Source organism: Schistocerca americana, chromosome X (genome assembly GCF_021461395.2).
Source record: "Schistocerca americana isolate TAMUIC-IGC-003095 chromosome X, iqSchAmer2.1, whole genome shotgun sequence".
Lineage (NCBI taxonomy): Eukaryota > Metazoa > Arthropoda > Insecta > Orthoptera > Acrididae > Schistocerca > Schistocerca americana.
In genome coordinates, this window is record NC_060130.1 from 723,571,547 (window position 1) to 723,859,904 (window position 288,358).

The following is a 288,358-nucleotide window of genomic DNA, read 5'->3' on the forward strand; positions in this document are numbered from 1 at the left end:
CAATAGCCGAGTTCAAATATGGCCAGAACATTGTTCTCCATGGTGAACTTGTGAGCCCTTCCGCTTCTCTCCCTCAGTCTGACTTACCTTCCTTTGTGGACCACGTCAGACGCCACTTCACCAACCTCCATATCCCTCTGCTGGCCAGCCACTCCTGCCCTAAGGTTCACGTCCCGAAATCTCTGGACAATTGCGAATACGTCATACTCCGAGATGACACTGGCCGTGCTCCCCTCCAACCTCCATATACCGGCCTGTACCGAGTTCTCCAGCACTCAGCCAACACCTATAACATCCAGATAAAAGATTCAGCTGTTACAGTCTCTCTCAACAGACTTAAGCCTGCTCATGTCAAGCCCACTTCCATCCCCCCTTCAGGCCACGACCACGCCACTCACTGTCGTGGCTCATGATCCTCCGACCATTCCCTCCACTTGGTCGAGTGACTTCCAGCTCCAATCATCGAGCTCTTCTCCAACCTCACCCTCTACTCCGGTCTCATGCACTCCGTCGAGTGATCACATGCTCCCCATGTCGAGCTTACCTACAATCACACCCTCGCCGCCGAGCCCTTCGCCAGTCCCTTTGACCTCTCCCTCGTCGCCTGCCTCGCCCTGTCGAGGTTTCTCATGCCCCCCCATCTTGAATGTGCCCTTGCTCGAGGTGTTTGTGCCTGTCCCCCCGGACATAATCCACAACATCTCTATAATACTATGCAATGACACACTGTTCATCGTGTGTTTCCCTTCATCAGGTGCTCATGACACAACCTCCACCATTCCCTGCCACCTGGTGAAATGTGTTCCCCTCTTGGCCGACGTCGACCTGGACATGCTTCGTGTGTGCGCCACACCCACCGGAGACATCATCGTCATTGCTCCGTGCCACCCGCAAACCACCGGCCTCCCTGTCGCCGCACAACCAGCATGCCCAGTACGACGCCTGGTGTGCTTCAATGACTTCCATGTTCGATGGCCGAACCTTCCTTCACGACATCTACCGACACAACTCCCCGACAACGCTGTCGAGCTGACCGTGGTCCGGCTCCCGCGGACCACCCCAGCCGATGCCATAGTCACCCCCTCCCCCCCCCCCCCCCGCGGCCTCTCAAGAGTACTCCGTACTGGGGGGGGGGGGGGGGGAGGGGTTATGTGGCGCCTATGAGGTCGACACAAGCATCGATCTGAGTATTGTCTTTGAACTAAACTAAGATTATCTTTGGGTGAAACCACCATGTTAGTTCTTTGTAAGCCTTTGATGTGTTTAGGTGAATAAACGAACTACTGCAACATGGGAGTGTTGTTTGGTGTAACCGACCCGAACTTCCTCCTCAGATCCATAGGTTCTAGGGGACAACAGCACACTTCACACAGCCATTTGATCTTCTTAATTTGCTAAGTAGTAGATATAAAATTGATCATTGGAACTCAACACCTTGTTTATGTATAAAACAATGTAAAGGGTAATACCTTTCAACTTGGAAGAAGTTGAGGCTTATAGCAACTGAGTGAGGATTTCACTCAGGTACACAGTAGGTTACATCATTATGCTGGCTGCAGGTACACATTAGGTTACATCTTTATGCTGGCTGAGCATGGTACTAAGCCATGTGTACATGAATGGAGAACATGGCTGATACAGCAGCAGGAAATTTCTGGTACAGGTAAGTTAAGTGGAGCTGGAGGTATCAGAGCATGAAAATACTGAAAGTGCCTGCAGTATGGTAACACCTATAACATTCAGATAGTGTGTAGCTACACAAAATATATAAATAATTATGCAACTCATACAAAATAGTAACATAATAAATTTCAAACATATGCTATAATAATCTTCACACTTAACCAAGCTACTTCCAACATCACGTATGCATTGGAGGAAATTCAAATAGAGGCTCCTTTCAACACTAATGGTTAGTTGAATGATTCCAACACATCTTAAAAAGAAATCCAACCAAGTTAATGAAGTTCAGTGATTACAGGTGACCTGTATCTTAATCAGTAAGAAAGACAGAAATAGCTCAATGGTAAGCAGTCTGTATTACAATTAATCATTCTTGCTGAAGTTGTAGGTGGCAGTTCATGCCAAAGAATGCTAATGGTAGTGAAGTTTAACTAGATCAAATATGAAGCCTGGCAACTTAAATATGGTGGGATTAAAACAGCAACTGTTTATGGTAGATAATTTTACCCACAGTTGTTTCCCATCTCATCTTTTTTGGAAAAACATAGTGACACTATGAACACATTTTTGCAAAGTGTTTGTGACGTAAGTCACCACCACATAAAGACAGAATAATAAGTGTGCTGTACAATATGAATCTGTCCTATCATGACTGCAAATGCAAAAAGTCTACAGGGCAAAGTGTAGTAATTTTCTAAAGCTAAATCCATAGAGTGGTGGCAATGGTGTAGTGGATAAGAAACAGCATGTACAGCTGAGTGGGGCTCAGCAACTCATGTTGTGGATTCCAAACCTTGGCAGAGGTCAGACTTACTTGGTCATCCTGGGCACAAGCTAGCACACAGTGCCTAAGTTCTCAACAGCAACTCATCACTGGGTAAAGAGGAAGAAATAAATGGAAAGGAAAGTGTATTATCGTGGTGTCTTAGTATCATGCATTCAAGGGTGTTTGATTTCATTCTAGTGAAAATATAGAACAATTACATGACCACAGCCAAAATTCATCTAAAAAAAGGGGACCTGGAATGTGGCATTACATGTAAATTGTACAACTGGAGCAGCACTCCATGGTTAGCACGCTGGAGGCCAAATAAATCAAAATATTTTCCTGTACTTATTCCTTCCAGTATATAACTTGTACTTAGTGTTACTGTCTATCACAGATGTATTCTTGGTGTAATGGTGGAAATAAAATCGGTTTGCTTTCAAGTATTCATGATTCGAGGTTGTGCTCCCTTGAATGCCACATTATGGTACTCACATTAGGTGTATGTTCTAAGGCCATACTAGTCTTGCCCAGTGACCTTGAGAGCTCTTGAAAGTCCTGTCCATGAATAGCCAATAGAGTAGAGAATGTGTTGCTAGAGTAATCAACAATATCTTATTGATCATGAGAAGGTGGCCATATAGTCTCCTTTAGAGTATTCCAAGAGTAAGTACAAAAACTATTAACTGGAAACTCAAAGTTAGAAGAACCATCGCATCAGCTGATAGCTCAGGGTCTTAAAATTATATGGAAAAATTGGTCAGCTACGAATAGGGGTGACAATGCTAAGAACATTTCCTGATTTTCTAGTTCCTCTCAACAATTCTGAGGGCATCAAATTTATCATAGAGAGAGACACAGCTGATCAGCTTTGAATGGTAAGGACAAGACAGGATATTTGATGAGTAAAACATGACAGGGCCAAGGACTAATAAGAATCAGCTTCTGTTCTTGCTATAAAGCATGGCTGTTAATTCATGCAGTAGTGTATATGTGTCTTCAGAACAGGGTTACTTAAAGCATAACAATATGCTATCTGGAATTACAAGTCCAACAAGGGCAGTGTATGCCAATACTATCCATGAATAATACATCTCATTGATTTCACCACAGTGTATATTGTGATGGAGGAGAGAGTTGACAGGTGCTACTCACATGGCATGCAGATGCAAATGGCTGTGATTGGGTCGGAGGGGGTGAGGAGGGGGGGGGGGGGGGGGGGGGTAGACTCGACACAGTAACTATGTGTGACAGGCCATGTGGTAAAGAGAGGTAGGCCCCACCTCTTTCCGAATGGCTTCTCTAGTTGTGGCATAGGCACACAACACATACAGGCCTTTAAATGGCAATAAACAACATTAACATGGTCTAGTTCTGACAGTTGGTCTGCAGATGACAAATGGTGAGTAGCATGCCATGCAGCTATTACCTTTGCTCTCTAAAGTCCCTTTCATTTGCATTATTTACCACAAAGAATGATGCAACTAACAATGTTGGAATTTATGAGAACCAAATAACCTACTAGCCTACTTGACACTACTTCAGTGAGGGGACTAACCAAGCAGGCAGTGGTGTGTACCAACCACGCAGCCTATTAACTAGTGATGTTGCTAGAGGAATCACAAACACAGGAGAAATGTAGAAGAAAACATATTCGACATGGTATATGTGCACTGAGGGGAAGCTTGGGAAGAACAAGAATGTGAACTTGTGACTAAGAACCTAGAGTTAGAGGAACAAGTAAGAGCCATAGAGGCCCAATTTGTGTGAGAGACAGACACAAATATTCAACTAACCCTAGAGGGAACTAAAGAGTTTGAAGTTCATGCTAGTTGGGAACTGAGTAGGGTAGAATCTTTATCATCACATGACGTGGGATATATACAATCGTTTGATTTAAACACTGGTGACTCATTAATGAATAGTTTTACCCCTACATAGGTATACATAAAAAAAAATACATTGAAAGAAAGCATATGCATGCACCCAGAAGCATGTTACAACACAAAAAGATAAATACATGTTACAGTTCTTCCTGTTTCTTAAAATTTTCCATGATGGTTTAAATTTTTTATTTTTAAGTATTTTTTGTGTTTGTTTCTGTTGTTTGTAAATATAGACACAAATGAGAAGAACATATACCTCCATAGAAAGGTAAAATGTCTATACACCTTGACATTTAGATACATAGTTTAAGTATATATATATATTATAAGTATGGGCACATATAAAAAAGAGAACATATGCATACACATTGAACGTAATGTAGAAAAAACATGAAAACAAATCAAATTTAATATCTCCTTCTTGTCTTCCTTGTTTGGTTGTTGTTGTTGATTTGGGGTGAGGAGAACAAACAGAGATGTCGTTGGTCCCATCATGTTAGGGTAGAATGGAAAAGAAAGTTGACCATGCCCTTTCAAAGGAGCCATTCCGGCACTTAATCATCCATACTGTAGTAACAATTGCTTTTTAAATACAGTGGAACCTTGCGTAGTGAAAATAATTTGTTCCATAATCTTACTCACAGTGCAAAACACTCGTTAAGCAAAACTATTTATCCCATATAAATTAATGTAAAATACAATAATGTGTTCCATGCAGAAAAAGTACTAAAAGTTTTATCTTATTCATGCCATTTATTCAAAGAAAATTATACATACAGTATAATGTACTTTATTATTCATGATACATAACTAATTCTTTTTTACTAGGAAGCTATCTATAGTCATTTGTTTCTGCTAACACTTCAACACTTGACAAAAATGTGTCACAGCATTATCGTCAAATAAATTTTTATCATGCATAGCCACTGTTTTATTAGTGTGATGGTTTCCAATGTATGATGCAACCAATTCCCATGCTTTCAGCATTTCTTGTACTGTGCCAGAAGATGACAGTTTTGCTGTTACTGCCTCCTCCTCCTCTTCTGAAGAACTCCTCTCCACAGTTTCCTGCTATGAAACACAGTGCAACTACATAAGCTCTTCATTGCTCATTTCTTGGCTGTAATCTTCCACAAGCTCATCGATATCACTGTTATCCACTTTTAGTCCCATGCTCTTGGTCAAAGACACACTCTCATTGACTACAGGCTCCACAGGTACTGACTCAAATGCCTCAGAGTCACATTCAGAAACACACTCTGGCCAAAGATTCTCCCAAGCAGAAGTGAGAGTTTTCTTAGTAACCCCTTCTCATGTCTTTTTGGTCATCTCAATGCAAGCAGCGATGTCGAAGTGATATTTCCAAAACCATCTGGAAGTGAGACTGGAAGCTTCAGTCAACTCAAGCAATGCTTGAATGCTTGAAGAGTGCTTCAGTGTAGAGCTTCTTAAAGTTAGAAATAGTCTGCTGGTCCATAGGCTGGAGTATGGAGTGGTGTTGGGAGGCAGAAATTGGATCGTGATGATATGAAATTTTTCAAGGAGGTGGTCCCGTAGACCTAGAGAATATGCAGGAGTGCTAACGATTACAAGCAAGACATGGGTGGTAGGTTCATCACAAGCAAATATTTTTTCACCAAAGGACTAAACACTTCATTGATCCAATCACAATAAAGATCACCTGTCACCCAAGCCTTGTTGTTGGACCTCCACATCACATTTAACTTGCTCATCTGGACTTCACACTTCTTGAAGACTTGTGGAGTTTCTGAATGGTAAACAAACAGCAGTTTAATTTTCAAATCACTGCTCACATTGGCACAGAATAGCAGTGTAAGATGGTCTTTCATTGGCTTGTGACTGGGCAATGTATTCTCCTCTGCTGTTATAAAGGTATGCTTTGGCATGTTCTTTTTCCAAAGAGACCCATCTCATCACAATTAAAATCCTGTTGCAGAAGACAATTCTCAGAAGGTATGAGCATCTTCAAGTTGGAGATGGCTGCATTGCTGTGCCTCACAGTGCTGTAGATGCTGGTTCTTCTCTTAAACTTGTTTAACCACCCACAGCTTCCCTTAAACACTTCTTCAGCCACTGATGATCCTAGCGTCTTTTTAATGAGGTCAACAAAAATCATTCTCGCCTTCTCACAAATGATGTTCTTGTTAATAGTATCACCTTGCAATTGCTTTACATTTACGCATATAAGGAGCAACCTTTTGACATTGTCCAGAATACGGAGCCATTCCTTAGATACTCTTGTCACTCCCTTTGAAGCCTCCATCTTCTTAATCTTGTCCATGTTCTTGAGGATAGTGCAAACAGTTGATGTAGACTGATTGTACGTGCATGCTAAATCAGCAAAACTCACACCACGTTCTCATTTTTCAATGATTTTATATTTCATTTCTCATGTCATTTTCTTTCTCTTATGGTTGTTTTCTTGTGGCTTTATCTTCAAGGAAATTTCTATGAAGCCTGTTAAAATATGTACACATGAAAAACACCATGTGAACACAAGTTTAGAAAAATGTGTGACCACAAGCTGCACTAAGATGGTGGCAGAAACAGCGCTAAACGCAGACTGCAGAACATACTTAAGATATTGGTCATATGCCACTGCTGACTGTGACAGGTGTTCATATTGTTGAATGTTTCCCCCACCATGCCCGAATGGCTGGTGACATCACACTAAATTGTCATCGCTATGCAAAACATTGCTCATTAGCTGAGTCATTTTTTTACAATCTGTTTTGCTTGTTATGTGAAAAGCATGTTATGGGAGGTGCTCATTAAGTGAGGTTCCATTATATTTTTCAATGTTTGCACTTTTGGGTTCTTGCTAGCTGTCCTTAAGATTTGACCAAATTTTATTGCTAAGCTCAAAGTCATGTATTTCGAATAATGTCAGTCTGTGCCAAGGTAACATGTAATGTTGTTTATACCTTGTTTCATAAGCATGTTAAAATGAATTTCCTGCAAAAAGATGTGGGCTTTTTTGCTCAAAGAGAAGTGTTTCATATATAAACATAGAAGGAATTGACAGTGTGTCAAGGCTTGCAAATGAAGATTTGCATGATTATCTGTTGTTTGTTCCAGTCATAGCTCCAATAATTTATTTCTGCAGCTTGAACACTCTGAAGAGTTTTCCTTTTTTCAACACCCCAAAAAATTATGCATTGTACAAAATTTTCTTAACAACTAAGTCAACTACTTTAATTTGAACCCGCATTGCATATACAAAACTATTTAACCACTTCAGTAAGCGATCCACATGGTCAGTCCATGACAAGTTATTATTTAGAGTTATTCCAAGAAATTTAACATGTTCTACAGTGATCAGTTCTCTGCCTTCATAACTTAACTGTGTTATATATTCAACAATTTGTTTGGTCTGGGAGTGTACGATTTGTGTTTTTGTTACATTTAATTTCATAGCATTGTTATTTATCCAATTTTCTAATTCTTGAAGAGTTTGTTTCATTTTCTGTGCTAATTCTTTAGTTTTTTTTTAAAGAAGACTACTGCTGTCAAGTCATGAGCATACAGAATTGTATCTGAAGTTGCGTTGCCTGAGATGTCATGCATATAACAAAGAAAGAGTAAGAGGCCTAGTGTGGACCTCTGGAGTAGGCTTCTTGTATTTCCTCCCTACTAAGGCAGGCTTTCTCACCCTTATGTTGCATAACTATCATGTGTTTTCTGTTTTTAAGATAGGATGAGAACCAGCTTAAAGATTTTTCATGGAAGCCATAAGAAGCTAATTTGTGGAGCAGCTGTTTATGGTTTACCATATCAAATACTTTACTGATGTCACAGAAGATATGGGATATGCACTCCTTGTTATAGAGGCATTTGCTTACTTTAGTGATCAGTTCATTAACAGTGTGCACACTGCTTTGGCCCTTCCTAAATCCATATTGATTATTAAGAAAAATATCTTTCTTTGACACAAGTATCAATAATAGTAGTGATGAAAAGAGTGAATATTGAAATAGTTCCAGCCTGCTGCCCTGATAGAAGCCACATGCAGTTAGAATGGTACCAAATAAGAATAAGATGCCATCTGCCTCATCATGAGATAGGTATGCTCTACATTATAGGCAGCCTTATGCACTCCGATCATGAGATTAAATGTTGTGCTGCCTGGGTCTTGGCTTACTGGACCAGCCTCTGTCTCTGGGTCAGTTTGATGCCATTAAATGTCTTGTATTGGTATGCTGTGCTACCATTGCCTCCTAATTCTTGGCTGATCAACTTTCACTGGATATCTCTCTAGTTGTGAACACTTGGTGCATTATGGGCAGGGCCCTCCAACCAACTCAGGATTTTGAAGATCTAACACACCAATTACGTGGAATCTGGTAGACATCCAACGACTCTACCAATTAGTGCCAAGCCAAATATCTGTTTGCATAAGGCCATAAGTGGACCAAGGCTTTACTGACTTGTTGATTTTCTAAAGCTGAGTCTCTTGAATAAATCATCCAGTTTTTCTCAAATTGTAGTAAAGTGTATGTCTGCACATGTACATCACATCTACTGATTTCTGTCCCATTCAGATATTTCCTTAGTGATGTGTTGTCATTTTTTATTTATTTTTTCCCTTTGGGTGCAAATTACATAAAATAATGCTACCTAAATGCAAAGATAATTCTGTATATCGATGATACATGTATTGTGTACAAGCATAAAGATTATAGCCAGTTAGAAATATTGTACCACTGTATTATAAATGAAATAATTTAGTGGTTGAATGGCAGTGGATGTCACCTCACTGTCAGGACCAAGAAAACAGTAGTAACAGATTTTATCTCCATATGACAGACAGATTTTTAAATACAGTTATGCACTGGAGCTGATATTGCAATTAAAGAGGACTGTGTAAAATTTCTAGGAATAACAACACAAGATACACTTCAGTGAGATATGCATGTTCACTCTCTGGCAGGAAAACTGGCTACAATATATTTGCAATGATATGCTTAACAAATACTGCAGAGATACACATGTACTAATGACCTTTTATCATGCGTTAGTCTCATTCAGGTTCTACGTAACAGAAGTATGGGGTGTCATAACACAAGGAAATTGTTACAGATGTATGTTGCAAAACTAAGAGACTTATATGCCCATTTATTCCCTAAATCTGAGATATTCACCACTATAAATATTTATATCTTTAAATCAGTCATGCTGGTGGAAACACTTAAAAAAGCTTTGAACTCTGAACTGCGCAAGTATGATACTAGAAACAAAGATCAGTTTCATCTCATAAACCATGGAACTGCACTGTATCAGAGAAACACACTATACACAAGACTGATGCTTGTCAACATGTTTCTGAGTGCAGACACATCTCTTCTCACTGCAAAATTTAAAGCCAATCTAAAAAGAATTTAGATTTCCAACCAACACAACTCACTAGATGAGTATCTCACCCTTGCACAAAACAAAAAAGGAAGTACACAGCTTCATAAATGTATATTAGTATTATTTAATGTAATCACTTAATATTCAGTTTTGTTTCCAGGCACTTTTTAAATAAGTAATTTGCAATAAATCTTAATTGCAAAGCTGAGATATTTTCTACTTGCGTATGTTTTGCAGTAGGTAAGATGTTACACATTTGATCGAAACATCTAATACAGGAAGTTATGCTTAATAATCCAATCAATTTAAGCAGGGGACATTTTTCTGATGGGAGAAATCACTTATGTGGTTCCACAAGGTTCATTCATAGGTCCACTGTTATTTCTCATATATGTAAATGACCTTCTCTCTAATATACATCGAGCAAAATTAGTTTTTATGTGGATGACACTAGTAATGTAATCATAAAGAGAATGGCGTATCAAACATCATTTACGTGCCTAAACTGTTATTTTATTGGGCTACCAGTTTTGGTGATATATTATCCCATCTTCAGACCCCCTGACTGGCGAGTAGTTGGATTCTCACTTGTGTTTCAGTCAGAATAGGAACCAGGATTCAATACTGGTATATGTAGATTTTTGAGACAGTGATCACTTCAAAAATCACCTGTAGATGGGTGAAATTATTGTATTAACTATAGGACCATTTTCATTGTCCATCTTCAGAAATCCATGAAGCCTGGGAGGTCTGCTGGCATTAATTTCTTTGCCACTACCAAAATTGGCAGACATCATGGTGCTAGAGAAATATGAAGGCCTTTACTCAATGCTGCAAGGGAGCCATCATCCAGTTCCTGCTTGGAAGGATTAACAACAGTTCTGTGTGTCTTATTGGGTTACAGATCTACACCTCTGCAAGTTTAGCAGTCATACTTGGAACAATGCTTGGATGTCATCTTGCAGAAATTTGTACGCTGTTGCACTGCAATGGCTACGTCTACCCACTCCCAATCAAATGGCGACAAGCTTGATGCCGCAAGTCAATGATATTCAAGTAGGTTTCTGGCATTAATGTCACATTCACACCTTGTCTGTCATACTCATTATCTCACCACGGCATGACTAATCTTCAAAATTTTGTCCACTGCTAGAGTTCAAATGTGGTACTTGATTGCAACAAACCAAGGACGTAGCCCCTTGTCCTAGTAGTGTTGTAAAAATGCTAAAGAACTCAGCAGATGTGATTTATTCTTCTGCAGTTTTTCTAACAGTCATACATTGCGCGTTATGTCTTCACCATAGCATGACTTACATATTTTTAATGAAAAATAGTTGTTATCCAGAACTTTTGCCATATAGCACTTTGCTCATTAATAAAATTAATAATTGAGGTATGGCACCATATTCTGGGGAAATGTCCACCACACCAAACCACTTTTCAGGAAACAAAAAGCAGTTATAAGAATAACGATGATAATAACAAAGTGCGCAAACAAGAGGAAACCATTTTTAAAGAACTAAAAAACTTAAACCTTCCCTGAATTTATATATTGGGTGCAGCTATGCATATCCAAAAAGAAAGCATACTAAGGAAAGTTAGTTAGTCAGTTAGATTTCTGTTCCATGGATCATTTGCACAATTAATTTTAATGAAGTGGAATGAGTAATTTTACATTCAAATTGCCAATTAATTTGTAAGTATGGCTACATGTTGAACATTTATAAGTTCTTTGTATTAGATCCACAGAAGTGAGTTATTAATCCCTATCCACTATCTTTTACACATTACAATAGAGGAAATTCTTCTATGGAACAGGAGTTGTCAAGGAGAGACTTTTTCAGAGTGTTTTCAAATTTTACTTTGCTGTCTGTCAGACATTTCATACCACTGAGTAAGGTATAAAAAATTTGAGTTGCAGCATTGTGCACTGCTCTCTGTGCTAATTACAACCTTAAGGGGAGATTCTGGTTGAGACCAATGAAAAATTCAATTTTTGTATGTAATTTGTGTCTGCGAAGTATATATATTATGCCCACAAAAGGAGTTTTTGCTTGTGAAAGTATTTGAGAAGTGACGGCATGTACTATGCACCATCTGAAAAATAGGCAGCTGTAGGTGCTCAATGAATTAGTAGGGTTATTACGCCAATGATATGTGTGACTCAAGACAAGGAAATAATAAATAGGGTGGACACTTCAAACTTATTAAGTGTCCATAATGACGAGAATTTAAATTGGGAAAAACACATTGTGGAAATCATAAAGCAACTTAGTTCAGCCACTTTTGGACTTAAAATCATTGCAGATCTTGGGGAGAGACAAATCAATAAGTTCACACATTTTGAATATTTTCATTCAATAATGTCATATTGCATAATGTTCTAGGGCAACTTATTTTTACAGAAAAGGGTATAATGAATAATGCTTCACTGTATATTTATTCATTCATGAAGTTTGTTGTAACTTATCCACTGCAGTTCAAATGGAACAATGATGCAGATTATTACAATACCACTAGGAAAAATGACATTCATTACTCCTCATTAAGGTTGTCTTTAGCACAAAAAGGGGAGCACAATTGTGCAACAAAAGTTCTTGATCACTTACCCAGTGATATAAAATGTCTGACAGACAGCAAAGAAAAATTTTCAAACAGACAGAAAAAGTTTATCCATGACAGCTCCCTCCATTCTGTTAAAGAATTTCTGTTACTGTAATGTGTAAAAGGTGGTGGGTAGGAGTTACAAACTCAAATATGTACATTTTTTTTCTTTTTGTAATACATTAATGTTCAGAATGTAACCACATGTACAAATTACTTTTCAGTGTGAATATAAAATGACGTGTTCCATGTCATTACTATCTATTTTTCAAATACTATCTATTTTTCAAAATGATCCAACTAATTAACTAACTAACTTAAACAGATGTCTACAAGATGATCATGGGTGAGCATTGCATACTACTCTTATAGCATGTTTTTGAGCAATGAAGATTTTCTTTCTTAAAGATGAGTTACCCCAGAACATTATCCCATATAAAATTATTGAATAAAAATATGCAAAATGTGTCAACTCACTGTTCGCCTCTGCCCAAGATTTACAATGATTCTAAGTGTAAATGTGGCTGACCTAATTTGTCTTTTCCAGTTTACATTCTTATCAGTATGAACACCTAAGAAGCTTGAAGTTTCCACCCTATTTATTATTTCCTGCCTTGTGTTACCTTACCATTGCCATAGTACCTGTAGATGTGCAGAACTGAATATGTTGCATCTTTTTAAAATTGAGGGTGAGACCATTCACAGAAAACCATTCACTGACACTTTTAAGAACACTGTTTATCATTTCTTCTGTTGCTGTATGTAACCTTGGATTATGACAATATTAGTGTCATCCAAAAAAAGAACTGATTCTGCTTGTATGTTAGATGGAAAATTTACATACATAATGAACAATAGCAGACTTAAGGTTGAGCCTTAGGGATTCCATATGAGATTTCTCCCCAATCTGAATAAAGTCCCCAAACTACATTGGTTGCAATCTGAATAAAGTCCCCAAACTACATTGGTTGAATTACTTAGTACAACTTTCTGCATTCTTTTGGTCAGCTATGACATTATCCACTGGTTGGCTATTGTATCAGTCACATCAGTTTATCTATGAGAATATCCTCATTTACACAATTAAATGCTTTATAGAGGTCACAGAAAATATCAACCAGTGTTATTTTGTTATTTAATGCCTGGTGAGTGAACATGTAAATGGCACTCTCAGTAGAGTAACTCTTCTGAAATCCAAACTGTGATTTGTTGAGGATATTACTTTTACTCAGGAGAAATACTATTCTAGAGTACATCACCTTCTCAAAAATTTTGGAAAATGATTACCTTATTGCACACCAAGCAGATTGTAGCCCCTTCACATCTGCACTAATATAATAATAATAATAATAATAATAAAGATTTTATTGTCTTTAGGCCATTACAGCAATTGACAATGTCAAATGAAGATACAATTTATAATAGAGTGTGATAAGGTATTGACTACTGAAATATTTTAGCTTATATTACAATAAATGTACAGTGGGTCATCTGTTGGATTACTGCATTTTACAGTTGAAGAATTCATTGATATCATAGGATGGGTGGGCAATAAACCATTCATGCAATCTTTCTTTGAATGTACCTTCAGGAAGATCCTGTATAGCATGTGGCAGCTTATTAAATAGTTTGTGCCCTGTGACTCCATAGCTATTTATTGATTTTGATAATCTGTGGTAAAGCATGTATATGTGTTTGATGCTTCTTGTGTTGTAACAATGTACATTATCTCTACGTTTAACATCTTGTAGGTTCTTCTTCATAAAGATTAAGACATTGTATATATAGAGGTTTATTACTGTCATAATTTGTTGTTTAGTAAATAAGGGTTTGCAGTGAGCCGTATGTGAAGAATTTGTAATTATCCTAATGGGTTTCTTCTGCAGTAATAGGATGTCATGTATATGACTACAGTTACCCCACAAGATAATGCCATAGGATAATATACTTTGTAAAAATGCAAAATAAGATGATCTGATGTATGTTTCAGGTACACAATTTCTGAGTTATCTTAATAAATAAATTACTCTAGATAGCTTACTACTAATATAGTTTACATGTTGACCCCAGGATAACTTTTCGTCTAAATAAACTCCCACGAATTTAACAGAACTAGGGTCATCAGATAGTGGCTTGTCTCTTAGAATGAAGATTATCTGCTGTGTTTTATTTTCATTTAGCAGGAAACCATTTGCTCTGAACCAATATGCTGCGCGAGTGAGTGTATTTTCAGCACAGGTTTTAAGATCATTAAGATTGTTACTGCTATGAAGAAAAGTTGTATCATTTGCATACAATACAGTGGTGGATCTAATAAACGAGGGGAGGTAATTGATCATTATCAGCAACAGGAAGGGGCCCAGTACAGATCCCTGAGGCACACCTACTTTAACATTTTCTGTGTTCGACATTTCCTTACCAACACAAACTACCTGTTTACGGTTGTTGCGATAAGCTTTTAATAGTCCTGTGGTCAACAAGATCGCCATTTCTGTTTCCGATAGAATATATATGGGAACAGGCTGGACATCAAGTCCATCCCAGTTCTGGCGTACATGTTATTGAGGGCCACTTACAACAGTTGCAGGCCAGCAAGTCACAGGAGACAGTGAAATGGCTATATGACACAAATCAGTGGATTGGTACATGCATCCAAGTCAGAGGTGGTGCAACATTGCAATGATAAGTCAGCTCATTTTGCCAAGTTATTTTTAAATTTGATTTGTCTTTTTTATCACTTAAATAATGTCAAATACCCTCTCAGCCTGTCAAATTTATTTTCATTTCCTCCTTCCATTCCGGGTACTTCACTTTCTTTGCCAGGCAATTTATTTTCACATTTACCTGTTTTCACACTGCCACTGGCTGTGATTGTAGATGTCACCACAACAGATGGGTCTCTCTCTCATCCTTGTGTCTGAGTAGCCATGCTCCTACTAATCTATATCTCTTTATTTTTTGAGTGAGAAATTAACAGTCCCAAAAACAAAACAAAAAAGCAAAAATTATTCTAAGAATTTAGTTTCTAAGTTACTTTTTCACTATTCAATCATTAACTGATACTGCAGGCTTTTGAGTGAGCTCTTGGTTGTCAACTTAGTAAAAACAAACAGTAGGCCTATACACATTATGATGCAAATTTTACACATTATGTTACAGTAAATTTCTGTTGCAGTATGTTTTTATAGTCATAAGCTGCCTTCTGTAAGTGAAGGATGTAACAGTACACATGAACAGCATGTCACAAGTCATATGATTCTGCATTGGTAATGGAGCTGTCATGTAGATTGACAGTGTATCACTCAAAAATGCACAAGTTTGTGTACATTGACAACAGTATTTTAATGTCGTCTGGGATATACAAATAAAGAACAGTCTGCATTCCCCTGTTCTGCACAAGAAAGAAAAGGAATCTCTGCTATACACTGTGTGTGCAGAAGTTCTCATAAACGCCAATGGTTGAATCTGAATGCAGCAATTAAAGAAGCCAGGCACCAAATGAATGAAAATGAATGGGACTTACTGGATTGAAGAACCACTGCATGAATTACTAAATACCTTTTACCTTTGTGTCTAGTAACATGCTCCTACTAGCATTACCAGTGTTCAGTCCTTACTCTAAGCACTACATGTCTGTGACTAATCCTTAGGATTTCAGTCCTAGTTATATTTCCTGTCACAGCAGCTTATTTGGCTATGTGGTCAATAACTTAATTATCTTCATCCCACTTCAGCACTTCACACAAGCAAAATTAACAGATTTGCCTTCTTCTCCCACAGACACCAGCACTTCAAAAATTTTGTGTGTAATAAGGTTTTCTATCTCAAGGCACTAAAGTTTTCCAGAATTTTTAGAGCAGAAAGAGAATCACTCAGTACAATGAATGGAGCTTTCTCACTTGCAAACGCAAATGATGCAATTTTAGTGTGTCCTAATTCTGCAGTCAAGGTATTTAACTCTGTTGGTGATGTGAATAAATTATACATCAGCAAACTTGGAATCTAGAACATGCTTTCAACAGATCCATTGTGTCTGGAGCCACCAGCATAGAAATACTACTAGATGATATTTTAAAACTGCACCAAAATTCTAGTTTTAAGTGAACATAGTGTTAAGAATTAATGCCAGTTATTACCATTACCTGGATTAATTTTAGTGGATACAATATATTAAAATTGCTTAATTGAGACAACATTATAACATTCCTGAAAATCTCTTGAATTTTGTTAATACAGGAAGAGTCATCTTAATTTAGAAAGGTTCAGTTAAGCATATTATGATCAAATGCAAAGTAACTGTTACTGCATTTAGACTGAAATATTTTCAAAGGTAAATAGCCACAGCAGTACTGCCAGCATATGTAAATTCAGACTCATATACTTCAACCAACAGTGCTTTGTTATGAGTGGGGCACATTGTTCCCACTCAGACTCCAGCACTTTGTAGTAACAGTTGTTAATTTTGTGAAACCAGCTGTCTGTGGCCGATCTGTAACAAAAGACAAGGCATATCATTGCTGAATAAAGCATTAGAGCTGTGCAGATATTCATTTGAGAACAAAAGCATGTTGCAGCTATGATTACATTGATAACCATCTCAAGTTTCTGAGTAACATTTTTAGGTGATGAAAAGTCCTAGACATTTGACAACGGTCTTTACAGAGAAGTGATATGAGTTGAGCACAATGATCTCAAGCACACCCGTTCTTTGCTAGAAGATATTCTTAGGTAATTCTCAGATGATGCTGTAATTTACCGTCTAGTAAGGTCATCCGAAGACCAGTATCAGTTGCAAAGCGATTTAGAAAAGATTGCTGTATGGTGTGGCAGGTGGCAGTTGATGCTAAATAATGAAAAGTGTGAGGTGATCCACATGAGTTCCAAAAGAAATCTGTTGGAATTTGATTACCCGATAAATAGTACAATTATCAAGGCTGTCAATTCAACTAAGTACCTGGGTGTTAAAATTACGAACAACTTCAGTTGGAAAGACCACTTAGATAATATTGTGGGTAAGGCAAGCCAAGGGCTGTGTTTCATTGGAAGGACACTTAGAAGATGCAACAAGTCTACTAAAGAGACAGCTTACACTACATTCGTTCGTCCTCTGTTAGAATATTGCTGTGCGGTGTGGGATCCTTACCAGGTGGGATTGACGGAGGACATCGAAAGGGTGCAAAAAAGGGCAGCTCGTTTTGTATTATCACGTAATATGGGAGAGAGTGTGGCAGATATGATACGCGAGTTGGGATGGAAGTCATTAAAGCAAAGACGTTTTTCGTCGCGGCAAGATCTATTTACGAAATTTCAGTCACCAACTTTCTCTTCTGAACACGAAAATATTTTGTTGAGCCCAACCTACATAGGTAGGAATGATCATCAAAATAAAAAAAGAGAAATCAGTGCTCGAACAGGAAGGTTTAGGTGTTCGTTTTTCCCGCGCGCTATTCGGGAGTGGAATGGTAGAGAGATAGTATGATTGTAGTTCGATGAACCCTCTGCCAAGCACTTAAATGTGAATTGCAGAGTAATCATGTAGATGTGGATGGAGATGGTTTAGCTGTGGATATCTCCAATAAATCTCTTATAAGCCGTTGCTTGAGTATGAATATAACAACAGTTATTTTCGCCCCACAGTCTTGTAGTGAATTACTCCCCATGGTTGTGTGAATTCAATAATTTCCTGTAGAGGTCTACTGCTTCCAAATATATTTATTGTTTAATGAAATTTGTTTTTGGAGCATCACCTGTGACCAGCTTTGTGAAAGAAGTGGTGACACTTTCTATGCAACCCACCCATCATTTTGCACGACAATGCGCGGGCGCATACTGCGCAAGCTGTAGCTGCTCTGTTCGGTCGATGGTGTGGTGTCACCGCCATACACCACACTTGCTAGGTGGTAGTTTTAAATCGGCCGCGGTCCATTAGTACATGACGGACCCGCGTGTCACCACTGTGTGATCGCAGACCGAGCGCCGCCACAAGGCAGGTCTCGAGATTCGGACTAGCACTCGCCCCAGGTGTACGGACGACGTAGCTAGCGACTACACTGACGAAGCCTCGCTCCTTTGCCGAGCAGATAGTTGGAATAGCCTTCAGCTGAGTCAATGGCTACGACCTAGCAAGGCGCCATTGGTAACATTGCATGTATCTAAAGAGTCTCACTTGTATCGCCATAATCTCCAGATGTACCAAAAGGATGGATTAAAGTTAAGTATTCCAGAAGCTACGTACTTTTCTTTATAGCATTCATTACGTATCCTGTTTCAGACCTCACGCCATCCTGCTTTAACTTAACGCGTGCCTTTCGGCTTCCTCTCATTGTGTCTAGGCTGTCTTGTCTAGACACAACATTTTTGGCGACGAGTCAACGGAAAGGGTCTTGTTCTTTCTAATTGCTTACATTTACTTGTGTCATGGCTTCGCCAGATGTACTGTCCAAATTTTATCGCTTGCAGAATCAGCAGACGCAGGCGTTATTGGATGCCCTTGGACAGCTCGTCCAGTGTCAACGTGCACTGCAAAATGATGCGGCAGCCGCCGCTTCACTGCTACCGCAGCCACAACATGCAGTTGCACCACCATTCCGTAATTTTCAAGCAGACGTGGAAACATGGACGGAGTGGTCACGCCAGTTTGGATTTCATCTCGCCGCCTACAGAATTCAAGGTAACGAGCGGCAGCCTCATTTATTGTCGTGTGTAGGGGTGCAAACGTATCGTGTGTAGTGCAATTGTTTCCCCGACATGACGTAGCAACTCTGTCCTACGAAGAAATTTTGTCTGCTTTAGATGCCTATTTCAAGGAAACAGTTAATGTCGTTGCAAAAAGGTATACGTTCTTTCGTACAAAACGTGCGGCCGGTCAAACTAATAGGGAGTGGGTTGCAACATTGCAAGGCCTTACAAGGGATTGTGCTTTTGAGTGTGAATGTGGACTCCCTTATTCAGATACAATGGTACGTGATGCAATAGCACAGAACGTTTCTGATGTTCGTATACGGGAACAGATTTTGAAACTAGTAAATCCCTCCCTTCAACAAGTGATAGACATATTAGATAGGCAGGTCACACTTGACTTTGCACAGGAATCATTTGAACCTTCGCCAGAAATGCAGTGAAATCATGCCCGCGGTGTGCTACTAGACATTCGCGTGAAAATTGCCCGTCACGCCAAGCTATTTGCTTTTTCTGTAATAAGAAAGGACATGTTCAAAGTGTTTGCCAGAAAAAGCTCAGATCAGACAATCACAACCATTCCAGGCCCTTTGCTTCGCGCCGGAATCGAACCAAGAATACTCAGGCTCGTGAACCTTCGCCCATGGACATTCATGTAGTTAATTCCACTCCGCCCAGTGCCACTCTTTCTAACAGTGACTGTGTTCGTCCCACAAAAAGTGTGCGTCGACGTCGCCGGAAATCACGTCGATTAGCAAGTGATGCTGTACCTGTATCAGTTCAAATTGCACGAGACAGTCGCTCTTGTCGTCAGCAGGACAATAAACTTTTTGTAGATTTGAACTTTAATGGCAAGGTCATACCATTCCAGCTCGATACCGGAGCTGTAGTTTCATTGATCAATCACGACACATACAAACAACTGGGCAAACCTCCGTTGCGTGCCGCAAATGTTCAGCTCAATAGTTATTCAGGACAGCATATCCCTGTGTTAGGACAGTGCACTCTTCTTGCAACATACAAGGGACAAACAAAACTTGTGTCATTTTACGTTCTTCGTTCTTCTGCTGCAGTGAACTTGTTTGGTTTAGATTTATTTCAGTTGTTTAACTTGTCAATAGTCAATCAGGTCCTCTCAGTGAACCAGACTGTGCCTTCCGCCAGTGTTTCTCGTCTATGTGAAGAATTTGCAGACATTTTTGCACCGGGCTTAGGTTGCGCTAAAAACTATCAAGCACATTTGGAATTGAAAGTAAACGCGCAACCAAAATTTTTCAGAGCGCGCAATGTTCCTCACGCATTGCGTGATGAGGTCGCAAGAACATTACACGATTTAGAATCACAAGGTGTAATTGAACGTGTGCAGGCTTCTCTCTGGGCCTCACCCTTAGTAATTTTGCCAAAACCTTCCGGAAAATTGAGACTTTGTGTGGACTTCAAGGCCACTGTGAATCCACAACTAGTGACTGCAACTTTTCCTTTACCCCGCCCGGAAGATCTTTTTGATAAACTGTGCCCGGGTAAATACTTTTCGAAGTTGGACCTCGCAGATGCGTACTTCCAAATACCGGTGGACGAAGACTCCCAGCGCGTCTTGGTGGTTAACACGCATCTTGGTTTGTACCCATTCAAAAGACTGCCATTCGGGTGTGCATCCGCCCCTGCATTGTTTCAGCAATATTTACAACCTGTTTGTGCGTCGGTCCCTACTGCTGCGAACTATCTGGACGATATTGTGATCTCCGGAAAGACAGCAGATGAACATTTAGCGAATCTACGAACATTATTTCGGGTTTTGCAACAAAATGGTCTTTGCTTTCGGAAGGACAAATATGTGTTTTTTGCTCGTGACTTGCCATATCTGGGACATGTAATCAATGCCCAAGGCATACATCCCAGTCCAGAGCACCTCCGTGCCATACAAGACTTGCCTTCGCCGCAGAATTTGAAGCATCTACAGAGTGTGTTGGGTAAAATTAACTATTATCATCGCTTTCTGCGCAATGCCTCTTCCATTTCAGTTCCGCTTCATCGCTTACGCCGTACAGGTGTTCCGTTCGTCTGGACGACGGAATGCGAACGCGCCTTTCGCCAGTTGAAATTGGCGTTGCTTTCTAATACTTGCCTTACGCCATTCGATCCCCAGAAACCCCTTTTGTTGATGGCAGATGCATCGTATTTCGGGATCGGTGCTGTGCTTGCGCACAAAGATGGATCGCATGATCGCCCTCTTGCCTTTGCGTCCAAATTGCTCTCGTCTGCGCAGAGAAATTACTTGCAGATAGAGAAAGAAGCTTTGGCTATCGTCTTTGGTGTTACAAAGTTCCCTGATTTCTTGTATGGTCGTCACTTTACCATCATCACAGACCACAAACCTATGACGTCACTTTTTCATCCGAACAAGCCTGTACCTCCACTTACAGCGCAGAAATTCATTCGCTGGTCTATTTTCCTCTCGCAGTACCGCTACGATATCTTGTATCGGTCCACTGCTAAGCACGGAAACGCCGATGCGTTGTCCCGTTTGCCTGTTGCTGAGGATAGAGCATTCGATTCTTCCGAACTTGCTTGCATGTTCATTGATTCGGAAACCGATGAAGTGGTCGACTCGTTTCCGATTGATTTTCGTCGTGTAGCTACAGCCACAGCTGCTGACCCGGTCCTTGCTACCGTTTTGCGTTTTGTTGCTACGCAATGGCCTTTGTCAAAGTCTTGGATCGAGAATCCGTTGGTTTGCCGATTTTTTGCTCACAAGGAGAGACTTTTTGTTCGACGTGGTGTTTTGTTGTTGCGTTCTGATAATGATCAGTCCTGAGTCGTGGTCCCACGTTCGTTACAGTCCTCTGTTTTACGGCTTCTTCACCAAGGACATTGGGGTGTAGTGCGAACGAAACAACTTGCTCGTCAGCACTGTACTTGGTTCGGAATCGATGCTGCGATAACGAATATGTGTTCTTCTTGCATGGCGTGTGCCGAACAACAATCCGCACCACCGTGGAAAGTCTTTGCATGGCCACAAGCCACTTCCCCTTGGCAACGCTTGCACATCGATTTTGCTGGTCCATTCTGGAATGCTCGATGGTTGGTTCTGGTAGATGCCTTCAGTAATTTTCCTTTTGTTGTCCGGATGTCTTCCACGACGTCATCTGCCACCATCCAAGCGTTGTCTGCTATCTTTTGCATTGAAGGTCTTCCACAGACTATTGTTTCCGACAATGGCCCACAATTCATGTCCGCAGAATTTCAGTCATTCTGCCAGGCCAATGGTATTCAACATCTGACATCCGCGCCGTTTTCGCCTCAGTCAAACGGTGCCGCTGAACGATTGATCCGGACGTTCAAGTCACAGATGTTGAAGTTGAAAGAGTCGCATTCTCGGGAGGACGCGTTGTTGCTCTTTTTGTCATTGTATCGCTCTCAGCCCCGAGATGGTCGCTCGCCGGCTGAGTTGCTCCACGGTCATCCTCATCGAACCTTGATGTCTTTGCTGCATCCGCCGCATCAGGTTCCTGTGCAGCGGCAGACTCCTGCTTTTGCTCCAGGCGTCATTGTACTCTATCGCAACTATCGAGGATCACGGCGTTGGCTCGCAGGGCGCATTCTTCGCTGCCTCGGCCGAGCGATGTATTTGGTTTTGGGGGCCTCTGGTGAGGTGCGTCGGCATCTCAATCAGCTGCGCCTCTGTCGTCGCCTGGGTTCTGCCGCTCCCCGTCTGCTTTCAGCGACGGTGCCGTCCGGTCAGCGCCCTGGGGACCCATCTACTGGCTCGCCTCATCCCCAGGTGTTACCGACGATGCCTTCCATTTTGCCCCATGGCGACGCGCCGCCGCCGCCTCCGCCGCCGCCGCCTGTCCTCCAGCCGGCGCCGCCCGCAGTGGACGCCTCGCTGCAGCCGCCAAGCGCCTCCCTGGGTCACGCGCCGCCGATCGCTTCCCGTGACCAGTTGTCCTTCGCCATGGAACTCTTGCCCACTCCGGACCACATGACGTCATCGCGTGTCGGATACCCCGACGCAATGGAGGTCGACCCTTCGGCCCCTCCTGTCTCTTTACGGGCGCATACACCGCATGTTGACGTGCACCCTGGACTAGGTTTTCAGGCGTTTCCTAGATCCCCTCGGACCGAATGGCCGGGTGTGGGTGGCACAGCCTCGCCTGTTGTTAGGCTCCCCACCTCATCGCATACGTCAACAATGGGTCCTCCCCACGGCGGGCGAAAGCCTTATAACACGACCGTTCGCCGATTTGCGGGGGAGGAATGTGGTGTCACCGCCAGACACCACACTTGCTAGGTGGTAGTTTTAAATCGGCCGCGGTCCATTAGTACATGATGGACCCGCGTGTCGCCACTGTGTGATCGTAGACCGAGCGCCACCACAAGGCAGGTCTCGAGATTCGGACTAGCACTCGCCCCAGTTGTACGGACGACATAGCTAGCGACTACACTGACGAAGCCTCGCTCCTTTGCCGAGCAGATAGTTGGAATAGCCTTCAGCTGAGTCAATGGCTACGACCTAGCAAGGCGCCATTGGTAACATTGCATGTATCTAAAGAGTCTCACTTGTATCGCCACAATCTCCAGATGTACCAAAAGGATGGATTAAAGTTAAGTATTCCAGAAGCTACGTACTTTTCTTTATAGCATTCATTACGTATCCTGTTTCAGACCTCACGCCATCCTGCTTTAACTTAACGTGTGCCTTTCGGCTTCCTCTCATTGTGTCTAGGCTGTCTTGTCTAGACACAACAGATGGGACTGGGAAGTACTGTACCATCCACCATACTCCCCGGACTTCAGTCCTCGTGACTTTGAGTTGATTTCAAAGATGAAGAAACCACTTCGTGGCATTCGCTTCAGAACTGTTCCAGAGATTCGACAGGCAGTAGACTGCTCCAATCACCCCATCAACAAAAGGGGCTCTGCTAACGGTATACTATGCCTTCCACATTGCTGCCAAAGGGTTCTACACAACGTTGGTTACTACTCTGAAGGACAGTAACAGGTGCAAACATATAACTCTCTTGTATCGGTTGTGAATAAATAGTTGCCACTATTTAAGTTCCAACCCTCATATTTTTATATTTAGCTTTGGTGTGCAACATTAGTGTATGCACTTCTTATGTCATGAACCACTATTCGAATGTAGGCATTTCTGTTGAAGCAAATTTATATGTTGCTAGGAGGATGGGTGATAACAGATCCAGAACCCTAACTTATATATGTTTATCTACTCTCTCACCTCGTCAGGGCAGTGATCAGTATGATGCCACCAAATCAGGTTTTACCCCAGTTTGAGCACAGGTATTATTTTGCCTGTTTCATAAGTTCTACTGTAGTATGTAACACTGCATTACATCTGGCTCAAGTGAAAGCATGTTGTCTGGACCATGATAAAAAAATTTAGCGAAGTTGAGAGCTCTCTGCAGCATGACCATCAACAATGGCTGTATTATTTGGTATTTTTGCTGGATGCCACATTTACTAAATTTCCTTCTGCTTGCCTTCAAGGCACTGTAGCATTTACTATCCCACCACACAGAAATATCTTTACTTCTAATGTACAATGAGTTCTGTAGGGTAATTGTGTCTATGGAAACTTTAGTAACACCCTTGGTTGGTTTGGAATAATTGGAGACTAGATCATTATATTTCTCTAATACAGGGAGACATGCTTTTAACCTGTTAACATACTTGTTATAGACAATTTCCTTCATCTTCAATAAGTAATATTGTGGCTTAGGTCCATTGATGATATTCTTTTTGGAGAGCCATGATTCAGCAGTACCAGATTATCATCTTAAAATATTACTATTGTGATCATCATCAAAGCTACTATTACATCATTGACATATTGATTGTTGAAATTATCCAAGACTGCAGAGGTTTTCCTTGAAGGTTCTTGCAGTAATTTCTGACACAAACACTCATAAATAGCCAGCTACTCATACAACTTTGGAGATGAAGCTCTGAGATGCTTCTTAACAGCAGTGATTTGATCTTACGCTAAAATATACGAGGGTGAGTCAAATGAAACCTTAAGTGTTTTTTAAAATATTATTTATTGTGCAAATGGTTCAAATGGCTCTGAGCATTATGGGACTTAACATCTTAGGTCATCAGTCCCCTAGAACTTAGAACTACTTAAACCTAACTAACCTAAGGACATCACACACCCATGCCCGAGGCAGGATTCGAACCTGCGACCGTAGCAGTCCCGCGGTTCCGAACTGCAGCGCCTAGAACCACATGGCTATTTATTGTGCAGCATTGGTACAAAGCTGTATCACTTTTCAACATAATCTCCACCACACTCGATGCAAGTCCTCGAGCGCTTACAAAGTGCATAAATTCCTTTAGAAAAAATTCTTTTAGTAGTTGGCACCACCACTCCTGCACCGCGTGACATACCTCTTCATCAGAATGGAACTTCTTTCCTCCCATTATGTCTTTGAGTGGTCCAAACATATGGAAATCACTTGCGGCAAGGTCTGGTGAGTAAGGTGGATGAGGAAGAGACCCAAAGTGCTGGTCTATGATTGTTGCAAATGTTGTACGGGCAGTGTGGGGCCTTGAATTGTCATGTTGCTGGACACCTGCTGACAACAATCCATGTCACTTTGATTTGATTGCAGGCCATAAATGATTTTTTAGGAGATCTGTGTATGATGCACTAGTGACAGTGGTCCCTCTAGGCATGTAATGCTCCAAAATGGCGCCTTTTTTGTCCCAAAAGTGTGTCAGCATAACCTTCCCTGCTGATGGTTGTGTTCGAAACTTCCTGGGTTTTGGTGATGAGGAATGGCGCCATTCCTTGCTCACTCTCTTCATTTCCAGTTGGTGAAAGTGAACCCAGGTTTCATCCCCAGTAATGATTCTTGCAAGGAAGACATCACCTTCTCATTCAAAGCACCGAAGAAGTTCTTCACAAGCATCAACATGTTGTTCTCTCATTTCAGGAGCCAGCTGCTGTGGCACCCATTTTGCAGACACTTTGTGAAACTGGAGCACATCATGCACAGTGTGGTGTGTTCACCCATGACTAATCTGTAAACATGCTGCAATGTCATTCAGTGTCACTCGGCAATTTTCCTTCACTATGGCTTCAACTGCTGCAATGTTCTGTGGAGTCAAAACTCATTGTGCCTGACCTCGACGAGGAGCATCTTCCACTGGTCACACCATTTGCGAACTTCCTACTCCATTCGTAGACTTGCTGCTGTGACAAACATGCATCACCATACTGAACCTTCATTCATCAAAGAATTTCAATAGGTTTCACACCTTCACTACACAAAAACTGAATAACAGAACACTGTTCTTCCCTGCTTTAAGTCACAAGTGGGGCAGTCATCTTTATACTGATACTGTGACAGTATGTGTGTATCTGCACTATGCTGCCACCTACAGGCCATTCTGCACACAGTTCGTAGCACGCTTACCAACTTACAGGATAACAGTGCGAAATTTTGATTTGTTATTACAAATTTAAGGTTTTCATTTGACCCACCCTTGACTTCTTGCCAATTCGGTGTTATTTCTAAATATTTTCACTAAATTGTACCATCTCATCAAAAGAATGAACAAATTGCAAATTAGCTCCAAGAAATTGTCTGATATGGAAGAACAATATCTCACCTCCCCTATTCATCAGACTTTTCAAAAGGCTAGGAAACACATTCAGATGACCACAGGAGTTGCCAGAGTCTATCAAGAAGTAACAAAGATAAGTGTTCAATGGACCAATGGAAATGATGCCGTTAGGGACAGAACACAATCTCAAACTGAAGAAGGAAATCGCCTATGCCCTTTCAAAGTAACCGTGCTAGCATTTACTTAAATGGATTTTGGGAAATCAGTGAAAATACAAATGTGAATGGCCATATGTGGATTTAAACTGCTGACCTCTCAAATACAATTCCACTCTTAATCGCTGCATCAGTGCACCCTGTGTGACATCAAGGACAACCTTCAGTTGACAGTGGTCCCAGCTGCAAGGGGCATATTATCCCCAAAGAGAGGCTAAACTAACCTGGCTCTGCAATTGTGTTTTGTAATTGCAAAAAACTTCTTTATAGCCTCACATAAATAAACGTTTAACAGATCTACACCATTTGCCTTCTGTGCTCCCACTGCAGTTGTCATGGGTTTATGAGAGCCATGGTGAAAAACTCTCAGTCAGCACAGAGATGGTCCTGATCTCAATAAATTTTACTTTAATATGATGGTACATACTGCACAACAACATAAGTCAAATGGTTGGTTGGTTGGTTGGTTGTTTGGGCAAGGAGACCAGACTGCGTGGTCATCGGTCTCATCGGTTTAGGGAAGGATGTGGAAGGAAGTCGGCCGTGCCCTTTCAGAGGAACCATCCCGGCATTTGCCTGGAGTGATTTAGGGAAATCACAGAAAACCTAAATCAGGATGGCCGGACGCGGGATTGAACCGTCGTCCTCCCGAAAGCGAGTCCAGTGTCTAACCACTGCGCCACCTCGCTCGGTTAAGTCAAATGGTAGCTTGATCAGCAGAATAGTTTTATTTACATGTGGATCTTGCGTAGTTGATATTCTGTGTACTTTGTTTAAATGGATAAACTAATATACCATGTCACCATAATATTATTTGTTTTAGCAGGTTTTTCACCAACAGAAATTCATCTTAAGTTGAATAAGATTCAGAAGTTATACTTCTTATTATAGACAGTTAAGAAATGGGCAAAAATTAGCCATGAATATGATTTTGTCAGTATTCTTGCCATGTAATATTGAAATAAAAACCATGGTTGAACTTCTTTTGAAGATGATGCGTGTAAAGACATTGCAAATCTGTTACCACAAATGAAAATATTGGGAAAGTGTACAACTTGGTACTGGACAATCAATGACACAGTGAATGAAATACCTGATTCCACAAACATATCAAAAGGGAGGGATCAGTATATTTTATATGAAGAAAACAAATACAAGGCAGTATTTTAGGATATGGGTGCCAAATTTGTACAACAGTGGCAAAAAGCAAGACTAAAAGTAACTTTCACAGCAATCATTGATGGTTACAATGTCTGCATTTATACTGTGGGTTTATCTTCACAGTACAGATTCAAGTCCTGGTCTGGCACAAATTTTCATATGCCACCAACAGATGACATCAATGCATAGTCACAGAATGCAATTCTATTTTGTAATATTTCACAATAATGTCTGAGGGAAAAATCTCAGATGTTTCTGTACACTAGTTTGTTACTGGGGTGGTACAGAAATCCATCACTTGATACCAGAAATGAAACAGTAGTCAAAGCAGTCAGCTAAGCTGGGTATCCTCCCACAAAAAAGATGAAGTATATTTTTAATGAAAACATTCACTTTCCATATCAAATGCTTTTTACCTTGCCCCCATATGCTACTGTAGGAGGAGGCAAACAATCGTCAACTACTTGCATGAAAGCAAATTTTATAAAATTCATAGCTGCAACTGGCAACCTTCTCTCTTATTTTTCACAAATAGCTATTAGTATGCAGTGACACATGGTGTAGCTACTTTAAGGTATTAACAATTATGTTGTCATGTATTTTTGTGTGTGCAGATTTTTGCAAGGTGCAGTTGTTCTGTATTAGTTAAAGGACACACATTTTTAATACATTTTCCATTGGAAATGCTCATTCCTTCAGTCCCTTTTAATCACACTGTTCGACATGGGTTCTATTTCTGATATTAAAGTATGTGCTTCTAGACCATTTTACCGTGGGAAATTCAAATATGTAAACAAAATATCATTGTCAAGGATACTTTTTATGTAATATGCATATATATGTATATTCTCAATTCATGGCAAACACAGAGATGTTATAGAGAAATACGGGTATGGTGCCGCATCCAATAGTGATAGAACGTGATAATTTCTTGTGCAACAGCAGGTGGGAAGAATCAGACATAATTAGGTTATCCCCCGCCACACCTATGTCATTAAGACCACCTGAAACATCTCATTAACTCGAACGGCGACAGCCGGTCGCTGCCTCGGCAGTAAAGCTTCACGCCTCCTAGGGGCAGGTGCAGCGAGTTTACAACAGTGGTGTTAGCCGCAATTTGTGTCAGTCTTAACGAGTGGGTGTTTTGGCTGACAAGTAACTGTCTGTCATATTTCCGAGCACGGTTGAATTTTTTAGTTCCTGTGTGTAAACTGATTAAGCCTGGTGCTGAAGGTAAAATGACTGCTTGTTTTTACACATGAGCGTTCCTCTAGTTCCCTTCTATTTATTTAATACAGGTGTATTACCAAAGTGGTATTTTTAAATTTGCAGAAATGCCATGTCGTCATGGAGGTCGATATAAGCCAGCCAACTTATGCTACATCTGTGGGAAGTTCATTTTTGCCAGAAATAGGAAGAGCATTTCTTCAGTCATAAAGAAAGCATACAAACATTACTTTGGAGTAGAGGTAGGAGACCAAGATAAAGAATGGGCACCACATTTCTGTTGTGCTACATGTTACTGCTAACTAATTCAGTGATGGAAAGGTAAAGAGAATGTGGCGTTGTTTGCTGTTCCCATGGTGTGGAGGGAGCCTAAGGACCATGTTACTGATTGTTATTTCTGTCTAACAAAAATTCAGGGTTTTACAAACAAAAAGTCAAAGAGGCACATTGTTTACCCAGATCTGCCTTCAGTGAGAATGCCAGTGCAGCATTCCGACAACCTTCCAGTACCTTCAAGAGCTCGAGGTCAAATTCCAAGTGACAGTGAAATAAGTAGTACTGAAGAAATCACAGATGATGATTCTTTATATTACTGCACAAGTGAGTCATCACCACATTTGTTAACACAGGCAGATTTAAATGATTTAGTACGTGATCTAGGACTAAGTAAACAAAAGGTGCAGCTGCTTGGTTCAAGATTACAAGAGTGTAATCTGCTGCACCAACGTACTAAAATCAGTGTGTTCAGGCACAGAGAACATGCCTTTATTTCTTATTTTTCAACTGACAAAGCACTGACATTTTGCAATGACGTTTCTGGCCTGATTAAAATGCTGAACTTCACTTATATTTCACAGGAGTGGAGACTTTTCATAGATGCATCGAAAACAAGTCTGAAGGGTGTTTCGCTCCATAACGGAAATAAAATACCCTCTGTTCCAGTAGCTTTAATTACGAATTCGTACAAAGGATGCTAAATTCATTAAAAGACAATGAACACAAATGGAAAATATGTGCAGATTTCAAGGTAATTGCTATGGTACTGGGAACTCAACAAGGCTACACAAAGTATGCCTGTTTTCTTTGCGAGTGGGATAGTTGAGACCAAAATTCTCACTACGTGAAAAAGCAATGGCCTAGGTGAAGATGGAAAGTTGGCGAAAAGAATGTACAATGTGAAAGTCTGGTAGCTCCTGAATATATACTACTTCCACCGCTTCACATCAAACTTGGCCTGATGAAACAATTCATGAAGGGCATGGATCCAACAGGCTGTGGGTTTGCATATCTAGCTACCAAATTCCCCCGTCTTTGAGCTGCAAAAATAAAGGAAGGTGTATTTGTGGGCCCACAAATCAGGGAGCTGCAGAAAGGTACAAATTTTGAAGCATGTTTAACTGATAAAGAAAAAACTGCATGGGACTGTTTCAAGATGGTGTCAGAAAACTTCCTTGGAAGAAGAAGAGCTACTAACTAGAAAGCAATGGTGAAGGATATGATCAAAGCATATCAGGATTTGGGGTGCAATATATCTTTGAAGGTGCATATGATGGACTCTCATCTGGACTACTTCACAGAGAGTTGTAGTGACGTATCGGATGAACATGGGGAAAGATTCCATAAAGACATTTCTACCATAGAAAGGCGCTATGAAGGGAAGTGGGTACCTTCTATGTTAGCAGATTATTGCTGGAATATCATTCGAGAGAAGAAAGATTCACAATACAAGAGAAAAAAGTGATGTGCATTACAAGGCAGTGGCTCATTGTTTGTCAATTTTCTGTAATTTCTCATGTCAAATAAATGCTTCAAAGTGTATACACAAAGATTACTGTGTTATATGTTGGATCCCACCCTCCATTAATGTGATGAACTTATAACATCATAAAGATGTGCATTTGTTTGTTGAATTTCACCTCACGTTTGCTGCACTATATCAGAAACTGAAAAGAGAAATAAAATTGCGATTACTCATAAACTATCCCTGACAGAAAAAAACCAAAAACAGTTTTCAATTCAGCACTTAAAATACAACTAGGATCACAATATTTTTTATCAGAAATAGAAAAAAGTTTTTTTTGTAGAACAGTGTCATGAAATAATCCTTGTTGCTTTAATAATATACCTAAGAGAGTAAGTTAGTTATTATCCGCAATTTAGTTATATTTTTGTTTATTTTGGTAGTACTGTCATTTTACATTGATGACACATGCTTTGTTTATTTGTTGTTATATCTTTGCAATTTTCAAGCTGCTAGGTTAGTTTCGTTATCACTGCCATGTTGTTAATCATGGCTGCTCTGCTGTCTATTTGCACCAAAGAAGAACAATGTTCAGTGATCCATTTTTTGTTGTCGGAAGGTGTATCAGGGGCTGAAATTCATCAAAGAATTTCGGTAAAGTGCAGGAACAGTGTTCTGCTACAACGGAGTGTCTATGAATGGATTGAAAAACTCTGAAATGGTCACACAAGTGTTACGCATGATGAAGGAGCCGGACGACTGTTTACTGCCACAAATGAAGAAACCATTGAGCGTTCACGTGAAATGATTCTCTTAGACAGATGTTTAGCTACTGACAAAGTGGCACATTATATGCAAATTAGTCATGGTTCTGCCTACAAAATCATCCACAACAGACTTGGGTTTCGTAAAGTTTGTGCAAGATGGGTCCCAAAACAACTCGCACAGTTGCATAAATATTTGGATCACTATGGTAATGAATGGGACAACTTCTTAGACAGGATCATTACTAGTGACGAAACATAGATCCATTATTATGAGCCAGAGTGTAAATGGCAGAGTATGGAATGGAAACATCCTAACTCGCCGTGTAAGAAAAAGTTCAAGACCCAACCATCCGCAGGAAAACCAAAGCTTATGGTTTTTTGGGACACACAAGGTCCAGTACTAGAACATTATGGGGAAACGGGCACAACAACAAACCATGTATGCTACAGTGAGAAGCTTACTGCCAGGCTGCATACTGCTGCCCACACTGCTGAAACACTCCAAAAATTCAAATTTGTAGAACTGTATCATCCTTCATATAGTCCCAATCTTGCCCCTTCTGACTATCACTTGTTTGGTCGACTCAAACAGGCATTAAGGCACCGTTGATTTGCCTCAGATGAAGCAGTGAAAGAAGCGGTGCATTCTGGGCCCGCAGCTCAACCGGGAACCTCCTGTTACGAGGGCATCAGGAATCTTGCACAATGATGGATCAAGTGCATTGAAATGCAAGGAGATCATGTTGAAAAATGATGTTCTTGTAAGTTTCCTATTTGATTACAATAAAATTTTATAACTACTTTGTGGATAATAATTGACTTACCCTTGTAAATAGTGCTTTCCCTTTTAATTTGCTTATTTTCATCAGATTTGCACTCAGTATATTTCTTAAAAATTTCACGAGTAGGCCTTTCTACTTTTATTTTTTTGCTGAGGTTAAAGACCCTAATTGAGTACCATAAATGTGAAGGAACAAAACATATGAACCATGGCCTTGTTGAAGGAATAATTCCTTTGGTGTAGATGTTTCTAAAAGCAATACAAACATTAATTCTAAATACCTATGGCTGTGTTCAAAGGCAGCTGCAGGTGGTTTATCTCAGGAGACAAGCTGCTCCACATTGAATTGGTTGTTGTAGACAATCTTCATCCACAGGGTAACCCTGTGCCATATCATCCTCTAGATGAAAAAAAAAAAAGTATTATACTATTTCAGAAGTAATGCATGCACACATACATACGTATGTACCTGTGAAGTATGTGAGGTCCATGTTGAAAGATGTAGAGCTCTGTGTATCAACCTGAAAATCTACTGCCCCATAAGACAAACACTGCATTTGCTGAAGGTGACTCTTTCATAGATATTTGACTGAAGATGACAGGTATGACTTACCAGGAACTCAAAACATGTATTTTCACTTTGGAAGTTAAACTGGGACTCACACTTAAGTAAAAATAAATACATGAATATTTAATGGTATTATTATTCTGGAGGCAGCAGTGAGGATACAGTGTAGCTGGAATGACATTGTCAATGACGGCAACCATCAATCAGTGCAAATGGCATAAAAATTGGCCAGACTTACAGCACAAAATAGTTTCCACTGAGTGTGATCAACTGATATACTCCATCTCCTTAGAAGCTCTGCCTTGTTTCCTATCTACCAATGGCCCTCCATTGTAAATCATCTAGTAAGTGCATTATCATAATTTTATTAAGTTGGTTATCCAAACTGTTCCCTATCTCTCACAGCATCAACACCCATCCTGCTGCCAAATTTATGGTTGATTTTTCATAATATTCTTGCCATAATCCTGAGGTTGATTCCTTAGATCACAGAAGTTTAATGACATGTGAGAAATCTGACACTCCCTTCATAAGATGAACCACAGTATACCCAGATGCATTAAATTTCAGCTATTGGATATACTATTAACTTTGACACAGTATGTGACATTTTACTTTTTATTTTACTTATTTTTGTCTGGCAAATATCTGTATCAACATTTAATTACTCATTAAGTACAGTGTAGTGGATTGGATAGCAAAAAAGGGAAAGAAAATGCATTACACACAAATTTAATGATGAAATAGTCATTTAATATTTTGTTCTTTTGAGAATTACATGATTTTTACAGAGAGGAATATTTTAAAAGAAGCACTGGTTAATCCAGAAAATACTATCAGCACATCCATATTGTGAACTATGTAAATTTAAGCATATCTTTGGATCTTTAAACAAATAATTATGGAACAGCAATATACAACTGAGAAGTGGAAAAATGACATGAGATCATTAGCTTAATGACACTGAGGACACACATATTTAAAATGCTATTACAAGAGAATATGTGTAAATAACATTGGTAGTTAAATGTTTCTCATTAAACATACATATAACAGTCTTTTAATCATCTGTAAAAACAGAAGACAATAGAAAATTGCAAGTTCGGTAAGTATTCTACAGATTACTTATTCATTGTAACACAATAATTTGGGAAAAGATTACTTTTCCATATGGCACATGGATAATGAACTTTAAAATGGAGCCATGCATTTATAAACATGCATACCCCCCCCCCAAATATCTCTCTCTCTCTCTCTCTCTCTCTCTCTCTCTCTCTCTCTCTCTCTCTCTCTCCCCCCCCCCCCTCCTCACCCTCACCCCCCCCCCCCACACACACACAGACAGACAGACAGAGAGAGAGAGAGAGAGAGAGAGAGAGAGAGAGAGAGAGAGAGAGAGAGAGAGAGAGAGAATTTAAAAAAATCAAAGTTGACATGTGTGCAATACAGACATATGTGATCTTTACTCAACTTTAAAATAACCCAGCAGCTCTATATGAACAACATTAATAATAATTTTAGGGCAAAAGGCTTGAAGCATGAACACTCACAATATACAATGTAATATTTATTTAATTTTTTATATCCTGACTTCTACCAACAACATTAATTTAATGACCAGGTACTGCATAAAGTCACAGTTCACTATAATGGAACTTCTTACACACCTGTCAATTATCTCTGGCATCACACAATGTGTCCAAAATTGTTATTATACATTAGAAATTTGTTATGGAAGCTATTTTAAATATCTACATATAAACTTTAAACACATCAGCTAACTAAGTTTCTGCGAGCATGCCTGCATGCACGCAAACAAAAAACGAACACACACACACACACACACACACACACACACACACACACACACACACACACACACACACTCTTTTCCCCTCCCTTCCCACACAGTATTTCATCTAGAACAATGTATAGAATGATTTGTGATAAGTATCACAATACTTTCAATGTAATCCCATTTATACACATGAGGAAAAAGCACTATACTCAGCCAAACTTTTCATAGAAGAAAACATAATTTTTCTGACTACTAGTTTCAGGCCTCGACTCACCTTCGATAAGGACTATGTACTTATTTGCTCTTTTTTTTCTTGGGAAAAAGTGGTCTTTAAATAAACTAGCAAAAAGAATGAATTTCTTGCTGTGTGCCACATTTGGCTGAAAGGAAGTTTTATATTCCATATAAAGACCACAAGCCTTAACAGCAAAGTTTATAATTTCCTCAAAAAACATGCTGTCATTTGGAGTTGAGAGAAAAATAAATTGTTAATTGAATGAAAAGTGTGGATGGTTGCAGTGTTTTTCCTTATTGGTATACTCATAAACAGTTATGGAGTTTTCAAGCCATCATGGACAAAATAATAATTCAAGTTGCAGAAAATTAGCTTCATTCCCAACTGTAAATGTCAACTACTGATGACACATTCTACCTTGGTCTTTTATTTGCCTGCATATTGTTGCAGATGCACATAAAGCAGTTCAACGGATTGATTAATTTCCACTTTGCAGTGAGTCTTTCTAGTTGGGTTACCAACAGTAGCACAAATATATCTATGGATGAATATAACAAATGATAGACAAACTATCATTAAAGTTATGATCTGCCTTATGCTTCTCTACAAATGATACGCATAACTGCCTATTATCAAACCATAGGAAATACCACATGCAGAGTTCAACAGTTAAATACTCCATTTCATTTTGCTATCTTAAGTATGTGGGAAACATATCAGTGTTTTATTTATTTACTTATTTATTTTGGTTTGCTTGATATAAATAGCCATCTGTCATGAGATTTTTTACAGAAATGTCTGCTTCATTCTGTTACAATAGTTTCCCATGTACCATCCAGTTTTTACAATGAGAGTATCATTATTACGCCAACTGAATCAAGTCTTTAGTAAATTTAGTTTAATTCCAAATAAATATTCATCATTCTGAAAATACATTGAAATGAAAAAAAAAAAGTCAATGTTATATGGGAAACACTGCAGATGAATAAGACAAATGACTGACAGCAGAAAAGGTAACTTTTGTGACATACACAAGTGTTTCACATTTGTTAGCAGACATTAATGAAGAACAGGAGTAAACAGTTTACTATTACTATCATAGAAAAAAATGGTGCCACATTACTTGGTAACATCAGTGAAGTTACAAGGAAGAATTGCAGTACAGTGAATAAACAGGTTTGTCTACCATATTCTCAAAAATGATACTAACTTCATTTACAGAAATGGCATGTAAAACATAACATTTCACTAATGGCACAAGACTAGTAGTTTGTGACTGCCATGGAAAGAACTATATAACTGTTCTCAATAGTTGCACCTTAGGTATAAAAGAAAATTATCTGCTTTGAAGATAGCATGTATGCAGCTTAATTATGTAAACTCCAGATTTTTAATCAACACATAAAATGCTTCCTTAATAACTGTCATTTGGTTAATATAATTAACAACATTTTAATAACTTTATATAATGAAACAGCACATGACTCGTTACTGGTGAGAAATAAAGTAACATTGTTGGGAGCATTAACATGAGAAATACGTTATTTATAACAATACTATAAAAATAACATGAATACTGACAGAACTTTATACAGCATACAATCACAGTACCTGTTTAGGTTAAAACCTACATGCAAAAAACAGAAATATATAGACAAAAAAATCTGCTTAGTTAAAGCAACAACATACACACATTGTGCAACATTAAAACAATTACTGTTTATAAATCTTTCAAATTTGCTTCAATTTATCTATGCAAATAATACAAAATAATGAAGATTCCTTCCTTCTTGTTCCATATTTCAAAGCCATGCAGAGTAGGCAAAGGAAAAACATTTTACATACAATATCTGAATAAATTTCCTAACAAACAATTCATGCATATTTTACATTAGTGGTATGGAAAAACTACATAATGTCAGTCTAAAGTTACCAGTTACTGGAATTTAAAATAAACATTTTTCCACATGAACTGAGAGAAAAGGAGAAACAAAGAATCAATGTATTGACTTTCACAAAACTTAACATAGTACTAATACAAATAAACAGCAATTTTACTACAAATTATGATACCACCTGTGTAGCTCTGAGCACAATGCAAGCTGGTAATTGGAGGCCATGCAAGCATTTTCACATTTTAGGACAACCTACAATTGATATCTTTCTGCACCCACAGAAAATTTTGAGCTTGAAATTCCTCAGACATTAGCAATTTATTTTGCCATACAGAACACATGCAGTAAACAAGCATTTTGAAGTAAAATAATGCAACCTTTAACTTACGAAATCTGGTGATACACCTCAATGTCATAAAATCAAAAAGTGCTACATCTTTACTGAAAAGTGAGTAAATTCTTATCTACACAGACAAATGGTGGAAGTTAGGAGAAAATCGTCTACTTATGGCTCATATGCATGCTGAAATCATATATGAAGCAGAAAAAGGGCAAAATAATATGGAGAAAATTATCACAGCAGTAACTAAAGTTGAAGTTCTATGCATGAAATTCTCTCATCACTTATTGAATCACGGATGATTTGAACTATACATCCAAACAAAAGAAGTTTTATAAATGCACACAACAGGAGTTTCTATTTTTTAAAAACTTAATTCCAAGCCTGACATAACATTTGGGAGCATTTAAAAGTATACATAATAGTGACAGTCAAGTACAAAGACTCTGAAGCCAAAGTTGAAGCAGTAACAAACGTAAATGTAAATTTCTAAATTAATTTTCTCCACCTGTCTCTATTCTGAGCTGCACCTCCAACACAAATTTCTGTAATAGCAAACTTGATGTCCCTGAACTTTTAAGATACATTTACATATTACATGTGTTTCCTGGAGATTGCTGGGTATTAGAGTGTGATTAGGGGATGGTAGTATGTGAATACTGCCATGCAGTGGGGAAAATGAAGCTATTCCCTTCAGCAAGTGTATCTAACCATCTCAAAGGTGGAACAACCTGCGAAAGAAATCTTGTCATACACCACTCCACTACAAATAATGCAGAACATTTTGTGTGTGCAACATCAACCAGCTGACTACCCAGATGATTAGTTACTACTAAACTCTGATCATTAACTGATGGGAGATGATAATGAGCACACAATGTGTAATTTCAATGGCTGATATACAACCCATGCATGTGGATCTAACCGCCATCATATCCCCTGCCATCAAGAACACCAGCTTCTGTCAGTCTTGACAACCCCCCCTCCCCCCCCCCCTTCCCCGCACACACACGTAAATTAACATCATTTCTTCAGTTCATCCCCATTGCTTATGGTGAATTCAAAGTTCTACCAACGTATGTCTTGTCATCTACACATTTCTCCCTCTCCCTCATATACAGGTAAACCCATTATTTCACCATGATCTCCTCTTACGTGGGGTAAGGGGTAAGAGGTACTGCTACCCAAATTTTGTGTGTGTGTGTGTGTGTGTGTGTGTGTGTGTGTGTGTGTGGAGAGAGGAAGAGAATAAACTGGAAATGGCAATGCAGCATCAGGAGTATGGTTGGGGAGTATAGATCAATTTTTAACTGAATAACCATTTAACATAATGCTATACATGATTATGTTGGGATAAAGTTAGTAATATACATGGTGGATACAATGAAGACAAGTTTACCTTTAAAATACTGGTTTACAAATATTGTTGTTATGTTGCCAGCAAGGTGTCAGTGGACTTTGTGAAGTAAGTGTAAACCCTTATATTTTTTTTAAAAACTGTCATGTAATGGTACACACATTTAATAAAAATGATTTTCCATCTGTGTGTGTTACGACCCAAATTATATGAATTAGAAACATATGTCTCACCTACAATACCATGTTTTCCAATTTTTCTCTGATTGCTAAAATCACTATCAAATGTTCTGTAAACAATACATAATGATACATTGTGTACAAACTGAAGATATGACTGAAGATCAGTAGAAATCAAAACAATCAGCATTTCTACTGTAGGTAAAATGCACATGTGTGTATACAAAGTAATATGTCCAATATTTTGTTTTTGCTCCCTTTCTTCCCAAGTCATATGCCACACATTTTCAAACAGAAACTAGCTTGTAATAACACTGACAGCTGCACAGATTCTTTGTACTAATGATAGCTATTCCAGATAACAATAAAGTACATGATTTTACACAAATAATATTTATTTTCGGTGCTATGTCACCCTCAAAGGAAATTTCAGTCTCCCCCCCCCCCTCCCCCAGCACAGCAATATTTTCAACTTGTTAATGAATGTGGATGTTTATGATTTTTATTTCTAACATAGTAATAAATGGTTGAGCTTCTGCCTGGAAATATGAATCCCAAATTGGTAGAGGACACCGATTTACCTGCACATATGAAGGATAGTGCTAAAAATGAAAATTATTCTGTATGGCATGATCATTTCAACATGTTTACCACTATGCATGCCCATAGCAATGGCCAATTCTGCACTAACATAATGCTAGCACTTGGCCCACTACTTAAATGTACAAACATGACAATAATGTGCAGATAGGATAATTTAATTTTATCAGCTGTATTTGGGCATGTGTGGCTGATGGTCATACATTACAGCTGCTGTCAAGTATGGGGCACCTTCAAAAGACAAATACCATAGGAAATAATTGTGCTAAATGAGTTACATTGTGCATATAACAACACATATGTTAAAGAACCAATCTCATGATAGGAAATACTTGTATTATGCACTATAATGATGACCGAAAGCTCAAAGTTTTGACTTTTTGCATAAAAAGGAACAAAAAGAGCAGCTAAGAACTTAACTACAAGGATTAAAAAATTAAAAGGTTAATAATACTCAAGGATTCAGAAACTCTACAAATAATTAAACAAAACAAATAAGACATACACAATTACTATATAAACAAACTGATGAACAGTTTTCCTGCACTGTACTCTGACAAATGATGAATGAGATACATATCAAAGCTGCAGCTCATAGCTAGGGAATTTGGAAGTAGCACGATCTATGTACTGCAACAGAGAAACATCTGAATATAGTAGTGCAATGGTGTCTTTATAATTACCATGTGACGAAGATGCAGCTCACCATATTTCTGTCAGAAGCAAATATCAATTGATGGAGCTAAAATCCCAGGAATGTTGTGAGAATGGTATTATCCTGATCATTCATTTCTTTGAAATGAAGCTAGTTGTGCAGAATAAATCAACTCTGACATTTATCATATGTGCCAAGGGATTCAATTTATCAGAAAACACAGCAAACAGTTCATGCTGTACATTACAGAGGTTTGATATTTGCTGATTTGCATGGTTGATATAGCTTATCTCTCAACACACAAGGAATACATTTAGCTAACAAGTATTGTAGATCCTGAAAGAAGTTATTGTACTGAACATCAAATAATCAATGCACAAATACTTTTAGGATGTAACAACGGCATTCTCAATCTCCTAAGCACAAGAGTTAACAGAAAAAAATTTCTTTTGAGTTAACATTATTGTATGAAAAAAATGCAAACTGAACTTTTCATTATAAACAACTGTTATTAACTTTCAAATATTGCACACCAGAGATAATGATTAGCCCACAAACCAAAGGTAAATATATGGTGTAATATATGCTGTTTCCACTTCATATGGCTCATTTTCTGTTTTAACACACAATGTTCACATTTTTTTGGTAACATTCGTAATACAATGTGATTAATTTGACTTTTAATTTTATGCCAGAACAAATCCAACATTCTGCATCTGCCTCATTATGCATGAACTACTTATACACCATCTCAAAAATCATTTTTTGTCAGATATAAATTGTTCTATGTTTCTGTAACAACAATTAAGCCTGCATTCAAAGCAGTCAGCAGAAACAATGCAGTGATTAATAACATCAAAAAGTTATCATATGATGTAGCACATTAAAAATGAGAGGTACTTTAAAATTCTGTGTTATATGTGTGCGTGTAAACTGTACACAGTGCATGGTGTGTGATCTTTACAATTTATGTAGTCCATACTATTCAAGAAAATTTTAACATTGTAAGTCTATAGTACTGTGCATTGAGCAGTCTGCCACCAACAACTACATGAAAATTTGAAAGCTTCAATTTGTTTGAAAAACTTTCCTTTGTGCAGTTTGTAAGCTGGCTGAGCATACATTTAATACACTATGAAAGTTGCTACACATGTATGTGAGATTTGCGACCACATCATTTATATTCCTGACGACATAGGGACTGGACAAAAAAAGTTCACAATTCACTGTTTTAGAAATACGCATCAGTGTTTTTCAGGAAATGGAACTGATTCTAACAACTGTTGAAGTCTTCGACCAAATTTGTGCAAAATGTGTGTAGACGGTAATAATATATGGTTCACAATTGTCTCTCATATGAGTTCTTATTTGGCTTTACTTGGACAGCTTATCCGTGATTCTTGTTTCCAGTTACTTGCCAAACAAAAGTAGCACAATAACCACAATGTCCACAAATTGCTCAAAACTAAATTTCACTGCACTTACTCTCCAGATACCTCAAAGTTTTAGTAAAAGAATCTTTTACAATACTGTATGCAGTGGAATTTTTGTATATCAATAAAACTACTAAATTTCATGTGATCCAGCACACAAAATACACTACCTCTACGTTCACCGATGCCAGCTGTAAAAGCAGGCAGTGGTAGAATCATGCATATACATTTCCCTTTATGATCAGACCATACATAAAACAATTATAGTTATGGAAGACAATTTTCAGCTTTTCAAGGAAGATTATACTTCAAAGTTCTGTTGATTTTGAAATCATCAGAGACCGAGCACACACTTTGATAAAACAAGGTGACGATGGATGGATTTGAACAGCAATCCTCCTGAGTGCAAGTCCAATGCCTTAAATGCTGCACCACCTCATTTGGTTTCTCCTTTGTAGCTCCCACATCACTAGTAATTATCACCTCATTTTGATGTAGCATGTATTTTGCTTTTTCAACAAAAACAAACATGGCAGCAGCACCCATACATTTATAAACAACAGTTTTGATACTTTGTGCTTTTATTTCTACCTGTTGTCCTCCAATGACGGTTGATATAGAAAATGTTCTCTGATGGTTGTTGAAATACAAAATGTGTCCTGATGATGGTTGAAATATGAACTTGTTGATTGTGTCATTAGATTGTTGTTTGTGTTTTACAAGACATCATGGCTGCATCATGTTGTTGAATGATGGTTTAATAAGGTGCATGAATGTGTTAGCAGGAGGAAGCTGTGAACCAGAGATCATCGAGTTTGTGTTGAACCAGGGGGAATGCCAGAAGAGATGGCTGGCTTCAGAAGACAAATGTAAATGGCTTCGCTTAGAGGTGGAAAAGTTGAATGCAATGAAGGAGAGCTTGGAGATGCATTTGATCATGACATGTCTAATTGTTGACATGGAAAAGAAAAAGCAATGCCAACTAGAAGAGCAGGACTCTTTGGAGAAGCAAGTTCTTTTGTGTGTCAACAATTCAGAATGTTATGACTAAATTCATCTCCCAACTCCCTTTCACTGCATGCAGCTGGGACAAATGGTTGGGGCATAGTAACTCATGTGGAAGGAATGTACTCCTTGCCATTGGCATCTTTTAAGAAGACTACTATACTAAAGGGTTGCCAGCACCCAATACATGTGGTGAAGGGACATTCCTCCCCAGGTGTTACCATAGCCCCATCATCCATCCTAGGTGCACCATTTGTGCCACAACCAACTCCACCAGCACAACAACCTCACTGACAGAGAAAACTCACAAAAAAATAAAATAAAATAAAATTATATATATATATATATCTCTGGCTTTCACTTGACACAAACTGTTGAAATGATGACCTCTTGGAATAATTAAATAAAGAATAATGATATCTTGTATTCCTATTAAATTAATTTTCTCTATCTGAAATCTCTGCATCACAATCATTTTATGTGCAATTACATCTATACAGTTAACTAATTTCAAACCATTCAAAAAATCTGAGATTAAGTAATACCTCAACAACTGTCTTCTGGAACGTGGATGAAAATTTTCAACTATCTTAAATGCTCTGCGTTTTAACTTGCTCCTGGTTATGCTATGTGAGGGAATATGTTTTTGACCATTTTGCTCTTCACTCTTGGGCCAAGAAGATTTTTACAGTATTACTGAAGTCTATTATATTGTTCCTTTGGCAGTAGCAATGACAGCAACATAACCACGAACAGTCTTCTCACATTCTAGGGAAGACGGTGCCAAAAACAAGTTGTCTCATGAAAATTTAATAATGAAAATCTTTTCTTATTCACAAACACTGAAGTGAGTGGATTACAACAACTACAAGTGGGGAAGCAATTAACTTTTGCAGTGGAACCAGTGGCATTTCGTACATGCTTTGTCATGGAGTCAAGTAAATGAAATTGAAAAGGAATCACCTGCTACAAGCAGTATGCCACTATGAAGGTATGACCTAACATCAGAATGTGCCTGGCGAAATTTCAGATTACAAACCCAAATTTTTGTAATCTGTGGCTTTCATTATTGCAGACACATTTATTAACAAATATCATGAGAAATGTCTGTCCTGTATGCCATCATGTCCAAACAGTCATTGCTATCTTTAACGTATGTACATATTTTCTTCTCATGTAATGTTAAATGTGTTTGCCTTACCACCAGGATTTGAAGAGATGGTTTTAGATAGCAAAATACTAACAAACATGTGATTGAAACTGAATCAATTACCCCTGGTAATTAGAACTGTCACTAATCCCAGGACACACTTCGTTCAAATAAGAATAAATTCTTTTATCAATATCTTTGAAATTGTGAAGATGGGATATTATCAAAAAAGCTGCCAGGAAGTCACAGTGCCTAGGAAGCATGAAAGGACAATAGTATCCTTTCTTGGGGGGGAAAAATATAAGTTGATCAATATAACAACAGCTATCATATACATTACCACAATAAAGTGAATAATAGTTATATGACACTTGTACTGTAGATCATTTCTTATAAAAATTAAAAACATGGTTATTACCGCTACTGTAATGGATAATACACGTCAAGTTTCTTTGATTATGAAATAGTTAAAATTAAATTTGCTACACAAACTCAGTAAGATAAACTTAAATGTAAACTGTACATATTTCTGCCTTTCTCAATAGATGCAAAGGCAGTCAAACAATACCTACAATAAATGAAGTAATGCACCAATATTTACTTTTCCTTCACACATAAATCTGCTTTGAGGTGCATCTGACAAATATCTTACTTTGATGAAAATATATCATAAGACATTTATATTCCAACTACTAGAATTTTAACAGTTAATTGATTTTAGTTATACGTGTAACTATCAGTGCTATAAATAAAAAAAGTGGTGTCACATACTTAAACAATAACAAGTGAAGGAAACTGTTGAGAATGGTTATCGTGAAAACACTGTTCTCTGTGAAAACAAGATTTTTGAAATAAGAATTTTACAAAAGCAGTGTTTCAACAATTTAGAATTATGAAATGCGAATGAATTTCTGATAATGTGCTCTTATAATTTTCCTTTAACATTGAATTCAACACTAAGAACATTTACAATTAAATGCTGAAAATTTTAACAATTGAAAGGTGTAACATTTCAAGGGGAGGACACATGACTGAACAGATTTTACTGCATTTAGAACTGCCATTGTGTCTTCCCCGGCCGGTCTCACTCACTGGGTGCAGACGTCCAACGATCAAACTCAATTCCAGAATCAGGACTTGTTCCAACATTGACAGGGCTCAGAAAGTGAGAGCCACCACCACATTTACATTGAACTCCTCCACAACTGTGACATCCAGACTGCCCTGTCTCTGTACTGGTAGAAGCAGCAGCTTGGGTCGGTTCTTCCACACAGACGGCTGGCCGAGAAAGTTCTTGTTCATAGTTGTGAAGCTGCTCCATAAAATGAAAGTTTGGTGCAATGTTTGACTTACGGCTCCGTACAAGGTTGAATGCATCATTCAGAGAAAGTGATAATTTGTTCATGAGGTAGGCAACTGTAATCGTGACAGAGCGAGAAACTCCTGCAACACAGTGTACTAAGACACCCTTCCCATTGTTCCTGGCTTCATCTGAAATTTAAAAAAACCAACAAGTTTAAATCAATAATAAATTGCACCACAAATAAGGTAAAAAAATAATTAACACAATTGTTAGGCATAACAGCTGTCACAACAGCATTATTCACTTTTACGGAATAATAAACTAAATATTTTTTGAAAGACTGTAAATTTGTTAAAAATACACTATTTCAGTTTCAACCTTTTTGTGATTTTCCAGTGGGTTGCAGGTGCTGCAAGCACAATGGTAGTCATCAGTAAAAGGAATAAAAATGAAATTAGCCTCTAGAGCCTGTGTCAGCCTTAGTCACTCACGGAGCATGCTGTTCATTACTGACATGTGCAATAAGCACGAGTTTTATTTCATGTGTTTTTATTTTTATCCTCTCCCTCACATAACATAACATGTGACTAAGGCTGTCACGAGCACTACAGGCTCATATTTTTATTTGTTTTATTGGTGACTACGGCAGTGGGAAAAAAATATTTCCTCATTTTCTAAATCTCTCTGATATGATCAAACACTGCCAAATACTGAAACTAAAATTCCAAGTCTAGTCAGAAAAAGATTGAGAATGTATTGTGTCATCTATGATGCACTGCACATCCAATGATGTCAAGTTTCAAACGTGAGTGCATGTGTGTTTCTTAGTGTTCAAGCATGCACTTTACTGCTAGACCACAAAGCTCAACATGTATGCAGATAGTTCATCTACAGGTTTTGATGAGTGAGGTAGAATATCATAGTATGTGACATACACACATCAAAAACAGTTTTGCATCACCTTGGTTCCAAGAGTTCTGGAACCTGTACAGAAAATTGGAACAGGGATCAACATAAACATCATTTCCGCCCTTTTTATTGCTCATGAAAACCACACATTGCATGTTGTACCACAATACAGCGAGACCTTCAGAGGTGGTTATTCACATTGCTGTACACACTGGTACCTCTAATACCCAGTAGCATGTCCTCTTGCACTGATGCATGCATGTATTCGTTGTGGCATACTATCCACAAGTTCGTCAAGGTAATGTTAGTCCGGATTGTCCCTATCCTCAACTGCAATTTGGCATACATCCATCAGAGTGATTGGTGGGTCATATCATCTATAAACAGCCCTTTTCAATCTATCCCAGGCATATTCGGTAGTGTTCAAGTCCGGAGAACATGCTGCCCACTCTAATTGAGAGATGTCGGTGTCTCTGAAGGAAGTCATTCACAAGATGTGCATGATGCGGGCACAAATTGTCATCCGTGAAGATAAATGCCTCACCAATATGCTGCCAATATGGTTGCACTATCGGTCAAAGGATGGCATTCATGTATCGTACAGCCATTACGGCGCCTTCCATGACCACCAGCAGCGTATGTCGGCCTCACATAATGCCACCCCAAAACAGCAGGGAACCTCCACCTTGCTGCACTCACTGGACAGTGTGTCTAAGGTGTTCAGCCTGACCAGGTTGCCTCTGAACACGTCTCCGAGGAGTGTCTGGTTGAAGGCGTATGTGACACTCATCAGTGAGGAGAACATGATGTCAATCCTGAGTGGTCCATTCAGCATATTGTTGGGCCCATCTGTACCATGCTGCATGGTGTCGTAGCTGCAAAAATGGACTTCGCCATGGAAGTTGGGAGTGAAGCTGTGTGATTCCTTTCTCTCTGTATCTCCTCCATGTCCCAACAACTTCGCTTTCGTTCACTCTGAGACACCTGGACACTTCCACTGTTGAGAGCCCTTCCTGGCACAAAGTAACAATGTGGACACGATTGAACTGCAGCATTCACTGTCTAGGCATGGTTGAACTAGAGACAACACAAGCCGTGCACCTCCTTCGTGGTGGGATGACTGGAACTGCTTGGCTGTCGAACCCCCTCTGTCTAATAGGCGCTGCTCATGTATGGTTGTTAACATCTTTAGGCGGGTTTAGTGACATCTCTGGACAGTCAAAAGGACTGTGTCTGTGATACAATATCCACATTCAACATCTATCTTCAGGAGTTCTAGGAACCGGGGTGATGCAAACCTTTTTTTGATGTGTGTATATGGCCATATCTTTTGATTACACTGACTTAAAAGTTTATATTATTTACACCACCAAAGGACCACAGACCTTAGTATTAGACATAAATTTCACAACTTGATGCCTCTACCTGTTCCTGTGAAAAAGTGTGGAGGGGGGTCTTAACTATGAGACAGACAGACAGACGGACAACAAAGTGATCCTATAAGGGTTCAGTTATTACCAACTGAGGTATGGAACACTAATACAACATTTTGCAGAAATACTTTAAAATCAACATCACTTCATTAAAATAAGAATGAAGTAGGGCTGGAGATGAGAGAATAAAATCCCTGAAATGTGCTATGGGACAAATAAATAATATGGTAGCTGTGTGTAGTGGATTTTACTTCTTGGGTCCCTTGTAAGACAGATGACCTACAATCCAATATTGATGTTAACAAATTGTCAGCTAGAAGCAGCTTCAATGCTATTTTATTAAAGTATGAAAATACTAAAATTTAAAATCAATTGGAACTTGATTGATGTTAACCAAGTTTCGCACAGAATCACGAGTTATTCAAATTTAGTAACTTGTGTCACTATTTAATGTGAAATGCATCACTACCACAGAAACTTCTTCCAAGAAGATTTAACCACACCACTGTTGAACCTCTCTATTAGAATCATGATAGACGGATTTCATTAGGATGTGTTTCAAGTTCATTAACCTGCAATGGTGCCATTAGATGCCAATGATCAGTTCCCACATGCCAACCTGATTCACTAGTATAACTTTATCTATCCCTGTGCAGTGCGCAAAGGATTACCATATTGTGTCAATGTCATGGAATTCCCTTCCTCTACAAGAAAAATGTCATGGTCACAAATAGGCTGCTGCTGTTGAGGCATGGCTCACGAAGAAAGTGGCTAGACTCAACATCAGGTGGTTCAGATATCTAACCTTAACACTTATACTGTCATTGGCTGTTCTAGTACGAATGGTATGATGATAGTCTTAACTCGTCACTCTAGACTATCGATCGATGTAGCAGCATACTGCCACCACATGCAAAGAGAACATCTACAGTGAGAAATTACTCCAGAATGATATCCCATTCGAGTAAAGTGATGCTACACGAACGTTAAGTAGTTTAATCTGTCTACATTTGTCTATATAGGATTCAGGTCACTAGGCCTTAGTTTTTTGAAAAATTGAGGTCAACAGTCATCACATTTGACTGCTTAACTATTTTCAACTGGAGAGTGGGCACAACCATTAGAGCAGTTACTTAACCAGAATGCCATGGGTTCAAATACTTGTTTTGTTCTTTTATTTATTAAGTGGATAATTACAAAAATATATACTGAAATTTAACTTTACTTTGTGTATTAATTGCATGATAATATAGGCAAGAGTAACAATTGGGAAGTACAGATTTTCTTAACATACATCGTTTCAGAATGTCACTCAGGCAATCTCTTATCATTAACTAATTACACACAAATTCATACTCATGAATATAATCCACATTTCCTTTCCAACAACTATCAGGCAACAGAAATGTGCATGTGGTAAATAGTCTTTTATTGAATATGTAGTACATTTGTTTCATCTGAATGTTTTCCCGACTTCTCACAATGCACAGTTAACACGAAATTCAGGAAGAGACTGCCTGAATCATAATATGACATGAAATTCATTACAGCATTTTTATTTATTTATTTATTTAACTAAGACCTAGAGACCAGAAACCTTTTACTGGAGTTACTTGTGAGTGATTCCCAACTAGCATGTTAAAGCACATTAAAATCAATGGGATGTTGAGTGCAGCCTCTCCTTGCCTAAATTTAATAAGAATCATCATCACAAGAAATCTATGGTGCTGTCTTCTGATCTTCTGACCAGTCTTCTGACATTTTCACCCTTATGATAGTGAGTTCTTATTTTTTAAGTTGTGCTATCCCATATGTGCCACCAGGTTTATCATACTTGCCACTACTTTGATTTATAGCCTAAAAACTGTCACTCGTGAGTTATTTTGATATATCCAATTCTGAGACACCACAAGGCAATACCTTCCGACCTTGAGCTTTATATGGAAGTCTGCCATGCCTTAGTGGTGTGTTTGGTGGCCCACGGTTTATTGGACTGTGTACTATAGTACTTTGCCACTTGTCTTCTCACTTCTCCAGGATGTGGCCTCTAATGTATGTCCTTAAGGCAGCATTTAGAATATCCAGTTTGAGTGTTTCCATTCCCATAGCTTCACTGGCTAGTTTGTCAGCCAACTCATTACCTGGAATGCCAATGTGACTCAGCGTCCGAAACAAAAAACAGTGGATATCCCCCTACTGCAGAGGGCATTCAGTTTGTCATGGACGGCAGAGACCAGAGGATATATTCTGTAACTATGTTCAAACAGGCCTAAAGGCCCAATGTTACCAACTGACCACCTTGTCATCCTCAGCCTATAGGCATCACTGGGTGTGGACAAGGAGGGGCACGAGGTCAGTACACCACTCTCCCAGTCGTCATTAGTTTTTGTGACCACAGCCACTACTTCTCAGTCAAGTAGCTCCTCAGTTGGTCTCACAAGGGCTGAGTGCAGCCTGCTTGCTAACGGCACTAGGCAGACACAGACAGTTACCGATCCAAGTGTTAGCCAAGCCCAACTGCACTTAACTTAGGTGATCTGTTGGCTGACGGAAACTGGAGTTACCATTGTAGCAAGGCTGTTTGCACATTTTGGATAACTCTTGCCTATTATCTGAGAAACACACAAGCACTCATTAAATGAACTGAAATTATGTTGAGGGAAAGTCGTTATGTTCTGTAGTGCTCTATGTATCCTATTAACTCTCCAACATGAATATCAGATTCTTTTGGTAGAGAACATTGTTCTCAATTATGATTGTGTAAGCATGCATAACTGGCTCATTCATTACCTTTGGAGACATCTGTGTAAAGGAGATTAATATGAGCATACTCTTGGATGAATAAAACACACAGCAATGAAAATTGGGAGTGTACTGCCTTTGATTTCACACCTTAGATCCATTCTTACTATAGATTGGGGAATATACCATGGAGGTGTTCATGATTGAGAGTATTGCATACAGGTAACTGGAGGAAGTTGAAGTTCACACTGAAGGTCTTCCAGTTGTACTGCTGCTGGTCCTCCTGTTGAAAGGCAATTCGTGAGTAACCCATCATTGGATTGTGAAATAAAATGGGATGACATGGGTGGTTTGACATTTTGTTAACCATGATTGTGTAGTTAAATAAATTTTGTTAGACTCATATGTTCGGCTGTGGTATTCCAGCTCCTTCAAGAAGGCTATTGACTTGGCTCATTTGGAAAGCTCCAAATGTCAAATGGACTCCACTATAGTGAACAGGGTCTAATATTTCTAGGATGGATGGTGCTGCTGACACGTACACAATGTCTCCATCATCCAGATAGGATGAAATGGGCACTTTATAAAATGTTAATAGTTCATTTCACAATCCAGTATCTGTTAGTGAGGAAATAGAAAACTAATTTTCTTCATGCAGTAAGTCTTGAGTTGTTGTATATGTGATAACCATGTAAGTTTATTATCAAAATGACGTCCTAGGAAATGGTACTAGTCCACTACTTCCAGTAACTGGGTTTCAAGGTATATTTCTGGAGGAGAATGGGCAGACCATATTCTACAAAAGTGCACAATGTGTGATTTAGTTGGTGAGAAAGAAATACATAGTTGGATTTTCTGTGCTCTTAATGGTTGCCTGTAGTTGGCTTTCTGCTATACAAAACAATACACAACCATAATATAAACAAAGATCCTAGATATATAATGCTGATGTGACTATGTCCCACTGCACCTACTGTGCCAGTTATTGCCACTGCAGTGTGTGTGGCACTTAAAAACTGATCCTTTAAAAAGAATATGAGATAAAAAAAACTGTATGAATGGTAGATTTCCTCAAAAACCCAGCTTGTGCAGAGTTGATAAAATGTGATGTCAACCTGTTACTTTAGCTTACAGATCCTCGTCTTGGGTGTAAGGTAAGTCCCTTTACCATATTCAAAGTTTTATGTGGAGTAATAAGCACTGGTATGTCACTCACTGCTTGAGATTCTGCAGCAGAGGGGAATTTGATCAATAGTGACCTATTTTGCATTCTTTCCAGAGCATCTACTAATTTTCCAAACTTTTGTATCATGAAAATTAATGGCTTCATCATTGGAGATGTATCTCTATTATAATATACACACACCAGGTATTGAATGAATTGTTTTGTTCCCAGTCTTCTGACTTATCCCCTTTCCCAAGGGGTAGCCAGGGTAGGAAAAGCAGTTGGATTACAATGGCCCACACTGAAATATTGACTCTTATCAGTTGAGACAGCCTGATGAGTATGACCATTATGCCGACTGAGTTTAATATGTTTCACTTGTAAAATGTCCGCCATGATGCCACTGACTCTTTTCAAGAGCTCCCTCCATGGGTGCCACCCAGCTGCAGTGAAAGTCACGTGGCACAATGCTCATTGCTGGGAGTCCTGATGCCCATGTTTTCACAAAGTTTTACAAAAATGGCACACAATGACCTCACCATGTCGGATTGGCTATGGCATTGGCTTTCAAGTGCATAAGTGGGTCCACATAGTTATTGCATGTGGGGATCTTTAATGCAATAAGCAGTTGGCAGTATTTATGGTATTCTTCCCCAGTCTGTCCAAACAACAGAAAAAAAATTTTGAAAATATAGGTCAAACCCATAAGAGGATGAAAAACTGCTTCAGCTAAAAAACTGATTTAAAGTAAATGGATAAATTTGTTAAATAGCAGAACCCACAGTTGTAGCTGAGCCAACATCAGAGACTGTCACCATGGGAAGGAAAGTAAGAGAATGGTGGATAGTCAGGGACAGGGGATTGCAGCACAAGAAGGGAAATTTATGTAGGGCATCTATAGCTAATAACAGATTATTTTATGTGCAGGAAAGCTTTTGGGTGTTCTTGGAATAGGTCTAGAATGCTGACTTATTCTTGTAATTTGCGCAATATTTCAAATAATAATTCCTGTTCTGTATATTCTCATTACATCTCCCATAAATTGTATGTCATATGTAACGTCACACACTTCTGTTCCCATCTGTGGCTGTGATTTGCTGCCACCAAATTCTGCACTGTCAAGGGCACGTAAGTCTCAGCAAATTGTTCTGTTAGTAAATATTTAGTGTGGACAGCACATCTCATAGTATGAATACATCTTCCCCATAAGTCTGTTTACTACTTTCATACTATTTCACATTTTGATTGCTTCAACCTGTCGTGCTCTTGTATCTGAACTCCATAGCTTACGTTCATAACTCAAGTCTCTGACCTCCAACACCAAAGTAACAATTGAAAAATAGGGTTAAATGTAATGCTCATCACTTCTGACAAATGTTTCATGGTGTCTTCTCAAATCAAATATTTGCATTTTCATTAGAATCTATAAGCATTTCAAGAGTAATTTTATTCCAACATCGTGTCTAGAGCACTGTCTTATAAAATTATGTAGGAAATTTAAGATGCTTTCTTTTCAGTTGAAAAAGCAAATGAGAAGGTTTTTGTAACATTTCTGTGAAAGTTTAATATTGAAAGTAATTTCAAGTAAGTGAGTAAGTAGGTAGGTAGACCATAGGTGCAAAGACAAGGGTTCAATCCTCAGTTGGTCCTATGATTTTTTCTTTCACTTATTGCTTCAGTCTGGGAATGATTTGTGTATAACAAATCTGAAATATTTCATTACAAAAATTTAATTGATTAATGCTGTATTTCAATACAACAATGTTAAGTTCTGAGTGGAATACAAACAACAGAAGGAGTCTAATTTACATGCTCAGAAGCTGACTAGCACATAACAAGATGGATGCTGACCTTACGGACCAAGTCCTCCATCAGAGTTATCAAAACAAATCTAGCAAATCAAGGGGGCTGGTGGGGGGGGGGGGGGGGGGGGAGAGAGAGAGAGAGAGAGAGAGAGAGAGAGAGAGAGAGAGAGAGAGAGAGAGAGAGAGAGAGAGACAGACACTCACTGAAAACTTGAAGAGGATTCTGTCCATAAGCTCTGTATCAATTTCAAATTCCTATGTGACTGTTGAGTCCTCAATGCTTTAATGATAATGGTGACTCATTACTTTTACTGCTTCCATTAGCAGGACATACTTCATATATACTTGAATGCTAAATTAATTATTTACTGTGAGGAAACCAGTCTCCTAATACTTACCAATGAATTCTATTGCTTTTGGGAAAAAGCTAGCTAAGTTCTGGCTCCAGTGATCTGCTATTGGAATCTGCATATACTTAATTGATCCTGAGTCCTCAAATACATTTGGTAAATCAGGCGTTACATTCAAAATGTACTGAAACAAAAACATAATTCAGTCAATCAAATGAAACTACTTTTTACATAAAAAATCATTGAGTAATAACTAGATGTAGAGCTATTCCCAGAAAGAACTCCTGTTATTTCATCAATTACCTTTCATGTGTAGTCAAGTACCCTCACACAGTTATGCTACTATACTCATAACTGTTGGTATCACTAACACGACATGATAGTGCAGGACAGCAAATGGTGCATGGACAAATGTTTTACCCTACTACATCTGTTTATGACAAATTCTTCTCCCATTTATACTGAAAAATACATTGTACAATGTGCTCACCCAATGTAGGTCAATTCCAAGCAATACTACCATGGAAAGCAAGCTAGTCTGTTGAAGTTGAGCTGACAAATCATGAGGGAACTATACTGAATTCTACAATTTGTGACAATTTGACATTATGATGAAGGTTATTACCAAGCACTGGGAATACCAGATCGAAACCATGGATGATAATGGGCACCATAACTGTTTCCATGAGCCACAAAAATGTAACACTGGACTTACAAGTTACAAGAAAGAGTCACTGAGGTTCAAAATTCTGGCATATCTCTCAATTAAAATGTAACCAAAAAAGAAAAGAAAGAGTGAAATGGAAGAAAATTTTAAGGTTTTATTTCCCGTATACACTAAAACAAGAATAACTACGGAGGCTGGATACAATATTATGAGCATGCCCATACTATGGCATACAACTACCTGTGCTACCCAATGAAACCTCTGAATTCTCTTTAGGATAAATTTGTATAAACATTCAGCGATGATCAATGGAGTTTTGTACAACTGACCACCTTGAGACATGAAGGAGGGTTAATTAACTCAATGATTTTTCCAATTAAGACCCAAACAACTATATTCATCATCATCATCATCATCATCATCATCATCATCAAAGTTACAGTACCCTGAAACTTCCTGGCAGATTAAAACTGTGTGCCCGACCGAGACTCGAACTCGGGACCTTTGCCTTTCGCGGGCAAGTGCTCTACCCTCTGAGCTACCGAAGCACGATTCACACCCAACGAGATACTGGCAGGAGTAAAGCTGTGAGTACCAGGCGTGAGTCGTGCTTCGGTAGCTCAGATGGTAGAGCACTTGCCCGTGAAAGGCAAAGGTCCTGAGTTCGAGTCTTGGTCAGGTACACAGTTTTAATCTGCCAGGAAGTTTCATATCAGTGCACACTCCGCTGCAGAGTGAAAATCTCATTCTGGTTAAAATACCCTGTTGAAAAAAATGTCTGCACACTGAATGAATATAGTAACTTAACATGGTTTTGTAGATGCTACCAGATAACTTTCCTTTCAGTGTGACATGACAGACCAAAAAGTAATTATATGTGTGTCCACAGTCTTCATAATTCTTCACAATTAGATGTAAACTGTCTGGACTATGTGCTTTGCCTAATGTTGTCCACACATACATCTTGAACAAGAGGGAATAACATTTAGACAGAATCATCAGGTGAAAATGTGTGTTTATTTCAAATGGTTGGCAGACTAGATCATGGGCTCTGTAGACTGATAAACTCTCTTCTTGGCATTGATCTGATTCACAATGTGCTTGACAATAGCTGTTCTACAATGAAGGTTTTGTTCCTGCAGCTGTCGTCACACTGTTCTTGTTAATGCTGTGTTCTCTAGATGCTTGTCAAGTTCACCGATCTATTTTGTGGCAGTGGTAAGCTTATTAAAGTTATCTTCTTTAATGCATTCCAATTTACATCAATAAGTTACATATTCGTTGTGACAATGGAAGTACTGTAACTGAAGGTTGGCACTATGCTGTTAGCGTAAAGTTTTTGCCTAATATGTGTGTGGACAGATGATTATGATGATGATGATGATGACGATGATGGTAATATTTGGTTGTGGGGAGCTCAACTGCATGGTTATCAGTGCCCATAAAAACTCCGAATCTTTACAGAGTCCAGTCTCATGATTTTCCGGAATAATGATGAAAAATGAGGGCAACATAAACATCCAGTCCCCCGATGGAGAAAATCTCTGATCTGGCTAGGAATCAAACACGAGACCCCATAATCCAGAGGCAGCAATGCTAGCCACTAGACCATGAGCTGCAGATGAGTGTGGATAGTGTGTGTGCTCTCTCTTCCAGATGGTGTGTATGTTCAGCGGACAAGGTAGTGGCTTCTGGACAATCAAGCGGGGCAGGCACCAGCTGATGATGATTGTGAACTGGAAAATGGTATCTGTAACACGGCCAGTAAAGCGAAGATCTGAATGCACACTCCATATAATGTCTGTTTACAGCTTGTGAAGGTTGCTGCAAGTGGCACCTAAGTCTGTGTTGTTCTGTATGGAATCCAGGGTGGTTGTTACCACAGCTCACTTCCATGAAACACAAGAACAGTCCACGATCCTGTTTGAATGTATGGACCAGGAAGGTGAACTACCAGACTTTGCAACAGAGAAGGAAAGTTGCAGATGTCAGATTAAGTTGACTAGGTTGTTTAAACAACTGATCTAAGTTAGTGTTGCCTGTGCTATTTTAATGAATTAATCAGTCTGTCAAAATGGAGTTTGTATTTGTTGTTCTGTCTTATCTGAGCCTGGAATCTGTTAACTGACAGAAAATGAACAGGTTAAAAAAAAAAAAACTTGTTTTTTTTTTTATTGTTAAGAACTTTTTCAGTTTAAAACCAAGGATTTTAAGGTTATTGGTTTTCGTGAGTCAGCTAGTTGCAGATGCTGGATAACGAATAATTGTAAAATTTATTCATAGGTTCAGCAGTGCCACACATTTTCAGTACAGTGTTTAGCTGATGAATCTCTCCCACAAACTCCATATGCAGTCCACAAGGGTACAGTACTGATGAGTTATGCTTCATAATGATGTTGCTATGGTTTACGCAATACTTACATGGATAACTCCCCATCACACGCCCCTCAGATTTAGTGGTAAGATGGCCCAGTGGATAGCTCATCAAAAACTGAACACAGATCAAGCATGGACGTGCACCGTTTACAGCATGCACTGATAGCCTTTACCACTCAGCTACCATTCTACGTGCACTGAATTGCGAGGAGGGGGGGGGGGGGTGGGGGGGAGGAGTTGTGGGTAAGTGGTTGTGGTGTTGGACTGCCAAGTGGCCGAGCTGTGTTCAAAACTCCTTCATGCGATTAATTTTTCACATCATCATGAGCTGTCTGTCTGGTAACTGAAATTTCTGTTCTCTTTCTGTAGTCTTGGCAGTTGTCTTACTATACATTGGTTATAGAATATGAGTCATATGGTAAGGATACATTACTGTTGCAAGGAAATGTGATAAATAGTAAGAGCAGATGAGGTACCACACAAACGTCTCACAGAAATGAAACAACAAATAAATGGGTGTGTTCAAAAACATTAAAAACATATGTTTTAACAATGCACAGAAAAACTGTTATAATGAAACTATTGCATTCATTTGTTGCAGCTTAAGTGATGAACTATTATGTTTTCATCATTTCCTTGGGAGTGATCACATTCATATTCACACAAACACCTACATCAGGCCATCAGTCAAGGATGCGTATCTCACTCACTTACCAGTCGTACAAGTTAGATGGGTTGATAAGAGATCCCTATCACATGACTCACATACTGTCACAATGCCATGTATGACACCCCAGATGTGTTTTCCAGTGGAGGATTCGGTTCACTTGTTGTGTTGTTATCAAACGTTTGTGGTTCACATTCGAAAGCCACTTCTTTTCGGCTGCTAACTGAGAAGTTGTGCAGAATCAGCTGTCTTTATAGGCCCCTATCTTACATCTCGCTATTGCAAACAGATGTTACACCATGACACAGACAGAAAATTGAATAAAGCGAACAATGGGGGGGGGGGGGGGGGGGGAGGGGGCGGGGGGGCGCGAAAGAAATTGCACAGAGGTTCGAAAATGGTACACCCGCTTGGCCATCCCGTCCAACACCACGAACACTTACCCATGATGCCATTTTTCTTTCCAGCTGCCCAATATTGCACTTCTCATTCTAGGGCTGTTCAGTGTTTTTATTTTGCCTTTTTTCATAACCCAGCACACCTTCTTCCTATTTTCCTGCTTGATCTGTGTTCAGTTGTTGATGGGCTGTCCTCTGGGCCCTCTTATCACTAAATCTGAGGGGGTGCAATGGGGAGTTTCCCTTGTTAGTTACCAACTATAGTGTAGTGAACATGGCACGAAGATGGTTGCTAGTCAACCATAACTGATGTTATCTATAGTTTAGTGCCATCAACAAAGACCAAAAAAGGTCGACTGGGAAAAAAAGTGTAGTCTCAAATTTTTACACAGTGTAGGAGTGTCATGGGTAACATAATAAAAATACTGACCAAAGGGTGTGAGCATTTGGGTAGGGGCTGGTTTAAAGATAAGATATTCATACCCATCTTGTAAGATGTACTGTGGATGTTAGTAAGTGTCTGCATTCAGTGCAGCCCCCTCTAGAAGTGCCATAAATTCCTGAATGGAGAAGATTTATGCAGTCTATCAGTAACACAATTAATGGTGAGAGAAGTGCAGTAACTTTCTGGTCATTCATTAATTCACCACCAAGTGACAACAATATAGTTCCATAGCTTTACAATATGCTGTCAATGATAGCTGCAAGGTTGCTCATTTACCAATAAAACTGTTTTCCCACCAATACTACATAGGTCACTTACAACATCACACTTAAAAATTGAACTCTTCTCAACCATTGTTTATAGAACCATGTTTTACACAAAAACTCACTTAACTGGAATAAGCAGCCATTTAATAAACGGAAAATAACACATACTCAGGGAAATTATTTGATCTGTTCATTCATGATAACCTGACAGGAAATGCTGGGGAGGTATAGTCAGTCTGCAAACTGAAAATCTAGCAGCACTTGATGTGAAGGAAGTCATCTTTCCTGGAAGACACTACAGCTGCCATACAAAATGACTAAGAATTAATTCCCCTGTGGTAGTCTAAAACAGTGTGCACTGATTTACATAAATTCTGTCCAAAAGTGCTTCTTGCATTAATATAATATAATATATGAATTTGCTGTAGTGTTTATGCACTTTACTTTTCACAACCACCACACCCTCTGGGCATGTCTGTGGACAATATCAACAGTGTTTCATAAGGTGTGCTGCAGACTGCATTTACTACATGTGATGTAGTGGGTAGATAGAGTGGGATATCACTTGCTCAATCTTCAGCCTGCAGACCTATGAAGGAACGAAGGGCATGAATATAATCCATCGCACTTCTATCCCACATATCGCCCCCTCACCGTGTGCACAATGCTACACCTCTAGGGCACAATGTCTCCCGTAATACAACTGTAACACACTTAGATGTGATCTAGACATTTAATGTTTGTTTTTAACCCACTTCATTTAAAGATTAACAATATTTTTAATAATCTGTGGTTTTTCCATCCCTTGCAACATAGAAACTATTAGTCCTACAGAAAAAATGTACTAGGAAATATTTTTTGCTAGAAGCTGTGGTTTTTGAGTTATTCCAGAAAAACAGAAGAGAGACCTTTCAACCAGCCCCTCCCAGTGTTAACAACCCACCTGTCATGATTCTTAGTTTATTGTTTCTGGCACTCTCCCCTACCACTGAGCAAAAATTTGTGGCTGCATGAAGTTTTTCTCCTAATTTTCCTTCATTGACTTGATTAGCTGTAGTTACATTATATTGCGATCAAGACAATTAAAATTATAGTGCTCCACACATCTTAGACTGGTGATTGTTGAGTTACATGCCTGAGCTGTCCAATATGAGCATGCCACCACAAAAATAACAGAACAGTTCAGAAATATTTTGTTAAAGGGAAACACAAAAAGTAAAATCTATGTATTATAGGTAAGCCAAACTAAATGTTTAGAAATGAAGTGTCGATCCATATTATTTTGTCCAGGTCTTGTTTGTGTACTATCTACATTTCTAAACATACGCCTAAAACCCCTATAAAGACTGTGGCAGAGGGTATTTAATACCCTACATGCCCAGTCCATTCACAGGTGGAGCATGGGAAGCATGAATACTTCAATGCCTGTGTACAAGGTTATTTGCTCAATTTTATCTGCCAAATAACTATGGAATCAACACACAAATGGGCTGAAGAATATTTATACTTTGTGCCCTACAAGTTAGTTCTTAAAACTTTTTAAGTAGGTTCTCATGAGTTGTACACTATCTTTCTTTTGAGTATCTACCAACCTCTGTGCAATAGCAATGAAGATACTATTGAAGATAGTGTTGCCAAAGCAGAGTTACAAAACACAGCCTTCCGAAATGCCTTCACCAAAGAAGACAAAGTAAATATACCAGAATTCGAATAAAGAACAGCTGCCAATGTGAGTAACATAGAAGCAGGTAATCTCGGAGTAGTGAAGCAACTTAAATCAAACTTCCTGGCAGATTAAAACTGTGTGCCCGACCGAGACTCGAACTCGGGACCTTTGCCTTTCGCGGGCAAGTGCTCTACCATCTGAGCTACCTAAGCACGACTCACGCCCGGTCCTCACAGCTTTACTTCTGCCAGTATCTCGTCTCCTACCTTCCAAACTTTACAGAAGCTCTCCTGCGAACCTTGCAGAACTATAACGCCTGAAAGAAAGGATACTGTGGAGACATGGCTTAGCCACAGCCTGGGGGATGTTTCCAGAATGAGATTTTCACTCTGCAGCGGAGTGTGCGCTGATATGAAACAGATTAAATTGGAAAGAACACACAGGAAATGTTGTGGGGAAGGCTAACCAAAGACTGCATTTTATTGGCAGAACACTTAGAAAATGTAACAGATCTATTAAGGAGACTGACTACACTACGCTTGTCCGTCCTCTTTTAGAATACTGCTGTGTGGTGTGGGATCCTTACCAGATAGGACTGACAGAGTACATCGAAAAAGTTCAAAGAAGGGCAGCATGTTATGTATTATCGCAAAATATGGGAGACAGTGTTACTGAAATGATACACAATTTGGGCTGGACATCATTAAGAGAAAAACTTTTTCATGGCAATGGACTCTCTTCTCACGAAATTCCAATCACCAACAATCTCCTCTGAATGCAAAAAGATTTTGTTGACACAGACCTACATAGGGAGAAACAATCACCACGATAACATAAGGGAAATCAGAGCTCATACGGAAAGAGACAGGTGTTTGTTCCTTCCGCGCACTATACGAGATTGGAATAATAGATATTTGTGAAGGTAGTTCGATGAACCCTCTGCCAGGCACTTAAATGTGATTTTCAGAGTATTGATGTAGATGGTATTATGAGAAAGATTTGACAAAGAACTGAAAGACAAAAGTGGAAAAAAGGCCACTGGAATAGAAGAGATTCTCTGAGAATTAATGAAATCATGGGGAAAGCCAGCCATGACAAAATTATTCCATCCGGTATGCACGGCATATGGGACAGGTGAGATACCCCTCAGACTTGATCAGACCAAAACTCTTAATCTAATGAGCACCAAGTCCAAAGAAGGCTGCTGCTGACAGGAGTGAATACTACTGAACCATCAGTTTAAGAAGTCATGGTTGCAAAATATTGGCATAAATTATTTAGAACAGAATGGAAAAAGTTGCTGAAGCTGGCTTCAGGGAAGATCAATTGAATTTTGGAGAAATACAGTAACACACAATGCTGTACGGATCTTAGGACTTCACTTAGAACACAGGCTCAAGAAAGGCAAAACCCACAAGTACACCATTTTTAGAATCAGACAAAGCTTTTGATATTGTTGACTGGACTACAATTTTATAAATCTTGAAGGCACCAGGGATAAAATAAATACAGTGAACAAAAGGTTATTTACAGTTTTCACAGGAACCAGATGGCAGTTATAAGAGTCTACGGATGCAAAATGGTGGTAGTAGCTGTGAAGAGAGGAAGATAGGATAGTAGCCTATGTCCGGTGTTATTCAATCTGCACACTGGGCACACAGTAAATGAAAACAAAGAGAAAATTGGAAAGGGAATTTAAGTACATGGAGAAAAAATAAAAACTTTAAAGTTTCCCAGTGACATTGTCATTCTGCCACAAAGGATTCTGATGACCATTCGGATGGAATGGATACACCTTGAAAAAGATATTATAGCATGAACATCAATGAAAATAATTATGGGTAATGGAGTGTCATCCAATTAAACCAGGTGATGGAATTAGGAAATGAGAAACTAAAAGTACCTGAAAACGAGGAATTTGTTAGCATCTGTAAGTGTTAGGAAGCCTTTTATGACAGTATTTGTTTGAAGTATAGACAAGTATGGAAGTGAAACGTGGACAATGAGCAGTTTAGATAAGAAGGTACTAGAGATTCTGGAATACAGGGCTGCAGAAGAATGCTGAAGGTTAAATAGGTAGAGCGAATAAAAAATGAAGTACTGAATATAATGGGGGTCGGGGGAGGGGAAGAAAATTTATGGCATGACTTGACTGAAAGAAGGGATTTTTTTTGATAGGACACATCCTGATGGGTCAAGGAATTTTCAGTTTGCTAATGCAGGTAATGTGGGGATTAAAAATTATATAGGGGGACTAAAGTTTGAATATAGTAAGCAGGTTCAAGTGAATGGAGGTACAGTAGTTTGACAGAGATGAAGATGCTTGCACAGGATGGAGTAACATGGAAAACTGCATCAAACCAGTCTTTGGGTTGAAAAATAACAACAATTAAAATCTTTGCAAATATTATCATTCAACCTAAATCCCTTGTTAGGTGTTCCACCCCCTTGAGGTCTATGGAGCTAAGCACACATGCAGCACAGCGTATAGTTGTGTCAGAGAGACCTTTGATGTAATCTTGATAGGCACTAATAGTTACTGACAGTAACAAAAACCATACTGAAGCAATGCCAACAATGAATGGAAAAAGACTCTTGGCAGCAGTTGTAAAATGTGGTGGTAGTCTATGATATTACTCTGTAAAATAAAAGATGTAAAAATAAACAATACGACTACAAACCCATTAGCCTCAATACTAGGTTGCTATTGCAATATATTTGTCACTGGAATCCATCCCTCACCAATTTGTATTTTTAATAGCTTAAGTTTATTCTTCAAAAGTTTTTGTATAATCATGCTGCAATTACCATTTACATAGAAGTAAGTAAAAAGCAATACATCAATTTAAAATTCCTTATAAAATCAAATAATCTCCCTGAAAGTGCTTTAAACTATTAACAGATGTGTTTCATGATAACACAGTATCAGGAGTATCACCAATTGTCTTCTGGAGTTTGGTGAATGTGACTCCGATCCACAACTGCACTGCTGGCCATTAAAATTTCAGCACCATCAAGGTGGCACGCAACAAAGTGCTACATGTTCAGACATGCAAATTATCAGAATTTCAGTACAACCACACAAATTACATGGGGGTAACTCCATGTACATTCTGTACATAACAAAGGATTACACTGAAGTTTTTACTCAGAAACTGCAGTTGAATGTTGGCTGATTGTGGAAAGATCACGTTATGCCTCATTTCAGAAGGAGATTTATTTACCCGCATACGTACAAATTTGACAGCAGAAGTATTGTAGCTCCTGAGACAGTGGTTTACATTCCAGTGCTGTCATTGCTGACATTGGTTGGGATTCCATGACTGTTATGCAAATATGAAATTGATGGATTCAGGAGGGTCATACTCAGTGCCGCAAGTTATTTGCTATCCTTGCTGTTGTTGCAGTTTTAGCGGGCAGCAATGTTCTTTCGTATTATGAACAGCACTGTAACATATGAGGATCATTTGCAGAACAGTCACGAGTACATACACAATATAAATTGACAGCTAAAACTATAAATTAAAATCAGTATGGAATATTGTTCAAAGTGAGACAGGGGCAGTAGCCATAGCCAATGACAATTTCTATTAAAGGGAATGGGAACACTGACAAAGTTGTTATAAACATACCTGATAAATATGAACTGTTTTCCATACAGTAGGTGAGAAAACTGATGTAACTAGTTACGAAGAGAAAGTAAACCAGTGGACAAAAGAAGTGACAATGGGGAAAGTGAAATAGAAAACTCTCTTTCATCACTTGTGAAGCACAGAAAACTATTAACTTCAAACAAAAAAATTAATATGGAGTTGTTAGTAACTCAAATAAGACACTAAAAAGTGATTCTGTAATAAGTAATGTTCTTAGCCACATGTGTCATATATATTTAATGCAAGGGATTTTCTCACACAGATTAAAATATGCCACTATAAGACTTCTGTATAAGATGATGTCAATTACTTTTCACCAGTCTTACTTCTCATACGATTTAAAAAATGAAAAGGTTTTTTAAAGATAATGTACTCTACAATTCTCACTGACATGCACACAGGCTGAGTGGCCCTTTTGAGATCCAATCGAAAATTCACTGACCATATAAAATTTTTAGATGATAATGAGCAACCAGTTGGGGAATATTGAGAGTTGGCAAGGCACTGGGTCAACCACAGTATTTTATTACTACAGGGATGTAAATGTAATTTAAGACAAGGCACCATATTCAGAACCAATATATCAGAGATATCAATCCCATGCTGGTGATCAAAGTATTATTTATTAAAATGATGACTACCTCCAAATGGCAATCCACCTACAGAATATAGTGTGAAAGAAATATATCAAAATTTCAAAACAAAAACTGGAAGTAATAAGTTGCAAGGCAGTGCATAAAATGTGAACAAAGATTTGCAATGATGGTTGATCAATACCATAGATGTCACCCTCACCTAGTATGTGACAAGCTACAAAAACAAAATAAAGATTTCACAAATAAGATCAGATAAAACATACTGCTGAATTCCACATGGCAAGAGGTAGTGCCCACAGTATTGTATGGATAGGAAGCCTGGATCTTTTTTTAAAGGAACTATCAAATATACAGGTAGCGCAAATGAAATTCCTACCAAAATTTAAGGGTTGTGAAGCAATGAAGACAAAGACAAGAATGTAAATAATTTGGGAGTAAGGAAGGCCACTCGCCAAATAGCAGAAGTGTTGAGTTATTGACAGGAACACACAAAAGACAAAGAAAACTTGCTAGTTTTCAGAATAGATCTTTTGTCAAGCTAGATTTCTCCCACATTACTTTAACACACCATGGTACAATTTTCTGCACTACTTCTTAAATAGGAACAAAACTAGACTAAGATGAAACGAATTACACAAAAAAATTAACTTCTCTAACATGATAATATGACTGACACAACCTAATGCCTTCATTAATCATCAGAAGATCCCTACTGTTGACATCATCATTAAAAAATAAAATAAAATAAAATAATTAATGCACTTAGTAAAGTACTAACAGCTGCCTCAGTAGAGTTATTCTTTAGTAATTCTATGTGATGACTCTAACAATGGGAAGTTCACATCAGAATATCAACAATATGGTGGAAACGATAGATTACTGCTCACTGCAAAGATGACACATCGAGTTGGAGGCAGGCACAATGAAAATACTGTTACACATTCAGCTTTTGGCCAAAGCCTTCTTCAGAAAGGGAAAACCACACATATTCTCACAAGCAAGCATGCCTCATGCACAAATAAGTGCTACCTCTGACCGCTCCTAAGTGGTTAGAGAGGGCAATCGTGTGCACGAGGAATTCTTGCTTGACTGAATGTGTGTGTTCTTTCCTTTCTGAAAAGGCCTTTCATAAAAAGCTCAATGTGTACAGAATTTTCATTGTGCCTGTCTACATCTCAATATATCATCTTTACGGTGAGTAGCAATCTATCTCTTGTATGATTATTCTGCAATTCACACTCAAGTAATTGGCTGAGGGTACATGGAACCACTTTCAGACTATTTCTCAGCAATTTTACCATGGAATAATGTGAGAAAAATTAACCCCTAAATCTTTCAGCACGCTCCAATTTGTCTTATTTTATTATAATGGTCATTTCTTGCTTTGTTGCTGTGTCTGACAAAGTAACCCATTATTACACTGGTGGGTGACAACTCTTCAGAACATTGCCCTCACAGAATGTTTGGGAAATTGTGTAACGAATGATACTTGCCAGCTGTTACTGACATGCTGCCAATGCAGCACATGAATAGATGTCAGTAAATAAGGTAAAATGCTTCAAATTTTTGAGTATATATAGTGATGGATAGAAATGAAAGGAGCATATTACAAAGCTTCTCAAACAATTAAGTTTAGCCACATTTGCTTTTTGTGTAATTGCTAGTCTTGGAAACAAATGTATTACTCTACTGACACATTTTGTATGTTTTCACTCAATATTGTCCTATGTAATAATTTTCTTAGGTACCTCATCACTTAGAAAGTATTGATTGCACAAAAGTGAGCCCTATGAATAATATGTGGTGTTAACCTGTGGTCATCATGTAGGTATTTCAAGGACCTAGCCATTTTAACTGTGTCATTACAATACATATATTCACTTGCGGAATTTCATAAATGATCCATCAAAATTTGAGAAGAACTGAGACATCCATACCTACAACACTAGAAAAAAATTGCCTTTATTATCCATTATTAATAACCTAAATAATTTCTCCTGGACAATACCTATTCCATGGACAAATTCCTATTTAAAAATAGATGCATCTTAAAAAACAACTTGTTTAAGTGTAGTTGCACAATCAGGACTACAAAATAATGTGTTCATTAATGTCAACACTAATCACGTATGCATGTGCTGTAAACTGATTCATTCCACATTATTTCAATAAAAGAACCATTCATATGTTCTACAGAATGGGTAAGCAAGTAATTAACAAACTAACCTGTTAAGTCACATTTCTTAGGGGGGCCAAAAGTGGCATACTTTGATGTGCCTGGTAATACACTCAAAATTAATTATGTCTTACACACAACTAAGAACATTACGTATTATAGGGCCACACTTGAGTCTGGTTGCAGATTTCATCAACTCCATACAAATTTAACTTTCAAGGGTCATGACGATTTTTGTTATTTCATATGTAGTTGTCCAAGAGATTTTCATGTCACTTTATGTCTCTCATGTTGCTTCTTCAGTGTGTTGATTTGCTACCTCTTTTGAAATCCTTAAACCAATTTTCTGAAATGTTTTGGATATAATTATATAAACACCTGCTACACATGGACCACTTTAATTGAAACAGAGTCATATTGTGTGGCTTACTTGTTTGTCTGTCTTTTAACAATGTTCCATTCTCATTTAGTTTTACCATCTCTTATGTAAATTTTTGAAAAATGTGCATACTCCTTAATTTTTCTGAGAGTTTTTAAATATTTTACAGAAGTGTTTGTGTGATTAAATAACTTCTGGATCCTTATTTTTTCAGACTATTTTGTAAAGTCCCTTTCCTTTCAACAGATATTTAGATACCTTTAATCATCCAAGATTTTCACGAAGACTTATAGCACTGTACTGAGGAAAGTGCTTCCAAAATGGTATACCAACTTATTAAGTCAGAGGATTAATTATGAGCTGGCATTAAGCTCACTGTATACTTCATCGCAGTCTTTATTTTTCTTAAGATTCCTCTAAAATCTTTCATCGTTTTGTCATTAATCACATTCATTATGTTCTTTGAATAGCACCTAACATAGGGCAACAGCCACATGCGGTGTGAATTTTAAAACCACAGTGACCTTATTCTTACATGAAGTCATGACTTTTCTACTCATACATAAATCAAGTGCCTAATTTGAATTTCACTTTAGTGTACCTGTATGCTGTGCCTGTTTAGTGACTCCCTGTCCTCTGAATTTGATGCATTGCCCAGAAATAAGTGTGGAACTATCTCAACAGGGAAGTCCCGATCTTCTTCTAGACCCAAGGATGAATCACAGCGGTCATCTGAATCTGAAGAGTCTGTGCTACTTGTAGCAGCAGAAGATGAACTACCACATGAAGAACCCAAATGATGGTGCTGCCTCTGAAACAAGAAATAAAAGTCATCTTTATACACTGAAACACAGAAATAAATATTCTTAAGCCAGCTGAGAGGCTAAACAGTAAACAAATTTCTGTGTGTTATATTGTGGAAAAAATAATGATACCCAATACTGTAGTTAACAAAGTCACAATGGTATTGATGTGTTGTTCATTCTTCCATTATCTATTGCACTGTGACAAATATAAAGTGAATGCTGCATGGGTCTAGCAAGAATTCTGATTATATGAGGACTACAATATAAGTTTCATATCCTTCAAGCAGAGAGATTTTCATGGATGGCAGAATATTAGCAACAACTAATTTTTAATAATGAGAATGGGGATTTTTTTTAGAACATTCCACAATATAGCCGTCAGAAGTTGATTTTCTAGTTTCATAACCAGAGCTTCCATTATTCTGCTTTCCCTTAACTCTGGTCCTTCATTACACCTGCGTGATCAAAGTGATAAAAAGTGCTGTAAATTACACACTCTTAATGAAGATGAAGTGAAATTCAACTCATAGTGTCTACTGATCATATGTGAGAAGTCTTGGGTTTATACAGTAGAGTTGTGAATTTTTTTAAATTGGATCTATTGAAATACCGAAACCATATGGAATCATTTGTATGGTTTACAGCAAACAGAAATTCATACAAAGCTGGTGAATTTTTGTACAGAGTATGTTCTCTGACTTTGAACAATTAAGATGAGTGTAGTTGTACCTTAAAGAGACCTGAAAACACAACCACAAGGAAAACATCAAGAAAAGATGCAATATGGTAAAGGATGGCCAATGATTGAGGATTTCAGAGACATTTCAGGAGAGTGATGGAGAGAACTCAATATGAGAGAGCTTTGTTCAAGATCAGTGATGAATTTGCTGACTTATAGTAAAACACAAATGCACAAAAAAAACCTCTCTGCAATGCTTGGACCATTTCAAAAAGAATAACTAGTTCTGAGCGCCACTTGGTTATCTTGTTTTGTAGGTCAACTGCTTCTCACTACAAAACAAACTGCAACTAAAGCAAAAATGGTAGGCAGTAAACTATAGAGAAAAGGAGAAGCACATTTAATATGTGAGAAAGGTGTTTTTTGTGTTTTGAAGCATTCTTCTAGTTAATTACCTTGCAATGGGCAAAACAAGGACTGGCAAGTACTGCACTAGTCTTTTAGATCAACTACATGAGAATTACATTGAGAAGAATCCTGCTTTGCAATTTTTTTTATCTTCCATCATGGCAATGGAAAGTGCTTCAACAATGGGAAAACAAACATTTTGCCAGGTCTGGCATGCCATCCGCATATATTTCCATCTTTTTTGCACAACTAAAGAAATTTGTGGTCGAGAGATGTTTTGAGTCCAAGAGAAATTTCATGGCAGCTGCAGTTGGAGTATCAGAATCACAGAGAATCTCATTTCTTCAATAGAGATTACCACAGAGAAAACTGGATGAAGGACACTGACCTAAAATGAGACTCACCAACAAATAGTGCAAAAGCAGTATTGCACTGCCAGTCAGAAGACTTTTCACCTTGCATCTCTCTTCCATATAACATTCTTGTTGAAGACATAGGAAGTAATTATGGATTCCTCTTTCTCAGTTCTCTAATTTTTCCTAAATTACTAAATACGTTTTCAAAGTGCATTAAATAACATTCTGTGAAAAAAGAAAGTCAATTTCAAAATGTTAAAATCATGACTCGACTGACATGCTAATGAGTGCTTACCTTCAGGAGAGGCAACTCTCAGTACTGTTGACACAAACAGAGCGCAACACTTTTACTCGTTAGACCAACAGATTTCCTCTAGGAGGAGATAGAGATTTTTTGGTTTGGGGAAGATGCCCCTAGGCTGTGGCTAAGCCATGTCTCTGCAATATCCTTTGTTTCAGGAGTGCTAGTCCTGCACGGTTCGCAGGAGAGCTTCTGTAAAGTTTGGAAGGTAGGAGACGAGGTACTCGCAGAAGCAAAGCTGTGAGGACGGGGTGAGAGTCATGCTTGGGTAGCTCAGTCGGTAGAGCACTCGCCCACAAAAGGCAAAGGTCCCGAGTTTGAGTCTCAGTCTGGCACACAGTTTTAATCTGCCAGGAAGTTTCAACTGAGCTACCTGTCCCTCCCCCTCCCCTTTCAACATCCCTTTTTCCTTCCCGTAAAAGGAGCCTACAGAAACCTATGGTTGTTCTGAATGGCAGGAGAGCTGTTGTCTATTTTCATGTGCCTCCCTTTCCACCTTCCAGTTTTAGTACAGAAAACAGAAATAATAGAACCACAAAAGTCAGTGAGCTTATAGAATCTGTAAGTGTACATCTGCACCACCCATGGTTTCTGTACATGCAAGTGATTATATCCTGTTTCTTGTACATTATACATTTATTTATCATTTCTTGTGAATAATTCCCATCTACTTTCAGAAATTACTTGCTGATATTTATAATTAAGTAATCCAAACCTTGCAGGTCTGCAATGCTGGTGAAATCCGTAGGCTGCGGAGCCCCATGAGAGGCACAGCAACAGACTCGGCACCTGGGCCAGTGCTCACATCACCTGCCAGCTCACTACAACTGTCACACCATTCCGGGTAGCAAGAGCGAAACTGAGAGAAGCCACCTACAGAAACAAAAAGACCAAAATTAGCAAACTACAGAGCAATTTTCTTTACACAACTTCATCATTACTTTCTTGAAAAACACAGCATGAGAACATAATTACATGTTATGTGGATAACTTTACTGTAAAATATTTATGAAGTAAAATCTAAAATTAAAATAAAAGGTATGTGACCACAGTGTACTACAATATGATTATTCAAACTAATAGACTGAGAAAGCATGACCATTCCTGAAGGACAGCTGAGGAATGGTAATGAATAAAATTTTCAAACAATTGAACCAGTATGTCAATGGGAGACAAAGAAGGTTCACAAATTATGCAACAAATTTTGGTAGTTTCAAATGAATGTACTTCAAACAACGACAAAGACACAATTCTACCCACTCAGAAAATTGTTAATGAAATACTAAACAGGACTATGTATCTGTCCCCAGAAGGTACACCAACAGCAACAATAAACCACCTCTTTAAGTCATCTGTTTTACAAAATGGCTCTAAGCACTATGGGACTCAACATCTGAGGTCATCAGTCCCCTAGACTTAGAACTACTTAATCCCACTTAACCTAAGGACATCACACAAATCTATGCCTGAGGTAGGATTCGAACCAGTGACCCTAGCAGCAGCGCGGTTCCGGACTGAAGCACCTAGGACTGCTCGGCCGTAGCGGCCGGCCTTCTACTTTACACTGAAGAACTAAAGAAACTGCCTAATATCATGTCGGGGCCCCGCAACCACGCAGAAGTGCTGCAACATGATGTGGCATGGGCTCAACTGATCTCTGAAATAGTGCTAGAGGGAACTGACACCATGAACCCTGCACGGGTGTCCATAAACTCGTAAGTGTACGAGGGGAGGGAGACTCTTTGGAACAACATGTTGCAAGGCATCCCACATGTGCTCAAAAATGTTCATGTCTGTAGAGTTTGGCGGGCAGCGGAAGTATTTAAAGTAAGAAGAGTGTTCCTGGAGCCACTCTGTAGCAGTTCTGGACATGTGAGGTGTTGCAATGTCCTGCTGGAATTTCCCCAAGTCTGTTGGAATGCACAATGGACATGAGTGGATGCATGTGATCAGACAGGATGCTTATGTATGTATCACCTGTCCGAGTCCTATTTATATGCATCAGGGGGTCCCATGTCACTCCAACTACACATGCTCCACACCATTACAGAGTCTCCACCAACTTGAACAGTCTCCTGCTGACATGCAGCGTCCATGGATTCATGAGGTTGTCTCCATATCTGTACACATCCATCCACTCGATAAAATTTGAAACAAGACTTGTCTGACTAGGCAACATGTTTCCAGTCATCAACAGTCCTATGTCAGTGCTGACAGGCCCAGGCAATGTGTGAAGCGTTGTGTCATACGGTCATCAAGGGTACGTAAGTGGGCCTTTGGCTCCACAAGCCCATATCGATGATGCTGACACTTGTTGGTGGCCCAGCATTGAAATCTGCAACAATCTGCAGACGAGTTGCACTTCTGTCACATTGAACAGTTCTCTTCAGTGTCATTGGTCCCATTCTTGCAGGATCTTTTTCCGGATGCAGCGATGTCAGAGATTTGATGTTTTAGCAGATTCCTGATATTCACATTACACTAGTGAAATGGTTGTATGGGAAAATCCCCACTTCATCACTACCACGGAGATGCTGTGTACCATCGCTCGTGCACAGACACTACATTCAAACTCACTTAAAGCTTGATAACCTGCCATTGTAGCAGCAATAACCAATCTAAAAACTGGGCCACACACTTGTTGTCTTTTATAGGTGTTGCTGACCGCAGCACCGTATTCTGCCTGTTTACATGTCTCTGTATTTGAATATGCATGCCTAAATGTGACTGACTTTGGAAACTTTTTATCTATGCCAGAATCACATCCAATTCTACTGGGGAATTTACTGTGATATGAATGTACTGCAGTGTGCTGAAAAATAATGCCTCCAAATCTGTTAATGTAAAAATTCTTACACACAAGCTTCATTAACATTCTACATCTTTATTCTTCATGTCTACATATTTATTTCTCAGCACAGTCAACCCTGGCAACAAACACATTTCTCCCAATGAGAGACCATTTGTTGATACCATCACTGTGGAAAGTTTGACTTTGTTGATGGAGCCACAACATCACTTCTGCTTGCACTACTTCATCACTATAAAAGAAAATTCCTTCAAGGTGTTCTTTAAGTTCTGGAAACACAAAAATTGGATGGGGCCACATTGTAAGTGTACAGATGACAATCGATGGCAGCGAACCCAAGGTGTCAGATTATTGTTAATGTTGCAGCACTCGTGTGTGGTCTGGTATTGTCATGCTGAGAGAGAGGCTACTCCAGATGTGGATGAACTCTTCAAATCTGCACTGTCAGTTTTCTGGGGATTTTGCAGTATGTAGCAGAGTTGACAGTGTTGCCTTTTGGCACAAATTTGAAATGCACCACACCATGAAGATCCCAGAACACTGTGAGGATGACTTTGCCTGTTAATGGCCAGTCTTCAACGTCTTTGTGTCAGTGATCCCTTGAGGCAGCACTCCATTGAGGCGCTCTTGTTTTAGGGTTCAAAATAGTCAACCTAGCTTTCATAGCCTGCCACAATGTTGTTATGGATACCATCACCTTCAGGCTCAAAGCTGTACACATCTTTCATTCTTCTGTGGATTTCAGTTGGAGGCATATTTTCTGGCATTATAAACTCAATTACAGCATGGTGTTTGTCATGCACTCACATAGGTACGTGACACACTGTCATATTACATGCTACAACTCAGAGGCCTCTAGCGGCAGATGGTTGCAACTCGCATCAGTGAAGTTGGCAAGCTGACCGAGTAAAATGCATGACATATTAAGAACAGAGGAAAAAATTCTGAGGCATTAAGTTTCAACACGTCCTTATACGTTGTGTTTTGCAGATTAAGCATTATCTGAACTCTAGAGCACTAAGCTTGGAACTTTATGTACTTGCATCTTGTATAATACAGACACCATGTTTCCTAATGGCAGCTTTTTAGATTAGATTAGATGGTCTCAAAGGCAGAAAGGGCTTACGACTCCAAGGGTGCAGGATGAACACAGGATGAAGTGAACAATATAGCAACAATCAAAACTGTAGTTTTAAACTGTCAAAGCTGTGTAATTTCTTAGATGATCCCACCAATCCTTTGTCATCTCATTGAGATCGGTTGTTTTGCTTGTGGTCCACGTCTTCCCAACACAGTCTCAGGGAACACCTGATGAAGACGTCGAGTTACGGCGTCGAAATATCGTGTTGGGAAGACGCGGACCACCAGCAGAAAACCCAATCTCGACAATATGGTGTAGCTATGTTGGGAAAGAACCAGCGCTCCAACTGCGAACGGAAAGCACTGAAGCTCAAATTGTTACAGGGATGGAAAGCTGGCTAAAGCTAGAGATAAGGTCACCTGAAAGTTTTATAAAGCACCTGACGGTGTTTAGGAAGGCTCGATTAAATACAATTGGTGGCAGCGTCTTTGTTGCTGTTAGATGTAGTTTATCTCATAGCGAAATTGAAGAAGATAGTTCCTGCAAGGAATACATTAATAACTGGTTCCTTCTACCGACCCAACCCCGTCCACCGCCCACCCAACTCAGATGATACAGTTTCTGAACAGTTCAAAGAAATTTTTAGTCTCATTTCAAACAGGTATCTCACTCATACAATTATTGTTGGTGGTGACTTCAATCTACCAGCGATATGTTGGTGAATATACAATGTTAAAGCCGGTAGTAGGCATAAAACATCGTCGTAAATGTTACAGAATGCTTTCCCCGCAAATTATTTTGAACGATTAGTTCAGGAGCCCACTTGTCTAAATGGTTGCGTAAAGATACTTTACTTCTTAGCAACAAAAAATCCGGAGCAAATAGGGAGCGTCATGACGGATACAGGGATTTGAGACCACAAGATCATTGTAGCGACGCTGACCACCGAAACATCCAAATCCACCAAAATTAAACGCAAAATATATTTAAAAAGCAGATAAAAATTCGTTTGCCTCTCCTTAAGAGAGAGCCTCCACTCCTTCCCAATTATCTACGTAATTGTAGACGAGACGTGGCTTAAAAATCAAACAGTATCTGAGGCAACAGAGAGATTTAAACCAAATAAATTAATAAAAGATGGTGCTAATTCCCCATTGTACACAGAACAACTCAGAACATTGTTAGAGAAGCACCGAAAAAAGCATGCCTGACAAAATTTCCAAGACTGGCGGAGTTTTACTGAAGCTAGAAACTTAGCGCGGACTTCAATGTGAGACGCTTTTAATAGCTTCCAAAATGAAACTCTGTCTCGAAATCTGACAGAAAATCAGAAGAGATTCTGGTTGTTCGTAAAGTACACCAGCAGCAAGACACAATACCTTCACTGTGCGATGCCAATGGTAATATAACCGATGACAGCGCCACTGAATAGAGGTATTCAACACAGTTTTCAGAAATTCCTTCACCAAAGAAGACGAAGTAAATATTCCATAATTCGAATCGAGAACAATTGCCAAACTGAGTAACTTACAAGTAGATATCCTCGGTGCACCGAAGCAGCTTCAAGCACTTAATAAAGCTAAGTCTTCCGGCCCAGATAGCATACCAATAACGTCTTTTCAGTGTATGCTGATACAATATATAGCCCCATACTTCGCAGTCGTATACAACCGCCCGCGCGACGAAAGATCTGTACCCGAAAGCTGGACACCAGTACTCAAGAAAGGAAATAGGATTAACTCTCTGAATTATACACCCATATCGCCAACGTCGATTTGCAGTAGGATTTTTGGAACGTCTACTGTATTCGAACATTATGAATTACCTCGAATGTAACGGTCTACTGACACGCAGTCAGTGCGGATTCGCAAACTACCGTTGTTGTGAAAAACAATTAGCTTCTTATTCGTACGACGTAATCGGTGCTACCGGCAGAGGATCTCAAATTGATTCCATACTTCCAGTAGGCTTTTGAGAACGTTTCTCGTGCCTGATTGTGGAGTATCGCTTCAGCTGTGCGACTGGATCAGAGATTTCCTGTCACAAAGGTCACAGTACGTAGTAATCGAGGGAAAATCACCGAGTAAAACAGAAGTGATATCGGGCGTCCCCCAAGGAAGTGTTATATGCCCTGTGCTATTTCTAATCTATATAAAAGATTTAGGAGATATTGCGAGCAGCCCTCTTAGACTGTTTCTGGGTGATGCTGTCATTTGCCTTCTAGTGATATCATAATAAGATCAAACCGAATTGCAAAATGACAGACAGAATGGTGCAAAAAGTGGTAATCGTCTCTAAACAGGGAAAGTCTGAGGTCATCCACATGAGTGGAAAACGAAATCCGTTGAATTTCGACTAAATACCAAGGTATCACAATTACGAACAACTTAAATTGGAACGATCAAAGATAAGGTTGTGGGAAAGGCGAAACAAAGACTATCTTATACTGGCAACTTAGAAGACGCTGCAGGTCTACTAAGAGACTGCCTGTACTACGCTTGTTCGTCCTCTGATCGAGTACTGCTGTGCTGTATGGGATTCTTACGAGACAGGTTTGCCGGAGGACACAGAAGAAGTTGAAAGGAGGGCAGATCGTTTCGTATTATCACGAAATAGGGGAGAGAGTGTCTCGGATATGATACGCGAGTTCGGGCGGCTTCATTAAAACAAAGGCATTTTTTGTTGTGGCGAGATATTTTATACGAATTTCGGTCAATAACTTTCCTCTGAATGCGCAAATATTTTGTCACCAACGCACATCGGCAGAAACGACCATCATAATAAAATAAGAGAAATCAGAGCTCGCCCAGAAAGATTTAGGCTAAATGTTCATTTTCCCCACGTGCTCTTAGAGAATGGAACAGTAGAGAAATAGTCTGACGGTGGTTGGAAGGACACACTGCCTGGCACTTGAATGTTAACTCTAGAGCAGTCATGTAGTTGTAGACGTAAAGACGCTTCTGGCAAATGAAATTCACCTCTAAGACCAGAACTTGTGTATCTGGATTTTGTCAGCACTTGATCCATCTAACTTCTATAAGGGCAAGGACTATTCTTACCGTTTGTTGGTGAAATGCTTGTGTGGTATGACTGCCTCACAGTGTTAGACACATTTCCATTTTTATATCACTGGTAAGTGACGAATGTTACGAAAACAAACACTCCAAACCGACGTTTCACGTTAAGTCACATGCAACGAAAATCTGTAACGCAACCATCTGAGTGTGGCGTGTTTATAATTATGTTTTATTTATATTTTAGGACAATTAATCTATAAAAAAACACACCACATGTCATAAAGAAAGCGTGTAAACCGTCTGAGGATGAATCACAACGATTCGAAACCTGTAACGGTACCCTTTGAATAAAGGAACTGAAAGTAAATTTGTGGCTGGTTGCTGTTCTAACACCATAAATTTTAATGTTCAGATGTCTTTTCTGAAGGTATGTGTATGGAATATAGCCTTGTATTGAAGTGGAATGTGGGCAATAAACAGATCAGAATTTAGAACGATTACTTGAGGAACATTGCTCTCTTTTTTAAAACTATTTATAGGGTGTGGTCGACGCTATATCCAAAATAATGTGGAAAAACAAAGGACCGCAAAAGATCGGAAGGCGTCTCCAGAATCCCTACGTGTGGAACTGTTTGAACATAATATGATTTCACCAAATAGTACCATACACTTTCTGAAGATTGAAAAAAATACATGTACTAGGCGATATTTCCTAATGGTAAGTATGTTGTATAGCCATATCCAGCAGGGTCATGTTGCCAACGGTGAAATGAACCAACAGTGAAAACGAGTAAGGAACTATCTAGACTCGTGGATCCAAACCAGGCAGTAGTTTTCCATCTAGCCCACGTCTTACCCACGCAACTAGAGGGTAACTCCACGATAGCTACTTCTACTTGGGCATGTTCTGTTCTTCCCATGCCTGAAAAGGAAAATTAAAACGGCTGCCGTCCATGAATCTGGTAATTTTCCAAGTAAGACCGAGAAGGATTTCTTTGGTATTCCATGAGAAACACTGCAACATGCTGTAATGGATTTCGACCTGATCTGGTGACATATCCGCTGTAATCCAGCTCCGACATTGGGAATGGGTAGTTGTACACTCCATTAACGGTGGAAATTAAATCCAAACTGCTCTTCTCAACAGCTGCTCGGTAGCATCAGAGGACTGAATGCTAATTGTCAATAGCTGTGATTCCAGGGAAATTCTTCGGCATGGTCTGGGCAACGTCTTCACCGCCCTTTCTCATTATGGCACTAACGTGGCACCTTACATCTCTAGTCTAACGCGAACGAAGGAAGCTCTCTGCAGATGTCCGCCCGCCCGTCTGTACACCAAGGGGGCAGGCGGCTGCCTTCATAGCTGACCACGGAAAACAGCCACCCATACGTAGAGTTTGTCGTAATGTTCTAACAGAACAAGATGACTACACTGTGTCCAGTTTGCCTTGTTGAGCACTCACCTTTGGAGATTTCTTTCGGACACTGATTTGTCTGCTAAGCGTCTGATTGCCGTCAAATCGTGTGCGCCGCGTTGCTATTTTGATGTGCCACCATTTGAACGGTGTTAAGTAAGTACTCAAATTCGTTGGAAACAGACGCTTGAGTAACAAAAATATCGGTGAGTGGAGTTGGCTGACTATCACGAATTGTAATACCAGACAGACCGTACATTGTGCAGCAAACTACTCGCAGTTCGATTCTGGACAACAACAACCGGGTTGCCATACCATCCACAACTACCAACCCACCAAGAATTATAGAAGTCTTCGCCCCTACAGATGTGCCCAAGCTCACTGGATCGCTGACTGAGCAAAGATTAGCATGGCCTCGAGCTATTAATTAGGTGTCTCTAATTTAGTTCGTTTTGTCTGTATAGCGATATACTCGTCTCCCCGTCCCGTTTGTGTAATACCTACGTTTTCTGTGTTCCAGTAACATTTGTGATTAAAAGTTGGGATGGTTTGTCCTATAAACGCAAGACAATTAGTTGGAACGTGACCTGCAATGCCCAATTCGTAGGAGTCCACAGTTATTGGGCAAAGTAACAAACTGCTTTCTTCCAGGAGTATTAGTCCAGCAAGGTCTCAAAAAATGGTTCAAATGGCTCTGAGCACTATGGGACTTAACTTCTAAGGTCATCAGTCCCCTAGAACTTAGAACTACTTAAACCTAACCTAAGGACATCACACACATCCATGCCCGAGGCAGGATTCGCACCTGCGACCATAGCGGTCGCGCGGTTTCAGACTGTAGCGCCTAGAAACGCTCTGCCACCAAGGCCGGCCCGCAAGGTCTGCAGAAGCACTTCTGTCAAGTTTGAGAGGTAGGAGACGAGGTATTGGCGGAAGTGAAGCTTGTGAAGGCGGGTCGTGAGTAATGATTGGCTACTCAGTCGGTATAGCAATTGCCCCCGAAAGGCAAATGTCTCAGGTTCGAGTCCCAGTGCAAAACACAGCTTAACCTACCAAAATGTTCTTTAAAACTGTAGCTATAAAAGAGTGAAATACGAAGTTAATTGATCCAAGACTAACTAGCGGAATAACAAAACGAATGGTGATTGTAAGCTCGCTGCACAAAATATTGTGCCACTCTCAAAATACACTGTTCGAAAGAATTATTGGAAAATGACTTTGGACGTCTGCTATACGCCATTGAGAAATAACTGAGGACTGGGTAACTTATTACATTATATCTTTACCTTTCATAAAATAAGTACACAACAAAACATCATTACATTCTCGATCGTTACGTAAAAAGAACTGGAACGTCCGACAAGGGTCGAAAACAAAGTAGAAACACTCATCATCCAATAATTCTGGGAGCTTTTCCATCGGACTTTGCGAGCTTCAAATAACAAGTATGCAACTTCCTGGCAGATTAAAACTGTGTGCCCGACCGAGACTCGAACTCGGGACCTTTGCCTTTCGCAGGCAAGTGCTCTACCATCAGAGCTACCGAAGCACGACTCCCGCCCGGTCCTCACAGCTTTACTTCTGCCAGTATCTAAGCCATGTCTCCGCAGTATCCTTTCTTTCAGGAGTGCTAGTTCTGCAAGGTTCGCAGAAGAGCTTCTGTAAAGTTTGGAAGGTAGGAGACGAGATACTGGCAGAAGTAAAGCTGTGAGGACCGGGCGTGAGTCGTGCTTCGGTAGCTGAGATGGTAGAGCACTTGCCCGCGAAAGGCAAAGGTCCCGAGTTCGAGTCTCGGTCGGGCACACAGTTTTAATCTGCCAGGAAGTTTCATATCAGCGCACACTCCGCTGCAGAGTGAAAATCTCATTCTGGAAACAAGTATGCAGCCCGTGAGCGTTTATCACTGCCTGACACCCACACGGCATGCTCTGCATAAGTCTATGGAGGTCACCCTGCGGTATCTGTTCCCATTCTTCAATGAGAGCCCACGAGAGTTCTTGCAGATTAATTTATTTGTTATTTTCTTTTAGACTGTTATCTATATGAAAGAACAGACCGAACGTTGCACATGTATTGGCGTGAATAAAGCACATAATATTTCAACATAATGTCAAATGTGTTAGTAATAACCAAGCATTATTTTATTAGAGTTCTTGGAGAATCTGTAGTGGAATAGGACGACACGAAAACGTTTGTCAAGCTTGTCCTATAAACAGATTATGGGCTTTAGGTCGGGACTAACAGCCCGCCTTTTCATTAGTTCAATGTGCACGCTTCGCAAGACATCCTTGCTGATGCCCGCCAATGGGTCCCGGCATTAGAAGGAATTCAGAGCCACCACTGTATGCAGCATCCAGCACATGGTGTGACAGGATCTGTTCGACCTACTGCGTCGCGATAAGGCGACCATGGACAATGACAAGATCCGCAAGGCTGTCAACAATGATGTCTCCCCACAACATTACAGAACCTTGGAAATCTGTCGATTTCCTGCACATCTGGGAGATACCGCTCACCACGGGTTTCCACACACGAACACGGCCATCACCCTACGTCAGTGACTGTCTGGACTCGTCTGAGAGTAACACGTTTCACCATTCTCAAATTAACTTGTTCATTGCAGTCTGATAGGACGCAGCGGATCCAGTGGCCCTTCTGAGATCATCTTGCAGTGCTCTGGCAGTATCCGTGGGACGTCGCGACGCACAGATGGCAGGCTATCCGTCTTCGCGTGAGTTGAAATGCGTCGGCGACTTTGTCCAACCAGCCTGGTGTACTGATCTGTCTACCTGTAACGTGTCCACGATCTATGGATGACAGAGGGATAGACATTGGTATCTGCAGCAACAGGACGGAAAGCCCATCCTTTCTGGATCTAATAGACCGCTCTTGCTACTTGCATTGATTTGCAATATCACACTGCATGTGTCTTCTTGAATACAACGTCCACAACAGACGACTGCCATCTGTGTACCTCACTTGAAAACAATGCGACACTGGTACTCACCTCCTACTGAGGGGTCACCTGACACTGCAGTGCATGTCACAGCCAATAGATGGCGAATGATTGTTGCATACATCGAAAGTGGAGATCTCAAGCCCTGAAAAAAGACCGCAGGTACCGACTGTATCGAAATTGATTTAACATACCAGACGTCAATCCACATGTTCCTCTAATTCTTTGAAACAATGTAGCACATTTGTCGCCTCAAGCGCAATTTAACTGGTACCACGCGATCATGAGACTCTCCGCCATGACGTAAACCGTAGCAGTGAAGTAGTATGTACGTGCCAGTCGTTTTGTGAAGTCAGAGCAGTAAGATGGGTCGATGAGGAAACGTGACATTGTAGTAGAAAGGAGTTATCGTATTTGGACGAGCCGATGAGCACACTGAGTAAAGTTGTCCCATTTGTTGGTGTATCAACGCGGACTGCCCAACCTGTCAACAAGGAATAGTCTGCCGCTCGCAGCCATGAAACACGGCGTCATGACAGGGTCGTAAAAACATACCAACAGGCAGGAACTTAAGACGAGTATCACGCCCTATAAGTGATAGTCTGCTTCAACCCCAACAGGGACTGCCTGTGTCAGTGAATGCAAGTATATCACAACCAGGTTCCGAACAAACACTGCGAAGAGAACTACATGCAATGGACGTTTTCTCACAGTGGCACGGTAAGCTGAACGTTTTCAATGGGGTAAACAATATAGTAGCTCGCTGTAGGCGAGTATTATGGCCCGGCGAGCCGCTATTTTACCTATTTTCAAATGATGCATGGCGTCGAGTGCACCGACGATCCACTAAGACGTTTAACCTGCAGTGTCTGGAGGGTGTGGTTCAGACGGAAGCTGAATATGAAATAAATATTCCAGAATTCGAATCAAGAACAACCGCCAACATGAGTAACTTACAAGCGGATATCGTCGGAGTAGTGAAACAACTTAAATCACTAAATAAAATAAAGACTTCCGGTCCAGATTGTATACCAGTTAGGTTCCTTCCAGAGTATGCTGATGCAACAGCTCCATGCTCAACAATCATACAACCGCTCGCTCGACGAAAGATCCGTACCCAAAGACTGTAATGTTGCACGGGTTACACTAATATTCAGGGGAGGCAATAGGAGTAATAAACTAAATAATGGGTCCATATCATTAACGTCGATATGCAGCACGATTTTGGAACGTCTATTGTGTTCGAACATTATGAATTACCACGAAGAGCACGGTCTACTGACACGTAGTCAACACGGTTTTAGAAAACATCTTTCTAGTGAAACATATTAAGATATTTACACACACGAAGGAATTTCAAGTTGATTCCGTATTTCTACACTCCTGGAAATGGAAAAAAGAACACATTGACACCGGTGTGTCAGACCCACCATACTTGCTCCGGACACTGCGAGAGGGCTGTACAAGCAATGATCACACGCACGGCACAGCGGACACACCAGGAACCGCGGTGTTGGCCGTCGAATGGCGCTAGCTGCGCAGCATTTGTGCACCGCCGCCGTCAGTGTCAGCCAGTTTGCCGTGGCATACGGAGCTCCATCGCAGTCTTTAACACTGGTAGCATGCCGCGACAGCGTGGACGTGAACCGTATGTGCAGTTGACGGACTTTGAGCGAGGGCGTATAGTGGGCATGCGGGAGGCCGGGTGGACATACCGCCGAATTGCTCAACACGTGGGGCGTGAGGTCTCCACAGTACATCGATGTTGTCGCCAGTGGTCGGCGGAAGGTGCACGTGCCCGTCGACCTGGGACCGGACCGCAGCGACGCACGGATGCACGCCAAGACCGTAGGATCCTACGCAGTGCCGTAGGGGACCGCACCGCCACTTCCCAGCAAATTAGGGACACTGTTGCTCCTGGGGTATCGGCGAGGACCATTCGCAACCGTCTCCATGAAGCTGGGCTACGGTCCCGCACACCGTTAGGCCGTCTTCCGCTCACGCCCCAACATCGTGCAGCCCGCCTCCAGTGGTGTCGCGACAGGCGTGAATGGAGGGACGAATGGAGATGTGTCGTCTTCAGCGATGAGAGTCGCTTCTGCCTTGGTGCCAATGATGGTCGTATGCGTGTTTGGCGCCGTGCAGGTGAGCGCCACAATCAGGACTGCATACGACCGAGGCACACAGGGCCAACACCCGGCATCATGGTGTGGGGAGCGATCTCCTACACTGGCCGTACACCACTGGTGATCGTCGAGGGGACACTGAATAGTGCACGGTACATCCAAACCGTTATCGAACCCATCGTTCTACCATTCCTAGACCGGCAAGGGAACTTGCTGTTCCAACAGGACAATGCACGTCCGCATGTATCCCGTGCCACCCAACGCGCTCTAGAAGGTGTAAGTCAACTACCCTGGCCAGCAAGATCTCCGGATCTGTCCCCCATTGAGCATGTTTGGGACTGGATGAATCGTCGTCTCACGCGGTCTGCACGTCCAGCACGAACGCTGGTCCAACTGAGGCGCCAGGTGGAAATGGCATGGCAAGCAGTTCCACAGGTCTACATCCAGCATCTCTTCGATCGTCTCCATGGGAGAATAGCAGTCTGCATTGCTGCGAAAGGTGGATATACACTGTACTAGTGCCGACATTGTGCATGCTCTGTTGCCTGTGTCTAAGTGCCTGTGGTTCTGTCAGTGTGATCATGTGATGTATCTGATCCCAGGAATGTGTCAATAAAGTTTCCCCTTCCTGGGACAATGAATTCACGGTGTTCTTATTTCAATTTCCAGGAGTGTAGATTTCAAGAAGGCTTTTGACATTGTACTTCACAAGCTGCTTATAATCAAATTTCGTGTTCATGGAATATCGCCTCAGTTATGCGTCTAGATTCGTGATTTCCCGACAGAGATGTCACAGTTCGTAGTAACTGACGGAAAATCATGGACCCTCTACTGTTCCTTATTACTGTAAACGATTTAGGAGACAATCTGAGGAGCCATCTAAGGTTGTTTGCAGATGATGCTGTCGTGTGTCATCTAGCAAAGTTATCTGAAAATCAAAACAAACTGCAGAACGATTTAGATAAGATAACTGTATGGTGCGAAAATTGGCAATTGACCTAAGTAATGAAAAGTATGAGGTCATCCACATGAGTGCTAAAATCAATCTGTTAAACTTGAGTTACACGATAAATAAATCAACTCTAAAAGCCGTAAATTCAACTAAACACCCAGAATTACAATTACGAACAACTTAAATTGGAAAGAGCAAACAGAAATTTGTAGTGAGGAAGGCGAATCTAAGGCAGATTATTTAGAAGATGCAACAGATCTGAAGAGAATGCCTACTCTACGCTTCTCCATCTTCTTTTGGAGTACTGTTGCGCGGTGTGGGATCCTTACCAGATAGGATTAACGGAGTGCATCGCGACAGTTCAAAGAAGGGCAGCACGTTTAGTACCATCGAGAAATAGAAGGGAGTGTTACAGAGACATGATGCGGGATTTTGGGCGGAAACCGTTAAAACAAAGGCGTTTTTCGTTGTGACGGAACTTCTCACGAAAGTTCAATCACTAACTTTCTCCTTGGGATGCGAAAATACTTTGTTGACGCCGACCTACATAGGGAGAAACGATCAGCATTATAAAATGAGGGAAGCACAGAAAGACATAAGTGTTCTTTTTTCGACGCGCTGTTCGAGAGTGGAATAACAGAGAATTAGTGTGAAGGTCGTTCTATGAACCCTCTGCCACGTACTTAAGTGTGATTTGCAGAGTAGCCATGTAGATGTAGATGCCTTGTGATGTTCCGCGTCTTTTGTATGACGAATTGGGCACACTCAGGTTACAATGAAAGTGAACCAAGACGTTTATTTCAACATTCACGGTGATCGAGAACTGGTTTTTCGTTTAGATTTTCGTTATGAGTGTGCCGTGGGCACTTCCCTCTTAACAGATGACATCATCAGAGTTCCCAGGGCTACAAGCATACGCTCCCGGTTTGACGAACGCCCAGGGACGCTTTCGCACCTCGGCCGGAATCTAGATTCAATTAGATTAGATTTACTTTCATTCCAACTGATCCGTAGTGAGGAGATTCTCCAGGATGTGGAACATGTTCAAATGGCTCTGAGCACTATGCGACTTAACTTCTGAGGTCATTAGTCACCTATAACTTAGAACTAATTAAACCTAACTAATCTAAGGACATCACACACATCCATGCCCGAGGCAGGATTCGAACCTGTGGCCGTAACGGTCGCTCGGCTCTAGACTGTAGCGCCTAGAACTGCACGGCCACTCCGGCTGGCGTGGAACATGTCAGAAAAACAACAATACATGAGAAATATTTACAACTAAAACAAATAAGCTGATGTACCATTCCACAGGTCCCAAGAGGAATGATCGTCATTTTTTAATGAACACTATATGAAAGAGTCATTTTACAAATACTAATGCACTGACTTTATTTTAAATTGTTTTAAATTTATTTATAAGGTAATAAACTTGTAATACAGCTACTATAATACTTATTTACAATGAACACATTACTGCACTGAAATGGTGCAGAACACACACACGCACACACAATATATATATATATATATCAGTTGGTTTTACTGAGAAATTCATCAATGAAGCAGAAGGAGTCGGCCACCAATAAAGCCTTTAGGCTTCTCTTAAACTGAATTTCATTCGTTGTTAAGCTTCTTACGGCTGCTGGCAAGTTATTGAAAATGTCTGTTCCTGAATAATGCACACCTTTTTGTACAAGACTAAGTGACTTTAAATACCTGTGAAGATTATTCTTATTTCTAGTATTGATTCCACGAATTGAGCTGTTAGTTTGAAAAAGTGATATATTTTTAATGAAACGTCTGGAGCTATTTGGAACAATGGAGAAAACGTAGCTATTCACGTCTCCGCAGGTTGGTAGCTCTAAGCTTATCAAGGAGTGACTTCAGCTTTATGATCCATACCTGACGAAACGTTTTGGCCCTTTCCCGCCGAATTGAAGCCATTAAAAAGGCTAGAGGCGGTATTACATGGTAGTAACACGGATCCTGGGGGTGACTAATTTTTTGTGCGGTGTCCTTACATGAATTCTCCGCAAACGGAATTATCTAAGACCGAATATTATTCACAGGCGGGCGTCAAATCGAGGCAACCAAAGTGCAAAATGGAAAGTGTACAAAAGCTGCGAGGCATCGCGGCGGCAATCGATAAGGCAGCGGCTGGAAGCGGGCACGGTTGTAAAGCGAGAAGTTTTTGGGCGGCCAGCGGGCCGGGCGGCCCGCGCAGCCGAGCCGAGCCACTGCCGGCGCCGAGCGCGCTGCGTGACGTGACCGGATGCGGCGGGCCACGCCCTGCGCTGCGCTGCCGCAGACGCCGACGCCGCCGCCTCGCCCTCTTACTTAACATCCGACACTATTTTCTGACTCGCAACGACTGCAGCGAGGGGATAAATCGTGCTAGCGACAGATAATCACCTCTATCTCAGTAGACTCAAAAATCGTTAAACCAACTCGAGAGTATTGTTCCAGTGTTTACAGTCCTTATCAGGTACGCGAGACAACAGACCACGAACGAAATCAGAGTCGCTCTGCTAGGGTACAAAGGGGTCGGCGTTGCCCATTCGAAAGTGTAATAGAAATTCTCGGGGGATCTAAATGAAAAGGTTCGGAAGAAAGACAACTTAGTTCTCGCGAAACCCTGTCGGATAAATTTAGAGAACCTGTATTTCAAGAATCTATGCGAAAATTGTACTGCCACCATCGTGTATCTCGCATATGCGTCATGGGGTAACGTAAGAGAGATTAGGGCGCGTAAAAATGAATACAGAAAGTCATTTTTCCCTCTGTCAATACAAGAATGGAACAGGAGAGTAAATCAATATTTTCCCTCCGCCACGAGCTGTATTGTCTCTTCCGGAGTATGTATGTCGATTTAAATTAAGAATAAATTGTCGTTCTACAGCTCCTAAAAGGGAACAAAATCTTTAACAAAAAATTTTATATACATGCGTCATGATTCTCGTCGCGTCATATTTGAATAAAAACTTTCGCCGAGCTCCAACCTCGTTATTGGCAGAAGGTATTGCCTAACGGGCGACTACTGTGGTCGCGGCCCCCGGTAATCAAACTGTATTCCGTAGGTGAAATTCAGTGTGAAGTAAGCAAGCACAACCTTGGGCAGAAAAGGGATTCCAATTATTTGCAGATGCCATAGGAGAACTAAACAGACGCTGCGCCCACTTAAAGCAACTCTTGACCTCAGCTCCCTGGGATTGATAATATTACTTGTTGAGAGGAGTTGTTCAAAAACTGGTTCAAATGGCTCTGAGCACTATGGGACTTAACTGCTGAGGTCATTAGTCCCCTAGAACTTAGAACTACTTAAACCTAACTAACCTAAGGACATCACACACATCCATGCCAGAGGCAGGATTCGAACCTGCGACCGTAGCGGTCGCGCGGTTCCAGACTGAAGCGCCTAGAACCGCTCGGCCACTAAGGCCGGCGAGAGGAGTAGTTGCTATATCGGATTGTCCGTACCGTATCAGTGCACTGGTGCAGAACATCAACAGCGCATGACATGTACACAGTCCAGTCACAGTAATATGGCCACCTCCAGTGTTCGACGTCGGCGTGCAATAACTACTCACAGATGGCAGATGGCTGCACTAGCAGTGGAGGATATATAAAACTTGTCCGGGGGATGGGGGAGGGGTGGGGGGGGGGGCGGAAAACCGAACAGTCGTTTTTGTGATGCGGAAACGCAACGATTTATCTGACGTCCCAAGGAGCATGATCATTGGCTTACGTGTCAAAAGGGAAAGCATTTCCGAAACGGCGAAGTTCGTATACTGTTTACGTGCAGCTGAGGTTGAAGTATACCAAGCATGGCAAAATGCCGCTATCCAAAAGCGGCGCCGAGACAAATGTGGAGCGCCACAGGGCATAGATGACGGGATGGACGACGGCTACGGAGATGTGTACGGGCGAACAGACGAGCATCTGTTGAGCAATTGACCGCCTGGGTGACCCAAGGGGCTACCAACAGTATCTCCGCAACGACCTTCCAGTGAACGTCGCTGCGTATGGGCCCACGCAATAGACGCCTGGCTCAGGCACGCAAGCTCAGGCTGGAATTTGCAGGCAAGTACCTTAACTGGACGTTGATTGAGTGGCGACAGGTGGCCTTTTGAAATAGATCACGTTTTATGCTTCTCTGGCCACATGGCCTTTGGCGTGTACGGACTTGCGTCAATCGTGGGGTCCAGGACAGAGAAGGGAGTTTTATGTCCCGCGAAATGTTTTCGTGACATACCTTGGATGATTTAGTTATTCTGGAATTTACAACAGATCAGTACAACTACGCATCTGTCCTTGGGGACCATGTCCACCCCTACATACAGCTTGTTTTTGCTTGGAACGATGGCGTCTACCAGCAGATAATTTAAAACTTTGACAGCTACAACTAAAATAGTTATACATGGTTGATTGACAATTCTTATAGTACAACAAGTGTTTAAATACAGGTGCTCAAACTATTAAAATATAAAGCCGAAGTAAAAACTTAATAGTCCGTTGTAGCTTTATTCATTTACGTTCTCTTTATATAATTACAGCCACATTCAGTTGCATATTTTGACAGTTTTAACACTTGTATTTAAACACCTGTTGTACTGTATGAACTGCCAGTCAATCATGTATCCACCAGCAGGACAGTGAAACGTGCCACACGGCTCGCAGCGCACGTGTGTGGTTTGAAGAGCACCACGATGGGTTTACCGTGCTTCCCTGGCCAATTAACTACCCTAACTTAAACCAAATCGAGTATCTATGGGACCACCTCCACCGGGCTGTTCGCGCCATGGATCGTCAACAGAAAAACCTAACGCAACTGACCAACGGCTGGACTCGGTATGGCTCCACATCCCTGTCTGTACATTCTAGTACCTCACTGACACTCTTCCCGCACGCCCGCGCTGGAAATGTGGTTATTCAGGCTCTTTGACACGTGGCCACATTATTGTGACTGTACCGTGTAGAAACTTGGACAAATCAGCGAAGGCAGAGCGCACACATTCAAAAAAGCATTAAGCTGTGTTCTCAGACAGAAAATTATCACCTAACGCATGTACTTATTATGAAAATTAAATTATTACGATATTCGGGAAGACCTGCAAACGATCAGCACTTGATGCAAAGATCGCGTAGACCCTAAACACAAATAAATGTAATGTGTGTAAGAGGACGAAGCAAAGACCTGACAGCGCAGACAGATGCCACATAAATACGTCAAAACCCTACAGTGATGAATTGCAGTCCATCCCTGAAGAGCACATTTACTAAGCTCTCCTTCGGCCAAGTATAGCTTCCTCCAACGTATACTAGGAGGGTACGTTTGAGAAATTCAGACGTACACAAAAGCTTCTTTCCGCCTACCATCCGCCACTGAAACAGTGTTGATGGAGGAGGAAGAAGAGAAGTGGAAATGATTCAGTTACACTATTCTCCGCCATATATCGTACTACGGCTTTCGGTGTCTTTGTCTTTATTGAGTAACACCAACCGCGTAAAGACTTAGTTTATGACACAGACTGAAAACGTGTAGAATGAACTAAGGAAGTCATCTCTAAAAGGGCTGCGCTACTGTGATCCTTCTCCTCCCCCCCCCCCCCCCCCCATTTCTTGAACTGCATAACTGCATTTAACCCTATCCACACATCGTGTTCCACCCTATGCCAACGATTTTTAGCTCCCAATGAATAAACTACTTACTGATTTCCTCTAACAAAAGTCTTACCATTTTGTGCTGTATTTTCCTTGCTACGACCCAAGTTACTAAATAACGTATGGAAACGAAGGGAATTAGTAGTAATTTTGCGAAAATAAGTAAACGTACTTTAAGTAAAACGAATTGAAAAACCTACGAGCTAAAATAGAATTAATGAAATTTTTAGAGTGTTGACTCGGAAAACTAGCTGAGAAACTGAATTAGACAGCAGCAGTTCGTTCAAAGTCACGGATACATTTATTTCAATTATAACTACCACCTGAAGCAATAGTATAACTATGCTGGAAACATCCTCATTTCAGATATTGTTTCGCCATGCAGGCACGCACAGGTGTTGCTGAAGTGTTTAGTGTATTTTGCACGAATACTTGCTACGGTCGCAGGTTCGAATCCTGCCTCGGGCATGGATGTGTGTGATGTCCTTAGGTTGGTTAGGTTTAAGTAGTTCTAAGTTCTAGGGGACTGATGACCTCAGATGTGAAGTTCCATAGTGCTCAGAGCCATTTTTACACGAATACTAAGTTGTATATGGGCCTATTCAATTGGCGACAAAAGTGAGAAAATAAACTAAAATCGCATTCATGCGTTTGTAAATAGTCTGTGTGGAAACCATATTTTTAAACATTCGCCTCAAAAAAGTAACTATTCCAAAAAAACCATATTCAATGGTTGTAGATACTGAAGTCATAGGATAGCGATACACACAAATACAGATAGCGCTAGTATCGCATGCACACGGTATAAAATGGCAGTGCATTGGTGAAACCGTCATTTTTACCCAGGTGACTCACGTGAAAAGGTTTCCGACGTGATTATGGCCGCACGACGGCAATTAACAGACTCTGAACGTGGACTAGTTCGTGCAAAAACTCCTGCACAGGCAACACTTTCGCAATTATGGACAGTTATAGAGACAGCATGGCTCAATTTTCTGCAGGGGACTTTCAATGACTTTGTAAGTCCATGTCACGTCACGTTGTTGCACTACGTCGGAAAAAAGGAGTCCGTCACGATATTAGGAGGTATCCCACGACTTGTAACCTCAGTGTAATTTCTGCATACCACGTACGTGGTATGTGTCAGTAATACCTTCTATACTAAGGAAATTCCAAAAAATAGTCATTTGGACGATCTAGTCTCCGAATGGAAAGGAGCGCGTGTGTCTGGTTTTACATTACAGTTATTTCGCGTAATATATGTGGGAGGAAGTACTCATTTCTTAACTCTTCTTGGAACATACGTTTTTGAAATTTTATGATATATAACGTTTGCCGCTTGACTGATGAACTCGGGATCTTTGCCTTTCGCGGAAAGTACTCTAGCGACTGAGCTACAAGCTTGTCTCACTACCCGTCCTCACAGCTTTACTTCCGCCAGTTCGAGTCTCGGTCCGGCACACAGTTTTAATCTGCCAGGAAGTTTCGTATCAACGAACACTCCGATGCAGAGTGAATATATCATTCTGGAAACATCCCCCAAGTTGGGGCTAAACCATGTTCCCGCAAAATCCTTTCTTTCGATAATGCTAGTCCTGCAAGTTTCGCACGAAGACTTCTGTGAAGTTTGGGAAGTAGGAGATGATGTACTGGCTGGAGGAAAGCTGTGAGGATGGGTCATGGGGCGTACTTGGGTAGTTCAGTTGGTAGAGCACTTCCCTGCAAAAGGCAAAGTTTCCAAGTTCGATTCTATCTGGCAAGGGCCCCAAACAGACGATCTGTACTCAAGAATCAGTCGAAATAGTTTTGTAAGCAACCTCGTTCGTGGGTGAATCTCATTTCATCACAATTCTTAAAATTAATCAAACTGGCATCCGATTTTCATAGAACTAGTTATACTTGATCACTTCCTTTTTAGGTTGTTCCGGGCGAATACTCTAAGATTTTTAGAGTTGTCACTGTTTCAGGTGATTGATAGCCAATCTTGTAATTGAAGAATAATGGGTCGTTTCGGTTAATTATATGCAATATGTTATATTTACTCAACTACCCGTAAGCACACGAAATATCGTTCCTCTGCAAGTCTTCGAGCACTTCGCTCCAAGTTTCCTATATACGACAGCATCATTTGAGAACAGCATCATGTTACTTCTGACATCTTTCCGATCATTTATAAGAGTGCTCTGTAAGTACTTTCTCCTCTCATGAATTCGTCCTGTCAGTAACGATGTGTTCTAAGTCTACGAGGCCCCGAATTGAAGCACAAGTTTATTTCATATTCTGTAAGCTGGTATTTTGTTCAATACACAACAGTGCGGAACAATATCGAATGCCTTCTCGAAGTCAACGAACACGACATTAACGCGAGCAACAGTATTTATTGCTTTCTCGATCTCATGGACGAACTGAGCGAGCCGAGTTTTACAAGATCACTGATTGTGAAATATATATCAAATAATACTGAGGCGATTTTTCGTTCTCGAAAGTGGTAACAAGACAGAGCAAAGAATGCATTCCATAGTTCTACAACATAATGGAGTCGTCTCTGAAGTCGCATAATTATGCACATGTCTGCTGACACTGATTTTTTTTCAGTTGATTGAAACGTTTCATCAGTCCAGCTAACTACGACAAACTGTAGTTAGAAGAGGAGCAAGTTTTTACGCACAATCCAAACTCAAATGGCAATCACTGGAGGGAAGGTGACGTTCTTTTCGAGGAGCACTATTGAGGAAATTTAGAGAACCGGCATTTGAGGTTGACTGCAGAAAGATTCTAATACCGCCAATGTATATTTCGCGTAAAGATCATGAAGATAAGATTAGAGAGCTTAGGGTTCGTACGATGGCAAGTCATGGGCCCCATCCGATTAGGCCAGGATGGGGAAGGAAGTCCGGCGTGCCTTTTCCAGACAACCATCCCAGCATTTGCCTGAAGCGATTTACGGAAATCACGGGAAACCTAAATCAGGATGGCCGGACGTGGGTGTGAACCGTAGTCCTCCCGAATGTGAGTCCAGTGTGCTAACCACTGCGCCACCTCGCTCGGTCCCTCGCTTTGCTTGCGAGCAGAACAGAAAAGGAAATGACTAGAAAAGGTACAGTGTACCATCCGACACGCACCCTACAGTGGCTTGCGGAGTATGCATGCAGTTATAGATATAGAATCGTATAAATATCCCATCAGGTTCCGTTTTCTCCTCTGAATAATTTCGGTTTATTTTCTAATCGACGGTCACTAATCTCAATATCTGCCTTTTTGCCGTTCGAACTATGATTACGACCTTCCGTTGTGAAACAATTGCGAAAGACAGAATTCAGTATTTCAGCACCAGTACGATCTCTGAGCGAATGCAGGAATGATTTACTTAACGTAAGATTAAAAAAATCGAGGCAGTACACACCACAAAGCAAATTTTTTATTAGAAGAAACTGATTTTGAATTTTTAGTGACAACGGCCACTTAGATGGGCCGGTTGAGACCTTGGCCGCACTCTGCCCTCGAAAGACGAAATCCATCCTTAATAAGGAATAACTCTTCACGAGTCAACAGCGTAGGATGTAAGAAGCAACGGGAAACCACCACATTAAACATCCGCAGGACATCCCAAGAAACAGCAGTTCCGTTTAGTTTCACTTGAGCAATGTACGCTACTGGCCATTAAAATTGCTACACCAAGAGAAAAAATGCTGATGATAAACGGGTATTCATTGGACAAATATATTATACTAGAACTGACAAGTGATTACATTTTCACGCAATTTGGGTGCATAGATCCTGAGAAATCAGTACCCAGAGCAACCACCTCTGGCCGTAATAACGGCCTTGATACGCCTGGGCATTGAGACAAACAGAGTTTGGATAGCGTGTAAAGGTACAGCTGCCCATGTAGCTTCAACACGATACCACAGTTCATCAAGAGTAGTGACTGGCGTATTGTGACAAGCCAGTTGCTCGACCACCATTGACCATACGTTTTCGATTGGTGAGAGATGTGGACAATGTGCTGGCCAGGGCAGCAGTTTAACATTTTCTGTATCCAGAAGGGCCCGTACAGGACCTGCAACATGCGGTCGTGCATTACCCTGCTGAAATGTAGGGTTTCGCACGGGTCGAATTAAGGATAGAGCCACGGGTCGTAACACATCTGAAATGTAATGTACACTGTTCAAAGTGCCGTCAATGCGAACAAGACGTGACCGAGACGTGTAACCAATGGCACCCCATACCATCACGCCGTGTGATACGCCAGTATGGCGATGACGAATACACGCTTTTGTGCGTTCACCGCGATGTCGCCAAACACGGATGCGACCATCATGATGCTGTAAACAGAACCTGGATTCATCGGAAAAAAATGACGTTTTGCCATTCGTGCACCCAGGTTCGTCGAGTACACCATCGCAGGCGCTCCTGTCTGTGATGCAGCGTCAAGGGTAACCGCAGCCATGGTCTCCGATCTGGTAGTCCATGCTGCTGCAAACGCCGTCGAACTGTTCGTGTTGTCTTGCAAACGTCCCCATCTGCTGACTCAGGGATCGAGACGTGGCTGCACGATCCGTTACAGCCATGCGGATAAGATGCCTGTCATCTCGACTGCTAGTGATACGTGGCCTTTGAGATCCAGCACTGTGTTCCGTATTACCCTCCGGAACCCACCGATTCCATATTCTGCTAACAGCCATTGGATCTCGACCAACGCGAGCAGCAATGTCGCGATACGATAAACCGCAATCGCGATAGGCTACAATCCGACCTTTATCAAAGTCGGAAACGTGATGGTACGCATTTCTCCTCCTCACACGAGGCATCACAACAACGTTTCACCAGGCAAAGCCGGTCAAACTGCTGTTTGTGCATGAGAAATCGGTTGGAAACTTTCCTTATGTCAGCACGTTGTAGGTGTAGCCACCGGCGACAACCTTGTGTGAATGCTCTGAAAAGCTAATCATTTGTATTTCACAGCATCATCTTCCTGTCGGTTAAATTTCGCGTCTGTAGCACATAATCTTCGTGGTGTAGCAATTTTAATCGCCAGTAGTGTATATGGAGCATACTTTTGTAAACGATTCCGAAATAGCTCCCAATTCGCATCTCCGGGAGGGGGCTGCAGAAGTCTGCGCTTCTAATAAAATAAAAAAATCATAACATGGAATATCCAAACACTTCTGAGCTGTAGCAAGCTGTGTAATTTCAGCCTGGAAACGACAAACATGAGAACTGACGTAGGAGTGGAGAACGAGATCAGATGGCCAGATAGTGGGGACTTCTGGAGTGGCGACGAGCTATACACACGAACTGCGTAGAGAAGCGACCTAGTGAACGAGGGGCAGGAGGAGTCCTTTTCAGAGCGCTCGGACGCAGAGTAGATGGTTACCAACAAATTAACAGAATAATACTATTTGGACAACTGAACACAACCGAACAAGATAGTGATAGTTCAAGTGTGCATAGCGATCAATCTATGAAGATGTGGAAGATTGTAGCGGCTATCGCAGAGCCTAGGGGATGAGCTGGAGCAGTAGCAGTTTCTGTTTCATACAGTTTTTAGTTTAGTTTCTATTTTCGCGTACTTTTGCTACGAAGTGAATTTTGACTGGGTATTTTACTGTGTAGACTAGTGTTTAATAACTCAAAGTTTTTTGTGTAAGTTTTTCGTGCATTACTTTGGCTGAGCCGACCTTGTTGTGTAGTTTCAACTAAAGTAGGGTAGCGGCAGAACTTAGATTGCACCCAGCGACTTCTTGGGTTACTGTTACAATACTTGTAATATAGACGAAAACTGATTAAAGATGGAAAGGTATTGCACCTGTTGTACGGGGAATTGGTCGCTGTCTGTAAACAGCTGGAAGATGTGCTGGGGGTAGTTGAAAGGCTTCAGGCTGCTTCCCTTGTCTGTGTTGGCGTCGGGACACCTGAGACGAATGGTTTGTCCTCTCTGGAGCCTATAGCGTCGTCTGGATCTCCGATGCCACTGCACTTTCCGATCGGTACACCCCAGCCGGTCGATACTCATCTGATGGTGGAAGGCGAACAGTGGAGAGGTCGCGAATCTCTGGGCGGAAGGCGCACGCACTGCTGACCCTTATGCCTTAAATTATGTTCGAGATATTGCCCACTGCTGAAAGTCCGTCTGATCCAGCACGGAATGCATCGCCTGTTGTAACTGTGGCCGACCTTCTTGAGAGGTCCGGAAAAGCACATAGGGTGAGATTGCTTGTCACTGGGAACTCCAATGTTAGGCGCGTAATGGGCCCCTCAGGACAACAGCAGGTATGTTGGAAAAGAAGGCCAGTGTCCACTATGTTTTCTTGCCGGGGGGGGGGGGGGCTCCGAGATGTGGAGGACGCTCTTTTAGCAGCGACTGAGGGTAGCGCAATGGGTGCCTCCTGCTGCAAATCGGGCTTATGTCGGCATGAAAGATGCCTGCCGCCTCGGTTCAGAGGCCATCCTCGGTTCCTACAGGCGGCTGGCCGGTTTAGTGGAGACAGCTTGCCTCGATCGCAGGGTGGAAGCACAGCTATCATTTTGTAGCATCGCTCCCAGGACCGATCGCGGTTCTTAGGTTTGGAGCTGAGTGAAAGCCTCAGACGATTCTGTGACGATTTTGGATGCGGATGTCTCGCCCACAGTTATGGGGTGGAGAAATATAAAAGGCCCTCAACAGCTCAGGCAAGCACTATACGCAGGAAACATCTGCTAGGTTAGTGGTGTACGTGCGGCGTGCACACGTGGATTCTTTTTAGATACAGAAATCCCTCCACAGGCCTACCAAGACGCGTTCCGATTCCAGACAGAGTAGCATTCGTCATATCGTATCAGTGAAAGAGAATGTCAATATAGTGTTAGTTAACTGCAGAGGCGTATATGAAAAGGCCCCGGAACTAGTTTCACTTGCAAAAGGTAACAATGCTACAGGTTACTCGGGACAGAAAGCTGGCTGAGACCCGATGTTAATTCAATGGAATTCTAAACTCCGACTAGAATGTATATCACAAAGATAGGTTGAACGCTGCTGGTGGAGCCGTGGTTGTAACCATTAAAAATACGATAATATGTAACAAGATTAGTACAGATTCAGAATGGGAAACGATTTCAGCGAAGATAAGTGTTGAAGGGCATGGGCATGCTTTTATAAAGCGCATGCCACAGCAGCAATAATGACGGAACATCTGAAGGGGAACTTTGAGAATATTTCGCGTAAATTTCCTGGTTATGTTGTGGTATTAGGTAGAACAGCTGATCAGAGAACCAACTCATGAAGATAACATCTTAGATCTGCTTGTGACAAACAGACCCGAAACTTTTCGACTATGTAGAACAGAGAATTAGCCTATTGGCCGTTACATCATCACTGAATACGGCTCTAACTAGGAATACGAAGAAAGGTATGATGATCTCTCTGTTTAGCAAGAGTGACAAGAAATTGGTTTCAGATTACTTTATACATCAACACGAGAATTTCATCTCCAGCGCTGTCAACGTTGAGCAGTATTAATGGACGAAGTTCAAGGGCACTGCACAAAACAGAAGTCAACCATAGCTAAAGTAATTATACGAAATTGACCGACCATTCATACATCCACATAAAGGCGTTAAAACTTTTAAAATAGAGAACTGAATGAAAAGTTCGACAGTCCGCCTGCGAAACGGGTTGTCAACTCGATTCTACACAGACTATGCGAAAGAAATTTTCCTTCTTTTAGCAGCAGAGTACAGTGTGTCTCTGGAGGAAAGAAGCATTCCTGATGATTGGGGAAAAGCACAGGTCATTCCCGTTTCCGGGAAGAGTCGTCGAACAGACGCACGGAACTATGGGCTTGTATCTCTGACGTCGGTCTGTTGTAGAGTTTTGGAACATGTTCTATGCTCAAGTAGTACGACTTTTTGTAGACCGAAAATATCCTCTGTATGAATCCATATGGGTACTGAAAACAACGATCGTGTGAAACCCAGCTCCCTCTATTAGTCCACGAGATCCACAAAGCAGTAGATATAGGTGCTCAAGTAGATGCCGTGTTTCTAGACTTTCGGAAGGCGTTCGATACAGTTACGCACTGCCGCCTAATAAACAAAATACGAGCGTACGGAATACAAGGACAGCAGTTCGTGGTCTTGCGGTAACGTTCTCGCTTCCCGCGCACGGGGTCCCGGAATCGATACCCGGCGCGGTCAGGGATTTTCCCTGTCTCGAGATGACTGGATGTTGTTGTGTCGTCTTCATTATCATTCATCTCCATCACGGTCGGAGGAAAGCAATGGCAAACCACCTCCGCTAGGACCTCGCCTAGTCGGCGGTGCGGGTCTCCCGCATCATCCCCCTACGCTGCTCGGAGTATGGGCCCGCATCTTCATCACAGAACATATGATCTACTTAGTGATTGGACAGTAGAGTGTCGAGCAAACAAAACACAGCATGTCATTCTCGGTGGAGAGAGATCTTCAGACGATAAAGTAACTTCGGGTGGCACATTAAGGGGGTGTTGTAAGACCATTGCTTTTCACAATATATATAAATGACATAGTGGATAATGATGGAAGTTCCATGAGGCACTTAGCGGTTGATGCTGTTCCATAGAGAGAGAGAAGTCGCAACGCTGGCGGATTGTAGCGAAATGCAGGAAGACCTGTGGAGGATTGACACTTGCAAAACGCGGCAACTGATCCTCAACATAAACAAATCTAACGCATTGCTTATACACTGGCAGAAAGTCGTTACTGTATGAGAACAGGACTGCGGAACAATAGCTGGAAGCAGTTACTCCCAACAAATATTTAGTAGTATGCGATTTAAAGTGGAATGACGTCATAAAAATAATCGCGGGTATGGAAGGCACCCGAATGGGATAGTTGGAAGAATCTTCAGGAAAAGTAGTCCATCAGCAAAGGAGGTAGCTTACGAAACACACGTTCGACTAATACTTGAATATTGTTCGTCAGTCTGGAAACCGTCCCAGAGAGGATTAATAGAGGAAATAGAAAAGATCCGATAAAGAGCAGCACGTTTCGTTACAGGTTCATTTAGTAACCGCGAAAGTATCACGGAAATGCTCAGTGGCAGACACTGCAAGCGAGGCATTCTGCATCACGATATGGTTTCCGTACAGTTCAAAGAGCCTAGGTTCCTGGCAGACTCAACCAATATATTGTTTCCTCCTACGTATATCTCGCAAAAAGACCATGCAGATGGAATCAGAGAGATTCATGCCCGGACGGAGGCTTACCAGCAATCTTTCTTCTCGCGAACCATTCGCGGATGGAACATGAAAAGGGGGGAGGGGAGGGAGAGAGGGAGAGGGAGAGGGAAGGGGGGGGGAGAGAGAGAGAGAGAGAGAGAGAGAGAGAGAGAGAGAGAGAGAGAGAGAGAGACGTTGGTAAACTAAGCACCCTCCACCACACACCGTGAGGTGGCTTGCGGAGAATACATGAAGATTTACAAGTAGAAAACAGTGTATAATTAGATAAAAGGTGCTGTAAGTTGAGTTAAAGGACAAGACAATTAAAGAAGACAAGCTTATCATTATGGGAGAATCTTTGAGAAAGAAATGAACAAGAAGATTTGTAGAACTCTGTACACAGCACCAACTTGTAATACGTAAGACGTAGTTCCAACACCATCCAGCGAGACAGTATGAGATACCATATCAGTTTCATTCTGGTTAGATAAAAGTTCCATAATCAAATAAGAGACATAGTCACAGGAGAATCTGATCTGAAATTCAAAAAGACTTAAGGAAAGAACTTTTGATAAGTAGGATCTGAATAGACTAATTAATGATATGGCCAGGTCGGCATACAAGGAACAATCAAACGTAACTACAGTTAGAAACAACACCGGAAATGTTGGAGGAAGATGGGAGTTCTTGAAAAGTAATATCCTACGGGAAGCAAATTAAGTAGTCTGGAGACGCAAGACAAACCATAAAAAGAATTGATCACAGAAAGCAAAGTAAAAATAAATTTAAAGACCTAAGAAAACAAGACAATAGCGAGGAATGACTGAAGAAATATAGAAATCAATCGCGGGTCAAGAGAGACAACACGAAAATTTTTGGAGAACAAATGTAGAGAGGTTAATGAAATGATAAAGGTACCGAAACTGGAATGTGCCTATAAATCAGTTAAATAGTTCTTCGAAAATAGACGAATAAAATGCAGTGGAGTCCAAAATGATGATGGACTGGTACTATTTGAGCAGAATGACATAGCAGAAGGATGGAAACAACACCTCGAAAAGAAGTATGCAGGAAACAAAGAGGATCTGGAAATGGAGGACACAGGAGAAGTCGATGCGGAAGATGAGGGGAAACTATATCGTGCACGATGTGTTAACCCTGCAGTTAGGCAGCTAAAACCTGAGAAAACTACTGAAGTAATAGATATACTAGCAGAAAGCATGAAGCAACTGGAGAACAGCTACATGATGAACTTCCTGGAGGCTCCGAAAGACATTTTTAACGTGTTACAGTGCCAGTACCCAAGAAATAATCTGCAAATAGATACGAACACTATAGGACATTCAAATTCGTAACGAAGACTTCGAAGAGGCTTCAGAAGTGTGAATGCATGAGACAATACTTGATTTCCGATAATTCTTGAGAAGATTAAAGCAGGCTCAGAACTTCGTCGACTTAGGAAAAGCATTTGACGGGGCAGACTGGCGACAACTTCCTGAGATGCTGTGTGTGTGTGTGTGTGTGTGTGTGTGTGTGTGTGGGAGAGAGAGAGAGAGAGAGAGAGAGAGAGAGAGAGAGAGAGAATTGAGGCACAATCTCTCACCAGGAAAAAGTATCAGTTACAGCAAAGTGTCTACAAGATCTACACACATCATCACAGAAGGTTGGCAAATCTGAGGTGAATCCGCCAATCTGAAAAGCAGTCTGGTGAGCAGAGAAGAAAGATTGAAACTAAGATTTTTCCACACAAATTAGAATAGATCAGATGTTGTACGACACATGCACAGATTGCTGCATGGTCTTTCCCATACTCTACAGACTAGCTGTCGTTTTCTGCCAAACGGGAAAGTATGGACAACTATGGCAAATTGAACGGTGAGAAAAGAGTCACGACTAGAAATTCACTACAAAAGAAGAAGAAACGTACGGACAAGACAATTATACGCACTACAATCCTCGTAACATACCGAAAGCAATAGCAACAAACGAGTACCAAGATACTGATATACGAAGAGAGAGATATATACGGACCAGTTACAATGTTTAAGACAGAATAATTTTTCCAGTGTGACAAGAGTTCTAAGAGTACCCACGGCATAAAAATAGCACCGAGTGAATGGACAACCCTACAGAGGAGCTATCACTACTCAGAGAGTGTGAGAACGCCGATAAGTACAAGATAAATATGTTGGTGGTGGTGGTGGTGGTGGTGGAGGAGGAGGAGGAGGAGGGGGAGAAAGATGACAGCTGCGGCATGCAACGGTTGATGCCGTTGTCGCAATTAAAATCTTCCGTACGCTGCTACCATTCAAAGACGTATCTACCACCGCTCTTCGGGAGTGATTGGATAAGAATGTGATTACAACCTTTATTCTCAGATATGCACGTGCAAGGGTATTTGAGAACTGCTGGAATGCGACTACGTCAACTGGCCCGGCGGGGCCGCAGACTGGCGTGTCGCCGGCGACGCTACGCAATTTCCGGTGATGAGCAGCTGCCAGCAAAGTTTTCTTGGGAGTGATGATCCAATTATGCTTCTGGTGCGTGCGCCGACTCAGCCGCTTACAAGGAAGAAACAGTGAACATCCGCGTCTCGCAACGTGCTGTTCTGTGTCTGGTAATGTTCCCTCCCGTTTGTGCGAAACGCATCTTATCGTCACAGAAATTCAAGTTCTTCAGTAATCATATGACCTGCGTGTAAGGAATGACTGTCAGAAAGAGAAGTCCAGTATTCGATTTAAACAGTGTAATAGCAGACTTAGGTAACAGGAATCCATGACGAACTGTAGGTATTTGGTGCTTTAACGAAGAACCACATCAACCATTTGTATACATTACATAGCAAGCTGAAGACAAGTTAACAAGAAAAAAATATTTATACTCGATAGGAGAGGAAGGTGGGGGGTAGGGAGAGGGAGAGAGAGAGAGAGAGAGAGAGAGAGAGAGAGAGAGAGAGAGAGAACCATCGACATCCAGGACGTAAGCCGTGTCCCATCACGAAAACAGGAAGAACAATCAATTAGCGTTTGAAGCCCCATGGGCGACACGACCATTAGCGCGTGGACACTGTCTCACATTAACAAATGACTGGCAAGGGATCTATCGAATCCTTTCGAAAGGTCCATCCCGATATCCACCTGAAAATCCACGTAACCCTCAAGTTTGTACGGCCTGACGGAAATTTGAATCTTTCTCCTCCCGAGTTCGAGTGAAATACCTCGAACACTCCGTCACCTCGCTCGGTAGGAGCTGAAGGCAAAGGCTTTTAATGGACTTCAAATATGCTGAATTAGCTTTATTAGTCAAGTTAATCTGAAACTACTGTGAAAAGTTATCCCAAAGAGAAGCCACCATTTATATATGGTCCAACTCCCGCTGCAGTTAGAGGTCTGGACTGCATGCCTTGAAATACATTGGTTCCACCACATTAGTGAAAAGAAGAAGCCCTTACTCCTGATCAACATACTGGTCTCACATCAACATTGACAACAGAAGCACATTGAAAATATCTCCTGGCTTACTTAATCGTTAAGACGGAGGCAGGAATTTTAGCGGCTCTCGACAACAGTAGGAATATAAGGGTTTCCTTTTAAAATGTCAAAAACCAAAAGTGCTGTTTGTTGCCTTGTCGAATGAGGTCACTACAATGAGCAAATTTCGCAAAATGAAATCGAGCCGCCTAGGTCTTCAACAGAGACCGTACTCAGCTCTCAGCAAAATCCGTGAAGAAAGTCCGCTGAGAAAACTGTCTCGTAGCTCTCCTATTTTTCTGGTGCCGGACGCCAAGTTACAGAGAGGCTAAGCTGCCTCGTCACCAGGCAAGAAGACTGTGGAATGGATATCACATCAGCGTGGCAGACCGTTAATATGATTCACCACTGCTAGTCGCTGTCATGTTGTTGTAATATGGCATGTTGGCTGTGTTGTGTCCTCTTTGCCTTTTTGCATCCCACTCTGGGCGGCTTCTTTCTGGGCATAGTTCTGTGAAGCAGGTGATTCCAGAACGGGAAGTGGTTACTGTAGTACAACGCGTCTAGTACTTCTCACTGAGAAATGAGGGTGTAGACCGGAGACCACAATGAGAGCTGGATAGCGGTGAACGACCCTTCAACAGTTCTGAATTGTGCTCTCGGCCATGTGATCAGCTGAAATGAATATGGTGACGAGAGGTTCTGAGTTACTTCCACTTGGGACACGTGGTTGCTGAGCTTCGCATCACATTATGTTAAAAACCACCACATAAGAGGAATTATAACGGGACCCCAACGATGAGTTCAGTGAGACATTCTTGACACGAACTTTTAAGTGGGGGGCAGGTGGAGGAAATTTACCGTTACCGCATGACGTAAATGCACCGACATAGCGTGTGCCAGTATGATGGTGACCGGAAAAAGTAAAGAACGATGTGTATTTTAAGTTAGCCACTACAACGCACGGTCTGTGCCACCGGAAGACATACCTTTTGTGAAGCAGCTACGACAAGTTACCCAAAATGTATCAAGAACGAGCAAACATATCGATGCACGGTTTTCGACCATTTGTAAGGAATACTGTAGCACATTTTCTGACGTACGCAAGTAGTTCATAGCTCCAGAATTATTATGCATATATTTTCATGGAACTAGTCCGCCCCGGTAGCTGAGTGGTCAGCGTGACAGACTGTCAATCCTAAGGGGTTAGATTCCCGGCTGGGTCGGAGATTTTCTCCGCTCAGGGACTGGGTGTTGTGTTGTCCTAATCATCATCATTTCATCCCCATCGACGCGCAGGTCGCCGAAGTGGCGTCAAATCGAAAGACCTGCACCAGGCGAACGGTCTACCCGACGGGAGGCCCTAGCCACACGACATTTCCATTTATGGAACTATGTAGTTTTCCATAGCACTGGAAAGAGCCTTCAAAGAAGACTTTAACGATATAACATGCAGAACTCGAGCAAATAGTAGGCTAACAAGACAACAGCGCCTTAAATTATTGTCCCGCCGTCAGGAGAAGAGGTTTCTTAAACGTCTGCCCCGCCTTACCGAATCAGGTGGTTAACCACTGTTAAACGTTCTTTGTGTGTTAGGCTACTTTTTTTTTCTTGCATGGTTTTCTCCTGGTTGAAGACCAGACATTCGTTGTTCCAAAGTGGATATTTTCTGTAGGATTAGTGCACTGAGTATTTGCTTCTTGAGCAGCTGAATCACACGTTGTTCGTCCTTTGCATACTACTGTAGTCCTCCAGCATGTTGGCACATGAAGCAGATGCGTTCGGTAATACACACACGGTTCCCTTTCAGTAATATAAATCCAGGGAAACGTATTCTGGTAACATTGGCACATCAAATGTATGAATAAAGCTACCAGTAATTTCCAACTCGCTGTTTACTCTCTTCATAATATTCCTGACTTCAGTTATACCACCGCCGTCCTGCTGCAGCTCTTCGGTGTTCAAATGAACTGCGTCCTTACGACCAAATACCGCTTTAAAATAATTCATCTCGCGAGTCCCTCCAACGTTTTATTAATATAGAGAGAAAACTTTTTTAAATACTATATACTTCTATCTTAATCGAAATGGAAAAAAAAAATTACCACAGGAAGTGATCTGTTACTGATGTAACTTACTTCGTGTTGGACTAGGAACATAAGGTCTCGTGATTATCTTTGTGTGAATATTGCCATTTACATCATCACGAATAGCCAAAATGTTTATGTTTGGTGTTTTACAATACACAGTCTTTACGAGGATCTCGGAGATTAAAAAAGCGCTACTGGTCTTTAAGGTAGGAAAATTCACAATTCGAAGGTTACAGCAGAATGAGAAACATTGCCATGATCATCAAAACAGGAGACGTGCAGGAGGAGAGACCAATGGTTGATAGTCACCCAGTTACATTTCTGTGGTGCGCTCGTTGCTCTCTGTTCAAAAGGACACACGTCTTACGTGAGAATATGGCTCTATGAGTCGACCCTGGGGACAGGTATTGGCAGTGCCCCACAGCACGTTATTTGGGTTAATGTCTCTTGGGAAGAATGAATGGGGAGTTGTCTCAGACAGCCTCAGTCTGAAAGTTAATAAGGTGGTCGGTATAAGAAAGCACTCAGTTTCATGATCTGACGCCATCTTGCAACGGACGTGTGGTATCTGACATGGCAAAAATTTAACCAAGTATGAATATCAGTAAGTTAATTATTACATTTGTCATTGCCTTCTTTATTCGAGTCAGAAGTACCAAACAAAACTTATTGAATTTACAGTGTATCAAATAGAAATGGGCAAATCAATTGAAAATTTATAAATAAAGGAATTAAACAGAAGAATATGAAGTATCACACAGAATATAAATGGATATAATCAGATATTTATACTACATCGAATAGCTACATAAGCCATTGCCCGTTCCAACAATGTGCACGGACGCGGACGTTCGCACAACGTTCTTAGGGCTGTCCTTGGATTTTTCGCGTACAACATCCCTCTCCATTACCATGCGGGAATTCTTCAGTTTCGATGCATTCCAGATGATCAGGATACCTGTCTTTCTAGAACGCATCTCTGGTTTTTCTTGGCTCTGATTGAAGTGGAGCAGATGACTTTAAGAACACTTCCTCGGCTTCAGAACAGAAGAGATTAATGGTCGCTGGTGTTCACGAAACGGATAGCCCGAGATGTTATGAACCTTTTTATTCCCTATATTAGCAGGCTGCCATATTCAGCAGCAGAGTGATAGGGCACTCCATCCAGATCTAGTTGCCTTACGTAATACATAGATAGTTGATGAGGCTTTTGCCTCGTTCTTGATGTATATTTAAGGTTAGAGAGCGGCCTAAGGTATATCGAGGTAAATTGTCGTGGAAATACTTGAGCGCTGCAAAACGTTCATGTATAATAATTGACAGAGGCTTCACTGTTCCCTCTATAATATAGGAGACGTATGTGTCGAGCATGAATAGCAAGAAGAAAGACTCGCACGACATTGTACGGAGCACCTTTTCGTATGTTTATCATGAGCAGTTGGTAAGGCGATTCATGTCAGTAATATTTTCGGTAAGTATGTTCGTAACAAACGGCCTCGATTATGGCACAAGATCAAAAATATTTTACGGGGCTCGTTAGACGACTGTGTGCAGTGTACAATAAGAACGGCGAGTGCATGAAATGTAGAAAATGTCAAGACGAAGTGTCAAAGGACGTCACTGTAAGCACAATCGGCCTCTGTGAAGAGGTCGGTAATTTGAAGGTTCAGCTGTTTAAAAAGATAGTATTTGCTGTCACATGCAGACTTAGGAGTAGAAATACTGGTGGCTCACACTCCAACACATCAAAATATGCAAACATTGAAGGTTCAACGTATAACATCTCTGCAATTCTCATGAAAGAATGTTAGGCTATTTGACAACACACAATCACCATCAAAGATTTGCTACACTATTATTTCTACTTTATTACACAAGTCTGTAATTAATGTATTCACACAAAGTTTACATTTCTTCATGAGAACCATTGGTTATCTGAGCCTAATGACATTCATCAATCTCTTAAATGTTATAAGTCACTCACTGCCACCACTTCTCTAAAAGTGAGCTCAATATTTGGTTTTGCAACTACTGCTTCGTTGCGCAAGGAAGTAAGTCTGCTATCTCACTTTGCGCATTATCACAGTATAGGACATCACGTGGCTGAAAAATTTTATTATTAATTATTATGAAAAGTATCCAACTCCTTAGCTGAGTCGCCAGCGCATCTGATTGCCATGCGAAGTACCTAGGTTCGATTACTGGTGCAAGCAGTGATAATTTTCTTGGTGTGAAAACTGGAACTGGGCCCATTCAGCCTCATGATGGAAGGCCGACAACGGCAATGTGAGCTGTTGCCCACCATACCACATCCGAATGACGCCAAATGGCATAGGATGACATGGCAACCTATCGCGAATCTGTCGCCTAGAGAGAAGGTTCAAGCGGATCGAAAAAATATGCAGGTGACGCCAAATATAAGGAAGGTTAAAGAACTGACCCACATAGTCACAGACCAACACTGATTTGCTGCAGTATTCTTGAACACATTCCGAGTTTGAATATAATAAATTTCCTTGAGACCGAAAAGCTCTTTGAAATACTAACCAATATCAAAAGGATTTATTTTAAAAAATCACACGTCCAAATGGTAACCAGTTTAGATTTTATCAAAAATCTCTTCAGACCATGTCTCTTGAAACGTTAAACATTAGTATTCTTTAGAGGGAAACACGCGTCAAAAGTACTCATTTCGTCTACATAATAAATATGGACAAACAAACTTATAAAATACAGAACTTTTACACCATCATTGGTAAACAGAGGCGACGGCTGAAGCATTGGTAAGTGCAAAATAGCGACACAACGCTACACGTTCTAGAGAGGAAGCTCCGCCCCCTTGCCTGTTGTATGAAATCACTGAGACCCATTAGGGCTCGATATACGATGATAACATACGTAAAACGCGGATTATCGATCTAGATATAAATAAAATCCTATTTTAGGATTATGTGAACTAGGATACAGTGATTATTTTACATTGACAAATATAATTACGAACGTATGTAAACAATTAACAGAAATGAAAGCAAGAACGCAAATCCGCCATCTAACGGGCGTCGTGAAAGTTAAAACTCAAATATTAAAGCAAAGATAAGGGTAGCGGCGCCCCCCACCGATGGGGAGGAATATGGCGCGCCAGAGATGTAACGGCAGAACGACGCTGTCTGTCACCATGCACACAAGGACCGATGAATGGCGATCGGAATTTAATCTTATTAGGTATAAAACCTATGGCAGCAAAACAGTATGTGGCGAAAGAATGTCTGAACCCATGTCAGAACGGTTAAAATAATAAAAGGAAATACACGGTTTTACTACCATAGTTTTTAAACATTTTAAAATTCAATTCCGACCGCCATTTATCGATCCTTGTCTGAAAGGTGACCGACGGCGTCGTTCTGCCGTTACGTCCCTGGCGCGCCATATTCCTCCCCATCGACACCATGCGTCGAGAGGTTCCAAACCACAGTCTCCACGGCAACGGTTGGCGTTGCTACACTTACCTTTGCTTTAATATTTGAGTTTGGACTTCCACGAATGCCCGTAGCTGACGGTTTTGCGTTCTTACTTCCATTTCTGTAAGTTTTTTTTTTGTTTTTTTTTTCATATGTTCGTAATTATTTTTGACAATCTAAACTCTGCGTCCTACTTTATATACTCCTAAAATTGTATTTTATTTATATCTAGATCGATGTTCAACGTTTTGCGTATGTTACCATCGTATGTGAAGCCCTGATAGCTCTTAATTATTTCATACGGCAGGCGAAGGGGCGGAGCTTCCTCTCTCTAACGAGTAGCATTTTGACGCTATTTACCAGTTGCCAGAGGTGTCCTTCGACACTTACCAATGCTCCAGCTGTAGTCTCTGTACACCATCTTATGGTATGAAAGTTCTGAGTTTTATTCAATTTGTTTATCCATATTTATTATGGAGCTGAAATGTATACTTTTGTCGCCTGTTTCTCTCTAAAGACTATTAATCTTTAACGTTCCATAAATATGGTCTGAAGATGATTTTTGATAAAATCGAAACCAGTTACCATTTGCACATGTGATTACTAATTTTAATAAATTCTTGCGATCAAGACATTATTTTAATTATCTATGAATAATGATGTTTTCCCGTAACGTTATCGTAAGTCAGAAACGCTTCTGTACACAAATCAGCACAGATTTAGAAAGCATCCTCGCACGAAGCTCAGTTCGCCCTTTTCTCACTTCATATCCTACAAACCAGGGATGGAGGGCGCAGACAGAGTCCATATTCCTAGACTTCCGGATAGTGTTTGACACGGTGCTTCACTGCAGACTGTTGACAAAGGTTCACGTATACAGTATGTCAGTGGCTCAAAAATTTTTTTAAGTAATAGATCCCAGAGCACTGTTCTCGATGGCGAATATTCATCACAGGCAGTGATATCGCCAGTAGTGTCACATGGAAGCGTGACAGCACCGCTTTTATTCTCTATGTAAATAAATGACCCGACAGACAGCTGATGACGCTGTGGTGTATAGAAAGGTGTCGTCGTTGAGTGACTGTGGGAAAGATGGCTTAGACAAAATTTCTGGTTGGTGTGATCAATGGTAGCTTGCTACAAATGCAGAAAAATATAAGTTAATGCGGATGAGTAGAAAGAAAGTCCTGTAATGTCCAAATAGAGCGTTAGTGAGCGCATCTTGACACAGACACATCGCTTAAATATCTAGGCGCAATGAAATGGAATGAACACGTCAGGTTCGTGGCAGGGAAGGTGAATACTCAACTTCGTTTTACAGAGAGAATTTTGGGAAAGTGTAGCTCCAAAAAAAGGAGATGGCTCATAGAATGCTAGTGCGATCCACTCGTGGTCTGTCTAGCAGTATCACTGAGCTTTTTTTATGTACAGGCCTAGCCCTTTCCTGTACGGTTTTAAATATAGTGCTTTATTGATAGTGATGGCCTCCATTGGCATATTATGTCTCTTAGCCTCCTGCAGTTGCTTCCCTGTATTTATTGCACTCTTTACAGCTTTAGTTACGGGAGAAGCTCCTCTTGGTAATCAACCAATGGCCGACAGCTCAGCAAATGCAGGGAGTAGAAATGGAATCGTTCCAACATTTGTCTTAGGTCTGCGATACGACGACTTCCATATGTAACGTAAGTGACAGCACGCTCGTTACATGTGGCATCTAGGGTATTAATTCCCTTATCACCACAAGCTGGGCGCTTTTTTCCCCACTTTATTCCACGACCACAGCAACTGTATCCAGGGATGTTAAGTTGAAATGGCAGGTTGTCGAAAACACCACCCCCACCTCTGTTGATGCGTTTCCTAGTACTCGTATCACACTACTGCGTGGTTTGAGTTTAAGTCTCCTACTGTATAGCAAATTGTGAGCGCTCACCCATCTGCTGTGCTTTGGTGGGAAGCCGAGCAATTTCACTAAATCCTTGATCCCACGATGTTTTACGTCCCGCTGTACGAAGAACGCGTCTAGTTCAGAGCTTCTACGTAACACTCTGCCATTTCTACACCACCTTTAAGATGTAAGTTCTCGGGTTTGTGTGCCGCACTTTGGAAACTAAGTATCTCTATTGACCAGTTTGGTATATAGGACTTCTCAAATGCAGATTTACATTTTGAAATATGTACCAAACACGTAAGTTGAATTTCTGTTTGCATGGATCCACTATCTTAATACGATTGTATGCTGTATTTAGAAGGCCATTGTCATGCACATCAATATGTCTGTGTCAATAGGTCTCTTCTTAATTTTATAATGGGTTGTGCAGTTATACTTGGCAATGATTTGTGGTGGAATGTTGTACGACCCTTGAAGATTAATTTGCATCCATGTCAGATTTCGAGTATCCTAATCAACACTGCTGGATTTAAAATGGGAGGATCTCGAGTAGTGGTTTATCTCACATTGTTCCACTACCACTTTGAAATGCATATTCTAAAATTCACCTCCATAGTTGGCCTGAAGTTCGTCAGGACATCAATTCGTTCCAGTCTGTAACAGTTATTCAAAACCCGCCGCAGTTTTATTTCCCATTTTCATCTTCACAGGTAGAGCCCAAGCAAATTTGAAATACGTATCTGTAACCATTAGAATGTACTTAAGACCTCTATTCAATTATGAATATTCTCATAGATGTACGAGATCACCCTGACATATATCATCTAGTCCTCGTATTGCGACACGTCCGCACTAGAATGTTTTGCTTGCAGGCTTATGGATTTCATCGACAACAGTCTACATAATTACTCGATGATGCACAGCCACCTGACCCTTAGCCCTGTCTCTAGTAATATCGTCCTTCCTCTAGGAGTGGTAGACCCTCAAACTCACATGAGTTGGTACCTTTAAAATACTTTTCTAGAAAGCAGATACAGAATGGTCTCTCCTTGGCCAAGAACTGTAATTTTTCCACATGCGGTTCGAGTCCATTTAAATTCCACTGCAATACAGAAGTTCCTGTGGGAGCCACTGATTAGCTATGGCTGTCCTTGCCCTTCTCCCTCAGCGGCAGTGATTTACCAAAGACATAAGGGGAGGGGTGGGGGGAGGGACATAAGATGGTTCCAGACACGAGTAACAGCAGAAAATGGTTAGAGCTGTGCAATCTGAACCGCCTTTGTTATTCTCATAACATTACATAACAAACACTGGACAGGACACAACAACGTCTAGTAGTACTTTGACTAAGTAGCAAAGACCCTGTAACAAATTCATTAAGCAAATATAGTTGAACTGAAGACTGCTGACGAGTCGGGAAGAGCACAAGCAATTAAGTCATTACGAATGACGTTTTAGAGCAGAGCCTCTCTTCAGCGACATAAATACTGCACCCATACTGACTTTTGGCACTCTGTCAGTACGATTGGTGGTGTTCATGTCATTTGCACTTCATAATCTGATAATGCTATGGTAACTCTTGTGTGTGGCATTGTTCTAGTGTTCGTCTTGCACTTTGTGCCCTATGAGATGATCAGTGTTCCGAAGCCTCGGCTAATGGAGACGTGCATCCAGTACTGACATCACCTCAGAAGCCAGTGCTGCTAGGTAGTCCGTGGGTCTACCAACATGACTCTGGTCCAGGGCACAAGCTGCCCTAAACTCCATTACATGGATCTAAGGTCTACTGAGCTGGGGGGGGGGGGCGGGGGGGGGGCAGGTTCAGCATTCAGCATGACTTCACAGCATCACAGGCAGTGACCTAGGAGGGATTGAGTACTCTCCAAAAAGGCGTGTGAATCACAACACACAACACACACACACACACACACACACACACACACACACACACATCGTGGTCACCTGTATCTCCAAGCCGAGCTACTGACGAGAGGTGCCTGCCTAGCCAATGGGTGGCAAAACCACCATAACAGGTTGTCATGAGCACTTATCTCGTGTATATTCAAGTAAGGACAACGATCTCTTTGCATCCGGGGTCATATTATAGATCCTGTGTCGGGTTACTCATTTGGGCTCCTTGCTTCCATCTCTCCCAGGGAGCCAATGGAAATTGATCAAGATTGCGCAGGGGAACCCACAAGTAATTGCATCGCGTGACATAAAAATGGCGGAAACTACTTTTTCCCACCCCTCCTTCCCCCTATCATTACTTGTATCTCAACTGTGTGTGGGCCTCCTAGAGATCTGAGCTTCATGGGGAGAGGTGCAGCGTTGTTAGAAACTATAGCAACAATTTTCTTTACCCATCTCAGTTATACTGTCATGAAAGGATTTGTAAATAATAACAATGATATAAAAATATAACTTTTGGTTTATTGACAATTTTTTCATTAACAATATTTTTCTTTTTTTCACAATATCTTCTTTACAATCAAAATGTTATTACATTTTTATGTACAAGGCTATTTGTTATACACACACAGTATTTTTTAATTACATTATTTTTTAAAGAATGTTTTCCTACTTCTGATACATGCGGTGAGGATTTCTTATACAAAGCACTTTTTTCTCATATACAACAATTTACAATTATTTGATGTATTTCTTACTTACTATTTCTTCTGAAAGCTTATGACTAGCGAGTACAAGACCTTAAAAACTACGTTTCCCTTTTGTTTCTATAAATATTTTATACAATATTTACACACACACACACACACACACACACACACACACACACACACACACACACACAGTCACTGTATAGGAAACTGAGCACGGGACAGTCCTACTTTCTGTTGCAGTGCAGTATGGACCTCATGGCCTTGCGAAATTAAAATTATCTGACGCGCCATGTGTGAAAATTGACCAACAATTTCGCTCTTGCGAGCCTTTGAGGTCGCACGATGCACACCCTTAGCCCGTCTCTGGGTGGTGCCTTCATCTATATGGTAGGCATAGATCTTGGATATGAGCCCCACAAACGCCATAATCTGCGAACCATTCACCTCGTCTTTCATCTAACCGATAACCTATTCGTTCTGAGGTGCTGCCCCAAAAAGGATTATCGGCGGCATAATCGGACGTGTCAAATTCTTCTTAGCTGTACCTAAAGCCTTAATACAGGTAACAAACGAGGATTGCCTTTCCTTCGTATGTAAAACTGAAAAGTTTTTTCACGAGCTTAGCTGCTTGTTTTCTTCACTAACCTAATAAAAATGGCAAATGAGACTCCCACTTACGATGATCTGCGCATATGACGCGTGGGTAGTTGGATGACGTCGAAAAGAAGACGAAACTAGGTAGCCGAAGGAAAGGCAATCATCGTTTCTTACCTGTATTAGCACAAGGAACAATTATGAAGAATTTGACACGTCCAATTATGTCGCCGATAATCCTTTTGGAGTAACATCTTAGAACAAATAGCTTATAGGCCAGATGAAAGACGAGGTGAGTGTTTGGCAGCTTGTGGCGTTTGTGTGGCTCTATGCCTACTAATAGATACAGGCACCACCCACAGGCGGGCTACGGGGTTTGCATCGTGCTGCCTCAAAGGCTCTCACGAGCGAAGATTACAAGAGGTGTCTTCTCGAAGGTGTTGGTGAATTTCCACACATTGTGCGTCAGATAATTTCACAAGGTCATGAGATCCATACTGCACTGCAACTGAAAGTTTCCCGCCATGACGACAAACGGTCATCTGTGGGGATGGCCTTGGATCTCTATACCGTGCTCACAGTTTTCTATGTAGTGATTGAGTGTGTGTTTGCAAAATAGTTGGTGTGTAAGTGCGGTATAGTTTCATAAGCTGTTTGTCAGTTTAGTACATGTGCAAAAAAAAAAAAAGCTGTGTATGTGTGTGTGTGTGTGTGTGTGTGTGTGTGTGTGTGTGTGTGTGTGTAGGGGTTCTTCACCTGATGCATCTAGTCCATGTTTTCCATGTATACAGAACACAAATCACTAAATAAATATCAGGTAAATTGAAAGAACCGTATACATTCCAAATAAAATGCTGAAAAATGTAAACATTGTGGAAAATATATTTAGAAGGAAAATAGGAAACTTGGTTTTTAAGTTCTTGTACTTGCTAGTCTTAAATTTTCAGAGAAAAATTGTTTGTAAGAAACAAATGCAACCAAAGTGGAAACTGTTGTATATGAGAAAAATATTGCTTTGAATAAGAAAACCCAACTGTACGTATAACAAGCAGGAAAAATTGTTAAAAGTTATTGTAATAAAACATGTAATAACGAACTGCTTGTTATAAAAACATTGTAAATAAAAGGAAGAAACTGTTAACGAAAAATTGTCAATAAACCGTAAGTTATTTTTATATCGTTGTTATTATTTATAAACACTTTCCTTAGAATGTATAACTATATTATGACAATTGTTGCTATTGTCTGTAACCACCCTGCGCCACTTCCCATGAAGCTCAGATCTCTAATGAAGAGGCTTACACACAGTTCAGCTAATTACAGAAGATGATGAGGACGAGTGGGGATAAGGTGGTACCCGCCATTTTTATGTCACGTGACAATTACTTGGGAGATTCTCCTGTGTGATCTTGATAAATTCCCGGTGGTTCCCCGGGGGAGAAGGAGTCGGGACGTCAAGGAGCCCATATGTGTAACACGATACTGGATGTGCAATATGACACCGGATGCGGTAAGATCGTTATCTGCACCTGAACATACGATGACTACTGTAATGAACTTCCACTCTGAGCTGATACAGCCGTGAGTCCGCTATTGGATTCAGAGGACTGATCTCTTGATAATATAGCTGCCAGCCGATGCGGAAGCACCAACGACTTGCATTCTCAGTAATAATTGGAAAATTTTTGAATATTGTTGTACTGCGTCTAATGTCGCCACAGAGGTGCTCGATCTGTATCCTGACGAATTAGTAGGGGTTTCCAACCGGGCAGAGGGCGCCCCCGAATGTTTAACTCGTACTTTCTTCGATTTCGATCAGCTTTTTGTGTGGCGTGTTTCTTTACTTATTGGAGGAGTTGGTTGCACAGATAAAGATGACAATTTACTGGGCTTCTGATAGTATGCGGCCGACGTTCCTAGTCCTTCGGTGACGACTTCAGAATCGTTTTGGGATAAGGTGTAGCTTTTTCCTTGCAGGTACACTGGTAAGTGCGTGTGTTCATACTTGATTCGGAGGCCTGGGTTTGTACTGAGGTACCACTATATGACCGGCTTCTTAAGGGCCGGCGTAACAGAATTAACAAACGTTTGAACCTGCATCGTTTTAGAACCTTTCCTAGTTTCACCGCAGGGGACGCGTCTTTTAACTTTCACATCCTGAATTATTCTTTCTTCATTATGAACTCCACATTGAGTCATCACCAGAGCAGCACATTCGTCTGTTCATCCATTACACATTGCAGTTACTTGACCAAATCTTTGGCATCTAAAGGATAACGTTGAATTTGGCACAAACAGTTTAACTTTAATACGGATCTCGTTTGCAAGAATATATTCGGGTGATTCTGTAGTGTTTATGGTTACAATAGAGCTGCAGTTTTTCGGTGTGTCCTTTACTTTGCAGCGCGGAGTGGCCGCGCGGTTTGAGGCGCCATGTCGCGGACTGCGCGGTCCCTCCCGTCGGAGGTTCGAGTCCTCCCTCGGGCTTAGATGTGTGTGTTGTTCTTAGCATAAGGTAGTTTAAGTAGTGTGTAAGTCTAGGGACCGACGACCTGAGCAGTTTGGTCCCTTAGAAATTGACACACATTTGAACATCTGTCGTTTACCTTCCTCACACAGTTCTGCACTTTAGTGACACTTTTTTTTTTTTTTTCATTCTTCACGTAATTCTTCAGAACCATCTCCATTATATCGGAGCAATTATGTACACCTTTGCTGAGCTTACAGGTGTTACATGTCCCATCTACAACAGTGTAGTCACCTAATTTCCTGCTTCCTAGAAATTTAGACACCTCGTTAATACTTTTTTGAAGACCAAGCAATGCCCTCCAATCAATTGCAAATACAGAAATTGGAGATCTTTTCAAGTATTCCCCTTTGACATAACTTATAATAAGAAATGCTTTGTTTCCAATTTATTGTTTGCTCTTTAGTTTAAACTCTTAAATTTCTTGCGTGTTTGTGTAGTAATCAGGCAAACTTCTGCGTTTTAATAAAGGCCTAATGTATATTTCCACCGTCTCTGGTACTGATAGGGACTGTGATTGATGCGTTCATATATGAGCTGAGATTGTGACCCTTCGCTCACAGCTCCAGGCGGTGCTGTATTGTGGCTGATTGCAGCTTGAGACTTGCCAATGGGCATCCCTGTTTGGGGGCAGACGATGGCATCCAAGGGGTATCCAGCACATCTCCCGTGTCCCCCGATCAGTCCACTACTGTGGCCACTCTGGGTACTGCCAACACTGAGGTTGACTCTTCATGTGTTCGAGTGGTAGATTGTCCCAGGATGTGGCAGGCAGCGAAAGACTTTCCAAAGAGCCGATCAAAGGGCCTTTCCAGTTCATCTGAAGAACAGGTTTTAGCCGCTGTCTCAGGCAACGAGGTAGAGGCATTCGCTCGGCTCGGCAGTCACAGGGAGTGGGACTATAGGCAGCTGGGAGCTGCAACATCAGGTGCGGAATTTGTCCCCTCAGGAATATAATGTAGCTGCCAAGGACGGGGAGAAATCCAGGAATCCAGTGTGCACTCTTTGTGCATACCGAGAGGGGTCATCCCAGATGTGGAAGTGGGGCTTCTGGGAGCCATGAAGAGCACAGGATGCAGCCAACTACAGGTGGTGTGGCTCACGTCGGTACTAACGATGGGTGCCGCTTTGGATATGAAGAAATTCTCTCTACTTCCTGCTGCTAGTTGAAGTGGTAAAAACTACCAGTTTTGCTTGTGAGACAAGGCAGAGCTAATCATCTGTAGCATCATCGACAGGACAGAGTGGGGAAATTTGGCACAGAGGCGAGTAGAGGACCTGAATCAGAGGCTCAACCTGTTCTGCGACTGCTTTGGCTGCAGATGCATTGACTTGCGCCATAGGGTGGTGGGTTTCCGGGTTCCATTTAATAGATCAGGGGTCCACTACACACAGGAAGGGGCTAAATGGGTGGTGGGGACTGTGTGGACGATATTTTAGGTTATAGGGCCTAAGTGTCACAGGGTTCAGGACAAACAAAGGACGAGGGTAGACTCAGCAACGATCAGTATTGCGGTTGTAGTAGTGTTGGGAAAAAACCAAAAGCTTCAAGCGCTAATAGAAAGCACTGAAGCTGAAATAGCTATCGGTACCACAAGATGGCTATAGCCGGAAATCAGCTATAGAGAGATTTTTATAAATGACTTAACGGCGTTCTGAAACGATAAGTTAAATACCGTTGGTGGTGGAGTGTTTGTTGCTATTAGAAGTATTTATCTTGCAGTGAAATTGATATAGATGGTTTCTGTGCCTAACGGTAAAAGTTATGATTGACAACCGTAATAAATTAATTATTAGTTCCTTTTACCGACCCATCCTCCCCATCTGAGATGATTCAGTTGCTAATCAGTTGAAAGAAAACTTGAGTCTTATTTCGAATAGCTACCCCATCATACAATTATAGATGGTGGTGACTTCAATCTACTCTCGATATGTTAGCGAAGATACATGTTCAAAGCCGGTAGTAGGCATAAAACATCGCCCAAAAACTTGCTGAATGCATTCTCCGAAAATTATTTTGAAGAGCTAGTTCAGGAGCACACTCCAGCTGTAAATAATTGCAAAAGCTTATTTGATATCATAGTAACAAATAATCCTGAGCAAATGGGGAGCGTCATGACCAATACAGGGCGTAGTGATAACAAAGTCGTCGTAGCGAGACTTAACACCATAACATCCAAATCCACCAAAAATAAACAAAAAATATATATCCATTCAAAAAAGCAGATAAAAATTCGGTTGACGCCTTCCTAGGAGACATTCTCCATTGACTATGTAAGCGCAGATCAGATGTTGCTTGAATTAGTATCGACGGCAATTGAGAGATGTATACCAAATAAATTAATAGGATGTTGTACGTATCTTCCATAGTTCAAGAAACGAGTCTGAACACTGTTGCAGAAGCAACGAAAAAACTACGCCAAATTTAAAAAGAATAAAATCTGCGAGATTGGCTATGTTTTACAGAAACTCGAAATTTAGCGCGAGCTTCAATACGAGATGCCTTAGTAGTTTCCACAACGAAATTCTGGCAGAAAATCCGAAGAGATTCTGGTAGTATGTAAAGTACACCAGTAGCATGACAATCAGTACCTTCACTGCGCAATGCCAATGGTAATTTTAATGATGACAGTCCCACTAAAGCAGAGTTATAAATATGGTTTTCCAAAATGGTTTCACCAAAGAAGACGAAGTAAATTATGCACTCGAATGGAGACAAATGCTAACATGAGTAACTCTGTGTTGTGAAGCAGCTTTAATCACTTAATAACGACAAAGCCTCCAGTCCAGACTGTATTTCAGTTAGGTTCGTTTCAGAGCACGCTGATACAATAGCTCCACAGTTAGCAATCATATACAACCGCTCGCTTGACGAATGATCCATACGTAATGGCCGGCCGGGGTGGCCGAGCGGTTCTGGGCGCTACAGTCTGCAACCGAGCGACCGTACGGTCGCAGGTTCGAATCCTGCCTCGGGCATGAATGTGTGTGATGTCCTTCGGTTAGTTAGGTTTAAGTAGTTCGAAGTTCTAGGGGACTGATGACCTTAGAAGTTAAGTCCCATAGTGCTCAGAGCCATTTGAACCATACGTAATGATGGGAAAGTTGTACAGGACACATCAATACTCAAGACAGGAAATGTTAACCCGCTGAATTACAGACCCACATCGCTAAAAGGACTTTCGTACATATACTGTATTCGGAGGTTACGAATCACCTCGAAGAAAACGAGCCACGTGGAATTAGCCGAGCGGTCTAGGGCGCGGCCATCACGGACTGTGCTGCTGGTCCCGGCGGAGGTTCGAGTCCTGCCCTCGGGCATGGGTGCGTTTCTTTGTCCTTATGATAATTTAGGTCAAGTAGTGTGTAAGCTTAGGGACTGATGACCTTAGCTAACTGCTAAGGTCATCAGTCTCTAAGCTTACACACTACTAAGTCCCATAAGATTTCGCACACATTTGAAGAAAACGATTTATTGACAAACAGACGACACGCATTCGGAAAACATTGTTGTTGTGAAACACAACTAGCTTTTTATTCTCACGAAGTAATGAGCGACTCTAAAACTGATTCCAAATTTTTAGATTTCCAAAAGGCTTTTGAAACAGTTCCTCACAAGCGATATCTAGTGAAACTGCGTGCCTGCCGTGTAAAATCTCATTGTGCGACTGGAGTCGTGATTCCCTGGAGTTACCGCAGAGACTGCCCACTAGTGCCACTAGTGATTGTTTTACCTAAACAGGCACCCACTTCATCAGCATGTGACACACCTTGAGAATTTTTGTTTTTTTTAGGTGTTTTTCTTCCTCATGCTCCAGGTGGTGCAGTTGAGACCCACTGGCCTCAGAAATACACAATGTTCCACAGCTGCGTCAAATGATGGTTCCTGAACTACGCCCAGAGTTCACAGCAGAAGGTATCTGGTGGCGATGACCAGCCCCCAGCTTGGGAAACAGAGCTCCCCCCCCCCTCCCCGCCCCCAACCCAGTCGCTAAGTTGTCAGACACTCATCGCCACGCCCCTCTACTGAGGCCTGTCTGGCCAGGGTAGCCTCACTAGTGGCTACGCTACATCTACATCGATACTCCACAAGCCACCGTGCGGCGAGCTGCGGAGGGTACAGTGTACCTCTAGTCGCCATTTCATTTCCCGTTCTACTCGCAGATAGATTGAGCGAGTGAAAAACGACTGTCTATATCCCTCCGTATGAGCTCTAATTTCTCGCATCTTATCTTCATGGTCTTTATTCGCAATATACACTCCTGGAAATGGAAAAAAGAACACATTGACACCGGTGTGTCAGACCCACCATACTTGCTCCGGACACTGCGAGAGGGCTGTACAAGCAACGATCACACGCACGGCACAGCGGACACACCAGGAACCGCGGTGTTGGCCGTCGAATGACGCTAGCTGCGCAGCATTTGTGCACCGCCGCCGTCAGTGTCAGCCAGTTTGCCGTGGCATACGGAGCTCCATCGCAGTCTTTAACACTGGTAGCATGCCGCGACAGCGTGGACGTGAACCGTATGTGCAGTTGACGGACTTTGAGCGAGGGCGTATAGTGGGCATGCGGGAGGCCGGGTGGACGTACCACCGAATTGCTCAACACGTGGGGCGTGAGGTCTCCACAGTACATCGATGTTGTCGCCAGTGGTCGGCGGAAGGTGCACGTGCCCGTCGACCTGGGACCGGACCGCAGCAACGCACGGATGCACGCCAAGACCGTAGGATCCTACGCAGTGCCGTAGGGGACCGCACCGCCACTTCCCAGCAAATTAGGGACACTGTTGCTCCTGGGGTATCGGCGAGGACCATTCGCAACCGTCTCCATGAAGCTGGGCTACGGTCCCGCACACCGTTAGGCCGTCTTCCGCTCACGCCCCAACATCGTGCAGCCCGCCTCCAGTGGTGTCGCGACAGGCGTGAATGGAGGGACGAATGGAGACGTGTCGTCTTCAGCGATGAGAGTCGCTTCTGCCTTGGTGCCAGTGATGGTCGTATGCATGTTTGGTGCCGTGCAGGTGAGCGCCACAATCAGGACTGCATACGACCGAGGCACACAGGGCCAACACCCGGCATCATGGTGTGGGGAGCAATCTCCTACACTGGCCGTACACCACTGGTGATCGTCGAGGGGACACTGAATAGTGCACGGTACATCCAAACCGTCATCGAACCCATCGTTCTACCATTCCTAGACTGGCAAGGGAACTTGCTGTTCCAACAGGACAATGCACGTCCGCATGTATCCCGTGCCACCCAACGTGCTCTAGAAGGTGTACGTCAACTACCCTGGCCAGCAAGATCTCCGGATCTGTCCCCCATTGAGCATGTTTGGGACTGGATGAAGTGTCGTCTCACGCGGTCTGCACGTCCAGCACGAACGCTGGTCCAACTGAGGCGCCAGGTGGAAATGGCATGGCAAGCCGTTCCACAGGACTACATCCAGCATCTCTACGATCGTCTCCATGGGAGAATAGCAGCCTGCATTGCTGCGAAAGGTGGATATACACTGTACTAGTGCCGACATTGTGCATGCTCTGTTGCCTGTGTCTATGTGCCTGTGGTTCTGTCAGTGTGATCATGTGATGTATCTGACCCCAGGAATGTGTCAATAAAGTTTCCCCTTCCTGGGACAATGAATTCACGGTGTTCTTATTTCAATTTCCAGGAGTGTATGTTGGTGGCAGTAGAATCGTTCGCGGTCACCTTCAGATGCCTGTTCTCTAATTTTTCTCAGTAATTCACCTCGAAAAGAACGTCGCATTCCCTCCAGTGATTCCCATTTGAGTTCACGAAGCATCTCCTTAACACTTACGTGTTGTTCGAACCTACCGGTAACAAATCTAGCAACCCGCCCTTGAATTACTTCGAAGTCTTCCTTTAATCCGACCTTCTACGGCTGCTAAACACTCTGGCAGTAATCAAGACTAGGTCACACCAGCGAATCATATGTGGTCTCCTTTACAGATGAACTACACTTTCCTGAAAGTCTCCCAATAAACTGAAGTCGACCATTCGCCTTCCCAACCACAATCCTCACATGCTCGTTCCATTTCATATCGATTTGGAACGTTACGCCCACGCATTTAAACGATGAGATTGTATCTAGCAGGACGCTACTAATGCTGTATCCGAACATTACGGGTTCTTTTCCTACACATCCGCATTATCTTACATTTTTCTACTTTTATAGCTGGTTGCCATTCATCACACGCCCGGCATAGCCGCCATCAGAGTCACTGAGGAGTGCACACCACCCAAGCCCCTCCCTGCACTGAAGGTGACCATGACAAAGCGGTGTCCCCCGGGATGGAGACCAGAGGAGGAAGCTGCTTCTCATGTCCAGTGCAGAGAGCGGTTTCCAAATACAGTACCTCAGGGACCTCCGAAGTGAAACCGCGGAGATGGATTTGGCTTTAAAGAAAATGAGTCAGTCAGGGTGACAGCAGCAACATAATTTGTCATCATGTTGAAATTCTGTACACGGCTAATCGACATGACATGGCCATCTGGGCCCCTCTGTGAAGTTTCCGTCTACTGGCCCTGTTGGGCCATTCGGTACTGACCAGCCGCAATGTCATCCTGTCAGTGATGTTAAACTTGGATGCAGTATTGAGCGGCACACCGCTTTCCTGGCCGTTTCAGCTTCCCAACCTTAATGCTGCTACTTCTCGCTGAAGTAGTTCAATCGGTATCATGAGTCTCAGTGCACCCCATTTCAGTCGCCCCACCAATGACAAATACCTGGCAGTACCTGAAATCTAACCTGGATCATCTACACACTCTGGCCATTGAGAAACAGCAACAGATTCTGAGAATTCTGTTTTTTTATTTTAAATTAATTACGAAAACCCATTTATGGCCCATCTTGGGATCAAATGCGACATTCTTGATCTCTCACTCACTCACTCACACACACACACACACACACACAATTACTTAACCCTTTGAGATCCAACAACATGGAAAAAATATGATTTTAAACTTTATCAGAAAATTACCCTTTATCATCATAGTAAGCAAAGAATACATGAGGAAACTGGTAAAAAGTGAACAACCAACAGTTTAAAGTTGGTGGTTTTACTTTGAAAAATAATTTTAAAATTTTTCAAAAAATTAACGTTTATTATCACAGTAAGCAAAGAATACAAGAAAAAAGCAGACAATCAATTGTTTTAAGGAGATAGTTTCGCTTTGGAACCATTGGGACGTATAGTTTTCAACCACCCATCATTTGATGTTGTATATTAGAAAGCAATTTCGTATTTTTCCTAGAGACAGTCACTTATCTTTAAATTTTCATGGACTCATAGCGCCCACAGCAAACTATAGTCCTAAATAACAAGCAAAAATGTGCCTAACACTTAATAAATGCACATCAAAGTACATGCCGCACCAGTGGTTTCACTTCGAAACTACTCCTGAAAGCAGTGGTACAAACTGAAATTTGTGTTACAGTATGTTTCGATATACTTAATTTCACTGTCGGTGATATAAATATGATCACTGCAAAAAAGACAACACCTGTCAACCTCCTATAGTCACATAGCACAACATCCGCGCCGACTGTTGCTATGAATGCTGTAAATCACAGTTACAATGCGCTACATACATAGAAGTAACTCAGTGTACCACTGTGTGTCTCTGTCTTGCAATAACATCGGTGGTTTCATGAGAAAATAACTGGTACTTAAAATTAATAAAATGGTGGTTTGAGGCGGAAACCACTGGTACTCAGTGTTAAACTGCGGGGTACTCGCCGCAAGCGGATCCATTGTTCACACTCCCTAATGAAAATCGCTCATTTATGCAGAGCCTATATACCAGAGTCAGTAGTGACTACTGCTTATCAAATTCAAATAACGAAAAGTTAAAATATTGCAAAAATGACTGTACAACACATTCTCCTTTAAGAAATAATTAGTAATAGAACAGAAAGCACTTAACTCTTACAGTTAAGTGGTATTTGCTTCTCAACAGTAAACAACCAATCAAAGCGAAGGAAGGCAATGACAATAGCGCAATGCGTTCAGAGAAAGCTATGCACTCCCATTGCCGGAAGTATTACGAGAGTCGGTAGATTGGCTGCCGCGAGTAATAAGTATAGTGGGCAGGGCCACAAAAAATGTGTGTAGACAGTAAGCTGGGAATTTGGGTCTTACGGGGAGCGTGTCAGAAATAAATCCCTGCAGTCGCATTATCCTGTGTGTCCGTGGTGGCTCAGAGCGTCTGCCATGCAAGCAGGATATCCCGGGTTCGAGTTCCGGTCGGGGCATACATTTTCAACTGTCCCCGTTGATATTTATCAACGCCTGTAAGCAGCTAAAGGTTTGGATTTAATTTTAATTTCATTCTTCGAGAGTTGCAAGATCACCAAATCATATTCCTGTATTTTGATTACAGTCAAGTTCTACCGTCTAGTGCTAGATTACGATTTAATTAAGTTCTTGTTTTTAGTCATTTATCAATAACTGAAGTTCGACAAACATCAGGAATGCAATATAAATCTGTAGCTGTCCGCGACACAACGGAATGACTCAGCAGATAATGCCAGTGGCCCTCTGATTTTCGATGATTGGTTCTCTTAATTGACAGTACATGAACTTCTAGGAGGTGTGTGAAAAAGTTGGTACTTGGTGCAGCACCTCGTAGTGGTTTCTGAACAGTTACTTTGTGAGTCATCAACGCGAAGAAACTGTTTCGCCAATATCAACATTGATAAATCACTATACTGTGACCCACTGAGAAGTAGCTACACAGGTTTTACAGAGGAGATGGCAAATGCAAAAATAGAGTACACTTACGGAATTGTAAGGACAGGAAGCTATTCTGTAGAGCTTTGGCCATCTGAGGTTTTTACTGAGTCACTCAAGAAATTTAAGTTCACATGGGAGCAGCGCTATTTATGATGTGTGTGTGTGTGTGTGTGTGTGTGTGTGTGTGTGTGTGTTGAGCAACTCTTCAACCGACTAAGATAGTCCGTGTACTGACCATGAAGTCACTCAGCCCCCCCACCCCCCCGCCAAAAAAAAACAAAAAAAAAAAAAAAAAACAAAAAAAAAAGTCTGACTTGATGCACAAAGTTCGACCTATGCCAGACGAAACGACCCAGTTTTTGGCCTCTCGTCAAGACAAGTTAGTCAGATTGTAGTAACAATTAGTTTCGAACAAATTATTAATTAAATATGTGTAACAGCGTATTTTTTAAGCTTACTTTTAAAGATACCACTTTCCTTAACGTATTATTCGAGAAAGGGTTGTAGGCGTATTTTTGTTTACGTTTTGGCGCAGTCAGCTTATATAATCCCGTTTAAGTGTTCAGTTTTTCTTTTCAGCAATTTACGTACAGTGTGTCCATTCATTCGTAAGTTCATATTTCTGGAACGTAGCGTGAATCTTCTTAAGTTGTTTGATTCAGAAACTCTCGCACAAGTTGCTAGTTTACATACAGTTTGCGTACACTAATGTTACATTCTACTGTGATTAAGGTAATTAACAAATACTGCTGTTGAAGGAGTAAAGGAAGAGATTGGCACAGGAGATAAAAGGGGTGTGATTCCCCTTATAAAAAACTGATGAGGAGCTTCAACATTGTATCATTTGTCGTCGGAAGAACTCTATTACTTCGTCAGTTTGACTGAACTAGTAATGAAGAAACAATATACTTATTGTAGTAATGCAGTACGATCGAAATGGAGAACGGTAGTAACACTGTTGTTTTGGATTAGTTCAATGATTTTTCCTGCAGTATACAGCGCTCTTACTGCCATGAAAAAATATACACGATGAGTCATGTAAGACGTAACACCCCTTTTACTTCGTGAATGGGTTCCAGATATCAAAACTAGGTTTTCTGCATATAATAGTACGCTAAGGGGCACGAACTTTTTTTGTGTTATAATCAGTTTTAACTCCTATATCGACCGAGATGTTGAACCAAGTATGATTTTTAAACACAATGACACACTTTTCAACGGCATACGAAAGCTCTTGAGAAGATGAGTGCCGTAAAATAATGCTTTTTAATTTTGAGGTTGAAACTATTCGCAAAAGAATACGAGAAATATTCTGAAACTCAAAGGCAAGGCTGCCGGAATTGGCTATTGCGTCATAAACACGCACATGCGAGGCTACGTCATTGTATCAAGCCTTTCGACTGTGTCTGCACTGCAGAACTAGCAGGAACTGTGTCTTCTATCGGCTGGTCATTTCTGCTTCCAAATTCCTTGCGCGCAGTCCTGTAGACCAATGAGAAGAGAGACGTGCTGCTTTTATAACGCGAGTGTCAAAGAAATGGTGTTAATATGGAATGGCAGTTAGGAGTGTCTATCCTGTTCGTTGCTATCTGTCGCGCCAGGCACTATTACGAATTATTAAGTCACTAGGGCGAATAGGTAGCTTCAACGTGCAACAGAGGACGAAGACTGCAACTGACAGAGCACATTAAGCTACTCTGGTTATGACGCATATTAATCCGCATGGTGGTACGGAAAGTATTGCCATAGAGTGTCAAATCAGCGAGACGAGTATCCTTTAGATTTTGCATAAATTCCACTTTTATAATGTCACTACATCAGACACTCTGAGAACGCGCTTTCGAAGGTCGTAAAGAACCTTGTTGATTTAAAACTTTTATCCATTCTGAATTTGGTAACACTGCGACTGTCTTGTTAAAGGTTTTAGGAATTACTGCAATCAATCGCCGTTTTTTCTTCAATTTTTATTTATTCATGACCGGTTTCGAATCGCCTGGCGATTCATCATCAGATGATACAATTTAGTTTGGAGTATTGTGGGGGTCGTGCATCTGTGGCAAATACAGAGACGAAAAAGTGAGCACTGTATGTGGAAAAAATATTACGACTGTAATATTAATTTGATGGTATTACTCACTGTTCTTATTTTTGTGGCAGGCACTGCTCTGTAAAACATGTGTGCTTACGAGTATCGTTAAATATCAAGTGAAACAGGCACTTTTCCACCTATGGCGACTCCCACATACTTTACAAAATATAAACAAAGCAAAGAGTGTGGCTGTTGTTGTCGCCAAAGAGTTTTGTGGAGGCAGAGATTTTATTTGCCCATTTTTCGTTTTGTGTGGCATTCGTAATAAAATATATATTTATTACATTGCTTTCTTTATAAGAATTATGCTATTTACAAAATCTTCAACAAAGTGTTTAGGACAATATTTCTAGTGGTGAAGTTATGTTTGGCATGTTTCTGATTGCTCAACAAACAGGGTAATATACATATAGCGAGGGGAGGGGGGAGGGTGGGGGGGGGGGGGGAAGGGCAGGGGACGGGCGGGAGAGGGAGAGAGGTTCCCAACCTCGCTCATACCACACCTGATATATTCCTTCCCCCCCCCCTCCCTCCCATCCCTTCCTCGCCCATTCCCCCCCCCCCCCCCACCCTCCCCATATGTATACTATGCTGTTTATTGAGCAATGAGAAACATTCCAAGCATCACTTCACTACCAGAAATATTGTCCTAAACACTTCGTTGTAGATTTTGTAAATAGCATAAGAAAATTTTGCAATGTAAAAGCACATTAATAATTCTTATAAAGAAAGACACACTGTCCAGCGAGTGCAGCAAGGTGCAGGTTCCCTGCTGTTTTGGGGTGGCATTATGTGGGGCCGACGTACGCCGCTGGTGGTCATGAATGGCGCCGTAACGGCTGTACGATACGTGAATACCACCCTCCGACCGATGGTGCAACCATATTGGAAGCATATTGGCGAGGCATTCGTCTTCATGGACGACAACTCGTGTCCCCATCGTGCTCATCTTGTGAATGACTTCCTTCAGCATAACGACATCGCTTGACTAGAGTGGCCAGCTCGTTCTCCAGACATGAAGCCTATCGAACACGCCAGGGACAGATTGAAAAGGGCTGTTTACGGATGACGTGATCCACCAACCACTCAGAGGGATCTACGCCAAATAGCCGTTGAAGAGTGGGACAATCTGGACCAACAGTGCTTTGATGAACTTGTGGATATTATGCCATGACGAATACAGGCATGTATCAACGCAACAGGACGTGCTACTGGGCAATAGAGGTACCGGTGTGTACAGCAATCTGGACCACCACCTCTGAAGGTCACGCTGCATGACGGTACAACATGAAATGTGCGGTTTTCATGAGCAATAAAAAGGGCGGAAATGATGTTTCTGTTGATCTCTGTTCCAATTTTCTGTAAAGGTTCCGGAACTATCGGAACCGAGGTGACGCAAAACTTTTTTTGATGTGTGTACAAAAATCATGGCTGACCCTGTATCAATATGGTATAGGAAACTAGGTTCTATCTCGTAGCGTAGGCCTACCCTGCTTCATATAACGGCGGAGTCTGGCATCAGAGCTCTGCTTGGTGGTGTTTAACCGCAATAGCCGACTTTCGCCGCATTGCTTTCCAGTTTTAGATCATTTCTCGGATTGTTTTGTGAAATGTTTCTATGTCAATACGAACAAGCGCTATATGCATAAATGATCTGGCAGACAGAGTGAGCAGCAATCTGCTGCTGTTTGTTGATGGTGCCGTGGTGTGTAGGGAAGGTGTCGTTGTGAGTGACAGTAGGACGACACAGGATAACAGACAAAATTTCTAGGTAGAGCGATGAATGGCGGCTAGCTGTAAATGTAGAAATAAATCTGCGTTAATGCAGATGTGTAGGAAAACAATATCGTATGTTAGAATACAGCATCAGTAGTGTGCTGCTTGACAGTCACTGCAATTAAATATCTAGGCGTAACACTGCAAAGCGATATGAAGTAGAACGAGCACGTAAGGAAGACGAATGGACCACGTTGGCTTTTTGGGATAGTTTTAGCGAACTGTTGTTCATCTGTAAAGGAGCGTGTATAACAGTTGTGCGATCCATTCTTGAGTATTGCTCGATTGTTCGGGATCTCTGCCAGGTCGGATTAAAGGAAGGCGTCGAATCAATTCAGAGGCGGGCCGCTAGATTTGTTGTGTGTAGACGTGATCAACACGGCGTTTGAAGATCGTAGAACGATTCTACTAACGCCAACGTCCATGCTGCGTGAGAAGCATTAAGATAGAGAACTTAGGGCTCGTACAGGGACATGTAGATACACTTTTGTCCGTAGCTCCAGTTGTGAATTAAACAGGAAACTAAATAATTAGCAGTGGTATGAAGTATCCTCCACCACGCACCATCCGGTGGCCTGCAGGGTATACATGTAGATGAATATCCCTGTAATTGTCTTTCGAAGAACTATTGATGGCAGTTATGAAAACTACGCGGTTTTACTACAAATAAAGAAAAAAACGTACTTGTTTCAATATCTTGGTTGATACCAGAGTTCAGAATATTATCTAGACAAACTATTAAACGTCCTCAAAACACTATCAATTGCAGAAAACCTCGTTTCGGTAGCTGCAACCGCTCACGAAATAAAATAGGTGTTACGTTTTACGTGACTCACCCTCTATATTCTTTATTTTCCTTTATTACCATAATTACTCATAAGGTAAAATTATTAGCAAATTCCTGCAAAACGCCAAGATATGATAGTGTAGCACATTATATTCACCTTGACGGAACGACTTGGCTACTCATATTTTTGATTCCACAAGTATGGTTGTTCTCTGTACAGATCTATTAGTTTTCTATTATTTGATGATTCCCTTCGGAATTCATCTTGAGGCAGAAAATAAAGTAATTTAAACGTATCCTGTCAGTAGTGTACAGCCTCATTCTAGCTCGATAGCGAGAAATCCCGTCCAAACAAAGCGAGCACGAACGAACGATTTCTTTTTCTGTACCGACAATGCACGGAACATGGTGGTCGTTGCACAGAGCGACGCGATTTGCCGTCCACAGCGTATGAACCATATCGCCCCGAACTTTTTTTCTCGACTTCGTTCGGCGCGGCACGGCGCATCCGACGTGAACACGGCTAACATTTTGAAGTCCAGTCACTTTAGGCCCCCATGCACAGGCGGACTGGTCCGCCGAGCGGGTCTGCTCCGACCCGTTCGCCTGTGTGTGGGCGATGGGCTCGGGGTTGGGTCCGTAGTCCAGGTCCGTCGGTTCGCCCGGCGAACCCTACCTGCTTGCCCTGACCGCTACCTGACAGCCCACACTCGTCAGTGCAGGCAGGTAGGGTCCGCCAAGCAGGCGTCGGTGGGTGCGGCGAGTGGGTCGCCCGACCTGCCCGGCTGTGAATGGCCGCCTTTCAGACCTAAAAAACCAGCAATTTGTGCTATTATTTAAGGCGTTACTGGCACATATCTTAAAAGAGTAATACATACAAGACCAAGCTTCAGGGTTTATTTTTCATGTTTACTTTAGTCCTCTGATAGATTACAAATTTTTTAAATAGCGAAGACGCAAAGTGAAACTACCATTTAAAAAAAGTGAGAAGTGAGTTATTTAACAATTTCCAACGTAATTCACTTTTGCATGGGAAAGTTGAAGTATTTCGGCATGCAGAGAGATATGTTGCAATGGTGATGAAACTAGTTTCTTTCCTGCTTGTTTTACCAGTAAATTGTCTGATCTCCTCGAAACAAGTTTTGGAAACCCATGCTGAATGCTGCTTCGTCATGAGATTCATCTGCAAAAAACGGAAAATGCGAGATAAAGACAAATAAAACAGAACAAAATTGTGATTACAGTAGTAGTGTATGTAGCAACAATACTAGCGACGAAAAATTGTATCTGACTACAGTTCACCTGAATACGCACCTTCTTTAGATTGTTTCCTTTCAGATACTTCTCCCTCCAAGCCACGATCATGGAATTCTTGCTCTTCAGCTTCCAAAATCTCTCTCTCACTCACCAAACATGACTTATTTGCAGTACAATTACAGCAAACTGCGAAAATTAACGAGTATACGTACGAAATTGTGACCAGATCACACATGGGGGTCAGCCATTAGCGATAGCAGCTGTTACGTTCGATAATACTACTTTCGAAATAATTGTAGAAACTGACAATAGCAGGCAGCATCTGTCAAGCGCAAGTAACGAGACGTCGTAAACACAGCGTTGTGGCCGGAGTTATGCCAAACGATAAGGCACTACTGGGACGTTCGAGATTTAACCCACTCACGATATTAGCGAGCAGCCTGCTTATTAGAAAATGAGGGTCGCCACTTATTTCGAACTCAAATTCTGGAGCTAAAGCTATTTCGAAGCAGCATTCGAACCTGCGGGTTGAGCGCCAACGCGCTACCTTGCGGAGTGTTTCGGAGGCGTACAACTGGTCCCTGTATCGTAAATTTGAAAGCACGATTACCAACAGCTCCATAGCATGTTTCGGATTACGGTAAAAGATTATTCTACATTCACTGCAAGGGTAGACAAACACATAGTCCATCTTTAATATGGAAAGCTAATTCGGATATGCTAAGCCATTTTGGCGCTATGCCTGATATAGTAACATAGGTTTAATTTTATTGTAGGAAACATCTGAACTTCAAAATTACTCTAATTCATACTTAACTACATAACAAAATGTTAAAAGCACCATTTTCAGATTATATCTCTACCATTCTACTCTGGAATAACGTGTGGGAAAAGTGAAGACCTAAGTGCTTCAGTGCGACCTCTAATTTACGGCTACAACCATTCCTCCCGATGTGGTAGGCAGCAAAATATTTTTGACAGCGGAAGGAGAAACGTCTTGACTGAAATATCATTAACTTCCTATGGACGATCTCAACGAATTCTTTACGCTTCTAATACAGTTAAATCTGCATAGCGAGAGCATTTTCTCGCAGTTGTCACACGTCGCAAATTCGTGACGCTTTGGATTGCAAGAATAGGAAGTGGGTGCGTGTCGGGACAATTTATTGAATCCCTTGAGCCGCTGCATCTTAAGAGTTCTGTACAGTATGAATGGATTTGTTTCAGCTATCTATATTTATTACCACTAATTTTAAGACGGGTAGTTATGAAATTTTCAATTTTCAGTGATATCTAGCCAACAAATAGTTATGGTACACATTATTCCAAATATCTGTAAGAGTGTTTTTTTTTTCTTCAGCGTTACGAATTTGACAAATTAGACATTCTTAAAAACGAAGTTGTTTTTATAGCAAATGAATTCTGCAGAGTTCTACAGAAAGAAGATGAATTTATTTGCTAGTGTAGCAAATGGAGCAGATGGAAATAGTGATGATAGTTGGACGAGTGCCTCCTCTGTGGTGGTGATATGTAAACAAATAGGTCTCCTAAAGCGGGTACTGGGTGTGAACTGCAGTATTGTTTAGAGTTGTTTTCGTATCAGTAGTTTCAAAGGACACCAATATGTAGACTTTTTCTTTAGCTTTCAGATCTCCAAAACTATCTTGGACATTGGTCAATTTTCTCTGAAATGACGAGATGCAAGGCAAATCAATTGGCTGCGAGAAGTATAATGCGCATTGGTGCACGGAGGGAGAGAGGAGAAGAAAAAAAAAAAAAAAAAAAGGTTTTCTGAAGTTCCACAAAAAAAAAAGGTCTGTACTGATCAAAAGTAATTATTACATAGGTTCACGGGTCACAGAAGTATATCTGTACTACTACTACTTCTTACATATTCTGCAAGTCACTATATGGTGCGTGGCGGAGGGAACTTTATATCATTATTAGTCATTTCGTCTCCTGTTCCATTCGCAAATAGAGCGAGGGAAAAACTACGTTTACGTGCCTCCAGACGAGCCCTAATTTCTCTTATTTTCATGGTCCTCGCGCGAAATGTACGTTGGCGGCAACAAAATCCTTTTGCAATCAGCTCCAAATGTCGGTTGCCTAAATTTTCTCGATAGTGTTCCGCGACAAGAATGGTCTTCCCTTCAGTACTCGACTGTGTCAAGCAGCACATTCGAAAATTTCGGAATTGTTTTTCCAACTCATCTACATTAACTTGCATTTCTCTTCACTTAGAGCTAGCTGCCATTCATCACACCAACTAGAAACCTTGTCGAAGACATTTTGTATACTCCCACTGTCATTTAATAGTACCTTCACATACAGCGCAACATCCTCGGCAGACAGACACAGATTGCTGTTCCTCCTGTATGTCAGATTGTTTATTTATAATGAAATGGAAACGAGACAGATGGCCGGAAGTGTTAATACATTTTTCCCAATTTGAGACAAGACGGGCAATGCCTTCATGGGAAAATGTCTGCGGTTGCCAACGGAACCATGATCGTACACAGTAACCGTAAACATTTTTCCATGAAGCGATTGACAATCTCGTCGCACAGTGTGACAAGTTTATTAACATTTATGACGATTACTTTCGAAATAATTATTTCTTATCTACCTACCTAGTTTCCATTTGACCTGTCCTTACAATGAGAGAACGAGAGTGATCCTTCTTCACTTCCCTGGGGCACTCCTGACGATACCTGTGTCTCTGCCGGCCAGAGTGACCGTGCGGTTCTAGGCGCTACAGTCTGGAACTGAGCGACCGCTACGGTCGCAGGTTCGAATCCTGCCTCGGGCATGGATGTGTGTGATGTCCTTAGGTTAGTTAGGTTTAATTAGATCTAAGTTCTAGGCGACTGATGACCTCAGAAGTTAAGTCCCACAGTGCTCAGAGCCATTTGAACCATTTGAACCCGTGTCGCTGATAAACGCTCGCCGTCGAGGATAACGCTGCGAGTTATTTTGCTTTCTCGCAAGCCAACGCTTAATTCATCCTTAATCTTCAATTCCTAATGCAACACTATAAAATATATTACATAAATATGGCTAATATGTACTTTGGCTTATATGTACTTTAGCTTATATGTATTTTTTCAAAAAATGGTTACTACGACCGTTTATTAACGAACCTAGTAATTACACGTTTTTCCTAATGCTTAATAATCCCGGCCATAGAGGTTTAAAAGATTTCACCGCAGGTCAAAAATGCCTTAGTTTAAATGACTGCAATCTCCAACGTATCCGGAACATAAAAAGAGCCACGGTTCTTTGAACATTAAAAGAAAGTATCAATCTTACCTGGTGACGACCACATAATCTGCAGCAATAATCGAGAAGACGGCGAGCAAGCGTAGTGTGAACAGCTTATCTAGTGGATTTGTTGCACCTTATTTTTCAGCCAATAAACCATAGTCTTTAGTTTGCCTTCCCTACGACGTTTTGGCGGTCGGCATCATACTCATAAAAAATAAATAAATAAAATCAAAAACAGTTGATTACATGACACAGTAACCCCAGCCCATCGTAGCTAGCGAGTCCTAGAGTATGCACCCGCAGTAAATTACTACGCTGAACAGTATCCAACACGAGGCTGATTGGAAATACGCTTTTACACGTTGGAGTCACTCAACGAAGTTTTGGAGTAATCAGCATAGAATACCTACATGTCCAACAGAGCTTTCACTGAAAGCTTCGCGGCAATTACGAGCTAAGAAGCCACATCATTACGGCGAGAGATTTACCACGCTAGCCTGCCTGTCTTATTAAAATTACACGAAAACTTTGCGCTGAAAGAAAATATACTGTAATACCGAACATCGTATGCATTTCGACAGTATAGCGTTATTTCACAGTAGAGGTAATAACATAAAACTGAAGTCTGTTCCTTTCACATGCGAATGGAATAACGAAAGAACACGCATTCAGTCGAAGCTGAAAGAGAAGGCTGTGCAGTTGCTGAATATAAAAGGGGTCTCGTATAAACGTCGCGTTTCCGCTCGATATTTAGCTATAACACGAAATCGTCGGCAGAAAAAGGACAGTCTCGTAACCTAATATAGCGCAGCATCCGCGGAGTGCATCGAGCGTAGGCGGGGTGGCGGCGGCGGCAGCAGGTGACCTCGCGTGAGCGGCCCGCGTGGGCGTCCCGGCGTCGTGGGCGGCGTAGGCGGCAGCGCCAGGCGGCGCGCTTATTGACTGCACACCGGTCGCCGTCCCCAGCCCAGCCCGCTCGTGCACCTCCTCAATGGACGCGCGGTCGATAGCCATTCACAAAGAGACGCCCCAGCTGACACCCAACCGTCACAATGACCTTTCCGCGGCTATGCCGTGACTGTTCCCCCACTCCAAGGACCGCCTTTTAGATCCAAATTCTCGTGAAGTGACGGACTGACATTCAAACACAAGGCAAGATTCGACCTTTCTCTCTCTCTCTCTCTCTCTCTCTCTCTCACTCTCTCTCTCTCTCTCACACACACACACACACACACACACACACACACACACACACACACACACACATACAGAGAGAGAGAGAGAGAGAGAGAGAGAGAGAGAGAGAGAAAGCAGTAAGGACTGGCATAAAGCAAACAAAAAAAAAGTCTTCAAAGGAAGGAACTTATGCTAACAAAAATGTTGCGAAGACCAGCACTGCATATATCCCCGTTTCGAGACTGTATTACTAAAAAAAAAAAAAAAAAAAGATGTAAGTTCTGATGATGGTTTTAATGCTTCAGGTTTTCTAAACAGTCTTCACTCATTTGAGTACAACGCACAAAGCGATCATACAGCCATGCGAAACTTTCAGTTAAGTCCTTCTGAGTGAAGTTGTTAACTCTTACTTCACGTTTGCCTGAATGTCGGTTTGTCGCTTAAGCGTTGAGCCTTCATAATTTCTGCTTCGTATCGATAACACCAAGTCTCGTAACCCGTCACGATTTTTTCCAGGAAAGAATTGTCCTTTTTGCATTTCATTTCAGTCAAGTCGCGACAGACATCCAAGAGTCGTTTCTGTTCGGGACTCAAGGTCTGCGAGACAAACTTTGCAAACACTTTTCTCTTTTTCAGAACTACTATTCTTCACCACCACCACCACCACCACCACCACCACCACCACCTATATGATTACACTGGTTCATCGAACCACCTTCAAGCTGCGCGCGAAAAACGAACACTTAAATTTCCTGTGCGAGTTATAATTTCTCATTTTATCATGATGGTCATTCCTTCGTATGTAGGTGAGCGCCAACAAAATATTTTCACACTCTGAGGACAAGGTTGATGACTGAAATTTCCCGTGAAGATCCTGTCGCAAAGAAAAAAGCCTTTGTTTTAGCGATTGCCACCCCAATTCGCGTATCATATCAGGGTTACTACTCCCCCCCTTCCCCCCCCCCCCCATTTATCCATAATACATTTATGCTGCTTAGATACGCTAAGTATATCTACTCCTAAGTTACAGATGTTGACAGTTAATGTTGATTCGAATTCTGGAATATTTACTACATCGGATTTTCTGCCAGATTGCGATACAAAATTTCGTTGTGGAACCTATTAAAAGCATCTCTCATTGATGTTCGCTCTGAATTTCGAGCTTCTTCAAAACTTGGGCATTCTTGGGAATTTTTCTTTCTTTTAAATTCGGCGTGCTTTTTTTTCGTTGTTTTTGCAACAGTGTTTTGACTTGTTTTGTTATACTATGGGGGATCAGTGCCATCTCTTATTAGTTTATTTGGTGTGTATTTCTCAATTGCCATCGATACTATTATATTTCTTTGAATTTAGACCCCATCTGGTCTACGCTTGTGCCTGTGTCCCGCATCGGTGCATGGTTGGCATGGTTTTGACCGGATTTGGCATGGTTAATTTAAGGGGTGCCCCGATGTCCTTCCTTTCGCCACCCCGTCCGGGATGTGGCGTGTGTGCTCGAACTGTCTGCGTGTAGTGTTAGTCATGAGGATGTGAGCGACAGTTTTCTAGATGTTTGCAAATCGTGTAACTACGGAGAAACTTCAGTACCAGCTCGATAGTCACGTAGTGGGATGTGAGAAACCGCCTAAAAACCACATCCAGGCTGGCCGGTACACCGATCCTCGGTCCTTAATCAGCCGGGCGGATTCGATCCGTGGCCGTGCACCTCCCCGTCCCCCGCTTTAACGCGCCCGGCTATCCAGACGGCTACTTTACTCTTCTTCAAAGCAAAAGCATTGTGAAGAATTGGAAATGCGACACGAAGTCGTACAGGAATCATGCAAAAGTGCCAAATAAGTGATTTACTAAGACATAATCAGCTGGTGAATGAATGACTTTAATATTACGTGTATCATCCGATATTTGTGAAACAAAGGATACATAGTCATATAATAAAAGCAACAGAAAAGTTGCAAGTAAATGACATTTACCAGATACGTCGAGTTTTACAGAAGAGCTGAAGTTATATGGTACATACATAACTGTCGGAGGCGGACTGACGGTTCCAAAGTGGTGACAGCATGAAGAAACAAAATTCTACTGATAGGTGGCAACAGTGTACCCTTAGTGACGCTAAACAGCGTCAAGTGACAAACGACTACGTATATGCTATAATTTTTTAGGAAAAACCATCATATAACCAAAAGATCCAAACGACAATATAAATTTTACACATAATTATATTGTGGTTTATAAGCGCTTATGTAACAGAGAAAAAGATCTTGAGACAATTTTATGTAAGTAAAATAAGAAAAAAATTCAATAGCTGTACAGGCATTTACGGAGTCATTGTCCTAGAATGACAAAACTTTTAACTATTGATCCAGATAACAACGCAAGAAAATAAATACAGAATTACTTTTGGCTTATGAACACCAACATAGCAGATCTAAAAAACAGGAAACAATTTCATTTTAAACAAGTAAAATAATTTCTTTATTGTACAAACATTTAGAAAATAATCATTTCTATGACATTATAAAAAGTTGGGGCACGAAACAAACAGCACATTTTAATGATACACTTCTCTAAGTGCCCTAACACGTTCATCGTACAGAGACTAACAAACGTACTATATAAAAATCGCTAAAATGAATTTGTATAACAGACAACCAAATGTTCGTGACATATTGGAATATGCAGAATTACGTTAGAACAAGAAGAAAGCACAGGTAGGTATATTGGGGGCCTGGTGTACTTAAAAACTCATCTTTTCCTTTGGGCCTTTGTCCCGCTTCGACGCAGGGTGGGCCGTGTTAGTACTGATTTGGCAATGTTAGTGGAAGAGGGTGGCCGGATGTCCTTCCTGCCGCCACCCCACGCCCCCGGGACAGAATTAGTGTACCCCAGCTGTCTGCGTCTAGTGTAAGCCATGAAATAGTGCGAACGTTTTCAAATATCTGCGAGTGTTGTCACTGAAGCGGAACGTGGGCACCAGCCCAGTATTCACCTCGCGGGATGTGGGAAACCGCCTAAAAACCACATCCAGGCTGGCCGGCATACTGGTCCCCGTCGTTAATCCGCCGGGCGGATTCGATCCGGAGCTGGCGTGCGTACCAGAGTCCAGGAAGCACTGCATTTAGCGCTCTCGGCTACCCTGGCGGATGTAATGTACTTAGAAACTAAAAAACCAATATGTCGTTTAAAATACTGAAAAAAGAAGGAAAAACCATTGGCGATTGGAGTGCAAGTGTTCATTCAGTATTGTAAGCGGGTTATGTGACTTACGCATACAGAAACCGCTATCTTCCAAAATATCCAATTCATGCCCTTTAGGTTCAACATGGAGTATATCCATTCCTCTGTCAATCGGGAGCATTCAATGCCTTTTTTTTTTTAGCAAATAGCAGCCAAGGGCCGTTTTATTTTTTGTATGTGTGCTCAGTGGCAGCTCGTAATTATACATTCTGCGTGTTCGCAAATAAAATTTTTAAATTCTGATAAATATGAGAGTCTGAAATTTATAACATCTCCTGTATAACAGTTTCAGCCGCTGTCAACAACAATAATAACAATAATAATAATAATAATATGCATAAATGGTCTGAAAAAAAAAACTGGTTTTTGTGGAATTTTGTTGTTTTGTAGATAATCAAGTAATGTTTATGGTTGGCTGGTTTGGAGAGAATTGAACCAAGAAAGTTTATGGCATGAACAAAATAATGTTTAAGTTTTCACTACTCTCAGTTTCGCGTTTTTGTGTAGTGGTAGTTTTCGCGCTTTATTTTTTCGGGCAAATGTACAAGATTCCTAATACAGGGTTATTACAAATGATTGAAGCGATTTCACAGCTCTACAATAACTTTATTATTTGAGATATTTTCACAATGCTTTGCACACGGATACAAAAACTCAAAAAGTTTTTTTAGGCATTCACAAACGTTCGATATGTGCCCCTTTAGTGATTCGGCAGACATCAGGCGCTGTCGGTCTCCAGTTGTGGCATGAGCCAATTTTCCAGCATGTCCAGATACACGTGTCCTGTAACGTTTTTTTCGCAGAAGAAAAAGGGGCCGTAAACTTAAAACCGTGAGATTGCACAAAACAAGTTAACTTTTGGTGAATTGCGAATTTGCTGCACGAATGCGTGAGGATTCTCTACCGCCCAGATTCGCACATTGTGTCTGTTCACTTCACCATTAAGAAAAAATGTTGCTTCATCACTGAAAACAAGTTTCGCACTGAACGCATCCTCTTCCATGAGCTGTTGCAACCGCGCCGAAAATTCAAAGCGTTTGACTTTGTCATCGGGTGCCAGGGCTTGTAGTAATTGTAAACGGTAAGGCTTCTGCTTTAGCCTTTTCCGTAAGATTATCCAAGCCGTTGGCTGTGGTACGTTTAACTCCCTGATTGCTTTATTCGTCGACTTCCGCGGGCTACGCGTGAAACTTGCCCGCACGCGTTCAACCGTTTCTTCGCTCACTGCAGGCCGACCCGTTGATTTCCCCTTACAGAGGCATCCAGAAGCTTTAAACTGCGCATACCATCGCCGAATGGAGTTAGCAGTTGGTGGATCTTTGTTGAACTTCGTCCTGAAGTGTCGTTGCACTGTTATGACTGACTGATGTGAGTGCATTTCAAGCACGACATACGCTTTCTCGGCTCCTGTCGCCATTTTATCTCACTGCGCTCTCGAGCGCTCTGGCGGCAGAAACCTGAAGTGCGGCTTCAGCCGAACAAAACTTTATGAGTTTTTCTACGTATCTGTAGTGTGTCGTGACCATATGTCAATGAATGGAGCTACAGTGAATTTATGAAATCGCTTCAATCATTTGTAATAGCCCTGTACATGTATTAGTTAAGCAGTTAACTGTCAGGTTGAAAATGAGACATCCATATGTTGCACCCATAACAACAACTTACGCTTACTATACACTTCTTTGTTCGATGTTCGCATGTAGTCATGCTTATTTGATTTTCTTTCTTTGTCAGACAATGGACTGGGTCTAGGAAGCCCTAGTTCCTTTGCAGCTAACTTTTCTTGGCAATTTTCTGTTATAACTTAAAACGGATTCAACAGAGCTCATGTTGACACTGCACAGGAAACTGGAGTCATGCACAGTAAACAACCAACTCTAAACACATACTGCCATTTGCGGAAATGATTAAATTCAAGTAGTACTATCTAGCAACCAGATCATTTGACTAGAATACAAATGAGGAGCTGAAAGACATAAGGACTAAAAGGACACCATCTTCAACCCCAAAATTAAGTGAATATCAGAGAAACGAGGGAGACAGCTTTTCATGAATGTTCATATACACATACATTCTGGTCCTACAGTACAGATGAACCTGACCCACCATAAGATCAACAGATGTCAGATGCATGAATCAATGCTACAATCTCACCAATCGACGATGATGTGCTTTATGGCTCTCAGGGCCTCAAATGGATTACTGTATGAAAACAATCCAGAACTTTTATGTCTAGTGGAATTTATGCAAAGCGAACAGAGACAAAAGTCTGTTGCAGTTTTCTGCCATCTGGTGGCATTGATGTAAACTTGTAGTTGAGTAGCAAGAGCTGCACTGTGCACGCCCTGAACCGTGCACATTGTTTATGAAATACGAATGTATTTGACCCATAAGGCAGTTACGTCACGCCAGTCGCGCATGCGCAAAAGCACCTTACAGTGTGCACAAGTGAAGGTGTGCTCGAGGTCCACATGCCAAGTTTCAACGCGTTTAGAGAAGCGCAGCGCGGTAAATTTATTGTTGTGTATTTCAGATTACCACATCATATGCTTAACAGCATTCAAAGAAAAATAACCAATAAATCCGCAATGTGCTCTCGTACAACAGCCACTACTGTGTATCTTCCCTGAATCTGGTAGCAAAATTCCTACTGTTCTGCCCCACTTAAATCCAATCATGAGATCCACATCTAATCCTATATACTGCAGATTTTTGGTTCTTGTCTATTTCCTTATCCACGGAATAACGCAAAATCAGAGTTTTTTTCCAGGCGCTGAAGTCAATTTGCACCCTTGCTTTTTGAAGGCACATGCAATTTTTTCGCAATGCGAACCTGAAAAGAAAATTTTGAGTACATTTAGCATTTTCGTTTGCTACTTTAGGCCGCCACTTTTGCTTGTTAAAAAGTTTCTTCCTTACATTATGCATAAATTTTTCAGAGTAACCGTTGACCAATCCAGTTTGCATGATGATACATATTTCTCTGATCAAACTCACACTATTATGATCTAACCTAGCTAGTCTCTTAAACAATGAAAGGAAATAGGAACGTTTATGAGTTGATCGAGCTCATACGTCATACTCTGTCCTTTAATTAGAGTAATCGAAAAAACATTTTAAGACGAATGCAGTAGATTTTGTACGCCGATGTGTTCCTTTGAACGAGACGTGGGGGTCACCACTGCACACTAGAAAAGAAACAGCAGTCAATGCAATTGGTGGAGCATGGTGGTCTTACACAACAGTAAGCGAATTTGATTTCATGAACGTGAAAGCTAGGATCAGTGTTATATGGTCTGTAGAATAGAGTCTTCTTATTGCTTCACAAAACACGAAGCCATAACCTGCAAATACAAAACCTTCTAGATGAACTGAATTTTTTTAAAACGCGCAACAAGAGGCCAGGATTGAAAATAATAATAATAATAATTCATCATCACAATGGAAATATCTTTGGCAGTCGGCAAACTGATATGCGAAATACTGATAACTGGAACATCCATCCCACTCACTACGTTTGGCAGGGGGCGGGGAAGGCAGAGATGCGTTTGCGCGGAAAATGGAACCCAACGGTCTTTTGCGCTAAAAGGAATCAGTTATCAATGAATAAAATCCAGAATACTTACTCTAGAAACCTTACAAGTTATTCCAATTTGAGGCATGTTTAAACACTGTAACTGGTGCTAATTCCGAATAGGAATTGACTGATATCACAACCACGTCCCATGAAGAACCACGGGATGCTTCAGTTGACGAAGTAATGACTAACTCCACAGTCTTCGACTCAGAGTGAAAGTACGGCTGTTTTAATGGCCGTGGCATCGTCCAGCAGTAAAGCAGATCACAGGAATGCGCGACGTCTTTTGGAGCCGTTCAAAATCTGTCATGGGACTAAAGAGTAGCTGCAGAAAGTACTATGGAACAATGAGACATAGCATGTTATGGTTCTCAACTTGGTGCAAGCCTAGCTAAAGGTACTAACATGCATGAGTTTTTGCAAAGGTGAAAGTCTGTGGTTGTGGTGGTGGTGGTGGTATAGTTACATACTGTCTGCAATCTGATCACTGGTTTCGTCGATAGCGAAAGGAACCCAAATGATTATAGAAACTACTTACGTAATACCAGCACGATAATGTTCGCGTCCACAAATCAAGGATTATTCTGTCTTCGTTCGAAGTAGTTCTTTGTGATTTCCTGGACTGCCCTATTCATCTCCCCGCCCCGAGTATCACAGATTGTGCGACAGATCAATTTGTCTGCAAACTCCAAAACCACTGACAGTGAGAAAGAACCATTCAACTACTTTGCAGAGAGTATGATGTATGCGGTTAGCTGAAAATGAGTGCCGGATTGGGACTCGGAACGGGAAGTACACTGCAAACTGTGCTACCAGAAGACGTCTCCACATAATAGAGCTTAAACTTCCCTAAACTTCCTTCTAGGTTTCTTCCCATCACTTGGGTGGGGCTGCGGAGAAGCCGAACTCTCACCATGCACTCTCCACTTGTGCTACTCTACAAACTTCGATGACAAATACGTCTGCAACAAGGCAACTGTGTCTAATTGATGACAATGGAGTAAAAAATTAGCGTTACTTGCGAAATAGAAATTCAAAAAATAGATGTGAAAGTAAACCCACTGTAACAGATGTCCGAAAGAAAAGACACGCCACATTCATATAAATGATTCGTCTCGATGGGTAATGTATTCAACAACTTCAGTGCGGATGCACAGTTACATCTCACCTCCTGCGGCAATCAGGAAGTAGAGGGAACAGAGGAAATGGACGGGGATTGCCGATAGGTGGTGCTGGATGGAAAATTGGATCGGCCAAGAGGTGTAGCGAAGTAGTCCGCGAAGGTGCGATAATCACTGTGGCGCAGTGGCTAACGCAACTACCTAGTATGCAGGAGATCCCATATTCGAATCCCGGCCCAGCACACATTTTCACTCGTCACCGCTGATGCCGCACCCAGTCCTGATATAACTGATATCAATAGTTCCTTTACTTTCCTTTGCCTTTCCTCGCTCTCCCTTCACCTTCAATTTACATACACTGTGTGATCAAAAGTATCCGGACGCTCCAAGAACATAAGTTTTTCATATTAGGTGCATTGCGCTGCCACCTACTGCCAGGTACTCCATATCAGCGACCTCAGTAGCCATTAGACATCGTAAGAGAGCAGAATGAGGCGCTCCGAGGAATTCACGGACTTCGAACGTGGTCAGATGATTAGGTGTCACTTGTGTCGTATGTCTGTATGCAAGATTTCCACACTCCTAAACATCTCTAGGTCCACTGTTTCCGATGTGATAGTGAAGTGGAAATCTGAAGGTCACGTACAGCACAAAAGCGTACTGGCCCACTTTGTTGACTGACAGAGGCCGTCGATAGTTGAAGAGAGTCGTAATGTGTAATACGCAGACATCTATCCAGACCATCATACAGTAATTCCAAAGCAGCATCAGAATCCACTCCAAGTACTATGACAGTTAGGTGGGATGTGGGAGGTGAGAAAATTTGGATTTCATGGTCGAGCGGCTACTCATAAGCCACACATCACGCCCGTAAATGCCAAACGACTCCTCGCTTGGAATAAGGAGCGCAAACATTGGGCGATTGAACAGTGGAAAAACGTTGTGTGGAGTGACGAATCACGGTACACAATATAGCGATCCGATGGCAGGGTGTGAGTATGGCGAATGCCCGGTGAACGTCCTCTGCCAGCGTGTGTAATGCCAACAGTAAAATTCAGAGGCGATGGTGTTCTAGTATGGCCGTGTTTTTCATGGCGGGGCTTGCACCCCTTGTTGTTTTGCGTGGGACTATCATAGCACAAGCCTAGACTGATGTTTTAAGCACCTTCTTGCTTCTTACTGTTGAAGAGCTATTCGGGGATGGCAGTTGCACCTTTCAACACGATCGGGCACCTGTTCATAATGCGCGGCCTGTGGTGGAGTGGTTACACGACAATAACATCGCTGTAATGAACTGGCCTGCACAGATTCCTGACCTGAATCCTACAGAACACCTTTGGGATGTTTTGGAATGCCGACTTCGTGCCAGGCCTCACCGACCGACATCGATACCTCTCCTCAGTGCAGCACTCCGTGAAGAATGGGCTGCCATTCCCCAAGAAACCTTCCAGCACCTGATTGAACGTATGCCTGCGAGAGTGGAAGCTGTCATCAAGGCTAAGAGTGGGCGAACACCATATTGAATTCCAGCATTACCGATGGAGGGCGCCACGAACTTAAGTCATTTTCAGCCAGGTGTCCGGATACTTTTGATCACATGGTGTAGTATGATTCCCCTATTCCCGCAAGAGGTTCGGACCCTATGTGCGCATGCACTGAGGATACCACAGGAGTCATGCTTACAAACATACTGTTGATGTGTGGCTTCTGTGCAGTCGGGTATGTCCGACAGGACAGACATGATTTCATTTTATGTCTCATGAGTAACAAACCATCAGGGATGTTTCAACCCTTCCAAAGCTGCCCAAGGCGACTGTTGGTCGTGTGATTGAGAAGTGGAAACCTGAAGGAACAACTACAGCTAAATCTGCAGGCAAACCTCGTGTGATGACGGACAGGGACCAACGAAGATTGCGAAGGGTGGTTTCAAAATGCTACATGAAATCAATGGTAGAAATTTTTCGTGAGTTCCAAACTGCTACCAGCAGTCCAGCTAGCACAATGACTGTGCATCAAAGGTTAAATAGAAAGGGGTGCAATGGTGGTGCGGCTCCTCGTAAGGCATACATTTCTTTAGTCATCCTAAGTGACGCTTGAGGTGGTGTAAATAGCGAGGCCACTGAACAGTGTAGGGAGTGATGAATCACGCTATACCCTGTGGCAATCGGAGTGAAGTGTATGGGTCTGTCGAGTGCCTGCAGAGCGTTATCTTGCCATCATGTATAATACAAACGGTGAAGAACAGAAAAGATGGTGTTACAGTATGGGGGTATTTTTCGTACTTGGGGTGTGGTTTATTATTGGGCTCGAGGAAAACTCAACGTGGAAGGATATGAACACATTTTACACAACTGAGTACAGTAGATGAACAGTTCAAAGACGATGGTTGATCGTATCCACACGACAATGAACCCTGTCAGAGCAGCATCTGTGAGGCAATGGTTTGTGGAAACCAACTTTCCAGAAATGGACTGATAGATTGATCTGCCCATAGTCTCGACCTGATCACAATGGAATACCTGTGACGTTAGTTGGTACGTCGATTTCGCTTCGGACCCCAGCGTCTTACTTCCCTACCTTCTCTATTGTGGGTCCTTTAGGAAGAATGAGCTGCCACTCCTACACAGACATTAAAGACCCCTCACAGAAAGTGTCCCTAAGTCACTAGCGTTGACTGCCAGTTTGCCACTAACACCTAAGTTTTTCGTATTCCACAAAAAGTTCAAGAGAACTTTGTTCTTCAGCATTTGGTACATATACTACCCGAAAGCTTTATGGATCTAATGTGTGTAATAACACTTCTCAATTTTAACAAACGAAGTACGGACATTCAAGCTATTCCAGGTAACTCGAGAGTTTTGTAAACCTTTCACGCTTCCGAACGAAGAAATTAATGAAATATAGATGCATATTTGAAAGATCTAAACGAATGACCAATATTTAAGCACAATTCGGCGGCCTAAGGCGAAACAGTTACGTCTTCGCGCAGTCATAGTCTGCGTGCAAGCAGTGAACCGACTTTTGTACTCGCCGTTTAAAGGTATGACTTCATTTCGTTGTTTCCTCCTGTAAAACTCAAATAAAACGCCAGGTTATAGCCGAAGTTTTGTTTAACAAATATATTTTTCTGGTCGTACGGGTCAGGTTTCAGATTCGTACTAAGATGTTTTCCGTATTTATCAGAATAAACTCAAATTTTCTAATCTAATTGGTGGATTTCTTCATTGCTGATCAGCGCATCACCAATATAAGACTAGGTCAAATAGATAAATAGGCGGAAAAGTGTGTCGTCGTCTCCAAGCAGTCGAGTGTTAGGGTCGTTCAGTGAGTTATTTAGGGAATTGCGTAGATGATAAATGTCGATGAGGGCATAAAGGTCTGAAGCAGGCACTCGTCGAATACGGGTATATTATATTAACCACTGCATTGTGTAAGGATCGGGGTTACAATACACCACAGTGACCTCCTGAAGAACTTCGTACGCATTTTACGGAGAATAATTCAGGAATATTAAAATTCGCTCAGAATAATCAAGATCATACCGGAAACCAAAAGTTCTCCAATTTTTTTAACGGCGGCGGAAAAACTTTCTCGCTTTCAATTCTATTAGCGGGCTACTTTGCAGAAAACTGCACTATTCAGCGGAAGGCGATAATATAATTTACATTATCACCTACGTACGCAGCGTCACGGGCACAATTCTGAATTTTCTACCTGATCTAAAAATAATTAAGACATACACCTCCGAAAATGTACTACTTTGTATACTATCCGGAAACAATTTTCGGTAGCACCTCGAGTCTTCTCCGTGGTGTATGCAAATGCACAGTGTCCAGACAGCAGCCACGCCCATTTATCAGTCCGACGTTCTATACGTACATCACTGCCATGTATTCTTCCCCATTTAGTACATTTCATTTTATCATCATTTGAAAAGTGTCACTTAAGTGTGTGCTGTACACATCCAGTTGCTTTCAGCAGCCAGCTAACGTTTCGACAACAGTGAGTGAGCTAATATGTTAAGTTCGCAAACAATGTGTTTCTACTAACAAGGTTGTAAGCGAAACCAAATGATCTCTCTACATAATGTGTTCGTGAAGAATTTACTGGAAAATATGAGGACTTTTGTGATCTGTCCCTGTAACCCGATAGCCATTCTGTTGCACGTCAAAACTCTGAACAAATAATAAACTAGCAGAAACAGAGACTGCTTTAGAGAAACAGTTTTCATTTTTCGTTGAGAAATTAAAGCTTGGACCTTTTAAATCGAGAGCGTTTCATTCTCTCGTTGATCTGATAGAATTACGAGGTACTGTAATCCATTTCCCGTAAACGGTAGGGTGGGAGGGAGGGTAGTTGCGGAGCATCCAGCACTTACGGTCCGGCTGCGTCTGTTATTGATTAGCTATTGCTGTTCTCCGGGTCACGCGTGCTCTTACAGCAAACAGGGCTGCTGCGCTTTCATGGACGTTTTGCAGCTCACATCTAAGTGCGTTTCATCGCAATATAAAAGTACTTACGTTACCTTTACATCTATGAAACAACATGTTTCCCAAATGAAAGTTCGTATCATAATGCAGGTACGAGTGGATTTGAAAAGTAAGTTACACATTGTTATGGCAGGCTAAGTATTATTGAATGCTGCACTGCACTTATGTGACACGGATACAAAACAGTTTTTCAGTATAGTCACCAAGTGCCTGTAGAGAAAGGTCGTATCGTTCTAACAATCATTCAATCCCTCGATGGTAGAAATACGCTCCTTGACCACGAGCCCATTCGAGATCCACTGTGTGAATGTTCTCATCGCTAGAAAATCTCTTTCCGCGTTATGTTCTTTTAGCTTCCCGAAAAGATGGAAAACGTATGGCGAAAGATCTGGACTTCCTGATCTGTATAACTCACGAATGTGAGGCCTTTGTCATATTGTTGCTGATATTTGACTATAGCCGGATGCAAATTTGCGAATGGCTCATATACCGCCAGAATTTCACGGCGAATCTGTGTACTATTCAGACCTTTCACCCACAACAGTCGTACTGTCACGTGTGTACTTCAACTCTGGACTGCGTTTCCAGTTGCCGCGCCATTTCACGTGCACAGTGACACATCTGTTACCCGTACAGCAGCAGAACTATGCCTAGAGGGAGGAAGGAAGGAAGGTTAATGTTTCACGTCCCTTTGAGTACGACGTGATTAGAGACGAAGGAAAAGCTCGGATTGTTTTTTTTAAGGAAGAGGAAGAAAATCGGCCGTGCTCTTTCAGAGGAACCATCCCGGAATTTGCTTGGGGCGATTTAGGAAAATACCTGAAAACTCTCTCTCGTTAAGTTCGCCAGGGAGCTGCAAAGGGTCAACAACAAAGGCGTGAATTTTGCCTTCTGTTTTAACAAAGAGCCTCAGTCGACTGTTTGTCTTTTGGAGTATGTCGTGAACCGCTGCAAGGACGGTACACTTGCCCCACAGTATCTAAATTTAGTATTCGCTGCATACATCACGGTGAAATAATTTTGGAAGTTTACAGTATAATTTTGCAACCTTTTAATGCTATGAATGTATTATTAATTCAGTCTGCTTTTTTATTTTTTGTTCCTGAACGGCCATATCACCACTCTGCTGCGGCTTTAGAAACTCCCACATCACATAATGCGTCAGATGCCGTCACAGTCTCTCTACTTATCGTGTATGGAAACTCTTTTAGTAAAATAAAAATATAATCTAAGACAACTCCATTTTTGTAAGAATGGTATTGGACAACAATCTTGTCTAAGTTACTGCTGGAAGGGTATAGCTGAGAACATCGACCGGGGTAATCACCCTCCGCCAGGATCATACGATCGAAACTCAATGTTGGAAATTTGTGCTGCGGTAACATTGAAATCTAGAGTTAAGATTGGTAACAAATACGTCACGCGGCACAAAAATTCGCAAGGACACTCGGCACTACAATTTGAGGTTAGAGGCATGTAAGAAAGTCAACTGACTTGATCCACAATAGGTGTTGGTTTGAGTGCGACGTAAGGCATATTAAATGTGTATCAACCGGGTACTGTTCGGATCAGGATAGGTGATTTCGTACTATGAGTGTTTACATGAAATGAAAAGACGTTCCTGTTGTCTACCAGACTAGAAATTCATGTCAGCCAGACAACACACCACAACAACGCTCCAGAAATGTCGCAGTAGTTCTCCGAAAACGCCACGGACGTGAAGGAACTTGCCTGGCATCGATCACCTGACGTTGTTTGTTCTGAGCCCGATTGAGACTCACTCGAGTGGGATGCCCACAATTTGTGAATCGTTGTTGAGTGGACACGTATCAAAATTTGTCCACGATGCATCTTGTATCTTGTGGATACCACGTGAATCGTTGCCATCAGATCGATAGCGGGTGCTAACTCATTAATGTGATACTACAAAAGTTCAATGAATCATGTAATATGGACGCCATTAGCAGTCAATAATCCGTGAGAGATAGAGGCAGTGAGATATCAGCAAGCTACGATTCCATGAAACAGTAACATTTCATTTCACCTTCTTCACCTCGTTCAGTAATGTACAGGATGACAATATTGAACTATATGAGAAAAACGTAAATTAGTTACAAACTACAGCGTGCACACACGTTATTCAACATGTATACGTCACTAAAGATATTCAGATTTAGGTTATGACATGTTCGATATGCCTGCAACCATTGACGATGATGTGGCGCAGACGAATAGCGAAATTCTGCATGACCCGCTGAAGTGTCGGAACATCGATGCCGTCGTTGCCCTTCTGAATGGCTGTTTTCAGCACACCAATGGTTTTGGGGTTATTGCTGAACACCTTGTCTTTAATGCAGCACCACAAAAAGGAATCGCATGTGTTCAGAAGCGGAGAATATGGCGGCCAATCGAGATCCATGCCAATGGCCTCTGGGTACCGCAGAGCCAGAATGCGGTCCCCAAAGTGCTCCTCCAAGACATCAGACACTCCCCTGTTTCGATGGGGTTGAGCTCCGACTTACATGAATCACATCTTGTCGAAATCAGGGTCACTTTGGATAATAGGGATGGAATCATCTTCCAAAACCTTCACGTACCGTCCGGTAGTCACAGTGCCATCAAGGAATATCGCACCCATTATTCCTTGACTGGACATTGCACACCACAGAGTGACCCGTTGAGGGTGACAAGATTTCTCGATCGCGAAATGCGGATTCTCAGTCCCCCAAAGGCGCCAACTTTGCTTATCGACGAACCCATCCAAATGAAAGTGGGCTACGTCGCTAAACCAAACCATGCATACCATATTAATTCCCATCATGCCCCGCGGTCAACCGTGCAGTTTTAACGTCCCAACGCAAAACGTTCAGAAGTTATGACGATTTTATTTCATATAGTTCAATATTGTCGCCCTGTATCTGTAACAAAAAGCACGAAGCTGCAGGATCGATTAGTCATGTAATACTGCTTAAACCTAAAATAATCCGCCCCCGGTAGCTGAGTGGTCAGCGCGACCGACTGTCAATCCAGAGGGCCCGGGTTCGATTCCCGGCTGGGTCGGAGATTTTCTCCGCTCAGGGACTGGGTGTTGTGTTGTCCTAATCATCATCATTTCATTCCCATCGACGCGCAAGTCGCCGAAGAGGCGTCAAATCGAAAGACTTGCACCAGGCGAACGGTCTACGCGACGGGAGGTCCTCGTCACACGACATTTCAACCTAAAGTAGTCTACGACATTTATTAAGAACCATATAGGTGTAGGTCTTATGTTGCGTAGCTCGTGTCTTAGTAATAAATTCACTCAGATGCTAGCGCCACGTAATGCCTCTTGAGTCTACATCCTTTACAGCCTTTTCAGGTCTCTTCAACAACAATCCACACTTCATATGAAATCTAGAGTTTTCTGCAACAGATACCATTATGTGGCGGATGCAGCAGTGGAGAAGTATCTCTTCCCCTGACAAGTCTTGCTACACCGTTGGTTACCCACGCTCTTGTAACAGCGCAGAAAGCACACAATTCAGAACTTACCGGTGACAGTTCGACGACCCACGCTGTCAAATCTAGGCTGTCGTTATTCACTATATTCCTTTAACTCTCGTCTTGTTTTCTGTGTGCGTGCCCCCATACTGACAACAAATTACGATCGGTGACCACTTTCTTCGCTTCCGAGTACATCCAATACCCAGCCCGTATGACTGGCTGGCGGGGAGGGTCGTGCTCTCACTGTCCCTTAAACAATCTGTCCACCTACCTGGTTGTCTGCCCCTTCACTCTGCGATGGTAGATACTGCTTTAGCCGACGAAAGCAGTGTTGATAAAAATTCGGCTAAACACCTACCAAGCAAAGGCCACGTAACCCCAGTCCATGGGCAGTAGCTGAAAGTTAAATAAACTATCGAGCGTTCGGGATTCGTGCATGAGAAGTTTGAAAAAACTGTCCAAAATTTCCTTTTAGTTGGTTTATTGTCTTTAAAACAAGGAAAACGTCTATCAAATCCGTATTTAATATCCCGGCATCAATTATGAAATGTTACTGGTTGTTTCTGTTCCACTTTCACATTCGAAAGCAGCCAGAAGTTATTTAAAACGTCCAGAACAGTCACTGGCCCATGACTGCGAGTTAACACATTAAGTCGTTGAGTAGGCTTCTTGCACAGACATGCTCGCCATAATGCCTCGTGATCTCCACGGCCGGCCGCGGTGGTCTAGCGGTTCTAGGCGCTCAGTCCGGAGCCGCGCGACTGCTACGGTCGCAGGTTCGAATCCTGCCTTGGGCATGGATGTGTGTGATGTCCTTAGGTTAGTTAGGTTTAAGTAGTTCTAAGTTCTAGGGGACTGCTGACCTCCGTTGTTAAGTCCCATAATGCTCATAGCCATTTGAACCATTTTGAACAAACTCGCGGGAAACACTGAATTCCTATTGGCTATTATGTTAAGCAGCCGATCAGATAATCTCGAGCACTTCTGTATTCGCGGTATTTCTAATGTCAGCCAATCAGACTACTACACGAAATTTAGACTAGAAATCTCGTAATTCCGAAATTAAAAAAAAAATAATGAAAAGAAAATACGATTCTTTTCCAGAAAATAAATTACTAATAAATTTAATACCCAGCGCCCTTTCTGGCTGCCTTTTACAAAATCAATCTCCCTCGGACATACGTCACAAACTACCCTATTACACAACAATTTTCTCACGCTTAAATTCACACAGTCTTAATAAAATCTAACATTCTCATTCTACGTTTGTCCTCCATTCACTCTCTCAGACTTTCCAAAACAGACAACCAAAACACAATGAAATAATGATTTTACAATGTACTGTTAATTACGTCAGAAATCTGTGGCAATGAAACTAGAGAAAATTTCAGAAAATTATATTATATGAACCTACCCTCTTGGTTGCAGTTTCAATGATGCTATATATGAACACATTACAGTACCTAACTCTGTTTCACAATGTCAGCACGGTTATTATGTGTTCTGGGCAAAAATTTAGATTTCCGAATGATACCGATTTAAAATTTTTAGCAGTATGGTTCTATTACCCATAGAATTTGGTACACAGAGTACGAAAAATATCGATTAATATTTAACAGTACTTCTTCAGATTCTTAGACAGCATGTGCAACGTATTACACGCAGCGTTAAGCAAGTACAACGGCCCGCTCGGCCCAGTAGGGGGCGTCGGCTGTGCGAGCGTGAGAACCAAAATCCTCTCTCGTCCCGGCTCCGCGGCAAGCTACGCTTTCAAAGCAAGATGACAACTCGTAATAATTCTTACACGATCTTCAGTCTGCTCGTATCATCCAACGTACTAACATATTTAATAGTAATCGTGAAGCTTTTCTATTTAAGACATATGCAATTTGAAGGCATGTCTTCATCACTGGTACTGATCAGTTCGTAACTGGAATATCTTGAAGAGCAACAGCAACAATACTAGTGAATACGCATAGCAATGTTATACAGAATGACAAAACACAATGCCTACTTGTACAGACTACCATATGGCTGAGAAAGGGAGCTTTACCCACACCAAGCTGTCTGCTTTGCTAATACTGACAACTCACTGTTACGGTGACGCTCAATGCACCAAACGGCTACTATCCCTTGCTTAATGGGACAAATACCGTAGAAAACAGCAGCTTCTATATTCAGCAGTTTCACAACATATTACTGAATTATTTGGGAACCTGCATACTAAAATTATCAGCAGTCGGAGCTTAACCGGTAGCACGTACGCCTCCACGCTGGGGAATCTGTATGGGGCCTCGATAGCCTCCCCCTACAATTCTTTACAAAATAACGTCTGGGACAATTGCTTGCTGTCCCAATGGGCAGTACATTTTTAACAAGTCCATGAGAGTGCTTTGACCGCAATGCCGAAAACGAAAAACGCTACGGGTAAGAGACAGCCATTCACAAGCGTACAGAATACGATAGCTGTTCTGTCTGCGCTATCTTAACTGGGATCCGAATAACACGAACACGTAGATGAAATTTTTCAATAATTGTGACTCGACGTGCGTTCAGACTTAACGGGTTGGATACCTAGCGTATTTAAAAGGGGGTATTCTCACGACAGTTTAAAATAACTTAATTATCGAATGACTACTTGACGCAGATTAGATACTGAACGAGGAAAAAACGGGCTTAAGTTGTTGATGAAAAAAATCGTGGTGATTTAGCTGAATTACCCAGGGCAGCCAGAATGGAATTAGTGGTACAACGCTCTCAGTTACCGGTTGCGAGCTCTCTCTATAAACAACGGCGGGGATTTTCTGCGACTAGCTGGTATAGCAATCCAACACTTCGTACAAGCATGGCACACTAGTACGAATTTTTGAGTAGAGAACGAAAGTCGCTAGAAAGGCGTGGAAAACATGCGAATGTATGTTTATTAATGAGTTATGACTAAGTAGCATACCTCACAACCGTTCAACAACATCCAGACACACATTACACATGCGCGATAGCGACATTTCACTTCAAGCGGTGCGGGCGTGCGTACATCATTTGTATAACTGGATGTGAAAGAATATGACATTATATCGTAGCAGGAGGCTGATGGTGAGAGAACTCCGAGAATTTGCTGTCTGATAATCCTAATATTATGATAATACGTATTCAAAACAATTTAAGAATTCGAGAAATCAATTAGTACTCTTTTTCCGTTCTTGTGATTTAACTACTAACGTTAATTCTTAATAGTATGCATAACGCTGAAATTTAAAAACCAGCGAGAAAGTGTAATGATAATTAACAATCATCTTGTTGACGTAGGTATGTCGGTAACAAAAAAATATATTTCGCTGCCATGATGGCAAAAATAAACATTACACACTGAGAATGAGTACATAAACAATTCTAATGTTCTATACCGAGAAATATGAGACGACACCAAAAAGTTACGGCAAAAGACAACAGTTATACACCTTTCTTAGTTCATACTGTGTTCCGATCAATAGCGTGCGTAGCTTTTCAGAAGCTAAGAAAGCAAAATGTGTCGCTAGACCAGGTAAGACACGGAAACGAACATGAATTTGAGGCACACACAAAAGTAGCCACAGTTTCGTAACTTCATAATTTGACGAAAGAACAGATACGTTGAATAGAAGAAAGGAGAACAAGTCCTAACAAAATCTCTCGAGTAAGCCAAGTAAAAAAGACAAGGGTTACAGTTTACGACATGTGGATAACCAAGTCATCAGAGAGTAAGCCCAAGGCTAAAAGTAGAAATATGAATGCAGAAGGGGGAGATGAGACCGCGGGAAGTTCAAAGACTGTCACCATGAAGTGATTAATATAAACAAGGGATAATCGAAGCATGGCTGGAGGTTTTTTTTTTTTTTTAACTGGCTTTCGTATAAACGACCATGACGCACATTTTAACGCAAACGATATGTTCATATGCCATACGCTTGGACACAGTCAAATTTCATATTTTGTGCTATAGTTGGTGAGAATAGACGCATATCAAAGGCACGTTTAAAGCTAACACCCACACCCTTGTCTGAGGAGGGAAATGAAACCGTGCCTTCCGATTTACGCAAATTCCCCAACAAAAGTACGGAGGCCTGCAACGGGAATTTGTAACTAACGTATCTACAGCTGTACTCCGCAAGTCGATGCGCAATGCAGGCGAGGATCGGGAGTGGGGAGGGGAGGGGTGTCATGCCCCCCTCCCCAAAGAAACAAACATTTTGCATATACTTTCCCAGAAACTTTCCGAGAATAAATTAACATGAAAACAGTCTCTAAAATGACAAAGAAATCTAGAAAATTATAAATTATGTTTAACTGGATACTTGTGAGGTTGCGTCCTGACCGCCTGCGGAGAACGTTCCATCCAGTGTGCCCCTACCTGCTGCCAACAACAAATCTGGCAAAATTCAGAGCCCACAAGTAGGACCGGCAAACTACAGGACAATGAGTAATGCAAGGCAGAGAGAAAAAAATATAAAAAAATGACTGACTTCTGGAATGTAAATAGAAATAGCTAAGCCACAGCGTTCCATTTCACACTTCGATTTTATATTGTGTAAATTTTGATGCTGTCAGAGTTTAGACAGTTCGCTGCTGTGATAGATCTTGAATGCATAAGACAAGCACTTAAAAGTTTTCGGATGAATCTGATCAAATGCTGTACTTCTCTGAACCGCAATTTCCTGCTAGGTATGCTAAATTCACTGGTCTCCAAAATTAAAGTAACAAACCGCTATTTCACCGTCCTGAGTCTAATTCACGATATAATCTTACAAACTGTCAACAGATGTCCGTACGATCGTGTTCTGCACCGAAGATGGCATTTCGGTCAACGTAAAACCACCCCAATGACGACGTCAGGGCACCTATCGAACAGAGTGGTGTTTGCTGGGTAGTCCCACATCCACAACTGCTGTGTACAGTCACAGACAGTGCAGTATGGCACAGAGAAGGCGCCTACGAGACTATCTGCGGTGGAAGGTCATAAGAATTATGGAAGAAGGACAGTCGCAAACTCATGTGGCCCGATGACTTAACGTGAATCGTTCTGTTGTTTCTCTGATGTGGCGGCAGTTTATAGAGATCGAAACTGTGTCACGAAGACCAGGACAGGGCCGACCACGTGACATCAGATAGAGAGGAGCGTTATGTGGCTGTAAGGGCACGCCGTTACCGCCTTAGTACTGCACAGCAACTGGCATCTGTCCTCGCAGCATCCACTGGACGTGTTGTACCGAGGCAAGCGGTGTAAACAAGGCTTAGGCAGAGTGGCCTTTACTGTCGGAGACGTGCTGTGTGTGTGCGCCTCTGACGCGTTTTCACAAAATGCCACCTGGACAGTCTAACAGTGGGCCAATGCTCTTTCCACACGTGATTTCCGATTAGGTAAGGAGAGTGGTTCTCGACGGATTCGCATCCGTAGGGAATGTAGAACACCATTTCGTGACTCTTAACATTGCGGAAAGAGCGATGTTGAGGAGGATCGCTAACGGTGTGAGCATGGATTTAATTGATCGCTCGAACATCTGTTCACGAAACTGTACGGGTGAATCGGAAAGGTTTAACTGCTGACAGGTATTGTGACGAGGTCTTCGGGCCTCATGTACGGTTTTCGTGAGATGCTGTGCGCCCAGACTTCGTATGATGGACTACAATGCTGGACCTCAGAGCACGAGTGGTTGATGTTTTCTTGGAAACGGAAGATACAGCACGCATGGCCTGGCCTGTTAGATTTCTTTAGTTAACTTAGTTAATGATGAAATTTTACGGTCAAAGGTTGTTTTAGTTTCTACAAATTCTTAAACAATGGGTCGCTGCAACCTTAAAGGGAATCAAGTCGCTCCTCAACTTACGCAAACGCTTTGCAGTCCCACTTGCGTGAAGAAATATGCGCCCGAATACTGGTCCAACGTCTGTAAACAGAGACACACTCCGCTACTCAGTGAACATAGGCGATGCTAAGCACCGTAAATTGCATGGGCCACAATAGCCGGTATTGGCTGAAAATGGTAAGTTACTTAGCTGATTGAAAAGGGGGCCACGAGGACAATCATCTGCAGCTAGCTTCAAGTAGATTTTTTACTTGACAAAAGTCGTGTCCCTATCTGTTAAAAGTCAAGTGTGTCAATTACGTTTATACCTGGAACGTGGGTAATAGCATTTTCTCTTATCTGGTGTCGGTACTGCGCCATCTTACGTGAAGGATCATTTCTTCACACTACAAAGGCGAGTTCCGCTCCTACAGATAGCTTGTATGCCAGAATCTCACTGGAGGCAGGTCGCTAAAACATTCAATCGTTCAGTTAGCTGAGTACTTGAAACTACTTCAACTTTTATAATTTGTGCATTGCTGCTACTAGTAACAGAACTGCAGTCTGTACCTGTTACATCGGGACTGAAACGACGGTTATAAACTATCGCAGTGTAAGACGTAGCCGCTTCTTATTCCTTTGAGAGGTAAACTTCCACAGTTCAAGCTGAAATCGCAAGATAAAATTATTGTTTTCTTCTTCTTCACTCCGGAGCCTCTTCGTCTCCGAATAACTAATGCAACATGCAACATGCATCATTGTGAATCTACTTACTGTATTCATCTCTTGATCCCCTCTACGATTTTTAGCCCCCGCACCCCTCACCTTTCCTACACATCCCTTGATGTCTCTGAATCTGTCCTATCAATAGAGTCCTCCATTTGGTCAAGTGGTGCCCCAAATTTTTCGTCCCCCCAGTTTTATTCAATGCCACTTCATTATTTACGCTATCTACCCATCTAATCTTCTACATTCTCCTGTGAGACCACATTTCAAAAGTTTATATTCTCTGAACTGTTAACCGTCCACATTTCACTTCCATACGTGGCTACTCTCCAGACAAATATCTTCTTTAGAAAAAGACTCCCTAACACTTAAATCTATATCCGATGTTAACAAATTTCACTTCTTCAGAAACGCTTTTCTTGCCATTGTCCGTCTAAATTTTATATCCTCTCTACTTCGGCCATCGTCAGTCGTTTTGCTGCCCAAACAGTAAAACTCTCTACACTTTCAGAGACTCGTTTCCTATTCTGATTCTCTTAGAATTACCTGAACTCTACTACATCCCATTATCCTTGTTTTTCTTTTGCTGATGTTCATCTTACATCCTCCTTTCAAAACATTATCTATTCCACTCAACTGCTCGTCCAGGTCCTTTGCTGTCCCTGACAGAATTACATGTCATCGGCAATATTCAAAATTTTTATATCTTTTGCCTGGACTTCAAGTCTTTCTCCAAATTTAACTTTTATTTCCTTTACTGTTTGCTCAATGAATGAAAAACATCAGGGACAGGCTACAACAGTGTCTCACTCCACTCTCAACCAGTGCTTCCCTTTCATGCCCCTCAAGTCATATAACTGCTGTCAGGTTTGTGTACAAGTTGTAAATAGCCTTTCGCTCCCTATATTTTATCCCTGGTACCTTCGGAATTCCAGTTAAGATTGTCAAAAGCGTTCTCTGAGTCTACAAATGCTATAAATGTAGGTTTGCCTTTCCCTGACCTATCTCCTAAGAGAAGTCGTAGCGTCAGTATTGCCTCTCATGTTCCTACATTTCTCCAGAATCCAAACTGATCTTTCCCGAGATCTGCTTCTACAATTCTTTCCATTATTCTGTTTAACTCATTTTAGTATTTTGCAACTGTTACTTATTAAAATGTTAGTTCGGTAATATTCACGCTTCTCGGTACCTCCTTTCATTGGAATTGGAATAATTCTAAAGTCTGGTGTTATTTCTCCTATCTCATACATCTTGCTCGCCAGGCGGAATAGTTCTGTCATGGCTGGCTCTCTCCAGGATATCAGTAGTTCTGACGGAATGCCGTTCTCCAGGGGCCTTGTTTCAACTTAGTTCTTTCTATGCTCTGTCACATTCTTCTCGAAATATCGCATCTCCTATCTAATCTTCATCTGCGTCGTCTTCCCTTTCTATAATAAATCTCCCTTCCACCTTTCAGCTTTATCTTTTTTGCTTATTACTGGTTATCGATATGAGCTCTTGCAAAACATGCAGCTGTTTCTCTTTTCTACAATGGTCTCTTTAAATTTCCTATATGCAGCATCCATCTTTCCCCTAGTAATACAAGCTTCTACAGCCTTGCGTTTGCCCTGTACGCATTCCTGCTTGGCCATTTTGTATTTCCTGTCAGTATAACATTTAGACATTTGTATTCCGTTTCGCGTTTTTAATTCTCTCCTTTCAGCAGTTAAATTCAGTATCTCATGTCATTTCCAGGGGTACCTACTAGGCCTTGTTTTACCAGTTTGAGCTTCTGCTGGCTTCATTATTTAATCTTTCAAAGATTTCCATTCGTCTTCTACTGTGTTCCTTTCCACCACTGTAGTCAATCTTTGCCTAATGCTCCCTCTGAAACTCTCCACAACCTCTGGTTCTTTCAACTTGTTCAGGTCCTATCTCTTTAACTTCCCACCTTTTCGCAATTTCCTCAGTTTTAATCTACGGTTCATAAATTATGATCCGAGTCTACGTCTGCCCCTGGAAATGTTTCACAGTCTAAAATCTAGTTCAGAAATCTCTGTATTACAATTATATAATTAATCTGAGACCTTCCTGTGTCTTCAGATCTCTTCCATGTTTACAACCTTCTTTCGTGATTCTTAAACTAAATGTTATGCCATCCTCTCAATGGATATGAAGGCACACGTAGATAAGGAACTGGTGGCAAGTCAGATTTTTTGCCTCGTGAAACGTGGCCAAAGAGATGCAACATCGGTCTTTAAGCCACAAGACCAACTTACGAGCCGCCATACTGTGCGAGTTAAACTATGTATCCGGTGGGTCATCAATTGGTATGAATACAATATTTCAACGCATCAGCAAATTGAGGATTCTAGAAAATGCATCATTCCAGCTATGATTTGCTATAACAGAATGACAGGAAACTATATATCAGTAGATATTAGGCTTCCTCATATTTGTAACTTCTCAGTAAATATATTTTTCAATGACGGTGAGCAGTTTCGAAAAAATCTCTTCTTCCATTCACATGAAATTGCAATACGAATCTCGATCTTGAAATCTGGGTGATGAAATACGTTACTTCAGAGTGTGCAGACTGACATTAGACACTACAACGATATTCAGTTTAAAACCGAAAATGGGATGAAGATTCAACTGCGTTAACAAATAACTTTTATTAGTGTGCATGTCACATCACTGTACAACATTATTCGCTGCTGAAGCCACTGACCAATCCAGAGTCTCCTTAGCGATTCCCGCTCTTCTCTTGGACAATCGCTAATAGAGTTAACACAGCTATTTTATGCGCGTCCATTTCCTTACAAAAACTGTGAGATTTGCGAGCAGATACCATGCGGCAGACTGGCGTTGCAAAGCTCTGAGGTTGCAGATCCCGATGAGATGTGGTATGTCCTTTCAGAGAGTGCACCAACCACGACGGACACGTGCTTCGTGGTGAGAAACACGTCCCGCTTTAGGAAGGATTAGCGATGATTAAGTTACGCTCTGTGCAAAATTCTACCAGGCAGCTCCCTCTCGCTCTCCTTTCCCCCAGCCCATATTCACCTACCTTTTTCTTCTCTTCCTTTCCCTTTGCAATCCTTGGCCGCTAGATGGCTCCGAACTGTAGCGTATAACATGGTGGTGTGTAACATTAACATGTTGGTGATTGAGAAACAGCATGCTGTACTAGAGTTTCTAGCCGCTGAAAGCTTCGTCCACACATGGGACACCCTTTTATTCGGCACGACAATACCATACCACAGACGAGCGCTGCAACGTCTGCAACAAGCCCACGCCTTAGGATAACAGTTATCTATCATCCTCCATACAGTCCTCACTTGGCCCCATCCGATTTCCGTCTGTGTCCCAAACGTAAGGAACACCTTCACTTTGATAGTGATTAAGCGGTGCAAGCTGAGGTGAAGTCGTGGCTCCGTGAACAAAATCAAACTTACACTGTGACGGTATCAACAAACTCGTTTTTCATTGGAAGAAACGTGTTTGTCGCCAGAGTGACAATGTTGAGAAACAAATATGTAGACATGAAGAATAAAGACGTAAAATGTTAACAACATTTATCGAGTCTCATCCGGCACACAGTTTTAATCTGCCAGGAAGTTTCATATCAGCGCACACTCCGATACAGAGTGAAAAATCTCATTCTGGAAACATTTATTGTATTTAAAAAGCATTAAGAGTTTTGGCATACAAAATCTGGAGTTACTACTTTTCAGCACGCACTGGTATTGTATTATTGTGGTGGGTGTTGGCTTCGTGTCCACCTTGGTTACGATGATGTGTTCACTATCTGGTCGCAGTAGTTAACCAGCATTACTGTTTTCTTATTCATTATCAGACCAACTCCTGCATGACCCCTACACGATAATGTATTGATAGCCCCGTACTCACCTCGCCTGAAGTCCTACTCGTCCTCCAATCATACTTCACTAATCCCGACTGCATCTAACTTCAGTTCACCTATTTCCTTTTCTAAATTTTCTAATCTATTTGCCCACAGAACGCCAGTTTTGTTGTTCCTGGTATTCCTGATGTCGACATCCTCCTGAGTAGTCCCCGCCCTCAGATCCTAATGGGGAACATTTTACCTACTGAATATTTTACCCAATAGCATGCCATGATCATTTAACAATACAGTAGAGCTGAATAACCTTGGAAAAAAAACAGCTGTAGTTTCCTCTTGCTTTCAATTCGTCGCAGTACTGGCATAGAAAGGCCATGTTGGTTGATTTTACGAGGCTAGATTTGTCAATCACCTAATGTTGCCTCTGCAACCAATGAAAAGGCTGGTGATCCTCTTCAGGAACCACACGCTTGTCAGGCCTCTAATGTGGATGCCCCTACGGTACGGCTATCTGTATGGTTGAGACAAGCCAGCCACGGCAAGGGTGGGTGTGAAAATGAGCTTGTCATCTGTCTATATTGGTCTCTAAGGGGGTTATTTGTTCAAATCCAATAATTTCTTAAATCCAGAACCAAACGATGAATTGGGTCTAGACTACACGGGAATAATTTGCATTGCCTGTAGCCAGTGGAAAGGCAGTTTTTTCAGCAGTTTTCACCAGATGTTCATTATTGTTCTGGACATTAAGTTTCGCCATGCTAAGGACAGACATAAAGTAACAACCCCAGCAGGTGTCTCAAACGATTTAACGAAACCACAAATCGAAATCTTGATGCCCTAATGATTTGAAACCTGTTCGTCCAGAATTTGAGGTCCGTGGGCAAACAACTGTGTCATCTCACATGGTGAAATCGTAATGAACAAAAAGTGAAAACGGGCTAGAAATACAGAATTATGATTTCTTTGTATGGTCTTTTTCGTCTTTCCCTTTCATAAAGTATCACGTGTCTACCTGTTGTACACCAATGAATAATGTTTACAGAATACATTTACGCTACTTTTGCGCAATTTAATCGTTCCACACATCGCAGTTTTTGCAGGTGAAAATGCTTTAATGTATCGACATTAGTATGGAGAATACTCCAGCACGAATAGAAAAAGACCTTTATTGAACAGTTTACTACAGACGCAAGTGCTTTCACATTGGGGGAGAAAATTCGCAGGCATATGTACACGGTTTATTAATTCATAACTTATTACGCAGGAAGAAGTGTTGAGTTTCACCTATATACCAGGTGGAGGTGGTTAGTGTTTAACGTCCCGTCGCCTATATACCAGTGGAACTACAAATCTAAGATCGCAAAACGGTATTTTCATCGGTGAGCCATTCTTACTAAGGCATTAAAATCTATGAAAGCCACTGTTATTGCAGTCTGAAATGGCTGGTAGCGGGAAATGACAGAAGTTCAATTCTGCTCCGCAGTTTAAACGGTTACTGATATCCGAAAGAAAGAAACCAGAAGTGAAAAATCGTGTCTTTACCGCAGTTATTTAAGGTAGAGCTGAAGATCATTTCATTTGGCGATGGTTGTGACAAGTTATCCCCTATTATGTCGTTTAAGGAGCCATCCGCAACACTCCCCTGAAGTGAAATCACTGAACAAAGCGGGCGTGCTGAAAAGTAATGCCTCAGAACTTTTTGTATGAAAATTCTAAACTTTCAAAAAAAAAAGTTATTAACATCCTACATCCTTATTCTTCTCGTCTACATATTCGCAGCCCTTGACGCTAGGAAGCCCGAATTGCAGCGTGTAACACGGCGGTGTGTAACGTAAGTATGTCGGTGCGTGAGAAACAGTATGCTGCAATCGAGTTTCTAACAACAGAAAACTTCGTCCACACATTGAGCACCCTCTCCTTCGACATAACAATGACAACAAACACGAGCGCTGCGACATCTACTACAATCCGAAGTTTTGGGTTCACTGCCATCAGTCAGTTTCCAAACAGTCCCGACTTAGCCCCATCAGATTTTCATCTTTTTCCAAAACTCAACGACCACGTTCGGGGACTTCACTTCGATAGAGGTGAGGTTGTGGCTTCGTTAACAAAGTCAAACATTCTACAGTGACTTGTCTGCTGCTGGGAGCTATGTATCTGCCGCCAGGGTGACTATATTGACAAATGAAGGCGTAGACACGAAGAATACAGGTGTAGAATGTTAATAAAGTTTGTTTCAATTAGAAAGCTTTAAGAGTTTTCACATAAAACGCGGAAGCATTTCTCCTTTTCAGCACGGGCTCGTACAAGTCTTGAGGGTCGAAAGTGGATTTAAACGCTGCACCTCCCGAATATGAATCCAATGTGTTAGCCAATGTGTAAACTCAATCAGTACCTAAAAATCATTTCTAGTTACAAGGCATTTTTCCACTGCATGCCTTCACACCGTGTACTAGAAAAAAATACTTTTATCATAAATGATAAAGTGATATCCAAAGCCAAACTACTCCTGCAAATTTAAGGCAAAATAAGAAAAATGAACACCAGGAACGTTAGTTTCCTTTTATAGCCAAAATCAAGCAAGAGATGTCAAAATACTTGGGTATACTTATTCATTATAGGATCAGTTAATGTACAACAGGTTACGCAAAATTTTTCCCCTCAAATAGGACAGTCACATATCAACAGTTCCGAACTATGTATAAACCTATGCTTATAGAAGCTAATTCCTACTATGACAAACCTGCAGTCCCAAATTTAACACGAGAAGTAAAGTAACAGTCCACGAACAATTAGTGCTTAGTGAAGATAATGTGTTCAAATGTGTGTGAATTCCTAAGCGACCAAACTGCTTAGGTCATCGGTCCCTAGACTTATACACTACTTAAACTAACTTATGCTAATAACAACATATACACCCATAACCGAGGGAGGACTAACTACCGGCGGGAGTGGCCTACTGTCTTCAACCAAACTATGTAGTTATATCTATGAAAGCATCTCATAAACATCTTTAAAAGCCTGTATTAGCAAGAGAAAATTTACAAACAGCAAATAAAATGCTAGTGGAATGATAATTTCAGGTGCGAGCAAGATCTACGAAAAAGGAAACCAAATTACTATGTCTAATGTGCTTAATTATACTCATTTCTGAAGGCCTGGGGCAACTATCGTTCAAAGACCTATAATCTGGAGTTGCTGTGATTTATTCTGGTGAAACACCGTGTGATAACGGTATCCTAAGATAGAGTTTGACGAGCGAGGGATCAGAGCTCAAAATAAATTTTTCTCTTCGTGGACGTTCCTCTTCCGCTTGTTCAGCAAATATGATGCTGTGCAAATCGGTTTTGTATAGATCTCACTGCATATTGTTTTACTAGTAGCACTTACAGAACTAGTAAAGTATGGTTTTATAGTGGCAATTGCTTGAAGCACATTCTAGCGACAAAGCTACGGAAATACACAAAGTGCACGTGCAAGCATTTCGTGATGACTCCCTGGATCACGCTCCAACCCTCGACTGGTTTAACCGGTTTCAGATTGCCAAATGTAAAGTGACTGTGAGGTATGCGCTGAGCGACCTTCCTCAGCATGAAACTATCTGCGAAACTATTTTGTTCCGTCTGAAGGTACCGGTGATGTTTGTCGTTGGCGAAAACCAAACACAAAGTCGCTAATTCACAAAACGACAGAATGGAAATGTAGTACGTACCTTAGAGCAGACAGATTTTGCTGCCAGAAAAATAATTTAACACGGCTGGAATGCAGAAGATCAAACCGCATAATTTGTTGAATAGGTATCTGGTGAATGATCGCGTCGGAACGTAACTTGGCGACCAACAGTATTTTCGTAAGGGAAGTAACATGGGTTGGATTCTCATCGTAAGAATGAAGCACTTGCAAAACGATATAAAATACGCACTTCAACATTAATTTAGCCACGACCTTTTCATTTTTATACAGTTCATGTACCAACTGTACTTCAGTACTATAATATAAAGATAAAAGATTAAACGGAAGACACTACTGTTCTTCCAGAAAAAACTGACTTAGACCACATAATGAATAGAATTTCAAACGACTAAAAAAAATCCGCATTCGCTGAACATACACCAGCTACAATATTAAACGATTATGTACTTTTATTTGAGACAATCCTATCAGAGCACTTCACTACGTATTGCCGCACTGAATATGACGCCACACACTTGCGATTAGTATACTAGACAAAATGGAAGTGGAACTTTTATCTCAGTGCGATTACGTCGCTACTCAACATTTTCCCTGTCAGAATAGTGTCAGAAGCGTACAGCTGTTTCCGCGCCAGAAAATATCATAGTACCAACGTGGACTCGAAACTTTGGATTAACAAGACTAACATCAAATTGAACTACTTATAACAAAAATGTAGGGGGGTCCTACGAAAATTGAGTGGACTGTAATCATTTTGCTTCTGCCCTGTGGTCCTTTCTTGCAGAGGTACAGCATAATACACCGCATGAAATCATCTAATAATTTCTCTTCTTGCTCCGGTTAGACAACGAAAAGATTGCTGACGTGTGAACATAAACGAGTAAAAAATGGAATAACGTTGCATTTCGTACGATATTGAAAAAGTATGGTACCTGGGAAACTATACGTGTCATGATATTGGCATGAATGCGACAAATTAACTCAGCTTTCGGTAACTGGGATGTTAAAGTCCAGAATGCAGCTAATCGGAAAAGTTGATATTATATGAAAACTGAGAGGACTATAAAGCACAACGGACATGGAATTTGGGGGAAAATAATCACAAGCCTACCGTTGCACATTCCTAAAGTGGTAGTGAATACCTTTGCTTATCTCTAGGTGCGGAAATAAGCTCTGAACAGCGACTTTTACTCAACGAATTAAGAACGCGAAGCTGGCCTTTTTTCTTCACGCAGACGGCAAGATTTTCGCTTAAATTACACTTTTCTTTATTCTGTTTTCTCTGGTAAAGATAGTGGTTAATAAACTGTACTCGCACTTTGAAGAAATTGTATGCTGATTTCTGTCTTGACATTCAACTTTACGTTTTAGCTTAGTTCCTTACATCACTTGTCGCGGATGATGTGGTGATCATTCAGTGAAAAAATATCACACACTCTTCCGCACACTAGGTTCAAATACACTGGAGTTTTACGTCACGAGCCGGCCGGAGTGGCCGAGCGGTTAAAGGCGCTACAGTCTGGAACCGCACGACCGCTACGGTAGCAGGTTCGAATCCTGCCTCGGGCATGGATGTGTGTGATGTCCTTAGGTTAGTTAGGTTTAAGTAGTTCCAAGTTCTAGGGGACTTATGACCACAGCAGTTGAGTCCCATAGTGCTCAGAGCCACTTGAACCATTTTTTTTTTTTACGTCACGACTACAACCGCAAAGTATACTAATACTGAAACAGCATCTTCCTCTCCCCTCCACACCCACACACTCTCCCGCAATCCTTGCCCCCATGCAGTCATTCTTTCAATGGTGAGTATTCAGTTCATGATCTAAAACCAGCTAACTATTTATATATCACACACGTTCGTATGAGACTGGAAGCAGGAGAAGCGTACAAACTCGCCACAGTAATATTGTAAGCAGATTCCGACGATTCACGGCCAGATTTCCTATGAAGACAACCGCAAGGAAAACATATGCAGATGTCTACTAAGAAAGTAAAGCTGGGCAGGTACACGAGGAACGGAACCTGGAGCTATAAGTAAAGTAATGAGAATAGTAAAATGAGTGTTCTACATGATGGCTGACACAAAAAAACAAGTTTCACAAGTTGTTCACTGCAACACATTCTAAATCTGTTTCATATAATTTCGATCTAAGTGGAGTCCCTTATTCCCTGAGCGACTGTCCCTGCACTATATACTACGCCTCCACTCCTACCACTCATTACTATGTCTGTTCAGTAGTGGATCAAATGGATGCAACCTGCGTGATGAGAAGTTTTAAGATGAAAAAACGCAACCATTGTGTGAATAATACCATTAGTTGAAATGTATGTAACAGTTCGAAACGGTCTTCGCAAGAGTCCCCTTCAGCGTATGGGTGTGCTGGAGTTACGAAACGACTACGTTTTGTTCCTACCGTGCTGGCGAATTTTGGTATAGATTCTCATGCGGTTGCCCTAAGGATGCCTGTATGCATGGTGATACTAGACGAAGCAGCGCAGAAGGAACACTTTTTCCCATAAGTAAGCAATGATATCGTAATATCGCGAAAGGTTAGCCTGCTGGTCGAGCAACACGGTATAGAATTCGGTGCGAATGCCGATAAATAATGAATCGTCTGCTTTAGAATCTAAACGACGCTTAATACTTGACTGCATGGAGTGTGAAACTTCCGAAGTTGTTCTATCTTCTATTCGATTCACGCACGTTGCGATATACTTTTAATTAAGTACAAAATGAAAAAGTGGTACAAAACATTTAGCGCAGCACCAAAGCACTCCAACAGACTATCACAGATAAGCAGGAAAAAAAATTAGGAGTGACAGTTTAATGGCATCGTAAGTAGAAAAGGACATGGGGGAAAGCAGTGAGGTGAGTGCCACGGCAGCGCCCTGTGCCGTGTATCCCGTATTTAACGCACGTGTCCGGGGATTGTGACATTCCTTTGCCCTTCGCGGCCCCCCACACCCACAGGCCGGACAGCAGGAGGGGAGGCTGAACACTGTAATGGTGGCGCGCTGGGTGCGGACGTGACTTCCGCGCCAGATACGCGATGCCACCAATGCGTGACGCAGTCTTCGCCACAACTCACTCCACTAGAGCTACATCCAGTTGACACAGATTCTGGCGGACCGCCATGTGCCTACCATAACCAAGTACTTCCTAGTTAACGACCGCAACACACACACAACAGCTCAGGCGCCCTTCACTTTTAAACGGCAACTCGCAGCTAATTAGATATACGGGTTAGAAAATAAGGTTCAGTCTTTTTCAATGAATTACATTTATCATTTTCCAGTTAGGTACTTAGACAAAACCCCCAAAAATAATAGATGCACAGTAATGGCAGGCTGTTGGGATGAAAACATCAAGAATAACAGTAATATTCAAAGCAGAAATACCATGGAAAAAGGTCTTAATTCCACACTGATATAACAATTAGCAGCAGTACAACAATATTTTGTGAAGATACCACAAAGGATACTGCAAACGTGTGTCATTAGCTCGACTAAGAAGAAGAAGCTGTTGCTTTATTCTTGATCTGTGGATGCAACAACAGCGTTCATAGTTTTGGCTTCTAGAGAGCGAAGGTAAACTACCTACCAACGGACGATATCGCACAGATTTTTCATTGGCGACATATTTAGTGCATGGACAGGACACGAGATGAGATTATTTGTTTTCCAAAAGAAAGGCTTTTAACTCTGGACGAACACAACGTAATGTATGAGTGTGTTGCTGGACGGTATACTCAGAGTTATACTGGAGGAAGTGGACAGGTTCTCGGACACCTTCGATGAGGTGAAGACTGATGTTTGAAGCATTTGCAATCTTCGTCTTCTTTTGAGAGATAAAAGAAAAAAATGTATGTTATACTGCCATATATAGGGGATATATCCGAAAAAATCTACTATAGTTTTCGTAAGACTAATGTTGCAATAGTTCTCATACTAACATCATAATCAAAAATACTGTCGTACACACGATCGATAATCCAGTTCACCCAGTCAGGAATATAGGAGATTAACTTTAACGATTGTCACGACGTTTGTATGGGAGGAATTGGATGAAGAATACGTGTAAGATATAAAGAACGTCACTGCAAAAGTGGTAACGATCAGTCCATACTCCGTCTACACCTTAAAGGGAAGAACCATTCTGCTCAAAGCCTAAGACTGTTACGGATATTCTGGAAAAATGGAAAATCTACACATATTTAGAGAACCCAGTATTATTTCTAATGGAGAAACTGCTCAAAAAATAGGAATGTTTTTAAAATTTTCGAAGACATACTCAAAACGCAATATAATAGTTCATTGGAAATATCCGTACTAATGATCTTAATTTGACATTTGTATTCCATTATATGGTGTACTGCTTCCAGATAGTTTATATATTCAATTTCTTGGTCTAAAAGGTGTATTTTATTCATTTTAAAACATTTGTTAAAAATGTGTAATATGCATTTGCGTAATCTTTGACTTTCTATTCGTTTTAGTGCCCAGACTGTCTATATATTAATGGTGTACTAATGCAACTGTTGTTTTAGTTCAGCCATGTGACCTGTGGTTTGAAACATCTGTTAAAAACGCGAGATTTGTATGTGTGTTATATGGTAACATATTCAGGCAATTGACATTAGGCGTACATTATGTGTGTGTGTGTTCTTTTATTCAAACCGTGTGTCTGTACATAGTTTTAAATATTCTATAAACTCACATAGCTGTACTCTGTATGCACGTGATATTTTAATGCGGTAGTATGATAGGTGTTTCGGCTATCAGTTCGTAATTTCCACTGGTTGTGCCTTTTACCATTAATAACATACTTTAACATAACTACACCCCTAAATACAGTGACAGCCTACATGTGACAGGTTCATTTTTTTCCCGCAAGGAATTATGAACTATTATTATTGTAGTTTCATACTATATCGAATAAGCGACATCTCACACGTACGAATTTGCTTTCTTGTACTCCACTTTTAACTGAAATGTATTCTATACCTCAATGGCCGCTCCAAAACAATATGCATACTAAACTTAAATGTACCTTATTTTACGCAGACGTAAATTTGTAACAGAAGTCGTTCCTCATTTTCATTTTATTACTGTCAGTTCTAAAGTTCTTGCAACAAACAATGTGCTATTGCATATAAGGAATAGAATGTTTATGTCATGACTGTCACTTATGCCCATAGTGACATGCGATGCACAGCATGTATAATCGTATACATACTGTTTACTGGAATCTATGAACAGGTCTAGATTATCTCTGATCTGATTTGTAAAAAGTAATCAGCTGGACAGTCGGCAGTATGCTGAGTTTCTTTCTTGTAATCGGACTTAATATGCATGTCTTGTAGAGAAATGGCTGGTACATTTTTACTATTGGCAATTACTATTTGACAACAGGTAGCATATGTAAATGTAATGTATCTAAGTAGTTTGTGGAATGTACTGATACAATCTGTTAGATTATTTTTAGGTGTCGTGCTTTTTTTCAGTGACGAATTATGGATTTTATATTTTTTCAACGTCATTGACTTTAACTTTTAAGCTGTTGCAAATATTTTATTTGAATATGTGACACTTTAGTATCAGAGTTTTTCGTAAACATGTACACCAGTTAGCAGTATACTGACAGTTCACTTTGTAATGCTTTTCGTGTGTTCTTTCCATCGGTATGCAAGATACCTTATGGTCTGTAGGCCGAAACTGGTTGTACAATAAATTTTTATCAACAATTCTTGGCGGTGAATCACGACGTTCTTCAGATATTAATGAGCTGTGGGCCATCATCTTCTTAGGACGCAAACGTGGCCAATGTGTAATTATAGGGTTCTGCTAGAGGCGTTATACCCTATCCAACAAATGACAGAAGAGTCAGTTTCTCCATGTGATTCTAGTAAGGATGCAACAATAATTATTAAATAATTGTGAAAAAGAAAACATTTCTAGATTGACACCATAACTAACGATGTTACCTGCTTCACAAGCGAATGGCACATTCAATCCAACTGTCGAGATAAAATACGATGCTAATACAAATCACAAACTAATCCATTATGAACTACTGAACACAATAATTTGTCGAACAGGGATTCGAATGAATGTTACCGAGAAAGAGTAGCGTTCAAATCGCGGTCTGATCATTCATATTTCGTTTTTCGTGCGTTCTATAGATTGTTTAAGGCGAATGCCGCGATGGTTCCTTTGACAAGAAAACTGTCGATATTCTTCGCCGCCCTTGTCACATCCGAATCTGAGCTAATGGCAACGTCAGGAACGGAACGTTGACACTGATCTCGGTCCCTTTGGAAAGTGTTCTTCAGAACAGGAATGCGGGGTGTTGTTATCCTAAGCGCTGAACACAAAGGACGCAGGTACTCGGCGTGCCCATTCCGCGCTACGGACCGGCGCAGGTATACGTGCCTACAGAGGACCAACCAGCCAGCCAAATACTGAACCAGTCTGTTATCTATTATTCCTCTTTAACAGGTTACGGCCACTGAAGAAACGCTACACTCAGAATGAATATTCTCTGTGCAGCGGAGTGAGCCCTGATTTTTAACTTCCTGGCAGATTAAAACTGTACGCCGGACCGGGCCTCGAAACAGAGAACGTTGCGTATCGCGGTTAAGTGCTCTACCGACAGAGCTATCCCAGCACGACTCCAAACCCACCATCAAAGGCAAGGTGCTAGTGGTGGCAGTAAAGCTGTGAGGGCGGGTCGGCTCGTTAGTCTTGCTTGCATAGCTAAGTCGGAAGAGCACTTGCCCGCGAGAGGCCAAGATGCCAGATTCGAGTCCCGGACCGACACACAGGAGTTTCAGAGGCTACACCTGTTTCGAAAGTTAGTTTTTCGGTATATGCACTACTTCGCAGCTTCATAATGAACTGGCTTTCACCACATTTAAATCGACGATTTTGTAGTGAAAAATGTTACCGTTGGCTTCTTGAAGTTTCGTGCACTTAAGATCATGCATTGCTGCGTATGAGATGTAGCTAGGACAGCGAAATTGTTTTTGATAGTGGAAGATTAGTCGTATCTCACTCCACTCTAGAGTGCATCTTGTGGATTACTGTGGCTTGGTGACTAAGTGGATGAGCATCAGGCAACAAACACAAAGGTCTGTGGTTCAATCCTACAACGGTTCCATCATCTAACACGATCCACAGTTTATGATTTCCGCATTTCTCTAGTTGTCGTAGCAACTCTTCTGCTAATTCCTGCCTATCGCCATCTCGTCTGGAGTTGAAGGGTACGAAGTGATTTCTCAACACTTCAATGGAAAATTATTTTATTGTCTCGCTGTCACAAAGAGAACTACGAAACATAATCACCATCAGCTTTGGTAATTCATTATGTTGAAAAACAAGAAGTGTTCTCCAATCTCGCAGAACTAGAACTGTTTGTGGCAAATGTTGGTAGATAATCATAGTAACTGTAAATATTGCTATTATGCGATGTGATACCCAGCTAGCAGGTGGTTAAGTTGGCTGTAAGAAATACTTACATACGGGAGAAATGCATCACAGTTACTACAATTTTCCAGGAGATTTTGGTAATTCAAGGAAATCCTTAAGCGAGTTTATAAATCTAACAGTGCGCTGGTACCAATTTATCTAAGAGCATCATCGCGGTATTTTTCATGTGGTTTATCTACCCTGCAGCAAGAAAAATAGTCTGCTATCGCGTTGTGGTTTTCAGCTATCTCTACTAGCGAACTAAAAAGCGACATTAAGACCCGAATCATTCCTTAGCTTGTGGAAACAGTGGAAACTTGACGAAAAATCTACGAAAAGCACGCTCGGTAATTTGCCTACTGCACACTAGAAGTGTGGTCTAGGGATAGCCAGCACGGTAGCTCAGCGTGTTCGGTCAGAGGGATGTCAGCCCTCTGTAATAAAAAAACTGACTCATCGATCAACAACGAACTTAAACGGATGTCTTTCGACTTCCGCCCCGAGCAGATGCAACGAACAAAAGCGAAAAAAATGAGATTTAAAAAAAAGGGGGTACCGTCTTTCATTCATAATCAAAACGTCTTCGGTCCCGGGTTCGATCCCCGCCACTGCCTAAATTTTGATAAATAATCAGCATTGGCGGCCGAAGACTTCCGGCATAAGAAGTCAGCCTCATTCTGCCAACGGCCTTGTCAAAGAGGGCGGAGGAGCGGATAGAGGTTCAGGGCACTATCTTGTCCTAGGAGTGGGAAATTGCCCCTAAAGGCGGAAGAATCAACAATGATCAACGACATGAGAATGCAGAAGGCAATGGAAACCACTGCATTAAAGACAGGTAACGTGTATCCACAGGACATGTGGCCTGTAATTGAAAAAGTGTCATGTTGATCTCTCCATTGGCAAAAGATTCCGGAATAGTCCCCCATTCGGATCTCCGGGAGGGGACTGCCAAGGGGGAGGTTACCATGAGAAAAAGATTGAATAATCAACGAAAGGACAACGTTCTACGAGTCGGGGCGTGGAATGTCAGAAGCTTGAACGTGGTAGGGAAACTAGAAAATCTGAAAAGGGAAATGCAAAGGCTCAATCTAGATATAGTAGGGGTCAGTGAAGTGAAGTGGAAGGAAGACAAGGATTTCTGGTCAGATGAGTATCGGGTAATATCAACAGCAGCAGAAAATGGTATAACAGGTGTAGGATTCGTTATGAATAGCAAGGTAGGGCAGAGGGTGTGTCACTGTGAACAGTTCAGTGACCGGGTTGTTCTAATCAGAATCGACAGCAGACCAACACCGACAACGATAGTTCAGGTAATGGAAATGTCGTGTGGCTAGGGCCTCCCGTCGGGTAGACCGTTCGCCTGGTGCAGGTCTTTCAATTTGACGCCACTTCGGCGACCTGCGCGTCGATGGGGATGAAATAATGATGATTAGGACAACACCCAGTCCCTGAGCGGAGAAAATCTCCGACCCAGCCGGGAATCGAACCCGGGCCCTTAGGATTGACAGTCTGTCACGCTGACCACTCAGCTACCGGGGCGGTTCAGGTATACATGCCGACGTCGCAAGCTGAAGATGAACAGATAGAGAAAGTGTATGATGATATTGAAAGGGTAATGCAGTGTGTAAAGGGGGACGAAAATCTAATAGTCATGGGCGACTGGAATGCAGTTGTAGGGGAAGGAGTAGAAGAAAAGGTTACAGGAGAATATGGGCTTGGGACAAGGAATGAAAGAGGAGAAAGACTGACTTCTGTAACAAGTTTCAGCTAGTAATAGCGAATATCCTGTTCAAGAATCACAAGAGGAGGAGGTATACTTGGAAAAGGCCGGGAGATACGGGAAGATTTCAATTAGATTACATCATGGTCAGACAGAGATTCCAAAATCAGATCCTGGATTGTAAGGCGTACCCAGGAGCAGATATAGACTCAGATCACAATATAGTAGTGATGAAGAGTAGGCTGAAGTTCAAGACATTAGTCAGGAAGAATCAGTACGCAAAGAAGTGGGATACGAAAGTACTAAGGAATGACGAGATACGTTTGAAGTTCTCTAACGCTATAGATACAGCAATAAGGAATAGCGCAGTAGGCAGTACAGTTGAAGAGGAATGGACATCTCTAAGAAGGGCCATCACAGAAGTTGGGAAGGAAAACATAGGTACAAAGAAGGTAGCTGCGAAGAAACCATGGGTAACAGAAGAAATACTTCAGTTGATTGATGAAAAGAGGAAGTACAAACATGTTCCGGGAAAATCAGGAATACAGAAGTACAAGTCGCTGAGGAATGAAATAAATAGGAAGTGCAGGGAAGCTAAGAAGGAATGGCTGCAGGAAAAATGTGAAGACATCGAAAAAGATATTATTGTCGGAAGGACAGACTCAGCATACAGGAAAGTCAAAGTAACCTTTGGTGACATTAAAAAAAAGCAACTGTGGTAACATTAAGAGTGCAACGGGAATTCCACTGTTGAATGCAGAGGAGAGAGCAGATAGGTGGAGAGAATACATTGAAAGCCTCTATGAGGGTGAAGATTTGTCTGATGTGATAGAAGAAGAAACAGGAGCCGATTTAGAAGAGATAGGGGATCCAGTATTAGAATCGGAATTTAAAAGAGCGGACTTACGGTCAAATAAGGCAGAAGGGATAGATAACATTCCATCAGAATTTCTGAAATCATTGGGGGAAGTGGCAACAAAACGACTATTCACGTTGGTGTGTAGAATATATGAGTCTGGCGAAATACCATCTGACTTTCGGAAAAGCGTCATCCACACAATTCCGAAGACGGCAAGAGCTGACCAGTGCGAGAATTATCGCACAATCAGCTTAACAGCTCATGCATCGAAGCTGCTTACAAGAATAATATACAGAAGAATGGAAAAGAAAATTGAGAATGCGCTAGGTGACGATCAGTTTGGCCTTAGGAAAAGTAAAGGGACGAGAGAGGCAATTCTGACGTTACGGTTAATAATGGAAGCAAGGCTAAAGAAAAATCAAGACACTTTCATAGGATTTGTCGACCTGGAAAAAGCGTTCGACAATATAAAATGGTGCAAGCTGTTCGAGATTCTGAAAAAAGTAGGGGTAAGCTATAGGGAGAGACGGGTCATATACAATATGTACAACAACCAAGAGGGAATAATAAGAGTGGACGATCAAGAACGAAGTGCTCGTAATAAGAAGGGTGTAAGACAAGGCTGTAGCCTTTCGCCCCTACTCTTCAATCTGTACACCGAGGAAGCAATGATGGAAATAAAAGAAAGGTTCAGGAGTGGAATTAAAATACAAGGTGAAAGGATATCAATGATACGATTCACTGATGACATTGCTATCCTGAGTGAAAGTGAAGAAGAATTAAATGATCTGATGAACGGAATGAACAGTCTAATGAGTACACAGTATGGTTTGAGAGTAAATCGGAGAAAGACGAAGGTAATGAGAAGTAGTAGAAATGAAAACAGCGAGAAACTTAACATCAGGATTGATGGTCACGAAGTCAATGAAGTTAAGGAATTCTGCTACCTAGGCAGTAAAATAACCAATGACGGACGGAGCAAGGAGGACATCAAAAGCAGACTCGCTATGGCAAAAAAGGCATTTCTGGCCAAGAGAAGTCTACTAATATCAAATACCGGCCTTAATTTGAGGAAGAAATTTCTGAGGATGTACGTCTGGAGTACAGCATTGTATGGTAGCGAAACATGGACTGTGGGAAAACCGGAACAGAAGAGAATCGAAGCATTTGAGATGTGGTGCTATAGACGAATGTTGAAAATTAGGTGGACTGATAAGGTAAGGAATGAGGAGGTTCTACGCAGAATCAGAGAGGAAAGGAATATGTGGAAAACACTGATAAGGAGAAGGGACAGGATGATAGGACATGTGCTAAGACATGAGGGAATGACTTCCATGGTACCAGAGGGAGCTGTAGAGGGCAAAAACTGTAGAGGAAAACAGAGATTGGAATACGTCAAGCAAATAATTGAGGACGTAGGTTGCAAGTGCTACTCTGAGATGAAGAGGTTAGCGGAAAGGAATTCGTGGCGGGCCGCATCAAACCAGTCAGTAGACTGATGGAAGAAGAAAAAAAAAAAAAACACTAGAAGTAAACGCTGCGTGTTACGTCCATGTGCCACATCATTTATGAAAAACAGTCGCGCGTTTCATGCCCAGATATCCAGTCATCTGTATCTTCCACAGCACTAACTTGGTAAGTCATATATATTACGTTAACGGCAAGCGAGTTTTAAACTGCGAAAAACATTCCAAAGCTTTCTGAATTATCCTACATCGACAACGCGGTAGTGTTGGTTCTGTCGCATCAGTTCTGATCAGAAAGGAAATCGTTATGGGACGATATAAAACGTTAAATAGGTTGTTTTTTTTTTTTACAGTGTCTATAACCGACGTTATGGTCGTTGTGTACAGTCCTTCAACGAAAACACCATAAAAACTTCAGCGTATTTCAGCCAACTTTGAATAAAAGGCTTTTTCCTGGATCACTTTCCTCACATTTTTAAGTAAAATTATACTTAACAGTCACTCTTCAGAATGCGGTTCAGATACATTGTCCCAAAATATATTTTTATCTAACTTTTTTGCGAATAATATTGTCATTGTCACTTTATGTATTTACGAGAGTTGGAACTTTAATAGTGGCAACTACTAATTTACCGCTCGCACAAAGTACACTCCTGGAAATTGAAATAAGAACACCGTGAATTCATTGTCCCAGGAAGGGGAAACTTTATTGACACATTCCTGGGGTCAGATACATCACATGATCACACTGACAGAACCACAGGCACATAGACACAGGCAACAGAGCATGCACAATGTCGGCACTAGTACAGTGTATATCCACCTTTCGCAACAATGCAGGCTGCTATTCTCCCATGGAGACGATCGTAGAGATGCTGGATGTAGTCATGTGGAACGGCTTGCCATGCCATTTCCATCTGGCGCCTCAGTTGGACCAGCGTTCGTGCTGGACGTGCAGACCGCGTGAGACGACGCTTCGTCCAGTCCCAAACATGCTCAATGGGGGACAGATCCGGAGATCTTGCTGGCCAGGGTAGTTGACTTACACCTTCTAGAGCACGTTGGGTGGCACGGAATACATGCGGACGTGCATTGTCCTGTTGGAACAGCAAGTTCCCTTGCCGGTCTAGGAATGGTAGAACGATGGGTTCGATGACGGTTTGGATGTACCGTGCACTATTCAGCGTCCCCTCGACGATCACCAGTGGTGTACGGCCAGTGTAGGAGATCGCTCCCCACACCATGATGCCGGGTGTTGGCCCTGTGTGCCTCAGTCGTATGCAGTCCTGATTGTGGCGCTCACCTGCACGGCGCCAAACACGCATACGACCATCATTGGCACCAAGGCAGAAGCGACTCTCATCGCTGAAGACGACACGTCTCCATTCGTCCCTCCATTCACGCCTGTCGCGACACCACTGGAGGCGGGCTGCACGATGTTGGGGCGTGAGCGGATGACGGCCTAACGGTGTGCGGGACCGTAGCCCAGCTTCATGGAGACGGTTGCGAATGGTCCTCGCCGATACCCCAGGAGCAACAGTGTCCCTAATTCGCTGGGAAGTGGCGGTGCGGTCCCCTACGGCACTGCGTAGGATCCTACGGTCTTGGCGTGCATCCGTGCGTCGCTGCGGTCCGGTCCCAGGTCGACGGGCACGTGCACCTTCCGCCGACCACTGGCGACAACATCGATGTACTGTGGAGACCTCACGCCCCACGTGTTGAGCAATTCGGCGGTACGTCCACCCGGCCTCCCGCATGCCCACTATACGCCCTCGCTCAAAGTCCGTCAACTGCACATATGGTTCACGTCCACGCTGTCGCGGCATGCTACCAGTGTTAAAGACTGCGACGGAGCTCCGTATGCCACGGCAAACTGGCTGACACTGACGGCGGCGGTGCACAAATGCTGCGCAGCTAGCGCCATTCGACGGCCAACACCGCGGTTCCTGGTGTGTCCGCTGTGCCGTGCGTGTGATCATTGCTTGTACAGCCCTCTCGCAGTGTCCGGAGCAAGTATGGTGGGTCTGACACACCGGTGTCAATGTGTTCTTTTTTCCATTTCCAGGAGTGTATATACGTGTTTCAAAGTTTTACTGACCTTCAAAGTAGTCACCAGGATTGTGTTTAACCCTTTGCCAGCGATGTGGAAGTGGTAGGATACTCTTAGCAGTTCCAGTTGTGTTGACAGTTCGAGCGGCGCGGTCTATTGCCCGAAGAATTTGTAACAGTTCTGAAGCGAATGCCGTGAAGTGTTTCCCTCAGTTTAGAAACCGATTTGAACTCACGATGGCTTAAGTCAGCGGAGTGCAGTAGGCGGTATAGCACTCAGCAGCCCCTTCAGTCAGACAAATCAGTAACAGCTAGGAAAATGCTCAAGCAAGTACAGTGCAAGCTGTTAGTTGTTTGACTGATGGGGCTGCTAAGTGCTGTACCACCTACTGCACTCCGCTGACTTAAGCCCTCGTGAGTTCAACTCGATTTCTAAACTGAACGAAACACTTCACTGCATTTGCTTCAGAACTGCTACAAATTCGTCGGGAAATGGACGGCGCCGCTCGAACAGTCAACACAACTGGCACTGCTAAGAGTATCCTACGACTTCCACATCGCTGGCAACGGGTTATACACAATGCTGGTGACTACTCTGAAGGTCAGTGAAACACATATCTATTTTACCCGAGCTGTAATTAAATAGATGCCACTATTAAAGTTCCAACCCTCGTATATAAGATATATTTACAAAACACGTATTAACGGACGAGACAGTATTATTTGCAAAAACCTATTAATTAGCGTACACTTCTTTACGGAATATATTGCCTTTTTTAATCCTATATGAAGATAATCACAAATCACTTTTTTACATGATGAAAATTAAGTATGCGACATCTTCCGCTTCTAAGTATTTATCGATGGACATTACCGAGGCTCGAATGATACCGCCCTTTGTATTTTTTTTTTTTTTTTTTGTTCAAACATAGGCCACAATGAAAGAAGCAATGCTGTGCTCAATCCGAAGGTTGGCTTGACGACTACTGTGCTTTGCAAGGCATCATCCAACTGGAGGTGGTACACCCTAGCCTACCTCCTAAGGGAGAACAGGCTAACGCACAGTTTTAGAGGCTTCTACTAGCTAATACCAAGCACTGTACCGCTTTTCATCATCATACACAAGGCAGTGACAAATATTAGTCGTGTTAACTAACATATAAAAATCTTAGGCCCAATTGGGAATCTAACCCCTGACATCTTTACTCTGACACGTATCAAGAAGACCCAGAGTTAAAGCGTTCTCCGAAAATTATGTCTTCTAGCGTCAGGATCCAACTCGTGGAAAAGACATAGCGCTCACGCAGTGCCTGGCGGCAACAGACAGCCGCAATAACGAAGACAAATTGCAATCACAGCAGCGGTGGGCGGCGCGCCTTGTGGGTCGCCGGGGTCGCCAACAGAGAGTAGTCTCCTGTACGCAGCAGGCTGCAGCCGCAATTGCAAGCTACTTCCGACTGCCAAGTGAACGTAGCCCGCTGCCGCAGTTGCTGTTACCTTCAGTTATAAGGTGAACAACTACAGTGCACAGCATGTATAGGTCACCACTCACACGGAGTAATTGCAACGCTAGTCGATTGATTACGATGACACACCGGGAACTATGACGATCCAAATGAATCGTCTGATTTCACAATAGACTGATTTACGCAGTCCCAGCCACCGCATCATAGGAAAAATGAATCCATGTGAACAAGGAATCAAAGTATCAGCTTACTATCCTGCGACCACAGGCGTCAGAGACAGAGTTATACTGGACTGCTTTTAGTTTAAGGCAGCTAACCTTGAATTCACGGATGTATACAGACCCACAACGGAGTAGTTGGAATCGACGCAATGAGAAAAGAAGCGATACAGCGTTGTTGTTCCGCCGGAACATGTGTTTTATTCAGCTCTACACGCTAGCCTATCCTGTGCAAGCCTCTTCATCTATACGAAACTACTGCAACCTACATCCATTTGAAACTGCTTCCTGGTTTCAAGCCTTCGTCTCCCTCTACAGTTTTTACACCCCGCACTTCCCTCCATCACCAACATACAGCAACAGCGCTAAACTATGTACCTGGCAATATATGAATACGATGCATTAAAAATTTATGAGCAACTATCTACAGTGACAAATTGCGAGCTGTAGTAGAGAATAAGCCACGACAAACTGCGGCGCATCACTGACTGTTCTGCAGCTTCTGGCGGTGGGCATATCTTCAGAAAGTTACGCCGCTGGATGAAGAAGTTTCCCCATAGTACACCGAGTAACTCATAACGAGCTGCCTAGATAGTTCGAGGATCTTAGATGTATTCTGTTTTCCTAGAAAGGCTGTCGGTACTCCGCACACTGGTTGGAAACTTTATTACTCCATTTTTTAGGGAAGAGGTTTTGCAATTGATCACTTGCCCCAAGAACTACCGAATAATCACTCCCATCCCGTGTGTCGCACCTGTTTGAAAACGTCACAGTAACTATATCTACATCCATACTCCGCAGGCCACCTGACGGTGTGTGGCGGAGGGTACCTTGAGTACCTCTATCGGTTCTCCCTTCCATTCCAGTCTCGTATTGTTTGTGGAAAGAAAGATTGTCGGTATGCCTTTGTGTGGGCTCTAATCTCTCTGATTTTATCCTCATGGTCTCTTCGCGAGATATACGTAGGAGGGAGCAATATACTGCTTGACTCCTCGGTGAAGGTATGTTCTCAAAACTTCAGCAAAAGCCCGTACCGAGCTACTGAGCGTCTCTAATGCAGAGTCTTCCACTGGAGTTTATCTATCATCTCCGTAACGCTTTCGCGATTACTAAATGATCCTGTAACGAAGAGCGCTGCTCTCCGTTGGATCTTCACTGTCTCTTCTATCAACCCTATGCGGTACGGATCCCATACTGCTGAGCAGTATTCAAGCAGTGGGCGAACAAGCGTACTGGAACCTACTACCTTTGTTTTCGGATTCCATTTCCTTAGGATTCTTCCAATGAATCTCAGTCTGGCATCTGCTTTACCGATGATCAACTTTATATGATCATTCCATTTTAAATCACTCCTAATGCGTACTCCCAGATAATTTACGGAATTAACTGCTTCCAGTTGCTGACCTGTTATATTATAGCTAAATGATAAGGGATCTTTCTTTCTATGTATCCGCAGCACATTACACTTGTCTACATTGAGATTCAATAGCCATTCCCTGCACCATGCGTCATGTCGCTGCAGATCCTCCTGCATTTCAGTACAATTTTCCATTATTACAACCTCTCGATATACCACAGCATCATCCGCAAAAAGCCTCAGTGAACATCCGATGTCATCCACAAGGTCATTTATGTATATTGTGAGTAGCAACGGTCCTACGACACTCCCCTGCGGCACACCTGAAATCACTGTTACTTCGGAAGACTTCTCTCCATTGAGAATGACATGCTGCGTTGTTATCTAGGAACTCTTCAATCCAATCACACAATTGGTCTGATGGTCCATATGCTCTTACTTTGTTCATTAAACGACTGTGGGGAACTGTATCGAACGCCTTGCGGAAGTCAAGAAACACGCCATCTAACTGGGAACCCGTGTCTATGGCCCTCTGAGTCTCGTGGACGAATAGCGCGAGCTGGGTTCCACACGATCGTCTTTTTCGAAACCCTTGCTGATTCCTACAGAGTAGATTTCTAGTTTCCACAAAAGTCATTATACTTGAACATAATACATATTCCAAAATTCTACAACTGATCGACGTTAGAGATATAGGTCTATAGTTCTGCACATCCGTTCGACGTCCCTTCTTGAAAACGGGGATGACCTGTGCCCTTTTCCAATACTTTGGAACGCTACGCTCTTCTCGAGACCTACGGTACACCGCTGCAAGAAGAGGGGCTGACGTAAGCGTGTAAAACAGATTTGTAATTATTTTAGTTCCACAGAGTAATTGTTTGAAGTTTCTCTTCTTACCCTACCTTCTCCTGTGTCGTCTGTTACTAAAAGTGACACCATTAAAAATGCACTACAATGATTAAGCAACAAAATGTGCAAAACACAGTACTGCAACGTTTTTTCTGAGCTCCGCACAGTGATCACATAGTTCTGTTTAATTATTTGTATGTTCTATGCATCATAATGCAACGTCTTGCTACGATGGGGATCGAGGCAGTTTTATAATCATACGCTTTCTCGGTGATAACTAAACTACTGCAATAGAAAAATCAGACGTGAGAACTACCGGGTGGTTACAATTAAACTTTCCCTATTTAACACGTTTTAACACGGAAACTTAATTACTGCACGAGGACCAAACGTGGTAGCGTTAATGTCAAGGACATGAGGAAGAGAAATAATGTGGAATCAATTCTACTGAAACACTTTTGCTGCTATGGTACATCATACCATTACATATTGATACCATTACTGCTACAAAAGGGGCTCAATATGACGCCCATCAGTGTCCAGAAGAGCCTGAAAGCGCAGGACTGCATTCTGCACAGCAGAACGAAGCATATCCGTAGGTGTACTGGCTACCTTTCTTGATATGCCGCGCTTCAGATCAGCACATGTGTGAATGTTCCCCTGGTTAATCTGTCCTTTAGGTAGCTCCACAACCAGAATCACAGGGAGTAGGATCAGGGAGTAGGATCAGATGATCGTGCCGGCCAATAATTTGGAATCGATCGGCTGATAATTCGATCGCTTTCAAATGTGTTTCGGAGAAGCAGGTGAGCTTCACGAGCGATGTGCGTTGGGGCGCATCTTGCATGAAAACTGTTGAGTTCAATGAGTCTCTCTCCTGCAGGGCGGGTATGACATGCTGGCGAAACATATCGCAATTACGCTGGCCAATCACACTGCACGTCTTTAGTCCTTGAGCGTCAAAAAAGAATGGGCCTATGATAAACGTGGCCGCGAAGCCATATCATATGGCGACACGTTCACCATACATAGGAACTTCATGCAGAGTGACTGTAGGTGAAGATCCCACACTGGGCAATTCTGTGTGTTCACCTCACCCGTCAGAGAAAAATGAGCTTCGTCTGTCCATAGGATGGTCCAGGGCCAGCCCTCGTCAACTTCAATCCTTGCGAGAAAGTGGAGAGCGAAGTCAACACGTCTTTGGGCGTCCTGTGGTGCAAGGTGCTGTACGATATGGATCTTACACGGATACCATTTGAGAATGGTTCGAAGCACCTTCCGTACAGTGGACCACGGGATGTTCAACTGTTGTGACGCGGCACGCGCAAAGCCAGACGATCGGGAACTGCGCCCGGTGTTGTCTGTCATAGTAACAGCGATTTCATCAACCACCTGTGGTGCAACCGGTCGTCGGGCTGTTCCCGGAGCGACGCCCAGATCTCCAGTTGATTCGAACTTTTTCACGCTCCGCACAGCAAATGGAAAAAGAGGACCCTTCCGTAATCCTTTCAGCCGGCGATATTCTTGAAGTGCAACTGCAGCTTATTGTTGTTTTGATAATAGAGCACCAATAATACCCTGCTCCTTTTGTCCAAGCTCATGTTGACACGTCAACAAGTGCACTGCGACTGGTCAGGTATGAGAGACTGTGAATCACGATGACTGATCACGGCAACTGGTGGCCACAGTTGAAACTGGCCGGTGGCACTCTGACGCATAAAAATCATGCACCCCATACTCTGGAAATTAATGCTATCAAGTTTGGTAGTCGTATGGTAATCAGTTTCCGTGTTAAACAGGGAAAGTTTTATAACCACCTAGGATTTTGTTGCCTTTAGTAAAACATTTGGAGCCGGCCGCGGTGGTCTAGTGGTTCAGGCGCTCAGTCCGGAACCGCGCGACTGCTACGGTCGCAGGTTCGAATCCTGCCTCGGGCATGGATGTGTGTGATGTCCTTAGGTTAGTTAGGTTTAAGTAGTTCTGAGTTCTAGGGGACTGATGACCAGAGATGTTAAGTCCCATAGTGCTCAGAGCCAAAAGAACATTTGGAATGCAGCGTACTCAGGCAGTGACTCTTCATGCGACACTATTTTTCAGGAAGCACCTCGATAATACTTTTTTGGAAAATAACACACGATACAACCTTATCCAGAAGCTCTGGAGTACTAGTTGGGGAGCATCGGAGTTGGGGAGCATCGGAAGATACGATTCCAACTTCTGCGTTCAGTTTAGTGTTTTCTACAGCTGTATATCGTGCTCCTGTGTGGTTGAACAGCCCTCACATAAATAAGATAGACGGCAGCGCAACACAACTAGATCTTACTACATCAGAACCACTCCACTATACTGAATTATGAGTTATGAATAATCTCCAACTTGCCATCCATGAAGATATTCGCGAGTTGACTAGAAACAAATTTAGTTCCAGAAATCCAACCCAGCGACTGTCCAATCTGACAGCTGATACCAACATTTCCACTGGCAGCAAAGGACGTGAAATCTGGACTACGAATGCTCCATCTGTAGTACATCTTATCGACCCTCTACATAGACCCAAGGACTTTGAACTCCGACAGCATGAGTGGCAGAATATCAATCGCATCCGAACATAAAAGTGTGTACAGAGAACCTACACAAATGTGGTAAGCAGTCCAGCACAAGATGTGAATGTTGAGCACCGAACTACACCATCCGGCACACTGTCGAGGAGTATTAAATGAGAGCCTGGATGACCGTAACGACTTTTTCATGGCTACACCGTCAAGTCTTGATTGGCTACGGAGACTGTACTATAGCATGCGACAAATGTTTGTTAAACGTATCATTTATATTTATGTCTTGCATTTTCTCCTCTTGCTTTTATTCACGTGTAATGCTCTACACTGAATAAATAAATACGAGCGATCTCCCACGATATCTAATTTCCTTACAGCACGCTCAGCAGCTAAGCGCAGACAACTTCAGGTCCCGATTTTTTATATGGTTGTTAGGTGATACTGCGAGAAACGTTTGCGGCTGCTGTCAACAGAAAATAACCGTCATCAGAAATCTTCCTTCTCTCAGAGAATTACTCGCGGTTTTCCCTCAAAGCTCTGATCGATACCAACTCTTCATGGACCAATTGGAAAGTCACATCCTTCCGTTGCTAGTATAGCACCAAATTAGAGTTTAGCAGTTTCTGATACGAGGAGATTTCTCTATTCGATTAGCGTTCCTAATGACCCACGGAGCCGGATGGCTTAGTGGTTAAGACGCTGGACTCGATGGGAACGCGGTGCTTTCACTAAATCGCTTAGGGCAAAATGCGGCACTACTCCTTTAGAAATGACGCAGACGATTCCCCCCTACGCTTGTATCTATTAAGAGCTTGTGCTCAGGCTCTAATGGCTGCATCCCCGATAGGCCTTTAAATTTTAATCTTACTCTTCTTTCGTCCCCACGAGGGTCCAAACTACAATGTGAGGACAAAAGACAACATAAAACGCTAACGCACTACAGTATTAAAATGTCCAGGTTTTAAACAACACTTTCAAACTGCTTTTGGTATTCTGATATCTCTCAAATGATCTGTGTGAAAATGTGATTGCAGCCAGGGTAACTCCCGTAATTCTCATCCGAATCCACTCTCCGGGGAGAAAATGGTACGTAACGGAACGAGTGTGATGTGTAGACCGCAGAACTACATCTTGGTGTTTGCTCTTCCTGTGCACCACCAGTTCGAAGTCTAACAAGTCAAATGCTCCCTATAGCCCAGCTTTCATGAGCATCATCTGGCGGGGCCGCTAGCTGTAATGCGGAAGGCAGGAGTGCCACTGGGTGCGAGCGGCGCTCCCACGCACGCCAGGAAGCAGAGGAGGATGTGTTCATTCTAACCTACCAACTGCACTAGTCGCTGCTTTACTACTTATATTCTGGCAACGCAGCTGCGCTATTCCGCTGAAACATTCGAACACAAAACAGAAGCTGTTTTTCGCACCACTGCATTTACGGCAGTACCTCAGTTACGGACGGGAGGCCGCCGGAGGCCCTTGCTTCTATGTATAACCCACTTCCGGTGCCTGTCCTCTCACCCCTTTTCGTCTGTGGCTCTCGAGCCATCCGCTTCTCAGAAATGACTGTCTCGTATGTAGTTACACAGTTATCTTGATTGGTGACTTAAGTTTTAATTGTGTGTATGTCATGTCACGTATTAATCAGTACGATTATTTGGTATTTCGTGGCTATATAGTAATGTTTAAACAACGTTTTTAGTTAATTCTGTATATTACCAAAACAACCATTCCGAATTGGAGAATTTTTTTCCAAGAAGTTTACATTGCTTCATTCTACCTTATCAATTAGCAGCTTGTGACCATGTACTGTACCACGAAAGAAAATTTCTACTTCTTCACGTCCGTCTGGTGTCCATCGTCCATCTCTAATCTTACTCTGTATCCTCAAATGGAAGACCAATATCCATAACGTGGTTACTAATGCTGTTTTAGCGCAAGTGTTTGCGTGGAAGACATCTGTGTGTTCGTTGTATCTTCTTTGGAAGTATGCACCAGACTAGCATGTTCTCTAAATATAAGACTTTAGTTCCTACCGGCGTATACAACGTTAATGTAATTTACACGAATGTTGTCGCCTAACTTCGCACGATATTTCAACAGGTAGCCACTCTGTCATTTTCAAGGCAAAACTGCAGCTAGTAAGCGCTCTGCAAGTTAAATTAACACCTCGGTTTGCAGAGCAATTTCAAATGGCTCTGAGCACTATGGGACTTAACATCTTAGGTCATCAGTCCCCCAGAACTTAGAACTACTTAAACCTAACTAACCTAAGGACATCACACACATCCATGCCCCAGGCAGGATACGAACCTGCGACCGTAGCAGTCCCGCGGTTCCGGACTGCAGCGCCTAGAACCGCATGACCACCGCGGCCGGCGCAGAGCAATTTCGGAAAGCTCTCTCTCTCTCTCTCTCTCTCTCTCTCTCTCTCTCTCTCTCTCTCTCTCTCCCCCCCCTCCATCTCACACACACACACACACACACACACATTATAAACACTACGCTAGCGCCACCACAAAACCAAAGATAACCGATGCCAAAAGTTATAGGTAGTAAAAATTACTAAACAACGGGTGCGGTACCTTTAACTCTGTCCCTCTGTTTCTTTTCTTTTGACAAAGGAGATAGCAGGTTTCCACGCACAATTCAAGCAAAAACTATTCTTTCTATTTAAAAGATTATTTGGTAATTTAATCTCAACTGCTCCCTTAATAACACTATCCCAATAGCTGTAAGTGCATACCAGAATCTCCGTAATATATTCTATATGATGACCAGCCCCAAGACAATGTTCTGCAATAGCCGATTTGCTCGGCTGTTGCAAGCGTGTGGCGCTTATGCTCAGCACGCTGGGCCTCCACGATCTTTATAGTTTCACCAACATACATGATGTTTACAGATGAATGTCGTGGTTTTAACGCTTTATAATATTTATTATATTACTCTTACAGTCATAAACGTTATGTCAAATGAAAGAGCAACTCAAACAGTTTTACCAAGAACGTTATAAATGTTAAATAATAGCGAAGTACGCGATTAGTTGAACTTCACTGTACCCAAGCGCTGGATAGACCGCAAGGGGCCCAATGACAGGGCTTGCTTTGCATAGCCTCCACGTTCACCCGACCTAACGCCATGCGATTTTTTCCTTCATGGAGGATCGTGTGTACGTACCTCCGCTACCAGCAGACCCCCCCTGAATTAAGAAACCGGATTGAAGCAGCTGTTGCCTGAATCACTGAAGACACACTTATCAACGTTTGGTAATAACTCGGCTATAGACTTGATGTGTGTCGTGTGACAAATGGTGCTAACATTTATAAGGTTCTTGGTAAAACTGTGAGTTGATCTTTCATTTGACATATCATTTATAACTGTAAGTTTATTATAATAAAGATTATAAAGCATTAAAACCCCGATATTCATTTATAAACACCCTGTATAACATGCCACAACAGCAACGAATACTATAGCACCTGCCTTACGCAAACCAAGGTCACTCTTAACAGAACCGAGAACGATCCAAGTCTTAGACGGAGGTGGGATAACACATTTCACGTCATTTTTTCGCAAAATATGACTAGTCTTGTTTGAAATGTTCCCTAGATACGGCTGAAGTCCTTAGACCTAGGTGCCAACTTAGTATTATCATCACTAATGCGGTGCACGGTTGCACGATAGCGTAACGCACATCTGACCTGTCTTTCACTATATCGATTCTAACGAAACGTGATCTCAATACGGGTTAACACAGCTGACAAAAATCACTTGGTCTAGAATGACATGGGCCTTGTCACCAAAGTACGAAGTAGCCCTTCACGCTGAGCCGGGTGGTGCCAACTATTAGTCTGTATGTACAAGTCAGTGTGAGTAGGCTTCCTATACACAGGATGTCCCGACGTCCCATCGACCTTCCTCCTGACCAACCCATCAAGGAAGGGAAGGCAGGAATCTTTTTTCACCTCCATCGTGAAACGACTATTCGAGTGTATTGAATTCAGCAGTTACAAAAGTCGTTCAGTTTCTCACTGCCATAAGGCCAAAGAACTAACAAATCGTCTACATATTTGAGAAGACACGCAGGTTTCAAAGCCGCCGACTTTGCAATAAAAGATGACAACGGGCTTCTCGTCGCAGCACCATCTGTCTGCTCATAGTACAAAGTAAGTGGAGGTCTACACATGTCTAAATAAGTACTTTAGTTCAACATCAAACCTAACCTCAATTGAACATAACGATACAATGAATGTTTTCCCAACCGGATATTTCAGCTGCCGAGAATTCTTCCGGGTTGTATGGCCGTAGTCCATGGAACTCTTCTATCTCTAACGTTTCGTCGAAAGCTACGTTGAACATCTTTGGAGGTGCTCCTGGTTGTGCTGAGTCTTGCCGACTGACGAGTCGGACGTCGGTGAACGCCCTAAATACCGTGGAAATATATAAACATGGGGATAATTTTAACAGAAAAGAAGAAGCCATGAAACTCAGCGATATATGGACAGTGGCGCTACAGAATCGTTGGGAAGTTTTTATCTTTGACGTACTATGATCGATAGTTATATTTTATCCTTCACAAGGTTTATCTCTGCTATCACGTGAAATCCAGGCCACGCCCACTTTCCACGGTATTTAGGCCGTTCTTCTATGGCCGACTCGTCAGTCGGCAAGACTCAGCACAACCAGGAGCACCTCCGAAGATGTCCATCGCAGCTTTGGTCGAAACGTCAGGGATAGTAGAACCACAGCCATACAACCCAGAAGAATTCTCGACAGCTGAACGTAACGAGTCAGAGGAACAGGAGTAAAGAGAGACAGCACATCGAAACTTACTATAACATCAGAGTCGTTCAAACGCTTCCCTCTAATAATCTAAGAAATTCGCCGAGTTTTTAATGTGATGCTCACAGCCACCAAGCAGTAGGCTCAACAGCGTAGAAAGGTGTTTTTTTTTTTTTTTTTACACGATATGTCGGAGCAGCAATGTTATTCACAATCGGACGTAGAGGAATCCCTTCATTGTAGATCTTCGGAGGGCCATGTAACCTACGGAGAACAGCTCAAGACGTAATGAGAGTCTTAATAACCTGCTGCGACGAGGAACTCTCCTTCAGGAGGTTGTTAGTCTGTCTCTCTCAACAGTTTTTGTGGGATTTGCACCGATCGTACGATACGCTGAATCAGATGGTCAACACTGTAAGCTTTGAACGTAATCCTGCTTGTCCAGAACTACTGTAGCGATGCCCTTGTCCGCGGGTAAAATAACAATAGCCAAATCAACTACGTGAACGTAAGGCAGCCCTCTCTTATGCTGTCGTATTATTCTTTGGTGGACGTGCCCCAATTAACACACGACATGCATCCCGCGTATCTTCCTCGGGCAGTCTCGGGAGGTAAGGTAAAAACAGTCTGTTCAATATTTATTGATTGCATCAAAAATGTTGGCTTTTTTTTGGGACTGGCTCGACGGTGTTTCATGGTCGCAGTCTGACTGGGAACTTCATCCTGTAATTGCTCGGCATTTGGCAAAGTTTCAACGTTTCCGTGGCGCGGAAACAGTACCTTGACGTTGTGTGGTAAACTTCATGAAGAAAGCTTTTGTTGACGCAGAGTTATCCGTGCTAGGGAAAGATTTCAATTTTGGACCGACGCCCAAACGTTTTCTGTGGTTGTTTTTTTAATTCTATTGAACAGGCTGTCTTTAGACTAGCTCCAGAGGCTGAGCAAGTCCACCAAAGACTAATACAATAGTAGAGGAGAATGCTGTTTTACGCTCACTTACGAGTCGATCCAGATATTGTTATTTTACCCACGGATATGGGCAATCCTACAGTTGTTCTGGACAAGCAGGATTACGTTCAAAACATGCAGTGTTTACCATTTGATTCAGCGTATCGCGGGATCGGTGCCGATTCCACAAAATCTGTTGAGGGAAAGACTAATAGCCTCCTGAAGAAAAGTTCCTTGTCGCAGGAGGTCATTAAGACTCTTATTACATATTGTACTGTTCCCCCTAGGCTACATGGCCTTCCGCAGATCTACTGACAAGGGGTTCCTCTACGTCCGATTGTGAGTAACATCTTGCTAAATGTTGAGCCTACTAGCTGGTGGCTGTGAGCATCACATTAAAGACGCCGCGAATTTCTTAGATTATTAGAGGGAATGCGTTTGAACGACTCTGATGTTCTAGAAAGTTTTATTGTGCTGTCTTTCTTCACTCCTGTTCCTCTGACTGATTCGTTACGTTCAATTGAGGTTAGGTTTGGTGTTGAAATAAAGTACTTATTCAGACTTGTGTAGACTTCCACTTATTTTGTACCATGAGCAGACAGATGGTGCTGCGACGGGAAGCCCGTTGCCATCTTTTTTTCCAAAGTCTGAGGCTTTGAAACCTGCGTGTCTTTTCAAATATGTAGACGATTTGTTAGTTCTTTGGCCTCGTGGCAGTTAGAAACTAAATGACTTTTTAAAACTGCTGAATTCAATACACCCGAATAGACTTTTCACGATGGAGGTGGGAAAAGATGGCTGCCTTCCCTTCCTTGATGCGTTGGTCAGGAGGAAGGATGATGGGACGTCGGGACACGCTGTGTATAGGAAGCCTACTCACACTGACTTGTATATACAGGCTAATAGTTGGCAACATCCTGTTCAGCGCGAAGACCTACTTCGTAACTGGGTTCACAGGGCCCACGTCATTTTAAACCCAGATAGTCCTGTCGCCTGAGTTAACACGTATTGAGATCACGTACCGTTAGAATTGATATAGTGAAAGACAGGTCAGATGTGCGCTGCGCTATCGTGCAGCCGCGCATCGGATGAGTGATGATAATACAGAGTTGGTACCTTGGTCTAAGGCCTTTCTGCCATTCGCAGGGAACATTTCCGACAATATTGGTGATATTTTGCGAAAATATGATGTGAAATGCTTTTTCTCCACCTCCGTCTAACGTTAGGCTCGTTCTGCGTTCCGTTAAGAATGAACTTGGTTTGCGCAAGGCAGGTGCTATCGTATTCGTTGCAGTTGTGGCGTGTCATATATTGGTCAGACTGTAAGGACTGTGGAGGACTGGATTACTGAGCATAAGCGTCACACACGCTGACCACAGCCGAACAAATCGGCTATTGCAGAACGTTTGCCTTTGGGGCTCGTCATCATATAGAATATAATACGGAGATTCTGGTATGCACTTACAGTTATTGGGATAATGTTGTTAAGGGAGCAGTTGAGCCGGCTGGTGTGGACGTGCGGTTCTAGGCGCTTCAGTCTGGAACCGCGTGACCGCTAAGGTCGCAGGTTCGAATCCTGCTTCGGGCATGGATGTGTGTGATGGCCTTAGGTTAGTTAGGTTTAAGTAGTTCTAAGTTCTAGGGGACTGATGACCACAGATGTTAAGTCCCATAGTGCTCAGAGCTATTTGAAACATTTTTGGAGCAGTTGAGACTAAATTACAAGTTTTAAACATAGAGAGTGGTTGTTGCTTGAATTCGGCGTGGAATCCTGCTCTCTCCTTTGTAAAACAAAAAAAAAAAAAAAAAAAAAGAAAGAAAGAAACAGAGGGACAGAGTTAAAGGTACCTCGCCCGTTGATTAGTAAATTATCTTTCTCTCTATAACTTCTGGCGTCGGGTATCTTTGGTTTTGTGTGTAGTAGGGCTAGCGAAGTGTTTACAGTGAGTGAGTGAGTGAGTGAGTGGTCGGTTTCAGGAATTGCTCTGCCATCTGAGGTTGTAAACTCACAACGCTTACTTTTGTCTTGAAAATGACAGGATGGTCACCTGTTGAAATATCGTCGGTTGTCAGCTAAGTTATTCATCAACATTCCTGTAAATTATTTGAACGTTGCATACGCCGGGAGAAAATCAGGTCTCACATTTACAGAACAGTGTGTAGTGCATGCTAGTCTGGAACATACTTCCAAAAAAAGATACAACACACACACACACACACACACACACACACACACACACACACACACACAGATGCCTACCACACAAACACACGCGCTACATCAGCATTATGAACTCACGTTATGGATACTGGTGTCCCATTCAAGGATAGAGCGAATCATCATATACTACGTAAGACAGACAACGGACACTATACGGACGTGAATAAAGTAGAAATTTTCTTTCGTGGTATAGCACATGTTCACAAGCTGCTAAATGATAAAGTAGAATGTAGCAATATACATTTTTTGAAAAATATTCTCCAATGGGGAACGGTTGTTTAAGTAAAATAAAGTGTTAACTAAAACAACATGTTTTTAACATAACTGTATAGCCAGAAAACAGTAAATTATACTATTTACTATGTGCCATAACAAACTTTCTTATATAAAAACGATTTTCTTTTCATAGTTCGTTCTATCTTCGGATTTGAAAGAAGTTTATTCTAGTAGTTAAGAGTCTCTGGAAAGTAAACATCTGAATGTGAAACTGGTAAGTTGTTGTGATATGTTTGTTAGTCTCCTGTGTGTGAAAGATAAATTTTCAGCAAAAATACACAAATATATTAATGAAATGATTTAAACATACAGGTCACTTAAGGTATACACGAACAGAATTGATTCTATCTGTACAATATTAATCTTCGAAACTTCATGTCACTGGCACTCACAGGAAATATTCCTCACTGCATTTCAGATTAATGTCTATGTAACTGTATTGGCCTGATGATGGTGGCATGCTACCAAAATGCGCCGTGCTAATAAATATTAGTAAGAAATGAATAAAGTAGTGCCAATTATTTTATAAATTTATAAACACAGTTGCTGACTTCAATCAATCTACATAATACAGATAAATTCAAGGTAATAGGCGTTATGTTCTCAATGAAGGAAGCTGCAGGATGCTGTGTCTATTCAGAGCGAGGTAAAAATTAGTTTCAAACACATACTAAACAAAATTTCGTTTTCCGTTCATATAAACGTGTAAAACGGAGACCAGGTAGCACTGTGTACAGTGAATAACGACTGATGATTAACAGTCCGCAATACAACGTGCACTGTCCTCATAGTGACAGTTGCGTTCTCTGCAATGTACATAGCAATGGCTTCACTTTCTTTTATGAGATTTGCAACATTTCTTAGGATGTTGTTCCTAATCCTTGTGTTACACTGGTCCATTTAAGACAAATATGTGGCCGCAGTTTGAATCCTGCATGTAAACGAAGTACGGCATATGTTTTATCTATGTGCATATACTCTGTATTATGAAAACCCTATGTACGACTTACGCCCAAAAAGAGAGATATGAGCAGACGTTGTTCGCACCTTTCTTCAATTTCAAAGAGTTGCGGTGGATACCAATTATACTCTTAGACTATGTACATCCCTGCGACACAACATACTTTGGCTTGCAGGGCACTAAAATATACACACTGTGTTTGAAGTTCACGTAGTTCTGGCACTGCGGCACTTTACAATTAACGCAAGACATGGATAACTCCCCTGCTCAGTAGACGTCTTGGTGTGGTGTACAGGGATTTACACCTATGATAAACAATGAACGAAGTGTTCCTACGGTCAGAATGTTATATATGATGGTTGCCGTCAGCTGTCCTGGAGGTCCCGTCTCTAACTGCTGCAGAGAATACCCGCCAGTAAACTGGATGAGATACAGTTGTTATTGCGATGATAGCTTAATGGTCCCCCGGTCTTGAATGGTGGACAAAGGCGGCAATCGTATGACCCATTCAGACGGTGTGAATCTCTTAACTGCTATGTAGGAAAAGGGAGGGGGAGAATGGAGGTAGTGACGTTAGCTGTACAGTGAAACGAATAAGGATCTCGAATGGACTTGTTTCTATTCAGAAACTGATAGATCAATATCATTTTGGAATTCTATTCTTGATCTTTTCGTAATTCGCAAATAGTTCTGCTGAACACTGCGGATGGACACTTTTTCGTCCATTCCAGAACACAAAACGTCCTTAGCTTACCAAACAAGAAGAAAACGTCGCCGGATCCGTGGGCTGCGTAAAGAGGCCTTCACATAACTACATGCAGCGAACCCAAGGACCAGAAACACCGTCTCCACGTCATAAATGTTTTTCAATTATGACACGGTAACCGCTCGGCAGAATGACGACAATAAAAGGTTTCTGGTGCCTATGAACGGTTATCAAAAGAACCTCTACCTCAAACCATATACGATACACTTACACAATCACGGCTAAGTTCTCGCAGGACACCAAGGCACAAAGGTCGGCAAGCACCATTACAGCTCGGCCTTTGAGGCAAGCGAGTTTGTTATTTATGAAAACACCCTTCTCGTGCACTGACGCGAAACATGCTTGAGAAGGTGGTAACGCTCGTTTGATCTCTCCTTCTGTCGAGGTACACAGAGCAGAATGATTCACTTCTTAGAAAAGTCTCAGGACAATTTCAGCGGGCTAAACCTGCATTACAATGGTTTCTAGCATACGTGGACATCTTGTCAGACTTCCACATAAATATAGTATATAACTGTTTTAATTTAAATTCTTGATGGTGTTTTGGCATATTCGCTGACATCGAGTGGTACGAAGTTTGCGCTTTGAACAACTTACAGATAGATCAAACAATTGGCTAACATTTCCGAATTATTACATTAAGCTTTAAGTAAATTCGTGCCACCACTTCACATAGATATGAGGAACAAAAATAATTCTGTCAGCGTTCAAAAAGTACAACAGGAATACAGAGTTGTTCAAAACGTGCACCCTCGTGGCCAGAAAAGTATTGCCCACATTACAGACAACGCGCGACATCTGGAATACTGCCGACACTTTTCCAGCACCTCGAGAGAGCGCAGGCGTGTATCGCTGACTGTTACAGAATACTGTTGTTCGAACAACAGTCTGTCTATCTTTTCGTGGTGTTTCTTTGATAACTCTATATTCAAATGGTTCAAATGGCTCTGAGCACTATGCGACTTAACTTCTGAGGTCATCAGTCGCCTAGAACTTAGAACTACTTATACCTAACTAACCTAAGGACAGCACACACATCCATGCCCGAGGCAGGATTCGAACCTGCGACCGTAGCAGTCCCGCGGTTCCGGACTGAGCGCCTAGAACCGCTAGACCACCACGGCCGGCGATACCTCTATATTACTACAGGCAAATATCGAGATGCTTCCGTAACACTACTTTTCAAAATTTCTTTTCCACAGAAGACAAAATCTGCCAGGGCACATGACAAAATGAATGAGTCATTTATGACGAAGCACGTACTTCATATTCCATGGTGTCATGGCGAAATTATGAGGCTAGCGTTGGAAACTTTTCCACATGGCTATAAATTCACGTCTGTCACCAGACTAGAGAGAGAGAATATTGTTAAATCTCTCTTATATCCTGATCGGAGGCCGAATTCTCCAAGCAAGGCAGGTCTATCACGGTCAACTCAGCCCACTCACTCAGTATGCAATCCCGTATTCCTTCGTTCCACGAATGTATAGCATTTTTATTTTCTAGATGTGTGCGTAAAACATCAACCTGCGCAAAACCTGTATTTTATTTTTCCGGCTCCATGTACTTTCAGAAAAGAAGTATCCCGCTTTTAGCTTAGCCCGGACCGAATTGCACATTTATACGATCTATGAGTAACTAACAAAATATGCATCACACTCATTGTCGAACGGTAGCCTACAGTTTACTTTTTAAGGACATTAGGGTGTGCTCTGCAGTGATTTTACACCCTACTTATAGCAGTCCTTGCTCTGATATGACGCAAAACCTGAATGTGTCAATCTTCTTACACAAGCTCATGCAATACATTTCCGTGGGTGCCAATACCGGGCGTCCTTAATACTCAATTGTAATTATCAGTGTATTTCATTTTAAATTATCTCAAGATGTTATCTCACTGAAAGCTGGCTAACTCTTAAAAATGAATCAAGATGATAAGCACAAGCGAGTGAATGGGACTTTTCACCCCGCCTCTCGGCGGCGATAACGTGCCGCTTTACAAGCACACAGTTCTGAACCAGTCTCGTCTAACAATAAAGCCATTAGAAAGATTACTAATTACTCTCAATGCCTTATTACAGGCTTCCATGTAACATTAAAAGTGCTAATAAAAGTCTACTTGTTTTATTTTTATTTCAAAATGGTACTTACTGACAAAAAACACGCCTCATATTTACACGTCAGACCTGACAGGAAGTGCTGGCGCTTCAGCTTAAGAAACCATTAATAGAACAATGCCTAGGATAGCATTAAAAAAAAAAGGTAATTTACGCAGAATACCCTCAATGTACCAAAACAGATCACTGTATGTTTTTTACACTTCCGTTGGTGTGCGAAGTTGCGCGCGTGTTATGAGAATTCTACGCGAAACACTCATTCGAGTAAAAGGTTATCGATGCATGTAATTCCTAGTCAGGTGATTAAAGATAATGATCACTATAGGCACAAATAGTCGATGGTGTATCAGCTATGTACAACTACGATCGCTTGGGATGGAAAGTGTCAAATTGTACGTCTTCGTAGAACTAGCTACTTCTTACCTTTTTTGTATTCTATTCAATTTTATATCGGTTGAATCAAGAGGCAGAATCACCCTTTAGGGACACACTAATGCTTGGATGGTAACGCCATTATTACTGAAGTTCAAGTCGTATATTAAGGAAATAGATAAGCCTAGAGTAAACTAGTGATTTCATGTTGAAAACAGACAAGCTGCAGCTATTACAATGATGGATGACGCAAACCATTTCCATTTCTTCGATATGAACTGAACTATTTCTTTCCCTCTTTCCATACCAAGCTTAAGAATGATTTGCCTCGTGTATCTCAACCACAACTAGCCTTTTATCACAAGTTTGTCGTTTTGTAGGCGGCAACATTGGTTTTCGGAATTTTTGCTTTACAAGGCACTAAGCAGTATTTACACCAGTTTTTTGCTGAAGCGGCCGCAACAGCTACTCACGTCAATAAACAAGGGAAGAAGAGGACTCCAGCCAGTGTGCTACAACAGTGCGTCAACTTGGGATGATAGTGTCAGTTCAGTTCACTGAACGTCTCTTCCAGCAACTCTCAGTTCTAACAATTCCTGGTCATTCGGAAAAAAAGAGACACCTGAATACCAGGAAAGGGTCCTTTGCGTCCATCCGTGGTTTTATACACGGTTTAATGGCTAACACATTCCATTGTATTTGTATTTGATATATAGGAAACCATTACTCTGCGTAATAAGAGAAAAAAAAGTTGAGGATGTTGCCAGTTCTCCAAAACAGTCTCTCTAGCAAACGATGAAGCCCTGACTAGGCTTTAAGTATCTCACTTCTGTTTTTCCTGACGATAATTCCGTATTTTGTCGGTTTAAAGAAGGAGTAATATCATAACAGCAATATCACCACAAGTTGCCAATTTTCGTGTTTCGTACGTCTGAATATAATACCGGCATTTCACTTTCTTTGGAATTACGAGGTATGATGTGCCATAGCGGGCCGGAAATCAGTAGCCACACGCAAATACCGAAAATTTCACAAACTACTCTATCTATAACTGAAGCTGAAGGACTGATACTTTAGTCTGAGTCAGAGCCTGCTGGTAGTGGCATTCCTTCCGCCTGACTACACATATTGACTCTAGCCGATGTCAAAATAATATAGGCGTAACGGTTAATGTGGCACCAGCGAGAAGTATCTTTGTATTTTACTTGGAGGATGTATAATATACAATTCTTTACGTTTGATAACCCGGCAACACACTTAGGAATGGCGAGGCAGCGGAAGAATGAACAGTTAATACGAAACACACTTTTAAGAACACACGTTTTACTTTTATTACAAATTGTGCTTTTGGCAGCAACCACACAGTCTTTTCAAGTATGCGACTTTAAAGAAACTGGAGATCTCCAAGAAAGTCAGTTCGAAGATGATAAAGAAGTGAACAACAAAGCTATTTGTAGTAGTTCTCACCCTGAGATTGCGCTATATCATAAAAAAAGTTAATTTTGGATCATTGTCTAGTTATATCACTCGCATGTATGATACGTTCAGTTTTGCACATAGATTACAGTAATATGAATGCTCGGTAGCATACAGCTTCCACATGTAAGGAAATTTCGTTTGAGATCAGTCCTGTGTACTGAAAGCTCCTTTCTGATAACGCGTTCCTGCTGATAACGAGAACGTAGGTCTGAAATTTACATGCTGGACTTTATCTGTATCTCAGCAACTGAAGTAATGCTTATTACCAAGGGCATCTTATTCCATCCATCGATAATTGTGAAAGTGGAGTTTCCATGGAAGGGGTCTGCTTTCCATGAGTTGTGTCACTCAGGCATCTCGCTAGAGCAACAGCCTTCTAAATATCTCTGTTACCACTTGCAAACAGTAATTTTCGGATTACAGTAATGATGTTCAGAGTTCACACAAGATTACGTTTCAAAAAAGCGTTATCTCAGTTGAACAATAATACATGACAATCGGCAAATAAAGAAAAAAAAACACCTGAGTCAACAAGGACAGAAGAAAGATACTATTCCTGGCGGCTTACTATCGAGCGTGAAAAAACGCGGGAGCGAGAACTCTACGTGACGATTTTATTGGTGACGCCATTCTCATTTCTGAAGAGATTCTCTTGGGAATATTCAGCACGATAACTATTATCTGAAGTGACATATCGTTATGTACGGGTGCTTTTGTATTTAACATCCCCCGGAAATGAAATGTTTGGAACATTCACAAATTCCATTACCCAAAAACTTACGAATAATTTTGCTGTGCCCCCACGTCATGTAATAAAACTTTCATAAATATACTGTAGTCGGAATTACTTTCAAGGTGTTACTGATCTTTATGATGATTTTTTGCTTAGTACGTTTTCATAATTAGTAATCATGTACATGAGTGTGAAACGAGACATTATTTTGCACATTTAGGTGACGGATATTCAGTAAACCTCCGACAACTCGGTTCTCGTACATCACCAACACTACGAACATTTTTAGCAGGCAACTGATGAAAGACCGTCAGTAATTATCGACTATTACAAATCGACTTCAATTTGTTATTGTGACTCAAATTTTCTTTTAAAACTGCGAATGTCCACCGCTTCACGGGAGTTCTTTCTTCACGTAAAACTAGCTAGTCTATAACTGACACACTGCATTTAATTCTTCAAGCAGTAGTCTTTGCAAAAAGAGTTAGCACCAGAAATTAGCCGGCCTGTGTGGCAGAGCGGTTCTAGGCGCTACAGTCTGGAACCGCGCGACCGCTACGGTCGCAGGTTCGAATCCTGCCTCGGGCATGGATGTGTGTGATGTTCTTAGGTTACTTAGGTTTAAGTAGTTCTAAGTCTAGGGGACTGGTGACCTCAGATGTTAAGTCCCATAGTGCTTAGAGCCATTTGAACCAGAAATTAATTGGTCATGTTTAATTACTCAGTCCTACGTGCTGCACCAGTATTCAAATCCTGTAATAGGCTCACAGTGCTTGTAGTTCCACCTGTAAATTCACTACACTGGAATGCAAAGCACCGCTATGTTCCCTCTCCTTTTTTCACAACACCATTGCAAAGGTAACTAGCTTTATTTTCCGCCTTTGTCGACTACCTAATTAGCCAAGTCTAGCGCAAAAACCAAATACTGAATGATTCGAAAACAATTTCGCGGCAAAAAAAATGTTCATGTATCAGCTTTGTCTCCCTAAAATCCTGTCAGACAATTCTTTGTAAATAAAAACTGAACGGTGTTGTTCATAGTTTCGAATAAGAGAATTTACTTTACTTCATCCTGAAATCACGTGACAGTAAAATTCTTTTCCAATAGAAAATCTGTGTGGAAGTGTTCTCTGCGCCCTTCTCTGTGGAAAACCACGTCACTTGGTAGTATAAAACTTACGCTCCGCCCTCCAATCGCTGTTACATTTAATTTCAACAGCAGTCATTGCTCCACAAAATTGCTTTTAAAATCGTTCCTACCTACGCAGGCAAGAATATCGATACACGTTGATGTCTGGGATATTGACAAAATAATAACTGACATATTCGGAACGTACTGACTATGCGTACATTAATCACAGGTGTTGCCCTATTTATCGATCTCCATATCGCAGCACAAAAAGGTGTAGAAGGAAGCCGAAGAGCTAATTATTTGAACAACATTCGACAAGAAAAGACCTGCTCAGTACAAATGAATGGCTCGTTATATTTGTTTATACTTACGCAAGATTTAGTGGCACGATACAGAAACGTAACTACTTGGTTTCTTTGACAATTTTCACTTAAATGCATGAGCAATCAACTGTATAGAAACTACGTAACCGATCCAAAAGTGTGAAATGTAAGTCTGCATTTCTCACGATAATTAGTGGATCTACAATATTACGTCTAGTTGCGAACATTACTCAGCTTAGCTCTTTAAAATCCGTATTGAAGCACAATATTTGTCTTCATCTAAAACTAGTGAATTTGATGTTCGTTCTCCTGGCATTTAAATCAGTGAACCCAGAGAATGAAAAAGCTTACAAATGCCAGCATTTGGTCATAACCGGTTGAAAATTTTCAACTGACTGTTTTGAAGACAAGTTACGACGACTTGAGTCCGATGATGACTTTGTGGGGCGCTCAACATCGTGGTCATCAACGTGCGCCCAAGTTCCAATCTTTGCATTTCCAGTCTCGCCACTACCCGAATGATGATGAGGACAACACGAACACCCATTCCCAGGGCGGAGAAAATCTCTGACCCGAACTTAAGTACGTGTAAGCGTGCCCAAACAGATGATTTCGAGGCCGCCGTCTTTCAACTAGTACCAAGAAATTTTCTCAGATTTATTAAGATCAAAATCAGCCACTTCAGAGAGAGCCTTTTATTTTTCTTCCCCTTCATATCTCTGAATTCAGAATGTATAAACAGAAAATGCAGTACTGAGAGAAACACACAATCGTCATTTGTAACAACTAAGTTTCCTTCTGTGCACCAATTTACCATCCGCTACAACTCAGTAATGCAAATTCCTCACAGCCTTTCCCGTGACAAAAATCTTTCTCCAACGAATTTAGTAACGATATTTCAAAAATAAACTACGAATAGAGAGGTGGGGGTACGGATTTTAGAATTTTTCTTCATACCCAGTAAGATTTACTTATGAGTATTATGGGCACACAATCTATAGAAAACAGTTTGCTTCTACTGAACCATGTAACATTCAGGGCTGTATCTTTCTTAAAATCATAAGCGGTCAATTTAATGACCATGAAACACACATCGCGTTCGTCGTAGGATCACAACCGTGTGTAACACTGGAAGCTTTCCCGAAACAGATGCATTACAAACATCAATCAATCCCATGGTCAGCTCGTAGCGAGTTTCTGCTCTCTCGAAGTACATTATCCGAAGGATTCCTCTGAACTACTCAAACCGTTTTGCACAAGTAATTCTTGTGAGGGGTGCCAAAATTAGGAGTCAAACTCGAATATTTCGAAAACTAAGATCGACAGATGAGTGCAACAAACGGTATACTTACTGTGAAAGCTGTAAGAAGTTTACACAGAAGTTATGGGAAAGTTTCGAAATAGTTCAGAAAGCTGCTAACACATGGAGCTGTAATCACTATATGTAGTGCCTTTAAATACTGCGCCGCGGTTCACAGCCATTAGCTCCACCATTAAAACGGAGATATCACTGGTTAGAACACAGTTTTACGACAAGGCACAGTTTTCAAACACGATTTAACGTTAAAAAAAGGGGGAAAAAAGACTGGAAATGAAAACCATCCGCATGCTATTCCCCGAATTCCAAAGGCAGGCGGCATGGCTGATGATCTAGCAGGGAATGTTGGTCCCAGGCAAAATGCTATTACTCCTGAGAATCTCGCTACGGTTTCTGGCACTGTTCCGCAAAATTTAAGAAAATCCATAAGAAGAATTGCAGCAGAGACTGGTTTGAAGCGTTTCAGCTAGAACAAAATACTGAGAGCGCCTCCACATGTTACCACTCAAAATCCAATGCCACCAGGCTATACCCGTACGGAAAGATTTAAGTGTTCGTTTTTACTGTGCGTTGTTCGAGAGTGGAACGGTTGAGAAGTAGCCCCTGGCTCAAAGGTGATTAAATGAATCCTCTGCCACACACTTAACTGTGGATTGCACAGCAGCCTTGTAGATGCAGAGCTGTGCGATAGAGGGCTGACTTCGCTAACCAGATTCTCACAATGATTGATAATGAAGGATTTGATGTTCGCTGCATCTGGTTCACAGATAATGTACACTTCCACCTGAATGGAGTCTTCCATAAACGAAACTGACAATTATGGATTTCCCTATTTGAGTGGAGCGAAGCCAATATATTCTCCAAAAGTTCCTGTTTGGACAGCGGTATGCAGCAGAGGCACTACTGACCCTTTTTGCACACGAGAAACAATCGCTGGTAAACGTAAGAGCCTCAGTTGCAATTTTGGGACAATTCGTTGCTACAGAACTAGCGCTGGAGTATCGACGAAGTACAGAGTGGTTCGTGTAAAATGAGGCCAGACCACATCGCACCATTTTCTTGATGAATACTTCGGGAGTAGAGCAGTTGCGTTGGACTATTGCAAATTTATTGGAGCAGGGATGGATTTCCCTCGACATTCGCCCGATCTCATTCCTTGTGAGTACTTTTTGTTGGGCACATTGAAAGACATGTCTACCGGAACCATCCCACCACGCTGGACGAGCTTGAATTGGTGATCTCTCTGGTATATGCACCCATTTCCGATGAGACACTACAGGATGTCTTGACAAATTTCATTGTTCGTTTGCGCCACGTCCGTACCGTGAGTGGTCGACATTCCAAAAAGAGTGGTATGATTGCAAAGACTGCTTGCTGACGACGAGTTTAATTATAAATGCCGATACTGTACAATTTGCACAACGCTATCTGTTAGGAGCTTTTGGAACTATTTCGAAGCTTCTGCATAACGTATGTATAAAATTCTTGCAACTTTCACAATAAATATACCTTTTGTTGTACCAGTTCAGCAATCTTTCTCTTCGATACACTTAATTATGAGATCAGGGACTCCTTCGCTGGACACCGTGAAATCATACGATTGAGACGGGTTCAAATTCTCGTTTGACCAGCTTGATTTTGGGTTTCAACGGTAAATTTATAGTCGACTGCCAGGTTTATGTCTGCCAAAAACGTCGAAACCCCACGCTCGCCACCGTTCACTTGCCCCAAATTTAAAGAAGTTACCACCAAAATTCACACGTTGTTCCATCTGCGATGATGTTAATACCAATGCGAGGCTCAACAGCTGGAAATATTGAAAAATTAAGGATTTACTGGCCTGTCTACAGACTTAACATTTCTTATGTTGAAGATTTGCGAGGAAAATCAGTCATGTCCTGTTCAAAGCAATCAGCCCAGTTTAAAGGGTTATAACGAAAAACTTTAGTTGGGATGACGAACTGGAGAGTAACTCCAAGCCTCCCGAATACGGGCCCGGTGTCGATCACAACTCTACTTGGCTCAGTAACAATGGAAGACACGACCAAGCAGAAAGTTACGCTAATGGACACGGTTGTGATGTACAAAAAGCTAAACTAGGAATTATGATTATGTTACGAATCTATTCCAATCCGAGCAGCTACAGGGTACCATCCACGGACGTTCCCCAGTGCTTTAACCAACAAAGGGTCAAGAATCCTGCCAAACGAAGATGACAGCGTTGTACTGCAGTATTGTTTTATGGATGAGGAATAGGTGTTCACATTCCTAAGAACGAAAACGAGAAACGAGAACTATTCTCAATTCAGATGAAGTCTTTAGGCAGACCATATAGGCAGGCGCAAGGCATATTGGATTTGTAACGCCAAAGGATACAACCAAGCCTGTGGGTACATAAATCGCGCTTATGTACCGACGTTACGCAGAAATTTGTTGCGTTTGAGATCATTTCTATTTTGTTTTTTTGTGTACACAACAGCGCTCAGACTGAGAATACAGATAACTATATGGGTTAATTAACTTCATTTCTCAAAATCACGAGATACTATGTACATGTCAGAGCACCAAAACGCATTAAGTCTTAATTTTCGCATCCACGATACAACGTCACTTTGTGGTAAACTGAGCACGTTTCAGAATTTAATGCTTCCCGAGAATAAAATACGGCCTTTCTCCCCACGCTGCAGCCGCTGTTAAGTTTTCTGATTGTGTTTTATGTACTTCTCTACCTGATCTACTTATTTGCGTGAAAATATGGTGGAATGAAGATATGTTAGAGACTGAAGTCGAATCACGGTATTACAGCCTGAGCTCTGGTTCAGCTGGGAAAGGATAGAAGAAGACGGGGCAGCGGCCTACCAAAGGCATTTACGAAACTGGAAATCTGAATCACGATGCCTGGACAGCGATTTGAATCAAGCATCTCCTGAATTCGAATCTAGTATCTCTGCTATCTTTGAGAGTTTAAATCAAAAGATGAAGAAATTTCTCTGTGGCCAAACTAGCCCAAATATCTCTTCTTCAAACTTGTACTTCCTTATTTTGGTTTACATGCTGTAAATATTTAACCTGTCTAGACTGCTTTGACTCATGAACGTCATCAAAATAGTGGACAAACTATTCGTCGAATCCAATACAGAGTGAAATACGCGTCCTAAGGATTATAGTTATTCTCATGGCATCGCATTCGTTGGCTTGACCATCTCAGCTCACAGCCAAACACGTCTTTCAACATATTCTTGGCCTACGCTATGCATCAATCTATCACTACATAGTTTCTCTTGTGGGGCAGACAAAACTGTACAAGTCCACTTTGTAAATTAAAGAAAGCGCACAGTAGTTGCCAAATCAGTAGTCTTTTATAGCATACGCTACTGGTTTCGGAAGAGGATAACCTCTGGTGGTTAAGTGATTATACATTTAGACAAGATGATGGAACTGGAATTGCTCCGGAACAGATGGTATATGCAACAGTAGACTGTTGATTCAGCCACTGTTGTGCCGTTTCCTCATTTTAAAAACGAATCTATCACTGCAACCTACATTTAAAATAACAGTACACAAGCAAAATAAATATTGTCAGTTTTCTATCTCTGCTAGCGAACGTATGATGCTACATCGACATTACGTCACATGTCAACACAGACGCCCGGTACCGGTAGACTGAACCCACCCTACTGCTTTGTTGGAGAGCGAGTGCTCATGTCGCCAAGGTAAATTTAATTGGCCGTCGTGTCACGTGATTGAGATGTAGCCAGAATACGAAGTCACCAACTAACTATGGATTACTGGAGCCATCGGCCCAAACGTACCTCTGCTCGGCGCAGACGTAAAATTCGAATTTAGCACAATACCTCCGACACTGGACATTCGAAACATGAAAAACAAAACAAAACAAAAAATCGCTTGCACTCTGATGGCAAGGTCAGAGTATGCCGCAAATCACGTGAGGTGATGCTTCCCACATGCCAACAGGGCATCGTTCAGACCGGTGATGGGGTTCTTGTTCGGAGGCTGTCTCTTACAAGCAAACGACAGAGGAACACTAATTACGCGCAACCGTTTGTATGCCTTCGGCGACCTGCATGTGTTCGACACATCAAACACGCAACGTACCTGAACTCTGCGAGAATGGTTTGAGGAACAAAACTCATAGACGTTTGCGTGGGTCCTTAGTTCACTTGACTTTAGTCCTATTCAGCATATCTTAGGCGTCATCGACGGTAATATAATAATCGTGGACGGAGCGCTGCCCGTTGTCCAGAGATGGAAAGCTGCAGTTGACCGCTCATAGTAGACCAGGACAGCCCCGCAACGTTTTCATCTCGTTCATACACTACCACAACACGTTACCATCACTATTACGACGAAAGTAAGTGTTGAAAGCAGTCAGGTATATATTATTCAGTTTCTAATGCGTCTAATGGTATCGAATCTTCAAGGCAAATTAACCGGCAGAGTGTGATTTGAAGAAAGACAGTTCTTGTAGCAAGTTTTTCACTACTAACAAGCGTGTCTGTGTGTGTGCGGGGGGGGGGGGGGGGGGGGGCAGGGGCGGCTCCCACAGGCTTCTGAGATGTCCAAATACACAATGGAAGCAGCACCTGTCAAGTGAAATCTCTGTTCTATGGAGACTAGAAGTGCTTACAGAGCGTATTCATGTACTAACTGGGCTAACCGCGTAATTCTTTCTGAAAGGATCACTCCTCACAGCAGTACTGTCACATCTTCCTCACAGGATGATGATCCTCGAGGGGAAAAAAAGTACCACTTCTGGCAGTTTCTGATACATTTAAGAGGGGGAAAGGTCCAGTAGAACAAATTGTAAGCACACGACAAGCACAATGTCGCTTTTTTTTCGTAACACCATTTTTAAATACAACGCTTTAAAACATCTCTAAATAAGATGCAACCCTTAAGTTGTCTGCAAAAAGGTGACAAAGGTGGGAGAAACTTTAAATACACCTTCGTAAGGATGAACGTAACCGATCATGGTAGCTGTTAACACCATGCAGCTGCTCGTACGCACAAGGTAACCAACAACTTGGTAGACAGCTTTGCAGGGAACAAATATGATTGGGCTGCTCGCCAAGCCGCACTGCATACAGCATGCTGACTCAATGTTTGCATCCCTTTTGACGGGAAATGCTCTAGGAGTGACAACGGCCGGCTAGCAAATGACGGTACTGACTGAATACTTCAGGGCTCTGCTGCACGTAATTAAGCTTGTGAATTGGTCGTGTTTATCCCCAGATTTGGTACTTCGTAACACGACCATGTGTAACACCCAACTACTTGTGTACTCGCAACTTGCCCACAGAGTTATCAAAGTAAACAATGATACTGACCGTAGAAACCGAGCTGCGACTAGAACTTCTTATTTAGGGAGATTAAACTGGTTACGTGCAACATATGAAGACGGGTTAGTACTGTTCGAAGAGGTATTTAAAAAAAAAACATTAAATGGTATGCAGTAGGGTTCGATGAAAAATAAATGAAGACATAAAAAGTTGAGGTCTGTGGTGTAAGTCCACCACCGGACTATCTGCCTGACTGTAGCCGCTCTATCCTCTGCGGCATTGGCGGGGGAGGGGTCGGGGAGGGGGGGAGGGGGAGCAGGAGGGGGGGTTACGTGCTCCAGCCTCCTCTTACCCCCTAGGAAGATCTAGGTACCCATTTTGACAGCAAGCTGAGTGGACCTGGGGCCGTCCGGAAGGGAGTGAAACGAGGAAAAATCCCGTCCCTACCCGGGATCGACTGCGGGACCTCCAGGACGATGGTTCAAATGGCTCTGAGCATTATGCGACTTAACTTCTGAGGTCATCAGTCGCCTAGAACCTAGAACTAATTAAACCTAACTAACCTAAGAACATGACACACAACCATGCCCGGGGCAGGATTCGAACCTGCTACCGTAGCGGTCGCCCGGTTCCAGACTGTAGCGCTTAGAACCGCACGGCCACTCCGGCCGGCTCCAGGACGATGTCTAGCCTTTACGACGACTAACGGAATTAAAAATCTGGATATTGCTTGATTACTGTGGAAGAAAATTAAGTTTAGGTTTTAATATGAAACTTTACTAATATTACTGCAGATTTGAAGGAACCTCAGAATATCAAGACTTAGCCTCAAAATAAACAAAACCTGTTTGCAAGTCTAATAAAGTCTCTGCAAATCTAAGAATTTTTCGCATATTGCAGCCCCATCAGCAACTGTGATAGACTAATATACTGAAAAATCCGCCTCAGTTGCGAAACTGAGGCGGATTTTTCAATATATTATTTCTCTGCAAATCCATGCTCACATTAATGTGAGGAGCTAAAATACCTTTAATACAATAAGCTGATAATTACGACATATTCCACAAGATCGCAACTGGAGATTCCAGTTGGAAGGAGGACATAAAATGCTGAATTAAACAAAACTATCCAGAACCGCCTTTGATAGGATGTCAGAAGATATGACGAAACCAAAACTTGCATTGGGTAGACACCACATTTCCATCAGTTAAGACACTAGAAGTCATAGAAAAATTTAAAGAAAAGTACTTGCGTAATTCTTTGAACGCTTGTACACTTACAGTTCAAGACAGAAAACAGAAACACAGATAGTTATTAATAACAACAATAACAACAAAGCATGAGGTGTATAAAGGCATTTGAGGTATCCAGAAAGGACAGATGATACTGTTTGAAAAAAAAAAAAAAAAAAGGGTTACTGCTGCAATTGTTTTACTTTGCATGAAACAAGGCAAACAAGATGTTAAATAGTATAGGCTTCTCAAGCTGCTCCTCATAAGGTAAAAGACATTCTCTGAAAGTATCAACATTGTTTTTAAATCATGCGAAGTAAAAATGCTTTACAAGTGATTATAGCACAAAGCACCGATTGTAAGTCATGGAAGATATTTCAGAATGGATTAGTGAATATGAATTACTACTTTGCCTGTGATTCATGGATTTTAACAAAGCTTTTAACTCATTTTCAACGCATTCTGTACCAACAGCTCTTGGAAAAACAAGAAATGATGCAAAATATGTAGGTATACTGTAAACTATCAATGTCACTGCTTCTATTAGACAATGAGACTAGTGGGAGAGCTAAAAGAGATGTCAACAACAAATGGAAGAGCTTGTGGCAGAAAGTCTGAAACAGACCGGAGAAATAATAATAATGAAACAAAAGTAACACACAATCAACACTCTGCAAATAAAACTCCACAAATTCATGACAAAATCATAGAACCAGTTGAAGAGCTTTTGAAGAAATTCATACCACCATGAGCTCCTATTAGTGAATCATGCAGTATTGATAAATAATTTCGGAAAGAAGTACCATTTGCAAGTCAACGTAAAAAAAATCCATTATAATAACAGCTCCTTGGAAGTACAGGTTAACACACACATCGTCATATCCAAGTTAGCAATTATCTTGGTCTATAAACATTACACCAAAATCTGTACTGCGATTGTATGTTCTTCACATCACATAAAAACACAAGCCTGTCATAGTCTTAAGGCACACATCAATACCTTACAATTGTAACAGACCTATATTGCTATGTGATGTGGAGGACATGTGACAGCAGTACAGGTTTCGATGTAAATTTTCTTGACCAAGATAGCTGCTAACTTGGATATGACCTTTTGTGTGTTAACCTATTCTACGAAGAGGTTTTGGTTATAATGTATTTTTACATCAACTTTAATATGGTACTTTCTACCAAAACCATTTGCCAATTAATTATTCACTAAAAGTAGCTTATGGTATTAATACGAATTTCTTCAAATTTATTAGAGTTGTGGAGCAAACTATACAAAAAATGTTTTCAGCAGCTTTTGTAATTACAGCAATTTTAAACAAATACACAGCAAAAAAAAAAAAAAAGAAATAAAGGAAAGAGTAAAGTGTGTGTCAGCACATTGTGTAAACCAAACAAAGCTTTCAAAGCTAAGCTTCCGAAACGTCTGAAAATCAAAGTTCGCAATCAGTTTGTATTACTAATTTTGATTTATGGCGGAGAGGCTTTTTAATAAGGAAACTATTCAAAACAGAGTGGTCAGTGAGAAAGGGAGAGATGGCTGGTTGGTTGGTTCATTTGGAGAGAAGGGACCAAACAGTGAGGTCATTTGTCCCATTGGATTATGGAAGGGTGGGGAAGGAAGTCAGCCGTGCCCTTTCAAATGAACCATCCCGGCATTTGCCTGAAGTGATTTAGGAAACTCATGGGAAACCTAAATCAGGATGATCGGATGCTGGTTTGAACCATCATCCTCCTGAATGCGAGTCCAGTATGCTAACCACTGTGCCATCTAGCATGGTGAAAGGGAGAGATGTATTTCCATAATTAGCAAAAAAAGGAAAATAAGCAAGGGTGTCTTGGAACAGGATGAAGTGGAAGACATAATAATTGCTGTAAAGAAGATTAAATAGAGGTGAGTAGGCTATATAGCTAGGGAAACGGATGGTAGTGGAACCAAGGAAGTACCTCGTTGAAAGTCTGGAGGTGGCATATTATCCAGAAGCACTTGTTGAACAGCTGCCTACGGTAACTGGAAAATAATTTTCTATGAACATGGTCCACAGTAGCCAATTTCTCATAGAAGTCCACACCACCTGTGACTGTTGTACAAAAATAAACTGAAAATCAACAGTTACAAACAGCATGGAGTCATTTAAGGATATAAATGGAAAACAGTATATACTTTCAACACAAAATAAGTGACGGACTATGATATTCATATACTACATGTACGAGTGGTATCTGTTCTGCCTGACGAGGTGTAAGGTTGACTGCTATGGTATAATCAGTGTGCATACAGGGTCCGAAACTCTTGCAGGAATACAGAAAATGCTGTGGGCAAATGAGGTAAAGGGACAGGGATGCTACTTAGTAGTGTGCGACAAATTGAGAATTTGTGTTGGACAGAAAGCGTGCGCTGATAGCCAAAGCAGTTAAGGCAACTGCTCAGGTAAAGTGGGAAATCCGGGTTCGAGTCCCGGTCAGACACAAATTTTTAAAGTTTCGCTATTGAATTATTTCAATCATTAATTGTGACCGATGTCAGTATCTCCCTCGAAATATCATACATTGACAACACAACAGAAAGCTTAGACCACTGCTTACATCATGTGCACTTACACATGCTGATGGTGATCACTGGCTGGTTGAAACTGGTACCCGCATTTGGAAATGTTATTGTTATGACAGGAAAATAAAAAGATTTTGATGATAACTGGCCTTACATTAGTAAGTGCTGTGCCAATAATCAGCTAGCAGCTTTAGTGAAGTCTCTAAATGCTTCAATTGATTTGATGTATTTTTACAGTATCCCACTTCCCGCACCTTGCTTTCTGTATTACACATCTTTTGAAACACCAGCAGCTTTCTTTCTACCAATCCATCTATGGGGAGACCGTACAGAATCCATATGTACCTCGACACCACCCAAATTAATCTACTAACGCTTGCCACAGTTATTTATGTAATGAAGATGAATATTGTTAAACAGGGTAAGGGAACAAGTAATGTTGCATCACAAAGTAGAAATTAAAAAAGTAAATGCTCCCTGAAGTGACTCAAAATTGCCATTTCAGACAGATGCCATAACTGATGCAATGTTCAATAATAATTTTTTATTAATCATACAAAATGGAGATCTGACAGCAGTGACATTCAGTTATAAGAATGCAGGAAGCACAGTGTCACGAAGAGAGAGTTGCATTGGCAAGGTAGGTGACAAATATAGAACATTCTGACTGACATCGAAATGAAACATACATGAAGTCTATACTCACCACTTACATCATACATTGACATTTCAGCTACAGCATAATAAGAAGTAGGCAAGAAGTTGGTTGATTGGCGTTTAGGGAGCTTAACTGAAAGGATATTAGCCCCATACAAAATTCTTATACGCACAGAAGTATGAAACCAGGCAACATGGATGTATGATGGAGAGTAAGAGATGGAAATATGAAGACCTCAACGTCAGTGCATTTTGTGAGCAGTAACCAACTTGTTACTCTTTCTCGGCTGATCAGACTGGGTTAAGTGTGGTGCAGAGGGGGCAGGTGAGGACGAGGTAGACAAATGTACTTCTTCTTAATGACAAACATGGAGTTAATAAACAGTCTGTAAAAGAACCAACTTCAAGTACAAAAACATGGAATGAACACGATTTTATTAACCCTCATGTTGCGTGTGAAGCCTCTTGTGTAAATATGACATGAAGACCAATAATGGTATATATTCACGAAGATATACGGACTCAATCACTCGTACAAAACAGTTTCAACATTGAGTGTGATTACTCATCAGGTAAATCCAACAAGCCAAATTGTATGAAGTATCACAGGTTCAGTGTGAAACAAAAGACCATAGCACATATTTACATTCATCAAAGTGCATCACACGGAATGTGCTTAATGGCCAAAAGCCAATCATCTAAAATTCAGGCATATTACAAATGTAATATGGTGATTAAGAATAAATGGAACATCACAACTCATCAGCCTAATCCAGTAGACCATGGAAAACATAATAAACCTCCCAGAGATCTCAGGAAAATGAAACTGTAGTTGTTCTTCGTCCAGAATCACTACATCTGTTGTTCATAGTAGTTAGGTGTTTAGTTCAAGCCACACTATGTTGTGCCAAACAGTTTCTGCCCTGTATTAACACTGACTGTTGCTGGGATTCTTGTGTTCGAGAGTCAGTTCATCAGCTGTCAATGTTACCAGCTATCACAATTCAACTATCATCAAGATATATGACAGACTGCACTACACTGGCCTCTCGTTGTTTTACAAAGAAACATTAGTTTTCAAAAAGTAAACTGACAAACATGACTAACATTGCTCAGAAATAGTTTTCAAAGAGATGCCCATAGAAAACTTATAATGCTAAGGACACAAAACAGCAGCATTTTGTACAATGTTACTAATATTATGAAGATGTGGCAATATTATGAAGATGTGGCAATGGAGTTGATAACAAAATCTTGTAAGAGCACAACAGAACAGTTGCTGTTTACAACAAAATCTTAACAATACAGGATTGTTTTAACACAAACAAAACAGTATATTCCAATACTTATAATTTCATGAGGGGAGGGGAAAGTCACACATTACAAGTTTCAGCAAAGCATAATGAAAGTGCAATCAGTTGTATTTGATTACACTTTAATTACTTTTGTTAGATGAATAATAAAATATCAAAATATGAGGTAGAAAAGATAGTTAAGTGTCAAACTGGGGAACAGATCACTTAAAACAATGATTTACATCATGAAGCTCACAGAATCCAGGAAAGTGTGTAGCCTATAACCAAATGACACAACACAGTGTGACAACAATGTAAACAAAACCACTATATATATATATATATATATATATATATATATATAAAAAGACCCACAATTCTGCTGGACATCTTATACACTTCCACTATTGGGAAAGCATTCCATTGCTGAATGGCTGCTGAAAGAGTATCTGTAATGAACTCCTGATAATCTACTTTGTATCTGGATCAATTTTTGCGTAACATGCTGTTTTCTACCCCATCACATAACTTTCAGTGCAGTCACAAACATAAATTTATTTTTGTGTACACAGATGAAATCAAATCACATGATAAATTATGGGGACAATGGAAGTTACTGTAATTTCCATTTGAATTATCTCAGTGGAATAAATAATGTGTAACATCTGAATAGGGCCTACAGATAATTATACTTTTTCCTCATAGAAAACATGCAAGTATAAGATCTTAAAATTATACCAGAAAAATTTCCATCAATATCAAATTTAACTGCATACAATGTCTGTAGCAGATAAAAATACAACATTGAGCTACTTCATTCTGCTGCTTCCATCAATCGAAGGGATATGGGTAGTGAACTTGCAACATACTAAGAGGTACTGATGTAATCACCTTTACAATGAAATAAACATCTGAGTAGTCAGACATAGCTGTGAACAAAGGTACATATCGAAAAACATCAAGATTAGATGAATAACTGAATATAGGAGTCTAGAGTACACAAAGATATAGAAAGAAAGAAAAATCATCTTTGTTTTTCCACACAAGATAAACGAAAAATGAAACCACACTGTAAGTATGTTTACAAAACTTTTTGTTTTGCTTGTTAGTTGCAATACATGATTGGAATATCAAGAGAATAGGGTTCCTGTCCGAAAAGGTTTTATACTTTATTTTTTAAGCTGATCATATAAACATTTTTGTATAAACTAACAACTTTAATTCACCTTCACTCTCTTGGAGGCTGCACATGCATACTGTTTACAACATTTACCTTGTTGATTTCTCTGTATCCAGACCAACCCCCCCCCCCCCCCCGCCCACAGAGAGAGAGATTTTTTTGGAGAAAAAAAAGTGTCCGCAGGTATGCCAAATCGAATAATATTATTGGGCTATTTCACTGTAAACACAAGGCATGCTGAACTCCCTAAATAGTGCGTTGCACAGGAAAACAGGTAGTATTGTGAGCAAACATACACAATGTCACGGCTATATTTCTATCATCGTGTATCAAATACATACGCTACGTTATTTAAATAAGTAAACAGCACACAAATTAAGACTTTTGCCACATATCGTTCTTGCAACAGTATTTTGAAAACTTCACAGATCAAATTAGTAATGGCCCTCCGCAGTGAAATGAAACTAAGTTAAACGAGTCCCAAAAACTAGTACAGTACTTCAAAGCTTCATAACACATCGTGTACAAACAAGCGTGCACATTCTTTCCTGTTAAACACTTTGACGGGCAAAGTCTTTAAAACCAGAAACAAAGAACTAACCGTGCCCAGCACAGCCGCCTCCTCCTCCTCCTCCTCCCCACCCTTGATGAATACAAGTGAGGCAGTTATGTGTTAATTGGACAAACAAAGAAACAAATAGTATATTACTCACCTTCCAAGCATACGACTTGGCAGCCATCTTGTGTCAAACGTTTAGCAAGTACATGTAGAGTATCACTTGCTGTAAAAGTGGCTTGTTGGCTTCTCTGCTGCTGTTCTGTGACTACGAAATCGCCATACAAAACAAATAAATTCTCTTTATAGGCGCTAGCAATTTTCGCTTTTAAATCACGGCATTTAATCGTTGATAACAAATCAATTTTACCCGCCGCCAATCTCCTTAACATTATACTAGGAATACTGAAATTTAGAGCATGCCTTATATGAGATTCGCCGTATTCGTTTGAACTGCGGCAATCTAATATTACAAGCCGAGATGGATCTGACCGGAGTTCTTGTAGCAGCCACTCCTTACTAACACACAGCTCCATAACAGTTACACGATCGCTATCTTCCGAAGGCATATCATAAACAAACGCTGCCGTACTGTCACTATACACACAACACGCACCGTACAGCCGCGATCGACGGGCCTCGAATTGCTTGTGCCTTGCCTCTCCGCTCGGAAGCTGTCTCTCAACTGACGCAGCGAACTCTACACGCTCCCTGCCGACATCCTGCACCGCAGCCACATCTCATCTGTGCTCTGTAGCTTCTGTGCTCTCATAATCTTCTCACCTACGCGTTTGGAAGATTCCAACAACTGTTCCCACCTTTACATTCATTTCGTAGCAGCACCCCACCTTTACACCCCCGTTCATATTGCCCTTTATACGCCGGTGCTCTAAGGTCACGTGGATGCAGCGGTTCAGCCAATGAGAGCGTGTTACGTCACTTCATTGACTGAGATCCATAGGATATGATTGTACGCTGCACTTGTGGTGGGGAGGAGGCTGTGGAAGGGATGGAGGGGAAAGAGGGGAACGCAGATGAAACAAGAGCGTGGGAGGCGCGGCGCAGCGCGGCGCGGTGCGGTGCGGCGCGGGATTAGTGAATGGGAGTTGTTACATAGCAATTCTTTGGCAGTCAAGAAAGAATACTAATAAAAACGTCTTTAAAACAAAAGTCTTTAGTGAAGCAGTAGAATGTTCATATCTTAGGTATAAATAGTAGGCAGCTCTTGTGTTTCAGACCAAGGTGGTGCAGTGGTTAACGCACTGGATTCGCAGTCGGTAGGAGCCGTGTTCGAATCTCGTTCTACTATATCGATTAAGGTTTTCTTGGTTTCCCTAAATCCTTTCAAATGGAACTAAGTTAGTACCTTTTCCTAGTTTGAGGCTGTGTTCCGTCTTAACGACCTCGTGATGGACAGAACCTTTTCCTTCACTGTTTACCGCAGTTCAACAGAGAAGAAATTTTATATTTTTCCTTTTTTTTGTGGATTCTGTGTAGGTTTAGACATGAGCTTCGAGTCTTCCTTTGTTCCGGTTTTTATATCTAAAACTGATTTTCAGAACCTGTAATAACCAAACAGAGGCTCTTGGAGAGGGCACGAATGTTGACAAAGTAGATAGATGGTTTTGCTTCAAGCTAACTATAGCTGTTCTGGCCCAGTCCAGTTTTCACTAGGCACATTTTGTAATGTCTTAGCAATATCCAGTGACTTTAATTTAATTCCGAAGATGAAGGAATCATTTTGTGGCATTCGCTTCAGAACTGTTCCAGAGATTCGACAGGCAGTAGACCGCTCCATTCGCACAATCAACAGAACAGGCTCTGCTAATGGTTCCACATCGCTGGCAACGGGTTCTACACAACGCTGGTGACTACTTTGAAGGACAGTAACAGGTGCAAACATGTAACTCTTTTGCATCGGTTGTCAATAAATAGTTGCCACTATTTAAGTTCCAACTCTCGTATGAAGAAATTTTAGATTGCTTCAGATACGTATTTTCCAACGTGCCCGGATCCCCTTACATCCTTGCCACAAGATTTGGAACTCGATGGATTATTTATTCTCCCTAAGCTATGTCATTATTAGTTATTCTTCGTTTTCCGAATGGTTAAGGTTACAACGTCTCCTTGGCATCTTAGACTGACATAACTTCTTATTCTGCCAAAATGTCGCAATTGTTTCAGTATACATTCTCTATAATAATTCTGCAATCAATAGATCAACACAGTGCCAGAAATTATAGGACTTTGATCTTTAGTGTTTCTCCTAAAGGAAAAGGAGATTTTGGTACATGAATGTGTTTTGCACTTAACTTGTACGCGCCACCTCGACTGACATTGTTTCAAACCTACCATTCTATTCACATAAATATATTTTGTGCTGTTTCAAATTAAAAAAAAAAAAAAAAAAACTGAAAATTATGACTGCACTAAATACGATGATAGTGAACGTATTCTTTTAGTGCGTGTGCAAACACTTTGAGATACTATTCCAGCTGCAATAAATGTTTTTTACACCATGTTGTCAAGGCAGAGAGGTATATACGGTGTACACTTAGAGTATTACCAGAAACGCCCTTTCCTAGTCAGTAGTACTGACATCAATGGGAGATTGTTATTACTAGTTTTTTATTTGAAGGGCAATTTCCATTTGATTCTGCTTTTTGACGACTTATTAGTCGAAGAGAAAAAAGTAGAAACTATGTTTACAGTACAACAAAAAAGGCTTCAACATTCTAGACAAGAAGTGAAATTGAAACGTAGGCTTCGGAATCTATCGAAGAAGAGTACGATCCGCCATCCCAAACTTCCGAGACGTTGCGGTTGCTGTTCAAAACATCCGCTTTTCTTAATACGACGAAACTATGAAAAGTTATCAGTCTGGCTCAAAAATGTCGTTGATATCAATGAAATTATACTTTTGTTGTTGTAATACGTGATGCGCTACACCATAATTCATACACAACTTTTTAATGTGTGCGTTTCGTCCTAGTGGATAACCTGATTTCACACAAGATATTTTGGAAATACTAAATGTTCTCGAACAAGCAGGTTTTGTCTTCCAAGATTTGCGAAGGGCGTTCGACGCTGTACAACACGTCGATTGATAACGAAGACGTAGTACTATTTCAAACAAATAACTGGTTTCAGATATTTTTGAGAAATTTGAACTGGATGACTGTTCAACAATGGCGAAAGTAATATGGAGTGTCACAATGTTGTTAGTAACCACAAACGATGTATCAAGAACGGTCAGCAGTACTCTCATAATGTTTGCTGATGATACCGTTGTTTAAAGGAAAATGTCATTGCTAGACTGATTTATGACTGAATGATTGCTGGTCTGAAATGTGGATTAATGCAAGATAATGCTCTTAAAAAAGAAATGACTTGATGCGAAATTACAGCGTTACTTGTAAGCTTGTGGAACTTGTTTGAGTATCTAAGGGTAACAATGCGAAGCTATATAAGATAAAATGTCACGTAAAATCAGCAGAAGAGTGGGCAAATAGAAGAATTAGATTCGTTGGAATGATCTTTGAAAATTGCGGAAAGTATATTAAGAAAGCTTCCCGCCTCGAAGAAAACGATTTATTCAGAAACAGCCACCACGGATTCAGAAAATATCGTTCTTGTGAAACGCAAATAGCTCTTTATTCTCACAAAGTAATGAGTGCTATCGACAGGAGCTGTCAAACTGATTGCATATTTTTAGATTTCCAGAAGGTTTTCGATACTGTTCCTCGCAAGAGATTTCCAATCAAATTGCTTCCCTATGAACCATCGCCTCAGTTGTGCGACTCGATTCGTGATTTTCCATCAAAAAGGTCACAGTTCATAACAACTGATTGAAATTCATCGAGTAAAGCAGAAGGAATATCTGGCGTTCCCCAAGGAAGCGTAGTAGGCCCTCTGTTGTTCCTGCTCTACATAAACGATTTAGGTAACAATCTGAGCAGCCTTCTTAGATTATTTGCAGATAATGCTGTCATTTACCGTCTTGTAAAGTCATCAGATGATCAAAACTAATTGCAAAATGGTTTAGACAAGATATCCGTATGGTGCAAAAAGTGGCAGCTGACTTTAAATAATGAGGAGTGTGAAGTTATTCACATGAGTACTAAAGGAAATCCGCTAAATTTCGGTTACACGATAAATCACAAAATTCAACTAAATACCTAGGGCTCACAATTGCGAATAACTTAAATTTGGACGCTCATGTAGATAATGTAGGGAAAACAAAGCAAAGACTAATTTTTTGGCAGCACACTGAGAAAATGTTGATGGGATTGCTTACACTACGTTTGTCCTCCCTATTCTGGAGTATTGCTGTGAAGTGTGGAATCCACGTTAGATGGGATTGACGGAAAACGTCAAAAAGTTCAAAGATGGGCTGCTCGTTTTTTTTATTATTGTGAAACCCAACTTTCTCCCCAGAGTTTGAAAATATTTTGTTGGAGCTCACCTACTAGAGAGAAATAATCATCGTAATAAAATAAGATAAATCAGAGCTCGAACGGAATGATTTAACACTTTCAGACCCTCTGACTACACTTGTGTACATTAACTCTTACTGTGTCATAGCCAAAATAGAAGCTTTTTTCCCATTGGAAACCTGAGGTTCACATTTGTGAATGTTCAACATTTTTATAATGTGAGAGAGCTGCCAGCAGTTGGCCTTCTCTATGAAAATATCAGCAAGTCAGTGTAGTAGTGCGCAGCAGCTCGTGACCACCAAAATACACGGTTGGGGTTGGTTCGCTATATTTCGCTGTATAATTGAATATTGTTATTGTTATTTTTCATGGGAATTATTGAATAATCATTTTATTTAATACAATAGAGAATATTTCATAATTTGTTATTTTGTTCCATAAAATGACACCAAGTGAACAAAGAATATTTTGAGATCAGGTACATACTTTTGTATAAATCTTGCATCTAAAATCATTAAAAAATCAAATACGAGCATTACAGAAAATAAGAGCATGTAAATTATGTTATTAATTGTTTGATGCATCCCGCAAAGATGTCCTCTCCTATTTCGATCTCTTCACCTTAGTGTAGCATTTACACCCAGCATCATCAATTATTTGTTGGTGAATCCAGATCTCCGCCTACCTTTAAAATTTTTACCGTCAATAGCAGAAGCTAATCCTTGATGTCTTAACATGTCTCCTATCGTCTTTTCCCTTCTTATATTTAACGTTTTCAACAATTTATTTCACTGTCGAGACTGCAAAAAAACGCATCATTTCTTATCTTATTTGTTTGTTTGATTTACAGCGCCCTTCTGTAAGACCACATATTAAACACTTCGATTCTCTTCTTTTTCGGTTTTCCCACAGTTGAAGATTCACTTCCGTACAATGTCGTGTTGCAGACGTACGTTCTCAGAAATGTCTTCCTCAAAGTAAGGCAAAAGTTTGATGCTAGTAGACTTTGTCGCTAATGTAATTTGTGCCGCTCCGCTACGGTCGCAGGTTCGAATCCTGCCTCGGGCATGGATGTGTGTGATGTCCTTAGGTTAGTTAGGTTTAATTAGTTCTAAGTTCTAGGCGACTGATGACCTCAGCAGTTGAGTCGCATAGTGCTCAGAGCCATTTGAACCATTTTGTGCCGCTCGTCGTACTTTCGTCTTCCTTTGGTATACTTCAGTCAATATTCGGTGCTCTGCGTATTGTTCATTCCTTTAAATAGGTCGTGCAATTCCTCCTCGTGTTCACAGAGAATAGCAATGTCATCGATGAATTTGATTATTAATATCCTTTCACATGAATTTTATCTTTCATCTGACTATTTTTTTTTCTTCACTGCATCTTCTGTATGCAGGTCGAACATCAGCGGAGAAAGATTGCATCCCTGCCTTCCGAGCACTTATTTCTTCGTTTTCCACTCTTATTGTTCTCTATTAGTTCTTGTACTGTACTGCACTGTATATTATCCATCTTTACTTGCAGTGTAGACCACTTTCGTGAAGAATTTAAACATCTTGTAACCCTTTACTCTGTCGAATGCTTTTTCCAAGTTGGTGAATCCTGTGAAACTGTCGGTTGCAAATTTAGATGGTACAGTTCCACTCTCATGGTTTACGCACCCCAACTTGAATATAATTTGGTTGCCACTTCTCCCAATGATCTGGGAAAGTCTGCAGAAATCTTAACCATCCTTGTTTGACAGCGAGTATGCTAAAGCTCTGCCAAATTTGACTCTCCGAACCCATTTCTTCTTCCATCACTTTAGAAAGCAGTTTCTTCTCCTTAGTGTACTCTTTTCATTTATCCACCCCTTCCATTCTCGTTCCCCAGCTGTATTTGAATCTCTTTTGCACTCTTAGTTTTAATGACCTTATTTTAAATTCTCCGAAAGTCAGTTTAATTTTTTTGTATGCCGACCGCATACTTTAGACAGCCAATTCCTTCTAGATTTCTTTAGATTTATTTTATGCTGCCATTTTACTTTAGCTTTCATCGACTTGCTATTGATTTGATTCCTAAGCGCATGAAATGCATCAGCAGTTACGGATACGGACAACCATCAGCTGTGTAATGGAACGACGACAATAAACATTTGGGCCAGACCGAGACTCGAACCCGGATTTCCCACTTTACGGGAGCGATCGCCTTAACAGCTTAGGCTATTCGTGCTGAAACGTCCCCTTAGAAAAATTTATGAATTACAGTGCTGATAAACCTCTTACGTTATTTGATTTTCAAACAGCTGAGCAGAACTGAACGTACTCAGACATTTCTCTCTTTACTTATTCTGATCAACACTAAACTGACACACAATATTTTTAGTACAACGCAATCTGACTTTCAATAATCCCTACAAAAGAATGGCCCTGACTGACAAAAACCTATACCTTTCATGAATCACTTACCTCACAAAAATCTTCGTTACTCGAACTACTGCAATACAGCGAGCGCCAGTACTGCCAGCTAAATAAAAGATTCTAACTACTGAAGGCACTAACTACGGATAGGCATAGTTAGCAAATGAAAGATTTTTATAGAGAACAAACAATGTATTTACCTTAATAATATTCAAAAATCATCATATATATATCAGTTCATGATATACAGTATTACAAATTTACTCTTTCTGTTGGAAACACGTCCAGATCGTACGCTCTCAAAATTCTGCTATCTCTCTCCCTACATCCACCACTGCTGGCGGCTCACCTCCAACTGCGCAACGCTACGCGCTGTTCACATCCAACTGCCCAACACTACAATAGCAAATATTCCAACAATGCAAACCAGCCACTGACTTCACACAGCACAGTCAGTGATTTTCATATAGAGCGCTACGTGGCGTTACCAGCACAAAAACCTAAACAGCCTACTTACAGTGCACGACTCAGACCCGACTCACACTTCCAATTGAAAGTCGCTGCCTGGTATTGATGGATAAATACGATATTGCACTGCCTGTATTCTTACGAAGTATGATGTAATGTTTCTTCGGACATGGATGCACGTCCGAAGGAATATTGAATCGTACTTCTTACAACACAGGCACGGCAATATCGTATCCCTCCGAAATGATTTGTATTGCTATATTCCATTCGTTTCCTGAAAATTTTGTGAAGTTTGAGGCATGTCTTCGGAGGGCTATTTTAAACTAAATAATGCTCAAGTCTTCTCGGTTTCTCAGTAGCACAACAGAAACCCATCTTGCTAAATAAGCTTGCCCGTTGCCAGACCCGACAGTCTGGATAAGTATGGCAGTGGTCACTTGGAAACTAATTCGTCACTCTTCATCAAGTACCAACGAGATAAAAGCTTGGAACGTAGCAACTTGTGAGGCAACACTGCAGACAGTGTTAAGACTACTGTCTGATTTGATATCGGGGCGTATACACCGCTGAGTCACCACTTGCCACCATCCACAGCAAGGGCCGTTGGCAGCACATGCACTAGCTAGTTGCTAGTGCCAGGATTAGATGCTGTTGGACCTCCACCATGACGATGCAGGTGGTCACATTAATATTTGAAAGGATGAAAGTCTAGGGAAACTGTATGTCGCAAGACCCTTCAAGTCTCGACTCTGCGTTCCAGGCATTACTGATAATTATACACTGCCATGTCACATTAATGTGACTACCTCTCAAAAGCCTGAATACCCACATTTAGCAGCGCGAACCGCTAAGAGACGTACAGGAAGAGAGTCAGTAGATTCTGGAAGGTGCCGACAGAGATGTGCTGACTCCAGTTACGTGGGCCGTTGCGCTAGGTTTCTCAATTGAGAATCCATGGCGGGAACATCCCGATCGTGGTGGTCTCACAGCTTCTCTATTGGGTTTAAATCTGGGGAGTTAGGTGGTCAGGGTAGTACGGTAGACTTATACTGTCGCTCTTCGAAACACGCACGTACTCTGCGAGCTCTGTGACACGCTGCATTGTCATGCTCGTAGATGCCATCGTACCGAAAAAAATAAACTGCATGTGGGGATGAACATGGTCACCAAGGATAGATTCATACACGTATTGATCAACTGTGTATGCTTCTCAGGATCATCTAGTAAATACCTCGAAAACATACCGCTCTCTCCTCCGGCCTGTGGCTTTCTGACGATTGATGAAGGGAGTTCGCTTTCAGACGTTTCGCGCCGAGAGGGCATGAAACGCAATTCAAATGAAAAGGCCACCTGTAATCACTCTGTGGACGCCCAATTCCGATATTTGCGTCCAAATTCCAGTCTTCGTTGCCAATGAATGCCAATCAGCATGGGTGCCTGAACTAGGCACCTGCTGTGGAAATCCATACGTAGTAACGTTCGCTCAATGTTCGTTTAGCAGAACGCAACATCCCCAAGACTGGCTAATTTCCACGTAAGCTCGAAATTTAGTGCGGACGTCAATGCGAGATGCTTTTAATAGTTTCCGCAATGAAACATTGTCTGAAAACGTGGTAGCAAACCCAAAGAGATTCTGGTCGTATGTAAAGTACACCAGTGGCAAAAAACAGTCAATACCGTCACTGCGGGATAGCGATGGAAATGTTACCGATGATGGTGACACTAAAGCGGAGTTACTAAATACAGTTTTCAGTAATTCCTTCACGAAAGCAGATGAAGTAAATATTCCAGAATTCTAAACCAGAACAGCTGTTAGCATGAGTGACATAAAAGTAGATATCCTAGGTGTTACGAAACAACTCAAATCACTTAAGAAAGGCAAGTCTTCCGGTCCAGATGCTATACCAGTAAGGTTCCTTTCAGAGTATGCAGACACAACAGCGCCTTTCTTAGCAATCATATACAACCGCTGACTTGACGAAAGGTCTGTTCCTAAAGACTGGAAGGTAGCACAGGTCACACCAATATTCAAGAAAGGAAATAGGAGTAACACATTGAATTACAGACCCATATCACTGACCTCGGCTTGCGGTAGGATTTTGGAGCATATATTGTACTCGAACATAATGAATCACCTTGAAGAAAATGACTTATTGATATATAACCAACATGGATTCAGAAAATATCGTTCTTGCGCAACACAGCTAGATTTACTCCCATGCAGTAATGAGTGTTGTCGACAAGGGATCTCAGATCGATTCCATATTCCTGGATTTCCGGAGGGTTTTTGATACTGTTCCTCACAAGCGACTATTAATCAAATTGCGTGCATATGGAGTATCGTCTCAGTTGTGTGACTGGATTCGTGATTTCCTCTCAGAGAGGTCACAGTTCGTAGTGATAGACGGTAAAAAATGGTTGAAATGGCTCTGAGACTTAACGTCTATGGTCATCAGTTCCCTAGAACTACTTAAACCTAACTAACCTAAGGACATCACACAACACCCAGTCATCACGAGGCAGAGAAAATCCCTGACCCCGCCGGGAATCGAACCCGGGCGTGGGAAGCGAGAACGCTACCGCACGACCACGAGCTGCGGACGATAGACAGTAAATCATCGAGTACAACAAAAGTGATATCTGGCGTTCCGCAAGGTAGTGTCATTGGCCCTCTGCTGTTCCTGTTTTACATAAATGATCTAGGTGATAATCTGAGCTGCCCCCTTAGATTGTCTGCAGATGACGCTGTAATTTACCGTCTAGTAAAATCATCAGACGATCAATTCCAATTACAAAATGATCCAGAGAGAATTTCTGCATGGTGCGAAAAGTGGCAGTTGGCACTAAACAAAGAAAAGTGCGACGTCATCCACATGGGTACCAAAAGATGTCTGATAAATTTTGGGTATACGATAAATCGCACAAATGTAAGGGCTGTCAATTCGGCAAAATACCTAGGAATTACAATTACGAGCAACTTAAATAGGGAAGACTACATAGATAATATTGTGCGGAAGGCGAAACCCTACCGAGGTGGCCGAGCGGCTCTAGGCGCTTCAGTCTGGAACCGCGCGACTGCTACGGTCGCAGGTTCGAATCCTGCCTCGGGCATGGATGTGTGTGATATCCTTAGGTTAGTTAGGTTGAAGTAGTTCTAAGTTCTAGGGGACTGATGACTACAGATGTTAAGTCCCATAGTGCTCAGAGCCATTTGAACCATTTGCAAGGTTCGCAGGAGAGCTTCTGTGAAGTTTGGAAGGTAGAAGACGAGGTACTGGCGGAATGAAAGCTGTGAGGACGGGGTGTGAGTCTTGCTTGGTAGCTCAGTTGGTAGAGCACTTGACCGCGAAAGGCGAAGGCCCTGAATTCGAGTCTAGACCCGGCACACACTTTTAATCTGCCATGAAGTTTCATATCAGCTCACACTCCACTATAGAGTGAAAATTTCATTCTAGTATGACTAATAATAGCAAAAATAAATTAATCGGCTACTAATACAAAACGGGACGTGATATGAAAACGTAAAACCACTAGAAAGGACACAATATCTGGAGTGTACCAGCATCTTAGCTGGAGCGCTCGTACCAAGGAGCAGGCCAGACAAACTAGGAGTAATATGAACTTCAGTTAAAAAAACACTTAGGTATAGCGCTGGAATTATTCAATATGTCAATAAGCCTGACGGACAGTTCTGAAGAATAATGACAGTACATCCTGCATTTTTTCTGTATAGCGCATCTTAAATTTATTTTAATTTGTATTTTTAAATTCTCTATTGTTTGCGTAATTCTGATGCATTACAATACATTATTAGGGTTGGAACTAAAGATCCTAGTGCTGAAATCTAATCAAACCAACAATCTCACGTTTACTTTCATATTCGAAACCCTTTTCCATTGAATTATACACTCTATGAACTGTGAATTACGAGAACAGTCATAATAGAATGTAGATTAAACAATGAGCACGACAAGGGATCGATTAGACTCTTTTACGTTTTGCCTCAGATCAGCGCAACCCCTTACAGTAGTAAAGTCTGACAAAAGATCATTGTTGTTTCGTCTCCGTGAAAGTTTAATTTTAATGTGCTACACAGTTATAGTAGCGTAGCGTTAAAACTGATACTAACGTATGGAAGTAAAAGTAAATTGTTCCTGGATTTATTTTGGAGTTTCTGCGTTTCTTATTTTCCTTTTTGCCTTGTGTTTCCTTTTTCCTTGTCTTGTCTTTTCATTTCTTCACACTTTTTCGCCTCGTTTTTCTATGATATCTACATACTTCTGATGTATGTATAATTACGACGACGATCTGCAATAGATGTCATTAAAATGGGTTACCTAAATATCTGTATAAAATCTGTATATAATATAATATACTAGAACAAACTTCCGAAATCTCCTGGCAGCGTTAGTGCCTGTTTCACGTTAGCAAATATTTTCCTCTGACATCCAAGGAACGCAGCAGCAGTGGTCAATGTTTTCACGTTGCTGTCACCTACTGTGAAGCACAGTATTCGTTTCTTCCTGCAGTGGTTCGTTGGCTGAAGGGAAACATCCGTCGCATATCTATCAGCTACACTATGTGATCAAAAATATCCGGACAACCCCAAAAACTTACGTTTTTCATATTAGGTGCAGTGTGCTGCCATTTACTGCCAGGTATTCAGTATCAACGACCTCAGTAGTCATTAGACAACGTGAGAGAACAGAATTGGGCGCTTTGCGCAATTCATGGACTTCGAATGTGGTCAGGTGATTGGGTGTTACTTGTGTCATACGTCTGTACGCGAGATTTCCACACTCCTAAACAGTCCTGGGCCCACTGTTTCCGATGTGACAGTGAAGTGGAAACGTGAAGGGACAGGTACAACACAAAAGCGCACAGGCCGACGTAGTCTGTTGGCTGACAGAGACCGCCGATAGTTGAAGAGGGTCGTAATGTGTAATAGCAGACATCTATCCAGACCATCACACAGGAATTCCAAAGCTGCATCAGAATCCACTCCAAGTATTATGACAGTTAGGTGGGATGTGGGCGGTGAGAAAATTTGGATTTCATGGTCGAGCGGCTACTCATAAGCCACACATCACGCCCGTAAATGCCAAACGACTCCTCGCTCGGTGTAAGGAGCGTAAACATTGGACGATTGAACAGTGGAAGAACGTTGTGTGGAGTGACGCATCACGGTACACAATGTGGCGATCCGATGGCAGGGTGTGGGTACGGCGAATGCCAGGTGAACGACATCTGCCAGCGTGCGTAGTGCCAATAGTGAAATTCGGAGGCGGTGGTGTTATGGTCTGGTCGTGTTTTTCATGGCGGGGGCTTGCACCCTTTATTGTTTTGTGTGGCACTATCACAGCACAGGCCTACATTGATGTTTTAAGCACCTTCTTGCTTCCCACTGTTGAAGAGCAATTCGGGGATGGCGATTGCATCTTTCAACACGGTCGAGCACCTGTTCATAATGAACAGCCTGTGACGGAGTGGTTGAATGGCAATAACATTCCTGTAATCGACTGGCCTGCACAAGATCCTGACCTGAGTCTTATAGAACATCTTTGGGATGTTTTGGAACGCCGACTTCGTGCCAGGCCTCACCGACCGACATCGATACCTCTCCTCAGCGTAGCACTCCGTGAAGAATGGGCTGCCATTCCCCAAGAAACCTTCCATCACCTTACTGAACGTACGCCTGCGAGAGTGGAAGCTGTCATCAAGGCTAAGGGTGGGCCAACACCAGACTGAATTCCAGCATTACCGATGGAGGGCGCCACGAGCTTGTAAGTCATTTTCAGCCAGGTGTCCGGATACTTTAGATCACATAGTGTATCTCTGTGTGCTATGGGCAGCCGGAGCGGAATGAAATTCGTTTACCTCGTATTCAAAAGACTGGGTCTGAATTCACCTGTTAGATTCAAGGTGTTAAAAAAATCCATGAATCGATGTCTGCTATACTTACTTTCTCTTTTAGTCTTTTTTTTTCCACATGCCTCTTTCCGGGGTCACCCAAACCTACTGACACCCCTGATCTTTGTCGCCTTTAATTACGTTCCCTTTCTAGGGATATATTTAAAGCGCGATGACTATATGATCAAAAGTATTCGGACACCCCTCTGTAATGCGGAATCGACGAATAAATGTCACGGACCCGCCAGTATGAAAGGGGCGGGGAGTACTATGTTGTCAGTGGAGAAGGGATAATAGCAGAATAGTCGATCAGGAGAGTTGAGTGACTCCGAATGTAGACTGGTCATTGGATGTCACTGGAGTAACAATCCATCAACATTTCAACCGTTCTAAAACCGCCGAAGTTGACTATTGGTGAAGCGATTGTGAAGTAGAAGTGCGAAGAAACAACCATAGATAAACTAAGACCAGGCGGGACACATGTACTGACAGATCTGGAGGGATGAATCCTACTGTCTCTTGTGTCATCCAGTGGAAGGGTTCGGTTCTGGCGAATGCCTAGAGAACGTTACTTCTCATCACGTGTAGGTGACACTAAAGAGACTGCCTACACTATGCACGTCCATCCTCTGCTAGAGCATTATTTTGCAGTATGGGATCGTTATCGTATGGGATTGACGGAGGACATAGAAAATGTCCACAGAAGGGCAGCTCGTTTTGTACGAGTTTATTGTGAAAGAGGGGAGTGTGTTTCACGGGTATGTTAAGTGAGCTGGGGTCGCAACCATAAAAAAAAGGCGTTTTTCGTTCCGATGAGATCATTTCACGAAATTTCAATCACCATCCATCTCCTCCGAATGCCAATGTACATAGAAAGAAATAATCATCATCGCAAAATTAGCTGCCAGGCACTTAAGTGTTAACTGTGGATTAGTCATGCAGACCTCGTGCCAACTGTGAAGCACTGAGGAGTTGATGTTACAATATGAAGGTTCATGATTGGGGTGTGGTCACTTTATTGCGCTTTAGAAAACACTAAATGCGGAAGAATGCGAACCCATTTTATAGCATTGTGTATTACTTACTACAGAGGAACAGTTCAGAGACGATGATTGTTCGTATCAGCACAAGAGAGCATCCTGTCGTAATGCGGTATCACTTAGTCAATTGTTTATGGACAATAACGTGCCTGAAATGGCCCAGCCCGCTCAGAGTCTCGACCTAAGGTCAACGGAATACCTTTGGGGTGAGTTAGAACGTCGACTTCGCTATAGAACCTAGCGACCAACATCACTACCTCTGTTTTCGACCCTTGAGGAAGACTGGGCTGCCATTCCTCTGCAGACATTCAGACACTTCATTGAAAGTGTCCCCAGGAGAGTTCCAGATTAGCAGACTTTGAGCCAATGTCTCCACAGTGTCTCATGAAGTGAGGGCATATTGTGATACTGATGATGGTGATCCAACCGCCGGATTGGGACGTTAAGTTCGGCGGCCCCCTTCGTGTTGTTCGAGAGGAGTAGGCTATGTACCGTACCGGCACTGGGTTTCATCCAGATAGGACACTACAGTACACACACACACACACACAGACACACACACACACTTCTCTGATGAAGTTAAACATCACGCGACTCTCACATTTCGTGAAGGAAAGTCCTCATTGTCTGCGAATGAAACGATATACCTATTCAATTAGGCATCTGAACCCGCCCTTCGGGATCTTTCAGTAAACCATGCCAAAATTTAATGTTTAAGGTGTAGCGTTACGCGTACTTAGGCGAGCAATTTGCCCTCCAGGAAGTGGTATGAAGGGAGGTGAAATTGTTGTACAGCTCAATTCTAGCGGGCGCAGGGCTCAGGGCATACAGCAGCAATTCCGGCTGTCACCGGTACGGTCACCCAGCCAGGTACAAAGACGAGCAGCGTCGCCGGAAATTTCCCAAAGGTGGGAATCTGGATGGCTATTGCTCACATGGCCTGTGTGCAGGAGATGCACCAAAAATGGTGAAATGCCAGACTAACTTAAAATGGCTTCTTACAGCTCTTCAAAAATCTATAATAGTTTACAGACAAGTATTAAAGCAAATCTGAATAAATTTACGATCTCATAAAAATGAGGCGCATCCAACGACTCAACAATATTTTCAATATCTTTTAACACTACAGAACTTAACGTTTCACAGTGAATAAACATGTTCACTTCTAAACACTTCACGCGATTTCAACAAACGTAATCTCAGATTATAGCATTGCACAATAGCTATCATCCCTGAAAGCTATTCATCTGTACTTGTTTTGTTTATTGACTTATTACGTTTTGTATATCCTTTTCATTACACAAATGTTTGTCATAAATCATATCCTCCACAGCTACACAGTAAATGAATACAGCATGAATACCTCATACTTGTCATACTTGGCCGGCCGGAGTGGCCGTGCGGTTCTAGGCGCTACAGTCTGGAACCGAGCGACCGCTACGGTCACAGGTTCGAATCCTGCCTCGGGCATGGATGTGTGTGCTGTCCTTAGGTTAGTTAGGTTTAATTAGTTCTAAGTTCTAGGTGACTGATGACCTCAGAAGTTAAGTACATAGTGCTCAGAGCCATTTGAACCATTTGTCATACTTGTGTATTTAGTTATCGAACAGTTAACTATTTCACCAGTAACTTTATTTAAATATTAATTACAATTGATCATACAAAGGCATGGTAACTTAAGAAGCGGTCAACCGCATGTGTTAACTGGCACCACGTTTGTAAAAGAGCACCAAAAAACGCTTCTGACGAGCGGGCATAAATAACTGTTTAAACAATATTTAACGACAATCTGTTGCCATTTATCGAGATCGCACTTGTGCAAGAGTACTGGCTCATTTATTTATTTATTTATGGACAAACCTATATTTATATTTATATTTATTGAGAATGGTCTGAGTGTGAGTAAAGTTTATACCATTTCTTTATTCAATGACTGTTGTGATACGTTAGTTCTGTCAGAAAGTCTAAACCTGTCAGTAGAACTTATGAACGGTGCATTTTCAATGGGAACAGCATTCTTCCAATGGATAAGCAGACAGTAGCAGAACAATTTTATGCGATTTGGGGAACGAGGCAGACCTGCCTGTGGTAACAAGTGGTATTCGATCGTGGAGGTTGAGTCTGGGCTGTGAATGGCCACTACCTTACTTCAGTTTCTGAAGGGACTTTATATTTTGAGACGCCTTAATATGCTCCAGAGTAAGACACTAACTTATTCTGCTTGTCTCACGGAACTGAGGATAGATAGATATGAGCTACTATTCTTTCTATCAGATGCGTTGATTTGTGACTCATCATGTTTAACTCCGAACTGTTTTGAGCTGATGAAGATCTCGTGTATTGTGATCACGAAATGGACTTGCTTCTCGCGTATCTTTAATAACCATTTAGTCTTGGGAGTTTGCTACCAGTCTCATAACGCTCTCAACGAAACTTCACTGCCTTTGATAAAGGTATTTTCTATCCGTATTTTAACTGAATATCGTAGATCCACTTCCCGTATATCTGAGATATCCCTTCTTAAATAATTGTTATTCAACATGATTCTCTGTCGTCTACATCAATTACAGACATTGTAACAGAACCCTTATTATTAAATTATTCATTTAACTTTTATTGTGTATTTATGTGTATTACATTAACTCACATTTCTAGCCAATGCATAGACTATTTGACTGCAGGATCACAACTACAGAGAATTATTTGCAGCGAATTAGCTGCAGGGCATGAAATCAGAAGTGTCCTGCTCGACCCAATGACTACATCGAGCTATTCTGTTTAAACAATCCGTGCATAGCCCAAGTGCCTGAAGTACGAGAAACCGCAGGGAAAATGCAACTGGTTTGCTCGTATGGGATGCTGTTTGGAAGAGCAACTACTACACATTTGTAACTGTTAGGTACCATCACGAAGTTCTCTTCAAATCAAGGTAAACTTTAGAATTCAGATTGCTGAGTGCGTTTGCTGATGACGATGGCTGCGTCACCTCTACAGCGGTCTTCTATCTCCACACTTCACCATTCGAGACTTTTCGCCGTCTGCAAGCCAAGTGTTACGCACAAGCAACTGTAACCACTGTTTATTTTTCTGAGCAGTCCTCGTGGCATCTTTTGTTATTACACATGTTGTGACTGACTCAAATGTAGCCGTTACTGGCACCTCTGTTAAACGTTAAACTTCAACAAGAAATTATTGTTGAGTTTATTCTTACTGTATTTTTCTGTCAAAACTATTACTTCTCACATTTGGTATGTGCTGTGACTCTAACGATTTAGACACTGACAGGACATCAAACGCTAATCTAGCAATGCTTATGCGATCTTACTTAATATACCTAAGGTTTTGCAACATGACGCTTCGAAAGCGTACGGATCATCAGCGTGGCGGCTGGTGCTGATTTTAGTTGGTCGGGCCCAGATAAAAAGTCAATAAACTTTATGACGGAATTGTTCCGAACTGTTCGTTATACAACCTTCTTTTATGCCATACTGCTTAAAAACACTACCAATATAGTAAATTTGGTAATTATGCAGTTATAAATATAAGCCTAAGCCACGAAATGCTGTAGCTAACAATAAAGTGTATACAGAAGTGAACTCCATATTTTTTTTTGTTTGATGCATATGACGCTGTAGTTGGTTGATGTGCACCTAACCATTTGATTTCTAACTTTTCTTCCATACTCAACAAATTAGATGACTTTTTAGCAAACAGTCTACTCCATTTGTTTTAAAATCGCGTTAAGAATACTCGAGCTTCAACCACACAGCTCCAAAATATGGAAAGAGATGTGAGTGAAAATTCTTCCTACAGGGAGGGCCCTACCGAGGTAGTGACGACATAGGCCCCCGCCAAGAGCGTAGAAGCGGAGTGGGCGCAAAAATTGACCAGAAAAAAAGAGTCACGTGAGTTCTCCTGCCGCGGGTGTTCCCATCATCGCCCTGTTACTGCAAATGCTGGCTGTTGTCACAGTGTCTCAGTGTCAGAGCGTCTCAGTAGCTCTTAAAAAAAAATGAGTACCATCGAACATGCGTCACTTGGCTCTGAGCACTATGGGACTTAACTTCTGAGGTCATCAATCCCCTAGAACTTAGACCTACTTAAACCTAACTAACCTAAGGACATCACACACATTCATGTCAGGAAAGCTTTGAACGAGAGTTCAGCTTCTTATTCTGAAAAATATGCAGCAGATTTTGGTGCCAAATATAACAGAAATGCCGGCTGCGGTGGTCTCGCGGTTCTAGGCGCGCAGTCCGGAACCGTGCGACTGCTTCGGTCGCAGATTCGAATCCTGCCTCGGGCATGGATGTGTGTGATGTCCTTAGGTTAGTTAGGTTTAAGTAGTTCTAAGTTCTAGGGGACTGATGACCACAGCAGTTGAGTCCCATAGTGCTCAGAGCCATTTGAACCATTTTTTATAACAGAAATGTCGATACAGCAGAGGTAGTTAACGAAATAGTTGCTTTCAAAATCCAGTAGAAAGAGCTGATGAAGAGCACTACAAAGAGTCCCATTTGGATATTTTAATTTTCTTTTTATTGAAGTATGGGTTCGAAATGTTTAACGAAACATCGAAATGGCTTTGAGGATATTTATGGCAATATCAATGCAGTTTCAGAAAGTTAAAGATGCTATAAAACTATTTATGGTCGAGCACAGGTGAAGCAGGCTGGTCAAATTCAGCTATCTTGTTGATAGAATACGACACAACGGCTAAATTTGACTTCCATGACATTATCTATGACTTTGTTGAGCTCAAAGCAAGAAAGCGAAAAGAAGAATTATAATAAGAACATATTTCTTGGAAGGGAATGTGTTCTGAAAACTTCATTTAGTCCTCTTTATTTTATTTTATTTCCTGTTAAAGATTCTTACGCTTTTAATAATTTAATAGGAGCACATCGTGATTAAGTTACCAGGCAATAGCTACCACAAACAATAAGATATAGACTTTGTTTTATTTTCAACGATGTTCTACAATTTGTACAGGTTTTGAAAAATACAGAACACCTTGAACGATTGGAAATAGGACTTTCACATTCACAGGACATGAAGATTAGTATGTTCTGCAGGAATGATTAGCATTTCAATCACCTGTTTTCAGCATGTATCCTGTTGCCTAGAAGGTACAGGGTCCGCCATGGGCCCTGATAACTTGTTCCGTGCGTAATAACATCGACGCGCATAAGGCGTGAAAGGCGTCCTGTGGTATAGCAATCCTAGCTGCATTTACCTGGTTCCGAAGTTCATCTGTGGTGGGTAGCATTGGGTACACCCTTCGTTTCACCATATCCCACACATTTTCGATTGGCAGCAAGTCTGGTGGTCTTATGGGCCAAGGCAAAAGGCTGACATCCTGTGACAGCAAGAAGACCCGTGTTAGCGCAGCAATATGTGGTCGTGCATTGTCTTGCTGAAAAATGGCGTCTGGGGTGTTGTGCAGAAATGGTATGGCTACGGGTCTCAGAACGTTATTCACGTAGGTCATACTGGTCACAGTGCCCTGCACACGCACGAACTGTCATTTGTGGTTGTACCCAATAGCACCCTGCACCATAGGGCCTTGAGTTGTCACTGTATGTCTTGTGTGAATGTAGTCACTGTGATGCCGCTCCCCCTGCCCGTGGCGAATCAAAATGCAGCTATCATTTTCAAACCAACAGAATCTGGATTCATCCGAAAACACTATCTGAAGCCATTCCTGTCCGCAGTGACGTCGTTCATACACCATCGCCGTTTAGCATGTTTCTGTACATTCGTCAAAGGTAGGCGGAGAAGGTGACGACACGTACGTAACCTATGCCGTAATAAACGGCGACGGACTATGAGCCCTGAGAGTATACTATGTGTTACACTGTTACACTGTTACCTGTTGCACCAGAGCCATAGACGGCGCAGATTTGTCCTACAATGCCATTCGGATGAGGTGTCGATCTTCTCGGGGGGTGGTCTGTGTGGTGCGACCTGATCCATCTTGTCGAGTTCTATGACCCTCAATGGATCATTCTGTGCACACCGTTGCACTGCCGAAACACACGAACGGCAATTTTCCGGACGGATGCATCCCATTCTATCATGCCAATAATGCGAACTCTTTCAAACCCACTGATCTGAGAATACGGTTCGTGCATATGTCAGCGAGGCATCCTGCATGTCTGCTCAAGTCACACTTACCCATTACCTTCAGTTTATAGCACATTTAACCGGTAGGTGGTGTTTCACCGCGATATCAGCGTTGTCCTTGAACCCTCTGGCCGCCATCCTTCAAATGCTAATCATTTCTGCAGATCACACTAATGTAAACGGCCTGTGAATATGAACGTCCTATCTCTAGTAGCTCAAGGTGTTCTGTTTTGCCGGCCGGTGTGGCCGAGAGGTTCTAGGCGCTACAGTCTGGAACCGCGAGACCGCTACTGTCGCAGGATCGAGTCCTGCCTCGGGCATGGATGTGTGTGATGTCCTTGGGTTAGTTAAGTTTAAGTAGTTCTAAGTTCTAGGGGACTGATGACCTCAGTAGTTAAGTCCCATAGTGCTCAGAGCCATTTGAACCATTTTTGTTCTGTTTTTTTCTGAACATCAGTGTAATTTATTTACTACAATGATACACTACTGGCCATTAAAATTGCTACACCAAGAATAAATGCAGATGATAAACGGGTATTCATTGGACAAATATATTGTACTAGAACTGACATGTGATTACATTTTCACGCAATTTGGGTGCATAGATCCTGAGAAATCAGTTCCCAGAACAACCACCTCTGGCTGTAATAACGGCCTTGATGCGCCTGGGCATTGAGTCAAACAGAGCTAGGATGGCGTGTACAGGTGCAGCTGCCCATGCAGCTTCAACACAGTTCATCAAGAGTAGTGACTGGCGTATTGTGACCAGCCAGTTGCTCTGGAGAATGTGCTGGCCAGGGCAGCAGTCGAACATTTTCTGTATCCAGAAAGGACCGCACAAGACCTGCAACATGCGGTCGTGCATTATCATGCTTAAATGTAGGGTTTCACAGGGATCGAAAGAAGGGTAGAGCCACGGGTCGTAACACATCTGAAATGTAACGTCCACTGTTCAAAGTGCCGTCAATGCGAACAAGAGGTGACCGAGACGTGTAAAAAATGGCACCTCATACCATCACGCCGGGTGATACGCCAGTATGGCGATGACGAATACACGCTTCCAATGTGCGTTCACCGCGATGTCGCCAAACACGGAGGCGACCATCATGACGCTGTAAACAGAACCTGGATTCACCCGAAAAAATGACGTTTTGCCATTTGTGCACCCAGGTTTGTCGTTGAGTACACCATCGCAGGCGCTCCTGTCTGTGATGCAGCCTCAAGGGTAATCGCATCCATGGTCTCCGATCTGATAGTCCATGCTGTTGCAAACGTCGTCGAACCCACAACAAGGTTTCACCAGGCAACGCCGGTCAACTCCTGTTTGTGTATGAAAAATCGGTTGGAAACTTCCCTCATGTCAGCACGTTGCAGGTGTCGCCAGCGGCGCCAACCTTGTGTGAATGCTCTGAAAAGCTAATCATTTGCATATCATAGCATCTACTTCCCGTCGGTTAAATTTCGCGTCTGTAGCACGTCGTCTTCGTGTTGTAGCAATTTTAATGGCCAGTAGTGCACATTTTATTTGTTGTGTGTGATAGTTTTCATCTACACAGCTCATTTAAGTGATATTTATTTCAATAACGCTTCATTACAGAGAACTGCAGAAAGGTAGTTTTCTGGGAGTGAGGTGGTGGAGGGCGGGGCACAGCTTTAACAGTTCAGGCTCAGCACGGTACGGCTCTGGCTACGGGTCCATGCCGGCTGGTTCTCTCTTCCGAGGGGAGAGGTGGAGAAGGGGAAACAGCAACAGAGCATAGAAGTGCTTCGGTGCTCCGTGGGAACAGCCTGGTCGTGTCACTATGACTGCAGTTTTCCGATCCGGGGGTGTGGAGGTAGTACGGGCCACATGACGCAGGCCCCGATGTTGGAAGCATGAGGTAGGGTAAGGAAAACAGATTCGTCACTGTGGAAGAACACGCTGGAAGGAGGGTGATAGAGAGGTAGTGGACTAATGACCTCAGCAGTTGAGTCCCATAGTGCTCAGAGCCATTTAGAGAGGTAGCTGCCAGTCCCGGACCGGCTACGGGAAGCCCAGAGTAACATCGTTTCTCTGTAACGGAACAGTGGAACCTAGACCTGATTATCGTACTCAAACTGTTCAATATAATTCTGAAAAAATACAAATAGTAAAATTATATCAGAAAATTGCTAGTGGGGCCGGGCCCCTCTGGCCCTTAAGTACGAACAGCCACTGGATCATTTTCATCAAAATCATCGTCATCTTGCAGAGCTGCTCTTCACTAGCGGAGTCCACATGGACCACAAACTTCTTTATCTTTCCCAGTCTTCCCATCTTCCCTCTGCCGCAACTCTGGCCCAGTCTTCTCCTTTCTTCGGAATGATTTCGCGCACTCCTTTTAGTCATATGTCTGGCGTTAATCTTGGTCTGTTGCCATCCGCAATCACTTCGTACATCTTCCTTGTAGACATACTCTTTGCATTCACCCTCTTCACATATCCGTAACATTTAACTTTTTTGCCTTTGTCTCCTGTTGTGGGGGTACTCAGTATCGACAACACTTCCATTTCTCATCTTTTCCATTTATTTTACACCTATCCGAGTTCTCAAAAACTTAATTTCACTTACTCGCATCTTACTGTTTCCCCTTTCCTTCATGTCCCACGTTTCTGCGGCGTACAACAGAATTTGTATATAATACACTCAGGTGACAGAAGTTATGAGATTTCTCCATGGACTCAACAATTCGTTGTAAGTCCCCTGTAGAACTATTGAGCGATGCTGCCTCTATAGACGTCCATAAATGCGAAAATGGTATCGCAGGATTTTGTGCATGAACAAACCTCTCGAATAGGTCCCACAAATGTTCGATGGGATTCATGTCGAGCTTTCTGGGTGGCCAAATCTTTTTCTCGAACCATCCAGAACGTTTTTCAAACCAATCGCGAACAACTTTGGCCCGGTGGCATGGTGCATTATCATCCATAAAAATTCTATCGTTGTTTGGGAACATGAACTCCATGAATGGTTGCCAATGGTCTCTAAGTAGCCGAAGATAACTATTCCCAGTCAATGATCGGTTCAGTTGGACCAGAGCACGCAGTCCGTTCCATGTAAACACAGCCCAAATCACTATGGAGACACTACCAGAATACACAGCGCCTTTTCGACAACTGGGGCCCGTGGGTTCATGGGATCTGCGCCACAGACCCTACCGTCAGCTCTTACCAACTGAAATCGGGACTCATCTGACCAGGCCACGGTTTTCAGGTCGTCTAGGGTCCAACCGAAATGGTAACGAGCCCAGGAGAGGCGCTGTAGCCGATGTTGTGCAGTTAGCAAAGGCACTCGCATCGCTCGTCTTCTGCCATAGCCCATTAACCCAAGATTTAGTCGCACTGTCCTAACGGATACGTTTGTCGTGCATCTCACATTGATTTCTGTGGTTATTTCACGCAGTGTTGCTTGTCTGTTGGCACTGACAGTTCTACTCAAACGCCGCTGCTCTCGGTCGTTAAGTGAAGGCCGTTAGCTACTGCGTTGCCCGTGGTGCGAGGTAATGCCTGAAATTTGGTGTTCTCGGCACACTCTCGACACTTTATATCTCGGAATACTGAATTCTCTAACGATTTCCGGAATGGAATGTCCTAAACGTCTATCTCCAGCTACCATTCAGCATTCAGAGTCTGTTACACTACTAGCCATTAAAATTGCTACACCACGAAGATGACGTGCTACAGACGCGAAATTTAACCGACAGGAAGAAGATGCTGTGATATGCAAATGATTAGCTTTTCACAGCATTCACACAAGGTTGGCGCCGGTGGCGACACCTACAACGTGCTGAAATGAGGAAAGTTTGCAACTGATTTCTCATACACAAACAGCAGTTGACCGGCGTTGCCTGGTGAAACGTAGTTGTGATGCCTCGTGTAAGGAGAAGAAATGCTTACCATCACGTTTCCGACTTTGATAAAGGTCGGATTGTAGCCTATCGCGATTGCGGTTTATCGTATCGCGACATTGCTGCTCGCGTTGGTCGAGATCCAATGACTGTTAGGAGAATATGGAATCGGTGGGTTCAGGAAGGTAATACGGAACGCCGTGCTGGATCCCAACGGCCTCGTATCACTAGCAGTCGAGATGACAGGCATCTTATCCGCATGGCTCTAACGGATCGTGCAGCCACGTCTCGATCCCTGAGTCAACAGATGGGGACGTTTGCAAGACAACAACGATCTACACGAACAGTTCAACGACGTTTGCAGCAGCTTAGACTATCAGCTCGGAGACCATGGCTGCGGTTACCCTTGACGCTGCATGACCGACAGGAGCGCCTGCGATGGTGTACTCACCGACGAAACTGGGTGCACGAATGGCAAAACGTCATTTTTTCGGATGAATCCAGGTTCTGTTTACTACATCATGATGGTCGCATCCGTGTTTGGCGACATCGCGGTGAACGCATATTGCAAGCGTGTATTCGTCACCTCTTGTTCGCATTGTCGGCACTTTGAACAGTGGACGTTACATTTCAGATGTGTTACGACCCGTGACTCTACCCTTCATTCGATCCCTGCGAAACCCTACATTTAAGCAGGATGATGCACGACCGCATGTTGCAGGTCCTGTACGGGCCTTTCTGGATACAGAAAATGCTCGACTGCTGCCCTGGCCAGCACATTCTCTAGATCTCTCACCAATTGAAAACGTCTGGTCAATGGTGGCCGAGCATCTGGCTCGTCACAATACCCCAGTCACTACTCTTGGTGACCTGTGGTATCGTGTTGAAGCTGCATGGATATCTGTACCTGTACACGCCATCCATGCTGTGTTTGACTCAATGCCCAGGCGTATCAAGGCCGTTATTAGGGCCAGAGGTGGTTGTTCTGGGTACTGATTTCTCAGGATCTATGCACCTAAATTGCGTGAAAATGTAATCAGATGTCAGTTCTAGTATAATATATTTGTCCAATGAATACCCGTTTATCATCTGCATTTCTTCTTCTTGTAGCAATTTTAATGGCCAGTAGTGTAATTCCCGTCGTGCGGCCATAATCACATCGGAAACCTTTTCACATGAATCACAAGTACAAATGACATCTCCGCCGATGCACTACTCTTTTATACCTTGTATCCCGATAATACCGCCATTCGTACATGTGCATATCGCTATTATATGACATTTATCGTATCAGTGCATGTTTTCAGCTTCTTACTTTTGTGGAGGACTCCTTTGTTCAATAAAATTCCACTCTTTCCTCTCACAAATCTATTAGTTTGCCCTCCCACAAAACTATTAGTTTGCCTTGCGCTTTCACTTATCTCTTCGGCATTTGCTCCATTTTCCTGTACTACGGTCTCCAGTCACCTGAAAATTTCCACGGTTCTCAGCTCTTCCCCACCCATTGCCACATTTACTACATATTTGTTCTTTTTTCTTGTTGTGACCACAAGTCCATACTTTTTTGCATGAAATTTTAGGCTGTGCACTTGGATAACTTCTTCCAAACACCTAATTACTCCTGTATTTTCCTCCCGTTGTTCCCTCACCTTATCAAATCAACAGCAAACTACATTGCTGTCATCCTGTCCCCTATCCCTATTACCACTTGTGTCTTTAAATTATCCGTCACCTCTATGAAAAGTAACAGAGATGGTGCACATCCACGATTCGGAACGTTTCTCTGCGTGAACGATCCTGTTCTCCATCTTTCCACTCTCCTACAACTTACGCTCCCTTGGTACAATTCTTTTATCATCAGTATAGTCTCCTTTGCTTCCAGTTTTCTTGCTAGTGCTTCCCAAAATTTATTTATGATACATATGATACGGTAAACATTATGGCATACCAAAAATCAAGGGCAAAGACATACGTAATCTCCTTCATTGATTTCAAAAAAGCATATGATTCGATTGATAGAGAATCTCTATTATCAGTCCTGGAAGAAAGGGGTTTGGATGAGAAAACAACTAATATTATAAAAGCGACCCTTACAAATACATTTTCGAAAGTTAAATTTATGGGTGAATTATCGGAACCCTTTGAAATAAAAACGGGAGTGCGACAGGGGGATGGGCTCTCACCATTGCTGTTCAATTGTGCGCTTGAGAATGTAGTCAGAGAATGGAACACAAATAGTAAGAGTGGTATAAGACCGAGTTGCAAAAAGAAGAACCTTAAAGTTAATTGCATTGCTTTTGCAGATGATATGGCCCTGTTTGGTGAAACAATGGAACAAGCACAGGAGCAAATCCTTGAATTAAAGAAACAAGCAGCTAAAATAGGTCTTCACATCTCCTTTCAAAAAACTAAGATATTGACAAACATCAGGCACTCATGTAAATACCTCAATGTTCTAGACTAAAAGATTGAAATAGTTAAAGAATTGAAATATCTCGGAGAGTGGATTAGTTGGAATGCTGGGGGAAGCAAAGCAATGGAATCCAGAAAAAATAAACTTGAATTGGCCTTCCAACTAACAAACAAAACATACGACTAAAAATCCCTTTCATGGGGGTTCAAAATTACACATTAGGCCAGAAGCACTGTAGGCAGCAGAAACTCTAAGCATGAATTTCAAAGGCCAAATGGAGAAACTTGAACTAAAGGAAAGAAAAATTTTAAGAAAAATCATAGGACCAATATGCGAAAAGGGAGGATAATATTTCTTCTCAGAATGAATTCCAACAGATAAACTAAACAAATCTTTAATTTTTTCCGTAACGGCAAAACGAAACCCAACTGGTTTAAAGAAACTGAGAAAGACCAAGTAGAATTGAAGATTTCAGAAAATTCACTTAATGATCGAGCAGCTAAATTAATTACTAAAGATGAAAACGTAAGGTTCCAAGGCAAATCTACCCAAAAGTCCAAACCCTACATCTCGGAAGTAGAGAGGAAAAGAAGATCAGAAAGAATGAAGAAATACTGGGCCCTAAGAAAATAACAACGCGCAAAGAAATGATTGATCCAGCGTACCCCAAAGAGAGTGAAACGAAAGAAGAAAAGATACGGTAACAACTTTGACAATCCTCTATAACTGTTTCAGGAAATTGCAATTATTTTATTTTGTAGTTACCTCATTTTTTGCACGTGTTTTCCTATGATCGTGAGGTGAAATGTAATGCCTCCGAATTTTTTATGTGGAAGCTAAATAAAACAAATGATATTAACAATCTTCATCTTTATTCTTCATGGCTTCATATTTGCAGCCGTCTGTCGCTAGAGGGCTACGAATTGTAACGTTAACATGGCAGTGTGTAACGTAATTATGTCGGTGTGTGCGAAGTAGCGTGCTGTAATCGAGTTTCTAACAGCACAAAACATTGTCCACACATTTAGCAGCCTCTCTTTCAGCATGACGGGCACTGCGACATCAGCGATTCTCCGACCCCCGAGCGGTCTAAGGCGCTGCAGTCATAGACTGTGCGGCTGGTCCCGGCGGAGGTTCGAGTCCTCCCTCGGGCATGGGTGTGTGTGTTTGTCCTTAGGATAATTTAGGTGAAGTAGTGTGTCAGCTTAAGTCCCATAAGATTTCACAAACATTTGAACATTCTTTTTCTCCGACGCCTTGGGTTCACTGTCATCGATCATCCCCCATACAATCCCGAATTGACCCCGTCCGAGTTTCATCTGTTTCCAAAACACCTTATAGGACTTCACTCTGATTGTGTCAAAGCGTTGGAAGCAGAGGCGAGGTTGTGTCTCCGGCAACAATGTCAAACTTGTCGCAGTGATGGTATCAACAAAGTGATCCCTCGTTGGGAGAAATGTACTCGTCGCCATGTTCACTACGTTGATAAACAAATACGTAGACGTGAAGAATAAAGATGTAGAATGTTCAAAATGGTTCAAATGGCTCTGAGCACTATGGGACTTAACATCTATGGTCATCAGTCCCCTAGAACTTAGAACTACTTAAACCTAACTAACCTAAGGACATCACATACATCCATGCCCGAGGCAGGATTCGAACATGCGACCGTAGCGGTCACGTGGTTCCAGACTGAAACGCATAGAACCGCACGGCCACACCGGCCGGCTGTAGAATGTTAATGGAGTTTGTTTTATGTAGAAAGCTTCAACAGTTTTCACTTAAGGAATCTCGGAGGCAGTAGTTTTCTGCACGCCCTTGTATATTTCTATTCTCTTTTTCTTGTTGTGACCTGAAATTCGTACTCTTTTTGCATTACATTATCGGCAGTATACTTGGATAACTTCTTTTTTCCTCGCCCCTAATTGCTCCTGAACTTTCTCCTCGGTGTTGCCTCACTTTATCAAATCATCGGCAAACAACATTGCTGTCATTCTCTCTCCTGTCTCTCTTACTACTTGCGTCAGTCAATGACCCATTACCACTATTAACAGCAACGGAGAAGGTGCACTTGCTTATTTCAGGCCGTTTGTCTGCCTGACCCATCCTGTTCTCTATCGTTCCACTCTCCCACGACTTACACTGCTCTGATACAATCTTTTACCCTCAGTACAATCTGCTTTTCTATCCCTTTGACGGCCTGCTTAGCTGAATGGTAACATGTTTGCCTACCATGCAGCAGGACCGGGTTCGATTTCCGGCCGGGTTGGAGATTTTCTCAGCTCGCGGATTGGATCTGTTGTCCTCACCATCAGCGGCACACAGGTAGCCCAATGTGGCACCGCTTGCAGTAAGCCTTGCAACTCGGCGGCCGAACTTCCCCGAATGGGGCCTCTCGGCCATCAATGCCACACGATCATTTTTTTCTACCCCTTTTCATGCTGGTGCTCCACAGAATTTGCTTATAAATACAGACTGCTACGGTAACAACTCTGACAATTCTACATAACTGTCTCAGAAAGTTGCAGTTATTTAAAATGGTAATTATCTAATGATTAACGTGTTATTCTAGAGCGGTTTATAAACTGATGCCGAAAACAACGCACTGAGTTCATTTTTCGCCATGTGGAAACAACAGGAATTAATGAATCCTGTTTCCATGCGAGATGTTAGCGCACCTTCATACACTACTGGCCATGAAAATTGCTATACCACGAAGATGACGTGCTACAGACGCGAAATTTCACCGACAGGAGGAAGATGCTGTGATATGCAAATGATTAGCTTTTCAGAACATTCACAAAAGGTTGGCGCCGGTGGCGAACCTACAACGTGCTGACACGAGGAAAGTTTCCAACCAATTTCTCATACACAAACAGCAGTTGACCGGCGTTGCCTGCTGAAATGTTGTTGTGATGCCTCGTGTAAGGAGGAGAAATGCGTATCATCACGTTTCCGACTTTGATAAAGGTCGGATTGTAGCCTATCGCGATTGCGGTTTATCGTATTGCGACATTGCTGCTCGCGTTGATCAGGTCAATATAGTTCAAATGGCTCTGAGCACTATGGGACTTAACTTCCGAGGTCATCAGTCCCCTAGAACTTGAACTACTTAAACCTAACTAGCCTAAGGACATCACACACATCCATGCCCGAGGCAGGATTCGAACCTGCGACCGTAGCGGTCGCACGGCTCCAGACTGTAGCGCCTAGAACCGCTCGGCCACTACGGCCGGCTGACCGAGATCCAATGACTGTTAGCAGAATATGGAATCAGGTTCAGGAGGGTAATACGGAAAGCCGTGCTGAATCCCAACGGCCTCGTACCACTAGCAGTCAAGATGACAGGCAATCTTATCCGCATGGCTCTAACGGATCGTGCAGCCACGTCTCGATCCCTGAGTCAACAGATGGGGACGTTTGCAAGACAACAACCATCTGCACGAACAGTTCGACGACGTTTGCAGCAGCATGGACTATCAGCTCGGAGACCATGGCTGCGGTTACCCTTGACGCTGCATCACAGACAGGAGCGCCTGTGATGTTGTACTCAACGACGAACCTAGGTGCACGAATGGCAAAACGTCATTTTTTCGGATGAATCCATGTTCTGTTTACTACATCATGATGGTCGCATCCGTGTTAGGCCTCATCACGGTAAACGCGCATTGGAAGCGTGTATTCGTCATCGCCATACTGGCGTATCACCTGGCGTAATGGTATGGGGTGCCATTGGTTACACGTCTCGGTCACCTCTTGTTCGTCTTGACGGCAATTTGGACAGTGGACGTTACATTTGAGATATCTTACGACCCGTGGCTCTACCCTTCATTCGATCCCTGCGAAACCCTATATTTCAGCAGGATAATGCACGACCGCATTTTGCAGGTCCTGTAGGGGCCTTTCTGGATACAGAAAATGTTCGACTGCTGCCCTGGCCAGCACATTCTCCAGATATTTTACCAACTGAGAATGTCTGGTCGATGGTGGCCGAGCAACTGGCTCGTCACAATACGCCAGTCACTACTCTTGATGAACTGTGATATCGTTTTGAAGCTGCATGGGCATCTGTACCTGTACACGCCATGCAAGCTCTGTTTGACTCAATGCCCAGGCGTATCAAGGCCGTTATTAGGGCCAGAGGTGGTTGTTCTGGGTACTGATTTCTCACGATCTATGCACCCAAATTGCGTGAAAATGTAATCACATGTCAGTTCTAGTATAATATATTTGTCCAATGAATACCCATTTATCATCTGCATTTCTTCTTGTTGTAGCAATTTTAATGGCCAGGAGTGTATATAATGTCGTGGCGTCTAGACTGATTTCATTAGAGAGGTCTACAGCAGTCAGTGATTTCTATCTCCTGAATAAGACAAGGTAATATGGTAGCGTCAGTTTGCTGTGGCGGGATATTTGAGAAGGGAGTGAGCGAGTGCACGCTGCGGCGTTTGGGCGCGGCGCAAGCGCTCGGCTGTCGCCACAGCGCTACGCATCAACAGGAAGAACTCTGTTGCTGCTCACACTTAACAGGAAGCTTAATAATAGTTGCCGCCACGCAGCGCCTCCGCCTCCTCAATTCAGGACCTGCCTGCGCCAAGCACACAAACATCTTTTCCCGATTATTTCGTAAAAAAACAGAGCCTATTTTTCATTCGCAAGGAAATCTGCCTCATCTTCTTACGTCGTCTATACATCAATGTATCCTCCGATAGAGGCGCTGCGGTACTTAAGGCACTGGTTTCGTGTTGTAGTACAAGGAGACACCGTGATTTAGTGTTATATTGTGTGATACGAGTTGTGGAACACACTGACAGTAGCGTATGGTAACTCTGGAGAGGGTGAATTACAGCAACCCAACCACTAGGCCCAACTTTGAATTTCAAATCGATTTACTAGATCGATTCGCAGTATTTTCAAATCCATTATCGGGACGTATGCTTTTGTTTAGTTGGATACTGTACAACGCAAGTAAGCTCTCTAATGACGTGTGTTGATAATATAATAACCGATTGTGCCTTCTGTTCCAGTTTGACACTGCTTGATGTGTGCAATGCCGTATCTTACACGTAAATCGAACTTCGAAAGTAATTGTATCATGCAGTTTGAAATGAAGTCATTAGCTACTTCCGCAGTGCCGGCCGGAGTGGCCGTGCGGTTCTAGGCGCTACAGTCTGGAACCGAACGACCGCTACGGTGCCAGGTTCGAATCCTGCCTCGGGCGTGGATGTGTGTGATGTCCTTAGGTTAGTTAGGTTTAATTAATTCTAAGTTCTAGGCGACTGATGACCTCAGAAGCTAAGTCCCATCGTCCTCAGAACCATTTGAACCATTTTTGAACCATTTTGAACTTCCGCAGTATAAACAGAAAAGTTGCAACTGGCCGAGAGGAAACAACATAGCAGCCATTGTTTGTTTCGCACTGTTTTAAATAAAATACAGGGTGTTAAAAAAGTATTTCATATTTTGAGAGGCTGCAATTTGGACCAAACTAAAGAAAGATGCCCGGTTAACACGGGATGTACAATACATACCTTAAGACATATGATCATTTGTTTACCTTTGCTACTGCAAGTTTAATGTATGGGCAGGAATTATTGATAATAGGCTAGTATGACCGTACATACTATGAAACAGGTTGACTGGTGCAAGATATCTTCAATTCCTGTAAAACGACTTGCCTGCTCTGGTACTGGAGGTATACTTCCAACAACGGCTGGAGATGTGGTTCGCGCACGCTTGAGCCCATGTTCTTCGAAATGTCCTACAACACCTTACATAGACATTTAATTTATTTAATAGTATTGCAGCCAAATAGTCATATACAGTTACTTTGATTAACATTTTACATTTAAATATTATATTTTTGCATATTCATTTATAGATTTCACTCTTTTACTGCACAGTTCTACGTGATATCGTTCACAGGCCTCGTTACACAGTACACACACATGATTTTTGATTTTGCAAATTAGATGATGAAAGCCGTGAACAGATTATCTAGTTACGACATGTCGCAATTCGGAGTTTGGTACTGTCCATGAACGATTCGTCATTGCTTCGGTGCTATAGAACTCCGGCGATACGTTTCTCGTTTATCCTCCATGATCTTCAGTTGATTTTTGGAAGCCTTGGTGCGTGGCATCGTACATCGAAGTTTGATGGCTTCAATTAGGAATGTCTCTCTATCTGGCAGGCACACTAGTCTCGATCTTGTTATCTTTGAGAGACCTAGTGCTCTTTTTAGTAAGTCGATTTTACCTTTCCTAGTGTTTCCAGATTTTTTTCTGTCAGGTGATCCCATACATCCTCCATCCTGCAGGCCAGGATTGGCAAGATTATTGTGTTGAATAATTTCACGGCCGTTTCTAGACTGAGTAGGCGGATGTTTTTGATGTCCTATGTTGCTATTATTGCTTGAGCTGCACGTTCTGTTGTAAGTTTTGTGAAGCATTTGGCTGTTGGTTGCAATGTCACCCCTAGGTATTTAAAGTCTGATGAGATTTTTATTTTTTGTCCTCTGTTGTTGATTTCCGCATTCTTGGGTGTTTTGCCTCCTTTTCTGAAAATCACCATTTCGGTCAACGTTATGTTTATGTGTAGTTTGTGTTCACTGCGGCATTTATCTATTTTCTCAATGACTTTCCGCAGCTTCTGTATATCTGCTGATCCTACGGCTATGTCGTCAGCGAATGCATATACAGGGTGTTACAAAAAGGTACGGCCAAACATTCAGGACACATTCCTCACGAACAAAGAAAGAAAATATGTTATGTGGACATGTGTCCGGAAACGCTTACTTTCCATGTTAGAGCTCATTTTATTACTTCTCTTCAAATCACATTAATCATGGAATGGAAACACACAGCAACAGAACGTACCAGCGTGACGTCAAACACTTTGTTATAGGAAATGTTCAAAATGTCCTCCGTTAGCGAGGATACATGCATCCGCCCTCCGTCGCATGGAATCCCTGATGCGCTGATGCAGCCCTGGAAAATGGCGTATTGTATCACAGCCGTCCACAATACGAGCACAAAGAGTCTCTACATTTGGTACCGGGGTTGCGTAGACAAGAGCTTTCAAATGCCCCCATAAATGAAAGTCAAGAGGGTTGAGGTCAGGAGAGCGTGGAGGCCATGGAATTGGTCCGCCTCTACCAATCCATCGGTCACCAAATCTGTTGTTGAGAAGCGTACGAACACTTCGACTGAAATGTGCAGGAGCTCCACCGTGCATGAACCACATGTTGTGTCGTACTTGTAAAGGCACATGTTCTAGCAGCACAGGTAGAGTATCCCGTATGAAATCATGATAACGTGCTCCATTGAGCGTAGGTGGAAGAACGTGGGGCCCAATCAAGACATCACCAACAATGCCTGCCCAAACGTTCACAGAAAATCTGTGTTGATGACGTGATTGCACAATTGTGTGCGGATTCTAGTCAGTCCACACATGTTGATTGTGAAGGTTTACAATTTGATCACGTTGGAATGAAGCCTCATCCGTAAAGAGAACATTTGCACTGAAATGAGGATTGACACATTGTTGGATGAACCATTCGCAGAAGTGTACCCGTGGAGGCCAATCAGCTGCTGATAGTGCCTGCACACGCTGTACATGGTACGGACACAACTGGTTCTCCCGTAGCACTATCCATACAGTGACGTGGTCAACGTTACCTTGTACAGCAGCAACTTCTCTGGCGCTGACATTAGGGTTATCGTCAACTGCACGAAGAATTGCCTCGTCCATTGCAGGTGTCCTCCTCGTTCTAGGTCTTCCCCAGTCGCGAGTCATAGGCTGGAATATTCCGTGCTCCCTAAGACGCCGATCAATTGCTTCGAACGTCTTCCTGTCGGGACACCTTCGTTCTTGAAATCTGTCTCGATACAAACGTACCGCGCCACGGCTATTGCCCCGTGCTAATCCGTACATCAAATGGGCATCTGCCAACTCCGCATTTGTAAACATTGCATTGATTGCAAAACCACGTTCGTGATGAACACTAACCTGTTGATGCTACGTACTGATGTGCTTGATGCTAGTACTTAGAGCAATGAGTCGCATGTCAACACAAGCACCGAAGTCAACATTACCTTCCTTCAATTGGGCCAACTGGCGGTGAATCGAGGAAGTACAGTACATACTGACGAAACTAAAATGAGCTCTAACATGTAAATTAAGCGTTTCCGGACACATGTCCACATACCATCTTTTCTTTATTTGTGTGTGAGGAATGTTTCCTGAAAGTTTGGCCGTACCTTTTTGTAACACCCTGTATGTATACATCTCCTTCATTTTCTCCATTACGCAGTACTTCTTCAGTGGCAAGAACGTACAACAAAGGGCTCATTGGGTCACCCTGTAATAATCCGTTCGATTGCAAAATGAGTTTCGAAAAAGAGAGGTTGTCTGATATTGTGATTAAGTTGTATTCGTGGATTGACTTGATTATACTTACGCTATCTTCTCCCATAGTGTTTCCCAATTTTCGGACTATGAGATCTCTTTCCAGTAGGTCAAAGGCTTTGGCAACGTCTATGAACACTGTGTTAAACATTTGTTTCTTTGATGCTGTTTAGAAGAAGCCTGACTACCGTAAGTGTTGATCTTCCAAAGTTGAAGCCCATTTGTGGTTCTGGAAGGTGACTGTCCACACAGACTTTGATTTTTTGTGTAATTATCTTTGAAACATCTTGAACTGAGTATTTTCTAGGGCTATGCCTCTGTACTTGTTTGTGTCCGTTGGGTCTCCTCTACCCTTGTAGAGAATTTTTATTATCGAGTGTCTCCATTGGGTCGGAATTGTTTCAATTTCCACCCATTTGTTGAATAGCTTGATACATATGTGTTGGAGACCCTCTTTCGCATCTTGTAAATATTCATGATATATATTATCGGGTCCTGCTGCTTTCTTGTTCTTCAGTGTTTTTATTACTTCTCTTACTTCCTCTTCATTTAGAGGTTCCCATACATTGTCTTTTTCCTTTGTTTGATGTTGTTTCTCTTCCTTTGGGGGTGTTTGGATTCCCCGTTTGTTCAGTATCTTACTGAAGTGGTCTTCCCATTTTTTCATGTCTATATTTGGTGTACGAGCCAGTCTTCTTGGTCCTGCTGCTATGTATGGATCTTTCGCTGCTTCATCCGCTTCTCTTTTTGCCTCTCTTTCTGTGTATTCTCTTTACTTCTCTTCTATTAGTTTTTTGTAGATTTTCCTCTCTTCTGCGTATAGTTTGCATGTTTCCTCGTCGTGCTGGTTTCATAATCAGTGGACTGTTCTTAGAACAGTGCTCCTTTTGCTGTAGCATTTAGCATCGAACCATCTTTTTGCCGTCCTTGTTTTTGGGTTTTTTTGTATCGCAGAATTTTTTAGGTCTTCTGTTTTGTCTGTTGCCTTTTCAAGGTCTGCTTCCTCTATTAAAGTTTCTATTTGTGTTATTTGTTCTTGTTGGTTTGTTCTTTTTTCTTTATTTATTTTTCTTTGTGTGATTTGGTGGGTCTTTCTTGCTGGTGGTGAGGTGACGTTATTTATTTTTATCTTCATTGGAATGTGTTTTCGTACAGGAATGATGGAGTCATGCCATATTCGTTTAATATTTCCTTTTATTTCTCCTCTTGTTAATGCAATATCAATGGTGCTTTTCCCATTGTGGCACAGACATTTAATGGGCAGCGGATTGGTTGGGGAGATCCAGTATGTTGGCCAGATCGACCCCCCCCCCCACCCCCCCACCCTCCGTTCTTAACGCCTCGGCCGCGCAGTGTAGCTGCGCGGTCTAGGACGTCTTGGCACGGTCCGCGCGGCTGCCCCCGTCGGAGGTTCGAGTCCTTCCTCGCACATGGGTATGTGTGTGTGTCTGTGTCGTCATTAGCGTAAGTTAGTTTAAGTTAGATTACGTAGTGTGTAAGCTTAGGGACCGATGACATCAGTAGTTTAATCCCATAAGGCCTTACCACAAATTTCCAAAATTTTCTTAATGCCTCTGACTTATGGTTATGGGTACAGTTAAATCTTTGGTGTATGTAATCCCCATTAATGATGTACAGACACTAAACGAACGTGTCATCAACGCCTGATAGTGTATCCATGACCAACCTGAAGTTTTTTAGAGAGTGCGTAAGTCCCTAAGACATCAGGCAGATGCATGCCTTACTATGATTGGGCAAATGTTGAGCACCTATTTTAGTGATGGCTCACAAGTGCAGGTCGCGTGTAACAGCAGTCTGATAAAATTAGAAGCTCTGCTGTTTCGCAGTAACAGAACACTATATTCTAGTTTGCTTACTCATTTGTTTACTACGTTCTGTAGGTTGTTCGTAATAGCAAAGTGCTTGCAATAAAAGGGATGTGTTTCACAGTAGCGAAGAGGAACAGTCCTCATAGATCTGAAGGTATACATTTTGGAGCCTCTGTTTACTGGATATTTTTGTTGTTTTGGCCCAAGCTACCACTTCTCAAGATATGGAATATTTTTAACACTCTCTACACGTGCACGTTCCGACAATATGTGTGAAAATATTCTAAACATTTCAAGGAAGATTAAGTGAATTTCAAAATCTAAATACTGGATGATTTCTCTAAACTCTCTTATCAGAATTCTTGATTTAGGATTTTTGTGGCTTCTCTCAACTCCCACAGCTCAGTTATTGGTCTTTATGTAATGAAATCGGTGTCGAATAGACAGTGAAAATCAAATTTCATTTCCGTTTCCTTTTCCGTTGTGAAAAAGAAGAAAGTTTTCTGTTTAACTTCCATCTGACGCTGAATTGATTTCATACTCAGTTGGACACGTATGGGGAGGGAATCGGATGTACCCTTGATGAAACAACCGTCCAAGAATTTCCCTGAAGAAACTCGAACCCGAGCCTTTGGCTTTCGAAATGAAATACTGACTGCGACAACCAAGGGCACCCTTTCTTGTCTCGAACAAGCGCTCAGCCTATTTTCACTCCACAAGAAAATGAGACTTTTATTCAGGCGCCAAGCGTTGCTGTAACGGCGTTGATTCGCCAAAGAAAAGCGATAATCAGCGAAATATCGTATATGAAAGGCTCAATGAGAAGCGCACTAACAGTTGAAAAGGGAGTGGACGGGTTCGAATCTCAGTATAGAGCGGAGTTTGAACTTGTCGTACATGTTGAGGTACTGTTAGCTTAACTACATGGCTGCGGATATGATCGAGATGCACCAGAGTCCGCAGTTCGTGGTCGTGCGGTAGCGTTCTCGCTTCCCACGCCCGGGTTCGATTCCCGGCGGGGTCAGGGATTTTCTCTGCCTCGTGATGACTGGGTGTTGTGTGATGTCCTTAGGTTAGTTAGGTTTAAGTAGTTCTAAGTTCTAGGGGACTGATGACCATAGATGTTGAGTCCCATAGTGCTCAGAGCCATTTGAACCATTTTTTGAGATGCAGCAGAGACAGCAGGGAAAGTCAATACAACATTTAGACCTGACATGGTAAACAGCGGCGGTAGAAAAAGTTTGGTCTGATGGTATGATCAAATATATAAATCGCTCGCAGATATATTTGGAAGCAGTAGACAGCGCAGACCAACGACAACGGATGTTAGTGGTCTTGAACAAACTGTGACAGAGCCCACAACAACAGGGGACTGACGTACTGGGACGTGCATTGATTGATGCCATGAAATGATTCATTGATAATGGCTAGGCACTAGGCGAAATCTAGATTTGCCTAATAAAACGTTAAAGAAAAGGACGACAGATTGCTGTGCTGTATCATTTGAAAGTCATACCATAGTCCTTGAGTGCATCTACATTCCTAATGGAAGTTAACTTGACGGATATTAGTAGCTCCCCATTTGGCAGATTGCCTGACATATGTAAGTACATGCCACCATTTCAGAGGTCCCTAACGCTCCCTACTGCGCCGGCGCTTGACTTGGAAACAGCCGGTACGAATGACGGTGGTAGAAGAACACCATGACACCTGGACCACCAAAACGATCCCGCTCGACAATGTTCCTGAGGACATTACGTGCTCCCCTGTCGTCGTATGAAGGTACTTCCAGCATTGTCGAAAATAGTCATTTTGGTGGTCCAGATCTTATGGTGTGGTGAGGCGTAATGTTCCATGGGAATACTGAGCTCCAGAGCTTTCAACACAGTGTACTTATGAGTCATCGTTGATGTGACACTGTACACCTTTCCCTGTGCGTCTTTTCAGGGGTACATTAGGCCCTTATTTCATTTTTATGGAAGATGATGGTCAACTGCATCGAACAATGCAGGTAGAAGAGCTCTTGGAACGAGAGGATATTCGGCGAATGGTCTGGCCTGACCGTTCACCCGATTTAAACCCCATCGTGCAAGTGCAGGATACGTTGGAGAGTTGTATTGCTGCACGCTCACTTGCACCGACGATTATCCAGCAGTTGTCAACCGCGCTGGTGGAACAACTTCTCACCAACCTTGTGGCCATAAATGGGAGCACGTTGCAGAGCATGCATTGGCGCCCGTGGTGATCACACACCCTATTAAGAACCATGTCCCGCTTTTTTTAATATCCAGGGGACCATTATGAATGGGGGTGTCTTTGAATAAAAGTGCATTTCTGTTTGTCTCACAGCGTATTTCTTTTAGTTACCTTACTTTTCATGTATGATCCAAGTTTCAACGAGCTATGTTTCTCAGCAGTGACACATTGTTACTTTAGACCTTAAGTTTTGCACACCATTGTAGTAACTGTCATCGGTGACATATCTCCGACCAGACATAGAATAATTTCAGTGTTGTCTGTTATTACTAATTATCTAACCTCTGAGACTTAAACAAGTGCTATTTATTAGTACCGCCTGGAAATCTTATCCCGTGTGTAGACTCACTCTGGCCATCACAGCAGACGTATTTGGAATTGGTGATGATTTCTTCAACAACCAGGTTTCGAACAGGTACCTCTCAGTCGAATGCCTCCTCACAGTCGAGCGTGAATGATATCGACTACGGAGGAGGGTTTTCATCACCAATATTTGGCCGAAAAGGAGAGGTAGTGACTTAAAGTTCTTGATCACGGGATCTTCTCCCAGTGTCCTAGTTTAAACACCAAGCCACTCCCAGTGTGTCACGGAATGAAACAATTCTTCATGAGGACCTTATCCCCATCGAACCTACTGTCGTTGCTGGAGTGGAGTATGCTATATGAATTCCCTTGGATCTCCATAGTCATCCGTGATGAAAGAAACATAACATAGCAGTGCACTGTATTTAACCTACTGTTGTGTTGGCAGAAGAGCCAACACCGTGTTACTAGAGGAGGCCGAAATGCGCGCGTTGTAGCTCACGCAGGCTGGCGTGAGGAGGGAAGAACTATACTGACGTGAGGTCTGGAACATGACAAGGAATTAGAATTCAGAAAGTGGACGTAATTAGTTTGATACTTAACTTTAATCCATTAATGATGAACGTCGGTCTTGACGGTACAGGATTCACAATATTATCTGTTCAGAATACATTCTTGAAGTAACTGAATATGGCGCCTTGCTAGGTAGTAGCAAATGACGTAGCTGAAGGCTATGCTAAACTGTCGTCTCTGCAAATGAGAGCGTATGTAGACAGTGAACCATCGCTAGCAACGTCGGCCGTACAACTGGGGCGAGTGCTAGGGAGTCTCTCTAGACTAGACCTGCCGTGTGGCGGCGCTCGGTCTGCAATCACTGATAGTGGCGACACGCGGGTCCGACGTATACTAACAGACCGCGGCCGATTTAAAGGCTACCACGTAGCAAGTGTGGTGTCTGGGGGTGACACCACACCTACCACAGTCATCCACACAACAGGGGTGCGGACTTGACACTTCATATAAATGTGATAGGAAGGAAATGGTAATCTACCATCATTAGAACCATACCCAGTATAGTGTAGCGATATTCATGCGTTTCGCCATACACCTGTTGCCTCAATACTTATTGCCTGTTTTGAGTAACGTAGAAAGATAAATGGCTATCACATCTTAGCCTTACCTGTTGAAAAGTTATGTGCTGAAACTGACTTCATCAGAAAGAATCGCTGATTGTTTTGTAGTAGTTCCTAGGAACGTCGGAGACAGCGCATGCGCCATACAGGAAACATTCTATATAGCTGATGCAGGCTACACCAAATGTATAAATGTATGCAGAACGAGTACTTATAACGCGTGCAGCTTCCGCTAAGTTATAGCGGACAATATGGCGAATAATCCAATGTACGCAAGCACTGGACTCGCATTCGGGAGGACGACGGTTCAATCCCGGGTCCGGCCATCCTGATTTAGGTTTTCCATGATTTCCCTAAATCGCTCCAGGCAAATGCCGGGATGGTTCCTTTCAAAGGGCACGGCCGACTTCCTTCCCCGTCCTTCCTTAATCCGATCAGAACGATGACCTCGCTGTCTGGTCTCCTTCCCCAAAACAACCAACCAGCCAACCAATCTACGCAAGTAATTTGTAAAGTTAGTAGCTGCCAGATTTTGACACCAACTTTAAAAAACCAAATTATATATTATTTATGTGACGTTGGAAAGAGCGTTCTAATACAACTTTTGCAACACAATATGCTTGAAACTTGATCAAACAGAAATAAGATAACAGCGCTGCAAACCACTTACCACTTACCCGTCGTCAGAAACGTCTGCTTTACTATGCCAAATGCAAACGTAAGCGTCAACTCCATTCGAGGACCCTGGCAAGCCCATCGGTACCGATAGACAGTCGTGTCATCGTATGCCATTGGCGCCATTGATTTCAGTATGGAGGGGCGTGGGGTCAGCACACCGCTCTCCAGGCCGCTATCAGTTTTCGTAACCTGAAACCGCCACTGCTCGGTCAAGTAGCTCCTCAGATAGAATCACGAGACTGCTACACCCCGTTTCAGCAGCACCGGGAATCGAACCCGGGCCTTTCGCAAGGCAGTAAGCCGCGCTGCGCTGTCTACTCAGTTGCGGTGGCGTGCCATAGCCAGAGTAAGCAAACACGTAACTCAGGTACGATTCATCATCAGCTATAAACGTAAAAAAAAGCATGCGCGCGTCAGAAAATCGCCATACTGTCGGCCATAACTTAGCTTATACCGCACCCTGGTTTATTTACTCGTTCTCAATATGTTTGGGGTAGCCTGTCTGAGCTGTCTCACCCTGTACACATACAGGTTGAGTCAAGGAGGACTTAATAACTTTGGAATAACTTTGAAATAACGTACAGACTCGGTAGATGTGTCACTTTGTAGCAAACAACCTCAAGGTTCATATAAAAGTGTCAAGTGTCATTTGGTTAGCTGTATCATTTGTGACGCGACGAACATTCCACCGGTAATCAATTTCTTCCCACACTCTTTGCAGCAAATCGGGTGTAACTCGTGCAACGACAGCATAGATTCGATTTTTCAGGTCAGTTAAATTGTTTGGTAGCGGAGGAACATACACACGGTCGTTAGTGAAACCCCAGAGAAAGAAATCCAGGTGTCAGGTCTGAGGAGCGAGGTGGCCATGCGATTGGCCCTTCACGGTCAATCCACCGACCTGAGATGCGATTATCGGGGAAACATTGAACTTCCCTGAGTAAATGCCGTCTTGCCGATAGTAAACCATCCCATCTCGGTCATCTTCATCGATCTGTTGAATTAAAAAGTGTTCAAGCATAACTCTTCTCAACAAAGTTCTTGTGCCAAGAGTAGATCTGCTTGCAGATTCTTTAGCGTATTCGGTGCGAAATCTACACCGGACAATTGCTGCAGCGTTCGTTTCATGAAACCAAAACACACAGTGTACACGCTCCACATAAGTGAAAGTAACCATTTTTAAATGTGCACTATGCTGGCGCTCTTGGTGGCGGAATGGGGTACTGATGCACTATGTGAATCAAAATTGAGGTTGTTTGCTACAAAATGACACATCTATTGATTCTGTAAATTATCTCAATAAATTTCTGTATCATTCCAAAGTTGTAAAGTCCTTATTGACTCACCGTGTATACAAATTATAAATTAAAATTCTTATGTCTCCATATGAAGGCTAATTTCATGAACTACTATATCGATTTTGATTTGATTTTCACTGATGACAGATTGATTGACACAGAAGGTTTGTATATACAGTTTGTAAATATCTCACGAAAGTTTTCTGAACTATGATGAATTAAAGTCCCCTTTTGTGTTTTCCTGTCTGTATATAAAAGTCAGTGCCAGGAACTACTGAAGGGACTTTGATACGGTTTTCACTGATAGACAGACTGATTGACGAGTAAGATTTGAGGAGTTGCCACATTCATCAGGAACTGTCATAAATTTAAGAACATAGACATTCATAAATTTTGCCTAGAACAGCATATGGAAGCATGTGCAACAGAATTAGATTTTCACAAATAATCTTTCATAATATTAAGTGTATATCGAGCACCTGCAGGTAACTTTAATCTGTTTGTAAACCACCTTGAAGCTGTACTGGCCCATTTAATAACCAAAAACAAAGAAATAGTGGTTGCTGGTGATTTCAATGTAGATTTCCTTAAAGACTCTCCGAATAAGAACTTATTTGAGTTAGTAACACTATCATTCAACTTAATTCCCACAGTAAAGTTCCCCACTAGGATAGCCACTTTCTCACAAACAGCCATTGATAATATCTTTATAGAAAAGTCCAATGAACAAAATTATATTACAAAACCAATAGCCAATGGCCTCTCAGACCATGACATGCAGTTCCTTCTGTTAAATGTTAATACTGAACAGGATATAAAATCTGTTAAATCTGAGCTCAAGAGGGTAATCAGTAAGCCAAAAATTGATTATTTTAGGACACTCCTCAGAGACATTCACTGGACTGATGTTTACAGTGCTCATGGCATGAATGAAAAATATAACATTTTTGCTAATAAAGTGCTTACCTTATTTGAACACTGCTTTCCCCCAAAACTTACCAAGGTTAGAGGAAAATCTACAAAGAAGCCATGGATTACTCGAGGAATAAGGGTATCTTGTAAAACAAAAAGAAAACTGTATCTGTCAATCCGAAACATTTCCAATGTTGATGCTATAGCACATTATAAGAAATACTGCAAAATATTAAAGACTGTAATATGGATGTCAAAGCAAATATATTACAAGGAAAAGATAGTCTTATCAGATAACAAAATAAAGACAATATGGGATATAGTGAAGGAGGAGACCGGTAGGACCAGACATGAAGAAGAACAAATAGCATTAAGAGTAAATGATACATTGGTGACAGATGTGTATAGTGTTGCAGAACTTTTTAACAAACATTTTATAACTGTTACTGAAAAGATGGGGTTGTCAGGTTCGGTAGATGCTGCTATGGATTACCTTAGACCAGACATTTCAAGTAATTTCCATAATATGAATTTGACCCTCACTACCCCAACAGAAATAATGTCCATCATAAAATCTTTAAAATCAAAAACATCTAGTGGGTATGATGAAATATCAACAAAGTTAATTAAAGAATGTGATTCTGAGCTAAGTAACATATTAAGCTATCTGTGTAACCAGTCGTTTATCAGTGGAATATTTCCTGAATGGCTGAAATATGCTGAAGTTAAGCCACTGTTTAAGAAGGGAGATAAAGAAATAGCATCAAATTTCCGTCCAATTTCACTGTTACCAGCATTCTCAAAAATTTTCGAAAAAGTAATGTACCGTCGTCTTTATAACCATCTTATCTCAAATAACATACTGTCAAAGTCACAGTTTGGATTTCTAAAAGGTTCTGATATTGAGAAGGCTATCTTCACTTACAGTGAAAATGTGCTTAATTCATTAGACAAAAAATTGCAGGCAACTGGTATATTTTGTGATCTATCAAAGGCATTTGACTGTGTAAATCACAATATCCTTTTAAGTAAACTAGAATATTATAGTGTAACAGGAAATGCTGCAAAATGGTTCAAATCTTATATCTCTGGCAGGAAACAAAGGGTGTTATTAGGAAAGAGCTTGATACATGTCTATCAGGCATCATCCAACTGGGAACTAATTACATGTGGGGTCCCACAAGGTTCCATTTTGGGGCCCTTACTTTTTCTTGTGTATATCAATGACCTTTCATCAGTAACATTACCAGATGCCAAGTTTGTTTTGTTTGCCGATGATACAAACATTGCAATAAATAGCAAATCAAGTGTAGTCTTAGAAAGATCAGCCAATAAAATATTTGTGGACATTAATCACTGGTTCCTAGCCAATTCTTTGTCACTAAACTTTGAAAAAACACACTACATGCAGTTCAGAACTTGTAAGGGGTGTCCCAAGAGTATATGTCTAACATATGATGACAAGAAGATAGAAAAAGTGGACAGTGTTAAATTCTTGGGATTACAGCTTGATAATAAATTCAATTGGGAGGAGCACACCACAGAACTGCTGAAGCGTCTTAACAAATCTCTGTTTGCAATGCGAATTTTGTCAGACGTAGGGGATATAAAAATGAAAAAGCTGGCATACTATGCTTACTTTCATTCCATAATGTCATATGGGATTATTTTTTGGGGTAATTCATCAAGCCAAGCTAAAGTTTTCCGGGCACAAAAACGTGCAGTAAGAATTATATGTGGTGTGAACTCAAGAACATCCTGCAGAAGCCTGTTTAGGGAACTAGGGATACTAACTACAGCTTCCCAGTATATTTATTCCTTAATGAAATTTGTCATTAAAAATATATCACTTTTTCAAACCAACAGCTCAATTCATGGAATCAATACTAGAAATAAGAATAATCTTCACAAGAATTTAAAGTCACTTAGTCTTGTACAAAAAGGTGTGCATTATTCAGGAACACACATTTTCAATAACTTGCCAGCAGCCATAAAAAGCTTAACAACCAATGAAATTCAGTTTAAGAGAAGCCTAAAGGATTTATTGGTGGCCAACTCCTTCTACTCCATTGATGAATTTCTTAGTAAAACCAACTGATTTGTATATAAGTACAACATAACTTCTGCACAATTTCAGTGCAGTGATGTGTTCATTGAAAATTTGTGTGTGTGTGTAAGTATAATCTGACTTCTGCACCATTTCAGTGCAGTAATGTGTTCATTGTAAATAAGTATTACAGTAGTTGTATTACATGTTTATTACCTTATAAATAAATAAAAAACGTTTTTTATTTTAAATTCAGTGCATTAGTATTTGTAAAATGACTCTTAGTGTTCATTAAAAATGACGATCATTCCACTTGGGACCTGTGGAATGGTACATTAGCTTATTTGTTTTAGTTGTAAATATTTGTCATGTATTGTTGTTTTTCTGACATGTTCCACATCCAGGAGGACCTCCTCACTACGGATCAATTGGAATGAAAGTAAATCTAATCTAATCTAATCTAATATAATTTATAACCGCTGTGCCAGACAAACAGATACTTAGTACTACCCTTGCTAAGCTGGGGCGGGTAGCTAGTAGAGGAAAGTACAGGGTGATTCAAAAAGAATACCACAACTTTAGGAATTTAAAACTCTGCAACGACAAAAGGCAGAGCTACGCACTATCTGTCGGCGAATTAAGGGAGCTATAAAGTTTCATTTAGTTGTACATTTGTTCGCTTGAGGCGCTGTTGACTAGGCGTCAGCGTCAGTTGATGCTAAGATGGCGACCGCTCAACAGAAAGCTTTTTGTGTTATTGAGTACGGCAGAAGTGAATCGACGACAGTTGTTCAGCGTGCATTTCGAACGAAGTATGGTGTTAAACCTCCTGATAGGTGGTGTATTAAACGTTGGTATAAACAGTTTACAGAGAATGGGTGTTTGTGCAAAGGGAAAAGTTCTGGACGGCCGAGAACGAGTGATAAAAATGTAGCACGCATCCAGCAAGCATTTGTTCGCAGCCCAGGAAAATCGACTCGCAGAGCTAGCAGAGAGCTGCAAATTCCACACTCAACTGTATGGAGAGTCCTACGAAAAAGGTTAGTTATGAAACCTTATCGTCTGAAATTGGTTCAAGCACTGTCTGCAGCTGATAAGATTAAAAGAATCGATTTCTGTGATTTTATCCTTGCTCAAATGGAAACAGATGAATCTTTCGTTTCAAAGATTGTGTTTAGTGATGAAGCAACTTTCCACACTAACGGGAAAGTCAACCGTCACAATGTCTGTATATGGGGCACTGAGAATCCGCGGGAAACAACTCAGTATGAACATGACTCGCCTAAGGTGAACGTTTTCTGTGCCATTTCAGCCAATAAAGTTTTTGGTCCCTTTTTCTTCGAAGGTGCTACTGTAACTGGACTACAGTATCTGGAGATGTTAGAGAATTCGCTGTTCCCTCAGCTCGAACAAGAAGCACAACAATTCATATTTCAGCAGGATGGAGCGCCACCACATTGGCACTTATCTGTCCGTAACTACCTGAACATCAACTACCCGAGGCGATGGATCGGCCGCCAGGCAGCCCGTGACAGAGCACTTCATCACTGGCCTCCAAGAAGCCCTGATCTTACCCCCTGCGATTTTTTCTTATGGGGGTATGTTAAGGATATGGTGTTTCGGCCACCTCTCCCAGCCACCATTGATGATTTGAAACGAGAAATAACAGCAGCTATCCAAACTGTTACGCCTGATATGCTACAGAGAGTGTGGAACGAGTTGGAGTATTGGGTTGATATTGCTCGAGTGTCTGGAGGGGGCCATATTGAACATCTCTGAACTTGTTTTTGAGTGAAAAAAAAAACCTTTTTAAATACTCTTTGTAATGATGTATAACAGAAGGTTATATTATGTTTCTTTCATTGAATACACATTTTTAAGGTTGTGGTATTCTTTTTGAATCACCCTGTATTTTACCTTCTTGCATTTCTCAAATTTCGCCTCTAGTCAGTCCTGTAATATATCTTTTTATTCAATTTTTAATTAATGGCATTCAATTTGCATGGCAAACCTTTTCTGAAATTTCAAAAATTATTCTGGAAAATTAAGATTTTACCACATGTTAAACCCTATTCCAAGGTACAACACGCACATGTACCTAGGAACAAGTGTTATGCTTAAATTTAAAAGTGTTGCAATCGAGAAAGTCTTTTCAGTACTGTATTTAATCATCTATCTGTAACATTATTACTCTACTATACGCCAATAATCAGGAAACAACCTCAAATTATTATCCAAAACCAGTTACAAATTAAATACATTTTGACACAGAAGCTATTGAAAAATAACACAAATTTCCATTTTCAAGGCAGATAACATTGTCAAGACATTAAAGAAACTCAGTTCATTTGCAAGTATCACCTGTTTCAAGCCAAAATACCTTTTCTGTTTCAAAATACAGGATGGTGCACAACCAACAAATTATGGCTTAACTGTCCACACATTATAGACTAGTTCTAAAAATACGGGTATATAGCATTTTACTCATCATAATATTCTGTTCCTAAGAATTAACAATATCCTCAAAATAGCTTTAACATATTATAAAGCCTTTAAATGTATACAACGCGAAATATTGAGTTGCTGCATAAGTTCGTAACGTTTTTCCTTAAGTCTGATAAACACAACAGATACACAAAACAGTGACTGTAGTCATCAATAATATATTCTCATTCACTATTTACAACAGTCTTCTGGCAACTCTAGGGTAACTTTTCGATTCCGCGACTGTAGTAATCATGTGGTTTTGAGGCGATGAAATCGTCAAGCCACGTTCGGGGTGCCTTTTCATCCGGAAAGGAAGTTCCTTGAAGGCTGTTCGATAGAGAGCGGAAAAGACGAAATCTGAGGGCGCAAGATCAAGTGAATAAGGTGGATGCGGAATGACTTCCCAAGCCAACTCCTGTATTGGTTTTTTATTTCAGTCTAGCAGAATGCAGGTGGGCGTTACCGTGAGATAGGTTCACTTCACTCAGTCTTCCGAAAGGAAGCGCTAAACACAGTTGGCGGTGGCGTGTTTGTTGCTATTAGAAGTAGTTTTTCTTGTCGCGAAATTGAAGTGGATATTTCCTGTGAGTTAGTACGAGCAGAGGTAATTCTTGGCAACCGGAATAAAATAATAACTGGATCCTTTTACGACCTCTCAATTCAGATGATGCAATTGCTGAAAGATTCAAGGAAAACTTCAGTTTGATTTCAAACACATACTCGACTCGCACAATTATAATTGGTGGTGACTTTAATTTACCCTCGATATGTTGACGAAAATACATGTTTAATTGCGGAGGTACGCAATAAACATCATCTGAAATTGTCCTAAACGCATTCTCTGAAAATTAATTCGACCACTTAGTTCATGAGCCTTCGCAAATAGTAAACTGTTGTGAAAACACACTTGACCTCGTAGCAACAACTAATCTTGAGTTAATAACGAGCATCAAAACGGATACAGGAATTAGTGAACACAGGGATGTCGTAGCGAGATTGAATACTGTAACCCCAAAATCCTGAAAAAATAAAAGAAAAACATACGTAATCTAAAAAGCAGATAAAAAATCACTTGACGCCTTCCTGAGCGACAATCTCCACTCCTTCCAAATTAACAATGTAAGTGTAGACCAAATGTGACTTGAATTCAAAGAAATAGTGTCGGCAGCAATTGAGAGATTTATACCAAATAAATTAACAAACGACGGAGCTGATCCTCCTTGGTACACAAAACGGATTAGAACACTATTGCAGAAGCAACGAGACAAATATGCCTAATTTAAACAGACGCAAAATCCTCAAGATTTGCGATCTTTTACAGAGGCTCGAAATTTAGCACGGACTTCAATGCGAGATGCCTATAACAGTTGCCACAACGAAACTTTGTCTCGAAACCTGGCAGAAAATCCAAAGAGATTCTGGTCGTATGTGAAGTATGTTAGCGGCAAGAAACAATCAATGCCTTCTCTGCGCGATAGCAGTGGAGATACTCACGAGGACAGTGCTGCCAAAGGAGAGTTACTAAAAGCAGCCTTCCGAAATGTCTTTACAAAAGCAGACGAAGTAAATATTCCAGAATTCTAATCGAGAACAGCTGCCAACATGAGTAACGCAGAAGTAAATATCCTCGGAGTAGTGAAGCAACTTAAATCACTTAATAAAATCAAGTCTTCTGATCCAGACTGTATACCAATTAGGTTCCTTTCAGAGTATGCTGATGCAATAACTTCATACTTAACAATTATGTACAACCGTTCGCTAGACGAGAGATCCGTACCCAAAGACTGGAAAGTTGCACAGGTCACACAAATATTCAAGAAAGGTAGTAGGAATAATCAACTAAATTACAGGACCATATCATTAACAACAATATGCAGAAGGATTCTGGAACATTATGAATTACCTCGAAGGAAACGGTCTATTGACACACAGTCAACACGGATCTAGAAAACATCGTTCCTGTGAAACACAACTAGCTTTTTACTCGCACGAAGTGATGAGTGCTACTGACAAAGGTTTTCAAATCCGTGTATCTGTATTTACGGAAGGCTTTTGACACTGAACCACAAAAGCGCATCGTACTGAAATTGCGTGCTTATGGAATATCGTCTCAGTTATGTGACAGGATTCGTGATTTCCTGTCAGAGAGGTCACAGTTCGTAGTAGCTGACGGAAAGTCATCGAGTAAAACACAAGTGATTTCTGGCGTTCCCCACGGTAGTTTTATAGGCCCCTTGTTGTTCCTTATCTATATAAACGGTTTGAGAGACAATCTGAGCAGCCGTCTTAAGTTGTCTGGAGATGACGCCGTCGTTTATCGACTAGTAAAGTCATCAGAAGATCAAAAAAAAAATTGCAAAACGATTTAGAAAAGATATCTGTATAGTGCGAAAATTGGAAATTGACCGTAAATAACGAAAAGTGTGAGGTAAACCACATGAGTGCTAAAAGAAATCCGTCAAACTTCACTTACAGGATAAATCAGGCAAATCTAATTCCCGTAAATTCAACTACATACCTAGGAATTACAATTACGAACCACTTAAATTAGAAGGAACACATAGAAAATGTTGTGAGGAAGGCTAACGAAAGACTGTGTTTTATTGGCAGGACACTTAGAAAATGTAACAGATCTACTAAGGAGACTGCCTACACTACGCTTGTCCGTCCTCTTTTAGAATACTGCTGCGCGGTGAGGGATCCTTTCCAGATAGGGCTGACGGAGTACATCGAAAAAGTTGAAAGAAGGGCAGCACGTTTTGTATTATCGCGAAGTATAGGAGAGAGTGTCACTGAAATGATACAGGATTTGGGATGGACATCATTAAAACAAATGCCTTTCTCGTTGCGGTAGAATCTTCTCACGAAATTCAAATCGCGAACTTTCTCCTCCGAATGCGAAAATATTTTGTTGACGCCGACCTATATAGGGAGAAACGATCACCATGATAAAATAAGGGAATTCAGAGCTCGCACGGAAAGATATACACTATGTGATCAAAAGTATCCGGACACGCCCAAAAACATATGTTCTTCATCGTGCTACCACCTACTGCCAGATACTCTATATGAGCGATCTCAGTGGTCATTAGACATCACGAGACATCAGAATGGGGCACTCCGCGCATCTCACGGACTTCGAACGTGGTCAGGTGACTGGGCGTCCCTTGTCTCATACATCTGTACCCGAGATTTCCACACTCCTAAACATCCCTAGGTCCACTGTTTCCGATGTGATAGCGAAATGGAACCGTGAAGGGACACATACAGCACAAAACCGTACAGGCCGACCTCGTCCGTTGACTGAAAGTGACCGCCGACAGTTGAAGAGGGTCGTAATGTGTAATAGGCTATCCAGACCATCACACAGGAATTCCAAACTGCATCAGGATCCACTACAAGTACCATGACAGTTAGGCGTGAGGTGATAAAACTTGGATTTCATGGTCGAGCGGTTGCTCAAAAGCCACATGTCACGCCGGTAGATGCCAAATGACGTCTCGCTTGGTGTAAGGACCGTAATCTTTGGACGATTGAACAGTGGAAAAACGTTGTGTGGAGTGACGAATCACGGTATACAATGTCCCGATCCGATGGCAGGGTGTGGGTATAGCGAATGCCCGGTTAACGTCATCTACCAGAGTGTGTGGTGTCAACAGTAAAATTCGAAGGCGGTGGTGTTATGGTGAAGTAGTGTTTTTCATGGAGAGGGCTTGCGCCCCTTGTTGTTTTGCGTGGGACTACCACAGCACAGGCCTACATTGATGTTTTAAGCAACTTCTTGCTTCCTACTGTTGAAGAGCTATTCTGGGATGGTGGTTGCACCTTTCAACATGAGAGAGCACCTGTTCATAATGTACGGTGTGTAGCGGAGTGGTTACACGACAATAACATCCCTGTAATGGACTGGCCTGCACAGAGTCCTGACCTGAAGCCTACAGAACACCTTCGGGATGTTTTGGAACTCCGACTTCGTGCCAAGCCTCACCGACCGACATCGATACCTCTCCTCAGTGCAGCACTCCGTGAAGAATGGGCTGCCATTCCCCAAGAAATCTTCCAGCACCTGACTGAACGTACGCCTGCGAGAGTGGAAGCTGTCACCAAGGCTAAGGGTGGGCCTACACCATATTGACTCCAGCATTACCGATAGAGGGCGCCACGAATTTGTAAGTCATTATCAACCAGGTGTCCGGATACTTTTGATCACATAGTGTAGATGTTCGTTCTTTCCGCGCGCTTTACGAAATTGGAATAATAGAGAATTGTGAAGGTGGTTCAATGAATCCTTTGCCAGCCACTTAATGTGATCAATGTAGATGTAGATGCGGTCGTTGTTCTCGGATTGCATCTGTAATGTGTCTCAGTCGTCGTCAGTACACGTCAGCAGTTGTGGTTAGACCTTGGGGAAGCAACTGTTAGTTCACCACACTGTCGCTGTTCCATCAGATGCATAACATCGTCTTTTATGGATGCGTGCAGGTCTTTCTACGGGGAGTTGCTGCTTTGTTTGGGCTCAACCATTCCTCTCTATTTCTTATGTTAGCATAAATACACCATTTCTCGTCACCAGTAACAGGATAGAAATGGTCTGTGTTATTCACGAGCGAATTGATGACCAGCGTCGGCCGGCGTGGCCGAGCGTTTCTAGGCGCTTCAGTCTGGAACCGCGCGACCGCTACGGTCGCATGTTCGAATCCTGCCTCGGGCATGGACGTCTGTGATGTCCTTAGGTTAGTTAGGCTTAAGTAGTTCTAAGTTCTAGGGGACTGATGACCTCAGATATTACGTCTCATAGTGCTCAGAGCCATTTGAACCATTCTGATGACGAGCAAGCAGAGATGCAATATTGCCAACCGCTGACATTTGTGATTTTGGCTTGTAGCATGCGGTACCCATACACCGAATTGTGAAAGTTTCCCGTTGCATGTAAATGTCGCACGATGGTGTAGTGATCACAGTTCGTCACATTTACCGGTTCTCGAGTGCACTAAAGTCGACAATTGGTGATTAACACGTTCAAACGATTTTCATCAAAGCCCGAATCTCTTCCTGAACGTGGATATATTCCGATATCTCCACTTTTCGCTCTACTTTACGGTGTCAATATGTCCACTCACTATCTCCAAATGAGAAAATGATAATATGTAATAGCAACAGTAAACTATAAATAGAAAATGAAATTCAATAAATAAACTCATGGCAACCGGAATGCCAACACGAAAAACAAAAACGCTACGAATTTATGCACCAACGTAATATTAAAAATGGTGCACAAAACATAGCCTCATTTAAAACAACAACAAAAAACTTCAGAAATGGCGTAAACTGCTTACGGTGGTCTCAAGTACACATCCCTTCACGTGATTCTAAAGTCAGTCACTACAGTACGGTACCGACCAGAAAACATGTGTTCCTAAGTAGGACTACACTATCCTGTAGGCACAAACCTCTGCCCTACATATTGTACATATTCATCAGACTTACTGTATAGATTCACAAGCTGCGGCATAGTCGCAAATAAAACAGTGATCCAAAACTGTAGAATAAATTTCTTTTATTTACGTCTATAATCACAAATCTTTCTCGACCTTAGACTAACAGTTTCGGTCAGCGATGACCATTTTCAGATCTGTTATAAAAAATGTCCTAGTATGATGAAGCCATACTGGAATCGTGAAGAAATACACACAAAATCAGCTTACGAGGACAACACAAGTACCACAACTCGATTTCCGTGGTACTTCGCTCAGTGGAAGAGGGATCAAAATAAAAAGAGTAATTGGATTTCCTACACAGGACGCAAATATACGACGCTAAGCACTGAGCTACCATTTCGTCTGAGGATATCGCCGGTACAAAGCACATAACGTACCTCGAAAATTTTGACCGTCATTTTTTCAGAAACTGTCGAGTATCTACGGACAAGCCGAGACTTGTGTTCGCTTACTTTGATTCCTCTTCCACTTAGCGAAGTTCCATGGAAATTGGATGTTCGCACTTTTCTTGTTCTCCTCGTTAGCATCGTCGCACATATTTAAAATATGGTACAAACCAGGCCACAGTTCTCCCAGAGTCATCCCATTAACCGCTCTACTGTTTATAACAAACTACTGTACAAACTACTTTTCTCGGAAACGGTGTCTGATCTGTTTCAGGTGAAATAACGTTTAGTCAGACCAATAACGGCGAATACAGGCGTAAACTTTATATTGCTTGGTAACTGCTGGAAAATGGAGTGAACGAGCCCAACGTCTGGATTTGAAACAGGAGTGGTGGAAAAAATAATATCATTACTAAAAGGCTCACAAAAGTAAATAATTTTTACCTTTAAAGTTTTGTATATCCTTTAGATGATGAACTCAAAAAGCCTTTTCCTGGAAACCCTCCTACGGTGGGTGCCAGAGAGTGTTCACTATCATCATTACTAACCTTTCCTACCCCATTCACGAATGGAACGTGAATAGCTTTGCATCCATTAATTTCCATGTAATATCCCTGAGCATCTCCGTATGGCGTCTACCGACCATATACACTTGTTAGCAGTATAGCAGTACGCCATAGAATTCCTTCCACAATATTAAGCCGATGTGCACCCCAAACATTTGAGCAGTGCCACTAATACCTTGCACAGGAGACTTGAAAGAGGTCTGCTTTCCAGATACCCTACACTTTTCTAAAATTCCCCTAGCACATTGAAATATTTTATTCCTTCTTTCAAGCTGATTTGATGTGTACCCCAACCACTCGAGCCGCACTTAAGAATATATAGCGCAAGAATCTTGAACGCGATCTTCTTTGCAGATGAACCATACTTCTCCAGAATTCTCCCAACACATCGAACTGTTACGTTCACCCACGCAGTCACTGACCTAATGACCTCTATCAGCTTCCTATTATACAGTAGACTTACTGTTAGGTAGGTAATTAAACGATATGACTGAGTAAGGATGCAGATCACGAATGGCTTAAGTGTAGTGGACTCTCATGTTTATTGACATCAGAACTCCGCAGATGACATGAACTATTATTTACTACCTTGAAAATTTCTTCTAGAAAGTCCTCAGTTTCGACGAAAAGTCCTTCTGTCTTACGAGCTAACCTCTTGGCCCATTTATCAATTTAAAAAATGACTGCATATGAATATACAGCTGTGAGTGCTAAACCACCTGCAGGTTCAAATGACAGTCAGGTCACAAGGGCTGTGTTATTTTGATGAACTTGGTCTCTATGTGCGCCAGACATACGTCACTACCTTACTGACCTTTGTACGGCCCGCGCACTCGTGCCTGGGAAATCGATTCCGCCGTGCTCTCGGTACAGCGGCAGCCAATTATATTGTACGTAGAGCCAACTGCAGAACTGTGATAGTTGCAGGTATCGAAACCCAGTATTAAATGCAAGATATTGAACTTATCTGCGAGACAGGTACTCAAAATGGACGATTTTGACATCTGACCTGCTGTCGCCCTCCAAAACATTATGGGTGGGGCCGCCTGCCCGGGACACGGAATGAGTAGACCGACCGGGTCTCACTTATTAAGGATGAACTGCTTCAGCTATCGACCGCACCACTGTCAGAGAATGTTGTCAGAACCAGTCAGGGAGCACCAAAAGAGAACATTGTCCCGCCATTAAGTTTTCGCAGGCAGCGTGACCTGAAAGTACTGCGGAGAGGTGCTGCACACGGCAACACGTTAACTTTTGCTGTGTGTTATCTTGAAGTTATTTGCCTTCAACGACTACCTTTCTCAAATATCTTCTGTAAAGGGTAACCAACGTCACTTAACTGCCTCTAGTATTTCATGAAAGATTATAGATTCTGAAACAAGATTTTAGGCAAGTGGCAGTACGCAAGGGGCAATTATTTGTTATAGGATAAAAATTCGTACCGATTCAGCTGTAAAAATATTGAAACCACTAATTTTTCTTGATGGAAACATTTACTTTTTAGCAGTATCAGATTCCTCTTTAATAGTGGAGCGTGATGGATAAAGTTCGAAGTTAAAAATCCCGCAAAATTTCAGGGAGTTAAATTTGTGGCCGAAATCTGCCGACACAAGTGCAATTTTGAGCCGCACTATACCATGCTATGATAGTTTCAGTATATCGCTTGATAAAAAAAGTTACAAATGTTATCCTTTGAAAAACAATTTCTTTTTTCTGGGTACTAAAACTTACAGAAAGCCTCATTTTGATATTTTGAACAGGTTACGAAATAGTACGTGGGACACACTGTACGGAACCATGCGGCTGCTACGGTCGCAGGTTCGAATCCTGCCTCGGGCATGGATGTGTGTGATGTAGTTAGGTTAAAGCAGTTCTAAGTTCTAGGGGACTGATGACCTCAGAAGTTAAGTCCCATAATGCTCAGAGCCATTTGAACCATAATAGCTTACATGTTAAGGAAACATCAGATAATTGTAAATCGGTAGAAATAAAATTTTAATGTTAGTTTAGATATTGCATATATCTTGCAAAGAGATACTTTCATATTAATGCAAGTTTTTGTAAATGCTAATGTCTATGAAACAAGAAAACTTTTCAAAGGGTTTTGGCAGCTACTTTACTATTTGAACCTTTTCTCCACCAAAAGGAACCATGTGCTGAAAAATAAATAAATAAATAAATAAAATAAAATAAAAATAAAACGGTGGTTGTCGCCTTACCAGGTATTTGACGGTTATGATGGTTGCTGAAGAGTTTAATGGGGATAGCGTTATCCTAAGGGTGTCCAAGTTATCGTGAGAAAAAACTTAATTTTAGGAATTGTATGACACGCAGTTGTCTATATTCATTATCTTACTACAGCCGATTTTGGTTGTCAACCATCTGCACGGCATAAAAATCATGTATTACATGCGTGTCACGTCTGCTTCGACATGTATAATTTTTTACATAGCGAAAATAGTTGATATCCCGTAAGCGGTCGTAATAACAAAACAAATACGGGCAGTTGGGTGCCATCTACGAAATATGACTGTTGAAGATTCTCTTAATGTATGTTGAACATTCTAATCTATAAACGGGTAGTTCTGTATACATTTCACACACCCAGATGTAATAGTTGGAACACTGGTTGCTGCTCCAGTAAAAAATAAAAAAATAAAAACTAGAATAATTTTTTTATAAAGAGACAATAATGAACAACACCAGCAGTACACCAGTATTGTCTAGCTTGGATTAAGGATAAATTTCGGCAGTTAACCATCGCAAAACCATATAAAATTATCTAACATCGTCTAGCATTCATATTCCGACACCTGTTGTCACGCTGGAGGTTTCTGTTCCGGGAGAGCAGGGAAAACACATTTCCAAGTCACGCGTAATGTGTTTTGCAATGAACATAAGGAGGTCCTACTTACGCAATTTCTTCACTTTTCTCATTTCTTTCAAGAGAAGAGCAAGTTTAAAATAAAATGTTCAGCTGGTGTTACTGTGTTGTTACGTCCCATAATTAAGAGAGGACTTGTCCGGTAGTGTTGTCGATGGCTGCAAATGCTTGTGGAATCGCTCAGCTTTCACAGACCCTACTACTGGGTTGGAATTTTTGTAGCCATCGCAGTTTATTGCATAATGTTCTCTTACTGAAGAGGTAGGCGTATCTGAGTCAAGTCAATGTTTTATCCTCGTTGTAACCCCGCATACCTAACGCTCAACCGATTGGTCGCTAAGGCGCATTACTCTTTCTAATTTCAAAAGCATTTTGAAAATGCTGCGTTTATGGTCACCTGTAACTAAGATCTTACATGTATTACAGTCTCATGAAATAAGTTAACTAATATGCCAGAGTTGTGAGTATCATATGGAGAATCCCTTTCGAACAGAGATACGTTAAATAAATTTCACTGGCGAGTTTCGAGAATCCATGTTATAATCATAACTTTTTTTACAAAACTTCAGCTTTTCAATTTACGTTCATACGAACGGAGAAAAGAGTATATAGCACAAGGCCTTGCAAAACGGGAAGTTCAGTCACGAGTCAATCGAAGCTGCATTAAGAATTAACGACCGTCTCGCAAAGCATCGAGCTACATATTTTAAGATGTTCTTGCTCGTCTCTTCAGGTGAAAGCGCTTCTTGTTACACATTTTACCTTGAATATGCGATTAGCAAATAATTTAAAGAGCTGACATACACAAAATGCTTTCTGGGTACGCTGAAGGACTACTTAGAGACCTTTTAATGTTTTATTAGCCATTTCCATCCTCCAGGTCTGCTCTTCTGCTTTTACTTCATGTCTTCTCGACGGATTTTCTACTTTCGTTTTCTCGCCAGTTGATTGCATCACGCTACGTCCGACAAGCTAGTGATGTTTAGAATCGTACAGGTGAGTGTGGGTGACGGGTAGAAACGAGCAATTGCTAGATACCGCTGCAGCACACCTTGCGTCGAAACGCAGTGTAACTGGATAAATAAATCTGCGCGAGGTGGCGCAGTGATTAAGGCACAAATCTCGCATTCTGGAGAAGTAGGATTCAAATAAAAATACGGCCACTTTAATTTAGAATATTCCACAGTGACCACATACTCACCCTAAGAACCTTCAATTAATAACTGCGTCACGTAGATAAGTCTTCAAAACCCCACCCTACTCCTGATACTACTTTAATTCCTCAGTGTGCCAGACTGCTAAAACCCACCCACCTGCAGCATTGTCAAACCCAGCATCACCCGAAACACTGCGCCAACCTGCAGTTCACATCTGTTTGTAATATTTACGGTATTTACGATACATCCAGAAATGTAAAACGTAACATTGGACAAGTAAAATCGCACTGACTGTCCCTCCTTGCCCTTTCAACACGGTTCTCGATATAAATAAGGTACTATGTCCTTTCTTCAACGCTGACGATATCGCAAGATGGATTTATTGACATATAGTCAGCAAGGATTCGGAAAATATCGTTCTTGTGAAACACAACTAGCTCTTTATACTCATGAGGTAAAAAGTGCTATCGACAGGGGATGTCAAATTGATTCCATATTTTTGGATTTCCAGAAGGCTTTCGACACCATTCCTCACAAGCGTCTTCTAATCAAACTGCGTGCCTACGGAGTATCGCCTCAGTTGCGCGACTGGATTCGTGATTTCCTGTCAGAAAGGTCCCAGTTCGTAGTAATAGACGGAAAGTCATCGAGTAAAACAGAATTAATATCCGGCCTTCCCCAAGGATGTGTTATAGGCCCTCTATTGTTCCTGATCTATATTAACGACATAGGAGACAATCTGAGTAACCGTCTTAGCTTGTTTGCAGATGATGCTGTCATTTACCGTCTGGTAAAGTCATCAGATGATCAAAACGACTTGCACAATAATTTAGATAAGACATCTGTATGGTGCGAAAAGTGGCAGTTGACCCTGAATAAAGAAAAGCGTGTAGTTATTCACATGAGTACTAAAAGGAATCCGCTAAATTTCGATTGCGCGATAAGTCACACAAATCAGAGGGCTGTAAATTCTACCAAATACTTAGGGATCACAATTACAAATAACCTAAATTGGATCGATCATATAGATAATATTTGGGTAGAGCAAACCAAAGACTGCGATTCATTGGCAGAACACTTAGAAGGTGTAACAGGCCTACCAAAGAGACTGCTTACACTACGCTTGTCCGCCCTATTCTGGAATACTGCTGTGCAGTGTGGGATCCGCATCAGGTGGGACTTACGGGTGACATTGAAAAAGTACAAAGAAGGGCAGCTCGTTTTGTATTATCGCGAAATAGGGGAAATAGTGTGACAGACATGATACGTGAATTGGAGGGCAATCATTAAAACAAAGGCGTTTTTTGTTGAGGCGGTATCTTCTCATGAAATTTCAATCTCCAGTTTTCTCCTCCGATTACGAAATCATTCTGTTGGCACCCACCTACATAGGGAGAAATGATCATCACGATAAAATAAGAGAAACAAGGGCTCGCACGGAAAAATTTAAGTGCTCGTTTTTCCCGCGTGCCGCTCGAGAGTGGAACAGCATGAAGGTGGTTCATTGAACCCTCTGTCAGGCACTTTACTGTGAATAGCAGAGTAATCACGTAGATGTAGATGAAGCTTCATAAAAGAGTAAACAAAAACAATCATAATTTTGAACGCCCCTATATCTCACACCAGGTAACCCTAAACCGGCGAAAACAAGTAAACTTTAACATCAGCTGTGCCAACATCTTAGCTTAAATCTGACATTTCTTGTCAACAGTTTAGCTCTCAATTTCCCATATCACCCACAAACGCAAAGCATCACACTTTCATAACCGCATCCCATGCCGCCCCACACTACTCTCACTAGGAGTGCCTGTACCCAACGACTAATCCTCCGCTCTTAATCACTAAACTCCCCACGAAGAAATTACACAGAGGTATCATTCTACGACTAACACATTCATTAACATTCCACAAGACCATCTGGTCTGTCATCAGCTGCAACGTTATCAATGACAGAATTAGAAATGACATTAACACAACTGCGTCATTATTATCTTTCGCCGCGCAGAGTGGCCGCGGGGTTTGAGGCGCCATGTCACGGACTACGCAGCTCCCTCCCGCCGGAGGTTCGAGTCCTCCCTCGGGTTCAAATGGTTCAAATGGCTCTGAGCACTATGGGACTCAACATCTTAGGTCATAAGTCCCCTAGAACTTAGAACTATTTAAACCTAACTAACCTAAGGACATCACACACACCCATGCCCGAGGCAGGATTCGAACCTGCGACCGTAGCAGTCCCGCGGTTCCGGACTGCAGCGCCAGAACCGCTAGACCACCGCGGCCGGCCTCCCTCGGGTGTGGATGCTGTTTTCAGTATAAGTTAATTTAACTAGTGTGTTAAGTTTAGGGACCAATGACCTCAGCAGTTTGGTCTCTTAGGAATTCACACACATTTGAACATTTTTTCATTGCCTTTCCACATAAATCACGACCTACGCAGTTGATAACTGTTGCGGTTGGTTGGTTGGTTGGTTTGGGGAAGGAGACCAGACAGCGTGGTCATCGGTCTCATCGGATTAGGGAAGGATTGGGAAGGAAGTCGGCCGTGCCCTTTCAGAGGAACCATCCCGGCATTTGCCTGGAGTGATTTAGGGAAATCACGGAAAACCTAAATCAGGATGGCCGGACGCGGGATTGAACCGTCGTCCTCCCGAATGCGAGTCCAGTGTCTAACCACTGCGCCACCCCGCTCGGTACTGTTGCGTCATTCCTTATTTATATGTAATTAAACCCGTATCATCATCTCCCCATATATATCGTTAGCTGCAATTTCCACCCAACTGAAGAAAGACAAAAACACTGATCTCAACCAGCACCCACCCACTGGTAAGCGATAGGAAATAATCAACAAATAATGCAAAAGAAAAAAGTCTGATCTATGTTTTCCACGCATTCTCTAAATCAGTTCTTTGAAAAGGCCACGCCCACTGTTTTCTAACAGAGCTAGTGCCCCGCCTCTAAAAGCCTCGATTTGGTCAAGACGCAAAGGTTTAGCTATCATTGGTCAACAAACTAGGAAGGTTTATCTGTTTAGCAAGAGTAATAGAAGGCAGATTTCAGACTACCTAACAGATCAAAACGAAAATTTCTGTTCCGACACTGACAATGTTGAGTGTTTATGGAAAAAGTTCAAGGCAATCGTAAAATGCGTTTTAGACAGGTACGTGCCGAGTAAAACTGTGAGGGACGGGAAAAACCCACCGTGGTACAACAACAAAGTTAGGAAACTACTGCGAAAGCAAAGAGAGCTCCACTCCAAGTTTAAACGCAGCCAAAACCTCTCAGACAAACAGAAGCTAAACGATGTCAATGTTAGCGTAAGGAGGGCTATGCGTGAAGCGTTCATTGAATTCGAAAGTAAAATTCTGTGTACCGACTTGACAGAAAATCCTAGGAAGTTCTGGTCTTACGTTAAATCAGTAAGTGGCTCGAAACAGCATATCCAGACACTACGGGATGATGATGGCATTGAAACAGAGGATGACACGCGTAAAGCTGAAATACTAAACACCTTTTTCCAAAGCTGTTTCACAGAGGAAGACCGCACTGCAGTTCCTTCTCTAAATCCTCGCACAAACGAAAAAATGGCTGACATCGAAATAAGTGTCCAAGGAATAGAAAAGCAACTGGAATCACTCAATAGAGGAAAGTCCACTGGACCTGACGGGATACCAATTCGATTCTACACAGAGTACGCGAAAGAACTTGCCCCCCTTCTAACAGCCGTGTACCGCAAGTCTCTAGAGGAACGGAGGGTTCCAAATGATTGGAAAAGAGCACAGATAGTCCCAGTCTTCAAGAAGGGTCGTCGAGCAGATGCGCAAAACTATAGACCTATATCTCTTACGTCGATCTCTTGTAGAATTTTAGAACATGTTTTTTGCTCGCGTATCATGTCATTTCTGGAAACCCAGAATCTACTATGTAGGAATCAACATGGATTCCGGAAACAGCGATCGTGTGAGACCCAACTCGCCTTATTTGTTCATGAGACCCAGAAAATATTAGATACAGGCTCCCAGGTAGATGCTATTTTTCTTGACTTCCGGAAGGCGTTCGATACAGTTCCGCACTGTCACCTGATAAACAAAGTAAGAGCCTACGGAATATCAGACCAGCTGTGTGGCTGGATTGAAGAGTTTTTAGCAAACAGAACACAGCATGTTGTTATCAATGGAGAGACGTCTACAGACGTTAAAGTAACCTCTGGCGTGCCACAGGGGAGTGTTATGGGACCATTGCTTTTCACAATATATATAAATGACTTAGTAGATAGTGTCGGAAGTTCCATGCGGCTTTTCGCGGATGATGCTGTAGTATACAGAGAAGTTGCTGCATTAGAAAATTGTAGCGAAATACAGGAAGATCTGCAGCGGATAGGCACTTCGTGCAGGGAGTGGCAACTGACCCTTAACATAGACAAATGTAATGTATTGCGAATACATAGAAAGAAGGATCCTTTATTGTATGATTATATGATAGCGGAACAAACACTGGTAGCAGTTACTTCTGTAAAATATCTGGGAGTATGCGTACGGAACGATTTGAAGTGGAATGATCATATAAAACTAATTGTTGGTAAGGCGGGTACCAGGTTGAGATTCATTGGGAGAGTGCTTAGAAAATGTAGTCCATCAACAAAGGAGGTGGCTTACAAAACACTCGTTCGACCTATACTTGAGTATTGCTCATCAGTGTGGGATCCGTACCAGGTCGGGTTGACGGAGGAGATAGAGAAGATCCAAAGAAGAGCGGCGCGTTTCGTCACTGGGTTATTTAGTAACCGTGATAGCGTTACGGAGATGTTTAATAAACTCAAGTGGCAGACTCTGCAAGAGAGGCGGTCTGCATCGCGGTGTAGCTTGCTCGCCAGGTTTCGAGAGGGTGCGTTTCTGGATGAGGTATCGAATATATTGCTTCCCCCTACTTATACCTCCCGAGGAGATCACGAATGTAAAATTAGAGAGATTAGAGCGCGCACGGAGGCTTTCAGACAGTCGTTCTTCCCGCGAACCATACGCGACTGGAACAGGAAAGGGAGGTAATGACAGTGGCACGTAAAGTGCCCTCCGCCACACACCGTTGGGTGGCTTGCGGAGTATCAATGTAGATGTAGAAGAATGTCTTATTAAGTTCCACTGAGATTACCTTGGTAACTGCATGCATACACAACAGAGACAAAACAATGGATATACGGGGCGAATCATAAAAAACTTTCACCGCAAATATTACGGAAACGGAAAGTGCAAGTGATATACGATTTTCAGTGAATGGATTCATAATCAGGGGCTTGTATTGTTAGACAATCAACAGATCGTAATAATACTCAGAAAGTGTAGTTTTTGGCAGACACACACTCTTTTTTTAAATGGAACAATATCTATTTACATTAACAAAATGAAAGTGGGGTAAATTAGAATGTCAGTGGTGTTCGTTGCAGGATTTTAGTGCGATTCGTTTACGAGATATCGTATGTTGAAAAGTTCTCACATTTCGAAAAGTTCGTATGCGCTTTCAGTGTTTCGTCAGTGAAAAACGGGCCTATGAGCTGATGGTTCGCTATCCCACACTACACGTTTACACTCCATGGACACTGACGTTGGCCGCATGGTTTAGGGCGCCATGTCACGGATGGCGGGGCCCCTCCCGCCAGAGGTTCGAATTCTCCCTCGGGCATAGATGTGAGTGTTGTTCTTAGCATAACTTATTTTAAGTTAGTTTAAGTAGTGTGTAAGTCTATGGACCAATGACCTCAGCAGTTTGGTCCCTTAGGGATTCACACAAATTTGAACATTTGACACTGATGTTACACCCGAAGAAGCTAACGATGATTGTCAACAGAACGATAGTGCATGTTTCGGTGGTTTACCTGGCCGTGATTCTTAAATGTGGCTTCATCACTAAACAAGATAGTGATACATCTGGATTATCCTGTCTTAATGCCAGTGTACAGAAGTTAGCGCAATTCTTATAATAGTTTCCATGCAGTTTTTGATAGAGAGAGATGTGATAAGGATGGAACCTCTGTCGATGGAGAATGCGTAGGACACTTGCCTATCTCATGACTCTTCCTCGTGCGATTGCGCGGGAACCAACATGCGAATCAACTGCAACAGTAGCAAGAACATTAACTTCCGCCTTTTCTGTCATTAGCTGTTTCCTTCTGTTACATTGTCTAGGTGTTACACTACCACTTCCGCGTAACTGGTTGAAGAGTTTGACAAATAATTGCCGAGATTGTTAACATCTATTGAGATGTCTTGCCGCATACACCGCAAAAGAACGAACTGCATTCTTCCTACATTCTCCATGCGCCATGAGCGTGTTGACTTTTTCTGCGTTAGTAAATCCCAACGTTCACTCACGACCTACTGTTTGGACAGTCACACACTAACTGACAAGCAAGTCGCAGCGCACTCAAGGAACACACAAGCGCACTGTAAGCAAACATAACATCGTACCTAGCAACTACACAGGTTGAATGACACAACAAGTGTCGGTGTGGAAACTTTTCAAAATACGATATCTCTTAAACGACTAGTACTATAACTCTGCAACAAACACCACTGACAGTCAAATTTAACTTACTTTTAGTTTGTTAGTGTCAATAGGCATTGTTCCATTAAAAAGATGTACGTCTGCACAAAAATACGCTTTCTAAATATTATCACGACCTGTTTACTGGCTAACAATACGAGCCACTGACTACAAGTCCATTCTGTGACAACGCACATATATCACTTTCCATTTCCTCAATATTTGCGGTGCAAGTTTTAGGTGTTTCACCCGTTATAGGACAACTTGGAAAGCCCTCTGTGCCGATGTGGTGTTACTCTGTCATCGCTCATTACAGTAATCTTTTGTTATTTTAGTGCCAGCCGGTGCGGCCTTGCGGTTCTAGGCGCTTCAGTCTGGAACCGTGTGACCGCTACGGTCGCAGGTTCGAATCCTGCCTCGGGCGTTGATGTGTGTGATGTCTTTAGGTTAGTTAGGTTTAAGTAGTTCTAAGTTCTAAGGGACTGATGACCATAGATGTTAAGTCCCATAGTGCTCAGAGCCATTTGAACCATTTTTTTGTTATTTTAGTGTTTTCGTATCTGAACTGGTGTATGTTGCACTACGGACTTCAGCAGATTGTGCGAAATGGAAAATGTAGTGAAACTTTAAAGAGGACTGGAACGCATCTAACTTGAGCGTTGCTTATGATAATAGGAGGATATTCTGTTTTAAATGGCATTCTCTGAGTAATGTTACAGTGGACTATACAAAGCAGCTGTAACGTTGGATCCGAATCACTTAGTGCTAAAAAAACCTCAATATACAGGAAGATGCAGAGACAAACTGTCTGTTAGCTTTTCTCTCGGATTCTGCGGCCGACGTTTGATTGATGATTATTCTGATGTTTCGCCGGCACGAGTGGCTGGCATTGTCAGAGCTTCACCCTTCATTTCTGATAGTGAACTGGAGTCGAGATCGCGGTCGCAGATTATATGTACCTAGCTCGCCAACGTCCAAGGGCTTTTCCGTGCTCATTTCCGGTGCGGTTCTCCCCTTGCTGTCTGCAACGGTCGTTCGCTGCAGCACGGGAATCCAGGATCCGTTCACCTTGAGGCTTTCTTCTTTCTTGTTGAAGCTAGTCTCATGCTTGTGTATTTCTATAGCTTCTCTGAACAAGTGGGTGTGACTGCTCTTCTATACAGAAAGAACTTCCGCGTCGGCGAATTTTACTATGTGGTCGGTCTCACACAGTGCGTGCCCTGCCACGACCGATTTCCGCACCTGCCCCAACCTGAAATGCCGGTTATGCTCTGTGATCCTGGTGTTGATTGATCGTCCAGTCATTCCAACATAAACTTTTCTGCATGTACAGTAATGATTATTCTATTAACAAAGCTGCCTTTGGAACAAAACACCATACAAAAAGAGAAAAAAATGGTTCAAATGGCTCTGAGCACTATGGGACTTAGCATCTGAGGTCATCAGTCCCCTAGCATTTAGAACTACTTAAACCTAACTAACCTGAGGACATCACACACATCCATGCCCGAGGCAGGATTCGAACCTGCGACCGTAGCGGTCACGCGGTTCCAGACTGGAGCGCCTAGAACCGCATGGCCACACCGGCCGGCACAAAAAGAGAAACAAATCCTAAAATACGTTGCAGAACAAAATGATTTTGATCCTAAAATTGTCACTTACCTATATGATAAACCCCCTAAGCCTGTAAAATCCACCAAACGTAAGGAAATAACGCTGACAAGACAATTACCAGAAAAAATAAATAAATAAATATATATATATATATATATATATAGCAGCTACATATCTAGGAACTGTATCTCACACAATTAACACATTACTAAAACACACTAACATAAAATTTGCATACCAGACACGATACAATCTTTGAACACTAGTACACTGCGGATAAACAAAACCAATCATAAATTCGAATCCAGGCATATATAAAATTCAGTGTAAGGCATGTGATAAATTCTATATAGGTCAAACAAGATGGAATTTCAATATTAAATACCGAGAACACACTAGAAAGAGCGACACTAACCCATCAACTTTTTTCCACCGCTTAAAGACAGAACGACACACAACAGACGAAATAGAACAGGCTGTCGAGGTTTTACACACTGCACAAACAGGACCACTAATGAATATTTCTGAAGAGATCGAAATATATTCGCTCACACAAAATTACCCTCAAGAATTTCTGAATGAGCAGATCGTTTTGAAAAACAAACATTACGCAGAAAAGTCTATTGAAATTATCCTCCCAAATACGAGATGAATGGAAAAAAACAAAATCTAGAAACCTGTCAGAGAACATTTTATCATTAAGTAAAAATAACCGTTAATGCGTGCGTTTGAGACTAAAACAGCATCGAGAAATTGCCACGAACGCTATCTGACATAACCAATTTAAAAAACAGTAAAATTAACTTAAATATGAGGGTAGAACCACATATACTACAATAGCTCCACCAACATCAAAGGAACAAACTTGTCCAGTAGAGGCAGCATCTAAGACAGCAATATTATATGGACAACAAAACCATCTGATGTATGTAGCAAAGCATAATTCCATAATACGTTACGTTACCTACTTAAAAATCTGAAATATTGTACCCAACTACGTATTTCCACAGACAACCTTACAATGGGTTCAAATGGTTCAAATGGCTCTGAGCACTATGGGACTTAACTGTTGTGGTCATCAATCCCCTAGAACTAAGAACTACTTAAACCTAACTAACCTAAGGACATCACACACATTCATGCCCGAGACAGGATTCGAACCTGCGACGTAGCGGTCGTGCGGTTCCAGACTGTAGCGCCGTTAACCGCTCGGCCACTCCGGCCGGCTTACAATGGGAATCATGCCGAAATAGGCCTAGTGTAATAAAAAATATAATCGAACACAGCAGCATCTTGATCTCATAGCATAATATATAATGTCCTTATATGATACAGACGACGCAGCGGGACCAGATGAGTATATATATATATATATATATATATATATATATATATATACTCTGGATTGAAATTCGAGAGTATTTTCTGCTGTCGGTGAATGCAGGTTCGTCTCAATCAGTTTCCGATAGAACATTGGGAAGGGAACTGCATGTAATGGACATTTGGAGATACGTGCATTTTAAAATCTCATTGCTCATAACTGGATATAAGGCTACACTTCTTGAGTAGGTCAAACAACACAGAAGCTGGGCAGTAGCTGACTGCAGGCCCGTGGTGTAACTCGGCGAGTCACGATTTAGCGTCTTTTCAAATGATACAAGACAGCAAGTGCACCGACAGGCCCAATGAGCCGTTTAGTCCGCGGTGTGTGGAGCTGTAGTTCAGGCCAGAGACGGTACTCTGACGTTTTGGGGGTTTTTCCATATCATGAATTAGGCCCACTCATTGAGGTTGCCGTGAACGTGACTCAGGGTGTGCATTTCAACGTTCTTGGTAACTAAGTGTTAACTTTTCTTCTACATTTTCAAGATAAGTTCCCTCTCTTCCAAGACGAGAACAGTATGTTCACAAACGTACGTTTCCTGTATGGCGAACAGTGAAGCACCCTCTCACAGCTGGACTGGCTTGCTAAATCACCCGATCTCAATTTCATAGAAAATGTGTGGGCCAATTTGGAGCAACGGGTGGAACGTACCAATCTACATCCCCTCAGTTCGTAAGCCATACAGAATCGATAAGTTGCTTCATCTGAATATGGTATATCTGAAGAAACTTGTTGACTTTCTTTCTGGCCTAAATAGTATCATTACCAAGAACAGAGGCGATGCTAGGGTGAAGTCTCCGTTGGTGCCTAATTTTTGGTCCAGTGTACTTCTTTAGGGAAGTGCACGGCGATACATGTGCTTTGGAGGAAACCCAAACTCGTTTCTTCTACTGTCCGTTGGAGTTCCTAACACGCTTCATATGCGTTTTCCTCCTTGGCCTGCTCCAACGCGTCAGAGCCTGGTTGCCCATGCTGAAAATACCACAGGAATCACCGCGTGGTTGGCCAACTGCAGGGTTCCAGACAGTCATCTACACTCCTGGAAATGGAAAAAAGAACACATTGACACCGGTGTGTCAGACCCACCATACTTGCTCCGGACACTGCGAGAGGGCTGTACAAGCAATGATCACACGCACGGCACAGCGGACACACCAGGAACCGCGGTGTTGGCCATCGAATGGCGCTAGCTGCGCAGCATTTGTGCACCGCCGCCGTCAGTGTCAGCCAGTTTGCCGTGGCATACGGAGCTCCATCGCAGTCTTTAACACTGGTAGCATGCCGCGACAGCGTGGACGTGAACCGTATGTGCAGTTGACGGACTTTGAGCGAGGGCGTATAGTGGGCATGCGGGAGGCCGGGTGGACGTACCGCCGAATTGCTCAACACGTGGGGCGTGAGGTCTCCACAGTACATCGATGTTGTCGCCAGTGGTCGGCGGAAGGTGCACGTGCCCGTCGACCTGGGACCGGACCGCAGCGACGCACGGATGCACGCCAAGACCGTAGGAACCTACGCAGTGCCGTAGGGGACCGCACCGCCACTTCCCAGCAAATTAGGGACACTGTTGCTCCTGGGGTATCGGCGACGACCATTCGCAACCGTCTCCATGAAGCTGGGCTACGGTCCCGCACACCGTTAGGCCGTCTTCCGCTCACGCCCCAACATCGTGCAGCCCGCCTCCAGCGGTGTCGCGACAGGCGTGAATGGAGGGACGAATGGAGACGTGTCGTTTTCAGCGATGAGAGTCGCTTCTGCCTTGGGGCCAATGATGGTCGTATGCGTGTTTGGCGCCGTGCAGGTGAGCGCCACAATCAGGACTGCATACGACCGAGGCACACAGGGCCAACACCCGGCATCATGGTGTGGGGAGCGATCTCCTACACTGGCCGTACACCACTGGTGATCGTCGAGGGGACACTGAATAGTGCACGGTACATCCAAACCGTCATCGAACCCATCGTTCTACCATTCCTAGACCGGCAAGGGAACTTGCTGTTCCAACAGGACAATGCACGTCCGCATGTATCCCGTGCCACCCAACGTGCTCTAGATGGTGTAAGTCAACTACCCTGGCCAGCAAGATCTCCGGATCTGTCCCCCATTGAGCATGTTTGGGACTGGATGAAGCGTCGTCTCACGCGGTCTGCACGTCCAGCACGAACGCTGGTCCAACTGAGGCGCCAGGTGGAAATGGCATGGCAAGCCGTTCCACAGGACTACATCCAGCATCTCTACGATCGTCTCCATGGGAGAATAGCAGCCTGCATTGCTGCGAAAGGTGGATATACACTGTACTAGTGCCGACATTGTGCATGCTCTGTTGCCTGTGTCTATGTGCCTGTGGTTCTGTCAGTGTGATCATGTGATGTATCTGACCCCAGGAATGTGTCAATAAAGTTTCCCCTTCCTGGGACAATGAATTCACGGTGTTCTTATTTCAATTTCCAGGAGTGTAGTTTGATGTTTCGATAGGAATATTTATTCACTTACACATTCAGATATTCACCAAGAAACAAGAGACATCTATGACAAAGATGTTGTTTTTGCCCCTCTTTACTCAGCTGAGAAGGAAGAAGGCCGGTAATTTCCAAGAATGATTACCTATCGAAGTTGGAGGGCTCCAAACGATACATGTGGGACGTGCGATAGTAAATCGATTATGGAAGTGTCGTGGCGCGAGTTATGATCAATTATTTGTGATCCTCATTTTGATCAGTTTTCCGTTGTTTCCTCAGTTCGTGTACATTACATTCCCGCCGTAATTATTTGTGATTCCATTGGGAAATCGACACGATTTCTCTTGATAGCGAATGTAATGTCTGCTGCTTCTCACGTTTCTTCTGCTGTAGTGTTGCTTCTCGCCCTCGGAGAATACCAACAAATCTATGTGTTTGGGACGCTGCCTAGATAATTTCGAAAAGTACAGTTATCAAAGTACTTTGTACTTGACTTAGTTGGTCTGCACAATGTGTTCATGGTCATCGGAATATTACTCTGCCCGATAAGTGCTAGGAGGGAGACAAGGCGAGTGCGAATATGATCATCGATTATTGAGCGTCAGAGGAAGACAATTTCCCCGGGCACTAGCCACAGCAACCCACGCGCCGCTTCAACTCCAGCGCTTGCAAACCTCGGTCTTGTACTACGGCTTATGCCGCACGAAGTTCTGTTAAGCATGTTAGTCAGAGCAGAGTGAAGCGAACTGTGCGAACACGAGCACAACCACTAAAGTCTACCTCTTCCGAGTAATAGCCATGTCGGTAATGGCCATGAGCATACTAGGTAAAATAATATGGAGTACGTAATTGTTCTGCAAACATTGTAAGGACTTGCTGAATATTGCCCATAAGTGTATTAATTTACTTGGGCCTGTAGTTCGGCACACAGTAACAAAAAGTTTCCCCAACTCCTGTGGATAATGAATCAGTTATGCCTGCAGTAATTCCTGTAAGTGATTTCCTTGTCATGTCAGTTGTTACAAATTATAATAGTTACAAAAATGTATAAACGGATTGCTAAATTAGAAAATCAATTTCTGCTAACCTTCGATACACGTATGATGCCTAGGTTAAAGAAAATAAACTTTTGCAGATGCGTAAGTCTCCTAATTATTAAAAAAATGTCCGGGTGTGAGTCGGACTCCCGTTCTGACAGTTCCGTACAAAAAAAAAGCACTCCGCCGTCAGGGCACGAGTGGCCTACAGGGACCATCCGACCGCCATGTCATCCTCAGAGGAGGATGCGGATAGGAGGGGCGTGGGGTCAGCACCCGCTCTCCCTGTCATTATGATGGTATTCTTGACCACACGCCGCTACTATTTGATCGAGCAGCTCCTCAATTGGCATCACGAAGCTGAGTGCACCGTGAAAAATGGCAACAGCGCATGGCGGTCTCGGTGGTCACCCCCTCACGTAACGACCACGCCCGACAGCGCTTTACTTCGGTGATCTCACGGGAATCGGTGCATCCACTGCGTCAAGGCCGTTGCCCCAGTTCCGTACAAACTTAATTATATATTTAGGTAGTTCATCCATCTCGGAACTCGATGTAATTACAAAGTAACAATTTCGGATTTTACCCTTTACTTGCACTGGGAAGCCTTTCGTCTTGCAAATTTCATGTTTCTAGGTCAACAGGAAATAGCCCACACGATGAGTGAGTCTGCGAATATCAAAATATATGACATAAATGACCATATCTTTTGATTCTGTTGATATAGAAGCTTATATCTATTACGCCGCCAAGGGATTATAGTCATTAATACGTGCCGGCCGGTGTGGCATAGCGGTTCTAGGCGCCTCAGTCTGGAACCACGCGACCGCTACGGTCGCAGGTTCGAACCTTGCCTCGGGCATGGATGTGTGTGATGTCCTTAGGTTAGTTAGGTTGAAGTAGTTCTAAGTTCTAGGGGACTGATGACCTCAGCTGTTAAGTCCCATAGTGCTCAGAGCCATTTGAACTAATTTTTGTCATTAGTACGTGACACAAATTTGTACTTGGTACGTGTACCAGTTCCTGAGAAAAAGGGATCTTAACAGACGGTCAGACATAGAGAAACGGTCGGATAACAGATGACAATTTTTTTTCCTGTGACGTAATAACGAATTAACAGTTTTTCGATTTTTTCCTTTACCTGTACTATGAAACCTTGCTTCTTACCAAATTTCATGATTCTAGGCCAACTGAAAGTGCCCTACAGGTTCTGATGAGCGAGTTTGCGAGTATTATAATATGGGACATACACTGAGGCGACAAAAGTCGTGGAATGGCAAGGTATAAAACAGCAGTGCATTGGCGGAGCTGTCATTTGTACTCAGATGATTCACATGAAAAGGTTTCCGATGTGATTATGATCGTACGACGGGAATTAACACTTTGAGCGCGTAATAGTGGTTGAAACTAGACGCACGGGGCATTCCATTTCCAGAATCGTAACGGAATTCAATATTCCGAGATCTAAAGTATCCAGAGTGTACTGAGAATACCATATTTCAGGAATTATCTCTCACCATGGACAACGCACTGGCTTACGGCCTTTACTTAACGACCGAGAGCAGAGGCATTTGCGTGGAGTTGTCAGTACTAACAGACAAGCAACACTGTGTGAAATAACTGCAGAAATCAATGTGGAACGTACGACGAACGTATTAGTTAGGGCAGTGCGGCGAAATTTGGAGTTAATGGGATTTGGCAGCAGTCGACCGACGCGAGTGTCTTTGCTAACAGCACATCGCCTGCAGCGACTCTCCTGGGCTCGTGACCATTTCGTTTGGGCCATAGACGACTGGAAAACAGTGGCCTGGTCATATGAGTAACGATTTCAGTTGGTAAGAGCTGAGGCGCAGGTCCCACGAAGGCACGGGCCCCAGTTGTTAACAAGGCACTGTGCAAGCTGCTGGTGGCCCCATAATCGTTTGATCTGTGTTTACACGGAATTGACTGTGTCCTCTGCCACATCTGAACCGATCATTGACCGGAAATTGTTATGTTCAGCTACCTGGACACTATTTACAGCCATGTATGGACTTTTTGTTCCCAAACAACGATGGAATTTTTATGGATGAAAATGTGCAATGTCAGAACATTCTGCTGAGTTCGAGCGAATGTTGAATATCACTAAAAATTTATGGGATATAATTGAGAGGTCAGTTTGTGCAAGAAATCCTGCGTCGTCAATCCTTTCGCAATTATGGACGGCTGTAGAGGCAGCACGGCTCAGTATTTCTGCTGTGGTCTTTCAACGACTTGATGAGTCCATGCCACGTCGTGTTGTTGCACTACTTCGGGCAAATGGAGTTCCGAAACAATATTAAGATGTATCCCATGACCTTTTTTACCTCACTGTAAATGACCGTACCTTTAGATTTCACTGAAGCTTCAATTTTTTGTACCGCCGAACGGCCGTAGATCTTAGGATGTGAGATAAATT

The 288,358-nt window shown here is 41.8% G+C and overlaps 1 protein-coding gene across 1 annotated transcript; it reads right to left on the minus strand.

Annotated features, from left to right (window-relative positions):
* Nucleotides 1–44,595: 44,595 nt before the first annotated feature.
* Nucleotides 44,596–215,135, minus strand: LOC124556585 (dual specificity protein phosphatase Mpk3). The gene is made up of 5 exons (XM_047130554.1): nucleotides 214,547–215,135; nucleotides 69,949–70,106; nucleotides 67,285–67,494; nucleotides 53,443–53,578; nucleotides 44,596–45,178 (listed from the first exon to the last, which is right to left on the minus strand). Exons 1-5 carry the CDS (start codon nucleotides 214,956–214,958, stop codon nucleotides 44,772–44,774), a joined length of 1,323 nt encoding a protein of 440 aa, XP_046986510.1. The 5' UTR covers nucleotides 214,959–215,135; the 3' UTR covers nucleotides 44,596–44,771.
* Between the last annotated feature and the right edge of the window lie 73,223 nt (nucleotides 215,136–288,358).

What these genes read in the sequence shown, in the direction of transcription:
- LOC124556585 (XM_047130554.1), bottom strand. Translation starts at nt 214,958, where the DNA reads ATGCCTTCGGAAGATAGCGATCGTGTAACTGTTATGGAGCTGTGTGTT. An exon ending in CAGCATTGCAGACCTGCAAG is followed by an intron (nt 67,495 to 69,948) that starts GTTTGGATTACT and finishes TTCTTGTTTCAG; the next exon opens with AGGCAGCACCATCATTTGGG. An exon ending in TAAACAGGCACAGCATACAG is followed by an intron (nt 53,579 to 67,284) that starts GTACACTAAAGT and finishes TTTTTGTTTCAG; the next exon opens with TACATTTTGAATGTAACGCC.